This window comes from Mobula hypostoma, chromosome 3 (genome assembly GCF_963921235.1).
Source record: "Mobula hypostoma chromosome 3, sMobHyp1.1, whole genome shotgun sequence".
Lineage (NCBI taxonomy): Eukaryota > Metazoa > Chordata > Chondrichthyes > Myliobatiformes > Myliobatidae > Mobula > Mobula hypostoma.
In genome coordinates this window covers 41506748-41771981 of record NC_086099.1, presented here as the reverse complement: position 1 = coordinate 41771981, position 265234 = coordinate 41506748, and the positions used below count along the sequence as shown (strand labels likewise).

At 41.9% G+C, this 265234-nt stretch overlaps 2 protein-coding genes across 2 annotated transcripts; both read left to right on the top strand.

The window, feature by feature from the left end:
• Positions 1-40007: 40007 nt before the first annotated feature.
• On the top strand, positions 40008-44645 carry esm1 (endothelial cell-specific molecule 1). Its single transcript, XM_063042925.1, has 3 exons — positions 40008-40503; positions 41826-41981; positions 42266-44645. Exons 1-3 carry the CDS (start codon positions 40200-40202, stop codon positions 42367-42369), a joined length of 564 nt encoding a protein of 187 aa, XP_062898995.1. The 5' UTR covers positions 40008-40199; the 3' UTR covers positions 42370-44645.
• A 52259-nt stretch (positions 44646-96904) lies between these two features.
• cspg4ba (chondroitin sulfate proteoglycan 4ba) lies at positions 96905-200713 on the top strand. The gene is made up of 10 exons (XM_063042922.1): positions 96905-97070; positions 123337-123500; positions 123638-127150; positions 133095-133568; positions 134613-134789; positions 139646-139844; positions 151482-151613; positions 189682-189848; positions 196970-197147; positions 198201-200713. The coding sequence occupies exons 1-10, from the start codon at positions 96992-96994 to the stop codon at positions 200228-200230; spliced, it is 7113 nt and encodes a 2370-aa protein (XP_062898992.1). The 5' UTR covers positions 96905-96991; the 3' UTR covers positions 200231-200713.
• Positions 200714-265234: the final 64521 nt, after the last annotated feature.

Sequence of the window (265234 nt, the reverse complement as noted above, 5' to 3'; positions counted from 1 at the left end):
CACCTTTCTGGTAAATTTCACTTGCGTCACAAAAGTAAGAGTAGAATAAAAATTGGATTAAATTACCACAAAGTAGACCAGAAAAAAATAACAGGCAGGGGAATTTTCTTGATCATTTCAAGGAAGGAAACAGAAGTGGGTTTGATTTGGGAAGCGAGTGACAGCAAGTGCAAATGATTTACAGCCAGAGATCTTCAGGTTAACATAAATCAGTAAAGAATACTCAAGAATGGAGACCCCAAAATTTCAAAAGTAAATATTCTCAAAAGGAAATGAAGATATTTTTGAAATATCTAAAATGAACCAATGTAATTAAACTGCAACTTGAGAACCATATACAGTACATGAATACTTCCACATGGCAAGGAAATTTAATAAGGTGATTAAAATCTCAGGTTTATAAGCAAAGACATATAATGTGCTCATATACTTGTTTTGATATTATATGTTGCTGGCTGAAAATTAAATGGAGCAATGCAGATATGAGAACTCTTTGTGAGGTTTCCAAAGGTTTAGAAAAGTTTAATTTCAGACAAGGCACGGTATATGAGTTTGCTCCCAGGTATTGAGAACTTCATTTCAGCCCAAAATGTTGTCTTGACCTTGATGCTGATCAATGCTAAATGTTCTCCTTCTGTTTATCATCTATCTCCCTCCTTTCCCCTCAAATTCATGAGTCTATCTAAAAGCCTCTTAAAGTCCTCCAAACTGCCTCATTATTCCACTACTACCCCTGTAAGCCATTTTAGATACCTACCACACTCTGTGGAGAAAAAATAATTTTCCCCTCATGTCACCTTTACATTCCCTGACCCCCTCCCCCCACCCACCACCACCACCACTCCCACCATAAAAACATGTCCGTTGGTGTTTGACATTTCTACCCTCTGGAACAGGTTCTGACTATCTGCTCTATCAGTGCTTCTCATAATTAAAAAAAACCTCTGCTAGGTTTCTCCTCATCCTCTGCCCTTGTAACTCTTGCCCTCTAATCCAGGCATCACCCTGGGAAACTTCTTGTGTTCCCTTTCCATGATATCCACATCCTTCCTCTAATGCAACGACCAGAACTGTACACAACACTCCGTGCAGTCTGATGAAAGTTTTATAGAACTGCAATATGACTTCCTTACTCTTATACTCAACAAACCTACCAATGAAGACAAGCATTCTATCAGCCTCCTTTATTGCCTATTCCACTTGAGTAGCCTATTTTAGTCAACTATGGATTTAGATCCCAAGATCCTCCTGTACTCAATGTTATTAAGGCCTCAACCATCAACTGTATACTTTCTCCTTCCACCTGACCTCCCAAAGTGAACACCTTACATTTGCCTGTATTATACTCCATCTACCACTTCTCTGTTTATGTCTGAAATTGATCTATGTCCTGCTGTATTCTTTGATAGTCCATCACACTCTCCACATCTCCACTCATCTTGGTGTCATTAACAAACCTGCCAATCCACCAATCTATATCTTCATCCAAATCATTCATAAAATGTATATAGCACAAACAGCAGAGGTTCCAGCACTGATCCTTACAAACCATCACTGGCTACAGACCTTCATTCAGAAAAACAGCCTTCCACCTCTACCCTGTCTTCTGTGGCTGAGCCAGTTCAAAATCCAAGCTTGCAATTCACCCAGAATCTCATGTATTTTTAGCTTCTGAATCAATCTACCACAAGAGATGAAGTAAAATGCCTTGGGGTCCATGTAGATAACATCTACTGCCTTTTCCCCTTCAAGCACCTTGAACACCTCAGAAACCAAATCAAGTTGGCAAGATTTGACCTGCTCTGCACAAAGCCACACTAATTGTCTCTCAGCAGGCTATATCCTACCAAATGTCAATAAATCCAATCCCTCAGTAACCTCTCCAATAGCTTCCCTAGCACTGAATTGAGTCTCACTGGCTATAATTACCTGAATTATCCCTCTTTCCCTTCTTGAGCAAAGGTACAACATTGGCTATTCCCCAGTCTATTGGGATCTCGCTTTTTGCTAGTGAAGACACAAAGATGCCTGTCAATGTTCTGGCTACCTCCTCATTTGCTGCTTGCAGATTCCAGCGGGCCGATGGCTTGTTTTCATGTTGTACATCTTCATGACTCTGTGACATGCTGCTTGAATGTCCCCAGTTGACGTGAATATATAACTACTGGTGTCCTCACCGGATGAGTGGAGGGAAATGGAACGCATGATCCAGAATGACAGAACTATTTGGAAAGTCTTCTGAACTTCACCAGTAATATTCTGTTACAGGGTATTCATTTTTTTGCTTGCTGGTTGGAAGGGTCAAGAAAATCTGGAAATTCCATATAAGAACCCAGCCAGTGGAAACAAGTTCAAAGTGGAAGCTTAGATTTTTTACTTCCTGGTTCCACATAAACATACTTCAAACTTGCTTAAAATATTTTTTTAAAGAGTGCTAAAGTGACTGACAGCAGCTTCTTTAAGAAAACTGATTAGGCTATGTGATACTAAATAGCTGTAGGTAAGCATTCACTGATGACTATTCAAACATTCTTTAGTACAATGAAATGCTACTATCTTTGTTTACCATAGGATTTAAATATGCACAGCTGATTGATGAAGGGTCTCAGGTCCAAACGTCATCTGTTTATTTTCCTCTATAAATGTTGCCTGATCTGCTGAGTTCCTCCAGCATTTTGTGTACACCACACTGAATTTTTTTTTGTTTCTGGGTGTTACCGGCATTGCACTTCAAGAGGTGCAACAAAGGCATGGAGTGAGATTGAACAAAGGCAGAAGTAGAGAGCTGTGACCCCACTTTGATGCTAACTAATCTTCAATAGCGTAACTGTCCGGTGATGGTTCAGTTGGTGCAGTGGGCTGGGCCGGTGCATCTTCCGGCCGCCGCGGTGTGGGGAGGTGCGGTGCCACCTCTTGGTGAGGCCGGGGCCGGGGCCCAGCCCCAGGCCGCCCGCCGCCACCGCACCATTGGCAACCTGCAGCCGGTGCGAGGCGGCGGCGGGCGGAGGGGGCGGGGCCCGAGGCCTGGAGCTGGCCTGCCGCTCATCGTGACCGCCGCCGCCCGGTACGGCCAGCGTGGCGGCGAGCTGCAAGCCCACTTCCATAGGCCAGTAACCAAGGTGATCACCCCAACAGCGGAGCAGGCGGAAGAGGAGACGTCTCCCAACGGCTGCAAAGGCGGATGAGGATGCCCAACAATGGGTAGGGAGGCTTGCGAGTATGCCGCAAGAACCGCAGTAGACCCACAACACTCAGGGCTTGTCTACCTAGCGTGTGAATCCTGGATTCGGTGGACTACGCGGAAGAAACCATCACTGGTTCAACGGGCAGAAAGGCGATTCTCAGCAATGCGTCGTGGAGCGCTAAGAGGGTACCGTGAGACACACAGAACACTGCTGGCCATCCACTGCATCCTGACCTATCTCCAGCCGTCTCGGCTATGTCTTGCCACTGGGTCCAGATAGGCCGGGACGAGAGAGTGAGGCTGACGACCTGCGCAACTCTCCCTCATTTTAATCCAAGTCAAGCGCAAGTCATGACTTCAAACCCAACGCGCAACCTAAAGTCCTGTGGCGATGGGGGAGTGGCGAAGCAGCAGGTACGGATACACTGGAAGCTGTAGTCACAAACCTGCACACAGGCGGCCCAGGGCATAGGGTCGCTCTCTACTGGACTGAAGCAGCAGTTGAGTTCGGCAGCCCCCTGGGTGTCTGAGCAGCCCTCTTTAGGATCGCTCTGCTCACCTCCATGGAGGAAGGGGCTGGAAAAGGTGCCTCAAACATAGTCTGCTTCACTTCACCTTGGCCAGCTTACCGCGGCTGGTGGGGATCCCTCATAGCGGTCGACCTACAACAGTGAAGAAGAAAGTGACGGTGCTCAACCTTGGCACATGGAACGTGAGAACTCTGCGAGATAACATCAAGGCAGACAGACCAGAGAGAAGAACTGCACTGGTTGCAAAAGAGCTAGCTCACTACAACGTGGACATAGCAGCTCTCAGCGAAACGTGCCTAGAGGACAAGGGCCAGCTGACAGAACGTAGTGGTGGATACACGTTCTTCTGGAGCGGTCGCAGCAGCGCTGAACGACGAGAAGCAGGCGTGGGATTTGCCATCAATTCTAACCTCACCTGTAAACTCACCAAGCACCCAGAGAGCATCAACGACCGCCTGATGACACTTCAGCTCCCACTTGCGAACAAGAAGAGTGCTACGCTGATTAGTGCCTACGCTCCCACCATGACCAACCCAGATGACATTAAAGACAAGTTCCATGAAGAACTCGACGCCCTCATCTCAGCAATCCCACAGTCAGAGAAGCTCATCGTTCTCCGGGGCTTCAATGCCAGAGTAGGGACAGACTATCAAACCTGGGAAGGGATCATTGGTAGACACGGCACTGGCAAGTGTAACAGCAGCGACCTTCTGCTCCTCAAGACATGTGCCACACACGACCTTGTCATCACCAACACCCTGTTCCGCTTACCCACCCGTAAGAAGACGTCATGGATGCACCCACGCTTGAAGCACTGGCATCTGATTGACTACATCATCACCAGGAAGAGGGACAGGATGGATGTCAGAGTGACGAGAGCCATGTGTGGTGCAGACTGCTGGACCGACCACCGCCTCATTGTGTCCAAGTTCAGGCTTCGCACTCTGCCCATGAGAAGACCCCAAGGGCAGAAGACTGCAAAGAGGCTGAATGTCTCCAAGCTGAAAAGCAGCAGGGTTGCAGAAGAATTTGTCGATGACCTTGAAGGCAGACTGCCAGACACACCACAGGAAGACGGGACCAGCGTTGAGGAACAGTGGACGGCCTTCAGAGACGCTGTCTACACTACCGCCCTCGAACATCTCGGACCAGCAACCCGAAGAAATCAAGACTGGTTCGATGAGAATGATGAAGAAATACAGGCACTACTAACGGAGAAACATCAACATTACAGAGCACGTCAGAACGACCCCACGTCACTAGCCAAGAAAGATGCCTTTACCAACGCAAGAAGAAAGGAGCAGAAAAAACTTCGCGAGATGCAGGACAGCTGGTTCAGCAAGAAGGCCGATGAAATCCAGGGCTATGCAGACAGCCACGACATAAAGCGCTTCTACGATGCGCTTAAGGCTGTATACGGACCCCAGTCCTCTGGCTCCTCACCCCTCCTCAACACAGATGAGACACAGCTGCTGACAGAGAAGAAGCAGATTCTGGATCGGTGGGCTGAGCACTTTAACAACGTCCTTAACCGCCCTGCGACATCAACGATGAGGCCATTGCCCGCCTGCCCCAGGTAGAGATCAACAAGAACCTCCACACCCTCCCCACAGTAGATGAAGTCAGGAAGGCAGTGAAGCAACTCTCCTGTGGCAAAGCGCCAGGACCCGATGCAATTCCTGCTGAGGTATACAAAGCAGGAGGCCCTGTCATGATGCAAAAGCTGACTGTTCTCTTCCAGTCCATGTGGAAAAAGGGACAGGTCCCGCAACGGCTGAAAGATGCCAGCATAGTCCACATCTACAAGAGGAAAGGCAACCGCCAGTCTTGCGACAACCACCGAGGCATCTCCCTCTTGTCCATTGCGGGGAAGATTCTGGCCCCTGTCCTGCTCAACCGCCTTCTCCAACATCTTGAGCAAGGTCTGCTCCCAGAAAGCCAGTGCGGCTTCCGTGCTGAACGTGGGACCGCGGACATGATTTTTGCTGCGCGCAAACTCCAGGAAAAATGCCAGGAGCAACACAGTGACCACTTCGTGACCTTTGTCGATCTAACCAAGGCTTTCGATACGGTCAGCAGAGAAGGCTTGTGGAAGATCATGAAGAAGTTTGGCTGCCCCAGCAAGTTCATCACAATCGTCCGGCAGTTCCACGACGGTATGATGGTGAAAGTTCTGGATGACGGCAACGAGTCGGAGGCTTTCCCAGTGACAAATGGCGTCAAACAAGGCTGCGTTCTTGCCCCGACTCTGTTCAGTATGGTATTCTCTGCCATGCTGACAGATGCCTTCCGTAACCACGAAGAAAGAATCCACGTCAGGTACAGGACTGACGGCAGGTTGTTCAACCTTAGGCGCCTGTAGGCAGTTACAAAGGTGCGAGAGACTGTCATCAGAGACTTCTTGTTTGCTGATGACTGCGCACTCAACGCCAGCACAGAGCAGGAGATGCAGCGTGAAATGGACTGCTTCTCACAAGCCTGCGACAACTTCGGTCTCACTATCAGCACCAAAAAGACCGAAGTTATGTACCAGCCTGCCCCAGGAAAGCCATACCAGGAGCCGCGCATCACGGTGAAGGGCCAGAACCTCCAGGCAGTCGACAACTTCACCTACCTGGGCAGCATACTCTCTCACGCAGTGAACGTAGACGCTGAGGTCAACAACAGGATTGCCAAAACCAGCACCGCCTTTGGGAAACTCAGCCTTACCACCAAGCTGAAGGTCTACTGTGCAGTGGTCCTTACCACCCTCCTTTACGCCAGCGAGACCTGGACTGTCTACAGCAGGCACGCCAAACAGCTCAACCACTTTCACCTGAGCTGTCTCCGCAGACTCCTCCACATCAGGTGGCAGGACAAAGTCCCCGACATGGAAATCCTGGAACGAGCTGGGCTCTGCAGCGTCTACACCCTCCTGCTGAAAGCCCAAGCCAGGTGGGCTGGACATGTGGTCAGAATGCCAGACAACCGCTTGCCTAAGCAGCTGCTGTACGGAGAACTGTGTCAGGGCAAGCGCTCAGTCGGGGGCAGAAGAAACGTTACGAAGACTGCCTCAAAGCGTCCCTCAAAGGCCTGGGTGTCAACACCAACACATGGGAGACGCTTGCCCTCGACCGTCCAGCTTGGCGCAGCAAGATCACCACAGGAGCCCGTGCAGCTGAAGTCAGGCGCATCATCGAGGCGCAACGAAAGCATGCTGTGCGCAAGGCCCGAGCAGCATCCACTGCCACGACAGCACCCACCCACTTGTGTCCCACATGTGGGTGAGCCTTCAGGGCCTGGATTGGCCTCATCAGTCAGCTCCGGACCCACAGCCACCAATCTCCCATTTGACCTTGAAGCCATGGTCATCTTCGACTACGAAGGACAAACAACAACAACAATAGCGTAAAGAAAAAAAAATGAGATGACATGAAACATGAAGAGAACAGGAATTCTCCACTTTATTTGATTTAATCCAGTTAATTTAAAAGTATTTAGTTGTTTTTAAGTTGGCGGAAGTGCTTCTTGGTGTATCATTGTTACAATTATTTTTTTTAAACAATTTAGAAAAGGTTTTTTAAAACACTTCCCTAGTGTCTTTAAATGTTTATGAACAGCCAAAATATTTGCAAAGAAAAAAAATAATTTGAATGGCAGTTGATGAGCCTGGGTCAAGGACTTGATGAGAACCACAAGATGTTCTGCAGATTCTGGAAATCTTGAGCAGAACACACACAATGCTGAAGGAACTTAGCATGCCGGGCAGCATCTACAGAGGGAAGTTAACAGATGACGTTTCTGGCCAAGATCCTTCATCAGGACTCAAATCAGGAGTTCCGTCAAAGGGTCTTGTCTCAAAGCATTGTCTGTTTATTTCCCTCCATAGGTGCTGTCTGACCTGCGAAGCCCCTCCAGCGTTTTATGGGTATTGCTTTCTGAGAGTGCAACCTACCCCACAGTGTGCTGCACAGGGCTTTGCGTATCTACTGTTAGCTGGCCCCTCAGAGGAAAATTTCACACTGGGAAAAAAGAACCTGGTCTAAGGTTTGCAGAAAATCCAGGCAATTCGACTTTACATAATAAGCTTTTTGGCCAGTCAGGACCTTGAAGGCTCCAGTACAGGTCCTGATACTTTTCTCATTTAATTTGTGTGCCAGTGGTCAAATGAGCTAATGTACAGTATAACAGAATCTGTATTTGCCTATATAGTAAAATTAAGTCTATGAAGTATGTACACCAGAGGCAAATGTAGATTAGTGAGCTATGTGTTACAGGTGACTGATAAGTGGAAAGTAGTTTTGGAAGAGCTCAAGTATTTATGAGCAGGATGAAACTGCAGTAGTTGATGTAATAGGAAATGAAGGAATGTGGAGAGCTTCATTTGTAGATAACCTGAAGCAGGAGTGGAATAAGCAAAGTCATTTGTTTTATGGCACATGAAAGTTGCATATTTTACACTAAACTAACATATTTTCTCCAACAGATAGCATAATCTGAGCAGTTGTTTTGCACAATGATCTGGTCAGCCTACTTTGCATATGTGTCAGAGTTTCCAAGCCACAGTTCCGATGAATATAAACCTCAAAGTCTATCACACTTTTGAAATGTATTTACTCACCTTTGTGTGAAGGCCAACTGACATTTGCCAGACCACACACATCACATGTTACTTAGAGACAATGTAGGCCTGAACTTATTGATATTACAATTCTGAATTGTTCAGGCTAGGAAAATAGTTACAAAATTGTCCTCGGCCAGTTGTATTAAATGGACATGTATAATTGTAACTTCCAAAGTCCTGCTCACTTGACTTCAGTAATACAGTTCAATTGTCACCAAATGAGGATGAATTTCTGCCCAATTATTCTATGCCATCAAAGTTAGTTGAAGGACAACCTAGAGCGTTTTCTTCAGGAAGTTAAAGAAAACTTGCCTGTATACCATATCTTCACAACCTCCGGATAACCCAAGGGGTGAAGTAATTTTTGAACTATGTCACTGTTATAAAAGGAGGAAGCTGACCAACTGTACAGCTAATCAATAGAGCTGCTTTACATGGGATCAATAGTGGCATTTAGGTGGCCTTTTGATGGATTTCACTGATCAACCACCAAATTCACTGGAAAGGAATCTGTTGAGGTCTCATTTATGAATCTCAGGGTTGTATACTGCATACATACTTTAATCATAAATGTACCTTGAACCTGGAACATTCTCTACCTAGCTGCAGTGCCATGGCTCAAAATGCAATTTGTAGAATTGCAGGGTACAGAATGGGGTTGCAATCAGAATATTTTTTGGAAGGGTTTACCCAGCTTTTTCTTGTGAGCCCCGAACTCTTGTCCAAGATCCAAAAATAAACATTAAAGCTAGCACAGTCGAGCTCTACTCATTCCTCGGTGTTAGATTTCATTCTAGGATGCATTTTGGATTTTACATATCCATGCCATCACCTTGGGTGAGGTTGATGTGATAAAGGGGCCTGATCTCTACACCTACAGGATCTGACAGAGGAAATGCAGGGAAAACTCACCAGATTGCTCCATGGAATGGCCGTTCTGTCAATGAGGGAACAGTTAAACTGAAAGGTGAAATTGAAAATTAGTTTTGCAGCTTGGAAAGTTCACCTGGTTTAAGGCTCCCTGACTGGGATGCCTAAGACTAGAAGTGGCAGGCTCAAAATTAGGATTGAAGGCTGTTGAATCTTCGGAACTCAACATCCAGGAGAATTGTGAAGGGTCACTTACTGAAATCATTGACGACTGAGAACAGATTTTTAGATCCTAAGGGAAGGGCTAGAAGTTCAGAGCGAAGATATGATGCTAAGGCAATGGTTCAGCCATCATTTAATTTAAGGGAAGAGCAGGTATGATGGGCTTAAACATTTTTATGTTCTCTGGCTCGTCCTTCGAGTCTCTCTGTGTAGAACTTAAAAATAATAAAAAGTACAATCAATCTGATGAAATTATTCTACAGATCAAGCAATAGCCACCAGGATAGAAGCTTCCTTCTCTGTGCTATCAGAATTTGAAACAGATTTCCAGATGTTGTGGTTGGAAACATCTGTGACGATGGGGTCCAAGCCTTCAAGAGTCGAGTGCGCAAACACCTATCATCTCTGGGAGGGAGGTCACATGCTTCTTCATAAGCTATCATGAAAGGGAAAAGGATGGCAATGCTTGGTTGTTGGTAGGTAGGGTTAATACCTAACTTTCAAGAGCACTTGTGAGTTATGTTCCGGCTGGACTTAGTCCTCAAACTGCTGGAGAACAGTGCGGAAAGAGCAGGTGCTGTTTTCTCCCAGTAGGGATTAGTTTTTATTTTTTAGTTTTTAGTACTCCTGCCACGTTTTGTCACCCTGCAACCTTATCCTTTAATCTCTTTGAATTATGGAGGACAGCATGTGTATAAATGTCTCTCTCCAGCAGACTTCATCATGATCATCATGACTCTAGTATTTCTACTATTTTTAAATGTTTCTTAATTGTACATATGATTTATATGTTTTCTATCTCTGAGCAGCAGTGAACCATCTGATTGGCCTATCAGAGTTCTCTTTGGGAACAAGTTGACTTGATCAGCATTTCTCATCTGGCTATTGTTCACGATTGCACTTCATAAAAAAAAGGAATTGAGGACAGATGTATGAAGGCAAATCATGGAAAAACGTGAAAACAATAGGGTTGGTGTGTCACAACCACAGACTCTGTCGCAGGGTCTGGGCACCCCCACAGGCAGGGTGCTGAACAGGCTTGGCAATCACCTTCATGAATATGCATGTTCCAGCCAACTAATGATTGGCATTCAACTCCCTTCCTTTTGTTTCAGTCTCCCTTTCTTTTACTTCAGTTCGGCAGAGTCAAGATAACCTTGTGGAGCAGTGAGCATAATTGGCCTGACCCTCACTTCTTGTCCCAGTGCCCTGCCTTTTCGATGCCAGATGTTTAAATTGTCCAAACATCAGGTTGTTCCTCGCACTAGGACCTAGGCCTTGTCGCATTGATACGTTCTGGCCTGGATCCTGCCTCCACGGTTTGACCCATACCCAACCTTTCCAAATCAGTCTGGCACTTAGTTCGATCAAACATCACTCAGTTTAGGTGATGGGCCTTGAATCTGCCTCTCCTCCACTCCAACTATGCTCCACTCTGCTTGCCTCAACTTTGCCTCGAAGATGCCTCAACCTCACCTTGACTTTGCCTTGCACAGTTTGATTCTCAACTCATCTTTGCCTTCACTCACCTCTCCATTATTTGCGGTGATCATTTACTATAAATCTTACAAGAAAATGTGTTACTAATAAAGTATTTAGCTGTATTTTTTGTTTTTTTTCCCACCAGTAAATTGTCGCTGGGTCTCACCAGTGCCATCTTAAACTAGAAGAAACAAATTTGAGGTTTAGGAAGAAAAAAAATCAAGCAGACCCCTTGAAAATTATAAAGAAGCCAGAAAAGAACGCAAGGAGGAAATTACGAAAGGCAAAAGAGGTCATGAGAAGTTGGCAAGCTGGATTCAAGGGAATCCCAAGGCATTCTCTACACATACTCAGTGGCTACTTTATTAGGTACACCTGTACACCCGCTCGTTAATGCAAATCTCTAATCTGCCAATCATGCGGTAGCAACTCAGTGCATAAAAGAATGCAAACAATTTCAAGAGGTTCAGTTGTTGTTCAGACTAAATATCAAGAATGGGGAAGAAATATGATCTAAATGACTGACCGTAGATTGATTGTTGGTGCCAGACGGGGTAGTTTAAGTATTTCAGAAATTGCTGATCTCCTAAGATTTTCATGCACAACAGTCTTTAGAGTTTATAAGAGAATGGTTCCAAAATCAAAAACATCCAGTGAGCAGCAGTTCTATGGGTAAAAATACTGTTAATGAGAGAGGTCAGAGGAGAATGACCAGACAATGCCAAGCTGACAGGAAGGCGACATGAGCTCAAATAACCACGCATTACAATGGTGGTGTGCAGACGAGCCTCTAAGAGTACACAACACATCAAACGTCGAAGTTGATGGGTTATAACAGCAGAAGACCATGAGCATACACTTTGTGGTTATCTTATTAGGTGTAGGCGATCAAGAGCAAGAAGATAATTAGGGAGTGGGTAGCACCACTCTAGAATAAAGGGGAAAATGTGTTTTGAGGCAGAGAATGCAGATGTGGTCCTAAATCAGTACTTAGCATCAGCATTTATCAAGGAGGATGACATGGAGGATAGTGTGCTAATTTGCTCGGGCATTTTTGGATGAAGAAGGTGGTAGTGTTGTGTCTCTTAAAGAACATTAGGGAAACATTAAGATGACCAAGTCTTTAGGGTGAGATGGGATATACCCTAGCTTACTGAGAGGAGAAAGAGATGAGATTGCTGGAGCCTTGACTAATATTTTCAACCTCTTTAGCCAAGTGCAAGGTCCTGGAGCACTGGTTAGCAGTTAATGTTGTTCCATTATTCAATGAGGAAAATAGGGCCATTCATGGAAACCAGAGACCAGTGATTCTCATTTCAGTTTCATAGCTTTGTGCAGGACAAGTCATGTCTTATTAACTTGACTGAGTTTTCCAATGGGGTGACAAAGGTGTAGATGACGGTAGAGCTGTGGATGTTGTCTACATGGATTTTAGTAAGACATTTGACATGGGAGGCTCATCCAAAAGATGAAGATGCATGGGACCCACAGTGAAATAGCTGTTTGGACTCAGAATTAGCTTGCCCGTTGAAGAAAAGAAGGCAGTGGTTAATAGGAGCTATTCTGGCTAGTGGTCTGCCACTAGTGATATTTTGCACGGATCCATACTGGGAGATCTGATGTTTGCCATATACATAAATGATATTGATGAAAATGTACTTGGGTGGGTTAGTAAGTTTATAGACAATCCAAAGTTTGGTGGTGGTGTGGATAGCATAGAAGACTGGCAAAGGATACCGTGGTGTATAGATCTGTTGCAGATGCGGGCAGGGAAATGGCAGATGAATTTTAATCCAGCTTAAGTGAAATGTCGCACTTTGGGAGATCAAATAGAGTACACAGTAAATTACAGGATACTTAACAGTGTAGGTGTGCGGAGGGATCCAAGTTCCCTGATGGTGGTAAGTCAGGTTGATAGGGTGGTAAGGAAGACACAAGGCATGCTTGCCTTTATTTATCAAGGAGTTGCGTTCAAGAGTCAGTAAATTTTATTGCAGCTTTATAAAACTCTAGGCCATGTTGGAGTATTGCATTCAGCTCTGGTGCCCTGTTATAGGAAAGATGTGGAGACTTTGTAGAGGGTGCTGAAGAGGTTTACAAGGATATAGCCTGGATTAGAGGGTGTGCGTTATATGGAAAGTTTCGTCAAACTTGGTTTGCTTTCTCAGAAGCTGCAATGACTGAAGGAAGATCTGATAGAAGTTTATAAGATTACGAGAGGCATAGATACAGTAGGCAGCTGGTATCATTTTTCCCCAAAGTTGAAATGTCTGATACCAAAGAGCATGCATTTAAGGTGAGAGGGGCCAAGTTCAAAGGAGATGTGCAGGACAGGATCCCCCCCCCAACCCTCCCCCACAGAGGATGCTGGCTGCCTGGAGCATGCTGCCAGGGCAGAGGTGAATACAATAGGGATGTTAAAAAGGCTCTTAGACAGGAACATCAATGTGCAGGAGGTGGAACGAAATTATTAGTTTAGTTGAGCATCTGATTACTAATTTAATTAGTTTAGCACAACATCATGCGCCAAAGGGCCAGCTCCTGTGCTGTTCTATGTGCTATTTTGTTTCGACCTCTTAAGTACACCTTCCATCCTCAATTTTGTTAATTCTATGACACAGCATTAAACTCACAGTTCATACTATAAATGGACATCTTTAACAGGCACTGGTCAATAAACTTTTTAGTCAGAAGAATTTTGATCTAATTTTATTTGTGACATTGGTAAAGCTAAATTTAACATACTTCCTGAAAACAGGGAAGTTAATGAAGTCATAGAGTCATAAAGCAACATTGTGTGCTTTTGAACTGATTTCTGTGGCCATCATTCTTTCTACTTTGTTTCATCCTGTTCAATCACCATGAGATAAACCAACAGCAAGTACTGTAAATACTCAGCAAGTCAGGCAGCATCTGAGGTGACAGGGTTAACACTTCAGGCTGATAACCTTTCATCATGGGTATTTCTACATGTGCTTTTTTTTTGCTTTATTTTACTTCTGCAGTTAAAATATATGTGCCAGCATAGCCCTCCAAGTTATTAAAAACTATTTAAAATGTCAACAGAAGTTGTAATTAACCTCAACATTCTCTTTGTTTATTTCCAGTACTGTTATGTGTATGGGGCATCAGGGAGGGGTAGCACCTCTGGTGGGGTAACATGTCGCGTCCTTTTCAGGGCGGGTTGTCCACCTTTGGTCCCCACCTGGCACTCAGCTCTCACCTGTGGCTCCCCGTAGCTGTTTGCATGCAACAGCGGCCACACTCCAGGCAACGGCTTCAACAAGCCGGCTAAACCAGGTGAGGGTAGCCGACGGGTCTCAAACCCTCGGTGAAATAGGGAGTTGTCTATCCCAGCATGTGAAGACAGACTCCGGCGGATTGAGCGGACGAGACCAATGGAAGGTCCAATGGTCAAGAAGGCGGTCTCTGCAAGCGTTGTGGAACGTGTAGAGCAGGGCAAGACACAGAAGACGTCCTGGTCATCCACTGTGCCTAGTCCCATCTCCAGCAGTCTTGACTCTGTCTTGCCACTGGCTCCAGATGGGAATTGGGAAGAAAGAGTGAGGCTGACGCTGCGCAACTCTCCCTCACTGAAATCCAAGTCACGCGCTAGTCTCGACACCATCAATAATGGTGTCGAGGTCCTCATCGACGTACGATGGACGAACAACAACTGTTATAAGATATTTCAGAGCCAATACGAATGTAATTATTGGGTAAAGCTGTCACAGCAAGAGCCTTTTTAAAATGACTTTGTTTATAAGCTTACATGTAAGCAGGCAGTTTTGACTGAGATGGTTCTAGTCATTACATTGGCAAATCTGTTTTTTTTTAATGACTGAAGCAACATTTTAAGAGGCTCCAGTTTTAGTAATATCAGAGATCAGCTGCAGGATGCCAATCTCCTGGAATCCAAATTAAAACAAACCCAAATTAGGAGCAACCAGTGTGATACTTCAAGGGAAAGCAAATGAACAAAGACAGTTAATATGACATCATGTCAATGACTGCATCTCCTGCTTTTAGTAGATTATTCCCGTGAGGTTCAGTGCCTAGATAGGAAAGTCATATTCTTATTTTCGAAGAAATTGTGACAGTTTTCTTAGTCACATTAACATTTCCTTTACTATGTCCATGAATCTATGAATTTATATAATCCTATTGCTCTTGTACATAGTATTTGTGATACTATGATGTCTTTGATGTCTTTATTTAGCTACAATGCAAGATTTAAGTTTTCCCTTGCCCTCCATGTTTTCAATAGCGCAGTGATATGATTAGCACCACTGTAGAAAGTCCTAATTAGGTTTTTTATTTAAATTAGTAAATAAAAAACAAGCCAGAATTCCTTAATCTTTAGCTTCTATTTGAAAATGAAAGATTGTAGTAATCTTAACATATCAGCTACAATGAAGGTATCCCTTTTCTTTCTCTCTTTACCTCCCCTTGTTATGTTAAATCCTGCAATATTAAATCCTATAGATCAAGGGTTTCTAGCCTTTTTTATACCATGGACCCCAGGTTGGGAACCCCTGCTGTAGATACACCTGACGTTCAGATTGGGTGGACAGGGGTTGCCAAACCAAAAATGATTCAATGGGACACAGCTCCTCGTGAGTGGCCACTTTATATCCCTAACTACAGTCTCAATAGGCCACCTGCCAATATCTGCTGATGAATAACCAGTTCATCCCTTCCTGACTCAGGAACACTGCCCTGACTGTGACTGCAATAACTCTGTAGCAGAGAGGTCCCACTTTAAGGTAATTTCCCAATGTTACAGCCTTATGAGCAGAACTTCCTTTGAACAGACACCATTTTCATAGTCCCAGTCCTAATGGGGTAAACAAACAACACCTTATAATCATTTTAAATGATATTTAATAATCATGATTTTAAGTGAGGGAATAATAGCTTTTTAAACTTCGCAGCTTCTGATTTTGCTATTGAACCAAGCAATATAGATGCCAAGTGTAAATGAACAATTCTGACATCTTATTAATTCTAAAAGCTTCTTAGGACAAAATTCAGATGTGTGAAATCTCATCTTCACCACAATGTAATGAGTGCAGACACTTTGGATGAACAAGTACCCTAGGTGCTGTTGCCTCCTTACTATCACACAGCTATTCTGCTTCTCACAGACTGCAGCCTGTATCCTGAACGTTTGGTTCTCTCAAGCCAAATGAGAAGCTAACACAAACATGAACATTGAAAGCTCCTGATGAAGGGTCTCAGCCTGAAATGTCGACTGTTCATTCCCCTCTAACTGACATAGTCATAGTCATAGTCATACTTTATTGATCCCGGGGGAAATCGGTTTTCATTACAGTCGCACCATACATAATTAAATAGTAATAAAACCATAAATAGTTAAATGATAATATGTAAATTATGCCAGGAAATAAGTTCAGGACCAGCCTATTGGCTCAGGGTGTCTGACCCTCCAAGGGAGGAGTTGTAAAGTTTGATGGCCACAGGCAGGAATGACTTCCTATGACGCTCTGTGTTGCATCTCGGTGGAATGAGTCTCTGGCTGAATGTACTCCTGAGTCCAACCAGTACATTATATAGTGGATGGGAGACATTGTCCAAGATGGCATGCAACTTGGACAGCATCCTCTTTTCAGACACCACCGTCAGAGAGTCCAGTTCCATCCCCCCAACATCACTGGCCTTATGAATGAGTTTGTTGATTCTGTTGGTGTCTGCTACCCTCAGCCTGCTGCCCCAGCACAAAACAGCAAACATGATCACACTGGCCACCACAGACTCGCAGAACATCCTCAGCATCGTCCGGCAGATGTTAAAGGACCTCAGTCTCCTCAGGAAATAGAGATGGCTCTGACCCTTCTTGTAGACAGCCTCAGTGTTCTTTGACCAGTCCAGTTTATTGTCAATTCGTATCCCCAGGTATTTGTAATCCTCCACCATGTCCACACTGACCCCCTGGATGGAAACAGGGGTCGCCGGTACCTTAGCTCTCCTCAGGTCTACCACCAGCTCCTTAGCCTAGGACTTGCAGAGTTCCTCTAACATTTTGTGTGAGATTTGCTCTAAATTTCCAGCATCTACAGGATTTCTTGTGCTTACAATGGGGAGCTGCACTTTTTAGTCATTTTCTGGATTGGGGTTGTAAAGTGCCTGTATAGGCTTTCAGCTCAGTTAATGTAATGTTAAGCAACCACTCCTCCTGCAGGTGGTACAACATGTATCAAGCACTCTCAAAACTTTCAGAGTTAACTTCATCTTAAATAAAGTGGAAGAGAAATTACAAGGTTTTCATCCTTTAGTGCATTTGCAATTAAATTGCTTACCCATCTTTTATTGCTGGAGTGCAGATGCATTTGTTCCAGCAGTTCCTTGCCGTCTCACCCCTTCACTCCGGGGGTATTTCACCTGAACCTTGCATCATACTGTGCACACACACGCACACATGCACACACACACCCTGTAGAAGAATTATAACGGAAATTAATATTTCACAGATAAACAAAAAGCCTTCAAATGTTTTCTTATTAGAAGACACTGATGGATCAGAAAACCTTTTTTTTAGTATTGCAAGATTACCTCCTTAGCATTAGAAGTAAACCTGGTAATACCTTCTTGTAAAATGATATTGGAGCAGTAAAACGCATTGAAAATATTTTTGTTCACAGCTTGTAAGACCAACATGCTCTGTAATAAAAAAAGCTGAAGTATAAAGAACAGTTTTCTTGCTGTGAGACCCATTTTCACACCCACAAACTCAGGTAGCAATTTATCCCCTAAGTAAATGCATTAACTGGTTTCTGAGTGTTAAAACTACAGGATGATGAGAGGTTACTTTTACAGCATTTTCATCCTTTAGTGCATTTGCAATTAAATTCCTTGCCCATCTTTTACTGCTGGGGTGCAGATGCATTTGTTCCATCAGCTCTTTGCCATTTCACCCTTTCACTCGAGGGCATTCCAGCTGAGCCCTACATCATCTAATCAGAGACAGAGACAATCAATATTTTCACAGAATAAAACAAAAATCTTTCCAGTGTTTTCTTATTAGAAGACACTGATAGACCATGAATGAAAAAGACAACAAAGAGAAACAGAATGCACCTCAGTGCCCTGAGAGCTCAGCACTTCATTTCTGCTGGAAATCAATGAAACATCATACTTTTGCAAAACTCCAGTTTTTGTGGTGTTGTGGGAATTCAGTTTTAAGGTATATTACTTATTTAAGGGAAATTATGCAATCGTGTATCCACATAATTTAATACATAAGAAACATGATTATGCATAATTATATAATACATTGTTGTTATGCCTTCGTATGTGTCCTTGCCCTGACTGACAGCCTGTAACTCTGTCAACTAGGTACCCTTGCATGCCCACTTGGAGCAAGATCCCCTGTATCAGGCCCACCAGTCATCCACCAACCCCCAGCCACAGCATCTTCCCAATGAAATGGTAAATCTGACGTTCCGTTCAGCACGTACTTCCAAACAATGGCAGATCTTCTCCTCATTCCCATTTACCACCTCCCATGTCACGCTCTGTGCTTGCCCCTTCCCCCACCAATCTTCCATCTTAAGTCTGGTAATCTCCTCCCGCCAACCACGTTTATGCATGTCAACCCATGCCCTTCTCCTCACCCCCATCAGTTTCAGATCTTTCCCACTATCCACAATGGTGAAGGTAGCCTTCACTCACATGAAGTGTCCAGGTGAATTCCAGGACCTTTGGTTTGCTCCCTGACTGCTGTCTTAGCTTAAACAAAAAATACAGCACCAGTGATGAGCATGTAGAGTCTCAGAACAAGGTGAAGACCTATTTGGGATGGGAGGGTGGGTGTTGTTGGTGGACAAAGAAGGGAGAGGAAAGAGGGATGAGGACAATTGAGGATGGTGGGGGTAAGAGAATGAGGGAGAGGAAATAAGGATGGAACATGAAGGAGGAGGAGCAAGAGGGAGACAGACAAACATGATAAATAAAAGCTGATTCCATTCAATAAAATCATGACTGACCTTTCATCTTATTGTCATTTTCTTATATTAACCCGATTTCCTTCCTTTGCCTAGATATTTGTATTGATTTGTTATCGCAACATGTAAAGTGAAAAGCATTTCTTACATACTGCTTATATAGATCAAATAATTACACAGTGCATTGAACTAGAATGAGGTAAAACAATAATAATGCAGAATGAAGTGTAAAAGTTACCGAAAAAGTGCAGTGCAGATAAATGATACAGCGCAAGTTCATAATGAGGTAGATTGTGAATTCACCCTTTCATACAAGAGCTCTATTCAATAATCTGATAACAGTGGGATAGGCGCTGTTCTTGAACCTTTTAGTAAGTGCTATCAGGCTTTTAGAAGTTCTGCCCAATGGGAAGGGGGAGCAGAGAATATCATGGCTGGGTTGGGTCTTTGATTATGCCGGCTATCTATTGAGGCAGCGAAACGTATTGACAGAGTCCATAGAGGGTAAGTTAGTTTCTGTGATGTACTATGCAGTGTCTATAACTCTCCGCAGTTTCTTGCGGTCAAGTGCAAAGCAGTTGCCAAACCAAACCATTATACATCCAGACAGTAGGCTTTCTATGGTGCATTGATAAAAATTGCTAAGAGTTGATGAGAAAATGCTGAATTTCCCATCGGCCTATTATTTTCTCATGTACGTTTAGAGCCTTTCTTAAACAGTGGAACAACATTGGTTATTCCCCAATCCTTTGATACTCTTCTGTTGCTAAGGATGATTTAAATACCTCTGCTAAGGCCCTGGCAATTTTTGCACATGCCTCCCTTAGAGTCTGAGGGAATATCTTGTCAGGTCCTGGGAATTTATCCATCCCAATCTGCCTCATGATAGCAAACATCTCCTCCTCTGTGATCTGTACAGGGTCCATGAAGTTGATGCTGTTTTGCCTCACTTCTATAGACTGTGGTCCTTCTGAATAAACACAGAGGCAAATATTTATTTAAGATCTCCCCCATCTGTTTTGGCTCCACACATAGATTATCAATTTTGTCCCTTGCAATCCTTTTTGCTCTTAAGATATCTGTAGAATCCCTTAGAATTCTTCTTCACCTTGTCTGCTAGAGCAACTTCATGCCTTTTTTTAATGCACTCCTGATTTCTTTCTTGCATTTCTTGTACTCCATGAGCACCTCATTTGTTCCTACCTGCCTAAACCTGCTATGCACCTCCTTTCTTCTCTTAACCAGGGCCGCAATATTTCTTAAAAACCAAGGTTCCCTACAGTTGCTATCTTTACCTTTTATTCTGACAGGCATATACAAGCTTTGTACTCTCAAAATTTCACTTTTGTAGGACTCCCACTTTGCAACTACACCTTTACCAGAAAACAGCCTGTCCCAATCTACACTTGCTAGATCATTTCTGCTACCATCAAAATTGGCCTTTCTCCCATTTAGCATCTCAACCCATGGACCAGACATATCTTTTTGCATATTTACTTTGAAACTAGTGGCATTGTGGTCACTGGATGTAAGGTGTTGCCCTACTCATATTTCTGTTACCTGCCCTGACTGCTGTGAGTTTGCTCTGCTAGGTCATTCCCCCCAAGAGTATCCAAGGTGATATAGCTGTTGTTGAGGGGGATGGCCACAGGAGTTCTATGCACTGGCTCTTTAACCCATTTCCCCTTCCTGACTGTCGCCCAGTTTCCTGTGTCATGCACCTTGGGTGTAAGTACCTCAATATACGTCCTGTCTATCACCCCTTCAACCTCCTGAATGACCTGGAGTTCATCCAGTTCCTGTTCCACTCCTTTACAAGGATTGTTAGAAGCTGCAGCTGGATGCATTTGTAGTCGTCAGAGACTCTGAAGGTCTCCCTGCCTTCGCACATCCCACAAGGGGAGAATTCCGCTATCAATATTAATATAGTAGAGACGTAGGGAATTAAGGAAAGAGTGGGGCCCATTAGGGACCTAACGGGGATATCTGTGCATTGAGGTAAATTACGTTGGCAAGATCTTGAATGAATACTTTTCATCTGTATTCATGATGGAGAAGGGCATAGTAGTTAGGAAATTAGGAAGGGGCCATTGGAATTCTAGAACAAATTGTCTTCACAATAGTGCTATTAAATGGCTTCAAATGTGAAAAAGTCCCCAGGGTAAAGAGGTGAATCGCACGTTGTAATAGAAAGAGACTGCTAGGGCTCTTGATATAGATTTTCAAATCTTCACTGACCACAGAAGAAATGGAGAACAGAGAATATGATGTCTTTGTTCAAGAAAGGCAGCATGGATTATCTACGTAATTTGGAGACCAGCGTATAACATCAGCGTTGGGATAATTATTGGGGAAAAATCGAGGGACAGTGTTGATTTGTACTTAGAGAGGCGGGGATTGATCAGGATAGTCAGAGTACTGGATGGTGTGTTCACGGATTTCTCTAACCTCTCACTCCAGCAGTGTTTGGTACTCTCCTGCTTCAAGCAGGCTTCAATTATACTCATAACCAAGAAGAGCATGGTGATCTGTCTCAATGACTATCACCCAGTTGCCCTTACACACATAGTGATGAAGTGTTTTGAGAAGGTGGTGATGAAACATATCAGCTCCTGCTTGAGAGGTGACTTGGATCTGCTCCAATTTGCCGACTGGAACAACAGATCCACAGCAGATGCCATCTCATTGGCGCCTCATTCAACACTGTAAGACCTGGACAGCGAAGATGCATACGTCAGGATGCTCTTTATCAACTACAGCTTAGCATTTAATACCATCACCCCCTCAAAATGAAACAATAAGCTCCAAGATCTTGGACTCAATACTTCCTTGTACAATTGGATCCTGGATTTCCTCACTTGTAGAACCCAGTCAGTTCAGATTGGCAACAACATCTCCTCCACAATCTCCATCAGCACAGATGCACCACAGGGCTGTGTACGTACCCCCTGCTCTTCTCACTTTACACCTATGACTGTGTGGCTAAGCATCGCTCCAATGCCATTTAAAAGTTTGCTGATCACACCACTGTTGTAGGCCAAATCGAAGGTGGTGATGAATCAGCATACAGGAGGGAGATTGAAAATCTGGCTGAGTGGAGTCATAACAACAACCTCTCATGACAACAAGACTAAGGAACTAATTGTAGACTTCCGGAGAGGAAAACCAGAGGTCCATAAGCCAGACCTCATTGGAGGGTCAGAGGGGGGTGAGCGACTTTACATTCCTGGGTGTTATTGTTTCAGAGGATCTGTCCTGGACGTGGCACTTAAGTGAAAATGTGAAGAAGGCACGGCAGCACCTTTACTTCCTTAAGTCTGCAGAGTTTCGGCATGACATCTAAAACATTGACCAACTTCCATGGTTGTGTAGTGGAGAGTGTATTGACTGGCTGTATCATGGCCTGGTATGAAAACACCAATGCCTTTGAAGGAAAATCTTACAAAAGGTAGTGGATTCGGCCCTGTACATCACAGGTAAAACCCTCCCAACCATTGAGCACATCTACATGAAACACAGTCGTAGGCAAGCAGCATCCACCATCAGAGATCGTCAGCACCCAGGCCATGCTATATAAGGTACAAGAGCCTCAGGACTCGCATCACCAGGTTCAAAAACAGTTACTACCCCCTGACCATCAGGCTTTTGAACAAAAGGGGTTAACGGCACTCAGTTGCCCATCCATTGAAATGTTCCCACAACTAATGGTCTCACTTTAAGGACTGTTCATGAATATTATCTAATTTTCTCATTATTTATTGCTATTTATATTTGTATTTGCAATTTGTTGTCTTCTCAACTATGGTTGATCTTTTATTGATCCTATTACAGTTAATATTCTATAGATTTGTTGTGTATGCCCACGAGAAAATGAATCTCAGGGTTGTATATGGTGGCATATATGTACTTTGATTTAAAAAATTTACATTGAACTTTGAACTATAACTTTAGAATACTCACCTCATCTTCGTTAAGCAGAGCTTCTATCTGATTAATTTGATTGAAAGTTTCTGAAGAGCGAGTCAATGAGTATGGCATGGTTGATCTATTCTAGATGGTCTTCAGTAAGACAAGCTCCCACTACCTATTAAGTACTCCCAATAGCAGCTCTTCAAATAGCCTCTGACAACCAAGTCTAGCTCCTGGCCTTCATGTCTGGCTTAGCTACTAAGCCTGGCAGAACCGTTTCTACTGACCACAGGGGCAAAGGTGGGTTACTGGCACCTTAAAACCAGTCGTTTTGGGCAGATGGGGCTCATTAACTGTGGTTGGCAGCTCATCTAGGAGAAAGAAAACTTTGATCTCAAACCTTTGCTGCCTTGAGGCTATACCCACTCATGGGGAAGGCTTTGGGATTAAACCCCAAGGGAAAAATCTGGAGCTGGAGTCCCTAAGGCAGTCCTACATTGAGTTCAATGTGGAGTGACAACTGCTGCAACGCTTCTGGTACCAAACTGTATTGGTCTGTGCCGTTCCTTTGGGTCACCAGATGTGCAGAGAGGGGGAGCTCACTCTCCATATCATACTGCCCAGGCTTGCACATCTAGACAACTAGGGACGCAACATTCATAGTCAACTCTGACAAACGGAGGCCCTCACTCTTCGCTAAAACTTTTGATAGGGCTCCAAATCTAAGAGCCCATTAGATCGATGATGATTTGGTAAAGAGGATCCAAAATTGATTGTGAATAGAAGGCAGAGGAAGATGGTTGAAGGTTACATTAGTGATTAAAAGTGTGTGGCCAATCTTTGAGAGTTCCCAGGGCAGCCCAACGCAGCAAAATCTTTAGCAGCACTTGATTTCAAAAGTTGTTTATGAACATATGGAGGTGGTGCATATTTTACCAAGGCCGAGTAAGTCAGAATTACATTCAGGAAATCTGGGAATGACTGCCTTTGTTGTTGTGAGGTATCATATATGATATGAACTATTGTACGTGAGGGGCAACACGTGGGGTTCAATTCCCGCTGTAAGGAGTTTGTTCTCCTTATGACCGCATGGGTTTCCTCCAGGTGATCCAGTTTCCTCCCACGTTCTGAAGATGTAGGGTTAGGGTTTCTGAGTTGAAGGCACGCAGCGTTGGCAACAGAAGTATGGCAAAGCTTGTGGATGCCCAGCACAATCCTTGCAGATTTGATTTGACACAAACAATGCACTTTCCTGTATGTTTTGATGTTTCAATGTACATGTGACAAATAAATCTGACTTCTGATCTCTCTAACAAAATATCTCAATTAACTGCAATTAAAATCACAGAGAAAGATATAGAACATAGAACCAGGCCCTTCAGCTCACCGAGTCCTGTGGACAATTATCATCCTTTCACATTAATCCTGGAAAATTCCCATTTTTATAACTTCTCTACATTCTCGTCAACTCATCCCTATGTCCAACCCTGCACTGCACAATTGAGACATTTCACAGTGGCCCGTTAACATAACAGTGTGTATATGTTTGGGATGTGTGAAGAAACTGGAACACCAGAGGAAACTCATGTGGGGAGAGGGAGAGTGACACAGCCGAAGGTCAGGCTTAAACCCATGTCTACTGTACTGTGAGGCAGTTTCTACATTATAACAAGCAATGACCAAACCAAACTTAGATATTATAAAATCATTACTGGAAAACTCTCCAAAGTAAGAGATTAATCTATATTTATTTGACCATAACAGTATTATTTTTCAACCAAGTACATTTATTATCAAATAACGCATAAATTATACAACCTTGGGATGCGTTTGCTCACAGGTAGCCACAAAGCAAGAAACCCAAAAGATCACAATAGGGAAAAATAAGAATAAAAATTTTAAATATCGAAGACCAAAACCCACCATGCAAGAGAAAGAAAAAAAAACACAAATCATGCAAACAATTGAAGCAAACAACAACATTCCAAACCAAAACTGAGTCCTCAGAAATGAACCCCAGAGCAGCCCAAAGTAGGCCCAAAGCCTCACTTATCAGTTCATCATGTTAGCGGGCACAGAGCGCAACAGCTCGGGCAGTCTTCATAGACTGAGCACCAAAGCGAGAGGAGTCACTATTGGCTCTCACCCCAGATCCCAACACCCTGACTTTTCAGTCTATCTGGGCCGGCATTTAAATTAGGCAAACCGTGGTACAGCGAGAGACTCTGGTGCCATGGAGAGAGGAGTGAAGGGTGCCGGAGCCTCTTGCAGGATTCGGATGATATTGCCAAAAAAGGCAAATATTTAGCAACAAGTCAAAACAATAACTAATTCCAAAGATAGGAAGTGACATCTTTTCATTACTTTTCCAAGGACTGTCTTTAAAATAGAAATTTGCAGAAGAGATCAACAGTGAGACACTTCTGACAAAAGAAGGGAGGTTATGAAGACAAGAGTGTTCCGAGGCCGTGAAAGTAACACCCCAATTGTACAATGTTCGCTAACTTCCTTCTGCCTCCACACTGGGTGAGTCTGTGAGCCAAAGTTTGCGTATGATGAAAAGAATAAGAAATACAACTTGAGTTCACAAGGGAGTGGATAGCTATGCCAGTGTTGTATAGATAATCCTAACTAATCGATCTTCTTTTCTCAGTATTGGTACATCATGCCTTCATGCTCAGGACAAACTGCTGAAATCTCTCCATTCTACCTGACTTGTCCTTCATCACATTCAGTTTTCAGACACTGCAGTCATGCAGAACCCTAGGTCAAGATATCTCCAAGTCTCAATAGATCAATCTATTGCTGATGAAAATATACAAAAATAACTGCAGATACTGGAAATCAGAAATAAAATGAGAAAATGCTGGAAACACTCAGCAGTCCAGGATACATCTGCAGAGTGAGATTCAGAACTAACATTTCAAACTGAAGGAGTCTAGATGCCATCAGAAGACCAGCATTTATTGCTGATGCCCAGAAGGGGTAGTCCACACCAGATTACTAGAGCAGTGGCCAGGAAGTGAGATGTTGCTCACTGTCTCATATGCGTTCTGCTCTCCTTTGGAGAGTTTCCAAAGAAATGTGCAGTGCTGTGGCAAATCTAATGTAAATCAAAGGGTCTTCTTGCTTATACTTTTGATTCTAGCTTGTAATTTTGGTTAAAACCTTGAATCTGGTCCATGCAAACTGTTATGCTCATGGATTTGAAAACATCTAGCGAATTCAGAATTGCAAAAGTGTGTCCTGGATAACTAAACAGAAACTTTTGAGACTAGAAATGTATTATAGAGTTGCTTCTAATTGATGGTATAACTGTTTCATTTCTTGCAAATTCAGTGGCAATGCAAGCCTAAAGTGGTAAAGCAAAGTGTAGGATGGTGGGGAGGAGGATTGGGCTGGTTGGAGATTCGAAGGTCAGGGCAAGGATTGGATACTGCTGAGTGGCAAGAATCCAACTACTTGGCAGTATCCAAACAAATGCAAGCAGCAGTTCAGGATGGGGAAAGGACCTGCAACTGGTGGTCAGGGTTTGGTGGTCAACAGGTTGGGATGGGTCCTGCTCAGGGAAATTCTTTCAGGTTGTGCAACTGCAGTATAAGAGAAACCATTAATCCAATTGGCTTGTTAGTGCCCAATAATAAGTGACTTTGGAACACTGCAACCTGTTGTTTTCCTGACAGTGCTCTAAACTAGCATTGTATGAGATTTGTGTTTTATGGTCTCCCTCTAGGACATTGCTGATTAGTGAGGAAGATGCCTGGGTAAAATTCTGGAATGGCCTAAGTTGACCAGGATGTAATATAACCATATTGCACCGTAGTAATTGTCAGATTCCATGCATGTGACACTAACTAAGGCAATCCTATGTAGTTAAATTTCTAGATTTTATTTTTACCTCATTACCTCTGGTGTGCTATAAAAAGCCGGTGACACATCCAAGCTTCAGAATCAGGTTTAATATCACCAGCACAAATGAAGACACGAATACCAATGAAGATCTGTGGAAGTGTAAAACCTAATTAATTTGGTTTATTTTGCTGCGTTCCTTTAGCTCATTAAAAAGGGAAATTAGTTTAAAGTAATACTTTACAGTATATAACATGAGTTAAAAATACAGAAGTTGTGAAACTCTTGGACGACTGGTGCATTGATTCAGACAGAATTCTCATTGAAATTCATCACATGCTTCAAGGAACATCATCTGTCACTAAATCCTTTGCTGCCCCCTAGCGCTGACATTTATCACACAATCAGACCTTGTCCATAAGAACAGGACAGCTGATGCTGGCAGTGCAAGCTAGACACAGTGGATCTACAGGGATAGTGAAAGTGTATGGATTCTGCAACAAGCTCTGGGTCATGGGAACCACCTGAATTTTGTCTGATTTTCCATTCTTCCTCCTTTCTCTCTACTATTTTCCTGGAAACACCTCTGCTCTTATAAATTCTAATTATACCTTTTAATTTTAATAAGCTGATTGTGGACTTCAGAAAGGGTAAGACGAGGGAATAGACACCAGTCCTCATAGAAGAATCAGAAGTGGAGAGAGTGAGCAATTTCAAGTTCCTGGGTGTTAATATTTCTGAGGACCTAACCTGGTCCAAACATATCAATGCAGTTATAAAGAAGCACGACAGCAGCTATATTTCATTAGGAGCTTGAGGAGACTTAGTATGTCACCTAAAACACTCGCAAATTTCTACAGATCTAACTGGCTGCTTCACAGTCTAGTTTGGAGAGGCTAATGCACAAGATCAAAGTAAGCTGCAGACAGTTGTAAAATTAGTCAGCCCCATCATGGGCACTAGCCTTCATACTATCCAGGACATTTTCAGGGAGCAGTGCCTCAAAAAGTGGCTCCATCATTAAGGATCCACACCACCCAGGGCATTGTTGTCATCAGGAGGGAGGTACAGAAGCCTGATGGCACACATTCAAGGAGCAGCTTCTTCCCCTCTGCCATCTGATTCTCCGAATAGACATTAAACCCATGAACAGTACTTAACTACTTTTTTATTTTTGTTTTTGCACCACTTATTTAATTTAACTAATTTATATATATAATAGAGGCTGACACTGGGAACTGTCTGGGCTCTGCGGCATGGGGGCCCACGGTTCAGGTCCCAGTGGTGGCATCCCGGTAGGGATCTTGGGCTGGACCCATTATGCTTACACTACAACTGCCCACAAAAACCTCCAGAAGAGGGTGACAAGAACAAGAAGAGTCATGCCAGCTTGGATGTCTCCCAGATTAACAATATCCATGGCAATGGTTGGGGAACCATAAGACCATAAGATATAGGAGCAGAAGTAGGCCATTCAGCCCATCGAGTCTGCTCTGCTATTTAATCATGGGCTGATCCAATTCTTCCAGTCATCCCCAATCCCCTGCTTTCACCCCATACCTTTTGATGCCCTGGCTAATCAAGAACTTATCTATCTCTGCCTTATATACACCCAGTGACTTGGCCTCCACAGCCACTCATGGCAACAAATTCCACAGATTTACCATCCTCTGACTAAAGTAATTTCTCTGCATCTCAGTTCTAAAAGGACGTCCTTCAATCCTGAGGTCGTGCCCACCTGTTCTAGAATCCCCTACCATGGGAAATAACTTTGCCATATCTAATCTGTTCAGGCCTTTTAACATTCGGAATGTTTCTATGAGATCCCCCTCTCATTCTCCTGAACTCCAGGGAATACAGCTCAAGAGCTGCCAGACATTCTTCATATGGTAACCCTTTCATTCTTGGAATCATTCTTGTGAGTCTTCTCTGAATCCTCTCCAATGTCAGTATATCCTTTCTAAAATAAGGAGCCTAAATCTGCACACAATACTCCAAGTGTGGTCTCACAAGTGCCTTATAAAACCTCAACATCACATCCCTGCTCTTATATTCTATACCCCTAGAAATGAATGCCAACATTGCATTCTCCTTCTTCTCAATCAACTCAACCGGGAGGTTAACCTTTAGGGTATCTTGCACAAGGACTCCTAAGTCCCTTTGCATCTCTGCATTTTGAATTCTCTCCTCATCTACATAACAGTCTGCCTGTTTATTTCTTCCACCGAAGTGCATGACCATACACTTTCCAACATTGTATTTCATTTGCCACTTCCTTGCCTATTCCCCTAAACTATCTAGGTCTCTCTGCAGGCTCTCTGTTTCCACAACACTACCCGCTCCTCCACCTATCTTTGTATCATCGGCAAATTTAGCCACAAATACATTAACATCATAGTCCAAATCATTGACATACATCGTAAAAAGCAGCGGTCCCAACACCGACCCCTGTGGAACTTCACTGGTAACCCAAACCAGCCAGAATAGGATTCATTTATTCCCACTTTCTGTTTTCTGCCGACCAGTCAATGCTCCATCCACGCTAGTAACTTCCCTGTAATTCCATGGGCTCTTATCAAAGGCCTTCTGAAAATCCAAGTACATCATGTCTACTGCATCTCCTTTGTCTACCCTGCTTGTAATTTCCTCAAAAAATTGCAGTAGGTTAGTCAGGCAGGATTTTCTTTTCAGGAAACCATGCTGGCTTTGGTCTATCCTCTCATGTGCCTCCAGGTACTCCATAATCTCATCCCTAACAATCGATTCCAACAACTTCCCAACCACTGATGTCAAGCTAACAGGTCTATAGTTTCCTTTCTCTTGCCTCCCACCCTTCTTAAATAGTGGAGTAACATTTGCAATTTTCTAGTCATCTGGTACAATGCCAGAATCTATCGATTCTTGAAAGATCATCGTTAACGCCTCCACAATCTCTCCAGCTACTTCCTTCAGAACCCAAGGGTGCATTCCATCAGGTCCAGGAGATTTATCCACCCTCAGACCATTAAGCTTCCTGAGCACCTTCTCAGTCGTAATTTTCACTGCACAAACTTCACTTCCCTGACACTCTTGGATGTCCAGTATACTGCAGACATCTTCCACTGTGAAGACTGATGCAAATTACGCATTCAGTTCCTCTGCCATCTCTGCATCTCTCATTACAATATCTCCAGCATCATTTTGTATTGGTCCTATATCTACCCTCGACTCTCTTTTACCCTTTATATACTTAAAAAAGCTTTTAGTATTTTCTTTGATATTAGTCGCCAGCTTCCTTTCATAATTCACCTTTTCCTTCCGAATGACCTTCTTAGTTTCCTTCTGCAAGTTTTTAAAAGCTTCCCAATCCTCTATCTTCCCACTAGCTCTGGCTTCCTTGTATGCCCTCTCTTTTGCTTTTACTTGCAGAACCATCTCATGATAAATTCGTTACCTGAACAAACCATAAATGGATGAGACTGAACAACATGGATGCTACTTTAACAGCAACCCACGTGAAAGAGGATACAACAAGCACATGTTTGGACTCTGGTAACAATGAAGATCTTCATTCGCAGTCATGGAAAAACAGCTGGTAACCTAGCGATCAACCATTGTCAACAGAGGATCTTGAATTGGAAGACATACAAACATGTAATAGATGTGACAATCTTGAATGACAGTAACATCAGGAAGAACGAATATGAGAATCTGGAGAAGTACGAGGGCTTGAAAGAGCAGATAAAAACGATGTGGAAGGTTAAAGCCAGAGTAATTCTGGTGGTGATAGGAGCACTTGGAGCTGTGATAGCCTGGGAGAGTAGCTCAACAAATCCAGTGAACAACATCTGAGATCTCGGTCTAGAAGAGCGCCCTACCAGGAACGGGAAGGATACTGCACCAAACCCTCAAGCTCCCAGACCTCTGGTAGAGGACCTGTGATTGAAGGAAAAATACACATACAGACCACCCATAATGGGCGATAAAAAAATTCTTATTGTAATTCACAGTTCCTTTTTGATGTTATCATGTATTGCATTGAACTGCTCAAGCAAAATTAACAATTTTCACGACATATGCCAGTGATATTAAACCTGATTCTGATTTGCAACAGCACTATTTCTATTACTTCTATTACTTAAGTTCCTCCAGCACTTTACATGTGTTGTGCTTATGATTTCTATTACTTAACTTTTTTCTGGAAAGTGGAAGTACAATAGAGGTATTGGGGAAATGAAGAGACACAATAAAAACCCTTTTCCTTCTCATGCTAACATTTACAATTGAGGATGGATTACCTCTATTCTGGGTTTGGGGGTTCTGAAGTGGTTAATGAAGCCAGCATTATACTTCCATGGATAGGCTAGCTGGTGGATGACAGGGCAAGGGGGATAATTAGTTGCTGCTTTTCACCACGTAAGCAGAACTTCTGTATATTCCCAGTGCATTGCTCTGAGGTTCTCAATTTCATCCAAAATCCTCTTTCTCTTCTCTCAGTGATCATGGGCTAGAGGATCCTCGGAGTCAGAGGGTCTGCTGCATTTCTTCAAGGCACTCCGAGCACATTTTTGAGTATTTTTCCATGATAGAGCTTGGAATAGAGCATCTGTTTTGGATGTCTGGTGTCAACCATGTCAATGATGTGAGCTGTCCAACGTTTCTAACTAGCTACAGGTAAAGCCTCAGTATTGATATTGGCCTGGAAGAGGACACTGAAGGATGATGGGTGATGCCAACAGGCTCAATAAACTGATTAGAAAGGCTGGCTCTGATATAGGAGTCAAACTGGACACACTGGAGACTGTGGTAGAACAAAGGACCCTACGGAAAATTTCTGGTAATGCTGGACAATGTTTCTCACCCTCTGCATGCCTCCTTGGCTGAACAGAGGAGCACTTTTAGTAATAGACTAAGACAACTGTGCCTAAACAGTTGTCGTTTCAGGCCAAGACCCTTCATCCTGTTGAGTTCCTCCAGCATTTTTTGTGTGTATTACTTTGATTTCCTGCAACTGCAGATTTTCTCTTAGCTGTTAATTACTAATTTGACAATGAAGGTAGAAGATAAAAGTAAGTGGATCCACATCAGTCACTGCAAGTGAGCCAAAAGTGGTAACCGACAAGAACCACAAGCTTGTGACAGTAACATCTGACTCAGTGCCTAGGTTGCTGGGCTACAGTGAACAATCACTAACCATCCAGAGGTCTTCAGAGTTGACAGCTACTGGACATTACGGAGTGTTATATTTTTGCCAATTTTCCCTACTCAAAATGTGCCAATTGAAATGACTCATACTATATACTTGCAATTATTGGATGAATTTACTAAAGGCTGTTAACACTTTTAGCTGTTGGGTATGCCAATATATACCATACACTTCAAAATATTTACCAATGCTAGGCGTTCCTGCAGATCCAGAATGAACATGCATCCTCTTTTTTAAGCAAAGATTATTATCACAATCCAGCAGTGATGAAATTGGCATTATGCCTATGATTCATTCTCAAGGGAGACAATATACAATGATAATGCCCCTCATATCCCATCTTGAACTAGATTATTTATGTAAATATAATCAGCATGATTTGGGGAATCATATGATATTTGACCCTACTCACGTCTTATCCTGGGATACCTCTATATCTGCATCTAATGTTCATGACAAAATTATTCAATCTTTTCATGTGTTCACTATAAAAGCTACCTTCTGCTTGAGTTCAGAAGGTACCATTCCAGTCAGGCATAGTTTATGCAATTATGGGTCTGGAATTTTAATTGACGATATCCATCAGAAAAATATTGCAGTTCCACAGGGTTCTTGTCAAGTAGTAAGGAATGATCTAAGTTTATGAAACAATATGTACTTGACATGCAAAAATGGGGCTTACACCTCTATTCCGCATAATTGGTTACGATCATAAATAATAGAAATTTTGCTGATGCAGGAAATCCAAGCAACATACACAAAATGCTGGAGGATCTCAGCAGGCTACGAAGCATCTGGGGAAAAGAGTAAACAGTTGATATTTTGGGCTGAGACCATCAGGTCCTGATGAAGGGTCTTGGCCTGAAACATTGATTGTTTACACACTTCCATAGATGCTGCCTGGCTGCTGAGTTCCTCCTGCATTTTGTGTGTGTTAATTGGTTATTATCTTGCTATTTGGGGTATGTCTTTCCTGCTGTGAAACATACACAGACTTAACCTCCCAAATCTAGGAGTAAACAAGATCTTTTCTGAAGGAGCTCATTTTGCATCAATTTTATGGTGTTGCAAGGAGTGTAAGGGAGGTTAAAATGTTGCTGCAGCTTTAGAAAAGGTAAGCAATGACACTGCTGATGCCTTGGGAAAAGCAACAACAGAAATAGTCACCAGACGTAAGATGGTTCTTCAAAATCATATGGCAATAGATCATCTCAGCAGTTAAGGAGGAAGATGTACAGTTACAGGCAAGGGGTATTGTACTTACATACCTAACGAGGCTGAAGACATAACTAATTTGGCTGATCATATTCCATAAGAAGCAGCTAAAATACATCAATCTGATAGATGGAATTTCTTCATTATTTAATATAAGTCTAGGAAGCTGGGGTACTCAATATTTATTCATAATATTTATTAATATGGTTTATCATAATTTACATCTTCTTACTTGCATAGCAGTGATCATTAATAGAATAGTTCAAACTCATGTAGGTGTGACTACTAATCTACCTAACAATAACATAATCCTATGAATACCTTTTGATATTTCCATAAATCAGGAAGTTTTTGATTATTTTATACTTAGCGTAGATACCACAAGTTTTTCTACCTCAAAATTTTCAGATGTAATGATTCTAAACGTGTGATTTAGAATCAAAGGAGGGAATGTTGGATTAGACTGTGTAATTGTTCTTTTCTTTGCTGTTTAACAATTTCAACCTGCTTGTATTTTATATATCTACCATACACATGTAATTGCTCAGTTTGTTTCCTATTGGTCACAGTATGTATATGCAATTGTTCACTATATCCCTAATAGTTACTGTTCTTTTTCTTTCTGGAAGCCTCCATGCTATCACATTATTTGGATAGGTGTCATCTTATTGATTAACTCTTATCTACAAATTTGAATGAACTGTCTCTTATCTATGGTATCGGAAGGGCAGAGCACTTTGGCCTGCCAACTTTTCTTCTTCTTTTCCTTCCCCTACCAGCCTCATGCTACTCTCCGCTTCCAATTCTCTGTACTATTAGTGCTTAATAAGATGATCGTGCAGCAACAAATTTTATGTCTCTTTCTAGACTTTTGAAAAAAGACTGGGGATCAAAAACATCAGAATCCAACAGTTGTCAAGGTTGGAGCTGTAAGGAAGGGTTGGATAGATTGTGATTGTTTTCTTTGGAAGAGTGGAGGCCTTGGGGAATTATCTGGATGTGTAATTGAAGTACCATTATCTACAACGTTCAAGACCAAGAGCTGGAAAATGGGATTAGACTGAATAGCTCTTTCAGCGTCTTGACTCTGGATGACCTTCTTGTGTGTTGATTCTGTGGTAACATCCATCCTATTTTAATCTCCATGAATACCGTACAATTTTAAGAATCTTGTCAAAGTTCTGTAAACAGGATTAGTCATTCAAGGCTCTTTAGATTCAGCCAGCAATAAATTATACTCAATTTAAATTTAAATTGATATTAATGTAAATGTGTATATTAATTATATATAAATAGAAATTGTAATTAATATAAATATATTTTATAGCTCTAATTTCAGCTAGGCTCATTTTCATGTGTACAAAAATCATCCATCAGGCAGTAGAATCCAACAGAATTGCCAACAGTTTATTTTAAAAGCACTCTTTCATATCTATCTGAGAACAATAACATGGATTTATAAAAATAGATTTAAAATATTATCATAACAAGAAGCATCTTTCCTAAGAATATCTTGGCCCCGACCTTTAATGAAAATTAGTTTACATGATTATGCAGAACCGCCTTCCGACTTTGTTGGTATACAGGCATTTAGGGAAAAAAAGTATTTCAAAGTTTTCAAAAACAACTTAATTTTAAGAACCTTATATCCTGTTCTATAAACAGGATTAGTCACTGGTGGCTCTTCAAGGTGTTCAATTTAATCTGGGCATATGGCCAGTTGTGTGGATGCTTTTAACTTCCTTCCAAAGTTTTTACAACTAGCACAGAAGATCAGCACAAATCTAATTTGTATGGACATAATTAGAGCTTCAATTTCTGCAAACTCTGTTGCTGACTTGACTGCTCAGAAATAGAGAAGGTGAGAAAAGTTCAGTGACACGGTTGCCATGCAATTGGGTTACATGCTCAAGGATGGCAGCTTTCTTGAGTAATTCTACCACTGTATCTTACCAGGCAAGTGGTGAGCATTCCAGCCCGGCCATGAGCTTTGTTAATGTCATCTCAAATCAGCTTTTTATTAGAGAAGATTCAACAGCTTTCCTGCGTCAGGGTCATGATGTCAATATGGTGCTGTCATGCTCACAGAAGAAAGTACCTCAATTGCAGAAAATCTGTGACAATTTTCCTGGAATTAGATACAATAAATGTAAGTGCATTCAAAGGTAAATATTTGCTTAGCCCTCAACACTTGAATATGACTACCTACTACCTGATTGACCCAATTTAGAAGGATAGGATACTTTATCAGCATAATTGAATCACAATCAGGTTTATTATCACCGGCATGTGACGTTAAATTCGTTAATTTAGCAGCAGCAGTTCATTGCGATACATAACAAAGAAGAGAAAAAAATAATAAATCAATGACAGTATACATATATTGAATAGATTTTATAAGGTACAAAAAACAGAAATACTGTATATTAAAAAAAAGTGTGGTAGTGTCCAAGGGTTCAATGTCCATTTAGGAATTGGATGGCAGAGGGGAAGAGCTGTTCCTGAATCACTGTGTGTGTGTCTTCAGGCTTCTGTACCTCCTACCTGATGGTAACAGTGAGAAAAGGGCATGCCCTGGGTGCTGGAGGTCCTTAATAATGGACCTGCCTTTCTCAGACACCACTCCCTGAACGCAGTAGGCTAGTACCCAAGGTGGAGCTGACTAGATTTACAACCCTCTGCAGCTTCTTTCGGTCCTGTGCAGTAGCCCAGACAGTGATACAGCGTTGGAATGCTCTACACGGTATATCTATAGAAGTTTTTAAGTGTAATTGTTGACATGCCAAATCTCTTCAAATTCCTAATGAAGTATAGCCACTGTCTTGCCTTCTTTATAACTACATCAATGTGTTGGGACCAGGTTAGATCCTCAGAGATCTTGACACCCAGGAACTTGAAACTGCTCACTCTCTCCACTTCTGATCCCTCTATGAGGATTGGTATGTGTTCCTTCATCTTTACCCTTCCTGAAATCCACAATCAGCTTTTTCGTCTTACTGACGTTGAGTGCCAGGTTGTTGCTGTGGCACCATTTCACTAGTTGGCATATCTCACTCCTGTATGCTCTCTTGTCACCACCTGAGATTCTACCAACAATGGTTGTATCGTCAGCAAGTTTATAGATGGTATTTGAGCTATGCCTAGCCACACAGTCATAAGAAATAGGGAGTAGAGCAGCGGGCTATGCACACACCCCTGAGGTGCACCAGTGTTGATTGTCAGCGAGGAGGAGATGTTATCAACAACCCACACAGATTGTGGTCTTCCAGTTAGAAAGTCGAAGATCCAATTGTAGAAGGAGGTACAGAGGCCCAGGCTCTGCAACTTCTCAATCAGGATTGTGGGAATGATGGTATTAAATGCTGAGTTATAGTCGATGAACAGCATCCTGATGTAGGTGTTTGTGTTGTTCAGATGGTCTGAAGCCATGTGGAGAGCCATTGAGATTGTGTCTGCCGTTGACCTATTGTGGCAATAGGCAAATTGCAGTGGGTCCAGGTCCTTGCTGAGGCAGGAGTTCAGTCTAATCATGACCAACCTCTCAAAGCATTTCATCACTGATGATGTGAGTGCTACTGGGCAATAGTCATTAAGGCAGATCACATTATTCTTCTTAGGCACTGGTATAATTGTTGCCTTTTTGAAGCAAGTGGGAACTTCCGCCCATAGCAGTGAGAGGTTGAAAATGTCCTTGAATACTCCCGCTAGTTGGTTGGCACAGATTTTCAGAGCCTTACCAGGTACTCCATCGAGACCTTTTGCCTTGCAAGGGTTCACTCTCTTTAAAGACAGCCTAACATCAGCCTCTGAGACAGAGGTCACACCTGATAACAGCAGGGATCTTCACAGCTGTAGTTGTATTGTCCCTTTCAAATCAGGCATAGAAGGCGTTGAGTTAATCTGGTAGTGAAGCATCACTGCCATTCATGCTATTGGTTTTGCTTCGTAAGAAGTAATGTCTTGCAAACCCTGCCAGAGTTGCCATGCATCCGATGTCGCCTCCAACCTTGTTCGATATTGTCTCTTCACCCTTGAAATAGCCCTCCACAAATCATACCTGGTTTTCTGGTACAGGCCTGGATTGCCAGACTTGAATGCCACAGATCTATCCTTCAACAGACAACGTAACTCCTGGTTCATCCATGGCTTCAGTAACTCTTTGTAGGCACAAACTCATTCAAGCAGGTGAATAGCTGTTCATTTGTTCTTTTGTCCTGAACTGTATTTAGTTCAATCCTCAGTACAGCCAAAATTGCTTTGGTGAGCAAAAAGGTATATATCAGCTAAATCATGGACCAAATTTCAGAAAGCTCATGCACTTGAGCACCTGTTACGCCATTCATGTCTAATTTTGGTGTATTATTAGGACCCAGTGTTCACTGGATTCTGTAATAGATTGTGTTAGTTTAGCATCCCTTTGATTTTTTTATGTTAGGTTTCATGCTTTGTGCATTGATACTAATGCTGGAAATATCACCCCATCTTTCTGCTTAACTATAAAGAGCTCAAAAAATCAGTTTAGAATTTAAACAACTAAATGTCAAAATATTAGGTCAAGATTTTGATTTCATTTCTCAGTTCCCTATAATAAGACCATAAGACATAGGAGAACAATTAACCCGTATGGCCTATTGAGTCTCCTTTGCCATTCAATCGTGGCTGATTTACTATCCCTCGCAAAGTTTAAAATAAATTTATTATCAAAGTACATACATGTCAGGTTCCTTAATATTATTATAGTGCAGTCGTGCAGATAAGCTCCCATGCCCTTTTTAAATGCCCCAATAGTTGCATCTCAATTAGCCTCTGACAACCAAGTCCAGCTCCTGGCCTTCATGTCTGGCTTATCTACTAAGCCCAGCAGAACTGTTTCCACTGACAGGAAAACAGATAAATATGGGTACCGGCACCTTAAAATAGTCACTTCAGACAGAGTGGGGTTTTTCAGCCGTAGTTTTCAGCTCATCTAGAAGAAGGAAAACTCTCATCTCAAACCTCCATTAGTTTGCGGCTATACCCACTCACGGAAAAGGCTTCTAGACTAAACACCAAGGAAAAATCCACAGCTAAACAGTCTCTAAGACAGTCCTACATTGAGTTCAATGCTGACTGGCAACTTCTGCAATGCCGCTGGTGCCAAACTTGAATCCAAAGCAACAGACTCTGCAAACAACAGGAATTCTGCAGATGCTGGAAATTCAAGTAACACACATAAAAGTTGCTGGTGAACGCAGCAGGCCAGGCAGCATCTCTAGGAAGAGGTGCAGTCACTCTGCCGTTGCTTTGAAATCATCAGTTATGTGGAGAGGGGGAGTCTGATACATGGACAATAGCCTGCTCTCCATACTGTACTGCCCTGGCTTGTGTATCGTGTAGACAGCTGGGATACAACATCCATGGCTGACCACAACCGAGGGCCTCACATATACATGTCACCATATTCATTTTCTTGTGGGCATTCACAATGAATACAAGGAAGCACGATAGAATCAATGAAAAACTGTACACGACAAAGATGGGCAAACAACCAATGTGCAAAAGACACCAGACTGTGCATATACGAAAAGGGGAAAATAATAATAAAAAAGCAATTAATATTGAGAACATGAGTTGTAGATTCCTTGAAAGTGACCCCATTCCTTATCATAATAGAAAGAAATAGAAAGATTATATAGAAGATCATTTTTTTCTTTCTACTTAGAAAGAAAAATCTTTTTAATAGAAGGAAACATCTGGTCATTGAAAGGCAGAAGCAAAGATACCAATATAAACCAAATGGTATGAAACCCTGCACCTGCAGAATTTCTCTTGTTTGTGATATGATTTCCCTAACATCTGAACATGTACAAAAGCCAAACTATATTGAAATAATGTATAGTGGTGTTTTAACAACAAATGGTGATGCTAATGGTAAAGCGGTGGAAATCAGACAGTGGTGTAATTTTCCTTCAGAGGGCGAGTGAAGGCTCTATCATCCTTGATAAGAATAAGGAGGAGTTGCTTACAAAAGCCAGTTGAAGAGTGGACAGAAAGAGGGGATCACCTGGATATGTGGACCAGGTCATGTTGTTTATTTGCACAAGGGATTATTATTGAGGCCAGTCCCAAAAAAATCTAGCAAGTTTGCACTGGGTTTGCCAGGATGCTAAAGCCTGCACAAGCAGCTTAAAGCTCTAATATCAGAGTTCAGAATAAAATCAGGTTCATTGCTGCTTTCAGGTGAAAACTTCTCTGCAGCATTTCCAAAGTCCATGTATTAATGTAACCCAAAAGCAGCGTGGATCTCAAAAAATGTACAACTATAACTTTAGGCCTCTTTTAATGAGACCTGCAAGAACAGGTGGGCAATATTTAATGCTGTCATTATTATCTTTAAAACAGCAAGATGCTTACCTCACCTCCATCAAAAAAATGTAGTGAGGTTTCCAAGGTGTTCCACAAGAGAATTAACAAACTAAATTTGCATAAAGGGTCCAACAATTACATGTTAGAGAACATCCTAAAACCAGTAAGGGAGAAATATTGTTTATCGAAGGAGATGAACAAGATGCTGGAGCTGCGCCTTGGAATGAAATCCCGATTCTCTGCAAATAAACAGCATCTCTCTCCTAATCAAAAGATCAGCTTCCTGACTCCCTGCTCTTCCTTGAATGCCGTTCTCATGGAATGTGGCAGTTCCTTGAAGTGTTGATTTACAGAACAAATATTTAAAATGCCTTTTCCAACGGTGCACTCGAGTTATTAGTAATACTGCCGCACACGTGTCATAAAATTCTCCAAAAGTGAGAATCTTAATCTGCGCCAGAGAGAAAGCAGCTGCCCAGCTGTACTACACAATTCCCGAGAATGTACAATTTACTTGCTGTTGTTCTTCGCGACCTTGAACAGTTGACAAGTACGTGAGCCAGGCAGTCTTAAAGTCTCTACAAAACAACTAAACATAACATCTTACGTCAATACATCTGTTCAATTCCTGGATGGCAACCTCGTGCGACATGCTTAATTCCATCGACTTCCAGCCCGGATTTAGAAACCTACAACACAAGCTGGCCAGAAGACAACAACACCGGATTTAGGAAACTGACCCGGTGAAAAACATGTGGGCACATTACTGATAAAAGGCCTCCTGTCGCTCCGCAGTTCAGGGTTAGACAGGGTCCAGGTGTAGGGTGGGAACACTGCAAACATGTCTAGTGCTAGCGCTCGCTTGCTGCTTGTGGTTTTGGTTGGCACTGTGGAAGGGTTCACGCTGAAATATGCGGTTGACTGCTCTTACTCTTGTGAGCGGACCACCGCCTGCCCGGTGACGGCGGGCTGCAAAAGGACTGTGCTGGATGACTGCGGCTGCTGCAAGGTTTGTGCAGCCGGCAGAGGAGAGGTGTGTTACCGCACCGTAGCCGGGATGGACGGGGTTAAATGCGGGCCTGGACTACGGTGCAACTTCAACAGCGACGAGGACGACTTTGGAGATGAATATGGCATTTGCAGAGGTAGGTACACTGGGAGAAACAATCGTTAAATTAAAATGAGCTACAAACAAGTTGCATGTTGCTCCAGATTCCAGTATCTGCATTCCCTTTTGAGTCCGTTAGGTTAAATGATGCAGTCGCACGACTGGTCCTGATCCTGGGTATTTTTGTTACTAATTCAGACCGTGTGCTCACTATAATACAGCACAGATGGTATCTAAATTCCCAGTGACTTGGTGTTTTTGTGAAAAAGGTTCAGGCTGGTGCACTTCATACTTTCCATCTATCTAACATCACCGGTGCGTTGGACGATTGCTCGCCCGGCTGCACGGCGCTCCCCTAATCGCAGTGGGAAGGCTGTGCACACTAAAAGAGACGCTGTCAATCTACACGAGACCTCTCTCTCTCTCTCTCATACACACACACACACACACACACACACACACACACACACACACACACACTCACATCAAAGATGCGGATGAAATCTAAAAACAAAAAAAAGTTCCCTGCATAGCGCTAGAGACAGATACATTTTGTATTAGTGGGATGCTGACCGAAAGATAATGCAAAGCAGAATTCCACATTTCCCGTAATTTAGAACATTTTATTGTAGCATCGATGCAGTCTTTAAAAAAATAAGAATACGACATTTTACAATCTACTGCAGCATCTGAACTCCTATTTACGGTGTATGCCGATCTCAGATATACTGATCGCCAGGCACACACATGGTCACTTGGTGCACTGTACAGACTGGAGGCAGAGACCATCCTGGTGGAATTGTCATCTTTGCAAACGGCAAGATTATCACTCTAACAGACCGCACGTACATCTCACAGCTTTACCTCAGGTGGTTATTGGTTACGATGCCAGTGCACTGAAAACGACGCGGATCTGTCACCTTCACAATAACCTTGATCGCAAGAAAATGCTGTGGAATATACATCGGTGAACTATCAAGAATAGGCCAGTTGGTCAGTGCAGTGGTTCTGGCTTTATCTAGCATTTTGTTCTTCCAGATGTGATTTGCCTGCCCGCTCAGTTACATCTCAGAACTAAAGTTTAAATACCAGTGCAAATTCTAAACCAGCGCCAAATACCGAAAACCGGATCGGCTCAGCAGTCTTATTAACATAAGGGACACAATTAGCGAAGTTTGTGCATCATTAAAACAGGCTCTATATACATATGTATAAGCAAATTGAGTTTAGAAAAGGGATATTATAACTCGAGACGATGCTGGAATTTATACGTACCGTCATCCTTAATATTTCTTATCGCTTCCATTAATGTTACTGCTGATTAATCATACTTCTGTTATTCGGGTGTTATTGTTTCAGATTGCCCCTTTGGAACCTATGGATTAGAATGCAGGAAGGTTTGTAAGTGTCAGTTCGGGATCTGTAACAGAGTGACCGGGCAGTGCATAAAGTTTCCGTTTTTCCAAATTCATGAAACGAAAACTGGAAACCACAGGAAAACTGCGCCTCCGTCAGGTAATGCGCGGCACAAAACATTTTGCTTTACTTTTGGTCATTCCGATTTTTCTAGCATCTATTGAATGTTAAAAAAATTTAAAATTTAGTTAAACATAACTAGTGTCATTGAAAACAGTAACAAACCACAAAGCACTTTGCTCATCACTACAGAAACACTCGTACTGGTGTTTGGAATTTTAAAATAATGCTTAATGCAAAATGAGGTGAAGCAATACTGAATTCGATGAAGGTTTTAAGTGTATTTAAAAACTCTGAGTAAATATACTACTCCTTTTAAACAGGAAACGAGCAAGGATCGGGCTATAGCACTGAAGACTTGAAGACGAATATGCTCAGAGATAAAATGAACAGTTCATTTGGAGAAAAGCAACAACCTCCTCGCTGACCTTCGTTAGGATTTCTGGTCGGAAAGAATGAAACTTACCATTCAAACCCATGGTGGCAACTTCTTTCATAAACCAACCAATCTGTATTGTATTTAATTATATCTTTGTGGACATTGAAAGTGTTGTTTGTATAGAAGTATTATTTTTTGTATAAATGACATTCTTGATTTATTACATTTTGTAAAAAAAAAGAGTGCCTTATCAAATATTTTGAAATCTTCATTTTCTGTGGTAGGTTTTGGAAAGGCCCATGTAAACACTGTAACCTCACAACAGGGGAGATTTGATAATGAATTAGCTAATACCATGCTATACCCCAATGACTTGTATTTGCCCCTCTGCCCTGTACATCAAAAATTGCTTCCTGTTCCTTTTGTAGTGCCAAATACAACAAACCTTAAATAATCCATGAAATCCAGGTTTGCAAGAAGACATCTCCAACAATCTTCCCAATTCCTGAATAGAGGGAAAACTAAGCATTTACTAGATATTCTTGTACCTCATCACTTGAACTTCTCCTTTCACCTCTTAGTACTTACTATTTCATGCATATTATAATGCTCAAATCTCCTTCAAACTTTCCTTTCTTAAAAAAAAACATAACAAATAGGAATTGGTTTATTCAGCTTTCTCCAGTATTCATTAAGCTGATCTGATTTTGGCTTCAATACTTCCCTGCTTTTTCTAACTTCTGGTTTGGGTGTTGTTTAGGTTTTAAATATGATTACCACAGCCATGTCTCTCTTTTTAATATCTCAACTAAATCAAATAAAAGTATATTTTTAAAAATTCCAGTCCTTCATCTAATGTTCTTTTTTTAGATCCTGACAGAACATGTTCCACAGCCTCCTTATTCCCCCTCCAATTCAGTTTTACATAACAGAAGGGAATGCAAGAAATTGTCATATATGTTTGCTCAAAGTTGGTCCAGTAGGATCCTGAAATATAAGTTTACTTCCTACCCAGCAGTAGTTTTTCATGACTTTTTGAAGTTTTGAAGTTGCAAGCCTGTGAAAATAACTTACCAACATTAATCCTTGTCATAATTTTGTATGTTTTAGTGAGATACTTTCACATTTTTTTCAGAACTCCAGAAGGCATAGGCTGACTCTTTTTAAATCTTTCTTTGGTTCTTCCATCTTGATAATCAGTTACAGTTTCTACACTGCATTGACTCCAGGGCAAGTACTTTTTCAATGGCTGTGAAAGCCAAAACTGCACACAGCATTCCAAATCTGTTCTTAACAATAATATACACATTTTAGTAACTTAAGCTCAACATAATTTTTATCTTGTTAAGCACTTACTATAATTGGATATTAACATCCTACATCTCAATAAATCTCACCAAATCAATATTTACCAGTTGCTCATCATTTTCTTCATTTCAAAGTGTAACTTTATTATACTCTGTTACCTTCCTACCTCTTTGCACTCATTCTTATCATTATACAAATTCTTTGTATTCTTCTCATATCTCTGAAGTCTCATCATTGGAAATTTTTCACTCTCTGGGCCACAGCATTGGCCTATTAGTTTAAAAAATAGTACATTGCATGCAAATTGGTAAGGGTAGTGATCAGCATAATACTGCTTAGCCTCAATAAAATGGTCAACAAAATTGTACGTTAAGTTGATGACAGCATTGAACTTTTTATTATATTGCCATTTTTTTGATCATATGTCGAATTTAGCTGTTGTTGGTCAGGTATTATGTGCAGATTTAAAACAGTTTATCTTGTTAACAAATACTATAGGAGAATTTTACATATGTTAAAACATTGCAAAACAAATCTGTCCTTAACGTTCATCATCTTAGTACAGAAATGCTTATATTTCTCCTACACTAGGTATTTTCCATGCAGACAACAGAGAAAATAGCTTAGTTTTCAATGAGCTTCACTATATGTATAATATATAGTGAAAAGGAAAAATGTGATTATGTTTATGAAAAAAATGGATGAAGATGAAATCAAACAGCGTTTCAGTTGGTATATGAAAAATCAAGATTGAAGGATGATTCAGATGGGAATCCAGAGCAAAATGTTAACTGATTGAATACCCAAAGAAAAAGTGATGTCTTTGCAACTTCATTTGATTTTTCTTTGCAAAGTTATTTTTAAAAATGGATGCATCTATCAAATGAAACTGGTCTGATGTTGCATGAACTTTGGAAACAAAGCATAAGAATAAATTCAAATCTATACTGAGGAGCTATAGAATTTAGAAATAAACTTTAAACTACTTTAAGACAGCAATTACTTTTGCCTCATGATTTTGCAATCCCTTGTCTCTCTGGAGCAGCAGAGGCTGATGGGAGATCTGATAGTGGTTTTAAGATTATGAGGCGAGGCACAGAGTGAACAGACAGTATCTTTATCCCAGGGTTGAAATGTCTAATACCAGAGGGTATGTACTTATGATGGTTGGGGGTAATTTCAAAGGAGATGTAGGGCAAGTATTTTACACAGAGAATGTTGAATGCCTGAGATGTGCTGCTCGGGGTGGTGGTAAAGACACATGCATTAGGGACTTTTAAGATACATTTATATTAGCACATGAATGTGAGGAAAATGGAGGGATATGGACATTGTGTAGGCGGAAGAAATTAATTTAGTTGGCCAATGATTGTTAACTTAATTGGTCTGGCACAGCATTGTGAGCTGAAGGACCTGCTCTTGTGAAGTACTGTTCTATGTTCTATGTTCTATGTTCCTTTTTGGTTTGATACTCCGTCTAGGAGAAGGTGAAGGTGAAAATTTGAAGTCTGTGCCAGACTAATTCAACTATAGATACAAGGCTTTCTGCAGATGCTAGAAATCTTGTGCAATGGATTTAAGGTGCTGGAACTAACAGTGGAGGGAAATAAACAGATTGACTGTTTATTTCAGATAGATGTTACTTGATCTGCTGAGTTCCTCCAGCACTTTGTGTGTGTAAATCAACTATATTTCACAATCATCTTGATTTCCTAACGTTTTTCAAGTAATAACTTAAACAAGGTTACCAACAACCAATGCCAGTAACTAGGAAGCCATCCTTTATTTTCTGATTTAGAAGATTAGGGTTGTAGGATATGGGTGGGATACTGAATTAGTTACTTACTGAATATAGAAGTCACATGTAAGTTCGAACCTATTACTAAAATTCAACCCTCTCCTATAATTATTTGACTTAATGTTCTATGGTTATGTCGGAGTTGTACAGCATAGAAACAGGCCCTTCAGCCATTGCCTCTATGCCAAAAATCATGCCTATCTACGCTGATCCCATTTGACTGTATTTATTCCTTATCCCTCTGTGTCTTGCTCACTCTTGCATCTAACCTGAAGCCTCAAGTGTTGTTACTGTTCAGAATCAGGTTTAATATCATTGGCATATGTTGTGAAATTTGCCATCTTTGCAGTAGCAGTACAATGCAATACATAATGACAGAAAAGACTGTGAAAAACAGCAAGTGTGTTTATGTATATACACACATACACATTAAATAGTTAAATGAGTAGTGCAAAAAGAAACAAAAATGCACTGCGGTGGTGTTCATGGGTTCAATGTTCAATCAGAAATCAGCAGAGAGGAAGAAACTATTCTTGCATCATTGAGTGTGTGCCTTAAGGCTTCTGTACCACCAGCCTGATGGTAGCAATGAGAGACAAGTGTGAGCTGGATGATGGCAGGCCTTAATGATGGACGCCGTTTTTTTGAGGCATCACTCCTTGAAGATGTCCTGGCTAGTGCCCATGACGGAGCATGTGATACATGTGATAAATTAATCTGAATCTCAATTACATTAAGTTAATGTAAAATTCAATGGTGTACTAAGCCATATTTACTGCTGGCAAGCTATTTTTTTCTAAACTACTAATAAGAGACATCTAAATACTTTCGAAAAGGCTTTGCTTGCTCAGATTCTACTCTAAGTATGCATGTATTCCACACCAGAGGTAATTTTTTAAAAAGCTAAGCAAAATGTTTTTTAGCTTTCTACCTGAGCAATTTTTTAATGTGCCTATTTGCTCAGCCAACTTGACAATGTCGCAAATGCTTGATGTTTCAGCCCAAGACCTGATAAATGGTCTTGTCCCAAAATATTGACTGTTAATTTCTCTTCATAGATACTGAGTTCCTCCTGCATTTTGTGCGTGTTGCTCAGGAATTTCTGCATCTACAGAATTTCTCATGTTCACAATGGTTGATCGTTTTATTTCAGATCTTTATTGCAGGATTTTTGTTTGCTGTTGTCAACACCAGAGCTGACTTCCTCTTCTCAAGGACATAAATAGAAACCAGATGTTATCTACAAATGATAGGATAAAATACCAATAGGAGAGTGTCTATAACTACATAAATCACACTGGGAACCAATGCAAGGACTTAGAAGCTGCCAATCAACCACAGCATGGTCCTGGTCCACTTATACTGATAGGTGCTGAAAGGATTACCAGTGGTGAGGGTTGTCTATGATTGCAATTGCTGGAGAATCAACTGAGACAGTAAATCTATGTAATTATACTAATTTCTATGGAAATCCTGCTAAATTGAAGGGAGGCTAATCTGAAAAATAGATCATTGGGCACTCATAATCATTTGCCCGTCTATAGGTAAAAAAAAGTGTTGTCAGCAGTATCAATGAATCCAGTATTATTCTGGAAGATCTTGAGTTAAGATCTGCCTCGGGCCAGAACAGTAGAGACAGATTGAACCACTTGTCATTAATTCTTTAACAATTCATCAATATTGATTCCTAATATATTCATTCAATTTTCAAAGTGTTGCTGAGTTGCAGAACCAAATGTGACAAAAGCCTTACTTTCAAATCAAAACCTGTACATGCAGATCAATACAGTGGGGAATGATGAGATATATTTGTCGGTTATCACTAGCTCCAAAGAAAGCGTGGTGTGATGCATCTGCAATCATTTATTTAAATACCTCTCGAACTGTCTCTCAAACATAGTAATTGTATCTGATTCCACCACCTTGTCAGTTAGCACATTCCAGTTACTAACCACTCACTTAACCACTTCCAACAAGTGAACAGCCGCAGGACTGGACGGCATCCCAGGGCAGGTACTCAAAGTGTGTGTAGCACAACCGACTGGTGTGTTTGCAGACATTTTTAATCTCTCCCTTTCCCAGTGTAGAGTGCCCTCCTGCTTCAAAACGTCCACCATTGTTCCGGTACCTAAAAAGACCAAGGTAACATGTCTGAACGACTGGCATCCTGTCACACTCACCTCAAAAATAAGCAAATGCTTTTGAGAGGCTGATCAAGGACTACATCTGCAGCATGTTATCACCCACAGTGGACCCCCTACAATTCACCTACTGACACAACCGATCAACAGATAACGCAATAGCCACAGCTCTACACACCATCCTTACACACCTGGAGAGGAGGGATGCTTATGTGAGAATGCTGTTCCTGGACTACAGTTCAGCATTCAACACCGTAATTCCCTCCAGGCTTGACAAGAAGCTCAGAGACCTCAGCCTTCACCCTGCCTTGTGCAGCTGGATCCTGGACTTCCTGTCAGGTCACCAGCAGGTGGTAAGAGTGGGCTCCCTCACCTCTGCCCCTCTGACCCTCAACACAGGTGCCTCTCCAGGACTGTGTCCCAAGCCCCCTCCTTTACCCCTTGTACACCCATGACTGTGCTGCCACCCACAGCTCCAATCTGCTAATTAAATTTGCAGATGATACTACATTGATTGGCCTAATCTCAAACAATGATGAGGCAGCCTACAGAGAAGAAGTCATCACCCTGACACAGTGGTGTGAAGAAAACAACCTCTCCCTCAACATCACAAAAGCAAAGGAGCAGGTTGTGAACTACAGGAGGAATGGAGACAGGCTAACCCCTATTGATATCAATGGATCTGGGGTTGAGAGGGTGAACAGCTTTAAGTCCCTTGGCATAAACATCACCAAGGAACTCACTTGGTCTGTACATACTGGCTGTGCGGTGAAAAAAGTACAATAGTGCCTCTTTCACCTCAGATGGTTGAAGAAGTTTGGCATGAGTCCCCAAATGCTAAGGACTTTCTACAGGGGCACAATTGAGAGCATCCTGACTGGCTGTATCACTGCCTGATATGGGAACTGTACTTCCCTCAATCGCAGGACTCTGCAGAGAGTGGTGTGGACAGCCCAGCTCATCTGTGGATGTGAACTTCCCACTATTCAAGACGTTTACAGTGACAGGTGTGTAAAAGGGGCCTGAATGATCATTGGGGACCAGAGTAACCCCAATCACAAATTGTTCCAGCGGCTGCCATCCGGGAAATGGTGCCGCAGCATTAAAGCCGGAACCATCAGGCTCGGGGACAGTTTCTTCCACCAGGTCATCAGACTGATTAATTCACACTGACACAGTTGTATTTCTAAACTATATTGACTGTTCTGTTGTATATCTTACTGTACATAATATTTATCACAAATTACTACAATTAGCACATTGCACATTTAGACAGAGACATAACGTAAAGATTTTTACTCCTCATGTATGTGAAGAATGTAAGAAATAAAGTCAATTCAACACACACAAGATGCTGGAGGAACTCAGCAAGTCAGGCTGCTTCTTCCGGTAAGATGGTGGTGTGTGCAAACACAGCCGCTGCTCGAGGGCCAACCAAAAGTGATGTTTTCATTGTAAAGTTTGTTTTTTTATGATCCAAAGACAATTCTGCTCCAAGAACTTCGGGTACTGCAGGGCTACTCCATGAGTGAACCGCTCGTTGTTTGGAGCAGCCGAGCCAGCCGAGGTGTCGAACAGGATGGCCGAGGCATCAAAGGAGCTGGTCAGGATATTGGAGGATCCTGCCGATGTGTCAGAGGAGCCGGTTTGGGTCAGAGGAGTTGATCTGGCTGCAGACTGTGTCGCTGCCTGCTACTCCGAAGCATCGGAATTGGTACAGTTTAACTGAGGGAAATTATCTCGAACATTTTACTTGCGATTGCAAGATTCTGTTGGATAGTGATAATATAAGTTGCCACAGGCCTGCTACCCTTGTGCGACAGACGACGTGTGAGCCGTGTAGCCTCAGTTGCAGTGAGAACTAGGCCTCAAGCCTCGGGCTTGCCTGCTACTGCAGACCAGGTGAGAGCCGCAGAAGCGCTACATCATGGTTGAGCTTGGTTGGGCCTGGCCCTGCCTGTCAGTGTTGCCCTCCCGTGTTTGAGCGGTGGAATGACAGGAGAGCGTACCATCAATTGCTGGATATCGTCACTCAAGTTCTTGGACTATATATGTTGTTTTTGAGTGAATATGCTTTGTTGCTCGATATTTTGAAGTATATTACTCACTCTTTTTGAATGCTTGCTTGCTTCTTTGAATGTTTTGCACTATGGCCTCTGAGGAATGCTGTCTCATTCAGCTGTATCTATATATGGTTTGAATGATAATTAAACTTGATTTGATTTGTGCATCTATGGAAAACAGTAAACAGTCAATGAAGGGTCTCGGCCCAAAACATCGACTGTTTACACTTTTCCATAGATACTGTCTGGCCTGCTGAGTTCCTCCAGCATTCTGTGTCTGTTGCATTTTTCATTGTATGTTTCAATGTTTTGACATATATGTGACAAATAAAGCTAATCTTTCACTTTTGCTTTTTTTCTTACAACCACTCCAATAAGGGCATAGATGACCTTGTGCTCTATTTTCCTGTGCCAATACTGCATCCATTGATTGCCTGGATATCTGAAAAGTTATAGACCTCTGCCTTGAGTACACCCAACAACAGAACCTCTATAGCCAACTTCGGTAATGAATCCCAAAGATTTATCACCCACTGGCTGAAGAACTTCGTATTTACTTGCTTACATGTTGATTAATTCCACAGTATTAATATTGAAAAAGTCATACAATTAATTGCTCTCAAACTACAATATTGGTGATACTTATAATGAATAACAGATGGTTAGTTGACAATATTGTACTCTAAATACAAGTAGATCCTTGCAGATACAGAGATCCCTATCAATTTTGCAATAGGAAGGAAGAGAACCAAGCAGCAGGGCAAAATTAGTACTCAGGCAACACACATCAATGTTGCTGGTGAACGCAGCAGGCCAGGCAGCATCTCTAGGAAGAGGTACAGTCGACGTTTCAGGCCGAGACCCTTCATTAGTACTCGTAGAGTTTGCAGGTGCATGTACACTGGGATTGTGAAACGGGCCCAGCAGAGATTGCACTTTCTGAGGAAGCTTAAGCAAGCACCACTCCCCACTAACATCTTAACTACATTCTACAGAGGCGTGGTTGAGAGCGTGCTGACCTTTTGCATCATAACCTGGTACTCCAGCTGCAGTGCTGTCGACAGAAAAACCTTGCAGAGGGTGGTTAGGGGAGCAGAGAAGGTTATTGGGGTCTCCCTACCTTCTGTCCAAGACCTCTTTCAGAGTTGATGCCTCCAGAAGACACGGTACATCATTAAAGACCCCTCACACCCTCTCCATGAATTGTTCGTTCTTCTGCCATCAGGAAAACGTTACAGGAGCATCAAAACTAAAACCACAAGGCTACTAAACAGCTTCCTCCCACAGGCAGTCAGACTGCTAAATAGCTGCTCCACCTGACTCTGCTTTGGACACTTTTAACTTGCACTGGACACTTATAACTGATTTTAACTGACATGTGGCTGTTGTGTTTTACTATTTATTGTATGTTTATTATTTAGTGTTGCGTTTGTTATGTTATGATTGCACTGCCCCTGAGAAACGCTGTCTCCTTCTGCCCTGCAGAGCTGATGTATGGTTAGAATGACAATAAAGTTTTTTGAATCTTGATTCTCTGAATCTTTGTTTTAATATTCAATCCTGATATTACTAATTTAAATCCACAGATTCTTATTTAAATGTTGTCCACTGCTGTTATTCAAACAATGCATGCTATTGATGACTACTCTTCAAAGTTCAGTGGCAGCACAGTTCCAACTTTGTTTCTCATTGTCGATCCATCCTACCAATTATTACATTCTTGCCTGAAAAAGAGTGGGAAGAGACAGAGCAAGTGTAAGACAAGAGGTACCTGCTGCATCATGAGAGAATGAAGGGTAAAACTTGGGGTCCAAGCTCTTTTTGTTTGGAACTATATCCTGGATGTTTTCTATGTCAGGTTCAATGACAGCAGTAAAGATATGCTGCATGGTATTTCTTTGAGAAAATGAATCTGTAGGTGACTTCAGTATTCAGTTTCAAAGTAGAACCTTACTGCACATGAATGTCCACAATTACTCAGGATATTTCCATATAATTAGAGACAGAACTCCCAAGTGACTTATTGATAGCCAGACTGTTGTAGGTTGACTGACAGTGGTTCTGAATTAAAGTAGTATGTCATGTGATCAAGAGCAAATGAAGAAGAGTCAAGTGCTGGTGCACCCACTGAACACTCACTCTGTGTTTCCTTTAGCTGCTGTGGGTTCTGGACTCACTTCACATTCGGCCTGCAGCTTTATGCTGGCTTACAATCAATTATTCCATTCTTTTCAAAGGTGTCACTAACCCTCTGAAAATCTATTTAAGCAGTTTATGTGTGTGCCTACTACCTTCTTGAGATGCTCTGAAGATAGCCTCATCCTCAGCCTGTTTTTTCCCCTTAACTATGCATCAATCATATCCTTTACTCACATGAAAATGTGAGCCGTATAAGATTGTATTAAACTCTGATGGCGGGATTCTAATTTACATGTTAAGGAATTCATTGTGAATGTATATAACTTCACACCAGTATCAAGCTTTTACCAAATTCTGTAATTCTGGAAAGACTGGCTAGGTCAAACTTTCAATAAACTTGACAATGTGACAATCTGTTCTCAGATCTGTGATTGTGTTGGTGTTTTGTTTGGTCCCACTGGATCAATTCTAGAAAAGGTATTACAGGAAGAATGGAAATAAACACTAACTATTGATGCCAAGTCACCAGACTTGTTTATACATAAATCTAAGGAATGAATACTTCACAGCTCTTAAGATTTAAAAATACCTTGGAAATGTTTCAAAGCAAATAATGAGGTAATGGCCTGTGTTAAGCAAAATATTTTCCTGATTTGTTAACATTCCTTAGTTAAGTTTCTCAAATAAAGTCAGGTGTAAGTGTAAAAAAAAACTGAATATAACTTCAAGGTATGTGCCTGAAGATTTGAATGTATGTTGGACAACTTCACCAATTTTCGTCCTCCTGGGTTTCTCTACTTAGTCTTTAAAACATTTCCAGCCTAGAACAAAATAAAATGAAATTTGGAATATGGAAAAGTAATTTATAACATCTTATTATAATATATTTAAAAAGCACAGTGAAGTCTACAAGTAGTTTACAAACCCTGCTTTTGTCTAGAGCAATACAGCTCAAAAAGAATTTATAACTATCAGCCATCATAAAGAATGGCAGGGCAGGCTTCCGGGTCCAGGTAAACTAATCTTGCGTCTATTTTTTTGAATGAATTTGAAAATCAATATATTCTTTGTTCTCACCACTCTGCTGCTGATTGTAACTTAAAACATGTTCATTCATATAAACATCTGAGCTTGGAACTGGGATAGGTCACTTGACCTCCTCCACCACCCCCCCCCCACCCCATGGCCCTGTTCAACTATTCAATAAGATGAAGGCTGATATGATTGTACCTCAGCTCCATATTTGAGCTTACCCCCCACCCCACCCCAATAATATTTCACCCCCTTGTTTATCAGGAATCTATCTATTTTCAGCTTCTTCTGTTTCCTTTCATGTTGGTGGGTGGCAAAAGAGTCAAGGAGAGTTGATGATGAAATAAATGGGAGAAGGGGGTTGATGGAAATACACTAATAGACAACATAGAGTCAATAGGTGGAAAAGCTGCATTTTCTGTCACAGGCAAAGGATGAAAATATTTCTGTCTTAAAGGTAATTAACATCTTCATTACATCAGCTACAGTTTTAAAAAGTTCTAGAATGCTCAATTTCTAACTTCTCTTAGATCTGACTAAAATTTATTAAGCTGACATATTTCCTTTTACAGATGCTGGCTCACTTGCTATTTTTTGAGCATTTTCAGTATTTATTCCCAGGTGAATTATTTATACATAAATTAAAAATTCAGTACAATTTGCTAAACTCAACCTCAGACAGAATTTCATGAAGATCTTCAAATGCAGGATAAAATCATCAACAGCATAGCCCTAAAGAAGCTCTCATAGTACACGTCAATAAATCCGTAACTTTCAATGTAATCACAAGAACACGTCAAACAGTTTATAGGATCTATGTATACGTATTTGAAAAGGTTGCTTTTGGTTGAAAACCACAGGAAAGAAAAGACAAAAAACAAAATTGATATTGTCCAAATGATTTATCTGACATAAGATGTTACATTTCTTAAAGCTTTGAATGGTAAAATAGCAAAGGACCTTGTTGCAAAAATTGAAAGGAAAACCAATTTCTGTTAGCCTTGTGTTCAAACATGTGAAATAGTCTTTTATTTTGAGATGAGAAATGATGCAGTGGGATCAACCAATCCAAACCCATTTTTTTTTTCTTATTAGCTCTAACAAAAGAACAGGACAAAACTTAACTGCTCCATCTGTGCCCGACTTTCTTTCCTGTTTCATATTTTTAACTTTCTATTCTGGGCTTCCTATTTTGGAATTTGCCAGGCTTCCTTTTTTGTTTCCATGTCAGCTTTTCACCTCCTTGTAGAATATTTATTATCTCCAAAGTGATATATGTCTGTCAGAAGAAGTAAAATGCTGGATTCCACTCAGTAAACTCACGCAAGCAATCAACTCCTGTAAAATAGTTTTACAATCTGAATTGTAAATATCCTCTTCAGAGTTAAATAATCAGAAGTACAATTGATGCTTTTAAGTAAAAATCTCAACACATCTACAATAAGATCCATTAGTCTCCCTTTGGATTCCTTTTATTTCAATTATAATAGAAAACAAAAAATACCAAAAATACCAAATAGAGTATTTGGGTTGGATTGGAAAATATTTACCTACATGTAATGAAAGCGGTTCTTTATCTAATGAAAACAGACAACTAACACAGGATGAGCACTGAGTAAATTCAAAATCCCCAAGAACAGCTTCATGCTCGTTTTACTCAGCCACTGACACTCTAACAGGTAAGATTTTGAGTGGAATTTGTTTGAAGTTTTAGACACTGTTTTATCATTGGACTTACTTCAGCAGGATGAAATTAGTTGTATAAATGCAATCAGAAGCTGGGTTACTGAAAGAGTTAAAGGAACACAATTGATGGTTTATAAATGTGTCTCTGCAAACAGAACAAATTGTGGACAATTTTCATATGTTAGTTTTTGTAGCTCTATTGTCCAAATCGGCCTTTAATTAATGAAATATTTATCTCAGCGAAGACTCTGAAGGTGCAAATATAATCATGTTGCAACAGTCGGGAGCAGGGATGAAGGCAAAAGATTCTTGGCCTGTCATTCTGGAAGTAAGATGTGTTAGCCCTGGAGAGGGTCCAGAGGAGGTTCAGAAGCACAATCAAAGGAATGAAGCGCTGAACCTATCAGGAGAGTTCAATGTCTCTGGGCCTCCTCTGGACTTAATGGAATTCAGAGGAAGAGGGGAGATGTTATTGAAATCTACCAGATACTGAAACAGCTGGATAGAGTGGACATAGGGAGCATATTTCCATTAGTAAGAGAGGCTCAGATCCATAAGCACAGTGTTAGCAACATACACCTTTCTCCACCTTTGTCCATCTCCCTCCCCCTTTCTCCATCTCCACATTTCTCCAGTATTCCTTCCCCCTACTACAGGAACTTAGCAGGTCAGGCAGCATCCATGGAAATGAACAAACAGTCAACATTTTGGACCGAGACCATTCTTCAGGACTAGCCTTAGCTTAATGATGTGATGCACATAACTACAGAGAAGAACTATGAGGTCTTTGGACCATTCCACCTATGTCAGTGTCAAGAATCTACACTAGGGTTAGACCTTTAGCATGCTGCCTTTTCAAGATTATCCCTCTTCTTTCAATTACCTATTACATTTATTGTTAAAAGTTAATATGGACTCTGTAGCACCTTCCACAGACATATTATAGTTTCTCCTTCTCACTGTTGTATATTTTTGCAGTATATCTGTTACCTACTGAACTACTGAACACATTTTACATAATGCCTCTATAGTTCTTTCAATTCAGTTCATGAAACAGCTGTTATAAATTTAAGCAAAGACTTTTCAACTTTTTTGTATTTATACCTGCTCTACCAAGCAGCAACCTGCATTGTGTTAGGACCATACTGTTATAATTAGTACCCCAAATTACATGCTGCATTACAGTTGCAGACTTTTCACTAAAGTATTACATCAGTTTACTATTTACTTTAGGGTGGCAGGGTAGAGATACGTCTCTACCAAAGGAGGTGTAAGGTGCTCCTTCCCTCTGCTAGCCTGCAGGTCACTCTTGGGCAAGGTGTAGCACCTGCTTAGCCACCGGTCAAGGTCACATGAAGCCATGGGGGCAGGTGGTGGATGGTCTTATGAGCAGCTGGTGCATATCACAAGTCCTGGTTATGCGACCACAGACACCAGGCAGACAATCTCTGAATAGTACTGATAATGGCTGGGGTCATCTGTCTTGTAAAGACAGTGACCAGAAGAAGGCAATGGCAAACCACTTCTGTCAAAAAATTTCCCAGGAATGATTATGGCCATTGAAAGACCATGATTGCCCACATCATATGACATAGTGCAAAACAAACAGACTACTTACTTTATTTACACTTTCCATACTAACAAATATTTTTAATGATCTCCCTACTTAAAATGCTACTTTTAATGTGTCTGAAACATGAATGCATAAATATTAACTTCAAATATCAGGATAAAAAGGCAGAGATGGTTGATATCAGGGAATATCTGACCATCATGATCCATTTTTGGTAGTTTTGATAAAACAGCATATTTAAAAAGGCTTCTGTGAACTGCTGCAGTTGTTGAAGTGCAAGAATTATTTTTTCTCTTATATCAAAGTTAGTTTATTGAAGTGGGCAAATGTGTGAAAGCTTTTCCCCTTACTCATTTAGTACCTGTTTCAGATTTAAAGAGCAACTCAATGATCATCAATTTACTCCAGCAAGTGTCTGACAATATTTGCTGAAATAGAGAAAGAAATTTAAACATTTTAACATGGGATCTTATATTACAGAAAGAAGCCATTTTCCCCTCATTATATAAAACGGGAAAAAAAAAGTTTAATTAGCATAGTTTTGTACCCCAAATCTTCTAAAATGCAGTCTTTCATATTCATTAAGGCTAACACTACCAATATCAATGTGGTTAGGATTTGAGGAATGGTCCTTAAGTAAATTATGGAAGTGTATTCTCGTTCAGAAGTTTACGTTGTAGGCTTAATTGCTAGATTATGAGAAAGATACCCCACATGTGTGGGCTATATTACTTTGTTGTTGACATTTCTCTGGAGAACCTAGATGTCAGGAGTTTTTTTATCTAAACAATAGCAAATCAAAAACAGGAAGCTGTTGGTGAGAAATACCCTTTATCTTCCTGCAAACCCGCGTCACCATCGTCCTCGGAGACTAAGATGTGGGAACACCAGGGTAAATAATCAGGATTTCATAGGAGAACATGCAGTAATGTTTACAGCAACACAAGAAAAAGGAATTGTTAACTTCACACATCCACATAACAGGAAATTAGGTTATGTCTGGCTCTTTCGCAGAAAACAAATGTTTAGCTCTAAACAAAGTCACACTTGTAAGCAACTATTTACAGTTCACAAAAGGATATTGAAAAAAAAGCAGTTGTTTTTCTAACTTCTGAAGAATAAGCCTTTTTACATACAAAATAAAAATCTAAAAATAATGAAATGTAATTGATCCACATACACATCAGATCAAATCTATGACACCTTAATGCGGAACCAACAACTATGTTGGTCATTTTCATCCTAACAAAAATATGAATATTATGCCATTTGAACACTGCATAACATTTAAAAAAATATATTCTGATTTATATGTGTTCTTTCATTGTAATCCCATGGTGCCTGCACTGTGCTCTTCTTCCAAATCTTTGATAGTGATTCTGACAAAGATGTAAATTGCAGCAGTTCTAGCCCCAATCTTCTAATACAACCAAGGAAGAACACTGGTACTTGTACTAGATAACAATATTTCAGGCCTGTTGTTCTAATGTTGACAGGGATTATCACAGTAAACAGTGCGTGAGTTCCAATTTTCCAGGGCAGTCACTAGGTTTTTATTTTGCTAAATTCACCTTTCTACACAGCAGTTGTGAGCTTCTAGAATAAAAGTGTTGTTTATGAGTAAGTTAAACTTCCAACCAATATTCTTTGTTCAGCTTCTTGTCATAAAGGGGAGCTAGTCTTCAGTTCTTAATGCAAGCAGCAAGCAGTAATTAGTCTGAAGTTTGCACACAAACAGCACTGTCTATATAACACAGGATACTGGCCCTTGGCATGAGATTAACTACTCCAGAGATGCAGTGTAAGAAAATGGGGCTATGCTAATCAGCTTGTGTCAAACAAGACAGCACAATTATTTAGTTCAAGGAAACTTGCAGGTCAGAATGATACTATCGATTAGCACATCAAATAGCTGATCTATTAATAATTTGTAGATTTGTGTTCAAAGGTTCAAAGGTCCATTTATTATCAAAGTATGCATGCAGTACACAACTCTCTGAGATCCTTCTCCAGATAGCCGTGAAACCAAGAAAAATAAAGAACAGCAACACCATCACCAACCTCCAACACCCCCAGCACAAAATGCAACAAGAATATCACCATTCAAGTACCCCTCTCCCCACACAAAAGAAGAACAAAACCACAGCAAGATAATTGACCCCCAAACCTCCTCCCCCCACCGCATGAAATGCAAAAAAAAATTGGCCTCCAAATCCCTGTCTCCCCATACAAAGAAACCAACAAAAAAAAACAGGAGCAACTACACCCAGAATCCCCTCCCCCCACACAAAACACCACAAGAGCATCAATCCCCAAATCCCCATCTGTGCTTTGGGAGTCAGCATTCATAGCATTAATTTTGTGTATCTAGGAACTCTGACATAGAAGCTTTTAGACCACCTGTGTGAAAAGGTTTCTGAAAAAATATAATATGTGTGTGGTTTCTGTTGGTCCGTGTGCAGGTCAGTGGGACTAGGCAGAAAATGGTTCGGCACAGCCAAGAAGGGCCAAAGGGCCTATTTCTGTGCTGTAGTTTTTTATGGTTTCTAAGTCACACAAGTGGCAAAAACAAACAGTATAAATATAAGCGGAGTAGTCAGGCTTGTTAGGAATGATTAAGGAACATAAACAGGAATGACACAAAGACAGGGTGAACGAGAATTTACTCCTCAGCCTTTGATTTATGTCACAGACAATCCATTCATCTACACCTCATTGGGATGTACTGTATTTTTAGCTTATATGAATTATACCCGTGTTTTGGAATTCCTTTGTGTTTTAGAAATTGTTTGCAATTTGGAAATTTTTTATAAGACAGAAATCCTCTGTGAGTTTTAAATGTGTTTTAGGAAATATGTATCACTAAAAATAAATGTGTTTGAACTACTCTGTTAGCTGGAAGAATCTCCTACTTGGTAGGGTTTGGGGGGGGTGTGGCACCGCTCATATGGTGGGTATTGGCAGCTACCCTCACCATGAAGGATAAATAGGGAAGTAAAGTAGTCTTTGAAGAGTAGTTGGCTACAGTATAACATCCCATAGCTACCTCTATCGGATAGTCATAAGATCTTTGTTTGAGTTTAGAACCAAGCAATCAGCACACCAATAGCATCACAGAATGGGACTGTGTGAGTAGATGGTCTGTTGGTATACTGAATGATTAATGTGTGGAGTGGAGTAAAAATGCAGAATGACCTGCTGAATATTTCCAGCTTTCCTTCTTTTCATTTCAGATCTCTAGCATCATGTTTCACTTTTCAATTTCCAATATTATTTTACCCTTATTTTTTTCTTTCTTCTCTCTTGGTTTTCTCAGTCATCTCTGTCTTTTACATTAAAACACTTGAACTTAATAAATCTTCACCATCCTCCTTCAACAGTTCCATCACCATTTGTGTCATTCAGTTCCTATTGATCGCCACACTGTCACAGATTTTCTTTTTATTGTTTCTACCGTCCCAACGTCTCTGCAACCTTAAACATTTGATTTTTAAGTTTTGTAATGCCCTGGTTCACATGGTTCATATTTTTTCCCTGTTATGGCCATCAGTCTGAAACATTAATTCTGTTCCTCTCTCCTTGTCAGCTGCCTGATTTGCCGAGAATTCCTAGCACTTCCTGATTTATTATGCAGTGTCAAGTCTATGGGTTCCATTTCAAGACTTATTTGTAACAAAGTTTTGCCATCCATTTTGTCTTGCAATTCTTTTCATGTGAACAATCTATGTGTACAAAGACACCAAGTTGCCCTCTGAATAATAACGTTTCCCAAGTCTAACAAAAATATTCTATTTTTCCCCATCGGCTGAAAACAATCACATTTCTCTACATGATATTCCATCTTTCATATTTTGTTCATTCATTTAATTAAATCCTTTTACAGCAGGGGTTTCCAACCGGGGGTCCATGTAACCCTTGCTTCATGGTATTGGTCCATGGCATAAAACGGTTAGGACCTCCTGTTTTACAGATGCTTCACAAGCTCCCCCTAGTTTACTTTCCTACTTAGTCTTGTAGCATCATGATGCTCAGTTATCTTCCTAATCACTGACACAAACAGTAAATAGAGAGGTATTGCATGGAAACATGCCCTTTATCTCACTGAGACTACGCTGATCATCATTTACATTAACCCAACATTAATCCTATTTTCATTTTCCCACACATTCGTCAGCTCTCCCCAGACTCTACCACATACTTTGCACAATTTACGGGAGGCAAGTAACTGCCAACCCACATCTTCGGTACACGGGATGAAACTGGAGCATCCAGACGAAGTCCACGCAGACACGGAGAATATGTAAACTCTATTCAGACAGCACCCAAGGTCGAGATTGGCAGTGTGAAGCAGCAGCTCTACATAGCTGCGCCAGGCCGCTGTCCAAATATCTGAAGGACCGGAACAGATGTTCTTGGGATCCTATTAATCATAGTTAGCAACCTGAAAATGGCCCATTTCTGTCCAGAATGAATTCTCATTATACATTAGTATATTAATTTTTCAAAATATTGCAAAATATTTTCTTTAGTGGCATTATGTAGAGAATACTTTTTGTACCATTGTAAGGTGTGCAGTGCGAGTTATTTTACTTGGGCATTTTTATTCTGATCATAAGATCCTGTTGGACATTGGTAATGTAGAATATTGCAAGTTTGATTCACTGGTTCACTGGCGAGAACAACAATGGGGGAATGCATTACCTCAGTTGTGGAAAGGAGTAGGCTGAAGCCACAGGGTCACCGGTTGCAGCCGGCCAGGGGAAGAGCCCCTGCGGAGCTCACTGGTATCCATACTTGGGTTGGGGCTGGCTCCTCCCGTCACTGCTGCCCTCCGGTGTTCACTCAATGGCAGAACAAGCTGAGCCAGGACAACTTATCATCAGTTCTACAGTCCTGCCACTCAGAGACTTGGGCTAATTTTTTTTCTTTGTGACAGCATGTTATTTTCTGAAATACCATATTTGTTATTTGCATTATGTGCTGTGTGCTGTTGGTAATGTGTTTTGCACCTTGGCCCTGAAGGAACACTGTTTCATTTGGTTATATTCATGTATGATAGTTAATCTTGAACTTGAACTTGAAAACCCAGATATACTATAATCACTGGTTCCTTTAACTACCTTGCTGGTTATAAAAATCAAAAAATACTCCTTCGGAAACAAAAACACACAATTTCTCTTTCAGAACTCTATGTTGGCTCTGTCCACACACATTATTCTACTCCATTGATTTTTAATAAGAACTTGCTTTATCTCTGAAATTATTCCAGTGAACCATTCTAAATTTTCTCTTACTATATTTACAGTATAATAATAGATACTTGCATTTTCTCTATCACAGCTGTTATTAATTGCCCTATGGCTTCCTGCATTATGTCTATTGCCTTCTTTCAACAGCAGTTTAGTGCGAATAGTTTTTATCCAAGATGTATCGATGTTCAGGACTTCTTTTATAAAAAATAAATCATTTATTTTCTTGCCGTGAATCAATAATTGCTTTACTGAAAAAACACTTATAGGCTGCCACAACAATTGAACAAATTGCACAGATCCTTTTACATTAATACCTGCCCTGAAAATATTTAATGTCTCCATACAATCCATGTGCACAATTGAAAATGGAGAAAGACAATTCTTCTGAGAGAATGTTTGAGTTGATAACAACATATTCTGTTTCCCTCTGCTGGTGAGAACTCAATGCTATGCTGTCACTTCAGAACATACTACAACATTTTATAAAGAGGAAAGAACATACAAAGCTACAATCAATTCGGGATAAGCTTTGTGGAAATATAGACAAATCAAAAGTTTTCAACTGCAGAAATGTTGCATAGCTATTGCATTAAAATATGATTTAGCAATGAAGAATTTTACAGTGATGAGTAAGATACTATTTTAAGATTAAAATCAAACACTTAATAAAATATGTAAAATATTGTAAACATACAAAGAGAGAATGTTCTGACGTTACTGAAAAAGACAATATCATTTTTTTGTAATTTCAAAAAATATTATTAAAACAATAAAGTGATATTTATGCACCTTGTTTCAAAGCTTCCTTTCTTCTTTGCAAAAACAAGAAAGTAATACTGACTGAAATAACCTTCCAGCAGAGCAGGACATCACCAATATTGATGACAATTAAACTGAAGTAAGAGAAGTAACAATTTCACATGCTGTATATGTGAATTAATTTCATTATTTTAAATGTTTCATATTGTGGAATAGAGAATGTTGTGTCTGTAGACTCCTATGTTATTGCTTGCTAATACAAATAACACATGAAGATATACTTACGGAACACATTTTTATAAATGCAGTGTCTGATCCAACAACAAATCAAGCATCAAAAATAGGAGACCAAGGAGACAATATGATGGTAGGCCGACAAGGGGGAATGCCATACTCGACCTAGTATGAGGTAACGAACCGGGTCAGGTCACAGATCTCTCAGTGGGTGCGCATCTGGGGGACAGTGACCACCGCTCCCTGGCCTTTAGCATTATCATGGAAAAGGATAGAATCAGAGAAGACAGGAAAATTTTTAATAGAGGAAGGGCAAATTATGAGGCTATAAGGTGTGAATTGGGATGATGTTTTTGCGGGGATATGTACTATGGACATGTGGTCAATGTTTAGGGATCTCTTGCTGGATGTTAGGGATAAATTTGTCCCGGTGAGGAAGATAAAGAATGGTAGGGTGAAGGAACCATGGGTGACAAGTGAGGTAGAAAATCTAGTCAGGTGGAAGAAGGCAGCATACACGAGGTTTACGAAGCAAGGATCAGATGGATCTATTGAGGAATATAGGGTAGCAAGAAAGGAGCTTAAGAAGGGGCTGAGGAGAGCAAGAAGGGAGCATGAGAAGGCCTTGGTGAGTAGGGTAAAGGAAAACCCCAAGACGTGCCTGGAGGCTGTGGAAGTGAGCGAGGTCCTCAATGAATATTTCCCTTCGGTATTCACCAATAAGCGGGAATTTGATGAAGGTGAGGATAATATGAGTGAGGTTGATGTTCTGGAGCATGTTGATATTAAGGGAGAGGAAGTGTTGGAGTTGTTAAAGTACATCAGGACGGATAAGTCCCCGGGGCCTGACGGAATATTCCCCAGGCTGCTCCAGGAAGCGAGGGAAGAGATTGCTGAGCCTCTGGCTAGGATCTTCATGTCCTCGTTGTTCACGGGAATGGTACCAGAGGATTGGAGGGAGGTGAATGTTGTCCCCTTGTTCAAAAAAGTAGTAGGGATGGTCCGGGTAATTATCGACCAGTGAGCCTTATGTCTGTGGTGGGAAAGCTGTGGGAAAAGATTCTTAGAGACAGGATATACGGGCATTTAGAGAATCATGGTCTGATCAGAGACAGTCAGCATGGCTTTGTGAAGAGCAGATCATGTCTAACAAGAGTTCTTTGAGGAGGTGACCAGGCATATAGATGAAGGTAGTGTAGTGGATGTGATCTACATAGATTTTAGTAAGGCCTTTGACAAAGTTCCACATGGTAGGCTTATTCAGAAAGTCAGAAGCATGGGATCCAGGGAAGTTTGGCCAGGTGGATTCAGAATTGGCTTGCCTGCAGAAAGCAGAGGGTTGTGGTGGAGGGAGTACATTCGGACTGGAGGGTTGTGACTAGTGGTGTCCCACAAGGATCTGTTCTGGGACCTCTGCTTTTCGTGATTTTTATTAACCACCTGGATGTGGGGGTAGAAGGGTGGGTTGGCAAGTTTGCAGGTGACACAAAGGTTGGTGGTGTTGTGGATAGTGTAGAGGATTGTTGAAGATTGCAGAGAGACATTGATAGGATGCAGAGGTGGACTGAGAAGTGGCAGGTGGAGCTCAACCCGGAGAAATGTGAGGTGGTACACTTTGGAAGGACAAACTCCAAGGCAGAGTACAAAGTAAATGGCAGGATACTTGGTAGTGTGGAGAAGCAGAGGGATCTGGATCCACAGATCCCTGAAAGTTGCCTCACATGTAGATAGGGTAGTTAAGTCAAGGGACAGAGTTTAAGAGTTGTGAGGTAATGATGCAACTCTATAAAACTCTGGTTAGGCCACACTTGGAGTACTGTGTCTAGTTCTGGTCACCTCACTATAGGAAGGATGTGGAAGCATTGGAAAGGGTACAGAGGAGATTTACCAGGATGCTGCCTGGTTTAGAGAGTATGCATTATGATCAGAGATTAAGGGAGCTAGGGATGTACTCTTTGGAGAGAAGGAGGATGAGAGGAGACATGATAGAGGTGTACAAGATATTAAGAGGAATAGATAGAGTGGACAGCCAGTGCCTCTTCCCCAGGGCACCACTGCTCAGTACAAGAGGACATGGCTTTAAGGTAAGGGGTGGGAAGTTCAAGGGGGATATTAGAGGAAGGTTTTTTTACTCAGAGAGTGGTTGGTGTATGGAATGCACTGCCTGAGTCAGTGGTGGAGGCAGACACAATAGTGAAATTTAAGAGATTGCTAGAGAGATATCTGGAGGAATTTAAGGTGGGGGGTTATATGGGAGGTAGGGTTTAAGGGTCGGCATAACATTGTGGGCCGAAGAGCCTGTACTGTGCTGTACTGTTCTATGTCCTACGTTCTAAGGGGTGACCTTAGAGAGCTGTATACAGTTAGGAGGAAACATAGAAACATAGAAAACCTACAGCACAATACAGGCCCTTCGGCCCACAAAGCTGTGCTGAACATATCCTTACCTTAGAACTACCTAGGCTTACCCATAGCCCTCTATTTTTCTAAGCTCCATGTATCCATCCAGGAGTCTCTTAAAAGACCCTATTATTTCCGCCTCCACCACTGCCACCAACAGCCCATTCCACGCACTCACCACTCTCTGCGTAAAATCCTTACCCCGACACCTCCTTTGTACCTACTTCCAAGCACCTTAAAACTATGCCCTCTCGCGCTAGCCATTTCAGCCCTGGGAAAAAGTCTCTGACTATCCACGCGATCAATGCCTCTCATTATCTTGTACACCTCTATCAGGTCACCTCTCATTTTCCGTTGCTCCAAGGAGAAAAAGCCGAATTCACTCAACCTATTCTCATAAGGCATGCTCCCCAATCCAGGCAACATCCTTGGCGGGAGGAGAAGATAGCAGCGTGACGCGCGCACGCGCAGCTCTCCGGTGAAAATGATATCGTATCCATTAAATAGGGGCCATGGACAATTCTGATTTGATGGAGACAGACGTGAAAGCAAAGAGGAACATCTGGAGAAATTTCTGAAATGCAGGTTTGCTGCTGTTGTCCTGCGCAATCGAGAATCTTCCGGAGGGAAGGCCCAAAATCCCCGGCTTTGCCTGCTGCTGGCAATCGAGACTGAGGCCGAATCGTTCTGATAGAGATGGTGCTCGGTACTCGGTGTCGGAGGGCTGATTGGAGGCTCGAAGTTTTCAGACAACTCAGAGTTGGACTGTGGTCAGGCATGGCAGGGAGAGTTTTCTTCCTTCTCCCATCTGCGTGAGATGTGGGACATTCGAGAGACTTTGAAGTTTTTTACTGTGCCTTGACCTGTTCTTCATCAAGTTATGGTATTGTTGCACTGTTGCAACTTTATGTTATAATTATGTGGTTTTGTTAAGTTTTTTCAGTCTTGGTCTGTCCTGTGTTTTGTGATATCACACCGGAGGAATATTGTATCATTTCTTAATGCATGCATTACTAAATGACAATAAAAGAGGAGTACGTGTCCTCATAATCTAATCTAATCTAATCTCCTCTGCACCCTTTCTATGGTTTCCACATCCTTCCTGTAGTGAAGCGACCAGAGTTGAGCACAGTGCTCCAAATGGAGTCTGACCAGCGTCCTATATAGCTGCAACATTACCTCTCAGCTCTTAAACTCCATCCCATGATTGATGAAAGCCAATACACCGTATGCCTTCTTAACCACAGAGTCAACCTGCATAGTAGCATTGAGCATCCTAGGGACTTGGACCCCAAGATCCCTCTGATCCTCCACACTGCCAAGAGTCTTGCCATTATGGATGAGCATAGATTAGAGGAATGCACACAATATTTTTAGGTTTAAGGTGAGAGACAATTTCTGCAGACAGAGGATGGTGCACATTTGGAACGAGTTGGAAGAACAAGTGGCGGAGGCAGGTTCGATAACAATATTTAAAAGACAGTTGGACAGGAATGTTACTGATCAATGGTCTTGGCCCAAAACAGTGACTGGTTATTCCTCTCCATAGTTGCTGCCTGAGCTGCTCAGTCCCTCCAGCACTTTGTGTGTTTTCCTGTTAATAGGAAAGGTTTGGAGGGATATGGGCCAAACACAGTCAAAATGGTCGAGCTTGGATGGCCATCTTGATCAGCATGGATGGGTTGAGCCAATGGATATTTCTGTGTTCTATGTCTCTCACTCACACCAATCAGTTCCTAAACATACATTTGCTTTATTGCAGATAAATATAACATTATACAATCAGTTAACTATTTACATACAACATGTTGTTAAGTTTGTTGGTTACTATATCGGTAACTATCAGTGTAGGTTAATAGCAAAAGATTTAAAAGAAAGTTAATGGGCATATGAGAATGGTTATGTTACAGGCAGTAGAGGGAATGGGACTAATAGGATTGCTGTTGTGTAAGTGTGTGGGTGGGAGTATTAGCTCACAGGATGTGTGTGAAGTGTCTAGTGCAGTAGTGTAGTAGTGCTTGTAGTTAGTACATGCTACATGCTGTATGCCACATAGTGCTCTCTGCTTACAGCTATTGCCGCTGGCTAGCCTTCTTAATAGAGGGTGAAAAGGGGAGCCCAGTGTATAAGCCTCCTCCTGCCAGTACAGAGCCTCTCCACCGCCAAGACTCTTGCAGTGCCTCCTCGGGGCCACACACGGAAACTGGGTATCTTACGGTCCCAGGCTAAACTACAGGGGATCTTAGAGCAGCAGTGGGCCCCAGAGACGTGGCGTGCAGGCCCACCACTGCATGGACATGCCCTGGTGCCCGTCAACCACTGTCCCAGCTATGGGCAAATAGCCCCACTGCCTTGTGGTAACTCTGTTGAGATAAGGCTAAGAGAGCAGACCCTGACAGAAAAGCAATGTGCTGATGACGCACAATAGGCAGGCCTTAACAGACAAAGGACCCAGCAGCCTCCTGCAACCAAGATGTGGGACCGATTGTCCTGGGATCACCCTTGCCACCAGGATTTACCTCATCATAGTGAAGATAGTGCTACTGGGGATGGCGCACCCCCTGTGGCACTTTAAAATCTTCCTTGCGCAGGTTTCCACCTCTGACCATGGTGAACAATACCTGGACCTTATGTATGGTTGAAGTCTGACAGTGATGGGGCATCTGGCAACGGGAGCAGATACGAATGGACTGGGAGCTCCTAGTCAGAACCTTGCACAGCAGCGGCACAGGGTATTTGATTGCTAGCAGCTGGGACTGAGTGGCAGCTGTTTTCGGCAGACCCCTGTGTGACTGAGCAGCCCTATTTAGGGACCGCACTGCTCACCCCAATTGGGGAAGGGTCAAGAAAAGGTGGTCTAAAAATTGCCCATTCAGTCACTCACCTGGATAGGTTACCACGCTTATTGGATTATTCCACTACTGCGGCCGAAATAAGAAACAATACAACCTAAAACTGGCAACCTGGAATGTAAGGACTCTCCTGGGCTTGTATGGCATCTCTAACGGACCTCACCAGAGAACAGCCTTAACCGCTGCTGAGCTGAGGCACTACAACATCGACATTGCTGCATTGAGACCAGGCTCCTGGATGAAGGCTCTTTAACAGACGAAGGGATGGGTTACACCTTCTTCTGCAAAGTTTTCCCCCCAAGTGGACAACACCTCCACGGTGTAGGCATTGCCATCAAGAACACTTTTCTACCAAGTCTAACAGAAACACCTGTTGGCATTAGTGAAAGACTAATGACCCTCCGTATCCCCCTGACAAAGAAATGTTAGATTAGATTAGATTATGAGGACACGCAGTCCTCTTTTATTGTCATTTAGTAATGCATGCATTAAGAAATGATACAATATTTTTCCAGAATGATATCACAGAAACACAAGACAAACCGACTTAAAAACTGACAAAAACCACATAATTATAACCTATAGTTACAACAGAGCAAAGCAATACCATAATTTGATAAGAACAGACCACGGGCACGGTAAAAGTCTCAAAGTCTCTCGAAAGTCCCATCATCTCACGCAGACGGTAAACCTCCAGCGCCGCCAACTTGCCGATGCAGCATCCTGGAAGCATCCGACCACAGTCCGACTCCGAGTCCATCCAAAAACTCTGAGCCTCCGACCAGCTCTCCGACACCGAGCACCGAGCACCACCTCTGCTGAACGCTTCGACCCCGGCCCCGGCAACAGGCAATGGGCAAAGCCAAGGATTTGGGGCCTTCCCCTCCGGAGATTCTCCATTGCACAGTAGCAGCGGCAGCAAAGCGGGCATTTCAGAAGTTTCTCCAGATGTTCCTCCGTGCTTCCACGGCTGTCTCCGTCAAATCAGGATTGTGCATGGCCCCTTAGTTAACACATAATCGATATCATTTGGAACGGCCGCGCGCACAGCGTTGTGCCGCCATCTTTTCCTCCCCCAATGCTTCTCAGTGCCTATGCATCAACTTTGCCATCTGAGAATGAGGCCAAGGAAGGCTTTTATCAGACATTGGATGAAGTTCTTTGCCGGATCCCTAAGGATGATAAGATCCTTTTACTTGGGGACTTCAACGCTAGAGTGGGACAGAACAACAGGATATGGAGTGGAGCGCTAGGTAGGCATGGTATTGGCAAGGTGAATGCTAATGGCATGAGGCTACTTACTCTTTGATCTGAGCATAACCTTACCATAACCAACACCATCTTCCAGCAGAAGGCAAAACATAAGACCTCATGGAAGAACCCTCGCTCTAAACATTGGCACATGATTGACTTCATCATTGTGAGACGTAGTGACATCAAGGATGTTCTTATCCCCCGTGCCATGAGAAGTTCTGAGTGCCGGACTGACCACTGGATGATTGTGGCTAAGCTCCATATAAAAGTGCGTCCCCCCTTGTGGCTGCAAAAACCCAATAAAAAGCAGCTAAATTGCAACCGCCTGAGAAACACAGAAGCAAGAAGTGAGTTTTGATGCATCCTAGCTGAGAAACTAAGGGAGTTGGAAACTTGTCTGAGCTCAGAAAATACTATGGAACAACAGTGGACCTGCTCTATGAGGCAGCAGCCCAATCGATCGGCCATAAGAGCAGGAACCACTAAGACTAGATTGACAATATCTCAGACACCATCCACAACTTGCTTAAGGACATGCATAAGGCACACCGGGCAACTTTAGACAACCCATCATCCACCAACATCAGGTAGGGTTGGCAGGCAGCTTGGAGGAAATTGCAAAAGGCAATACAGGCCATACAAAATGAGTGGTGGACTGAAAAGGCACATGAAATCCAGTCCTTTGCCGATAATAATGGCATGCATCATTTTTACAATGCTGTCAAAACCATCTACGGCCCAATAACTCGATGCGTTACTCCCCTGAAAACAGCAGATGATCTAACACTTCTGAAGAACCAGAATACCATTCTGCTGAGGTGGGCTGAGCATTTTAACACCCTGCTTAATCAGGACTCTGATGCAGACCCCACCATCCTGGACAAACTGCCTGAACTTCCTCTTATGCATAACCTCAGTCTACCACCAACCTTCCAGGAGGTTCTATCAGCCGTCCATTCCCTTAAGAACAACAAGTCCCCTGGCACTGACAATATCCCTGCTGAGTTGCTGAAGAACGGAGGGTACATGTGTATGCGCACCTTCTAACAGTACATCACCAAGGCCTGGACCGATGAGAACATCCCACAGCAATGGAGAAATGCAAACATCGTTGTCAGTTATAAGAACAAGGGTGACAAGGCCATCTGCGGCAATAGTAGGGGCATGTCACTCCTTTCTGTTGCTGGAAGGGTCCTGGCTAAGGTGATGCTTCAGAGACTCATCAGCAACATCACCAAGTCAATGCTGCCTGAATCACAGTGTGGTTTAGGAAGAACAGGAGCATGATCGACATGATCTTTACAGCCCGGCAGCTTCAGGAAAAGTGCCGGGAGCAACATCAGGACCTGTTTATGGCCTTTGTCGACCTCTCCAAAGCATTTGACATTGTGCAAAGAGAGCTCTTATGGGATGTCCTCCTCAGGTTTGGCTGTCCCAATAGATTTGTTAACATCCTCCATCAGTTCCACAATGGGATGACTGCTCGGGTGACTATAGAAGGACAAGAGTCCGAGCCCTTCCTTGTACACACAGGAGTGAGGCAGGGGTGTGTGCTAGCGCCAGTGCTCTTTAACATCTTCCTCTTGTGTGTTACCAAGCTTCTCCACAACAAGATTGAAAACAGCAGCGGTGTGGCAGTGGATGTCAGATTAGATGGCAACCTCCACGCAACCACCAAACTCCATAGCAGATCCTAGAGCTGCAGTACGCAGATGACTGTGCTCTTGTGGCCCATACTCTGGAGGATCTTCAGACTATCCTTGCTGTGGCGGTGAGAGCGTACAGCAGGATGGGGCTGACCATCAATACTACCAAGACAGAAGTGGTTTGCCAATGGAGCACCAGTGTCCCACCCATTCTACCTGCCTTCACTGTTGGTGATGAAAAGCTGTCAGTAGTGCCATCTTTCAAATATCTGAGGATAGTGGCATTGACAACGACATCCAGAGCCACATTAAACAGGCATCAGCTGCCTCTGGGAGACTTCAGCGTAGAGTCTTTCAGAACAGGAGCCTTCGTCCCTCCACAAAGGTCGCTGTATACCAAGCGGTCTGTGTCACTACCCTCCTTTATAGCTGTGAAGCTTGGGTAACCTACAGCCGTCACATCAAGTCCTTACAGCGCTTCCATATAAGCTGCCTCCAGCGCATCCTGGGAATTACCTGGCGTGAGTGGGTGCTTCACACTGAAATACTTGTAAAGACCAACTGCAGAAGTATTGAGGCCATGGTAACCAAGTGGCAGCTGCAGTGGCTGGGGCGTGTGATAAGGATGTTCCCATGATGGCTATCCCGCAGAGTGTTATATGGCCAGCTACATCATGGTCGACGCTCAGCTGGAGGGCCGAAGAAACACTGTAAGGATCAGATGAAGAATGCTTCAAGGAAGTGCAAGATCAGACTTGAGGACCTGGAGGATGTTGCTGCTGACCATACCACGTGGCGACAGCTGTGTAGGGATGAGGTTCGTATTCTGGAGATGGAAAGAACAACCAGAAGACAGCAGAAGAGAGCCAGGAGAAATGCAGCCATGGTTGCCACCACTACTACATATACATGTCCCACCTGCAACAGAGCTTGTGGGTCCAGGATAGGACTGTATAGTCATCAAAGATCTCACCGTTAAAGGAGTGGACGTCATCATCAGATTTTGATGGATAACTGAAGAAGAAGAAGCGTGCATGACATGGTAAGGAGAGGAAATGGAACTAGTGGGATTGCTCTCATGTAAGCATGCATGGAGACAATGGGCTGAATGATCTTTGACTGTATTACTGTAAATATGAGACATAAAAATAAAAAAATTATACATGTATCTAATTATTTACAGATACCAAGAAGGCAGTGTCCATCGTTAAAGCCCCTCGCCACCCAGGACATGCCTTCTTTTCATCACCATCAGAGAGGAGAGACAGGAGCCTGAGAATACCCTTTAACATTTTAGGGTCAGCTTCTTTCCCTTCGCCATCATATTTATGAACGGGCCAAGAACCATGAAAAATACCTTACTTTTTTGCTCTCTTTTTGCACTATTTTTGATATAGTAACATTGTATATTTTATGTATTCACTGTACTGCTGCAACAACACATTTCATGTTATGCAGTACTGTACAAAAGTCATAGGCACATATACAGTATATATATAGCTAGAGTGCCCAAGGATTTTGTACAGTACTCTATTTGTCAATGTGGAACTTAGAATAAGTTTGTAAATCTGGTGGGAGCAAAGGATGTTGGGAATGGTGAGGGTAGAGCGCCATGGGAGGGGTGTGGGACAGGTGGCAGAGACGGAGTGCCAGAGTGGCATAGTTGCCCTGAGATACCAGGCAAGGTAATCGATCATTATAGAATGTCTCTCTGGTGCTTCCCGCTCCCTCCCCTCTCCCTTCCACTTTTCCCAACCATGATTCCCCTCTCCCCTCCCCTTCCCACTCTCAGTCCAGAATTGAGACCCATATCAGAATCGTTTACCATCAAATGTCATGAAATTTGCTTTTTGAAGCGTCAGTACAGTACTGTGCAAAAGTCTTATGCACCCTAGCTATATATATGTTCCTACGTCTTTACTGTAAGTTGTACTTAATATTTTTGAAGACTCTGTGCTTCCACAATAGATACAGTATTTTTTATGGTTCAGTAAGGTTTTCCTCAAATTGGTTGCGACTGAATAATTTTTGCCTTTTCATAGAAAGCTTATCTGAAATTTATTACATGTCATTGCATTGAACTATCACCAGCAGCGGGAAGCATAATATTCTAATCCAACACTGCTCAGAAACGCTTCACACATATCTAGTCTCGCCATTCAGTCTCTCATCCTTTTCTGTGATTGTTGCTTTCAACTCGAGGTTCCGTATGATTGTGCATACATTGCATTGCATATTCTTAAACACCAAATAGTTTCCATCAAAATTAACATTGAGACAAATAATCCTGTCCAACAGCAATAATGAACTCGGTGCTCTACAGAATAGCATGAACTCAGTCATAACACCTCACATTTTGTTTGCTTCCTAAGGTTTTGTGTCTTCGCTTTCACATACATCTTGTATCCTGACCTAATTCTACATCACTTGTACAATGGCCTTTTTGAAGTCACAAAGTCCTTGTCGCCCTGGACCTTCCCTTCTGATTTCTCCAAGGTTTGAAAATCTGCCAAAAATGATTTCAGTCTGTCTTGCTGAAAACAGACCAAATTGTACAGATCTGACATTATTAAGTCCATACCCGGTTCTGTTTTCTGTTTAATTTTTATTTTGTTTATTTATTTTTCAGGATCTAGGTATTGCTTGCAAAGCCAATAGTTATTGGTCCTGGGAAGGAGGTGGTGAGGCACTTTCTTGAACAACTGTAAAAAACATAGAACATAGACTAGTACAGCACAGTACAGGGCCTTCGACCCACAATGTTGTGCCGACCCTCAAACCCTGCTTCCCATATAAGCCCCCACCTTAAATTCCTCCATACACCTGTCTAGTAGTCTCTTAAACTTCACTAGTGTATCTGCCTCCACCACTGACTCAGGCAGTGCATTCCATGCACCAACCACTCGCTGAGTAAAAAACCTTCCTCTAATATCCCCCTTGAACTTCCCACCCCTTACCTTAAAGCTATGTCCTCTTGTATTGAGCGGTGGTGCCCTGGGGAAGAGGCACTGGCTATCCACTCTATCTATTCCTCTTTTATCTTGTACACCTCTGTCATGTCTCCTCTCATCCTCCTTCTCTCCAAAGAGTAAAGCCCAAGCTCCCTTAATCTCTGATCACAATGCATACTCTCTAAACCAGGCAGCATCCTAGTAAATCTCCTCTGTACCCTTTCCAATGCTTCCACAACCTTCCTATAGTGAGGCGACCAGAACTGGACACAGTAAATTGTCTAGTTAAGCCCCTCCCATGCTTCTGTTAGGGAGCAAGTTCCAGGATTTATACCCAGTGATAATGAAGGTGTATCTATACATTTCCAGATCAGAATAGTGTCACCTAGAACCGAACCTGTAGTCAGTGGTATTCCCATTCACCAATTAACCTTCTCTTTCTTGGTGGTAGAAATCGTGGGTTTGTGAGGCACTGTATTAGTAGTCTAGAATTTAGGATACAGTACATTCTGCAGTCACTGTGCACCAATAGTAGAGGAAATTAATGTTCTTACAAAGTGCTAGACATGTGGGTTACTTCATCCTCAATGGTTCTGAGCTTCTTCAAGTTATTGGAGCTGTATTCATCCAGACAAATGAAAGCAATTCTGTCATATTCCTGACTGATACCATATAGATGGTGGAAAAGTTTTGGAGTGTCAGAAGGTGAATCACGCCACCACAGGATTCCTAACTTGTGACCTGCACCCTTGTAGACACACTGTTCATGTGGTTGGTCCAGAGAATGGTGCAGGTGGAATTTTACTGTTGAATTTCAAGGGTTTTTAGACTCCCTTATTAACGATGGTCATTGCTTTCCGGTTTTGCGACATAAATGTTGCCTGCCATTCATCAGCCCATATCTGCATGTTAACATAAAACATATAACAGAAACATATCCTTCAGTCCACAATGTCAGTGCCAACCATGATACCAAATTAAACTAAACCTATCTGCATCCACGGTAAACATACCCCTTCATTTGCTGCATGTTCCTGTGCCTGTTTACATGCGTCTTATACCCATTATCCCACCTGCTTCCACCACCACCGTTGGCAGCATTCTCCAGGCACCTACACTCTCTGTGTAAGAACCTACCACCCTTCTTTAAATTTTCCCCCTTTCATCTTAGTATTTGACATTTCTACCCTGAGAAAAAGACTGTGTCTACCATATCTATGCCACTCATAGATATGAACTTCTATCAGGTCTCTCCTCAAAGATAAAACAGTCCAAGTTTGACTAACTCTCTTGACAGCCAGTACTTCTTAATCCAGGCAGTATCCTGGTGAACTTCTTCTGCACCCAGTCCATACATGCTTCCTGTTATGGATGACAAGAAACTCTAAAAGTATTCTAACCAAAGTTTTATACAGCTGTAACATGACTTCCTGACACTTATCCCCAGTCCTCACGTAAATGAAGGCAAGCATGACATTTACCTTTTTTACCTAGCGTTGCCATTTCCACGGTGCTGTGAACTTGGATGCCAAGATCTCTCTGTACATCAATGCTCTTAAGAGTACTGCCTGTAAAAGAATACTGTATATTTTTCCCTTACATTTGACCTCCTAAAGTCTGACATTTCACACTTACCCAAATTAACATTCTCCACCCATTTCTGCAACTGACATATATGTTTGTATATTTTCAAAATATCCTTCACTATCTGTAGCCCCACCAAGTATTGCTGCAAGCAGGCACAGGTTGTTTCATAGGATGAAGAGCTGAGAATAGAATTGAACATTGTGCAGCCATCACTGTACAGCCCGACTGACCTTATGAATGTTGTCGTAGTTCATTGTGTTATTCCTGTGCCACTTCATTAGCCACCTGAGACATTTGATTTCTCTAAACCAGGGGGCTTTGAGAGCTGACTTGGATGCTTTGAGAGATTCAGGGTTGCAAGCAATCTCACTCACTGAAGAGCATCTTGATACACTGAAATACACTGCATGGGTGACAAGCAGATGAGATCATGGGTGGATTATGCTGAGAAAAAGGAGTACCAAACAGTGCAAGACAAATTCGAAGACTATTTCACAAGAAAGCAAAATGTGATATACAGTATTAGAGGGCAAAGTTCAACTCCCGAAAACAGGAGCCAGATGAAAGTGTAAACGACTTCATCACAGCATTGTATGCCCAGTCAGACAACTGTGCATAGGGAAATCTGTGAGATGAGTTCATTAGAGACAGGAGATCAAAGAAGACAATGATTCAGATAAAGAGAGAGCTTTTCTTGGGACTGTAGATTCAAATAGACAACGCTGGTGTTCAGTTGTAAAATAGGGCAGTGATGTTCAAAATGGACACTGGGGCAGATGTCACAGCCAATCCCGAATGTCTCTTCACAAAACTGGTGAAGAAAACAGGCATTACGCAAAACCCAACAAAGGAAGTGCTCAGGGGGCTAGGGAAACATAAGCTCAGAGTGAAAGGAATGTTTACTACTTCCATCCACAGAAGTGAGAAACGGTTAAAAGAGAATGTCTCTGTTGTTCACAATCTCTTTTCGCCACTACTGGGATGACATGTCATTGAAAAGTTAAACCTCATTGCAAGGTTGGATTCACTAAACAATAATCAGTGGTAGAAATACACGGAGTTGTTCACAGGCCTAAGGTTACTGAAAGAAGAGTACCTTATCCAACTGAGGCCAGGAATGACACCCTACTCTCTGGCTACAGTGAGGCATATCATCATCATCAGGTGCCATGCTCAGTTTGAGCTTTGACTGCCATGGCCCACACACTCCTGTTTTGGATCAAGTGGATCAATTCATTGGCATTCATTTCCAGTTCTCTGGCTGCCATCTCCATCATCATTTGTCTTTGCCTTCCTCTTGCTTTCTTCCCTTCAATCTTTCCCATAATTACCATGCATTCTAACTCCTCTTTCCTAATCACATGTCCAATGAAGTCACGTTCCCTTTTCATGATCTCATACATTATTTCTCTTTTTGTGCTTGCTCTGTTCATGACATCCTTGTTAGATATTCGTTTCGTCCACGATATTCTTTGCATCCTCCTCAAAAACCACATCTCAGCTGCTTCAATTCGTTTCCTCATGTTACTAGTTATTGTCCAACATTCTGAGCCATGTAACATAACTGGATAAACGTAACATTTCAGTGCTCTGAGGCGGGTTGTCATGCCTAGTTTAGTGTTGGTAGGTATACTCTTCATTCTCATAAAGGTGTCTTTTGCCATCCCTATTCTTCTTTTGATGTCCATGTCGCACCTGCCATCTGATGTCACCAAGCTTCCTAAGTAGCAAAAGTTCTGTACTTGTTTTATGTCTTCCCCGGTTATTTTCAGTCTGCAGATAGGATTCTCCTTCTTTTTGGATACACCATACATTGTCTTTTTGCAATTGATAGATAGACCCATTTTTGCACTTTCTTCAACAACGATATCAATTAAGTTTTGTAGTTCTTCCTCCGTACTTGCAATTAACACAGTGTCATCTGCATATCTAAAATTATTGATGTTTTCACTGCCAACTTTGTTACCCAAGATGCCTCTTATTTTTTGTAATATTGTTTCACCGTACACATTAAACAAATCAGGGGAGAAATTACACCCTTGTCTAACGCCTCTCTTGATTTTCGTAAACTGACTCACTTCTCCATCTATTCTTACAGCGGCAGTTTGTTCGCAGTACAGATTTCTGATTAGGCGGAGGTCTTTCGAATCTAGATCTAGAGTTTCCTGTAATATTTCAAATAACTTATTGTGTCTCACTTTATCAAATGCTTTTGTGTAGTTGATAAAACAAACAAACAAACCTTTTTGCACTTGAATAGCTCATTCTGATAGTATCCTTAACATCAATATCGTGTATAGTGAGGCATATACCAGTCCCATTGATGAACAAAGTCAAAGCTGATCTTGAGAGAATGGAGGCACGTGATATCATAGCTAGACTGAATGGACTTATTGCGGGCATTGTTCCTATTCCCAAGCCAGAGAGCAGAGTGAGGATCTGTATAGATCTAACAAAACTGAATAATGCAGTGATGAGAGAGAAGTTTATTTTGCCCTCTGTTGAACACATCTTGAGAAAGCTCAGTTGAAAAAGAAACAAGTCTGCCACAAGGTCATGCAATACTGTGAGCATAGATGGCCAGTTGTCCAAAAGGAGCTCACGCATTCAGACCTTACTGAAACTGACACTCACCACTCTTGATGGTTTGCTGCTAAAGGGCTCCAGACCCATCATCCCTGCTTCTATGCATGCCAAAATCATCAGTCAAATCCATCAAGGACACAAGACAATCCGTGTGGTCTGAGCACATAATTGGGAGATTATGTAAAGCAATATGAAGAATGCAGAAAACAGGACAAAAATCATGCTGAACCTCTCTGTCCCACAGAATTTCCAGGCTATCCATGGCAAATTGTAGGCACAGACATTTTCGAGCTGAAACGAGACAAATTTATTCTCACCATGGATTATTACTTAGGGAATGTTGAGGTGTCCAAGCTGTCCTCTACATCCTCAGCAGCAATTATACAGCACCTGAAAGTTGGATTTGCTCACCATGGAATACCAGAGACACTTGTGTCAGACAACGGTCCACAATTCAGCTGCTCAGAATTCAAAGCCTTTGCTACAGACTATGAGTTCAAACACCAAACGAGCAATCCACATTGCCTACAGGGAAATGGAAAAGCAGAACGAGCAATGCAAACCATTAAGAGTCTCCTACTGAAGGCAAAAGACCCTACCAAGCATGCTGGCTTATCGCTCCACACCTCTTGTGAATAGCTACAGTCCATCAGAGGTGTCGATGGAACAAATCTGCCCATTCTAAATTCTCTTCTCCAACCTCGCTTACCGGACTTCGACAAAGTGAGAAATTTTGAAACAACAGTGTGAGAAAACGAAGAGCATGCATGATCTCAGACACAGAGCAAAATCTTTGTCATCGCTCAGGAGTGGTGAAGCTGGTTGGGGTTCAGACCAATTCACCAAAGGAACAAAAGTCTGGCAGCATGCACCACGATCATTTATGTTCAGAACATCACAAGGTGAAATCAGACAGAAGAGGCGTGCGCTCATGCACCTTCAAAGTCCACAAAAGTTAGAGAAAGATATAGAGTGTCCTGATCCTTATGATGAGGACCACTTACTTGAGGTAGACACACCTGTTCAAGAATCTCAATCTGCTCCAGCATTTCCAGGAACCCATAGCAGATCCGATTGTTTATCTGTCCCACCACAGAGGTATACTCCACAGCCTAATAGCTTAGGGCAAGTGACAAAAGAGGTAGAATAATCCTCTCACTTAGCTGCAGTGTTCAGGTAGTTTACCCTGACTTCCATTAAATTTAGTATTTTGTGAAAAAGAAGTTCTAATGTTGAAAACATTTCACAAAATAAACAGACGGTTAAAAACAAAGAGAAATACAATTCTAATGTTAGCAATTTTTAATGTTTATGTAAGGAGCATAAGTAAAATGAACTGAATCACTCAATTTCAGTTCAATGGTTCAACTTAATACCAGAGAATATACACAGTATACAACCTGAAATCCTTTCGCTTCACAGACATCCATGAAACAGAGGGAAAAAAACAAAGAATGAATGACAGAAAATCATTAGAAAGCCAAAGCCTCCTCCCCCTCCCATGCACAAGCAGCAGCAAATGAATGAACCCTCCCTCTCCCCCTCACCCCACTTCTTCCAGCAAAAACATCAGCCCCCTCCACCACCCACCATGCAAGCAATAGCAAGCCCCCAGAGACCATGACCTAGAGTTCATCAAAAACTACAGTCCATCCCAACACTTGGACATCTCACTAGGCTCCCTCTCTCTCTCTTGCCACAGCGAGACAGGAAACATAGAAAACATACAGCACAATACAGGCCCTTCGGCCCACAAAGCTGTGTCAAACATGTCCCTACCTTAGAACTACCTAGGCTTTACCCGTAGCCCTCTATTTTTCTAAGCTCCATGTACCCATCCAGGAGTCTCTTAAAAGACCCTATCATTTCCGCCTCCACCACTGTCGCCGGCAGCCCATTCCACGCACTCACCACTCTCCGCATAAAAAACTTACCCCTGATATCTCCTCTGTACCTAATTGCAAGCACCTTAAAACTATGCCCTCTCGTGCTAGCCATTTCAGCTCTGGGAAAAAGCCTCTGACTATCCACATGATCAATGCCTCTCATTATCTTGTACACCTCTATCAGGTCACACCTCATCCTCTGTCGCTCCAAGGAGAAAAGGCCAAGTTCACTCAACGTATTTTCATAAGGCAAGCTCCCCAATCCAGGCACATCCTTGTAAATCTCCTCTGCACCCTTTCTATGGTTTCCATGTCCTTCCTATAGAGAGGCGACCAGAATTGAGCACAGTACTCCAAGTGGGGTCTGACCAGGGTCCTGCATAGCTGCAACATTACCTCTCGGCTCTTAAACACAATCCCACGATTGATGAAGGCCAAAGCACCGTATGCCTTCTTAACCACAGAGTCAACCTGTGTAGCAGTTTTGAGTGTCCTATGGACTCAGACCCCAAGATCCCTCTGATCCTCCACACTACCAAGAGTCTTACCATTAATGCTATATTCTGCCATCATATTTGACCTACCAAAATGAACCACCTCACACTTATCTGGGTTGAACTCCATTTGCCACTTCTCAGCCCAGTTTTGCATCCTATCGATGTCCCACTGTAACCTCAGACACCGCTCCACACTATCCACAACACCCCCAACCTTTGTGTCATCATCAAATTTACTAACCCATCCATCCACTTCCTCACCCAGGTTATTTATAAAAATCACAAAGAGTAGGGGTTACAGAACAGATCCCTGAAGCACTCCCCTGGTCACCGACCTCCATGCAGAATATGACTCGTCTACAACCACTCTTTGCCTTCTGTGGGCAAGCCAGTTCTGGATCCACAAAGCAATGTCCCCTTGGATCCCATGCCTCCTTACTTTCTCAATAAGCCTTGTATGGGGTACCTTATCAAATGCCTTACTAAAATCCATGTACACTACATCAACGGCTCTACCTTCATCAATGTGCTTAGTCACATCCTCAAAAAATTCAATCAGGCTTGTAAGGCACGACCTGCCTTTGACAGAGCCACACTGACTATTCCTAATCATATTATACCTCTCCAAATATTCATAAATCCTGCCTTTCAGGATCTTCTCTATTAACTTACCAACCACTGAAGTAAGACTCACTGGTCTATAATTTCCTGGGCTATCCCTACTCCTTTTCTTGAATAAGGGAACAACATTCGCAACTCTCCAATCCTCTGGAACCTCTCCCGTCCTCATTGGTGATGTAAACATCATTGCCAGAGGTTCAGCAATCTCCTCCCTCGCCTCCCACAGTAGCCTGGGGTACATCCCGTCCGGTCCCAGTGACTTATCCAACTTGATGCTTTCCAAAAGCTCCAGCACATCCTCTTTCTTAATATCTACATTCTCAAGCTTTTTAGTCCACTGTCCACAGGAGGCCAACAGCTCACTGTTTCGATGATACAGTCTGCAGTGTCACATAGTTGAGCTCCCCCAGCTCGAGGATCAGCAGTGACTATAATATCAGTGCAGTTCTACAGACAAGAAGTACATATGAACATAAGAAATAGGAGCAGGGGTAGGCCATCTGGCCGGTCAAGCCTGTTCCACCATTCAATAAGATCATGGCTGAGCTGGCCACTTATCTCCACCTACCTGCCTTGTCCCCAGAATGCTTAATTCCCCTACAAAGCAATAATCTCTCCAACCTTGACTTAAATATATTTACTGAGGTAGCCTCCGCTGCTTCATTGGTCAGAGAATTGCGCAGATTCACCACTCTCTGGGAAAAGCAGTTCCTCCTCATCTCCATCCTAAATTTACTCCCCCAAATCTTGAGGCTATTTCCCTTAGTTCTAGTACATATCTAGCTTTTCTTTTTTTTCCAAGAGGGGGAGATATTGTGATAGTTAATGGTGGTATTCTTATGCCACTCAGTTAGCCACTCCCACATGGGAGGAGTTCACATCGTACAAGTCTTCTGTCTCTTTCACCAATCAACTTCCTAGCTCTTTGCTTCATTCTTCCCCCTCCAAGTTTCACCTTATCATCTGGCGTTTCTCTCTCCCCTCCCTCCACCTTTCAAATCTACTCCTCGGCTTTTCTCCTCCAGTCCTGCTGAAGGGTTTCGGCCCGAAATGTCAACTGTACTTTTTTCCATAGAGCTTGAAACTTTAACTTTGTTTATCTGTTTATCTGTTCACCTCTGTCGCTGAGTAGTTTTACCATTTTGGCTTTCATTTCAGATTTGCATTATCCATAGTATTTAGCGCCGTGGTGTTTTGGTATTTCTTCATGACTACATCTTAATCCTTTCAACAACATTAACAAGCTGTATTTTGTTCTCACACAATTGAGAGTTCAATCTTTTTACTAGTTTATATATACTTCATCTGAGAATAGTTCTTGTATTTGCTTCTGTTATGAGAAAGGGATTATAATCAATACCTTGAATACTGTATGTACATATGATAATAGTGATCCATAAATACAAATAGTTAATTGTCTGCTCTCTTATTAAAAGCCATTTTCTCAATAATTTCATGCTATTTCACTTGGATAATGCATTTTTTAAAGAATAGCCACAGTTGTCACTAGACTATTATTATTAAGAACTGCTTGAACATTTATGCACACAGAAAATTAAGAATGATGCAATTACTTGAGAAATCTTTTCATTTCTTACATCATTTTCTGTTGTGTCGAATGAAGTCAGCAATCATGGTCTTATGACCATGATTGTCCTTGGCAAATTTTTCTACAGAAGTCATTTGTCATTGTCACCTTCTGGGCAGTGTCTTTACAAGACAGGTGACCGTAGCCAATATCAATACTCTTCAAAGGTTTCTGTCGGGAGTCAGTGGTCAGTGGTCACATAACCAGGACTTGTGATATTCAGAAACTGCTCAAGTGACCACCCAACACCTGCTCCCATGGCTTCACGTGACACTGATCGGGGGGGGGGTGCTAAGCAGGTGCTACACCTGCTCAAAGATGATCTGCAGGCTAGCAGAGGGAAAAAGTGCCTTGCACCTCGTTTGGTAGAGAATTATCTCCACCCTGCCACCTATTATCTTATAGTATTTCTTTGAATTAAAGGATTAACATCAACATATGCATTGCATACTTTATTGGATCAAAGTACTTTTGGCATATGGACAGCTGGAGTTCTTAATCTAGGATATGTACCAAAAATAAAGCAGCTGGATGCAGCAAAGAAATCTGATTTAATACTTTAAAGGGCAAAAGGAATAATAATATGTTTCTCTTTAGACAATTGATGTGGAGCAAAGGAATCCCTCATACAGGCCTGTTCTCAGTTCAAGTTAAGGTACGTTTATTCACCAGTCACAAACAAGAGAAAATCTTCAGATGCTGGAATTCAAAGCAACACACGCAAAATGCTGGAGGAACTCAGCAGGTGAGGCAGAATCGATGGAAAAGAGTAAACAGTCAAGTTCCCAATAAAGGGTCTTGGCCTGAAGCATCGACTGTCTACTCTTTTACATAGATGTCGCCTGGCCTGCTGAGTTCCTTCAGCATTTTGTGTGTGTTGCTTATTGACCAGTCTCTCCTTTTTTAGGAAGAAATGAGTCCAAATCAAATTGTGGGTTGACTTGCAAAATTGTGCAAAGCATGACATACGGGAGATGAAGTACAACATTCGACCATCATACACGTTTCATTATCATTTGTTGACAAACCAAAAGCAAGAAAATGCATGATCAGCTGCTTCTGACATTGTTTTCCAGTCTAATCATCTTACAACAATTCTACAAAATAGCGCTGGTGAACCATGGTGATGTTCGGTGGGTTGCAGACAATACTTTTAAATATACCCCTTTCAAATCATTCTCAGTGTAACATGCAGAATGCAATTTCTCCCTAACCAATGCACTTCTAGATCAACTTAATGATCTGCAGATTTCATGATCATCTCAAGGTCTCGACGGACCTTTAAGCGGACGAAGCTTCATCGCTGTGGCTGGAAGTGAGGCAGGAGGGGGAGACTCCAAGCCAGGCTGAAACCCATAGAGATGAGGCTCCCTCTACTCAGCGTCATGTTAGTAATGGCACAGTCGCTGGAGAGTAAAATTGAGGACCTGACAACAAGATTGCTGTATCGGAGGGAAACAAGGGACTGTGAGCGAGATTTGGCTGTCTCTCAACATGCCAGATACAGTGGTAAAATCAGAAGGCTTCTCGATTTTTCTGTATGGACCAAATTGCTGATGTGGAAAAGGCGAAAGGTGAAGGTGTGTGTTTCATAATAAACTCTCAGTGGTGAGACTCTCTGTCTCCCACACAGAGTACAAAACACTGCCCCTGGGGCCATTCTCACTAATCTACTGTGCCCTGGATGAGGAATGAACAAATAAGTAGAGGGGGGGGGGGGAAGAGAGAGAGAGAGAGAGAGAGAGAGAGAGAGAGAGAAAGAAACTTACAATTTACCTCACCCAAACCTGATGAGCCAAAGCTACTCTAAACACTGACACACTCAAAATGAATGGTCACTCTGTTTGTATTTGAATTATTTTCATTGGCCTTTTCTAATGAATCCTCTTGCTGATTGGTCGCTCCTCTTCTCAGAGAAAATGCCACGAAATTCTGCCTTTAAAATCTCGGTCACCATCCTGATTAAAAAGTAGCTCTTTTTATGCACCCCTGATGCGGATTGTCCAACTCAGAGAAAACTAGCTTGAAGCTCTGCTTTTTAAAATCTTGAATATGGGCCTGACTGAAAGGTAGCTCTTTTTACGCACTGCCTCTTGTTCATTGGTTGCTCCTCAACTCAGAGAAACAGCCACAAAAATCTGCCTTTAAAATCTCAATTGCTGTCCCGATTAAAAAGTAGTTCTTTTTATGCCAAAGTAATGCAGGAACATTTAGATTCAAAACCATTGTTGAGTGCAGAATATATGCATTGCATACTTTATTGGATCAAAGTACTTTTGGCATATGGACAGCTGAAGTTCATAATCTAGGTTTCATAAGTGGAATAAAAAGGAAGGGGAATCCATTTCAGCGTACGCGGCTGAATTGAAGCGATTGTCTAAGCATTGTCAGTTCAATGATGGGCATAATGATGCACTGAGGGATTGTTTAGCTTGCGGAATCTTACAAGAAAGCATTCAAAAATGGCTCCTAACTGGAGCACACCTTACATTTTTGAAGAGAAGTTGGAATTACTGCATCAGTGGAAACAGAAGACAGAGACACAATTGCATTGCAGTCAGGAATGAAAGTGAGCATGAACAAAATGGCAACATCTAAACTGAAGCCAGCCCGGTCAAACAAATGTGTTACTGTCGTGGCAGGAGCTCACATACACTAAGCCAATGCAGATTTAAAGGCAAAACCTGTAGAAAATGCAACAAAGTAGAACATATACAAAGAACACTTTGGGCAGACAAAATTAAATGGTCTGCAAGAGAAAAGGCTGGAGTCAAGTTGCAGTTTCAAAAAGAGTACTAAACTGCATGTTGTTGATGAAAAATATGATAATAATGAGAGTGACATAAAACTGTGTCATCATCATCATTGCGAGCAATCATGGTGTTCCATCTCTCTCTAATCTGATAAGTTCTACTAAGTTCTTCAATACGTTTGCCTGTCCATCCCTTGATGTTACACATGAATGTCATGTGCTGTCGACAGAGACTTTTTCTTCCATCAGTTTTTCTCGTCATTTCAGAGTGTTTGTTCTTCTCTTTCCTCAGTACGATCTTCTCTTTCCTCAGAATTCTAGCTAACATTTCCTTATTGATAATATCATCTCTCTTCTTATTCCAGTTTTTTACAACACTTTCTCATTTGCTTCTCTGTCCTTCCATGATACTTTCATCATTCCTCTCAAAAACCACATTTCTCCAGCTTCAAGTCTTCTCTCATTTTGCTTTGATACTGTCCAACATTCGCTTCCTTGTGTTAGTGGAAAATGAATGTAGCACATCAACACTCTATGAGTTTTGCACCCATAGAAATTATGTTACCTAGTACCTTCCTTAAGTGTTTGAACGTACATTTAGCAATCCCAAACCTTCTTCTAATTTCAACATCAGCCCTATCATCGGATGTTATTGTGCTCCCTAAGTAATTGAACTTCCACGTTTGTTTAATTATTTTGTAAGAAGACCGAATGTATGGTTGCCACAAAGAAGAAAGAAATACAGAAATGCAAACTGAATGTGGGCAACAAAACAATTAAACAAACGTGGAAGTTCATTCACTATGTGGCCTTGAGATTTACAATGTGAAAACTAGCAATTGACAAGCAATATGGCTTACACTAGAAGTGAACTGCAAAATAATTAAAATGGAATTAGACATGGTTTGGCTGTTTCAGTCATCCCACAACATGAACTTGAGAGGCATTTCGAAGATACTGAACTGAAGCTTGCAGCTATCCAAACTAAGAATTTATATGGAGAAAAGATAACTCTGTGGGAATGACATTTGTATCAGTGAAGTACAACAACTAACAAGCCACACTGGGCTCGTATGTGGTAAAAACAGGAGGGCCAGCATTTTGGGGATGTGAGTGGCTCAGACAACTACAATTTGATTGGAAATCCATCCACCAGTTCCATGACACAACCCCTGCAATGAAGCCAACTGAAAGCAAATTAAGGAAGGTACTGGATGATGCCACAACTGTCTCCATGCTGTACACCATGAGTCGTTGCTCAACAGAGGACAAACAGGTACCAACCTCTGTGCCTCCAGTTAGAAAGCATATCCAACCAAGGAAGCTGCTGCTCAGAGGAATCGAGAAAGTGACAAAAGCAGTGGTCCAACTACAACAGTTTTTGTAGGTAATATATCTGAGAAAGCTTCTGATATGTTAATCAGGCAGTTTACTTGTGAAATGTGACTTGGTTTTCAGCTGGAACAGAATTCAAGGAACTTCAGGAAAGTTGGAAGCATTCAGCTTTTGTGAGTATAAAGAACCAAAAACTACTCCACGTGCATTAACGTTACTGCATGATCTTCAGGTGGGAGACAGAAAGCTGTCTGCAATAGTAGATGAAAAGACCAAAGCCCATCTGGATCAATGGAAGGCCAAAAAGAAAGGAGTCTGTGCAAAAATGCCATTCCCTATTCCCAGTTCCTCCGTCTCCGCCGCGTCTGCACCGAGGATGAGGTTTTCTGTTCCATTTCTTTAAGGATCGTGGTTTCCCTTCTGCTGTCATCAATGATGCCCTCACCCGCATCTCCTCCATTTCCCGCACTTCGGCTTTCACCCCATCCTCCCGCCACCACGACAGGGACAGAGTTCCCCTTGTCCTCACCTACCACCCCACTAGCCTCCGGATCCAACACATTATCCTCCGCAACTTCCACCACCTTCAACAGGACCCCACCACTAAGCACATCTTTCCCCCTCCACCCCTCTCCGCTTTCCGCAGGGATCGGTCCCTCCCCACGGATCTTCCACCTGGCACTTATCCCTGTAAGCGCAAGTGCTACACCTGTCCCTACACCTCCTCTCTTGCCACCATTCAGGGCCCCAAACAGTCCTTCCAGGTGAGGCAACACTTCACTTGTGACAACATACATCAAAGTTGCTGGTGAACGCAGCAGGCCAGGCAGCATCTATAGGAAGAGGCGCAGTCGACGTTTCAGGCCGAGACCCTTCGTCAGGACTAACTGAAGGAAGAGTGAGTAAGGGATTTGAAAGCTGGAGGGGGAGGGGGAGATGCAAAAACTTCACTTGTGAGTCTGTTGGGGTCATCTATTGCATCCAGTGCTCCCAGTGCGGCCTCATATACATCGGTGAAACCCGACGCAGATTGCGGGACCGCTTCATCAAGCACCTCCGCTCCGTCCACCAACACAGACAGGGTCTCCCAGTAGCCACCCACTTCAACTCTGCTTCCCACTCCCATTCAGATATGTCCATACATGGCCTCCTTTACTGACATGATGAGGCTAAACTCAGGTTGGAGGAGCAACACCTCACATACCATCTAGGTAGTCTCCAGCCCTTTGGTATGAACATAGAATTCTCCAACTTCTGGTAATTCCCTCCCCCTCCCTTCTCCTATCCCTATGTCACTCTGCCCCCTCCCCCAGCTGCCTATCACCTCCCTCATGGTTCCGCCTCCTTCTACTACCCATTGTGTTTTCCCCTATTCTTCCTTCACCTTTCCTGCCTATCACCTCCCTGCTTCCCCTCCCACCCCTTTATTTTTCCCCTTACTGGTTTTTCACCTGGAACCTACCAGTCTTCTCCTTCCCACTCTCCCCCCACCTTCTTTATAGGGCCTCTGCCCCTTCCCTCTACAGTCCTGATGAAGGGTTCCGGCCCGAAACGTCGACCAATCTTTTCCACGGATGCTGCCCGACCTGCTGAGTTCCTCCAGTGTGTTGTGAGTGTTGCTTTGACCCCAGCATCTGCAGATTATTTTGTGTTTACTCGTCATCATATGGGAGCCCAAGCACGGGAGGATGAACCTTGGGCACCCTCCTAAGACTATGGTCAACACGCTCCTAGAAGACAGTGGCGCGACTAATGTAGATGAACTGAACACACTGATGAGGGAGAGGGAGAAGTGGAGAGTCCGTCATCGTGCCCAATGCCGTCCCCTAGGCCTGAGTCGATGTAGTAGTAGTAGTAGTAGTAGTAGTAGTGGTAGTAGTAGTTTAACCAATGCCCTCTTGTTTTCAACACTTCTGCCATGGGAAAAATATTCTGACTACCTTCCCTATCTTTGCTGCTCATAATTATTTTATACCTCTATAAGGTCATCCCTAAGCCTTCTTCACTCCAGGGAAAACAAGACCCGCTTGTCCAATGACTTTCCATAACTGAGTACTCCACTCCAGGCAACATCCTGGTGAACCTGCTCTGCATTCTCTCCAGTGCAATCACATTCTATTTAAAGTGGATGTGATTAGACAGCACACAATACTCTAAGTGCACAGAATACTTTAATTATTGAAGTATTATAATTAGTGTTATATAAAGGTTCATCATAGCATTCTCGCTCTTGTACGTGTCTCCTTTTATAAAGACCAAGATCTCATTTGCATTTTAATCACTTTGACAAACTATATTCAAACTTTTAGTGTACAATGGATATATTTCCCTAGACCCATGTACCCTTTAGTTCATGTTACTGCTTCTCAATCTCAAAGGTTCATTTATTATCAAAGTATACAACTTTGAAAATCTTCTTCTCCAGATAGTCATGAAACCAAGAAAGAAAAGAATGGCAGCACAATCATCAACCCCCAAATCCCCCCTCCCACATCAGAAAACGAACAAAAATGGAACAGGCACATTGACCCCCAAATCTCCCTCCCCTGCATACAAAAATAAATGAGAAACAGCAGGTGAAAAACACAGAATATAAATAACTATAAGAATGGAAAAAACTGCATAGTCCAAGTCCAGCAGAGCAATCCCATTTGCGATCAAAAGGCAATCTCCCTCTCTGCAGCAAAATGATCGCACTAGTGATCAAAAGGCAGTATCCTCTCTCCTGTAGCAGAGCAATCCCACCAGTGACCTAAAGGCATCCTCTCCTCTCTGGCAGCAGAGTGATCCCACCAGCAATCAAAAGGCAAGTAGCCGGCGCTCACCTTCCGCATTTGCCATGATGTTTCAATCACCCTTGTCACTTTAATCAGCAGACATGGAAACTTTAATCGGCGAAATGGAGTCGAACATCAGCTTGTGCCCTGTCCTGCAGCCTTCCCCCCATTAAGGTTCGTGTACACTGCTCTGCTTCCCAAAATCTTCTCAGAGAATGCAAAGTGTTGAAACACCCAAACGATCTCCAAACTGGGAGTCATAGGCTCCAACAGTTCCAGAATCACATTCAAGACGAAAAACAAACACAAAAGACATAAAGGAAGTGAAATATATGGTTTCATGGTCTACCCAGAAGATGTTGGCTGAGGGAGTGTTGTATGCAGGCACCATCTTGACCGGAAGTCTTCTTAAGGAAGTGCAACAGAACATTTCTCAGAATTAATTTTGTCTACTCTCCATCAGTACATTGTACTAGTCGCTCTATATCTCCTTTAATATTATCCTCACAGTGAACTCTACCTCAAAACTTAAGTCTTCAGCAGATTTGCGAAGTGTGTCCAAATCAAAATCAGTAATTACATAATAAGGAAAGTAGGGTTCCAAGTACAGACCTTTGAGGAGCTCTGTCCCTGTCCAGAAAAACAACCATTCACTACTGTTGTTTCTCACTACTTAACAAATTTAGCCACTTAAACAATACTTTCTCACCAATCACTGAATCATCAATGTCTAGTTAGGTTTTGCCTGGACCGTTCAGAACAAGGCCTCTGCACATGGGACAAAGAGCTGAATTCTAGAAGTGAAGAATAATTGCCTTTGATATCAAAGCAGCATTTGACCAAGTCTGGCATTAAGAAGCCCAGAAAAAAAAACTGAAGTCAATAGGTATCAAGAAGAAACCCTCCATTTTTGGAGACAAACTTTGCACAAAAAGTAAGCAGTGGCTGCCACAAATCAATCTCCCAGCCCCAAGGCATCACTTCTAAGTTCATCTGCTTGATCAATGAATCTCCTTCCTCTATAAGGTCGGAAGTGGGATGTTTGCTGATGATTGTACAATTTTCAATTCCATTTTCAAATGAGAGAATCCATGACTGTGTGGAGCATGACCTAGACAATTCAAACATGGGCTGGTAAGAGACAAATAATATCTGCACCACAAAAGTGCTAGGTAATGATCACTTCTGACAAGAGAATGAATTGAAGAGTCTATCCTTGAGATTCCTTTCTATCACCTCCAATGACTTCCCAATGACCAACAACCTGGGAATCACCATTGACCCAGAAACTTCACTGGACCAGCCATTTAAATATTATGCTTACCAGAGCAGATCAGAAGCTTGATATCTTGTGCCAGTTGATTCATCTCCTGATATCCCATTTGATACTACAAGGCACACATTAGGAGTGTGATAGAATACTAACCATGTGCACTGGAACAATGTCTGGACACCAGTCAGCACAAATCTTACTATTTAATTGTCACTCCACTGAGCGCCATGAATATTCATTTCCTTAACCTCCACTGGACTGTGGTTGTAGAGAGTATGGACAAAATGCACTGTAATTCTCACATTCACTACTCTGGCAATAACTCCCAAATCTATGACATCCGCCACCATGAAGGAAAAGAGTAGCAACAACATATGAACGCCACCACCACCAGATTCTCCTCCAATTTGCACACCATCCTGATTTGGAAATATATCACTGGTAGTCATCACTAGGTTTAAATCTTGGAACTTATTATTCAACAGTACTGTTGGAGTAAATTCTCCAGAAGGACTGTGCAGTTCAAGAAGGTAGCTCACAATCACCTTCTCAAGGAGCAATAAACTCTGCCAATGAACAAGATTTTTTTTAAATTCAAAAACACTGAATGTTCATTCTGGGGAAGGATATTGACTGCTGATAGTTCACCATGAACTTCTATATTTGTCAACCTTAGAGGAAAGAATCCACACCTTACAGATTTAAAAGGAATAGATCACACAGAAGAGCACACCCTCTTAATTATAGTTATTGAGGTATTACTGTCAAAAGGCTGTTGAATTGCTGTAGTCTGGACTACAATAGCTTAAAAAGGTCTATGACAGAAGAGAGACTGTCTATATTGTAGCCTGTGTTTAGAATAAAATTTGTTAAGTTTTAGTTTTTAAATAGCAAGGGAGTATTGGAAATATAGGTTCACAATTTATCAAATTTTACTTTTTTACAATGTATTTTAAATATAAGTGCAGTGGATTCATTAATTGGGACACATCGGGACCAGTGCAATTAAGCAACCGCCCCAAATAGCTGAAGATTCATGGAAATAGTTAAAAGGGTATAGAAGAAACAAACCACTGTTTAACTGAGTAGCAAATTATGTTTCTAAATGAAGTACAGAACAAATTAGAACACTACCAATATTACTACAGTATTAAAAACTATGTAATTAAAAACAGTGTATTAGTTCCTAATAGTTATCAATGGAGGAATTCATCCAGAGTACACTGTAGTGTTCTTTTGATTCATTGTAAATGACCAAAAATCAGCATTACGTAATTAGATTTAATTTGGTCCAGCAGGGTATATTTTTTGGCTAGTGTCAAATCTTTTCATGGCATCTTGGCAAAGGTCTGAAAATTTGTTAAGTCAAAATAAGAAAACAAAATGATCAAAAATCATGGCTTTTTGAATCAGAGTCTGTTGGGCCAAATAGGTAACATAACACAAGCACCCGCACCTGACACTATTTCAAAACTGTATGCTCCAAGCACAGTGTAGTGTCAATTGGCCACACAAGTGCACACAACTGACACTAGTTAGAAACTGTTCGGTGACAGTCCCCTGTCCCAATTAAGTGGCATAGTGTCCCAAGTAAGTGAAGGGAATCCCAACTATTTTTTTGTCTAGTTTTTGTTCTTTAAGAGTTTCCCTAAATAAGTGGCTTCACTGCCTAACTGATGGCCCCAAAATAAAGTAGCAGCAGGATACATGGAAGTGAAACTGCACCTTGTTTCAGGAAAATTCATTTCATCCCTCTTTTGTACTGCATCATTTCATAGTTGCAATATTACAGTGTATTTGATGGTTTACCAAGGCTCTTTGTTACAACGCTGTTTTGCATTATTATACATATTATATAACATGACATATATTAGAGAATAATTAGCAAAAAAGTTTGCACAAGTTTATAGAGCATCTTAATGTCTATTTACTGAATACCATTGAAATTAAAAAACCAGGATGACATAAAAAAATCAAGAACATTTTGGCATGTTTTAATGTCATCTAATTCTCACTTTGACTCAAGCAAAATTATGTTTGGAAAGGAGGTGGGACATACGTTTATGTAGCAACCTTCAAAAAACCAATTATTCTGAAGCACCATCAGCCCAATGATGAATCTTGTAGTATCTCTGAAAAATAGAAATAAGAGGTCACGGATGGCCTTAGCATTTGATTTTGTTGGGTTTGTTGAGGATAAGTATTGGGATGATCAGTGAATTTGGGGATGATACAAAATAAGGAGGTTTGTTGACAGTGAATAAGGTTGTTGATCTTGATCAATTGGGGAATGGCAATTGCACTTCAATACAGATAACTATAAGGTGATGCATTGTACTAAGTCAAATCAATGTATAACATTTACTACTTTTTATGTTTTATTACATTACATGGCATCTATTGGACAGTAAGCAGAATAGCAAAAACAAATTCCACGAACGGTAGGAGCGTAATGGAACAGATGGACGTAGGAGTGCAAGTGCATTGTTGATTGAAAGCAGTGTCATAGATAGATAGATAGAGTGCTGAAAAACGCATTTAGCATGTGGTTGCAACAGGTACAATAATATCATTTAAGAGGCACTTGGATAGGTGCATGGAAAGGTGGGGATTGAAGGGATATGCGTCAAACACAGGATATTTGAACTAGCTGGGTGGGTACTGTGGTTGGCATGGCCTCGTTGGGCAGAACAGCCTGTATGTATCCTGTGTTGCTCTATGACTCCAAGGCACATTAGAGGTGGCAGTAAGGACCTCAAGTCCATTCATCAGCAGCACACAGCTGCCCAGTAAAATGGGAAAAGGAGCCCAACTCTACCCAAAGCTATCCACCTAATCTAGGGCCGGACTTTAGGCAGGGCTAGGCTGGGCTACAGCCCAGGGGCCAGAGCTAGGTAGCTATCATCATGACGGACAAAAAAAATACGAGAGTGAAGCACAGAAAAGAAAAAGAAACAAGAAAAAGAGGACGGTGAGAAAGAAGCATTAAAAAAGACATTGAAATTGACAGAATTTTTTAAACCTGTTCTCGATGATGCAGCAGTACTATTGCTCTTGTCACAGTCTGAGACCGGAGGACAAATGGAGACCTGTTCAACAGCTAGCGCTAGCACCAGCATTAACACAGGACCACCGTCCTTGCCACAGTCAGCAGCTAACGTTGAAGAGGCAAAGAGCATGACTTTGGGACTCCCGACCACAGAAGCCTCCGAACAACCAAGTCGGGCCGCTATTAATGTTAATGTTACTGCTACTGAGGATCCTTACAGCACTGATCCTGCTCACTGGGGAAAAGAAATGTTAGATGATTCAGTCCAAGCATACTGGGCTAAGAAAGGGCCGGAGTCCTGCCAGAATAAGGATGTGGATATCAAAGCTGCGGAACGAGTATACAAACAGCAGAGATGTTTTTTCTCCAAATTTCCCTTCAAACGCAAGCTCATAAATGGGCAATAGCTCTTACATTCCCCTTCCACCGGCTGTGTGTTTTGTTTTGCATGCCGCATCTTCAGTGTTGGTAACTGTCAGTCCATCTTCGAAACTGGCTTTAGCAACTGGAAACATGCCGCTGAGCGCATAGGAGAACATGAAAATAGCCAACACCACAGGAAAACGATACTGACCTACGTTACACTACCATCTGACAGTGGAAGAATAGATACAGAACTGCAGAAACAGTTTGAGTGAGAGTGTGTCTACTGAACCAATGTACTGAGAAGAATGGTGGCAGTTGTTAATGTTTTGGTCGAGAGGGGACTGGCTATCCACGGCTCCAGTGACATACTTGGCAGGCCTGATAACAGCAACTACATGGGCATTCTAGAGGTAATAAGTGACTTTGACCCACTTTTGAAGGCGCACATACAAAAATTTGGAAATGCAGGATCAGGCACTCCTTCATATCTTTCGCCTAAAACATGTGAGGAGTTTATTGAGCTCATGAGCGATCGAGTTCTGTCAGTGAAGTCAAAATGGGCAAATACCTTTCTATTAGCATCAATTCAAGCACAGAAGTTGCACATGTAGATCAGCTCACATTCATTTTACGTTATGTGTCAACTGGTAAAAACGTTCAGGAGCGATTCTTACAATTTCTACCCATTGAGAGACACACAGGGAAGGCTTTATGTGAGTCTGTGCTCAAAGTTTTAGGAGAGATAAATACTAACATAAGCAACAACAGGGGATAGTGCTATGACAATGCTGCAAATACGTCCGGTGCATACAAAGGCTTACAATCCCGCATCAAGGAAATCAATCCACTTGCTGAGTGGGTTCCATGTGCAGCACACACATTGAATCTTGTTGGAATCAACAGTGTCAACTGTTGTGTTGAAATGGTTGATTTTTTCAGCTTCGTGCAGAATGTGTTCAACTTCTGCTTCAAGTCAACTTCTAGGTGGAAGGTGACCACAGGACTTCAGCCTAATGCGAACAACCGCATTGAAACTCTGAAGTCTCTCTCTAAAACTAGATGGGCTGCACAATCCTGAGGCCACACAGGCATTATGCGGAAATTATGCCGATATTTAAGATTTGTTAAAGAGCTTTGCAGATGACATTAATCAGAATGTGGCAACCAGAAATATGGCAAGGTCACTATACAAAAAAATTGACAAGCTTGAGATAGCTTTTCTGAGCAAATTGTGGCATTGCATTCTTCAGCACTTTGAAAGTGCAAGTGTTGCATTAAAAGCTGTAAATCTCGACCTGTGTAATACTGTGGATTTGGTGAGATCACTACGGGGATACATAGCAAGCCTGCGTGATCAATTTGATATTTTTGAGACCCAAGCTAAAACTATGTCTCCAACAGTCTCACAAGTGTACAAAGAAGACACCCAACGACAAAGAAAACGTAAAGCCTTTCTGGGTGAATCCACAACAGCTGGTGTTGGCTTGTCAGCCAGAGAAAAATTCTCAGCTATTGTTTTTTTGGTCGTGATGGATAGATTACATGCAGAAATTGATTGCAGATTTGAATCATATAATGACCTTAATGACACATTTGGCATCCTAAACAATATCCCTTCTCTCTCTGTACAAGATCTGTGCAAGACAGCATTTGATCTCTAAAGCAGATATTCAGCTGACCTGGAGTTAGACTTTGTGGAGGAGATTGTCCATTTCAGGGAATTTGTAAGTGGCAAAGATATTTCATCCACAACAGAACTTTTATGCTTCCTCAGAGAAAAAAACTTGCAGGTCATCTTCCCAAATGTAAGCATTGCTTTGAGGCTTTACCTGACTCTCCTTGTCACAAATGCAAGTGGTGAGCGATCTTTCTCCAAGCTCAAGCTAGTGAAGAATAGGCTCAGATCCACAATGGGCCAGGACAGGCTGAATCATCTTACTCTGATGTCACCTGAAAGTGATCTTGTTTGGAAACTAGATTTTAGTGATCTGATCAAGGACTTTGCTGCAAAGAAATCCAGAAAAACTAGGCTTTAATTTTGTAACTATCTAGGCTTGTGTGTCAGTGCTGTTCCTGTTTTTGGGGCAATAGGCTAATAGTTGACTGTTTAAAATCCTAGTAAGTAATAAGTGGTCTTCACTCTGCAAGCCACACACCACAGCAATAGGTTAGTATGTGCTAGATCTCATTTTTCAAAAAGATTGTTGTAGAGTATTGTCAAGTTTCCTAGTTTGCATAGTGCCATCTCTCTTGGCCTTTTTGTCTCTCATTTCCATTTTACTTTCTCAGAACACACAGTTGAGAAAAATACCGAGATAAAAATGCTTTGGCATTGTTTGAGAAATAAGGCCTATGGTATGTGCAGCAATAGTTAAATAAAGATTTAAGATTGGGTACATCATACTTCGTCTCCCTCATAGCTTTACTAAGCCAACCAAGCCTAGGTCAATTTTTGAGTGCTTTAGATGTTGTCCTTCAAACTAAGAATCGGCATTACTTTCTGTCCTCCCTCTTAACGCCTGTAAAAATATAGCCTACGTATTGTACTAAACCAATGTCTTGGTTCATAGCTTTGATATTTAGACCAGTACGACCTTTGCTCTTGTTCTTGCCTTTTTTTTGCTTGGTACAGCAGCATTTTACGGTGTCGGCAGGGGCCCCGGGCTCACTCAATCCGGCCCTGACCTAATCTATCAAACACCTCTTTCTCCACCAATGGCAAGTCCACATCTCTGATGTCCTCGTCAGCCACAGTTAGTAAGTCCCTCAAGGGACACCGAAGAAGAAATATTTTAAAGTATTTCTCAGGACTTTCTTCAGTACAACTGTTTTGTTTTATGGATTTTCAGCTATGACTTTCAAGCCGTTTCTATGGTATATTCGCATCAATTTGCAAAGTACGCCGCGAAAATGAGACCAACCCACTCATTTGTCATCTTGATTACACAGTGCTTGTTAAAACTTCATATTCTCTCTCCTCCCCTGTGTCATTACTAGAATACAGAAACCTCGAATGTTTAAAAGACGGCTTTTACCGACCCCCGCTCCCTCAGATTGAGCTGAACGCTGAGACCGTAGCACAGACTGACGGGCGCAGCTGAGAAGGCGGGACTGCTGTGGCAGATACGTGAGACGTGCCTCGGCGCCGTGCGTCCGTGGCGGCTCGGCAGGTACGGCGTGGCCAGCTCAGAGCCAGGGCTTTGATTGACACTTACCGGGATCAAAAATGTAACAAAGCGAGTGTGAAGGGAGTTTGCTATCAAGTATGGACTTTTCAGGGAAGCCGGGGAGATCCCTTTTATTGTTCGGGACGTTTCTGTCTGCGGTCGGGATTGCTCGTGGGGGTAAGTGTTTGCAGCTCTGAAGTCATATTCGAAGTACTTTTCCCTGAGGAGCAATGCAGGCTCTTTTCCATCAATCTTTGATTTCCTCCTCTCAGCGACTTGTCATCAGTGGGTACATTTTTTTCCTCACAGAATATATTTTAGGACTTGCGTTGTTGTAGTTTGTGCTTTTTGCAAGTCCCCTTGCCCTGAGGGTTAAAAAGTTAGCTTGGCATTTATTATTTTAGTTATCTATAGCTTCAAATGGGGCTAGATTATATGAGGTTAAAATATTGTAGCATTTAAATGTTTTAAAAACGGCAGAAAACCTTGAAAATATATTTATTTATTCTCATTCTCTTGCATTTTTTAAAAGTACAGTAGGAACCAAGTTCATGAAAAAAGAGAAAATTGTGCTTCTTTGTAATTGTTGTAGTTTTACAAATATGCATTTAAACGTTAAGTCACTGAAAATATAAGTGCCACTTCAATATATAAGCCATTCAAAACCTCTTCAAGATCTTGACAGCACCTCCTGGCAGTTAACGTCATTATCTTTCAGTGTTATATAGTGTAGGCTTTTGTTTTCTGATGGTTGCTGTTTCTGGATTGTATTTAAAATTTTGTGGAGTAATGAAGGAACACTTTTAAAAAATTATTTACTTCTTAAAGCTACATTTATTTGCTGGTCTTGCCCTGTGCATATACAAGTACAACCAAGATTCTTGATGTGGAGTTTGACATTTGGAGCCATTTACTTGTCATTTCATTTTATCCACAGCTGACTGGAGGTTAACTAAGCACGTTTTATTATGGGGCATGTCGTCCACACATAGCAGATGATGAGTAAGATCAGAATTCTTGACAAGTGAAGATTAGCATTTGGAGTAATTTGCTGTCATTCCTGTGTTTCACAGCTGACTGCAGGATTGGATTCTCACTGACCTTGTCAACCTTTCAGTTGTTATCAGTAGTCAAATCTGTTTCAAGTTGCTGATATTTTAAAAATTATTTTAGTTAGCCCATTGAAATAGACAGATTTTGAAGTATTATAAAACAATTTTGCAAATGTCATGTTCCTTTTCATTTACATATTCTAGCCATAGATTTGTGCTTTACTGAGGAATTGACAGTCATTCATTACCTTTCTGCCACCTTTCAAAACACTAAAGCTATTCTGAAAACAGAAAATGCTGGAAATACTCAGCAGGTTAGGCAGCATCTGTGGAAAGAGAAAGGTAACCTTTCACATTGGACACTCATTGCCAAAACCAAGAGAGAAGAAAAAGGTAACTTTAATTTTCAGAAAGGTCAGAGGGGATATCTCGGATGAGGTGAGACCAGGCCAAATGGCTTAATGTGGCAGTTTGACAGTCATTATGCTTTTATTTGTTACATGTTCTTAATAGCAGCGGATATTGATTAGGCTATGCGAAGGGGGAGAGAGAGCGAGAGAGAGGGTCTGAATCAAATTCATAGATAATAAACAAAAGGGATTTTACAGATACTGGAAATCCAAAGTAACACCGATGAAGGGTCTCAGCCCGTAACTGCCTGACCTGCTGAGTTCCTCCAGCATTTTGTGTGTTACTCAAAATCAGAGATATATGACTTGTAGCAGAAATGGCCAGATCTGATACAGACAGAGAAAAGACAGTTATCTAAATTTAGAAAAATGAACATTGAGTTCCATGGACTGCAGTTTGCCATAAGGAAGGTTAATTGGTTATCTTGCACCTCATTGCAGCAGTTCAGGAGGGCATAGAGAGGACACTGTGTTAAAGATGGAGAATTAAAGTGCCAGACAGCACGAAGGACATAGGCTGGGAGAATAGGCCAAGTGGCAGATGGAATATAGTGTCGAAAAGTGTTCGGTCAATCATTTTGGTAGGAGGAATAAAAGTATAGAAAATTCAAAAGTCAGCAAACTCATTGAACTGAATGGCCTAATTCTCCTTCTGCATTATGATATCTAAAGCAGGACATTCAACCTCGATAGAAGGCAGGAGAATGGTATTGAGAAGGAAAATAAATCGGGCATGATCGGATATGACTACATATTGGTACCAATGACATAAGTATGAAAAGGGAGAAGATCCTGAAGAGCAAATATAAGGAGTTGGGTCGAAAGATGGAAAGCAGGACCAGAGTGGTAATCTCTAGTTCGCTGCCTGTGCCACGTGCCATTGAGGGTAAGAATAGGGTGAATACATGGCTGAGGAATTGGTGCAGCGGGCAGGATTTCAGATTGCTTGATCATTGGGATCTTTTTGGGGAAGGTATGTCCAGTACAAAAAGGACGGGTTACACCTGAACCTGAGGGGGACCAAAATCCTTGCAGGCAGGTTTGCTGGGGCTTTTGAGGAGTGTTTCAACTAATTTGGCAGAAAAATGGGAACCGGAGTGATAGGGCTGAGGATGGGGCAGTTGGTATACAAGTAAATGCAGTGTGTAAGTGAGACTGTGAGGAAGGACTGAGTGCAAAAGCGTAGTCAGTGAGTTGAGTTCAAGTGTAACATGGGGGCAAAATTGAAAAGAGTGAATACAAGATTGAAGGAATTATATCTGAATACACACAGTATATGGAATATGGTAGATAATCTTGCAGCACAGTTAGAATGGCAGGTCTGACACTGAGTTGTAGCTGGAAGGAAAACATAGTTGGGACCTTAACAACCAAGGATACAGACTGTATTGAAAGGACAAACAGGTAAGCAATGAGGGTGGGGTGTCTTTGGCAAAAATTGAAACTAAACCCTTAGTAAGAGGTGACATAGGATTGGAAGATGTTGAATGCTTATGGGTGGAGTTGAGAAACTACAAAGGTAGAAATACCTGATGGTAGTTATATACAGGCCTCTGAACAGTAGCCAGGATGGGGGATACAAATTATAATGGGAGATCGAAAAGGCATATAAAAAGGGCAATGCTCCGATAGCCATGGTAGACTTCAATATACAGGTAGATTATGAAAATCAGGTTGTTGCTGGATCCCAAGAGATGGAGTTTGTAAAATACTGCTAAAATACTGTTTGTAAAAAAGCATAAAAGGAAAAGAGAAGGCATGTAATGTAGCAAAAATCTGTGGGAAGTTAGAGGATTGGGAAGCTTTTAAAAACTAACAGAAGGCAACTAAATAGCTGTAAGGAGGAAAAAAAGGTGAACTATGAAGGTAAGATGGCCAATAATATGAAAGGGGATACCTGATTTTTTTTCAGATATACAAAGAGGTGAGAATGGATATCGGACTGCTGGAAAATAACGTTGGAGAGGTAGTAATAGGGGTCAGAGAAATGATGGATGAACCTAAAAAGTAGTTTGTCAGTCTTCACGGTGGAAGACATTAGCAGTATGCTGGAAATTAGAGCATGTCAGGGTGTAGGAATGAGTGTAGTACTGAGGAGGAGGTGCTTGGGAAGCTGAAAGGTCTGAAGGTAGTTAAGTCATCTGGTCCAGATGGACTAGACTTCAGTGTTTCTGAGAGAGAATCCCATGCCTCCTTACTTTCTCAATAAGCCTTGCATGGGGTACCTGATTAAATGCCTTGCTGAAATCCATATACACTACATCTACTGCTCCTCCTTCATTAATGTGTTTAGTCACGTCCTCAAAAAATTCAATCAGGTTCATAAGGCATGACCTGCCCTTGTCAAAGCCATGCTGACTATTCCTAATCATATTATACCTTCCAAGAGTTCATAAATCCTGCCTCTCAGGATCTTCTCCATCAACTTACCAACCACTGAAGTAAGACTCACTGGTCTATAATTTCTTGGGCTATCTCTACTCCCTTTCTTGAATAAAGGAACAACATCCACAACCCTCCAATCCTCTGGAACCTCTCCCATCCCCATTGATGATTCAAAGATCATCGCCAGAGGCGAGATGTACCCCAGGCTCCTCCCACAGTAGTCTGGGGTACATCCTGTCCGGTCCCGGTGATTTATCCAACTTGATGCTTTCCAAAAGCTCCAGCACATTCTCTTTCTTAATATCTACATGCTCAAGTGTTTCAGTCTGCTGCAAGTCAGCACTACAATCACCAAGATCCATTTTCATAGTGAATACTGAAGTAAAGTATTCATTAAGTACCTCTGCTATTTCCTCCGGTTCCATACACACTTTCCCACTGTCACACTTGATAGGTCCTATTCTTTCACGTCTTATCCTCTTGCTGTTCACCTACTTGTAGAATGCTTTGGGGTTTTCCTTAATCCTGGCCGCCAAGGCCTTCTCATGGCCCCTTCTGGCTCTCCTAATTTCCGTTTTAAACTCCTTCCCGTTAGCCTTATAATCTTCGAGATCTCTAACATTACCTAGCTCTCTGATTTCGAAGATTGAATTGATGGCTTTGTGGCCAGGTTTGTGAATAATACAAAGATAGGTGGAAGGGCAGTTAGTGTTGCTGAAATGGATGCTGCTGTTCTTGGATTGGGAAAATGGGCAAAGAAGAGGCGAATGGGGAATGTGGTGTATAGTTATGCATTTTGATAGAAGGAATAAATGTGTAGACTATTTTCTGAATAGGGAGGAAAATCAAAAATCAGGGGTGCAAAGAGACTTGAGAGTCATTGTGCAGGATTCCCTAAAGCTTAACCTGCAGGTCGGGTTGGTGGTAAGGGAGGAAAATGCAGTGTTAGCATTTATTTTGAGAGGACTAGAATATAAGCAAGGATGTAATCCTGAGGATTTATAAGGCTTTGGTCAGACCACACGGAGTATTGTGAAACAACATACATCAAAGTTGCTGGTGAACGCAGCAGGCCAAGCAGCATCTATAGGAAGAGGCGCAGTCGACGTTTCAGGCCGAGACCCTTCGTCAGGACTAACGGAGTATTGTGAGTAGCTTTGGGCCCTTATCTAATGAAGGATGTGCTGGCATTGGAGAGGGTCCACAGGAGGTTCATGTGACTGATTCTGGGAATGAAAGGGTTAACACATGAGCGTTTGATGGCTCTGGGCCTGTACTCTCTGGAGTTTAGAAGAGTAAGGGAAGATCTCATTGAAACCTATCGAATATCGAAAGGTCTTGATAGAGTGGATGTTTCCTATACTGGGTGAGTCTAGGACCAGAAGACAGCCTCAAAATACAGGGACGTCCATTTAGAACAGAGAAGAGGGATTTATTTAGCCAGAGGGTAGTGCATCTGTGGAATTCATTGCCACAGGTGGCTATAGAGGTCAAGTTATTGAGTGTATTTATAGTGGTGGTTAATAGGTTCTTATTAGAAAGTGTGTCAAAGATTATAGGGAGAAGGTAGCAGAATGGGTTTGAGAGGGATAGTAAATCAGCTATGATGAAATGGCAGATCAGACTCGATGGGCCAAATGGCCTATTTCTGTCCTATGTCTTGTGGTTTTATTGTAGCTGATTTATTATACCTCACCTCCCTATTCTCCTGCCTACTCCCTGTAAACTTTGCCCATACTAATCAAGAGCCTATCAACCTGTGCTTTAAATATTCCCATTCACTTGGCTCCAACAGCTGTGTGTGGCAGTGAATTCCACAGATTCACCTTACTCCGGCTAAAAAAACATTCCTCGTCATCTCTGTTCTTTTCTGAGGCTGTGCACTCTGGCCCTACACACTTGCACTATTGGAAATAACCGCTTCACATCCATTCTATCCAGGCCTTTCAGTATTCGCTACGTTCTGATATTCGTATATTTTCACAAATTATTTCGACGATAAACAGTTAAAACACAACAAAATTTATTGATGTAACTGAAAGCAATGGGGAGAAAAATGCTTAAAACACCATTGAGTGTGGCTTTGAAATTGATTGCATAGAGGCTAATCAATAAGTAGCCTTTCCAGCTAATTAACATGTTGGAAGATCCCTGGTTCTCAGCAATAACAGGGGTCATTCAGTAGAAGCAGCTTTTCAGAAGGTTTAAGAAAAAAACGTGGGTTCAAAACTGAAAACTCTGAAAATAAGACAGAGCAACCTTGGACCCTATGGCATTACACTCAGCTGAAGGGTTTTTGCATAACTATTTGGCTGGCTTCATCAGTATCATCTCGCCAGTGTGTCTCATGGTATCTTGCCAATTGTTTTCTCAATCTGTCTATGAAATAACTGGATTTACACAAAGTGTGCTAAATATACCAAACATTCAAATGTTATCATTATTATCACTCTCCTTTTACATTGTTTTGTAATTAGATGAATACAGAGTCAGTAATACAGCTATAACTGAGTGACTGACTATGGTTAGATCAAAGTCTGCAACAGTGATCAGTCAGGAAACCAAATACTGCTTTTCAATGCCTATTTTAACCGAAGATGTCATATTCTTTTGTGCCCTATTTTTGACCTAAGAAAAGATTCATTGTTCTATTTAAATATTAAATTTTAAATAGTTAATTTTTCACATTTCTATTAGTGCTCTGATATCTTGCAAGTAGATCTTTAGGGAAGACTGAAATTCAGAATAATAGGGAAGAAAGTTGTAATTGAAAGATTATGACAGAAACAGAATGATTCTTTTTAAATGGCATGAATTATTAAATCTAACAATAAGTAGATTCTGAAGGAATGAAAATCGACAGACATATATAAGAGATGATTTTGTGTCAGGGAGGTTGCTTGGCAGTAAAATTTATCACATTGCATTTGGGCGCAAATGAATTATTAACAATTGCCAAACTTTGTCATTTGCTGCGTGATAACTTTATGCCGTTTATGTATTTGCTTGTTTAATAAATTGAAATGATTCTCAGACCCCAGCAAAACTTGTAAACTCTTGAAAATGTCCCCCGCCAGCTTGGGTTCTGGTGGAGCAGGGGGGGCTTGAACAGCAATTTTTTGTTGTTCTGCCTCTGTTTTTCCTACAGAATATATGGGCCATAACATTGCTGTTACTTTGAAATGCACAATCTCTGTTTTAATGAAATAGTTGGTGTGCATTTGTAAATCTCATTTCCAGGCTTTAATGACAAGGAAATCTGGATTTATCTTAATGGAGCGTTGTTTTGCTACGAGGGCATTTCATGCTTTGTGGTTTATTCTTGGTGGCGGGAAGAGGGGTTGTGGTTAGGGTGAGAGATGTGGAGGTGGGGTGAACCTGTTTTTATTTCAAAGAGATTTGGGATGCAAATAGCTCTACTGGTTTGTTACCTTGCAGTGATGTGTTAAATGAAAAGCCTTTATCTTTGAAAGTACTCGAATATTGATAAGGTGCTTTCTGTGGAGCCAGAATGATATGAGTTCAGACTTCAAACATCAGTAGAACAAAAGTATCTAAGTATGTGAACGGACACTTCAGCACCAATAGACAGCTGCAATTTTGTCGTGCTATTTCTTGGGTGAGATATTATATTGAGATCTCATACTTGGACAGCTAATTATTTAAAAAACACAAGCAGACTCTGTCTGGCACAATCTTCTTTGCTCTAAAAGTCTCACTAATAAACAGATTAGTTATTCGTCATTATTGTTATTCATTCATCATGGTCATTGACACTGGGTTCTTGTGTCTGAATTGTCTGTTATGTTTGCCGATATAAAGGCTGTACTTTATCAGTTATGAGATTAATATATCTGTTCAAATAAGATTTTGGAACATGTCATTTTGAATTCATACAATAAGGCTTGCAGCTGGGGTACCTTCTATGGTGGGCAACAGGGTCTGCTTTCTGTCATTCTATAGTTTCCACAAATGCATTTTACTTCCAAAAAGACTTTTGCAGTATGATGGAAAGAGGACGTAAGATTATTTCAAGTTTAAATGCTTATTAATAAAATATAATTACTTCCATTTATATATTAAAGGACTTGCATAAGTACTTAAGTTCATTTCAAATTTTCTGATGAGTGTAAGATTTCCAAGCTTATCAGTAGGTTATGTGGTCATTCTGAAACAAACACCTCAATGTTGCTGCCATAATGTATATGTGAGGAAGCGTGCTTTTTGTTGCTGTCAACCTTGCCATCAAGATTAACATTTATAGTAATATGGCAGTATTTCAATAAACGTTGCCCTCATCCACATGTCCTCCATTTCCTACACAATGTGGCCTCGCCCATCCTCCACTCCCGTGGCTTAACGGGGTGGAACTCCCCTTGTCATCTACTACCACTGCACGAGCCATCCAACACTCCATTCTCCATAACTTCCACTTTCCAATGGGATCCCACCACCAGAGAGCTATATGTTGTAAACAAATTAGGTTTCCAGGAAAAGAGGCAGTTTCCTAGGACTTCTCCAGTTTGGTCTAACACATTCCATGCTTGCGATGTGTTCTCCTTTACGTTGCAGAAATCAAATACAGGTTGGGAGAGCACTTTGAAAAACACCTCCATTCAGTTTGTACAGCTGGTCCTGTGCTTCCAGTTGTTGGACACTTTAATTCTTCGACTCACTTCCACTCAAACCTCTGCCTTTGATCCCTGGCACTGTTTGAAAGTAGCTCACATAAGCTTAAGGCACAGTATTTCATTGTGTACTTATGCCAGCGCAGTGGGACAGCAGGTAGTGCTGCTGCATTCTGGCTCTCTCAGCACTGCCTCCTTGTGGCCATGCAGGTTTCCTCCCTGGACTTGAATTTAGCCTCACATTCCAAAGGTTTATTGTTTGGCAGGCACTGTGACTACTGCAGATTACCCCTAGTGCAGATGGTAATGTTAGAATTGGTTGTGATGGGCACATGACAGAGAAGTAACTAGGGAGAATAGGATTAATGGGACTACACTGGGAGGCAGAACAGACTGTCAGCAGAATAATCTCCTCTGATTTTAAAAAGAAATGTGTTAAGATATAAAATATGAGATTACAGTATTGGAATTCAACTGTAAATGCACTAATTTCAGATAATTAGCTTTGTCTATATAAGGACTGGCTAGGTCTTTTGATGGAAGTTTACCTGAAACATTAGCTTTTTTTCCCTCAATCTGCAAATGCTGATTTACAGCATTTTCTGTTCTTATTTAAGATGTTGATATACACCCTTGTCCCTCTTTTTGTGCTCAAGATGTGTTCCCAGGAACGAGAGTGGTAATGGATCAGTGCTAAATGGGGTCTGAATCAGAATCAGAATCGAAATCGGGTTTATTATCACTGACGTATGCTTTGAAATGTGTTGCTTTGTGGTAGCAGCACAGTGCAAAATATAAAAAGTTACTATAAGTTACCGAACAAATAATGCAAAATGAATAACAAGATAGTGTTGATGGATGGTTCAGAAATCTGGTGGCAGAGGGGAAGAAGCTGTTGTTAAAGCATCGAGTGTGGGTCCTCAGACTCCTGTACGTCCTCCCAGATGGTAGTAACGTGAGGGGGCACATCCCTCTTGATAGTTGTTATACACTTCCATCATAAAGATGTGTGGCGGCAAGCATTGGCATTCTAGGAACTTGATGCTGAATCCCTGCACTTCGCTGGTGCTGTTATATTTATGAAGTGTCCACAGCGCATGGTTTGGTGTGGTATGACTTTGTGATGGTTGGTATTTAACAGCTGGAACATGAGATGCATCCACTTGGCCCATTGAGCTGTGGCAATTGGGGTTGCTCTGTGGCTGGAACAGTGAATGCAGGCCACTGTTCATTACTAGCAGTGGCACTTGACAGTGTTGACTATCTGGATATAACAGTCTCTTATCGCCTTTGGTACATTGAGCTTGTACCATAGCAGAACTCTTGGGGTGGGAGAGCTGTGCAATCAAAGTGGATCAAACAGCAGCTTCTATCATCTCTGACAGGCTGCAGTACTTCTGGGCTTCCAAACGCCAGCACTGGCAGGCACCACACTAGGCTGTTGTTGATTTGTTGTCATAAGAACAACTGAGGGCAGGGATCTGTGCCATCTTGCCAGTACATTAGATAACAGAGGTTAGCATTTTTTGCTTTAAAGTGCGGCTGGGTTTGGGGAACAAACAAGTGGGTATCCAGCCTGAAGTAACAGGGTGACGGACAGTGGGGCCTTGGGATGTGAGTCCATAGCTCTCTGAAAGTGGCAACACGTGTAGATAGCTTAGTGAAGAAGGCATATCATATACTTGCCTTTATCGGTTGGTGCACTGGATATAAAAGTTGGGAAGTTATTGTAGCAGCATTAAAATTTTTGGCTAGGCCACATTTGAAGCATCATGTGCATTTCTGTTTGCTGTAGTAGAGGAAGGATATGGAGAGTGTTAGAGGCTTGATAGATTTCTATAAACTTGACAGAAGTTTATAAAGAGATGCAAGTCTATACAGAGGCATGATAGGGTAGATGGTCCGAGTCTGTTTACCAGAGTATAAGTGTCAAATACTAGAGGCCGTAGGCTTAAGTTAAGAGGGAATGTTTAAAGGAGATTTGCTAGATGAGTACTTTTTAAATGCTACTAAGAAAGGTGGTGAAAGCAATTATGATAGCAATGTTTAAGAGGCATCTATAGTGGAACATGAGCAGGCAGGGAATAGAAGGATAGATCAACGATTTAATTTAATGAGTTCAGTTTAAATTATCGGAGGAGGAGGAGAAGATGGCAGCACGCGCGGCCACTTCGGTGGTGATGTCTGTTATCTGTTAGGTAGGGGACCGTGCACAATTCTGATTTGATGGAGACAGACGTGAGAGCATGGAGGAACATCTGGAAAATTTCTGAAATGCCACTGCTACTGTGTGGTAACCGGAATCTCCGGAGCTGAAGGCCCCGAAATCTTTGGCTTTGCGTGTTTCAGCTGCCGGGGCGCGATCGAAGGTGCTCAGCAGAGGATGGCGCTCGGGAGGCTGTATCAGAGAGGCTGGTCGGAAGCTCGAAGTTTTCGGACGGATGGACTCAGTATTGGTTGTGGTCGGCTGCTTCCAAGGCATCGGCAACTTGACGGTGCCTGGAGGTTTATGGCAGGGAGTTTCTCCCTTTTGCCGCCTGCTATTGGGGACTCGGGAGTCGATCGACTCGGGTTTTTTTTAACCATGCCCATGGTCTGTTCTTCATCAAATTATGGTATTGCTTTGCACTGCTGTAACTATATGTTATAATTATGTAGTCCTGTCAGTGTTGGTCTTTGGTTTGTCCTGTTTTCTATGCTACCACTACAGAGAAACATTGTATCATTTCTTAATGCATGTATGCATTTCTGAGGACTGAGTGTTCTCATAATCTAATCTAATGAGTTTAGTTTAATTTGTCAACATGTTCAACATGGACAACACAAGCCAAAGAATGTTTCTGTTCTGTTTTGTTCTACAATCAGCTTTCTACAGGATAGCGCTAAGAAAAGGTTGTTGGGATTATTAAATTACTGTAACTTGCTCTTGATTCGTGGCTGCAGAATAGAAATAGTGAAGCCAAATTTGTCTCAAAAACTGCTGTTGATAAAAAGTAATAGTTGATAAATTCAACAGAAATGTTCATCATGTTGTATTGAATTATGCATTTTATTATATTTTGACAATATTAAATTGTACAGAACATCTGCATTAACAGAAGTATGCCCATCTAAAGGGCTGCTGCAAGTTAATCATAAGTCTGAAATACAAACAGCACTTTACGACTCCTTACTTCATAACTAGTAAGCATTCTTTTTGCCTGAACATGTTATAGATTGTTTACATTCCAAGAAGGAAGATGTATTTTTTTTTTTGGTCATGGGTAGTTTTCTTCTTTGCTTTTCAGTCAAGTTTATTTCAATGTAATCTAAAATATTGTGTCTAGGCCTCACCTTGAATTCTGTACCATGACGAATCTGCAAGACAGTGGTGACGAGATGTTTAGATTTAACAAGAATCAAAGGATGGAAAATAGTAAGAGATCAGCCTCAATCTTGTGGAATGCTGAACAGGTATGGAGGATAGGGGCCTACTCGGTGTCTGTTTCTAATGTTCTTCTTTGAGATTATTATCTGCAACCAAATGGTTGGTAAGTAGGTGGGGGGTTGCTGTTTCCGAAGTGAAAAGAAGCAAACAACTTTAGAAAGGAGTAAGGAGCCTCAGTGGCTGGAATCATGTCTCTGCTCATTGATATGATTATGAGGAATCAACTGCATGAGGTCAATGACATTTTAAAGCCCCTTGGGATGTATAGACGAAAAGGGAACAAACTGCGGCAGGAGCTGTACAATTCTGCAAAGAATGATTGCAGTTTAAGTACTAATTAATGGACTTGAGCTTCTCTCTTCAGTCTCCCTCCTTCCCTTTCCCCACCCTCTCTTTTTCCTTGCCTAGATATTGTTCTTTGGGAAAGACAGTCTGACGGGTTATGAGTGGTAGGCCAATGCTTGCTTTATGCAAAATCTATTAGCAGGCACTTAGATTCCTGGCAGTGGACAGAGTCTTCTGTGAACATACATCAAAGTTGCTGGTGAACGCAGCAGGTCAGGCAGCATCTATAGGAAGAGGCGCAGTTGACGTTTCAGGCCGAGACCGGTCTCGGCCTGAAACGTCGACTGCGGGTCCTGACGAAGGGTCTCGGCCTGAAACGTCGACTGCGCCTCTTCCTATAGATGCTGCCTGGCCTGCTGCGTTCACCAGCAACTTTGATGTATGTTGCTTGAATTTCCAGCATCTGCAGAATTCCTGTTGTTTAGAGTCTTCTGTGGGTTGGCAGATGCAATTAAAGCTCAGTCTGAAATCGGTGGGGAACTCCGGAGAGTCAGGTGGGACATTTGGGATTTTGTACATACATGATTAGTAGCTGGAGCCGGATGAGTGAAGAGGTGTTTGGGTCACAAGTAAGTAGAAAGTTTGAGATCTTGATTGGATTTTGGGTGGGATAATCCATGGTTAATCAGGATCATAGTCTGTGAATTAGACCTTCAATAAGAGGTAAAATCAAAAATATATAACACCAACCTGTAGTTGTTTCCAATCCTTAGATGATACTTGCTGAAGCAAGAGTCACTTTCCTGGAAAATCTTCTGCATGAATGACCTGGGATGTCCTCTAATCTTATGTGACAGAGTCCATATGTGCATTGTATACCATTCTATATTAATGAATGTATTGGGATCCCTCCCTGGACAGTAAGCATTCTGTCTGGATGCATAATGGCTTGGTATGGTAACTGCTCTGCATGTAATCTCAGGAAACTGCAGCTCAGCACATCACAGGAACCAGTCTCCCCTCTTTGGACTCCGACTACACTTCTCGCTGCCTCAGTAAAGCAATCAGCATAAAGACCCCACCCACCCCAAACATCCTGACTTCTCCCCTCTCCCATCGGCAGGAGATGCAAAAGCCTGTAAACACATATCACCAGGCTCAAAGACAGCCTGTATCCCACTGTTATCAGACTCTTGAATGGCCCTCTTGTACGATAAGATGGAGCCTTGGCCTCACATTCTACCTCGTTGTGATCTTGCACTTCATCATTTTCCTGTACAGTACTGCACATTTTTGGTAACCTGTAGAATTCTGTATTTTATTGTCCTACTTTTATTCCAACTCAATGCACTGTGCTATGATTTGATCTGTATGAACAGTATTCAAGACAAACTTTTTATTGTATTGTTTTAATTGTTCATGGCAATAATAAATTAATACTAATCTTAAGAACTAACCTAAATGAAATGCATAGTACTATACAATTATGATTTTCTGCTATCTGACTGTTCAGAAATCCCAGTTGTTCAGCATTTGGTTCATGAGCCCTGGTTCCCCTGCTCCCATTAAGCCTCTGAAGCTCCAGTTCCTATGCTCCTTTTAAACTTGATGGGCTTACAAGAAAACTTATTATGCTTCTTTGCAACATGTTTTCTTAAAAATAATGTAAAGCTATATGGAATTATGTCTGGAAGATCTACCAGTTGGGTACCAGCAAGGGCCCCCAGCATGCTGCAGTAACAGTTTTACTGTAATAACAGCAGGAAGGGATATTCCAATCAAATTCTATAACATAGCATACTAATGTTGGACAGAAGATTTGCTACTGCAAGCATTCAGTGAGAGATAGCCAGGATAAATGATGGAATTATTGGAAGTAATAGTTGTGATGGAATTGGTGAAAATTGTGATTCATTTTCATCTGGAATTGTTTGAAAGTACAGTGCCAGTGGAAAGACTGAGAGAATTAATGGCAAATGTGGCCTCACCATTGTTTGGTAAAGTTGTAATGTAACTTTCCAACTTCATTTTCTATGAAGTGAACATGCCCTTTACCTTCATCACCCTATTTTTCCTTGTTTCTGCTTTTAGGGAACTATGGACTTGAACCCCATCAACTTTGCCTGGGACTCAGTCATTTACTGTATATGTCATAGCCTTATTTGTCTTCACAGAATGTATTAGCTCATATTTATCAGGATTAAATTCTATCTGCCAGTGCTTCACTCCAACTTTCCTTCTGATCCATATGCTGCCATGCCCTCAGACAGCCTTCCTTACTATCGACAACACCACCAGTTTTCCACTCTCTCCGTGGCTATGTTGACTCCCTGCTGCATGCCATTTCAGGTTCCCTTCCCTTCTCCACTGTCAAGGTGAGGCCAAATGCAAACTAGAGGAATGGTACCTCAAATTCTGCCTGGGCAGTCCAAAACCCAATGATATGAACATTGAACCTTCCAATTTTAAGTAGCTTCACCACCCCCCACCCCCACCACCACCTTGTTTTCCTCTGTCAGCCAGTTTCATTCCCCTCCAATGCCTGATTCCATCTTCCCATCATCCCTCCCTTATCTGGGTTCCACTTATCACCTTCCAACTTCTTTCTACCCTCACCTTCCCCTCTCTGCCCTTGTTCCACCTGCCTATCTTCATCCTCTTCATCTAGTTCCATTTGTCACCTTTCAGACTCTTCCTCATCCCACCCTCCCACCTTTTCATACTGGCTGTCATCCCTCAGTTCTCATCCTGATGCAGGTTTTAAATCTGAAGCACCAACAATCCCCGTATCTCCACAAGTGCTGCCTGACCTGATGGGTTTCTCCAACAGTTTGTTGTTTTTTCTTGCTTTAGATTACAGCAACTTCAGTCTCTTGTCTCTCTGACTAATCTATTGTTCCTCCTACATTAACGTTCATGTTGTTAATATATATCACAAAAAATATCCCAGCACCGATCCCCTGAACTAAATCGGTGCCTAACTACCGCTTGCCATCTTTAAAACTGATCATTGTGGCATACAATTATTTTGTGTTTGTTTGATGATTTAAACGCTCTCAGTATTTTCCAGAAGACTTCAATTATCCCCCTGTAATCCTGTGTTATTAAAAGACATTTCCTGAGTGGATTGTCAGTGGAGACAGGAATTAGAAATGTTTACTGGTTTTATATTGAGATTGCAGAAGCTTGAGACTTGTGTGAGGTACGATACATTTGTAGGTAATATTAACTTAACTGATATAGCACATCACCATGATGATAATGATTGGATGAGGCCTTATAATTAGATGGGATTACACAAAATTTTCAAAATGTTTATTCCAAAATGTATCAGTTAATATCATTTTCATGAGGGAACTTTAAGTTGTTCTTTACTGAAATTGGGCTTCTGCAGATAAATACTTATTCATATGTGTCAGATCTGTGGTTTTCATAGCTTTAGGTTTGGGCAAGGAAGAATTTGTTAACAGATGTGTGGATGTTGAAGGTATGTGAGAAGTCAGATAAGAGGTCTGTTAGGGCACAGGAAAAATAAAAGATCGTAAAATTGATAATACTTGGTGAAAATGCATGTTAACAGGGTTCCTAAATAAAAAAAGTTGTTCAGGGGTATGTAAATAAGACCACTGTAGAATTATTCTACCTTTAAAATAATTATTTCAATGAATGGAATAAAGCAACTGAATGCTGGAAATATGAAATACAAAAACTGGGAGTGGACCATAAGATGTGGGACCAGAATTGTGCCATTTGGCCAATTGAGTCTGCTCTGTCATTCAGTCATGGCTGATCTTTAAAAAAAAATCCCATTCACCTGATTTCTCCGTAGAACCCTTGCCCCTTTACCAATCCCTGTCCTAAATATACCCAATGACCTACCTGCACATCCCTCTGTAGCAAAGAATTCTATGGATTCATCACCCTCTTGCTGAATAAATTCCTCCTCATCTTGGCTTTAAAAGGATATTTCTTTGTTCTGAATCTGGGCCCTTGTCTCCTAGTCTGTGCTAGTAATGGAATTATCCTCTTCACATCCACACTATCCAGGCCTTTCAGTATCATAATGATAATCATGTGTAACTGTTGAGCTCAGTTTTATGATTTTAAAGCTGATATGTTGCCAGTCAGCCTCATGCTGTTTTACCAAGTTATTTTGAGTGTTGTTGAAGTTGTATAGGTCAGTGGTCCCCAACCACTGGGCTTTGGACCAGTACTGGGCCGCAAAGCATGTGCTACTGGGCCACGAGGAAACGATATGATTTGGCGATATGAAACAATATGAGTCAGCTGCACCTTTCCTCATTCCCTGTCATGCCCACTGTTAAACTTTAACGCACGCAAGGTCATCAGTGGCCCAAGACGCTCATGGCCTAAGACGTGCAAAGGAATGGGTCTGTGACCCATTTGTGAATGTCCCCGGTGAATCATCCATGTCAGCACGGGAAAAAGATTCAACTCCTTGAGCTTGCAAATGACGGTGGGCTGAAAAGTATGTTTGACATAACATCTCTGCCAGCATTCTGGATCAAAGTCAAGGCTGAATATCCTGAGAAAGCCACGAAAGCACTGAAAACGTTGCTTCCATTTCCAACATCATATCTCTGTGAAGCAGAGTTTTCTGCAATGAATGCAACGAAAATCGCGGAATAGACTGGACATAAGGAACCACGTTGGAGTATCGCTGTCTCCCATCACCCCTCGATGGGACCATCTTGTTGCAGGAAAACAAGCCCAGGGCTCCCAGTGATTCAGTGATATTGGTGCGTTGCAATGATTTTATGTTCATACGGGGGAAATATGCACTGTGTGTTTAATGTTAAATTCGTTAGATAAATCCCTTTAGAAACAAAATTGAGTTTATTAGCCACTTTTAAGTGACTTATAGTTGACTTATCACCTATATTCCAGTCATGATTAACACCCCACCACCCCGCCCCCGCGCCCCAGTCGGCCGGTCCACAAGAATATTGTCAATATTAAACCGGTCCACGATGCAGGAAAGGTTGGGAACCCCTGGTATAGGGCACTGGAGACGAGCTTCTGGAAGCTTGTTTTTATTTTTAGTTTAAATGGAAGTGTTCTTCAAGGCTCTCACCCAAACTGATTCGATAAGGAGAATAGATTGTGTGCAGCGTTAAATCTGGAAGTAGTAGAAGTAAGTGATTGCTTCGCCTAAGGTGTATGTTTAAGGCTCAGGCTTATGCTCAGTACATCCACTGGTTTCATAGTAAGGTGATGTGAAGGGTGGGTTGGGGGGAATGGGTGTGGTAGATATTGATGGAGTGAGATAGAGGCGTTTGGTATATGTTTTGTCTCAAGATAGCTCCCACATGTATCATTAAAACATACTGTAGGAGTAACTTACCTTTTTGATCTATAGTTTCTCAATATTCTTGCTGTTGCAACAAAAACAAAATCCTGTTGTGACAGTCTCCAGTCGATTATCAGAGCTTTTAATTTGCTGTCTGTTTCTTATATCAAACGAAATTTATTTTAATTTCCTTATTCTTTCATCAAGTAAGAATACTGTAATTATAACTCACCATGCAGTATTTTTAGTTGATAAACTGTACTTAGGGGAAGATATTTTTCAAACTTTGGCTGGTAAATAATAAGCACATTGATACAGTTATGAAGAAGGCATGGCAATGACTTTACCTCACTAGGGTTGTGAGGAAATTTGCCGTGTTCCTAAATTCCTAAAGATGTACTGTGGAGAACATTCTGCCTGGTTGTATCTCAACCCAGTGTAGAGCTTCCTATGCACAGGATTGAAGGAGGCCGCAGAGCTTTGTAGAATCAGCCAGCTACATCACTGGCACACCCTTCCCCACCGTCGAGTGCATCTTCGATGGGCGGTGTGTCAGGAAGATGGCATCGATCACTAAGAAATCTAATCTTCCAGGATGTGCCTTTTTCTTGTTATTACCATTGAGGATGAAGTACAGGAGTCTGGAGTCTCTCACTCAACCATTCAGAAATAGCTTGCTCCCCTCTGTCATCAGATTTCTGAATAATCCGTGAACACTACCTCATTATTCCTTTTTAACACACTTTTATTTTGTAATTTATAGTAAATGTCATCCTTACACAGCTTGATGTCATCTAAGTTAGTGTTAATAAACCTGATTCTCTTAGTAATTTGTGTCAGAATCAGGTTTAATGTTGTTAATTGGTTGTTTTGTGGCAGCAGTTCATTGTAATACATAAAAACGATATAAGAATATATAAAATTAAATAAGTAGTTCAAAATGAGTAGGGGGCAATGCTCATGTACTGTTCATGGGTTCAATGTCCATTCGGAAATCTGTTGGCAAGGGGGAAGCAGCTGCTCTTGGAAGGTTGATTAAGTGTCTTTAGGCTCCTGTAGCCCCTCCCTGATGTTAGCAATGAGACAAGAGCATGTCCTGGGTGACAGGGGTCTTTAATGATGGATGCTGCTTTTTTGAGGCATTATCTTTTGAATAGGTCTTGGATGTTGGGGAGGCTAGTGCCCATGATGGGGCTGGCTGAGTTTGCAACTTTCTGCAACTTTTTCAGATCCTGTGCAGTGGCCCGTCCGTACCAGATGGTGATGCAACCAGTTAGAATGCTCTCCACGGTACATCCATTGAAACTTACGAGTGTCTTTGGTGACATACCAATTCTCCCCAAATTCCTAATGAAGTAAAGCTGTTCTAATGGTTCCTTTGTGATTGCAGTTGGGCCAGCATAGATCTTCAGAGATGTTGACATTCAGGAACTTGAAACTGTTCACCTTTTCCACTGCTAATCCCTTGATGAGGACGGGTGTGTATTACCCCAACTTCCCCTTCCTGAAGTCCACAATCAATTCCTTGGTCTTACTGATACTGAGTGCAAGGTTGTTGCTGGGACACCACTCAACTAGCAGATCAATGTCACTCCTGTATACCTCCTCATCACTATCTTCTGAAATTCTGCCAATAGTAGTTGTGTCATTGGCAAATTTATAGATGGCGTTTGGAGCTGTGCCTGGCCACACAATCATGAGTGTAGAGCAGTGGACTAAGCAGGCATCCTTCAGGTGTGCCAGTGTAGATTGTCCGTGAGGAGGAGGCGTTAATTTCAATTGAGACAGACCTTGGTTTCCTGGTGAGGAAGTTAAAGATACAGTTTCAGAGGGACATACAGAGGCCTAGGTGTTGGAGCTTCTTGATCAGAACTGCAGCCTGATGTAGGTGTTACTATTGTCTAAGTTATCCATGTATGAGTAGAGAGTCAGTTGGATTGCTTCTGCTGTAGACCTATTATAGTGATAGGCAAATTGCAGTGGGTCCAGGTCCTTACGTAGGCACGAGTTGATTCTGGCCACGACCGACCTCTCAAAGCACTTCATCATAGTAGATGTGGATTTCTCATGTTTGGGATGTGAGTACCACTGGACAATAGTTGTTGAGACAACTCATCCTGCTGCTCTTAGGCACTGGTATGATTGCTTCCCTTTTAAAGCAAGTGGGAACCTCCATCTGCAGTAGTGAGAGATTGAAGATGTCCTTGAACACTCCTGCCAGTTGGTTGGCGCAGGTTTTCTGTGCCCTACCAGTTATACTATCAGGGCCTGACAGCTTGTGAAGGTTCACCTCCTTGAAAGACACTGAGGCTGTCTACAAGAAGGGTCAGAGCCGTCTCTATTTCCTGAGGAGACTGAGGTCCTTTGACATCTGCCGGACAATGCTGAGGATGTTCTACAAGTCTGTGGTGGGCAGTGCTATCATGTTTGCTGTTGTGTGCTGGGGCAGCAGGCTGAGGGTAGCAGACACCAACAGAATCAACAAACTTATTCGTAAGGCCAGTGATGTTGTGGGGATGGAACTGGACTCTCTGACGGTGGTGTCTGAAAAGAGGATGCTGTCTAAGTTGCATGCCATCTTGGACAATGTCTCCCATCCACTACATAATGTACTGGGTGGGCACAGGAGTACATTCAGCCAGAGACTCATTCCACCGAGATGCAACACAGAGCGTCATAGGAAGTCATTCCTGCCTGTGGCCATCAAACTTTACAACTCCTCCCTTGGAGGGTCAGACACCCTGAGCCAATAGGCTGGTCCTGGACTTATTTCATAATTTACTGGCAAAATTTACATATTACCATTTAACTATTTATGGTTCTGTTACTATTTATTATTTATGGTGCAGCTGTAATGAAAACCAATTTCCCCTGGGATCAATAAAGTATGACTATGAAAGCTGTTCTGATGGCAGCCTCTGAGACAGAGATCATAGGGTCACCGGATGTGTAGTGTTTTGCACTAGTATAGTTTTATTCTCCATTTCAAAGTGTGCATAAAAGGCACTGAAATCACCTGGGAGTGAAGCATCGCAGCCATTCATAACCTTAGGTTTCACTTTGTGGGAAGTAATGTCCTGCAAGCCCTGCCAGAGTTGACGTGTGTCCAATTCCATCTCTAATCTTAATTGGAATTTTTTTTTTGCTTTTAAAATAGTCTTCCTTAGGTCATACCCGGACGACTAGTATAGTTCCACTTCACTTGTCTTAAATGCCACAGATCTAGTCCTCAACAGACTACAAATCTTGTAGATCATCCACAGCTCTTGGTTTGGATATGTCTAGTCTTGAAGGCATACATTCATCCACCCGGGTCTTGATGAAGTGGGTGACAACTGTGGCGTATTGATTCAGACTGGAAGATTAATCTCTGAATATTGTCCAGTCCATTGACTCAAAGCAGTCCTGTAAACACTCCTCTGCCCCTCTTGACCATAGCTTCTTGGCCCTCACCATTGGTGCTGCGGTCTTTAGTCGCTGCTGATACCCTGGGAGAGGACGTACAGCTAAGTGATCGGACTTCCCAAAGTGTGGGTTTGGGATGGCACGATAAGTGTTCTTGATATTGGTATAACAGTGGTCAAGTGTGTTGGCTCCTTTTGTTCCACTGGTGATATGTTGGTGGGTTGTTGTTCAGAGACTTCAAGATGGCCTGGTTGAAATCTCCTGCAATGATGGGGAAGGCATTAGTGAGTGCACTTTCATACCTGTTCATTACAAAGCTCAGCCCCTCCAGTGCCTGCCGGCCTGACGTTGGTCTGAAGTGGAATGTACACTGCTACCAGGATGATGGCAGAAAACTCCCTTAGCGGACAAAATGGACAGCATTTGACCAACACCTCCAATATGAAAGCCTTAACCACCGTTCCTGACCAATCAGTGACATTAACGTTGAATCTCCCAGCATCAATGTTTTGAGAGTCGCTATTGAGGAGAAACCCAATTGAGCCTGCACATAAAAGGAGCAGGTCATGGTAGGACCCTCTGCAGTGTTTCATGGCTCCCAAAGCCTCTCCCCAGCTATTTGCCTAGATGTAAAGCTGCAGCAAAGCACAGTGAAGTTTCCTGAACACCAGGTGAAACAATCCACTAGAACAGCATCCAGTGCCTCCAGAGCTTGTACTGTGGATAGAATCTGTATCACTTCTGCATTTCCCATGGTCTATTATGCAGAAAGACAAGATCTTGAGACTATGGGGGAAAAATGCAATCCCGATGTACAGTTATTTCCATATAGCATTCCCTTCACTGCTGGGCCAAGACCGTAGAGCTTCTTCCTTATTAGATGGTGTATTTTGCTATGAGTATCAATTTTAAAAATATAATACAACGTCTTGAAAAAGTATTCAACCCCGACAACTATTTTCACATTTTAGTCTCATTGTCTAAATTTGAAATACATTGAAGTAGGATTTTTTTTTGAGTTGATCTAGAAAACATTGTGCATCATGTCAAATCCAACGAAAAATTCTAAAATCTGTCAACAATTTACTGGAAATTAGAAACCAAACAAGTGAGGCTGAAAAAGTATTCATCTCCTTTGTAATTACTATGTTAACTTTCCTCAGGTGCAATATCTTACCAACTCACCCAATTTGTTGATGTAAAACTTGGAGGATCACCTGTTTTCAATGAATTCATAAGAATAAGTACTCCCTCTTTCTGTAAGGTCCAACAATATAGTAGATTTTCAACAGACTAAACCAAAACAAAGACAAAAGAACATTCAAAACATGTCTGGGAAATGATAATAGAGAAACACAAATCTATGGAAGGCTACAAGAGCATCTTAAAGACACTGCACATACCCAAGAGCTCAGTACAGTCCATCATGAAAAAATGGGAAAAAAATGAAACAACAGCCACACTGCCTAGGTCAGACTGCCCCTCTAAACTTAGTCATGTCACCAGAGAAGAATGGCACTTGTAAAAGAGGCTACTGTGACACTAACAATCACTCTGGGTAAGCTGCAGATGTCAGTGGCTGCAGTTGGAAAAGAAGTTCATGGTTCCACAATCTCCAAGGCCTTGCACAAAAAGGGTATTTATGGATGGCACAGAAGAAGCCCTGGGGGAAAAAAGCATATCTTTCCCCATCAAGACTTAGCAAAGCTTCACTTAGAAGGTCATTGCGAAGATGTGGAAGAAGGCCTTGTGATTGGATGAGACTAAAGTGGAATTTTTTTGCCTTCAACACTAAGTAGTATGTGTTGCGTAATTCTAATACTGCGCATCAGCCATCCCTACTGTAAAGTATGGTGGAGATAGCATCATGCTATCAGGATGCTTTTCAGCAACAGGTACTGGAAATCTGATCAGGATTAGTGGGAAGATGAATGCTGCTAAACACAGAATCAGGTTTAATATCACCGGCACTTGTCTGTCTAGATACCATATCCGATGCGGACGTTGGTGACCATGATTTTCCATATAGACCTATCCCTCGTACTTTGGATGACTTCCATTTCCTCTGTGTAGCCACCCGGCTAGGCTTTTGATGTACATAAGCCAAGGTCTTCCTCTAGGTTTGCTCCCCTCTATCTTTCCAGGGAGTATGTGTTTTTCTAGTTCATCTTTCCACATGATGTGTCCTAGGAATCTGAGTTGTCTTTCTCTTATTGTTGGTATGAATGATCTAACTGCTTGGGCTCTTCTGAGAACTTCTTCATTTGATATATGTGTGTGTGCACGTGTGTGCGTGTGTGTATGTATGTCGTGAAATTTGTTAACTTCGTGGCAGCAGTATAATGAAATACATGATAATATTTTTTTTAAAGACTGAATTACTGTCTGTGTGTGTGATATGGATATAGATATATAAATTTAAAATTAGGTAATTCAAAAACAGAAATCACAGAAAAATTAGTGAGGTAGTGTTCATGGGTTCAGTGTCCATTCAGAAATCAGATGGCAGAGGGGAAGAAGCTGTTCCTGAATCATTGAGTGTGTGTGCCTTCAGGCTCCTGTACCTCCTACCTGATGATATAAATGAGAATAGGGCATGTTCTGGGTGGTGGGGGTCTTTACTATTGGACGTCACCTTTTTGAGGCATTGCTTCTTGAAGAGGAGGTTAGTGCCCATGATGGACCTGACTAATTTTATACTCTCTGCAACTTACTTTGATCCTGTACAGTAGTCTTTGCTAGTGTTTTAGATGGCATACCAAATCTCCTCAAACTCCTTATGAAATATAGCTACTGTCTTGCCTTTCTTGTATCTGCACCAATATGTTGGGACCAGGTTAAGTCCTCTGAAATAGTAACAGCCAGGAACTTGAAATTGCTCACTCTCTCCACTTCTGATCCCTCTGAGGACTGGTGTTTGTTCCCTCATTTTGCCCTTTCTGAAGTCCACAATCCGTTCTTTGGTCTTACTGAAGTTGAGTGCAATGTTGTTGCTGCTACACCATTTGACTAGCTGGTATATCTTGCTCCTGTATGCCCTCTCAAATCCATCTGAGATTCTGCCAACAATGGTTGTATCATCAGCAAATTTATAGATGGCATATGAGCTGTGTCTAGCCACATAGTCATTGGTGTAGAGAGAGTAGAGCAGTGGGCTAAGCACATGTCTCTCAGCTAGGTGGAGATGTTATTTCCTGTCTGCATAGATTATGGTCTTCTGGTTAGGCAGTTGAGGATCCAGTTGCAGAGGGAGGTACAGAGGCCCAGGTTCTGTAGCTTTTCAATCATGACTGTAGGATTGGGTATTAAATGCTGAGCTCTAGTTAATAAACAGCAACTTGACATATGTATATGATACAAGGCCACGTGGAGAGTCAATGAGATCGCATCTACCGTAGATCTATTGTGGTGATAGGCAAGTTGCAGTGGGTGCAGGTACTTGTTGAGGCAGGAGTTGATTCTAGCCCTGACCAATCTCTCAAGGCACTTAATCACCGTAGATGTGAGTGCTAATGGACAATAGTAATTAAGGCAGCTCGTACTCTTCTTCTTGGGCACTGGTATAATTGTTGTCCTTTTGAAGCAGGTGGGAACCTCTGACTGTAGTAATGAGAGATTGAAAATGTCTTTGAACCACCCTGCCAGTTGGTTGACACAGGTTTTCAGAGCCTTACCAGGTACTCCATTGGGGCTTGCCACCTTGCAAAGGTTCACCCTCCTGAAAGACAGCCTGATGTTGGCTTCCAAGACAGAGATCACAGGGTGACCGGGTGCTGCAGGGATCCTCATAGCTGTAGTATTATTCTCCCTTTCAAGGTGAGCATAAGAGGCAATGAGCTCATCTGGGAGTGAAGCTTCCCTGCCATTTGTGCTATTGGGTTTTGCTTTGTAGAAAGTAATGTCTCGCCAACCCTGCTGGAGTTGGTGTGCATACAGTGTCGCCCCCAACCTTTGTTCAGAATTGTTCCTTAACTCTTGAACTAGCCCTGTGTGGCGTGTGGCCAAGTGGCTAAGGCGTTGGTCTAGTGATCTGAAGGTTGCTAGTTCGAGCCTCAGCTGAGGCAGCGTGTTGTGTCCTTGAGCAAGGCACTTAACCACACATTGCTCTGCAACGACACTGGTGCCAAGCTGTATGGGTCCTAATGCCCTTCCCTTGGACAACATCAGTGGCGTGGAGAGGGGAGACTTGCAGCATGGGCAACTGCCGGTCTTCCATACAACCTTGCCCAGGCCTGCGCCCTGGAAACCTTCCAAGGCGCAAATCCATGGTCTCGTGAGACTGACGGATGCCTATAATGTGTGTAGCCCTCTGCATGTCATACCTGGTTCTCTTGTAAAGACCTGGGTCGCCAGACTTAAATGCCACAAATCTAGCCCTCAGCAGACTACAGCTCTCCTGGTTCATCTACGGCTTTTGATTTGGGATTTGTGTAGGCACGCACTCATTTGCACAGGTTTTAATGAATTCTGTGTCAACTGTGGTGTACTCATTCAAATTTGAAGAAGAATCCCGGAATACTGTCCAGTCCACTGATTCAAAGCAACTCTGTAAGTACTCCTGCACTTCCCTTGTCCATAATTTCTTGGTCCTCACTACTGATGCTGCAGTCTTCAGTCTCTGCCTATACTCAGGGAGTAGAAGTACAGCCAGGTGATCAGACTTTCCAAAGTGTGGGTGTGGGACAGTATAGTGAGCACTCTGGGTGGTTTAACAGTGGTCCAGTGTGTTGGTTCCTTTGGTGCTACAAGTGATTTGTTTGTAATGATTAATAGAGACTCTTCAAGCTGGCCTGGTTAAAATGATGAAAAGTTAAATTTCTGTGTAGTTTTTCTTAAATGTCTGGCAAATATTTGTTAACATTTTTTAAAATTGCTGTAAGTATTTATTTAGTATGTGCACACTTGATCATTGCTTAACTGGTAAAATGGATCAAATCTATCTCATTGGATCTCAGCCCTGTAACTGGAATGTGGAAAGGGTTAAACAAAAATATGAGAATATGTATTTCTCTAATGTATGGAGTGGGAAAGTTAATTACTTCTTTAGAATTAATTGGCCACAATTAATGTAGATTTTATTCATGTGATGACTGCAGATTTCTTCTGAATGTCATTTTGGATCAATTGCTTATGACTTGCCAGTTTCAGCAGTGCTTGAAAGGTCAGCGTTTATTCCCCTTGAGGGAGGTTTGGTGAGAAGCTGGCTGTTGTTAGATGGGAAGCTATCAACTTTGAGATAATAACAGTTACTGTCTTAAGTCCATAGAGCATTTCCTTGTACCTCAAATATGCCCTCTAGTTAAGAAGTGGCAAAGCCCATTAATGACCTGAATAGGTGATGCTGAGCATTGCAGTAGTAGGGAGTGACAGCCTGCCAAGCACTGCCACCAAAGTTGGGGCCTCTCCTATGCAAATGGCAACATTTTTTTTAGTAAAACCGATTTTTATTATGGTTAGTTGTACTGCTGGTGCTCAAAATTTTACCTCAAATAAACCCTTTCACACTTAATGATTCACAGGATGTTTTTCTTTCATTTCAGCATCTTTTTTTGGAGAGAGCTATGTGCATCTCAAAATAGCAGAGGCTTCTAGCAAGTCATCATTAAGTTTACGATTTCAAACCTCAAGATCAAATGGACTACTTGTCCTGGTGGCAGGAGAAACAGATTACTGGTTGGTGGAACTCCAAGCTGGTTGTGTACAGGTAAGCTGGTGGGGGAGAAAATGGGGTTGTGTTTGCTATAATACTGTTTCTGCTGTGATTAGCAGAATTTGGAGCTTGGTTCTGGTGAAAAGGTTCTCTTCCCTCTTTTGCTCTAATACTGTTTTTGTTGTTCTTAGGTGAAATTGGAGCTTGGTTCTGGTGAAAATATTCTTTACTCTGAAAGAGGAGTGGAGCTGAATGATTTGGCACTGCACACGTTGGAGCTACACCACAAAGCAGATGAAGTGACCCTGACAGTTGACAACCACTACAGAACCAGTGTAACTGTGCCAGGTCAACTTCGTGAACTTAACATTCAACATGGCATTTTTGTAGGAGGTACCGGTGAATTTGACAAACCTTACATGAAAGGAGTTGCAAATAACTTCCGGGGATGCATTGATGAGGTGATCTTCAACCAACAGGATATCTTGTCTTCTTTGAGAACGTATTCTGGATTTAAGACTGTTCATGAGGTTTCAGCAGGCTGCAGTGATGAATTCTTTGCTGAAGATAGTGATCCTATCAGTTTATTTAGTTCAAAATCTTTTCTTGTATTTACTACATGGGATACACAAGAAGAAACAGTGTTTGAATGCACTATAGGCACTACTGAGCCGTTAGGTTTGCTGCTATATCATGCTGGTCAACAAGGTGATTTTATTGCAATGGAAATTGCAGAAGGATTGATTCAAGTGGTTGTTGGGAAATCTGGAAAGGCAACACATCTCACTTCCCTAAGTCAAGTCAATGACAATATTTGGCATTATATTAAGCTGCAAGTTACATCTAAGCGTCTTCATCTCACTGTGGATGATGAAACTGTAAAGACTACTCTGAGTTCTCGTAGCAAAAATATTAAGTTGAGGGGTCCAATGTTTATTGGTGGCACAGATGAAAGTAACCGTGCTGAGGTCTTGAAGATTGGTCTTCATTCCCTTGCAGGAAGAAAAGCAAGAGGAGGATCCTTCAGGGGTTGTCTAAAAGATGTCAAAACTAACTCGGAAATAAAAAGCTTAAAAAATGTGCTTGCCACAAAAGATATTTCAGCTGGGTGTGCAACAGCTCAAATGGCAGCTCTCCCAACAGCTTCCTCTCTGCAGGAGACACTTAAATCCACAGCTAAGGCACGAGCTAAAAAATTCCTGATTCTCAATAATTTAGTAGTTTCAGAAGGAGGGCAGAAAGCACTAGAGCCTAAGCACATAGAGTTGAACCTTGAGCTTAAGGAACTGGGACTAAAGCAGTCACAAATAGTATTTAAGATAGCAAAGCAGCCGAAACATGGAAATCTGAAATTGGACTCTGATTCAGAGCCTGAACAGAATTCTTTCACGTTGTCCAACCTCTGGAATGAAAAAGTATTTTATGTTCATGATGGAACTGAACATTCCCATGATCAGTTCTCATTTTCTATTCTTGCAAACAGTAAGGAGGCCCCACAATACTTGAAAGGAGATGAGCAGTATCTTTTTAACATTACTGTTACTCCAACTAATGATGCTCCTGAGATTGTTCTTCCAGAAGGTAATTTATTCACTTTGCTAGAGAATTCCAAGAAATGTCTTACCGAGAATGTGATTAAGGCCATTGATGTTGACACAAATTCAACAGAACTTCAGTTCTTTGTTTTAGGTAATCTTAATGAAAATGCTGGATTTTTGGAAAATGCCCTGAATCGCGGTACTCCAGTAAGCACATTCTCCAACACTGATCTGGAAGAAGGAAACATTTATTACGTTCACCGAGGTGTTCGCACCTCAAGGATTGTGTTGCGTGTCAGTGATGGTGATAGAGTGAGCAATACTGTTGTTTTACGTATAATGGCAGTGCCTGCGGTTTATAAAGTAGTCAATAATACAGGCCTGATAGTGGATCAGAGTGATGCTGCTTTAATCACCAACTACAATTTGTCAGTTGAAACCAATGCTGTTAATCAGGAAGTAGAAATACGTTATAACATTGCTAAATCTCCAACGTACGGTGAAATTCAACGGCAGCATTCTAGTGGAGCATGGAAGCAAATCAGTTCTTTTTCTCAGCGATCAGTGGACCGGGGCCGGATACGATACTTTGGCACTTTCCATAAACTTCAGACCAGCAATGTTACTGACATGTTCAAATTTAAAGTTAATGTCGGGAGTAAAACTAATGAAGAGCTGGTTTTTCCTATTACGGTGAACTGGGTCCATTTCAAGCTCCTGAAAAATATTCCATTAGAGATCAATAAAGGAAAGAAACAAGCTCTCACCTCTGAGAACCTCTATGCTGTTGTAAAAGGACCAAGAATCCCTGAAAGTGAGTTATACTACAAGTTAGTGACAGTACCTGTAAGAGGACAACTTCTGATGAATAACAAAATCTTAACACAGAATTCTTCTTTCAGTCAGAAAGATATTAATGCTCAGATGGTAGAATATGAACCAGTTGGAAAGCTGCATGAAGACAAAGAAGACTTCTTCAGCTTTCAGCTTTATTCCAAGCAAGTAGTATCTGAGAAGCATAATTTCCACTTAGTTATTAAGGCTGATGTTAATTCCATTAACTTAATAAATAATGGGCTCACATTAGTGGAGGGAGAAGGAGAGCTAATAACAAAGGCAGAATTATTTGCAGAAACTTTGGACACCAAAATGTTCTTGTATGTTGTTGTACAGAGTCCCAGATATGGCAAATTGAAGCGTATCAATCGCTCTGATTCAACTGATAGTAATGACAACATAACAACATTTACTAATGAAGATATTATTGGGCATCGGCTCATGTATGTGCATGACAATTCTGAGACTACACGTGATGAGTTTGTATTTGTAGCCACTGCTGGAGAGGTTGCAGACATTTCAGAATCTGACCCAAATTCTGTGTCCATTGTAGGGACGTTCACCATAACCATTCAGCTAAAAAATGATGAAAAGCCCATTCGTCTTGTAGACAGAGTGTTTCATGTGGTTAGGAATGGTCAACGGCTGATAACCTCTGAAGACCTACGCTACCATGATCCTGATTCGGACTTCAATGATGCACAGCTATTGTACACCCGGCGTGGTATTCCAAATGGTGACATAGTTTCAGTGAATGACTCCTCCAAAAAACTTTTCCAGTTTTCCCAAGAAGACCTTGATAAGAAACGTGTTCTGTTTGTGCATCGAGGTACTGACAGTAGCAGATTTGTCTTGTTTGTTACTGATGGAAAACACTACACATCTTCATTACTGGAAGTCAGAGCCTCTGATCCTTACATTCAAATAGCCAACAATACGGGACTTATGATGCAGAAGGGGCAAGGAGTGTCTGTAACAACAGCTAATTTCAGTGTTAGAACAAATCTTTACATCACAGATGAAAGTGAAATTAATTATAGTGTGTTTCTGTCACCAAAGCATGGAACACTGTATTTGAATGGTGTACGTACAGAATCTTTCACACAGAGTGATTTGAAGATGGGTCATGTGGTATATCAACATGACAACAGCAACAACCTTGTAGATGGGTTCAATTTCACAATAAAAGCCAAAAATGTACTGCTCGATGGAGGTATTAATGTTCGAATATATCTGGAGAGCCATCAGCATGCTCCAAAAATTGTACACAACAACAGTTTGTTGGTTGAGGAGGGGAAACCTGTGAAGATTAGCAAAACAAAGCTTCAGGTAAGATGGAGGAGGGATGTTTTTGTTTTTATCTTCGTTGTTAATATTTATCATCTCTCCTGCATTTCATTTTTCAAAGTATCTCTGAAAAACGACTACTGTAGGCAACTGAACTGTTGGAGTCTGATATTTTGATCCAAGGGTCTTTCAGATGTCAACAAAGAGACATAAAACTTGTTGCTTCGCGTTTGTTTAACTAAGTGCTAAGAGAATTGGAAACATAGAGTAGCAAAAGTCTAGATCAAAGAACAGAAAAAGAATAAAGATGACAGGCCAACGTGTTCATACCCTTCTTACCATAGCTAAGAACCAATCTTTTTCTAATTTGTTACATAGAAACATAGAAACATAGAAAATAGGTGCAGGAGTAGGCCATTCGGCCCATTCGAGCCTGCACCACCATTTATTATGATCATGGCTGATCATCCAACTCAGAACCCCGCCCCAGCCTTCCCTCCATACCCCCGACCCCCGTAGCCACAAGGGCCATATCTAACTCCCTCTTAAATATAGCCAATGAACTGGCCTCAACTGTTTCCTGTGGCAGAGAATTCCACAGATTCACCACTCCCTGTGTGAAGAAGTTTTTCCTAATCTCGGTCCTAAAAGGCTTCCCCTCTATCCTCAAACTGTGGCCCCTCGTTCTGGACTTCCCCAACATCGGGAACAATCTTCCTGCATCTAGCCTGTCCAATCCCTTTAGGATCTTATACGTTTCAATCAGATCCCCCCTCAATCTTCTAAATTCCAACGAGTACAAGCCCAGTTCATCCAGTCTTTCTTCATATGAAAGTCCTGCCATCCCAGGAATCAATCTGGTGAACCTTCTTTGTACTCCCTCTATGGCAAAGATGTCTTTCCTCAGATTAGGGGACCAAAACTGCACACAATACTCCAGGTGTGGTCTCACCAAGGCCTTGTACAACTGCAGTAGTACCTCCCTGCTCCTGTACTCGAATCCTCTCGCTATAAATGCCAGCATACCATTCGCCTTTTTCACCGTCTGCTGTACCTGCATGCCCACTTTCAATGACTGGTGTATAATGACACCCAGGTCTCGTTGCACCTCCCCTTTTCCTAATCGGCCACCATTCAGATAATAATCTGTTTTCCTATTTTTGCCACCAAAGTGGATAACTTCACATTTATCCGCATTAAGTTGCATCTGCCATGAATTTGCCCACTCACCCAACCTATCCAAGTCACCCTGCATCCTCTTAGCATCCTCCTCACAGCTAACACTGCCACCCAGCTTCGTGTCATCCTCAAACTTGGAGATGCTGCATTTAATTCCCTCATCCAAGTCATTAATATATATTGTAAACAACTGGGGTCCCAGCACTGAGCCTTGCGGTACCCCACTAGTCACTGCCTGCCATTCTGAAAAGGTCCCGTTTATTCCCACTCTTTGCTTCCTGTCTGCCAACCAATTCTCCACCCACACCAATACCTTACCCCCAATACCGTGTGCTTTAAGTTTGCACACTAATCTCCTGTGTGGGACCTTGTCAAAAGCCTTTTGAAAATCCAAATATACCACATCCACTGATTCTCCCCTATCCACTCTACTACTTACATCCTCAAAAAATTCTATGAGATTTGTCAGACATGATTTTCCTTTCACAAATCCATGCTGACTTTGTCCGATCATTTCACCGCTTTCCAAATGTGCTGTTATCACATCCTTGATAACTGACTCCAGCAGTTTCCCCACCACCGACGTTAGGCTAACCGGTCTATAATTCCCCGGTTTCTCTCTCCCTCCTTTTTTAAAAAGTGGAGTTACATTAGCCACCCTCCAATCCTCAGGAACTAGTCCAGAATCTAACGAGTTTTGAAAAATTATCACCAATGCATCCACTATTTCTTGGGCTACTTCCTTAAGCACTCTAGGATGCAGACCATCTGGCCCTGGGGATTTATCTGCCTTCAATCCCTTCAATTTACCTAACACCACTTCCCTACTAACATGTATTTCGCTCAGTTCTTCCATCTCACTGGACCCTCTGTCCCCTACTATTTCTGGAAGATTATTTATGTCCTCCTTAGTGAAGACAGAACCAAAGTAATTATTCAATTGGTCTGCCATGTCCTTGGTTCATTCCGGTTTGACATGCAGTGATGCTATGTTGTAGAAAACTTGCTCCTTGCTAAACCAGTTAAGATTCACCAGGATGCTGTCTGGATTAGAGAGGATGTCTTAAGAGGGTAGGTTGAGCGAGCTAGGGCTTTTCTCTTTGGAGCAAAGGAGGTTGAGAGGTGACTTGATAGAGCTGTACAAGATAATAAGAGTCCTTGATCAAGTGGATAGCCAGAGACTTATCCCCCAGGCAGATATGCATAATTTTCAAGTGATTGGAGGAAAGTGTTGGCGGGGGGGTGGGGTTGGGAATGTTAGAGATAATTTTATTTTGCGCAGAGAGTAGTGAGTGCATAGAACACCTTGCCAGGGCTGGTGCTAGAGGAAGATACATTAGGGGCATTTAAAAAACACTTAGATGGGCAAATGGATGTTAGAGAAATGGAGGGCTATGTAGGAGGGAAGGGTTAGATTGATCTTAACGTAGGTTAAAAGGCTGGCACAACAATGTGGGTGAAGTGCTTGTGCTGCAATGTAGGGTTCTATGTTCTGTAGATATTCCCTGGCCCTGCATGTTATATGGAATACAAGTTGAAATCCTTCAGTATTGGTCTGACATTTATTTCCATGTGGTAGTCATTATTAAATGATGCTGTAAGTTGTGCAGCACAACTATGTAGAAGCACAGGAATTCAACCTAATTCAAAACTAAAGTGTAGGTGTGTATATTAAAAATGTATGTGCAGTAATCAACATTAAAGTTATAATTTTAATATCCATTTTAATACACCCATTTTTTTTTTACCAATTAATATGTCAGTCATAGGAATCCATGTGGCTTCTGTGAGCAGAGTAAAGAATAGCCATTTGCTTCCTAACAGCAATCTGAGGACTGAGCAAGTTTCTTGTCAAGCTCTGTTGCAGATGAGTCCAATTTTTCAATTGTTCTCTTTTAATGAACATTAAGAAATTTGTTATTTTTTTCTGCAGGGTCTAGTATAATTTTGTCCACTAGGTGTCACTGAACCTTTATATGAATGTAACACACATAAAAGTTGCTGGTGAACGCAGCAGGCCAGGCAGCATCTCTAGGAAGAGGTGCAGTCGACGTTTCAGGCCGAGACCCTTCATCAGGACTAACTCCTTCCTTAGTCCTGACGAAGGGTCTCGGCCTGAAATGTCGACTGCACCTCTTCCTAGAGATGCTGCCTGGCCTGCTGCGTTCACCAGCAACTTTTATGTGTGTTGCTTGAATTTCCAGCATCTGCAGAATTCCTGTTTTTTGCCTTTATATGAATGTGTTTCGTTTTAAGTTGGTGATTCTAGTTGTTTTGATATATTTACATTATGGTATATTGTGGGTTCTAATAGAATTTTAAATTTTAAAAAATTATGTTAAGCTTATGACATGCATCTTAAATATATGTATTTTAGGTTTATATAGCTGTTAGTGTAGCTTTAATGGAGTAGCTAATAAATTATTCTCCACCATAATCCATATTGAAGCCAACTACTCCTCCGTATGGTATGTTCTGAGCCACCAAAGTTACTGGTTTAGAAATCCTTTGCTAATTATTCAACAGTGAAAATGCTGAATAAATTGAAAAAATGGCCATTAATTTCCATTTTCTGGTGTCTTGGTGTATTTTATAGCAGGAGGTCGACAGATTTTCTGTGAAAATAGCAGCTCACTTATTTCAAGATATTTAAGAATTTTGTAGAATTTTTTTTAGCACAAAGCAGATAACGGTGGATCTGACAAATTTATAGTGGTGTCTGACAATATGCCATCAAACTGAGATTCATAGAGTAGAAATAATTGGGTGTTTTTGAGGGTGGGAGAAAGAGACTAAAGATGACTGTAGGAATTAGTGGGACCCTTGGCTTTTCATAGAATCCTTATTTTGTCAGCTACACTCTGATGTTCATCATTCCTGGTGACATCTGCAGGAAGGGTTTTCCAAGTCAGTAGCATTGTAAGAATAGCCTTTGATTGTGGTGATTTTATTCCCCTCCCCCCCTTTTCTTGCAGTATTTTTCCTCCTGTATAGCCATGTGTTTGGTTATCATTGGCCAGTGAATAAAGCAGATTTTGATCATTTTGCCTTTCACTTTAAATAGGGGTTTGTATAGAACAAAGGCCAACACATATCTGGTGGTACAAGGGCAATGTCTGCAATGTGCTGGACCTCCAAGGCTCCAAATGCCTGGTTTATATATAGTCAATACATGTGAATATGCAGTTGGGAGTCCATTTGGAAGGATTTACAACCTGCTGTAAGGCTGCAAGCATCTTCTGCCACCCAGGAGCTTGGTTGGTGCCCATATTTCCGACTGGCGAGCTAGAAATAGGGTTTGGTAGAATGGAGCTCTGCCATACCTGGGGAGAACCTGTAAATAGCAGACCAGCCCTACAGTTTCACGTGCACAATGCTCTTATGGTCTTGTTGCAGCAGCTGTTTTGTGAATGTAAAATTTCACAGCTTACTGAATTGTAGCAAAATTGTAAGCTAAGATATAAACCATTAATATCCAAATAGCATGTGCTTGGTGTTAAAACTAATCGGTATTATTACTACTGGCATAATTCATGAAATTGTTTTAAAGCAGCAGTACAGTGCAAGACACAAAATAAATTGCTATAAGTTTCATTCAAAGATGAATAGTGCAAAATAGGGAGATAGTGTTCATAGCCTTGGAACCATAGAAATTTACACCACATGAGAGCACCACAAGCTGTTTCATTGTATTCATAGAAGAATCCCACACCCATGACCTAAAGGGAATTGGGAATCCCAGTGCAAGATTCCGAAAAGGTTGACCTGCAGGTTGAATTAGTAGTAAGAAAGATGCATACAATTAAGGCATTCATTTTTGACTAGGATATAAAGGCAAGGATGTAATGCTGAGCCTTTTGTAAGGCATTGGTTAGATGTTTGAGTATTGTGAACACCTTTGGGCCCTGTATCAAAGAAAGCATGGGCTGGCATTGGAGAGGGCCCAGAGGAGGTTCATGAGAATGATCCCGGGAATGAAAGGATTAATGCAAGAGGAGTGTTTGATGGTTCTGGGACTCTGCTTGCTGGGGTTTAGAAGAATGAGGGGGATCTTACTGAAACCTACCAATTATCGCAGGGCCTAGATAGAGTGGACATGATGTTTCCAATGGTGGGAAAGCATAGGACCAGAGGGCACAGCCTCAGAATAGAAGGACGCCCTTTTAGAACAGATAAGGAGGAATTTCTTTAGCCAGAGTGTGGTATAAAATTCATTGCCACAGATGGCTGTGGAGGCCAAATTATTGAGTATATTTCAAGTAGAAGTTCATCAGTTCTTGATTGTTTTTTAAGGACATCAAAAGTTACAAGGGGAAGGCAGGAGAATGTGGTTGAGAAGGAAAATAAATCTGCTATGATGGAATGGTGAGTAGATTCAATGGGCCGAATGGCCTAATTCTGCTCCCATGTCTTATGGTCTCAACAGTAATTTATACTGATGTGGCATCTTCGCTCTGGTGAGCATTCAGGGAGAGGTGCAGGAAGAGCAGATATTACAGGCTGAAATGGAATAAAAATCTCTGATGGAATAAGATAAGAATGGAACAGGTTGACCTCTGTCACCTGGATGACACTTCAGATGCCCCAGAGATTTGTATCCTATTCTGCTTTGAACACTTAACCTTAATTTTCCCATAAACCAGCAATGCAGCCCCCCCTCCCCCCCAGCCACATTAGCGTAGTGGTTAACATGACAGTCTTATAGCTGGGGTCAGATTTTGGGGGAACTTCATGAATGAGATGTATAACTAAATAAAGATGTAAATAAGCTGTTGATTGAATAATCTCACGTCTATTACTCTTTCAGGTAGTTCATAAAGATAATCTGCCATCTGAAATAGTTTACAAAGTGAAAATTGCACCGGCTCATGGCTACATTCGAAGCTTTACAGAAACAGAAGGGTATTATGTTGGGACTGAACATAAGCCTATCCAGTATTTTACACAACAAGATGTAAATGATGGCAGTATCCAATATGTACAAGTGAAAGAAAATCAGACAAAGGACAGTTTCACTGTTGATATTTCGAATGGAATAGTGGAATTGGCAGGACTTCCAGTCCTGATTGATGTTATTCCAAGGCTGATTCCTGTGGAAGTGCATAACTTTACAATCAAGGAAGGTGCATCTAAGGCACTGACTGAAGATTTTATAAAAATTGCAAGCCCTCATTTTGCTGAGCTTAATTTTGAATATATAATAATAAAAGTGCCAAACCATGGTCATATAGAAAATTCTCATTTTCCTGGACATCCTCTCTTGTCGTTTACGAGACATCAGGTAATGTGATAAGACGGAAGTATTTTTGTACTAATAATTGTCAATGAAAAGTTTTCTATGTTAATGATATAAGGATAATAAAACTTTAAGATATTTTATGTTAACCAAATGTAAACACAATGGCCACATTATTAGGTACACCAGTACATCCTGTTATGCAAATATCTAATCAGCCAAATGTAGCAGCAATTCAATGCACCAGCCAGGAATCCATAGGGATACAAATATGCAAACTGAATGGAGGCGGATTGGCCACACCTTGAGGAAGCCAACCAACAACATCATCAGGCAGGCATTAAAGTGGAATCCCCCAAGGAAAGAGGAAAAAGGGACTTCCAAAGAACAATAGAGGAGGGGTGCTGAGGCCGAAATTAGATGATGGAGATCTGCCCCTTCCCCCTACAGTCCTGATGAAGGGTTCCGGCCCGAAACGTCGACCGATCTTTTCCACGGATGCTGCCCGACCTGCTGAGTTCCTCCAGCGTGTTGTGAGTATTGCTTTGACCCCAGCATCTGCAGATTATTTTGTGTGTAGATGATGGGGATACTCTTGGTTCATCCTCGAGAAACTGGCTCTGAAGAGAGGACAATGGAGGCAGGAGGTTATCGATGGCCTATGCTCCACTGGGAGCTAAGGACCCAAGAAGAAGAATTCAATGTATGAAAACAGGTAGACATGGTCAAGAGGTTCAGTTGTGGGTGAAAATACCTTGTTAATGAGAGAGGTCAGATGAGAATGGCCAGACTGGTTCAAACTGACAAGAAAGGGACAGTAGTTCAAATAACCACGTGTTACAACAGTGATGTGCAGAAGAACATCTCCTGAATGCACAGCATGCTGAACCTTGATGTGGATGGGCTACAGCAGCAGAAGATCATACTGGGTTCCACTCCTGTACCTAATAATTGGCCATTGAATGTATAAGAAGACTCTGGCTTCATATCCAGCTAGAGCAATTAAGTTTCTATTGATTATTCAAATTCATATTATATGTAATATACTTAAAACAAATTGATAGTAAAACTGATTTCTATACCTTCCAGATTGAGGAAGAATTTATTTACTATGTTCATGATGACAGCGAGAGTCTTCAGGATAACTTCTCCATAATGGTTAATGATACTCAACTGAGAAAACAGAGTTTGCTTTGGACAGTTTTTATTAATATTACATCTGTGAATGATGAGCCCCCCATTATCCTTACTAAAAAAGAATTGAAAGTAAGTTAACTGCTGTTTGATATGTTAACCAAATGTGAACATGGACGAAACACTAATGAAGATCTTCCTTGACCAAGGAGGCCATATTTGTCTGATTTGGACCACAGTGACTGCAGTGATAATCAGCGATGACTCGGGCACTTCATTGGTTCAAAAAGCACGGTGGTATTAAATCATATGGGGGTGATTGTGGAAGTAATCTTGTTGAGCACAGTTTGCAAAAAAGACGATATAGACAAATAGTTTTCCCTTGAGGCTGAGAGGGGTCCTAATAGAAGTTTATAATATTATGAGAAGCATAGATGTTCAGCTGGTATCTTTTTCCTGGGGTCTAAATATCTACAAGTAGAGGGCATATACTTAATGTGAGTTGGGGAAAGTTCAAGGGAGATGTGTGGGGCAAGTTTTTCACTCAGACAATTCAGGTGCCTGAAATGCACAGCCAGGGTAGTGGTGAAGACAGATTCAATACAGATGTTTAAAATGCTCTTAGATAGGCTCATGAATATACAGAGAATGGAGGCATATGGGTCATATTCAGCCAGAAGGGGTTTGGAGTCACTAGCTTAATTAGTTTGCCACAGATTCGTGGGCTGAAGGGCCTGTTTCTATGCTGTACTGTTATATATCCCAAAAATGGAAACAGAGACAGGTCTGTCAGTTGCTGAAAAAAGAGCTTGGAGTGATAGAACATAAGAAAAGCTGTTGATAATTTTATTGGAAGTAAGCACAGAAAATACTGAAAATTATAGGTTACTCTTTTTTTTCCCTTTTCTTTTTTTCTCCCTTTTCCTGACTTTGGAAAGATATGGAACATGTTTATTTCCTAACTTTCAGTCTGATAGAAATTCATTGGCCCAGAAATTCAGTTGTATTGCACTGCTTATATATCCCTATCCAATTGAAAATGTTCCTTTCCCAGAGTGAAATTAGATGATCATTATTTTCCAAAGGTTTAGTATTATTACCAAAATTCAGCTGGATATTTCACAGCATAAGTTTGCTTGCATGCTGACACACTCATTAGGACTCCACTGAAGTAAATACTTTACTTGCTTTCCATGATTTGAAATATTTCATCAGTCTCAACACTATCACTCTCACCCCCTGACCATTTCCTACCCTGGTCACTGTCCCATTCCAACCTCTGATCCATTCACTTGGCCTAAGCCATGATGCTGTTGATTTCCTAGATCATGGCCACACCACCAGTGGCCCTCTCTTCCTCCCCCTTCTAATATGTACACCCAAGAGGATGATAATCTGATGACAGATCTCTCATTTTTTAGGGCATGATTAGGCCTTTAATTTTGAAAAAGTAGAATAGAAGTAAATTATTTTTGAAAGGATAATGGAACTTAGAAAAAGTATTATCTATAAGTGTGAGCACTGGTAACCTTGCATTTATTTTAATTTCATATTCTGGGCATATTACAAGCTGCAGACTGCTGTTATAATAGTGCTGCTCTACTTGGGCAGTGCAGTGCAACTGCAGTTGTAAATTGATGCAGTGAACTTGGGGTGGAATCTATGGCTTTCTCACACTGAAGAAGGATGCTATCATGAAGTCAAGGCAATAAGTTATTTTACTCTTTGTTCTTGACTAATTACTTTAATTAGTGTGGGGTGGGGTTAAGCTAGATTGGCAGGGGTCTGGGATGAGAGAGTGAAGTTAGTGAGAGGACAAGGGTACATACAGCAGCTAAAGAGGGTAGGCCTAGCAATCAGGATAGCTTTGTTTATAGTAAAAGGGCAGATAGTACCACTGCTTTGAACCACATCTATTTCGATGTATGTAGCTTAACGGGATGAACTGAGGGCATGGATTGCCTCTAGGGACTGATATTGTGGCCATAACAGAAATGCTGTTGAGAGAGGGGCAGGCCTGGCAGCTCAATGTTACAATATCAATGCTTTAGGTATGACAAGAGCAGGTAAGAATGGATGCCTTTTTGATAAAGGAGGACATAATAGTAGTTCTTGGAGGGGAAATCCTTGTGGAGTCATCTAATGAGGCTATTTAGGTAGAACTTAGAAATAAGAAGATGGTGGTCACCCTAGCAGGGCCATATTATAGACCCCCAGTAGTCAGCAGGAACTTGAAAGAGCAGATGTGTTGAGAATAACATGTAGTTGTGAGAATAGCAGTTAGTGCTAGTAGGAGATTTCAGTTTCCCAGGTTTCAACTGGGTCATGCAGAGTGCAAAGTGACTGGATGGGATAGAATTCGTGCAACGTGGTCAAGACTGTTTCTTCACACAATGTATAGAGGAACTTAATTGGGAAGGATCAGTACTGGACCTTCTCTTCAGGAATAAAATAGGCCAAGAAACTGAAGGGGCACTGGCGGATAACTTTGGGTCCAGAGACCACAATTCTATTAGTTTTCAATAGTTATGGAAAAAGATAGAATAGGTCCAGAAGTTGAAGTACTGAACTGGAATAGGGCCAACTTTGAGGGCATTAGGCAGCATCTAGCTGGGGGTGAATGAATTGCTCAATTTAAAGGGAAGAGAACATTTGGCAAGTGGGAGACTTTTAAAGAGGTCATTTCAGGAGTCCGGGCGAAACGTGTTCATGTTAGGGTGAAAGGTAGATGTACCAAGCTGAACAACCATGGCTTATAAGAGATATCAAAGCTCTGGTAAGGAGAAAGAAGGAAGTGTACATAGTATTTTGTGTAGTTGGGTACAAATGAAAATCTTGATGAATATAAAAAGTTTAATACCAGGCTTAAGATGGAAATCAGGAGGATAAAAAGAGCCTATGAGGTGGATTTGGCAGGCAGAGTTAAAAATAATTTCAGTTGATTTTTCAGTTATATTATTTCTTTTTATTATTTTTTGCACTTTTTAATTTAACTGTTTAATATACATATATACTTTAATTGATTTACTTTTTTTAAGTATTATAACGTATTGCACTGTACTACTGCCCTATGCCAGTGATATTGCATTGTGCTACTACCACATATGCTAGTGATATTAAATCTGATTCTGATTATATTGATTGTTAATGAGTGACTAGGGAGAGAATAGGTCATCTTGATGGCTGACATTTTTAATGTCTATTTTTCCTATGTTTTGTCTAAGGAGAATAGCAAGAAATGAGGGTAATAAGTAATGAGGTATTGGACTACATGCACATTATGAGGAAGAAGGTATTTGTAGCTTTGCACATTATGGTGGATAAATCTCTAGGACCTGTCCAAGTGTGCCCCTGGACTTTGAGTGGGCAGGGAAGAAATCACAGAGGCCCGTGTAGAGATATTTTCTTCATTGTTAACCACTGATGAAGTTCCAGAAGACTGGAAGATGACTAATGTTGTTCCATCATTCAAGAAGAGTAGCAAGGATGGGCCAGGGAACAACAGGCCAGTGGGCCTGTTGGGAGTTCTGAGGGACAACATCTACCACCACTTGGGCAGCTAAAACCTGATCAGGAATAGTCCACATGATTTTGTGCGTGGGAAGTCATGTTTGATGGATCTTTTTGGAATTTTTCTTGAAGAAGTAACTAGATGGATAGATAAAGGTAGAGCACTGGATGTTGCCTATTTGGACTTCAGTAAGGCCTTTGCAGGTTGGCTCACAAGGGATTCACAGGGAAGCTAATGAGGTATATTCAGATTTGGTTCAATGTTAGGAAGCAGAAGGTGATGTTTGAAGGGCAATTCATCAACTAGAAGCTTGTGATTTGTAGGGTGTTCCAACGATCAGTGTTGGCACCATGTTATTCATTATTTATGTAAAAGATTTGGATATGAAGGTACATGGCACGATTAGCAAGTTTGCCAAAGATACTAATTACCAAATCTTGTTGATAGTGAAGAAGGTTACAGTGAATTGAAAAGAGATCTTGATCATTTAGGAAATGGGCTGAGGAGTGGCAAATGGATTTCAAATTAACTAAGTGTGAGGTGATCCATTTTATCAAACTAGTGTAGGATCAATACAGTGAATGAAGGTTACTGATGAGTGCTCTGAAGAAGAGGGACCTGGGAGTACAAGGGCACTGAAAGTGGATGGGCAAAGTAGACAGGATGGTGAAGGAAGTGTTTAGCATACTGACCTTTATCAGTCAGGGCACCGAGTTTAGGAGTAGGGATACTGTTGAAGTTATATAGATCACTCTCTTTAGTTTTTGCCTTAATAGTATTTTATAACCATATATGGTTTTGTAAATAAACCAATAAAAGTCCAGAAGAAAATTAGCAAAATAAAAAAGCATTTGTGTGTAGTTCACAAGAAGCAGAAATAAGTTTTAATGGATTCTGCAACAAGGACTCTGTGGACTGTAGTTTTGGTGGACTTGGAATCAAGAACTCCTTGGGGCTCTACTGTTGCTTGCAGGGTGGGAAGAGGAGTGTCGGTGCTTCTGCTAGCGTGGGGGGGGGGGTCGATAGTTTTGCTGCTGCTTGTGTGAAGGGAGAGAGGAAGGGGGCCTTGGGCCTTTAATGTTTCTATCATTCATTCTATGGGGTTTCTTGTCTTGTGGATGTCTGTGAAGAGTATGAATTTCAGATTGTATGGGGGGTGATTGATAAGTTCGTGGCCGAAGGTAGAAGGAATCAATTTTAGAAAACCTAGCACATTTATTTTTCAACATAGTCTCTTCCTACATTTACACACTTAGTCCAGCGGTCATGGAGCATACGGATCCCTTCTTTGTAGAAGTCGGTGTCTTGGACCTCCAGAAAGTTGTCCACAGCAGGGGTGATTGATAAGTTTGTGGCCTAAGGTAGAAGGAGATGAGTTATACAGCTCTCGTTACATGCATGTGCAGTTCAACTCTTTGAGTGATTATGCAGAAAGTTTGAAGTTAATAACTCATACTATTGCTTTGTTTTTATTCAGGTATGGGTTGGCTCAGTTACAGAGATAACAAAAACTGATCTGAGTGCAGAAGATAAAGACTCATCCCCAGAAGAATTAGTTTATTCTGTAACACCCCCGAGCAATGGCTATCTTGCTCTAAAGATGTCACCAAATAAGCACATCCTCAACTTTACTCAGTTTCATATAAATAATGGCCAACTTGTCTTTGTTCATAATGGTAAGCTTTGTGATTTTTTTAAACTTGCAAATTTAGACAATAGACAATTGGTGCAGAAGTAGACCATTCGGCCCTTCGAGCCTACACCGCCATTCTGAGATCATGGCTGATCATCTACTATCAATACCCGGTTCCTGCCTTGTCCCCATAACCCTTGATTCTCCTATCCATAAGATACCTATCTAGCTCCTTTGTTTGGGAAATATTAAAGCAATATAAAACACAACATTGTTCTAGAGCTAGATAAGGAAGTTGGGTACTATTTTAGCAGTTCTATTAATACAGAATTAAATGCTGATCCACAGGAGAGAGTGGTAATAATTTTGATAAACTAATGTATAAAAGTGGAACATAGGGATCTATTGGACTTTTATAGGAATGGAATACAATCAAGTTTCATCTGAACATTGCAAAAGCCATAAAGACTGCATTGCTGATTTAGATATTGTGGCTCATGAAATTGATGCCTGGAGCAGAACAATCGTGATCATGTTGAATGAAGGAGCATTCATGATGGATTGAGTGGTTAAATCTTTCTATTTTCTTTGTGATTTTGTTCAGCAAGCGTTTGATAAATTAAAGAATATTGGATTAGTAACCAGTGGGATTCAAAGGTACGACTAGAGTAACAGACAATAATTGTCTGTACTTATCACTGAATTACTCTTTGGGTTACTGCATTACATAATCTTTCAGAATTTGCTAACAAAAATTAAGTTTTCCAGCCAGGTGTCAGTAAATGAAATACTTCAACTACGAATGTATTAAGAGCGACATATTTATACACAGTATGATTAGTGCAAGTAGAGAGAAACAAAGTATTTTATGAGTGAAGGAAAAAATAGAATACATGGAATGTTCTCATTTTTACTGAAATTCTAGAAACATCAGCAAAGAAGGTTGTTAACTGGCCTCGTGTAGTGACAGTCTTGAAAAATATGCTATATCTTCAGGGTGATAATATGTGAAATACAGTAAGATCCACAGTGGATTAAATTTTACATCAGTGCACGGGAGCACTAATATAACATTTACGATAGACTAGATTGTGTTTTACATTATTTTGCATTTTATGTTCTTGGCGTTAGTTTGTGAACTTGTGCAACAGCAGAAATATGAACCAGGAAAGGGTGAATATTGAAGTTGAGAGTTTCTGTGTAATTGGTAATCCTGGGGAAAATGCAGTATCTTCTGAGTTTTTTGTCAGTTTTCCAATTAAATCTTAATATATATCTTATATGGATTTGCACAGTGGGGCTGCATATTTGAACAAATTCTTCCATAGAATGTTTATTTTCCTTCAAAATAAAATTGCTTGTAATGATATTCTGGTACATGAATAGAAATGAAAATCGGTCCAAGATAATAAAAAGGCTAAAATATTTCTCTAACTGTATTTTAAATAATTGAAAATGACTTTTTAAAAACAAATTCAGATAAAACTACTTACCAGTTTCATTAATCTACCCAAGCCAGGTTCTCAGTAATACTATGTCAATTGGAGCTAAAAAGATATCTTGACGAGCTTGCATGAAATGGATGCAATTAGCAAAAACTCCCCATTAATTTGAAATAGAATCCAGTTTTATCATCAGGGTTTGGACTCCAGATTGTCTTGTAGTTTACCTAGGCAGTTAAACATGTGACCTATTTTGTAGCATACTAATGACCGTAGGAGTTGCAGGTCTACTCAGTTAACTTCGGCTACTGGAAGATACATTAGATCAGTACCAAGAAGAGGGCTGGTGGTCAGAAGGCTAGCGTGAGTCTGTGAGCATGGGGAGGATTGGATCACTGTATGGGTTGGCGCCTGCATCCACTGATGCTAGAGGAAGTGAATGCTAATGGTGCTGGTAATAAAACTCGAGTTCAATTATGTTTGCTAAAAGCCCAGAAACAAACATTGAATAATTTTGACTATTCCCTAATTTTGTAGCTGACACTGTTACAATTGAGATTCACAGAGTTCCCAGGTTTCAAAGTACATTTATTATCAAAGTATGTGTGCTATATACAACCTTGAGATAAGTCTCCTTAGAGGCAGCCACAAAACAAAGAAACCCAACAGAACCCAATGTGCAGGAAAAAAATCACGCAAACAATAAAAGAAGGCAAATAATGTTCAGAACTGTAGTTCATGAAATTGAGCCCACAGCCACAAAACCAGTCACTTAACGCAGACAAGTGTGAGGTGTTGCACTTCGGTAGGGCCAACCTGGATAGGTCTTAGACAGTGAATGGTAAGGCACTGAGGAGTGCCTTAGAACAAAGGGATTTGGGAATACAGATCCTGAATTCATTGAAAGTGCCATCACAGGTTGGTAACATCATAAAGCTTTTGGCACATTGGCCTTCATAAATCAAAGTATTGAGTAGCTTGATAGATAGATACATTATTGATCCCATGGAAAATTACAGTGTCACAGTAGCATTACATGTGCGCAGATATACAAATATTAGAAGAAAAGTAAGAAAGAATACAAATAAATTGCCTTAAAAATAAGATGTAGAAGATTTACAAGTCAAAAATTACAAGATCACTTCCCCAGCTATAGGTTGACTCATTATTAAGCCTGATGGTTGAGGGTGAGAATGACCTCACATAGCACTCTACGGAGCAGTGCAGTTGTTTTAGTCTATTACTGAAAGTGCTCCTCTATTCAGCCAAGGTGGTATGCAGGGGGTGAGAGACATTGTCCAGAACTCCTAAGATTTTCTGGAAGGTCCTTTGTTCTACCACAATCTGCATTATGCCCACTTTGACTTCTGTAACAAATCCAGCCTTTCTAATCAGTTTATTGTACTGGTGACAACAGACTGGTAGATCATGTGAAGGTGAGGCCTGCATACTCCAAAGGGACCTCAGTCTCCTCAGGACATAGAGGTGACTCTGGCCCTTCTTGTGTACAGCCTCTGTGTTGGTGCTCTACTCAAGTCTGTCACCCAGGTGCACCGCCAGGTACTTGTAGGTCCTCACCATCAATAGTAACGGAACAGTGCAGGCTTCGTCTTCCTGAAGCTCATCACCATCTCTTTTGTCTTACTAATGTTGAGCTGCAGATGCATCCTCCCATCCTCCCATTATACAACCAACTATTGCTGAGTCATCAGAGAATTTCTGCAGATGACATGACTCAGTGTTGTGTCTAATGTTCAAGGTATACAAGGTAAACAGGAAGGGAGCCAATACAGCCCCCTGTGGGCCCCAAATGCTGCTTATAACCATGTCTGACACACAGCTCTGAAGTTGCACAAACTGTAGTCTGCCAGTCAGGTAGTCCATTGTCCAAGATAACAACGGAAGTGCCAATCTGCACTGAATGGAGCAATGAGGGCTGTATGGTATTGAAGGCACTAGAAAAATCAAAAACATGATTCTCACAGTACTGCCCTGCTTATCCAAATGGGAGTTGGCCATGTTCAGCAGGTAAATGACAGCATTGTCGACTCCAATGCGCTCCTGGAAGGCAAACTGAAGGGGATTGAGGGCTGATCTGACCAGGGTTGGAGGTGATCCAGGATCAGCTAGCTCTGTAGGGTCTTCATGATGTGTGAGTACAGAAGATGGGATGCTATGTTGAAGTTGTGTCGGACATTGGTGAGGCCTAATTTGGAGAAATGTATGCAGTTTTGGTCACCTACGTAGAGGAAAGATGTCAATAAGGTCGAAAGAGTGCAGATAAAATTTACAAGGATGTTGCTGGGTCTGGAGGACCTGGGTTATAAAGAAAGATTGAATAGGTTAGGACTTTATTCTTTAGAACGTAGAAGATTGAGAAGAGATATGATAGAGGTATACAGAATTACAAGGGGTATAGACATGGTAAATGCAAGCAGGCTTTTTCCACTAAGTTTGGATGGGACCACAACTAGAGGTCATGGGTTAAGGGTGAAAGGTGAAAAGTTTAAGGGAAGCATGATGAGAAACGTCTTCACTCAAAGGGTTGTGAGAGTGTGGAATGAGTTGCCAGTGCAAGTAGTGCATGCGAGCTTGATTTCAATGCTTAAGAGAAGTTTGAATAGGTATATGGATGGTAGGGGTATGGAGGGCTATGATCTCGGTGCAGATAAATGGGAGTAGACAGTTTAGATGGCTTGGTACCGACTAGATGGGCTGAAGGGCCAATTTCTGTGCTGTACTTTTCTATGACTCTGTGACTGTGATTCATCACCACTGCCAATTCATGAACCCATTTGTTGCTGACCACAGCCTCAGTTCAGCACAGAGATGAGTAAACCTCGCAGAACTGGGACCTGAACCGGCCAATCAATCCGCCTCTGGCCCTGACACCCTGACCATTGCAATCAGGCCTGACACTAAAGTTGTCTAAATCTCGCTCTGGGCCGCGGGCCCTGCTTCTTCTGTACACTCTGGGTCCCGGGCCCTGCTTCTTCTGTACACCCTGGGTCCCGGGTCCTGCTTCTTCTGTACGCTCTGGGCCCCAGGCCCTGCTTCTGTATGCTCTGGGTCCCGGGTCCTGCTTCTTCTGTATGCTCTGGGCCCCGGGTCCTGCTTCTGTACGCTCTGGGTCCTGGGCCCTGCTTCTGTATGCTCTGGGTCCCGGGCCCTGCTTTTTCTGTACACTCTGGGTCCCAGGCCCTGCTTCTGTACACACTGGGTCCCGGACCCTGCTTCTTCTGTACAGTCTGGGTCCCAGGCCCTGCTTCTGTACGCTCTGGGTCCCAGGCCCTGCTTCTGTACGCTCTGGGTACCAGGCCCTGCTTCTGTACACTCTGGGTCCTGGGCCCTGCTTCTGTACGCTCTGGGTCCTGGGCCCTGCTTCTTCTGTACGCTCTGGGTCCTGAGCCTTGCTTCTGTACACTCTGGGTCCTGGGCCTTATTGCCTCCACTTGCCTTGTCTCGGTTCTGCTACATTGAATCGCCTCCCAGTCCACTCCAGCAATGGCCAAACATTGACTCATTCCCCGCTCTCGTGCCTGGGCCAAGCCCCCTCAATTCGGTCTGTACACATTACGCCACAGTGTTCCTGCACCTCGTGACTTCAATCCAGACTGCAAACCTCCAGGTCATACAGGCGGTTCAACAGCTCAACTCCGAAAGGGAAGTTGCAGGCTATTGATTGCAGTGATCATATCTGAGGAAAAAGTGTGAGTAATACAGTAATTTATAGTTTTGTTTGTTACCTGCGAGTCATCGCTGTGCCATCTGAAACCAGATTCTCTTTAATTATTGGTTCTCATCAGTGTGTTAGTGCATCCAGATCGGCATCTGGTTTTCTGGAAAACATCCTCAGTGGTTGGGGCAGTCCTAAGATCGAAGCCTAGGCCCATATATTGTGGGCATGACAAAAAAAAAATTCTGAAGATTGAATCAGAGCAATACACACAAAATGCTGGAGGAACTTAGCAGGCCAGGCAGCATCTATGGAAAAGTGTACGGTCGACGTTTCGGGTGACAGCTAGGTTTAGACATCAGAGTTTATGGGAATTGTGGGAGAGCATAGGTCTTTAATGTAGAGAATGAAGTTGGCATGTAAAAGTAAAGAGAATCTACCATGGTCATGTTTCCCAGCACTCAGCAGGGATATGATCCAGGAGGCCACCTCTGCACAACACTATAATTGTGGTCCCAGTGAACAATACTGGGATGTGTGATTTGTCCATTGTGATGCAGAAATAGGCCATTCAGCTCATTGGATCCAATCAGGCAGCCAGCAGAACAGTCCAGTCTCCATCCTTTGTGTCACCTTGTGACTGATATTTTCATTGCACATCTCTTAGCTCCCCACTGTTTATTTTGCTGCTTGCTTATGCCAGTAGGTAATTTCAGTAACGTGCCCTTGGGACGCGAGAGGAACCAGTGAACATGTTCTTCGGGAGAACTTGCAAACTCTACACCAGCTGTACCCAAGGTCATGATAAAACCCAAGTCCCTGGAGTCATGAGACATCAGCATTAGATGCTGCACCATGGTGCTGACTAAAAATTTCCAGAACAGTATAACTGGGCATAGAAATGTTTGCAATGTAATTCCACTCCAGTTGTAGTTTTCTAGTGCAGTGAAAAATCAATCAAATCTATTTGTGCAAGATAGAACTTCCATACGAAATTCCTCAATTTTTTTATGGTTGGAAACATTTGGACAAAATTGTGCTGCAATTGACCACCAGCAAGTTTATTTCATCCTTATTTCAAGTTTATTTAGACCACACAGATAGATTTCTCCTCTGCCAAACTTATAATATGGGAACTCATCTAAAATAAAGCATTACCTTAATTCTACTGTAAAAATAATTTAGTGAACTAATAGAGCATGTTTGATATTGGCTCATTCTTAATATGAATTAAGAGGGTTTAAACTAATTTGCAAGGGGGATAGGACCCGGCGCGATAGAGCAGTGAAAGAAGTGCATGGAGTCAAGCCAGATCTAACATATAGAGAGGCTTTGAGGAAAGAGAAACAGAATAAAGGGTGTAAATGTAGTAAGGTAGAAGGGCTAAAGTGCATGTTCTTCAATGCAAGAAGCATCAGGAACAAAGGTGATTAACTGAGAGCTTGGATACATACATGGAATTATGATGTATTGGCCATTACAGAGACTTGGCTGGCACCAGGGCAGGACTGGATTCTCAATATTCCTGGATTTCAGTGCTTTAAAAGGGATAGAAGGGGGGGGAGGGGGTAACATTACTGGTCAGGGATACTATTACAGCTACAGAAAGGGTGGGTAATGTAGCAGGATCCTCTTTTGAGTCAGTATGGGTGGAAGTCAGGAACAGGAAGGGAGCAGTTACTCTATTGGGAGTATTCTGTAGGCCCCCGGTAGCAGCAGAGATACAGAGGAGCAGATTGGGAGGCAGATTTTGGAAAGGTGCAAAATAACAGGGTTGTTTTCATGGGTGACTTTAACTTCCCTAATATTGATTGGCACCTGATTAGTTCCAAGGGTTTAGATGGGGCAGAGTTTGTTAAGTGTGTCCAGGACGGATTCCTGTCACAGTATGTTGACAGGACGACTAGGGGGAATGCCACACAAGATCTAGTATTAGGTAACGAATTGGGACAGGTCACAGATCTCTCAGTGGGTGAGCATCTGGGGGACAGTGACCACTGCTCCCTGACCTTTAGCATTATCATGGAAAAGGATAGAATCAGAGAGGATAGGAAAATTTTTAATTGGGGAAGGGCAAATTATGAGGCTATAAGGCTAGAACTTGCGGGTGTGAATTGGGATGATGTTTTTGCGGGGAAATGTACTATGGACATGTGGTCGATGTTTAGAGATCTCTTGCAGGATGTTAGGGATAAATTTGTCCCGGTGAGGAAGATAAAGAATGGTAGTATGAAGGAACCATGGGTGACAAGTGAGGTGGAAAATCTAGTCAGGTGGAAGAAGGCAGCATACATGAGGCTTAGGAAGCAAGGATCAGATGGGTCTATTGAGGAATATAGGGTGGCAAGAAAGGAGCTTACGAAGGGGCTGAGAAGAGCAAGAAGGGGGCATGAGAAGGCCTTGGCGAGTAGGGTAAAGGAAAACCCCAAGGCATTCTTCAGTTATGTGAAGAACAAAAGGATGACGGGAGTGAAAGTAGGACCGATTAGAGATAAAGGTGAAAAGATATGCCTGGAGGCTGTGGAAGTGAGCGAGGTCCTCAATGAATACTTCTCTTTGATATTCACCAATGAGAGGGAATTTGATGATGATGAGGACAATATGAGTGAGGTTGATGTTCTGGAGCATGTTGATATTACGGGAGAGGAGGTTTTGGAGATATTAAAATACATTAGGACAGGTAAGTCCCCGGGGCCTGACAGAATATTCCCCAGGCTGCTCCACGAGGGGAAGGAAGAGATTACTAAGCCTCTGGCTAGGATCTTTATGTCCTTATTGTCTACTGGAAAGGTACCGGAGGATTGGAAGGAGGCGAATGTTGTTCTCTTGTTCAAAAAAGGTAGTAGGGATAGTCCGGGTAACTATAGACCAGTGAGCCTTACGTCTGTGGTGGGAAAGCTGTTGGAAAAGATTCTTAGAGATAGGATATATGGGCATTTAGAGAATCATGGTCTAATCAAGGACAGTCAGCATGGCTTTGTGAAGGGCAGATCGTGTTTAACAAGCCTGATAGAGTTCTTTGAGGAGGTGACGAGGCATATAGATGAGGGCAGTGTAGTGGATGTGAACTACATGGATTTTAGTAAGGCATTTGACAAGGTTCCACACGGTAGGCTTATTCAGAAAGTCAGAAGGCATGGGATCCAGGGAAGTTTGGTCAGGTGGATTCAGAATTGGCTTGCCTGCAGAAGGCAGAGGGTGGTGGTGGAGGGAGTACATTCGGATTGGAGGATTGTGACTAGTGGTGTCCCACAAGGATCTGTTCTGGGACCTCTGCTTTTTGTGATTTTTATTAACGACCTGGATGTGGGGGGTGGAAGGGTGGGTTGGCAAGTTTGCAGACGACACAAAGATTGGTAGTGTTGTAGATAGTGTAGAGGATTGTAGAAGATTGCAGAGAGACATTGATAGGTTGCAGAAGTGGCAGATGGTGTTCAACCCAGAGAAGTGTGAGATGGTACACTTTGGAAGGACAAACTCCAAGGCAGAGTACAAAGTAAATGGCAGGATACTTGGTAGTGTGGAGGAGCAGAGGGATCTGGATGTACATGTCCACAGATCCCTGAAAGTTGCTCACAGGTAGATAGGGTAGTTAAGAAAGCTTATGGGGTGTTAGCTTTCATAAGTGGAGGGATAGAGTTTAAGAGTGGCGATGTAATGATGCAGCTCTATAAAACTCTGGTTAGGCCACACTTGGAGTATTGTGTCCAGTTCTGGTTGCCTCACTACGGGAAGGATGTGGAAGCATTGGAAAGGGTACAGAGGAGATTTACCAGGATGCTGCTTGGTTTAGAGAGTATGCAGTATGATCAGAGATTAAGGGAGCTAGGGCTTTACTCTTTGGAGAGAAGCAGGATGAGAGGAGACATGATAGAGATATACAAGATATTAAGAGCAATAGATAAAGTGGATAGCCAGCATCTCTTCCCCAGGGCACCACTGCTCAATACAAGAGGACATGGCTTTAAGGTAAGGGGTGGGAATTTCAAGGGGGATATTAGAGGAAGGTTTTTTACTCAGAGAGTGGTTGGTGCGTGGAATACACTGCCTGAGTCAGTGGTGGAGGCAGATACACTAGTGAAATTTAAGAGACTGCTGGACAAGTATATGGAACAATTTAATGTGGGGAGTTATATGGGAGGCAGGGTTTGAGGGTCGGCACAACAATATGGGCCGAAGGGCCTGTACTGTACTGTTCTATGTGTTCTATAAAATCTCAGTGATAAAACGCAACAGAATTTGGCATAAGAGACAATTACATCCTTTGGCAACTCCGATATACTTGATGAAAACAAGCCGCTATGCTACTGAGCACTACGGTATGGTAGTGGTTAGCGCGATGCCATTACAGCTCGAGGCGTTCCGGAGTTCCATACCGGTGCCATTCTGTAAGGAGTCTTTGTATGTCCACCCCATGGAATGTGTGTGTGTTTCCCCATATGCTTGGGTTTCTTCCCACAGTCCAAAGAAGTACCAGCTGGATTAATCGGTCATTGTAAATTGCCCTGTGATTATGTTGGGGTTAATTAGGGTTGTGGGGTTGCTGAGACAGTATTTCTTTGAAGGGTTGGAAGGGTTACTCCATGCTGCAAATAAGTAAGTAAAACAGTGATTTTGTCAGTAAATTACTTAATCTGGAGTTGCACACAATCTGCTGGAGGAAGTCCAGTGGGTCGAGCGCACCAATGTTGAATGGTTGACGTCCTGCACCAGGACTGTACTTACTTGCCTGTACCACCAGATGGAAGTATTTTTGCACTGAATGACCGATTGGTATAGTTGAAGTGAAGGCAAGGAAAGTGATAATGGCTCTGGATGTAAACCGTACAGCAAATTAGGAAAAGGCTATCCTTGTTCCACGCTTGTTCCTATGCCCGTAATGGTGCCGAAAAAAGTAAAACATTGTTCGGTAGAGAATTTTTATTTAGCATTGGGTAGTATCCCATTAATCAGATCTTCTGCTCATCCGGGTGGGTGTTGATGAAAAGAGAATGGTTTTATCACTTGTTTCACACTATTACATACCTGTTGATAGCTATGAACTTTAGAGTCTTAATTTCATTTAAAAGGACACACACTATAAATAACTTGGTTGTCAGGATGTTTTGCTCCCTCTAATTGTCCTCAGTGATGGAAATCAGCTGTAGATGTTTGTGGCTTTACTTGTGTTGTTGTTAGATATTGCATAAGCTAATTAATCAATTAACAGTCCCAAGGAGCAGATCAACAAACACTAAGGCCTCCCATGATACAAAGCCTGCAAATTCACCAGTCCTGCTTTTAGAGAGGATATTATGTATATAATGACCAGTAATTTGCTAAAAAGAAAAGTAGGATGTTTATTATTAATGAAGGATTCATTAACCAATTCAAAGACCTAAAATACAGTAAAAGGTGCAAATTGATAAGAGGGTTACCTCGAAAATATGTGATTGCAAATAAAGAGGGCAGAATGTCAAAACCAGCAGAGATGCTGGCAAAGTGACATTATGTGTCATTTCAACAAAGGTCATATTTTGGACTTGTGTGGGTGTAACAGGGTTGAGGGGTTGGAATGGTCAGATGGAGGTTTGGATGAGCACCAAACATGTTGGCTGCTGATTTTCACAATAACTGGCTGCCCATAATAAATGGCAAAAAAACAAATCGGGTTTGAAGAGGAGGAGGTCTCATGGAGCTTGTAGGAAGCTGGAGAGAATTTGTGACTCAGAGAACACAAAGACTGCTGCCTCCCTTTAGCAAGGCCCTTTGATCGGGCATGCCTAGAAAAATTAGATTTTAATAATGCTTCACCAGGCTGAGAGCCTATTTAACTCAATCCTTTGCTGACCTTCTATCCAGGATCCAACCACTTCTACCCATTGAGCTCATCCTTTTGCTCTTCCCCACCTCGAGGAACGTGGTGGTGTGAACTGCAAGCAGTAGAGGCAGATGTAGATGCAATATTTAAAGGCCTTCAGCAATTACCCCAGTGGGGAAGACCTAAAGGGGTATGAGCCTAATAAAGTCAAATGGGATTAGCATAGATCAGCACCATGCTCGGCATAGTCAAGATGGCCTCGTGGAGCCTGTTTCTATATAGTACATTGGCTAACCCATTCTTATCCCTAATTCCACACCTTAAACTCTGAACACCAGCATCAAAGTATCAATGGTGGCATCTGCTTCCCGGCCATGGGTCGTCAATTTCAGGCCCAGCAAAAGCTCCCACTTACATGTCCTGATCAAGCCCTTGTTACAAAACCAAATTCCCTCCTCAGCATTGATTGAGCTCTGAATGACTCAACTCCCTGTCCTTCAAACCAGGCCAGGCCCCACCTGACCTAAGCAACAGTCCTCTCTTTCTCCACTCTGACGTGGATGTGCTTTGGGTTGTGGGATCCATATTTTCATTGTACACCAAATGTAGTCCTCCAACCTTTGGACTAAGATGGTAGCCCCCCCCCCCATTTGCTGCAGAGAATTGGACTTTTGAATTTTAGAGTTTCTTTGACTCAAGATGTTTATCTAACTTGACTCTGGATCGTTGCAAATATACTTAGTTTGTCAACTCTATTTTCAGGTGCCATGTCAGGTGGATTTAATTTTCAAGTTACGGATGGAGTGAACTTTGCTCCTCGACAAATCTTTACCATTATGGCAGCGGCATTGGTGATGAACATGGAGACAAATAATCTTTTACAAGTCTTTCCAGGTAAGCTGTTAGTTCCTGGATTCTGTGTTTTTTTTTATTACTTTATACATTTTAAGGTACTTCAAGAAATGAAATTGCCTGTCATCAACAAAGACGGTTTGTTTTCAAGTGTTTTTAAATGAAAAGCTATACTATTATTTATGAATTGCATCTCCATACCGTTGTTAGCCCAGGTACATTCATCTGTACTTTTGTGGCACTTTTCTTCAAAGAACAAATAAAAACAATAACTTATACCTACTGTACTTCAAATAAAAAAATGCATGATAGCCATACAGCAAGCAAAATCTGTCTCTCTGGAAAGGAATGAGTTATTATTGACACTGCTTTCTTGAGGACAGCAGATGGGAGAATGATAGAGGTGGGTGGGATGGGCAGATGTTCGCATGAAAATAAAAGTAGAACTTAAGGTAGGTCAACATTTCGCACTCAGGCAACATCCCAATTAGGACAGGCTGTCTAACTTTTATTGTTTTTCTCAAGTGCTTTCACCTGTATTTCAAGGCCTGTGCCTTTTGTGAACTCAACGTGTGCAATTAAAATCCCTGTATCTGATATCAGTTATCTCTGTACGCCAAATGGCATTGCTTCACATGTCCATTCGTCTCCCTATGTCTGGGATCAGGCTTTGTTTTTTATTTAAAAAAACTCCTGTGTAGTGCCTTAAGCATTTAAAGATGATCCCTAATGCTATATCTCAAACTTAGTATCAAATTCGCTGGATCTGGTCTCTGCCCAGTCAAGAGTAGTATAATAAATTCAGCATTTTTCAGTATTTCAGAATCAAAGTCCTGGCTTACTTCTGATATGTTAGTTCACTTCGAAACCCTTGACAAGTTAACATTGGAACTAGAAAGAAGATCTATTCTAACGACTGATGTTGTGGGTGGTGGGTAAAAGTCTAAGAGCAATTTTTACAGATAAATTTTCCACCTGGAAGGATTGTGTTTATCATCAGTGAATGCAAAGACTCAATTAATCTTATAATGTCTATCTAGTTCATGTTTTTTTGATATTACACAATCTTTTGCTTATTCTCTCTCACTTTGCTACCTTAACCCTCTGTATTTCCGATGATACCAATAGTATTAGATTCTTAAATATAAAACTGAGGAAGTACAATAAGGAACTCACCATGTGCCTGCCTCACAATGTAATCAATTCATAGCTGATCTTTTACCTCATTTCCTCTTTCTTGCACTATCCGCATATCCCTTACTTAATATTTAAAATTCGATCTCTAGTTTGAATATACGCCCAGAGTTGATTGAAAGCTTCCAGCTCCAACATGCAAGTATCATCAGCAAATTTGTCTGGTTTCACCACTTGGATGCAATGGCCAAGAAAACACACCAATGCCTGGACTTCTTCAGAAGGTGAAGGAAATTTGGAATGTATCTGATGATTCTTACTTCTATAGAAAGTACCCAAATTGAATGCATCACAGTGTGGCAGCTGCTGTGCCCAAGACGGCAAAAAATTGCCATTCTCCCTTCTGTTGCACTGTCTAACGGAAGCAACGAACATAACAAAGGGTTCTGTCCACCCTGGGCATTTGCTTTTCTCCCTTTTCCCGTTGGATAGATGTCAAAGCTCAAGCAAGTACTACCAGACCCTGTTATTAGACACTTGAACAGACCGTTTGTATGTTAAAAGATGAAGTCTTGAACTCTCGGTCTTCCAATTTACCTTGTTATAGTGTCACTCTCTTTGTCTACCTGCACTGCACATTCTTCCAATTTACCTCGTTGTAGTGTCACTCTCTTTGTCTACCTGCACTGCACATTCTTCCAATTTACCTCGTTGTAGTGTCACTCTCTTTGTCTACCTGCACTGCACCTTCTTCTGCAACTGTAACACTATATGTTCTGCATTCTGTTTTCATTTTACTGCCTTGATGCACTTGTAGCATGATCTGTCCAGATGTCTCACAAAATAAAAACATTTCACTGTAGCATCGGAACAGCCAGTACTGTACTTGCTGAATGAACCTTCCCAGACCTCTTTGGTATAGAATTCCATTGATTTATGACCCTCTTGCTTCCTGTCTCTATCCTGAATAGCCATCCTTCACTCTGAAACTGTGACTCCCTAGCTCAAGATAGTCCATCCTGAGAAATGTATTATAAACCCACTGACTCTCACAGCTACCTGGTCTATACCTCCTCCCACCCTGTCACTTGTAAAAATGCCATCCCCTTCTCTCAATTCCTCCATCTCCGCCACATCTGCTCTCAGGATGAGGCTTTTCATTCCAGAATGAAGGAAATATTCTCCTTCTTCAAGGAAAGGGGCATTGCTTCCTCCACCATCAATGCTGCCCTCAACCACATCTCTTCCATTTCACACACATCTACTCTCAGCCCATTCTCCCGCCACCCCACCAAGGATAGGGTTCCTCTTGTCCTCTCCTCACCTACCACACTACCGGCCTCCGGGTCCAACATATAATTCTCTGTAACTTCCACCACCTCCAACGGGATCCCACCACCAAGCACTTCTTTCCCTCCCCCTCCCCCCACTTTCTGCTTTCTGCAGGAATCGTGCCCTATGGGATTCATCCCTCCCCACTGATCTCCCGTCACTTACCCTTGCAAGTGGAACAAGTGCTACACCTCCTCCCTCACTACCATTCAGAGCCCCAAAAATTCCTTCCAGGTGAGGCGACACTCCACCTGTGAGTTTGTTGGGGTCCAGTGCTCTCGGTGTGGCCTCTTATATATCAGTGAGACCCAGCGTAGATTAGGACACTACCTCGCCAAGCACCTAGAATCCATCCACCAGAAAAAGTGAGAACTCCCAGTGGCCATCCATTTTAATTCCACTTCCCGTTCCCATTCCATCATGTCACTCTGTGGCTTCCTCTACTGTCGTCATGAGGCCTCACTCAGGTTGTAGGAACAGCACCTTGTATTTCATCTGGGTAGCCTCCAACCTGATGGCATGAACATCGATTTCTCGAACTTCCAGTTATGCCCACCCCCCTCCTTCACCATTCCTCATTTGCTTTTCCCTCTCTCACCTTATCTCCTTGCCTGCCCATCACCTCCCTCTGGTGCTCCTCCTCCCCCCTTTCTTTTTTCCATGGTCTTCTGTCCTCTCCTGTCAGATTTCCCCCTTCTCATAATACGTTGGACCCTATTATTCTCCGTAACTTCCACCACCTCCAACGGGATCCAACCACTAAGCACATTTTTCCCTCCCCACCCCCCCCCCCCGGCTTTCCACAGGGATCGCTCCCTACATGACTCGCTTGTCCATTCGTCCCCCCCATCCCTCCCCACTGATCCACTGATCTCCCTCCTGGCACTTATCCTTGTAAGCAGAACATGCCCTTACACTTCCTCTCTTACCACCATTCAGGGCCCCAGACAGTCCTTCCAGGTGAGGCGACACTTCACCTGTGAGTCGGCTGGGGTGATATACTGTGTCCGGTGCTCCCGATGTGGCCTTTTATATATTGGCGAGACCTGACACAGACTGGGAGATCGTTCTGTTGAACGCCTACGCTCTGTCCGCCAGAGAAAGCAGGATCTCCCAGTGGCCACACATTTTAATTCCACATCCCATTCCCATTCTGATATGTCTATCCACGGCCTCCTCTACTGTAAAGATGAAGCCACACTCAGGTTGGAGGAACAACACCTTATATTCCGTCTGGGTAGCCTCCAACCTGATGGCATGAACACTGACTTCTCTAACTTCCGCTAATGTCCCACCTCCCCCTCGTACCCCATCCGTTATTTATTTATATACACACATTCTTTCTCTCTCTCTCCTTTTTTTCCCTCTGTCCCTCTGACTATACCCCTTGCCCATCCTCTAGGTTTCCCCCCCTCCCCTCCTTCTCCCTGGGCCTCCTGTCCCATGATTCTCTCATATCCCTTCCGCCAATCACCTGTCCAGCTCTTGGCTCCATCCCTCCCCCTCCTGTCTTCTCCTGTCATTTTGGATCTCCCCCTCCCCCTCCCACTTTCAAATCTCTTACTAGCTCTTCCTTCAGTTAGTCCTGACGAAGGGTCTCGGCCCGAAATGTCGACTGCACCTCTTCCTAGAGATGCTGCCTGGCCTGCTGCGTTCACCAGCAACTTTGAAAGAAGTAGAGGTGCTGCCATGTTTTCTTTATAATTGCACTTGCGTGCTGGTCCAGGACAGATCCTCTGAAATGATAACACTGAGGAATTTTAAGTTGCTGACTCTCTCCATCTCTGATCTTCCAATGAGGATTGGCTCACGTACCTCTGGTTTCCTCCTCCTGATGTCAATAATCAGCTCCTTGGTCTTGCTGACATTCAGTAAGAGGCCGTCGTTATGGCACCAGTCAGGCCAGATTTTCAGTCTCCCTCCTAGATGCTGATTCAAGGCCACCTTTGATTTGGCCAATGACAGTGGTGTCAGCTGCAAATTTAAATGTGGCGTTGGAGCTGTGCTTAGCCTCACAGTCATAAGTAAAGGGAGTAGAGTAGGAGGCTAAGCACATAGCCATGTGGTACACCTGTGCTGATGGAGATTGTGGAGGAGATGTTGTTGCCAATCCAAACTTACTGGGGTCTGCAAGTGAGGAAATCAAGGATCCAATTTCTCAAGGAGGTGTTGACAACAAGCTTATTAATTAGTTAGTTTTGAGGGGATGATAATGTTGAATGTTGTGCTGTAGTCGATAAAGAGCATCCTGCGGTATGCATCTTGCTAACTAGATATTCCAGGGTTGAGTGAAGAGCCAATGAAATAACATGTGCTGTGAACCTGGTAAGCAAATTGGAGTGATTCCAAGTTGCTTCTCAGGCAGGAGTTGATATGTTTCATCACCAACTTCTCAAAGTACTTCATCACAGTGAATTTAAGAGCTACTAGATGATACTCATTGCTGGGCGCCTGTGTTTCATGATTGCTGATGGTAATTGGGTAGAGACATCTTCAAACAAGCCTGATTGAAGCCCCCAACCATGATTTGAAGTGAATTGGTGTGGGTTGCTTCTTCTTTGCTTATGGAAGTATTCAATATCTCGAGTGCCTGGTTACCATTGGCTTTTAGTGGTATGTAAACTGCATTCTTGGTAAGTAGAATTATCGGCACTTTATCATTAGATGTTCCTGGTCAGAAGAACAAGAATGAGAAAAATCAGACGCATTTGCGCACCACAGAGAACCTGTCTTTTGCCTTCTCTGAATCAGCAATTTGGTCCATCCTGTGTGTTAGAGAAACCTCTGGGTTTGATCGCTGAATCCAGCATGTTCAGAGTGAGCCATGTCTCTGTGAAACAGGGAACACATCAATTCATCATTTCCCTCTAGTACAGCAATGTTGCCTTTGGGTCCTCAATCATGTTTTCCAGTGACTGTACATTTGCTAACATCATGCTGGGTAGAGGGGTCTCATTCCTCTGTGTTTCATCCTGGCTTGGAGCCCTCCCCACTTCCCTCTCTTCCAGCTATCACAATGTATCCTTATCCACTTAAAGGTGCCATACCTGCATGCTTGAGGGTTAAATCTGCTGAGTTCTTTTGAAGATCTTGAAACCACTAGTTCATTAAGACAGTTGAAAGTATGCTGCTTAAAGGGAAATTACACGCTGCAGATTGCAGTGAGAATAATTAAAGAAGTATATTTAGAAGTTTTATAAGCAGCCTGAAGCACATTGCCGTATTTCACCAGTGCTATCTCTGATTATGCTGACTGCTTTAATGAAGCAGTGGGTAGTCCAGACAGAATTCACAGAGGGCAGGCTGGTTTCTGTGATATGCTAAGCTATGTCCCTGACTCTCTGTAGTTTGTCACTCAGATTTAAAGTACTTACTAACTGATAATTGGATTGTAGACTCAGTGGCCACTTTATTATGTACCTCCTGCACCTAATAAAGTAGCCATTGAGTGTCCTTTATTGCTGTAACCCATCCACTTCAAAGTGCGACATGTTGCTCAGAGATGTTGTTCTGTATACCACTGTTGTAATGCATGGTTATTTGAGTTACTCTTGCCTTCTTGTCATCTTGAAACTGTCCGGCCATTCTTCTCTGACCTCTTTCATTAGCAAGGTGTTTTCACCCACTGAGCTGCTGATCACTGGATGTCTCTTTGTTTTTCACACCATTCTCTGGAAATGCTAGTGACTGTTGTGTAAAAATTCCAGGAGATCAGCCGTTTCTGAGATACTCAAACCACCCCATCTGACACCAACAATCATTCCACGGTCGAAGTCATTTAGATCACATTTGTGCCCGTTTTGGTGTTTGAACTGAACAGCAGCTGAACCTCTTGACCATGTCTGCATGCTTTTACGCATTGAGTTACTACCACATGATTGACTGATTGGATACTTGCATTAGGTATACAGCTGTACCTAATAAAGACCATAAGATCATAAGACAAAGGAGCAGAAGTAGGCCATTTGGCCCATCGAGTCTGTTCCGCCATTTTATCATGAGCTGATCCATTTTCTCCTATTTAGTCCCACTCCCCCGCCTTCTCACCATAACCTTTGATGCCCTGGCTACTCAAATACCTATCAATCTCTGCCTTAAATACACCCAATGACTTGGCCTCCACTGCTGCCCGTGGCAACAAATTCCATAGATTCACCAGCCTCTGACTAAAAAAATGTCTTCACATTTCTGTTCTGAATGGGCGCCCTTCAATCCTTAAGTCATGCCCTCTCGTACTAGACTCCCCCATCATGGGAAACAACTTTGCCACATCCACTCTGTCCATGCCTTTTAACATTCGAAATGTTTCTATGAGGTCTCCCCTCATTCTTCTAAACTCCAAGGAATACAGTCCAAGAGCGGACAAACGTTCCTCATATGTTAACCCTCTCATTCCCGGAATCATTCTAGTGAATCTTCTCTGTACCCTCTCCAATGTCAGCACATCCTTTCTTAAATAAGGAGATCAAAACTGCCCACAGTACTCCAAGTGAGGTCTCACCAGCGCCTTATAGAGCCTCAACATCACATCCATGCTCCTATACTCTATTCCTCTTGAAATGAATGCCAACATTGCATTTGCCTTCTTCACTACCGACTCAACCTGGAGGTTAACTTTAAGGGTATCCTGTACAAGGACTCCCAAGTCCCGTTGCATCTCAGAACTTTGAATTCTTTCCCCATTTAAATAATAGTCTGCCCGTTTATTTTTTCTGCCAAAGTGCATAACCATACACTTTCCAACATTGTACTTCATTTGCCACTTCTCTGCCCATTCTTCCAATCTATCCAAGTCTCTCTGCAGACTCTCCGTTTCCTCAGCACTACCGGCCCCTCCATCTATCTTCGTATAATCAGCAAACAAAGCCATCTATTCCATAATCCAAATCGTTGATGTACAATGTAAAAAGAAGCGGCCCCAACATTGATCCCCGTGGAACACCACTGGTAACCGGCAGCCAACCAGAATAGGATCCCTTTATTCCCATTCTCTGTTTCCTGCCAATCAGCCAATGCTCTATCCACGTATGTAACTTTCCCGTAATTCCATGGGCTCTTATCTTGTTAAGTAGCCTCATGTGTGGCACCTTGTCAAAGGCCTTCTGAAAATCCAAATATACAACATCCACTGCATCTCCCTTGTCTTGCCTACTGGTAATTTCCTCAAAAAATTGTAATAGGTTTGTCAGGCAAGATTTTCCTTTAAGGAATCCATGCTGAGTTCTGCCTATCTTGTCATATGCCTCCAGGTACTCTGTAACCTCATCCTTGACAATCGACTCCAACAACTTCCCAACCACCGATGTCGAGCTAACAGGTCTATAATTTCCTTTTTGCTTCCTCGCCCCCTTCCTAAATAGCAGAGTGACATTTGCAATCTTCCAGTCTTCCGGAACCATGCCAGAATCTATCGACTTTTGAAAGATCATCGCTAATGCCTCCGCAATCTCCACAGCTACTTCCTTCAGAACACGAGGGTGCATTCCATCTGGTCCAGGAGATTTATCTACCTTTAGCCTATCCAGCTTCCTGAGTACTTTCTCTGTCGTAATTGTGACTGCGCACACTTCTCTTCCCTGCCACCCTTGAGTGTCCGGTATACTGCTGATGTCTTCCTCAGTGAAGACTGATGCAAAATACTCGTTCAGTTCCTCTGCCATCTCCTTATCTCCCGTTACAATTTCTCCAGCATCATTTTCTATCGGTCCTATATCTACTCTCACCTGTCGTTTACTCTTTATATACTTGAAAAAGCTTTTAGTATCCTCTTTGATATTACTTGCTAGCTTCCTTTCATAGTTAATCTTTTCTCTCTTAATGACCTTCTTGGTTTCCTTTTGTAAGGTTTTAAAAACTTCCCAATCCTCTGTCTTCCCACTAATTTTTGCTTCCTTGTATGCCCTCTCCTTTGCTTTAACTTTGAGTTTGGCTTTGACTTCTCGTCAACCATGGTTGCATCCTTTTTCCACTCGAAAATTTCTTCTTTTTTGGAATATATCTGTCTTGCACCTTCCTCACTTCTCGCATAAACTCCAGCCACTGCTTGCTTGCTGTCTTTCCCGCCAGTGTCCCTTTCCAGTCAGCTTTGGCCAGTTCCTCTCTCATGCCACTGTAATTTCCTTTACTCCACTAAAATACCGACACATCAGATTTCGGCTTCTCTTTTTCTAATTTCACAGTGAACTCAATCATGTTATGATCACTGCCTCCTAAGGGTTCCTTCATCTCAATCTCTCTAATCACCTCCGGTGCATTACACAATACCCAATTCAGTACAGCCAATCCCCTAGTGGGCTCAACAACAAGCTGTTCTAAAAAGCCATCTCGCAGACATTCTACAAATTCTCTCTCTTGAGATCCAGTGCTGACCTGATTTTCCCAATCCACTCGCATGTTAAAATCCCCCACAATTAACATAACACTGCCCTTCTGACAAGCCTTTTCTATTTCCAGTTGTAATTTGTAGTCCACATCCCTGCAGCTGTTTGGAGGCCTATAAATAACTGCCATCAGGGTCATTTTTCCCCTGCTATTTCTTAGCTCAACCCATAAAGATTCTGCACCTTCCAATCCTATATCACCTCTTTCTAATGATTTAATATCATTTCTTACCAATAAAACCGCACCTCCCCCTCTGCCTACCTTCCTATCCTTCCGATACACCGTGTATCCTTGGACGTTCAGCTCCCAGAGACATGCATCCTTTAGCCAGGTCTCAGTGATGGCCACAATATCATACCTGCCAATCTGTAGCTGTACAACAAGATCATCCACCTTATTCCTTATGCTGCGTGCATTTAAGTACAACACCTTAAGACCAGTTTTTGATTCTTTTTGCTTTGATTTCACTGCAACTTTATTGCACTGCAACTCATCCCAATGGCTACAAATTTGCCCCATCACCTGCCTGTCTTTCCTGACATCTTTACTGCTCACTATCTTAGATTTATTTCTATTTTCCCCTTCCTCCGCTCTATCATTCCAGTTCCCATCTCCCTGCCAAATTAGTTTAAACCCTCCCTAACAGCTCTAATAGAGCTCTAATAAACTTTCCCGCCAGGATATTGGTCCCCTTCGGGTTCAGATGTAACCTGTCCTTTTTGAACAGGTCATACTTCCCCCAGAAAAGATCCCAATTATCCAAGAATCTGAAGCCCTGCCCCCTACACCAGTCTCTCAGCCATGCATTCATCTGCCTGATCCTACTATTCTTGCCCTCGCTAGCACATGGCACAGGTAGCAATCCTGAGATTACTACCCTGGAGGTCCTGCTTCTCAGCTTCCTTCCTAACTCCTGGAAATCTCTCTTCAGGACCTCCTCCTTTGTCCTATCTATGTCATTGGTACCACCATGTACCAAGACAACTGGCTGCTCACCCTCCCCCTTTAGGATATTCAGGACCCGATCCGAGACATCCCGTACCCTGGCACATGGGAGGCAACACACCATGCGGGTATCTCTGTCAGGCTCACAGAATCTCCTGTCTGTTCCCCTGACTATGGAATCCCCTATGACTACTGCATTTCTCTTCTCCCTCCTTCTCTCCTGCACAACAGCGCCAGGCTCAGTGCCAGAGACCCGGTCACCGTGGGCGTCCCCTGTCAGATCATCCCCCTCAACAGCATCCAGAACAAGATATTTATTGCTGAGGGGGACAGCCACAGGTGTGCTCTCCACTATCCGGCATTTCCCTTCCCTCTCTTGACAGTGACCCAGTTTTCTGACCCCTGTAGCCTAGGGATGACTACCTCCCTGTAGCTCCTGTCTATCACCTCTTCACTTTCCCTGATAAGCAGTAGATCATCAAGCTGCAGCTCCAGATCCCTAACACGGTCTCTGAGGAGCTGCCACTCGGTGCACCTGGCGCAGATGTGGCCATCAGGGAGGCTGGAAGTCTCCCAGGATTCCCACATCTGACACCCTGAACAAAGCACTAACCCTGCAGGCATGCTACCTAATTCTCCCACTTACCTCGCCAAACAGACGAACTTTTTGAACCGTTAGCTCGTACCGTTAGCTGTGAGAGCCCTGCTGTTCCTGTCTGTCGGGGCCGATTCGCGAAAGGAGTTGGGGGGGGAGAAAAAAAGAGTTGGTGCCTCGCTCTCACCTCTTCCCGTTTACCGCCAAAGCCCGTTGAAGCCAAAGCCCTACACTCTGCTCCCACTCACTCTGCTGCCCGCTGTATAGGGTGGTCTCCTTTTTAAACTCTCCGCGCTGTCCTGTTGACGTCACGCGCCTGTGCAGTCTCGTCCTCCTTGCACTCGAAGAAGTTTTTTAAAAAAAAAACTGTCTTCCTTCAGAATTCAGCTCCCACGACACTCTGTAGTCCCGATCCAAAGGAGAGCCGTTGGTGGCCACTGTCTGTATTTTAACATGGTATCAAAGGCTCACCTGTGCTTTTTCATAATTACCAGCCCTACAAGTCATCAAACTGTTGACCCAAGTTAGGGAAATTCAAGTTGGGCACTATTTTGAATGAAAGAAGCATCGTTATAATTAACTTTTAATGGTGGCTGTGAAGGTTCTACCAAAGGAATGTAAATATCCTTGGAAAATGTGCATGGTGCAAATTGTTTACATTGTAATGTTCTGTAGTTTAATACTGAATGAAATAGTAGTGTTTTGGCACAAGTTTCAGTAAGTTCTGGGACAGTATATGTCTTCTGATTCCCAATTTCATGAACTGCATTCTGTGTATGTTGCTACCTCCCGGATCCCAAGCAATAAACAGATTACATGCTGGCAATAATATGCATTTGTTATGCTGTAGGTTCAGAAATACCGGAAGCCTTTTTTATAAACCCAGTAACTCAGTCATGTAGGAAAAGCAAATTGCTTATTTAAACATCATCCAGTCAGTGCTGGAATTGTTCCTGATATGAATATTTCTGGAAAACGAACTGTCTGATTGTAATGAAGATGTTCGCTGTTGTCATTGCTCCAGCAATATACACCAAAGGCTGTAAATACAATGCCAAGAGTATAATAGCACATTCACAGTTGTTAACGAATTGGAATAAGATGTGCAGTAAAGTTGTATGCTATAAAGTTTGAGGGTAGGAAATTCAAATGCACAATAGTTCTTCAGCATTATACAATAGATTTATTTTCCCAGAAGTGCATTGTGATAATGACCATTTTCTAATCATTTTGCATCACTCTACAAATTAGACTGAGCAGCTCCAGTGATGCTTGGCACTTGCACTGGAGTTGTGGCATCAAATGGGCGCCTAATGACATTGTACATCATTGTTTTCCAACTGCTGTGTCTATCTTTGTCAATTGCAAACTAAACCAGGTTTCTATAACACGGCTTGCTGTGAAGCTCCACAGTTTGAAGAAGCACTCGCGCTCTAGCTTGCAACTTCAGCAGACTGGACACTGACTGTTCATTATAAAACAGGTTCCCAATAAAGAATAACACACAAAATGCTGGAAGAACTCGGCATGTTAGGAAACATCTATGAAGGGAAATGAACAGTCCTTCAGCAGGCCTGAAACGTTAACTGTTCATTCTCCTCCATAAGAAGAGTCATAAAGTCAGAGACCACGACAGCACAGAAACAGGCCCTTTAGCCTATATAGTCTGTGTCTGGCATACTGACCTCTACCTTGCTGAGGCACAGCGACAACTCGCGGATACCTCCTCTTATTTACCCCTCGATCGTGACCCCACTAAGGCCATTGTCTCCCACACCATCACCGACTTTATCCACTCAGGGGATCTCCCATCCACTGCCACCAACCTTATAATTCCCACACCTCGCACTTCCCGTTTCTACCTCCTTCCCAAGATCCACAAACCTGCCTGTCCTGGCCGACCTATTGTCTCAGCTTGCTCCTGCCCACCGAACTCGTTTCTGCATACCTCGACACAGTTTTATCACCCCTTGTTCAATCCCTTCCGACCTATGTTCATGACACTTCTCACGCTCTTAAACTTTTCGATGATTTTAAGTTCCCTGGCCCCCACCACTTTATTTTCACCATGGATGTCCAGTCCTTATATACTTCCATCCCCCATCAGGATGGTCTCAAAGCTCTACGCTTCTTTTTGGATTCCAGACCCAATCAGTTCCCCTCTACCACCACTCTGCTCCGTCTAGCGGAATTAGTCCTTACTCTTAATAATTTCTCCTTTGGCTCCTCCCACTTCCTCCAAACTAAAGGTGTAGCTATGGGCACCCATATGGGTCTTAGCTATGCCTGCCTTTTTGTTGGGTTTGTGGAACAATCTATGTTCCGTGCCTATTCTGGTATCTGTCCCCCACTTTTCCTTCGCTACATCGACGACTGCATTGGCGCTGCTTCCTGCACGCATGCAGAACTCGTTGACTTCATTAACTTTGCCTCCAACTTTCACCCTGCCCTCAAGTTTACCTGGTCCATTTCCGACACCTCCCTCCCCTTTCTAGATCATTCTGTCTCTGTCTCTGAAGACAGCTTATCCACTGATGTCTACTATAAGCCTACTGACTCTCACAGCTATCTGGACTATTCCTCTTCTCACCCTGTCTCTTGCAAAAATGCCATCCCCTTCTCGCAATTCCTCCGTCTCCGCCGCATCTGCTCTCAGGATGAGGCTTTTCACTCTAGGACGAGTGAGATGTCTTCCTTTTTTTAAAGAAAGGGGCTTCCCTTCCTCCACTATCAACTCTGCTCCTAAACGCATCTCCCCCATTTCACGTACATCTGCTCTCACTCCATCCTCCCGCCACCCCACTAGGAATAGGGTTCCCCTGGTCCTCACCTACCACCCCACCAGCCTCCGGGTCCAACATATTATTCTCCGTAACTTCCACCACCTCCAGCGGGATCCCACTACTAAGCACATCTTTTCCTCCCCCCCTCTCTCTGCATTCCTCAGGGATCGCTCCCTACGCAACTCCCTTGTCCATTCATCCCCCCCATCATTCCCCACTGATCTCCCTCCTGGCACTTATCCGTGTAAGCGGAACAAGTGCTATACATGCCCTTACACTTCCTCCCTTACCACCATTCAGGGCCCCAAACAGTCCTTCCAGGTGAGGCAACACTTCACCTGTGAGTCGACTGGGGTGATATACTGCGTCCGGTGCTCCCGATGTGGCCTTTTATATATTGGCGAGACCCTACGCAGACTGGGGGACCGCTTTGCTGAACATCTGCACTCTGTCCGCCAGAGAAAGCAGGATCTCCCAGTGGCCACACATTTTAATTCCACATCCCATTCCCATTCTGACATGTCTATCCACGGCCTCCTCTACTGTAAAGATGATGCCACACTCAGGTTGGAGGAACAACACCTTATATTCCGTCTGGGTAGCCTCCAACCTGATGGCATGAACATCGACTTCTCTAACTTCCGCTAAGGCCCCACCTCCCCCTCGTACCCCATCTGTTACTTATTTTTATGCACACATTCTTTCTCTCACTCTCCTTTTTCTCCCTCTGTCCCTCTGAATCTACCTCTTGCCCATCCTCTGGGTCCCCCCGCCTCCTTGTCTTTCTTCCCGGACCTCCTGTCCCATGATCCTCTCGTATCCCCTTTTGCCTATCACCTGTCCAGCTCTTGGCTCTATCCCTCCCCCTCCTGTCTTCTCCTATCATTTTGGATCTCCTCTTCCCCCTCCAACTTTCAAATCCCTTACTCACTCTTCCTTCAGTTAGTCCTGACGAAGGGTCTCGGCCTGAAACGTCGACTGCACCTCTTCCTACAGATGCTGCCTGGCCTGCTGCGTTCACCAGCAACTTTGATGTGTGTTGATAGTCTGTGTTTATCTGCCTCGCCCATCTACCTGCACCTGACCACCCCCTTCATACTTGGATGGGATGGATACTTAATCAAACTTGTCTTCAATGGTCCAACTGCATCCACCACTTCTGCCGGCAGTTTGTTCCACACTCGTGCCACCCTCTGAGTGACAAAGTTCTCCCTGCGGTTCCCTTTAAATATTTCACTTCAAAATGGCTGCTTGATCTGCTGAGTTTCCTCAGCAGTTTGTATATGTTGCTTAAGATTTTTAGCCTCTGCAGAATTTCTTGTGTCTCCGATTGAGGCCCAGTGTGGTCAAGGATGGCCGGAAAGAAGGAAGGAAATGTATCTTTTGAGGCATTCCCACAGAAGGACATGCTTCCGCTCTAGTTCTGAGGTGGCTAACAACAACAATGTATGTTCTTCCTCACAGATGGGAGATTGAGTGGGCGATTAGCCAATTTGTGAGGTACTACTTTTGTTGCTCATGCTAAGCTTCTAGGTGCCAAACCTTTGTAGAACTCAGTCAGTTATGTTGCTATAACATTGCTTCAGAGAGTATTACAAAGCAACAGGCAGCATTCTTGATTTTGGGTAGTAATGCCTCTATTGGTATAAACATCTGACACAGCTTCCTTTGGCCTCAGCAGCTCAGACTAGTTGAAAGAAAACCTAAATCACTGATTACACAGAGAAATATGGTATTTGAAGGTCTGATACAAATCTGATTCCCTGCCAGGCAGCAGAGATCTCTGCCCTCTTGTGTCCTACCAAAACATGAATTTTCTATGGAAGGTACCTCAAGGCACTGGCAAACAACATCATTAGTGGCAAATATGTAGCTTTTCAACACAGAAAAATATCCCAAAGCTCTTCATAGTAGCTTTAATCAAACAAAGTTTGACAACTATATTTTGACTTCAGTTTGTCCATTTTCTGTACAAGGTTCTCAATCTATTAGAGTTAAATCATTGTAGATTTTGGGAGTTCACAGTTAAAATGGCACATTAGATTAGCAGGCCCCAAACAAATATGCTCTACAAACATAACAAGTATGTTGCCTCTTTAGAGGTCTCTTCATCCTTGTCCTCGGTAAGATCGGTTAGAAAACACATAAAATTAAAGAAATTGATTTAAAAAATACGCTATTGCTCCTAGCAAGGAGCTTTATAAACAGAGAGTTGAACTTCAAATCGAACATAGTTTATTATTAACATCTTCAATCGAAAATCAATTAATGAGAACTAAAGGTGAGTTTTATATTCATAGTGATAAATCGGATAAATTATTAGCTAATCAATTGAAATTTACTTCGGTTAAGCGTCAAATTACTAAGATTCGTAAATACGATGATACTTTGACAGTTGATCATGATGAGATAAACAAAACCTTTCAAGAATTTTATACCTCTTTATACCATTCTGACTTTCCTCATGATTTTAACATCATGCATGATATTTTAAGAAAATTGAATTTTCCGAAATTATCACCAGAAGGCTGCTTATTATTAGAAACTCCTATTACAGAGGAAGAAGTAACAGTTGTAATCTCATCAATGAATTCTGGTAAAGCACCTGGTCTGGATGGTTTTACAGTGGAATTTTTTTTTAAGTCTTTTTCCTCTATTCTTTCTCCTTGGTTGTCTAGAATATTCAAAGAAGCAATCAGTTTAGGTAAGTTACCACAATTGTTTTATGAAGCTTCTACTTCCTTAATTCTTAAAAAGAATAAAGATCCTACTGATTGTGCATCATATAGACCGATATCTCTTTTGAATGTAGATTCAAAAATTTTAGCAACTAGGTTAGAGAAAGTATTACCTCAAATCATATCTGTGGACCAAACAGGATTTATTAAAAACCGTTATTCATCTTTTAATATTAGGAGGCTAATGAATATTGTTTATACCCCCTCATTTAACACTCCGGGATGTATTATTTCATTAGATGCTGAGAAAGCCTTTGATAGAGTTGAATAACCTTATTTATTCAGTGTGTTCGAGAAATTTAATTTTAGTCCGATATTTATATCCTGGATTAAATTGTTATATCATACCCCTGTAGCTTCGGTTTGTACTAATAATCAAAGAATCTCCCTTTTTTTGTTTATCTCGCGGTACTAGGCAAGGATGTTCTCTTAGTCCTTTATTATTTAACATTGCCCTTGAACCTTTAGCAATTGCTATCCGTGACATGTGCAACATTTTTGGTATTACCCGCGGAAATGAAATATATAAATTATCACTATATGCAGATGATTTGTTATTATATATCTCTAATCCGGAGAAATCAATTCCTGTTATTTTAGCTTTGTTGGCTCAATTTAGTAATTTTTCTGGTTACAGATTAAACCTTAATAAGAGTGAATTATTTCCCCTAAATAAGCAGGTTCCTATTTATGGATGTTTACCATTTAAATTGGTTACTGACTCTTTTATATATCCAGGGATTATAATCACGAAAAAGTATTGAGATTTATTTAAAGCTAATTTTTTACCTTTAATTGATCAGATTAAATTTTTGTTTACTAAATGGTCACCAATGTCTTTGTCTCTGATCGATTGGATCAATGCTATTAAGGTGATTATTTTGCCTAAATTTCTATATGTATTTCAATCGGTTCCAATTTTTATTCCAAAATTTTTTTTGATAATGTTGACTCTAAAATTTTTTCATATATATGGCAGAACAAAAACCCTAGGCTAGGTAAAAGGCATTTACAGAAATCTAAAAAAGAGGAGGTGTTAGCGCTCCCGAATTTTAGATTTTATTATTCGGCGATTAATATTCGATACTTAAAGTTTTGGTTACGAGACTTGGATGCAATTTCAAAGTCCACATTGGGTAAATCTTGAATGTAATTCATTACAAGGGTTTTCTTTGGGTTCGGTTTTAGGGACTTCGCTTCCTTTCATTCTTTCTAAATGAATAATCCAATAGTTAAGCACACTTTACGTATATGGTTTCAATTTCGAAAATTTTTTGTGTTGAACCAATTTATTTTAGCAAGTCCTATTATATCTAATTTCTTTTTTCCACCTTCCACTATGGATCAAGCTTATTTAGATTGGAGAATCAAAGGTATAGTAGGATTTCGTGATTTATTTTTGGATAATTGTTTTATGTCCTTCGATCAACTATCTAATAAATATAATTTACCTAGATCTCACTTTTTTAGATATCTACAGGTTAGAAACTTTTTAATTACTGTTTCTCCTAATTTTCCACGCATAAATCCAAGGGATATTTTGGAAAAAATTTAGATTTAAATCTTTCTCAGAAAGGTGTTGTAGCAATTATTTATAATGTAATTATGAAGTTATGTCCTGATGTATCGAATAAAATTAAAACTGATTGGGAAAAGGAACTTAAGATTACTGTACCGATAGGAAAAATGGGAAAAAATTCTTCAATTAGTTAATTCATCTTCTATATGTGCTAAACATGCGTTGATACAGTTTAAAGTAGTGCACAGGGCTCACATGTCCAAAGATAAACTATCCCGTTATTACTCTTATATAAATCCTACATGTGATAGATGTCATTCCGAGATAGCTTCTGTAACTCATATGTTTTGGTCATGTCCTTTGTTGGAAAAATATTGGGAAGATATTTTTGATGTTATTTCAACGGTTTTGAATATAGACTTACAACCTCATCCAATTACTGCTATTTTTGGGCTACCAATGATAGAATCAAATCATTTAATCTCTTCAGCTCGTCGGATGATTACATTTCTTACTTTAATGGCTAGAAGGTCCATTTTGCTGAATTGGAAAGAGATTAATCCTCCTACCATATTTCATTGGTTTTCACAAACTATGTTGTGTTTAAATTTGGAAAAAATTAGAGGTGTGGTTTATGACCCATTAAATTCGAAAAGACTTGGAGGCCATTTATCCAGCATTTTCACATGATGTAATTTGACCATTTCCAAACTTATTTTACTTCTCTGTAGTGTTGGTTGAGAGGAACGGAGTCGTCGACACTAAGGTTTTCTTTTCTCTCATTTTTTATGATGTTAAAACAGCCCAGGTCTTTTTTTTTTAGTTTAGTTGATTAATTCTGTTTAGATTAGTTTTTTTTGGGGGGGGGGGTGGTGTTATTATTTTTTTTTCCTTTTTCATGATTTTTGTTTAGATATTTTTCCCTGTTTTATATTATTCATTGGTATCCTATATGATTGGGAGTTTTATCATTTAAGTATTATTTGGCTTTATAATCACTCATGTTAATTATAAGTGTATTCCCAATAACTTTGTACTACTACCATGTCATGTTTATATCTTTATGAAACTAATAAAAAGATTGAAAAAGAAAGAAAACACATAATGCATGTTCTGGTATCTTCTGTCCAGAAGTAGCAATTGGTGTTCTTTACACAGTATCCATTGCCTGAACCAGCAAGGTATTTCAGACATATACCAAGAGGATATTTGTAGAAGCAAGACTGTCACCATTTTGAACCAGTGTATGTATGCAATCCCAATATTGGGAAGTTAAATTCTCTCTCCACATACACTGCCCTTCCCCCTTCAAAAGCTGTCAGTAAGTTCGAATAGTTAAGAATAAGATTATTTCATCATTTAAATATGACATATGGTATTAAGAAACTGTAGAGGTTTAAGTTCATAGTAGACTTCATTGTCACTGTGGGAATTTTATTGTCCATGCAAACAGCACTGTATTGTGATAGTGTATTCCTGATCAGTAAGATTCCAAACTTTGTTTTGCCATTTTTGTTCATATTTAATTATTTTGGAAACCACCCAGAGATGCTGAAGAGTATAGCTGCTCCAATCTTCTCCCCTTCTATCCCAAAAGGTACTAACCTGGCAGTTCAGCAGACTACCAACAAGTTACTATGATTCGCTGTGTGCAAGCCCAAAAAATGAATGACATTAAGCTATTCTACTGTGGAGAGTACACCATGAGAGTCCGATCCTCCTCCTACCCACTACTGTGTACTTTCCATTAGGCTGACTGGATAGCAAACAGTTTTGTAGAGAAGCACTGATTTCAGTGTTCTGTCAAGTCTGGGCTGCTGAGGTCAAAGGAAAGAAGCTGTGTCAGACTTTTAGACCAATAGAGACACTGCTGCCTAAAATCAATGAATGCTGACTGTTGCTATGTGATTTTTTTTTTAAGAAGCAATGTTGTGTCCATACCAAATGACTGAATTCCCAGCGGCTTATGGAAAGTTTATTGATGCTCCCATGCAGGCATCACTTAAAATTCTCTAAGTGCCTGTGGTTTGTTTCATTTTGGTAAATTGAGGGATTTTTGGCATTCTAATGTTTTTATTATAATAGATCAGAAAAAATAGGAATTTGACAGAAATAATAAAGATTGAGGTCTGGAATTTGTCCAATAATACTAATAATGACGCAGTAGCCAGTTTTACATCTCTCCCAATAGTTGCTTCAATGGACTTTTAAATGTTAAAAACTAAACTATCAATTTGCCATTATCTGATTTGTACAATCACAAAGTTATAACTACCTTGCTATATCGAACTTTGTATGCGAACCCATTACAAAGCTGTTTTTTGTTTTCTGTTCCTGATGGAACTTTCAAATCTTTCAAATCTGTCAGTGAGTGTTGCTGTACCATTTCCAATCAAATTCCTTTCCAAAAGTTTTGAATGTGCTGCTATCTTCTAAAGCCAAAGCCTGACTCTCCCAGAATTTCTGGTTTGATTCTCTCCAGTTTGGTTTTTAAGTCTAAACTGCCACCCTTCTCAACCCATGATACAGTTATCCACCCCACACTCCTCCTGTGTCTTACCTCTGCCATCTGGTTACGTGAGACTGCACTGGCTTGGTTTTATTCTTTTATATCCAGTTGTAGCCAGAGAATTAAGTACAGAGGTTTTGTGTTCCACCCCCGCATGCTAGCCTTCATTGTCTTCCCAGCTAACATAATGCAAAACACAACATTCATTTCCATGTGGAAGCATCCAGTTCTACTACAGCAGCACAATCATCAACCCTTCCACCACTGCTAAACAGGTATATTCATTGCTGGGCATCTATTGCTGGATGAACAAAAGTCCAACTAATTGCTAGGAAGCCATTGCTTTACTTCTCTGCTGAAAGTTCGCTTCCCAAATAAATTCCATCTTTTTCTCTGAAAATCAACCAAGTAATTCAGGGAGGGTTGAAGGGTCTTGGCCCGAAACGCCAACTTTACTCTTTTCCACAGATGCTGCCTGGCCTGCTGAGTTCCTCTAGCATTTTGTGTGTGTTGCTTGGATTTCCAGCATCTGCAAATTTTCTCTTGCAAGTAATTCAGAATGTGTTTGATCCCAAAAATGAGCTTCTTTCCATATCTGTGCTGTGACCAAGGCTGAACTACTTTCATCTCTATACTGTGCCCTTGCCACAGCTGAATGTTTTGTTACCTCTAGATATTTGTTATCTCCTGGCCTAGTCCAAAGCACTTTAACGTGTCTCCTCTTCCTCACCTTCCACTAAACATCAGCTGATCCAAGCTGGTCCTTTATGTTGTGCATTAGTTTGCAGCCTGTCCCATTCATCCATCATGCTTTTATTTATGACCTGCTTACTCCTGGTCTGCCAATACTTCAATTTTAACATGGTCATGCTTACTTCCTCACCCCTCCCAATGGCAACTTTCTGCACCCCTGAACACTCTATAAAGTCTCTTCTGATAGCTCTTGTTTGCTTGTGAATACCCATGTTTATTATTTGCCCCATGGATGGCCGCTGACGATCACCTGCCAATGCCCCTAAGCTCTAGAACTCTGTAAACTACCTTGCCTCTCCGCTCTGTAATCTTCAAAACTAAAACTTTAAAACCTTTATTTTTCTATCCATGTTTTTGTTAATCTGCTCTTATGCGTGGCTCAGTGTCAAGTTCTGTTTGATAACACTCCTTTTGAAGCAAATTTTGTTATGTTAAAGTTGTATGGGGATGTGGGAACTGTGCAACTTTGCTAGGGCTGTTAATTTCTAATGTATTTTTAAGGTTTATTATATTTTCTTAAACCCTCTTTAAAATACAAGGAGCTGTATTTATCTTTTTCAGTGAAATTGAATTTTATTGTACTTCTGTTTTCAAATCTCCATGCATAGATCAGGAGATTTCAAATACTAAGATTGCTGGGACATAATTGTTTAAATCGTCTCTGAGTTAATACACGATGTTATAGACTAATAAAGGTGTAGAGGTAGGCGAGTGGCTCGGATCATCTACAGCAAACATTCCTGGCTGCATATTCATTCTGTAGTTTTGATATTCCTCTCATCTTCTTGCTTAAGTAGCTCCAGCGTTAAGCGGACTGAAATTGTGATGCTGCAGATTCATTGAGGACAATGGTAATTATTTAAAATGTCAGAAATTGAATCTGTTGGTACTCATTTCTTGTATACAAGTCTCCCAGCTCTGGGGACCTGGGCTTGATCCAGAGCTCAGGTACTCTCTGCATGGAGTTTGCACATCCATTGCATGACTGCAGGGATTTCCATTTTTCAATTGCTTCCCACATCCCAAAGGCATGCTGGTAGGTTAATTGGCAATTGTAAAATATGTCTTAGTGTAGGTAATGGCAAGAAAAAAGCATAGAGGATTGACCTGTGGCACTATTTGCAGGACTGCTGGGTTACAGAAGGGGAATGGGACTCTGCGCCAACATGAAGCACCTATTTATACTAATTCACAAATTTTCTTATTCTCCCAATATTCCTACCAGCTCCCCCCTCATTACCACCCAACCACATACTAAGGACAGTTTACAAATTCTTACTCCCCTGTATGTTGTGGGGATGTAGAAGAAAAAACAGACCACCGGGGGAAACTGATACGGTCACAGGAGAATATGCAACCCCCCCCAGGACCAGATTGGAGGTCAGGATCAAACCCAGATCACAGGAGCTGAAAGGCAGAAGTTCCACTAGCTGCTCCACTGTGCTACCCTATTCTGATAATGGTGCCAGGTTTAAAAGAATATTTAAAATATGATGGCAAGTTGCTACATGCATTTTGCGTTTAACCCACCATGAGAAAGAGAATTCCAATTTCTCAGCATACATGCAGGAAACTGATCAGGATGACTAATATTACTGGAATGGCAACAAAACAATGAATGTGTTTAATAAGCCAATAAGGAACATCTGATGCAAAAGCAGTAAAAAAAAATCGTAAAACATTTTGCTATCTTTTATGCAAAGATATACAATTGATAACACATTTTGTGTAACATGCAATCCAATTATAGAGAACAGGAAAACAATCAAAGACATCTTTCAGTCTTGTGTACATAAAATTGTGTTCATTAGTGAGCCCTTGCTGGTTCTGCTTTCTGAACTAGACTCCCACATCACTGACTATGATCATTCCAATGTTGTTGGGTGTGCCTGTTCTATTTAGGCTTTAAGATCTTGGCTGTTCAGGCCTCTCTACTTTGCTTTTAAACAAAAATGCTTTAAAACTTAACCATTTAGCTAAGTCTTTTAAACATCTTTTATGGTTCGAAGTTTTTTTTGATAAAGCTTGTAGGAAGCGCTCTTGTTTCATTTTACTAAACGTAAACTGCAGTACATTAAATGCAAGGGTACATTTTATTGCCTCTTGAATACCCACTTTCACAGAGTTTGCACTCTTTCCATCAACAAAGCAATCTCTTCAAAATGTACAAGCAAAATACAGTACAGCGATCTTGTATTTAGTGTCATCAGGTCTGTTTACAGCGTGTTTTATGTTACTACAATGCTTTTCTTTCACCTCCACCATAGGTGTTAGTTCAATGAAAGTTTTGTTAAACATATCCCAAAATTTTTCAACCTTTGCCTTAGCCCCCACTGACTTATATTCCTGATCTCTTAGTATCCTGAATTTAAAACTCGTGTCATATTGAAACCCCTGTGAGGTCTTGCCCCTCCTTATTTGTATTACCATCCCAGCTCTACAATCCCCAACCCAAATTCTCTACTACAATTCTGTGTATTACAGAGGCTAACAACATATTATACTTTCAGGCCATCTCTGAATTGCTCTTCATAGAGTCACAGAGGAATATAGCGTGGAAACAGGCCTTTTGTCCCAACTGGTCCACACTTTACAAAGCATCCTCACTGCCAGTCCCAGTTGGCCACGTTTGGCCCATAACCTTCCAAGATCTTCCCCTCCATATACCTATCCAAAAGCCTTTTTAAATGTTGCAGTTATACCCACCTCGACTTTTTCCTCTAGCAGCTTATTCTAGGTACTCATTACCCTTTGTGTAAAGAAGATCTCTTGGGTCTCTTTTAAATCTCTCTCCTCTTGTATCTGTGCCCTCTAGTTTTGGACTTCCCAAATCTGGGGAAAAGGCTATGATTGTACACATTATTCATCCCCCTCATGGTGCTTTTCATGATTTCAGATACCTCAAAGCACTTCACAGCCAAGAATTTCATTTGAATTGTGCAGCAGGAATTTTCGCAGGACAGTCGGTGTGAGTAATGTGACTGCAGGGTTAGATGTTAGCTGGGAACTAGATTCATTACTTTTCTGTGTGGCAGGTTTGAAACAGTGATTGTCTGAACTGATGCGTGAGTGCTATCACTGGACCAAGGGGGATCAGTATGCATTAAATACAGTGCAGGAAAGTCCAAAGTAAATCTTAACTGTTGAACTTAACTACAGAAAGAAAGACATGCAGACTTGCATTTTTGTAGTATCTTTTGCATTCTTTTCAGGACATCCATACTAATGTGCAGCTAATGAAATGTAGTCACTGCAATGACTGGAAATTATAAAATAAAAGTTAGAGTGTGTATAGTGAGGGTGCTTCCTATTGTAGGGGAATCTAGGACCAGAAGAAGTAGGAGTAGGCCATCTGGCCCGTTGAGCCTGCTCCGTCATTCAATAAGATCATGGCTGATCTGGCCATAGACTCATTTCCACCTTACCTGCCATTTCCCCATAACCCTTAATTCCCCTACGATGCAAAAATCTATCCAACCTTGTCTTAAATATATTTATTGAGGTAGCCTTCAGTGCTTCATTGGGCAGAGAATTCCACAGATTCACCGCTGTCTGGGAAAAACAATTCCTTCTCATCTCCACCCTAAACCTACTCCCCTGAATCTTGAGGCTATGTCCTCTAATTCTAGTCTCAAATGCTAGTGGAAACAGCTTTCCTGCCTCTATCTTATCTGTCCCTTTCATAATTTTATATGTTTCTATAAGATTTCCTCTCATTCTTCTTGAACTCGAGTGAGTATAGTCCCAGGTGACTCAATCTCTCCTCATAGTCTAAACCTCTCATCTCTGGAATCAACCTGGTGAACCTCCTCTGCACTGCCTCCAAAGCCAGTATATCCTTCCACACGTAAGGAGACTAGTACTGCAGATAGTACTCCAGGTGCTGCCTCACCGGTACCCTGTACTACCCAGTTGCAGCATAACTCTCTGCTCTTAAATTCAATCCCTGTAGCAGTAAAGGCCAACATTCTATTAGCCTTCTTGATAGCCTGCTGCACCTGCAAACCAACCTTTTGTGATTCATGCACAAGTACTCCCAAGTCCCTCTGCACAGCACCATGCTGACATTTTTTTTACCATCTAAATAATAATCTGATTTTTCCATTTTTCATTCCAAAGTGGATGACCTCACATTTACCAACATCATACTCCATCTGCCAGACCATTGCCACTCACTTAACTTATCTATATCTCTCTGCAGACTCTCCGTATCTCCCGCACAATTTGCTTTTCCACGCAATCTAGTGTCATCAGCAACTCTCGGCCTGAAACGTCGACTGTACCTCTTCCTAGAGATGCTGCCTGGCTGCTGCGTTCACCAGCAACATTGATGTGTGTTGCTTAGATACATTACATTCGGTCTCCTCTTCCAGATTGTTAATGTGAACATGAACAGTTACGGGCCCAGCACCATCCCCCACGGCACACCACTCACCACTGTTTGCCAACCAGAGTAACACCCATGTATCTCAACTCTCTGCTTTCTATTAGTTAACCAATCCTCTATCCATGCTAAAATATCACCCCAACTCTATGCATTCTTATATTATGGGTAAGTCTTTTATGCGGCACCTTATCAAATGCTTTCTTGAAATCCAAGTAAATAACATCCATCTGTTCCCCCCTATCCATTGTGTTCATTAGATCCTCAAAGAACTCCAGTAAGTTTGTCAAATGGGACCTGCCTTTGCCGAATCCATGCTGTGGCTGCCTGATGGATCCATTTCTTTCCAGATGCCTCGCTTTTTCTTCTTTAATGATAGCTTCCCAACTACAGATGTTAAACTAACTGCCTTTTACCTACATCAGTTTTGGAACAGTGTTGTGACATTCGCCATCTTTCAATCTACCGGGACCTACCCAGAGTCCAGAGAATTTTGGTAAACTATCAACAAAGCCTCTACTATAACTTCTGCCATTTCTTTCAGTACCCTGGGATTCCATCAGGACCAGGGGCCTTGTCTATCTTCAGACCCACAAGTTAGCTCAGCACTGCCTCTTTAGTGATAGCTATTGCATCGAGGTCCTGACTTACCATCGCATCCATTAACATCTCTCTTTGGCATGTTAGATGTGTCCTCCATCGTGAAGACTGACCAAAATATTTCAAAGCCTTGGCCATTTCCTCATTACCCAATATCAATTCCCCCTTCTTGTCCTCCAAGGGACCTACATTCACTTTAGCCACCCTTTTCTGCTTTGTAAAAGTTTTTATAATTTTTATAATCTGTTTTTATATTTTATGCTAGTTTATTTTCATAATCTATCTTTATTATCATAATCTACCTTTCTTTATTGATGGCTTCATGGTTCACTGTTGCTTTTTAAAGTTTTCCCAATCTTCCAGTTTCCCACTACTCTAGGCAACCGTACGCGCAAGCTTTTAGTTTGATGCCTTCTTTTATTTCCTTAGTTATCCAAGGCTGGCTCTCCCCACCCTTACTGTCCTTGCTTTTAACTGGAATATACTTTTGTGAGCACCATGAAAAATCTTCCACTGTTCCTCAACTGTCCCACCATATAGCCTGTGTTCCCTGTCTACACTAGCCAAATCCTCCCTCATCCCGTTGTAGTCTCCATTGTTTAGGCATAATACACTGGCTTAGGCACCGTCTCAGAATACAAGGATGTTCCTTTAGAACGGAGATGAGGGGGTATTTCTTTAGCCAGAGAGTGGTGAATCTGTGGAATTCAGTGCCGTAGATTGCTATGAAGGCAAAGCCATTGGATATATTTTAGGCGGAGGTTAGTAGGTTCTTTGTTAGTAAGGACTTCAAAGATTATAGAGAGAGGGCAGGAGGATGGGGTTAAGAGGGATAATAAATCAGCCATGATGGAATGTTAAAGCATGCTCAGTGGGCCAAATGACTGAATTCTGCTCCAATGTCTTATAGTTTTGTGCATAAATCTTATTCTAATTCACCTTTGGCACAATGCTACTTGATCCTCACAATTATTCCACACGCAAAAAAAAATCTTTTATTTACTTTGCTAGTGGTGAGTGTAATAAGACATAGGAGCAGAATTAGGCCATTTGGCCTTTTGAGTCTGCTGCACCTCTCAACCCCATTCTTCTGCCTTCTCCCCATATCCTTATACACCCTGACTAATCAAGAATCTATCAACCTCTGCTGTAAATGCATCCTGTGACTTGGCCTCCACAGCTTCCTGTGGCAATGAATTTCACAGCTTCACCATAATCTGGGTGAAGAAATTCCTCTTCGTATCTGTTCTAAAACGACATCCCTCTAATTTGAGGCTGTACCCTCTGGTCCTAGACTCTCCACCAAAGGAAATATCCTCTTCACATGCACTCTATTTAGGCCTTTCAACATTTGATATGTTTCAATGAGATCTCCCCTCATTCTTCTACAAACTAAATTCCAGTGATACAGGCCTAGAGCCTTCAACCACTGTTCATATGATAACCCTTTCATTCCCAGAATGATTTTTGTGAATCTCCTCTGAACCCTCTCCAGTTTCAGCACAAAATGAGGGGCCCAAAACTGCTGACAATACTCCAAGTGAGGTCTCACCTGTGCCTTATACAGCCTCAGTATTACACCTTGCTTTTATATTTGTAGTCCTCTTGAAATAAATGCTAACATTGTATTTGCCTTCCTCACCACCAGTTCAACCTGCAAATTAACCTTGAGGGAATCCTGCACGAGGACTCCCAAGTCCCTTGGCATCTCAGATTTTTGGATTTTCTCCCCATTTAGAAAACAGTCTATGTTTTTATTCCTTCTACCAAAGTGCAACACAGTATTCCTTCTGCCCCCTCTTTCCCCGTTCTCCTAATCTGTCCAAGCCCTTCTGCAGCCTCTCTGCTTCCTCAACACTACCTGCCTCTCCATCTATCTTCGTATCATCTGCAAACTTGGTCGCAAAGCCATCAATTTCATCATCCAAATTATTGACATACAACATAAAAGGAAGCGGCCCCAACACGGATTCCTGTGGAAGACCACTAGTCACTGGCAGCCAATGCAAATATGATCCCTTTATTCCCTCTCTTTGCCTCCTGCTAATCAGGCAATGCGCTATTCATGCTAGTATCTATCCTGTACTACCTTGAGCTCTTATAATCTTAGCTTATTCCTCATCTTGCTCATATAAAGTGTACAATCAGAGTTACATCTATAATACGTAATATGTTCTATTTCCTAGGATCCCACAAAGTTTCACAATAAATATAACTCCTTTCATATACAAATTTAACAGTTAACAAGGTGGCTGGATGATATTCATGCTTTTCATTGTGAAATCTTCTGAGCTCAAGTTCGAGAATGCCAATGCATGAATGCTTAGCAATTTCACATAACTACTTGCAAATGCATAATTCAGTGATTTTTACTTTAGTTTCAGAAGGATTTGAACATAGTGGGGAGGGGTGAGTATCTCTGGTGTAGAGAGGGAAGTGGTGGGAGCTACATACTTTGTATAAAGTGTTTTGCTTGACTGGTGGAAATCCAAGTTTGTCAGAGACACAAAGGCTAGTTTTGTTATAAGCAGCATATGTGATAGTGTTAAATTATAAAGGACATAGAATAGTACAGTATGACCTTATAATTTCCTTTTAAGATCAATCTAACTCTTCCCTCCCCCATAACCCTCCATATTTCTTTCATCCATGTGTCTATCTAAGCGTTTATTAAATGTCCCTAGTCTACCTGCCTCTACCTCCACCTGGCAGCACATTCCCAGCAGCTACCATTGTTTCTGTTTTTAAAACAAACAAACAAACAAACCTATCCCTGGCATCCTTCCCCTATACTTTCCACTAATCACCCTAAATTATGTCCTCTCATTAGTCATTTCTGCCATAAGAAAGAATCTCTGGCTGCCCATTCTATTCATGTCTCTTTTCATCTTGTACATCTCCATCAAGCACCTCTCATCCTCTCTCACTTCAAAGAGAATAGCCTGAGCTCACTCAACCTATCCAACCTATTAGTTCTCTAATCCAGATGGCATCCTGGTAAACCTACTCTGCACTCTGTCTAAATCTTACAAAGAGATGTTAACAATATAGTTAAACTACATGATAATGTAGGTGCCAAATATCTGTTTCCATCATTTTATTTTCTCCAAGCAGCAGGTCAGGCAGCTTCTATGGAGAGCTTAACAGAGTTTCTCATGACCTGAAATGTTAACTTCTTTCCCCTTTCCACCCATGCTACCTGAATAATTCTACAGTTCTCTGTTCTTCTTTCAGATTTCTAATATTTTGCTTCAGTAGGTGTGCGGAATTAGGTTACCGATTGGGCATGGTCTTAATTGTGTAGCAGAAAAGACCAGACAAGCAATATTCTACATCTGTCCTATGTCTTTTCCTGTTTGCCACTCTTTGATCATCTATCTTGACTAACTGCAGTTAGGAGAATATCCCTGGAAGATGTATAGAGGATAGGATATGCCAAGGATATATGGATTGGTAGTCATTAGGCCACTGTACATTGCCCTGCTGATTAAGCAAGAGGTGGAATCTGGGGAGAATAAAAATGGGGATTAATGTAGAAAGGGTGGTTGATGCTTCGTGTGGACACGGTGGATTCAAGGGTCTGTTTCCACATTGTATCACTCCTTCTAAATGACTTCAATGCATTGTGCAGTTTCTATTTAAGGTGTCTTCACCTTCTATATTTCTGACGAGGGTATCTTCCCATTGTGAAATATCAAATTGGTATATAGATGTCTGTGATATCCACAGGATCTGAGTTATTTGGACAGAGCGTGGCAGAAGTTGCTGAATTGTTAAAGAAAGAATTCTGAATAATTTGGTGTTAAGTGAAAATGGTAACTATTATATCTAGCACCTTGCTTCTGTGGACAGTGTGCAGTGTTGCACTTGTAAACACAAAATAATCTGCAGATGCTGTAAAAGATCAAAGCAACGCTTTCAGTACGCTGGATGAACTCAGCAGGTCGGGCAGCATCAGTCAGAAACGATGAGTCAACGTTTCAGGCCGGAACCCTTCGTCAGAACTGAAGAATGAAAGATGGGGAAGGATTTGAAGAATGCTTGTAGCGTCAGTTGATAGACCAGTAATTTGAAAGACAAAGGGGTGGGGGAGGGGAAGCATTGACGTCATAGCCCTGAAAACAATGGGTGGTAGAAGAAGGAGGCGGAACCATGAGGGAGCTGGGGGAGGGGGTAGATTTAAATAGGGATAGAGGAAGGGAGGGGGTGGGAATTACCAGAAGTTGGAGAATTCTATGTTCATACCAAGGGGTTGGAGACTACCTAGACGGTATATGAAGTGTTGCTCCTCCAACCTGAGTTTAGCCTCATCATGGCAGTAGAGGAGGCCATGTATGGACATATCTGAATGGGAATGGGAAGCAGAGTTAAAGTGTCTTGCAACCGGGAGATCCTGTCTGTTGTGGCAGACAGAGTGGAGGTGCTCGACGAAGCGGTCCCCCAATCTGCGTCGGGTTTCACCAATGTAGAGGAGGCCGCACCAGGAGCACCGGATGCAATAGATGACCCCCAACAGACTCACAAGTGAAGTGTTGTCTCACCTGGAAGGACTGTTTGGGGCGCTAAATGGTTGCAAGAGATCTTATCCACACGTCCATCCCCACTGATCTCCCACCTGGCACTTATCCCTGTAAGTGTAAGTGCTACGCTTGTCCCTCCACCTCATCTCTTGCAATAGTGCAGATAAGTGGAACTTGTGTTTTTTTTTAAGTTTTATTGAGCCAGTGCAAGAAACTAAATGAGATTCTTCAATTTCTTCAAGATAAAACTACAAAGTAATTTTATTATCAAAGTAAATATGTCATCATATACAACCCTGAGATTCATTTTCTTGCGGGCATATCCAATAACCATAATAGAATTAATGACAGACCGCACCCATTAGGGTGGACAACCAATGTGCAAAAGACAACAAACTGTGCAAATACAAAAAAAAGTTTATATATAAAAAAAAGCAATAAATACCAAGAATATGAGATGAAGAGTTCTTGAGAGTGAGTCCATAGGTTGTGGGAACAGTTCAGTGATGGGGCAAGTGAAGTTGAGTGGTTATCCCCTCTGGTTCAAGGGCCTGATAGTTGAGGGGTAATAACTGTTCCTGAACCTGATTTTGTGGGTCCCAAGGCTCCCATACCACCTTCTGATGGTAGCAGCAAGACAAGAGCATGTCCTGTCCCTGCTTTCCTGTAGCACTGCTCCACGTAGATGTGCTCAATAGCGGGATAGACTTTATCCGTGATGAACTGAGCTGTATCCACTATTTTTTGTAGGCTTTTCAGCCAGATAATATGCTCTTCATCACACATCTATAAAAGTTTGTCAAAGTTTTAGGTGTCATGACGATCTTTGCAAGTTCTCAGGAAGAAGAGGTGCTGCTGTGCCTCCTTCATAATGTATGTGCTGGGCCCAGGAAAGGTCCTCTGAAATGATAACACCGAGGAATTTAAAGTTGCTGACACTCTCCTCCTCTGATCCTCCAATGAGGACTGGCTCATGGACCTCTGGTTTCCTCCTCCTGTAGTCAATAACCAGCTCCTTGGTCTTGCTGGCACTGAGTAAGAGGTTGTTGTTGTGGCATTAGTCAGTCTCCGTTCTGTATGCTGATTCACCACTATGTTTGATTCTGCCTACAACAGTGGTGTTATCAGCAAACTTAAATATGGCACTGGAGCTGTGCAAAGCCTCACAGTCATACAGCAAGTTCACCAGGGGGCTAAGCACACGGCCTGTGGTGCATGGGTGCTGATGGAGATTGTGGGGGAGATGTTGCCAATCCAAACTGTCTGAGGTCTGTAAGTGAGGAAATCGAGGATCCAACTAAATAAGGAGATATTGAAGCTTGTAGATTAGTTTTGAGGGTATGATAGTATTGAATGCCAAGCTGCTGTCGACAAAGAGCATCCTGATGTATCCATCTTTGCTGTCTTGATGTTCCAGGGTTGGGTGAAAAGCCAATGAAATGGCCTCTGCTGTGGTCCTGTTGTGCCAGTAGGCAAATTGGAGCGGATCCAAGTCACTTCTCAGGCAGGAGTTGATATGCTTCATCACCAGCCTCTCAAAACACTTCATCACAGTGAATATAATTGCTACTAGACAATAGTCATTGAGGCAGGTTATTATGTTCTTATTACCAGTATTATTGAAGCCTGCTCTGGGCCAGATGTTTTCAGTGGGTTCAACCTCCTGAAGGATGCTCTCACATTGGCCTCAGAGACTGAAATCACAGGGTCATTAGGAGCTGTGGGAGTTCATGATGACTCCTCTGTCGTGATAGTTAGCACGAACATTGAGGGCATTGAGCTGTGCTTTGAGACCGACTTACGAGCAGCCTTCAGGGATGAACCCACAAAAAGCATCCTTCCCAAATAGGGTACCTGACCGAGTACTGAAGACCTGCACTGATCAACTAGCTGAAGTGTTCACTGGGATCTTTAATCTCACACTTCGACAGTCCGAGGTACCCACCTGCTTCAAGCAGACATCACTCATACCAGTGCATAACAAGAACGAAGTAACTTGCCTCATTGACTATCATCGAGTAGCACTGACATCCACAGTGATGAAGTGTTCTGAGGGGTTTGTGATGAAACAGATTAACACCTGCCTGAGAAGCGACTTGGATCCGTTTCCGTTTACCTACCGTCACAACAGATCCACAGCAGATACCATCTCATTGGCCCTTCACTCAACCCTGGAACATCTGCCAGCAGGTCTGTTACCCCTTGTCTGGGTCAGGGACAGTTGTAAGGTTGCCAACTTTCTCACTCCCAAATAAGGGACAAAAGTAGCAGTCAAATACGGGACACTTGTGTTTACCCCAAGAAAGACTACCACGACCATGAAGCCTTGCGCGGGCACCTGTGTGCACATGCGGACGTACGCATGCATGTTTGTGCCGATTATTTTTTCTACAAATCGGTTTTGGCTTAATCTTCCCGATTCTGTTGTTACTATATGTTAGTGTTATTTTAGGTTTTATGTGTTATTTGGTATGATTTGATAGGTTATTTTTTGGGTATCGGAATGCTCAAAAACTTTTCCCATATAAATTAATGGTAATTGGTTCTTCGCTTTATGCCAGTTTGGCTTACGAACGGTTTCATAGGAATGCTTTACCTTAGCGGTGGAAATACGGGACAAGGGCGGTCCCGTATGGGACAAACCAATTTAGCCCAATATACGGGATGTCCTGGCTAATACAGGACAGTTGGCAACCCTAGACAGTTGGCATGGGAGCTGTGTAGCCTCAGTTGTAGCGAGGTCTAGGCCTCAAGCCTTGGGCTTGCCTGTCGCTGCAGGTCAGGTGAGAGACAAGGAAGCGCTACAGTGTGGTTCTTGGTTGAGCTCTGCTGGGCCTGGCCTCGCCCATCAGTGCTGCCCTCCTGTGTTTGAGCAGTGGAATGGCAGGCTGGATTGCATGCGTCTGTACGCTGCCAGGAGACAGTACCATCGATTGCTGGACATTGTCACTCAGAGTCTTGGACAATATATGTTTATTTTTTGAGTAAGTGTGCTTCTTTGCTCAATATTTTGAATTATGGCACTTACTATTTTTGAATGTTTGTTTGCTTGCTACTTTGAATGTTTTGCACGTTGTCCCCAGAGGAACGCTGTCTCCTTCAGCTGTATATATGTATGGTTTGAATGATAATTAAACTTGATTTAATTTAATTTGATTTGGACAGCAAAGATCCATACATCAGGATTGTCTTTATCGACTACAGCTTGACATTCAATACCATCATCCCCTCAAAACTAATCAATAAGCTTAATGACCTTGGTCTCAATTCATCCTTGTGCAGTTGGATCTTCTATTTCCTCAATTTCAGACCCCAGTCAGTTCAGATTGGCAATAACATCTCCTCCACAATCAAAGCTATGTGCTCAGCTCCCTGCTCAACTCGATTTGCACTTAGACAACGTGCTCCAATACCATATTCAAGTTTGCAGATGACACTACTGTCATTGGCCAAACCAAAGGTAGTGACAAATTGACATACAAGAGGGAGTTTGGCAATCTGGCTGACTGGTGCCATAACGACAACCTCTTACTCGATGTCAGCAAGACCAAGGAGCTGATTATTGACTTCAGGAGGAGGAAACCAGAGGTCCGTGAGCCAGCCCTCATTAGAGGATCGGGGTGGAGAGGGTCAGCAACTTTATATTCCTTGGTGTTATCATTTCAGAGACCTGTCCTGGGTCCAGCATGTAAGTGCAATTACAAAGAACGAATGGCAGCACCTCTACTTCCTTAGGAGTTTGTGACGATTTGGCATGATATCTAAAACTCTGACAAACTTTTATAGATACGTAGTGGAGAGTATATTGACTGGCTGTATCACAGCCAGGTATGGAAACAACAATGCCCTTGAATGAAAAATACTACAAAAAGTAGTGGATATGGCCCAGTCCATCACAGGTAAAGTTCTCCCCACTATTGAGCATATCTCCATGAAGCATTGTCACAGGAAAGCAGCATCCATTACCAAGGACCCTGACTACCTAGACCAGGGGTAGGCAACCTTAAGCACAAATGATTTTTTAGCATGCGTTATTCATTAATTTGAGACAAAACATAACTGTATGTATTTAAATGGATATTTCCCATATTTCAAGTTTCTTACGGCATTTATCTGGCCCACCGTCCGCTCATTAATAGGCGAACCAGCCCACAGAGGCAAAAAGGTTGCCGACCCCGACCTAGACCATGCTCTCTTCCTGTGCTGCCATTGGGAACGTACAGGAGTCAAGACTCACACCACCAGGCTCAGGAAAGTTATTTCCCCTCAACTATCAGGCTCTTGAACCAAAGGGGATAACTTCACTCAACTTCACTTGCCCCATCGTTGAAATGTTCCCACAAACTATGGACTCACTTTCAAGGACACTTCACCTCATGTTCTTGATATTTATTGCTTATTAATTATTATTATTGTTATTGATTTCTTGTTGCATTTGCACAGTTTGTTGTCTTTTGCACACTGGTTGTTTGTCCGTCCTGTTGAGTGTGGTCTTTCACTGATTCCATTGTGTTGTTGTATTTGATGTGAATGCGCGCAAGAAAAATGAATCTCAGGGCTGGTTACAGTGACATATACGTACTTTGATAATAAATTTACCTTGTACTTTGAAGAAAAGCAAGTGAAATTATTGATATTTGTGGATCATTCTTTGCACCGTTAACCTCATGCCTGGCTGAAATGTGTTCTGGCAGGTCCTGATATTGTGAAAGCCACTGTACAAATTCTGCTTTGCTCCTTTCACCCAGTGTGTCTAGAAATTATGACTCTGACGAAGTCCACATGGGTCCCTTTAATGATGAACCATTTTAGGAGAAATGTTCTCTTTTTTTTTGTGATCCAATATATTGTAAGTTAAATATATGAATGATTTGTAGTATTCTGGACTTTAACCTATAAGTAGTTTATAATTCTGCCCATGCTGCTCTGCCTCTTAGATCTTCCTTCCACTCGCTGAGAGCAATGAATGCTCTCAGATCTAGATTTAGTGTTGGCTTGGATTGTGCTGCTCCCAAGCCAGCAGCTCCATGGAGAACCTCTGGCTACCTGCGATGTGCAGCACAGTTCCCGTCTGACTTCCCCACACTCACATTGAAACGGAGCTCAGGAGGTGTTGGAGTTCAGAAAGGAAAAGATAAACAGACAAATAGGAGCAAGAGGAGACTGCAGTCTTTTCATACAATCATGACCAGTCTTTGATCTCAATACCCGTGTTGCCACGCCCTGCTCCACCCCTTGATGCCAGTATTCCTTCTGGACTCAAGCCGAGTTTCGATGGAGTGAACCGAGAGCCCAGGTGCAATTCACAACCGACTCTCCAGCTGTACCTAATGAGTGAGGTCAACGACCTGTTTTAGAAACATAGAAACATAGAAAATAGGTGCAGGAGTAGGCCATTCGGCCCTTCGAGCCTGCACCGCCATTTATTATGATCATGGCTGATCATCCAACTCAGAACCCCGCCCCAGCCTTCCCTCCATACCCCCTGACCCCCGTAGCCACAAGGGCCATATCTAACTCCCTCTTAAACATAGCCAATGAACTGGCCTCAACAGTTTCCTGTGGCAGAGAATTCCACAGATTCACCACTCTCTGTGTGAAGAAGTTTTTCCTAATCTCGGTCCTAAAAGGCTTCCCCTCTATCCTCAAACTGTGACCCCTCGTTCTGGACTTCCCCAACATCGGGAACAATCTTCCTGCATCTAGCCTGTCCAATCCCTTGAGGATCTTATATGTTTCAATCAGATCCCCCCTCAATCTTCTAAATTCCAATGAGTACAAGCCCAGTTCATCCAGTCTTTCTTCATATGAAAGTCCTGCCATCCCAGGAATCAATCTGGTGAACCTTCTTTGTACTCCCTCTATGGCAAAGATGTCATTCCTCAGATTAGGGGACCAAAACTGCACACAATACTCCAGGTGTGGTCTCACCAAGGCCTTGTACAACTGCAGTAGTACCTCCCTGCTCCTGTACTCGAATCCTCTCGCTATAAATGCCAGCATACCATTCGCCTTTTTCACCGCCTGCTGTACCTGCATGCCCACTTTCAATGACTGGTGTATAATGACACCCAGGTCTCGTTGCACCTCCCCTTTTCCTAATCGGCCACCATTCAGATAATAATCTGTTTTCCTATTTTTGCCACCAAAGTGGATAACTTCACATTTATCCACATTAAATTGCATCTGCCATGAATTTGCCCACTCACCCAACCTATCCAAGTCACCCTGCATCCTCTTAGCATCCTCCTCACTGCTAACACTGCCACCCAGCTTCGTGTCATCCGCAAACTTGGAGATGCTGCATTTAATTCCCTCATCCAAGTCATTAATATATATTGTAAACAACTGGGGTCCCAGCACTGAGCCTTGCGGTACCCCACTAGTCACCGCCTGCCATTCTGAAAAGGTCCCGTTTATTCCCACTCTTTGCTTCCTGTCTGCTAACCAATTCTTCACCCACACCAATACCTTGCCCCCAATACCGTGTGCTTTAAGTTTGCACACTAATCTCCTGTGTGGGACCTTGTCAAAAACCTTTTGAAAATCCAAATATACCACATCCACTGGTTCTCCCCTATCCACTCTACTAGTTACATCCTCAAAAAATTCTATGAGATTCGTCAGACATGATTTTCCTTTCACAAATCCATGCTGACTTTGTCCGATCATTTCACCGCTTTCCAAATGTGCTGTTATCACATCCTTGATAACTGACTCCAGCAGTTTCCCCACCACCGACGTTAGGCTAACCGGTCTATAATTCCCCGGTTTCTCTCTCCCTCCTTTTTTAAAGAGTGGGGTTACATTAGCCACCCTCCAATCCTCAGGAACTAGTCCAGAATCTAATGAGTTTTGAAAAATTATCACTAATGCATCCACTATTTCTTGGGCTACTTCCTTAAGCACTCTAGGATGCAGACCATCTGGCCCTGGGGATTTATCTGCCTTCAATCCCTTCAATTTACCTAACACCACTTCCCTACTAACATGTATTTCGCTCAGTTCCTCCATCTCACTGGACTCTCTGTCCCTTACTATTTCTGGAAGATTATTTATGTCCTCCTTAGTGAAGACAGAACCAAACTAATTATTCAATTGGTCTGCCATGTCCTTGCTCCCCATAATCAATTCACCTGTTTCTGTCTGCAGGGGACCTACAGTTGTCTTTACCAGTCTTTTTCTTTTTACATATCTATAAAAGCTTTTACAGTCCGTTTTTATGTTCCCTGCCAGTTTTCTCTCATAATCTTTTTAGTTCATCTTTGACAGTTTAAATTTCTATTATGTAAATATATTTTGAGGTAACTATTATTTTCTGATGTTTTATTTTTTTTAATTATTTAAATCAATCTAATTTTTTTAAATGTCTTTTAATATCAGAGACAGCTAACAACAGTTTAAAAAAAATACCTTTTGACAGTGTCAGGTCAACAAATAGGCATTCATCCAGGCAAACCAAGGCAGGGTTTCAAGATTCATCACTGAGGCCTAGTTGCCTCTTGCAAAACACTCCACTTCATGTAACAGCCATAACAGTGAGGCCTGGAGAATGTTTTCCTTCATGAAGCCTTAGAGTAGTTCAGATGGTGAGTTCAGCATGTGGACTATATAAAGTATGACACATTTCTGATTTTAGTACAAATGAAATGAAGGAAGTCTGTCCAGACAGGTGGCTTTTCTCAGTAATAGTGAAAGAGCTACAGATTAGCCCTTGGTTTCACTGCGTGGTCTAAATTCATCTAATTACAGAGACCATAAAATATAGGAGCTGAATTAGGATGTTCAACCCATTGAGTCTGATTTACATTCATTTATGACTGATTTTTATTTTCAAAATCATTGTCTCACCTGGTCCCTGTGAACGTTAACCCCTTTACAATCTTTACTTTTACTCGCTCAATTTTGCTCTTCTAGGGACGCTTACATATATCAACTCTGAACATTTAAAAGCTGTAACTAATGATGAAAACATTGAAAATCATGCCATAATATACACGCTGGTTGACTTTCCAAGGCTTGGTAGAGTGGTAAAAGTTGAGCTCGACAACATAACACAAGTGCCTAACTTCACCCAAAGCATGGTAAGTGTAATGTTCATTGAACTTTTTGGTCTGTTTCTTAAGTTCAATAATAAAATCAGTTTATTTTAAAAAATGTTAAAATGTATAAGTTTACAATTTCTGAATGATTTAAGATTGAATCATTCGAAAGATCATGGTGGGGCGAAGGCCCTGTTTCTGTGCTGTACAACTCCGACTCTGAATCTATGGAATTCGCATTTACTTTGTATCTGTTATTATGACCTAATGCAATACAGCTAGCAGTTTTGCTTTGGAAGTTTAGTTCAAGCCACAGAGGAACATTCCTATTCCGTTTCAAATAGTGCAACAGGATCTTTTATATTAACCTACAAAAGAAATTGAGAACTTCATTTAATCTGAAAGGCAATACTTAATGAAACTCAGCAACTTCTAAGGAGTGCATTGAAGTCCTCTTAGATTACGGGAAGAGTGTTACATTCGGAACCACTGGACCCATTGCCTGGCAGTTGATACATAAATCCCAGAACGCAACAGTGTTTTGGTTCAGAACTTGGGGAAAGCAGTTTGCATAGTTGTGCTGGAAACCTTTCCTCAGGTAGCTCTCCTTTATTAGGTGATCAAATAAACCCCTTCAGTCACCAATGCCTACAAGTCATAGCTCCTACTGAGCCTACCCTACCCATCTATCTTTCACACCAATGCCAAGCCCTGATCATTCAATCTCCCCAAACTCCAGGCCAAGAAATCACTGGATGACGCATTCACCACCTCTCCACATCTATACATTGACCTGCTGCATCTCCAGACCTTGTTCTTTTTTTGCATTATCTTCTGCATGCTTCTCAAAGGCACGTGTGCAAACTAAAGTTCTTAAGGGCCTTCCATAGCTCTCTAAGTCTTGGGCCTTAGGGAGTATTGAATTTTTAATCAGTTGGCCTAAGACCAGAATGGACAATTATACAATGTAATAACCAGAAATGTCATCTATTTGCATTGTCCCATCAGGATGTTTGATAATCCACATCTGTGCTGATTTAACTGTTGATCCATGATACAGTATTCAGTCAAGTAAATAGACAAAAATATGTTCACGTAGGAGTTGTTTTATTTATCTAAACAAAGGATATGTTATTAGTGGAATAAAACAAGATTAGATAGAATAATCAGAAAAAGAAAAATTATGTTTGGGTTAAGTACTGTAAAAGCATCTTTAATAATTCATATAGACAGTATCAAGAGCTGCATGAATTATTCAGTCATTAGTTCTAGGCTTAGTGTCTATATATCCAGAAGCATAGTGAGGGATCAGATGCAAAACTGGGTAGTTTACTTGCACAACCTGGTCATATGCACTTTTTTTTTTGTTTGGTTCTTGGTAATGCATTAAAATTTAGAGCACTTGCTTGCTGGAAAGAGCTGAAGTTGGAGTGAATGTATAGTTATTATTCACGTTCCTGTGTCCAAGATGCACGTTTGATTTGGGGTCTGGAGTTTTTGAAAGTGCGATGCAGATTTTCAACAGTCTTCCGACCGCTAAGAATAGTCAAGCAGAGGAATTATCTGGGATCAGGTTACATGTAACTGTTGCTCCACTCTTTACAAAGTGCTAAAGCTCACATTTTTTTGAATTACCTCCTTTGTAATGCTGGACATTGGAATTCTGAATACCTTCCAGCAGAGGCTTGATGTGACCTGTTGTTAGAAGACATGCTTTAGAGAATTTCTTTGATCATCAACACCTTAAAAAAAGTTTGTTTTTCAGATATTTTTATTTCAGCATATAAGGAAGTGACAGTCAAATTTGTGCTGCTGCAGGAAGCATGGATAACTTTGTATGCTGTTAATTTCAGAATCGGGTTTAATATCACTGGCATATGTCATGAGATTTGTTAACTTTGTGGTAGTTGTACAATGCAATACATGATAAATATAGAAAAAAAGAAGTTACAGTAATTATATGTGTGTGTATGTGTATATATAAGTAGTGCAAAAAGCAGAAATAAATTTTTAAAAAACTAGTGAAGTAGTGTTAATGGGTTCAGTGTCCATGTAGAAATCGGATGGCAGGGGAAGTAGTTGTTCCTAAATTACTGAGTGCATCCCTTCAGGCTCCTGTACCTCCTTTGATGGTAACAATGGGAAGGGGGTTATGTGCTGGGTGGTGGGGTCCTCAGTGATCAATGTCACCTTCCTGAGGCACTGCTCCTTGAAGATGTCTTGAATACTGTGGAGGCTAGTACCCGTGATGGAGCTGACTAATTTTACAACTTCATACTTCATTGCTTGGGGAATAAATAGAATCCCTATCATATTAGATAGATAATGATAAGCTCTTATGGATTAATATATTATAAAAATTGTGCAGATGATAATGAACCAGTAGAAATTTTCAAGTGCCATTACCAGATCTAAGATACGTGATATTGATCATGGATATTCTTTTGGGAGTTATTTTTGTCCCAACCCAGCATCAACATTTTCAAAAGCTGCTTGGTACTTGTGGATGATTGTAAAGTGCTGAAATAACCAGAATATCTGGAAGCAGTAGTACAATGTTTACATAAGAATAGCTTGCCCACTCTGCACGATGCCTCCCCAACTCTTTAACACAATGCGAGATCTGCCCCCTAAGCTCGTACAGATGCTGAGCCTCAGGTGGTCGTTGATGTAAGAAACACTGTGCAACTACCTCCTGCGCAGTTATTTCAAAAGCTCTGCCAGAAATTGATAGCAGCTCTATTAAAAAGTGTAAAGTGGAATTGGGTGTATACTGTCCATTTTACCCACTGTTAGAAGCTTTTCAGAACAACCGATAATGGGAAAATTATCTGCCTATAATGTGGCAGACTTTTATATAATGTCCCTGTATCTTGCGCTGTGATGCATCTAACCAGACCATAAACTTACTTTAAGGACTTCTTTTAAGTTAAGTAAATAAAATAAATTTTTTATGAAGATTTTTCTTAAGTTGTTCTAATTTGTTTGAAATACTATATTGTCAGTTTCTTCTCTTCAACCCACGGTACAGAGATTAAATAAACGCAAAACTATTTACACAACAGAAAAGACCGGAGAGTTTGGATTAAATACAAACACTTTTTCATCTAAAAGGAGATAAAGTTAGATATCCTTAAATCAAATTTGCAGAGTTACTTAAATAGGCAAAAATTCATCCTTGGCTGCAAATGTGAAATGGACAATATGTTCCATCTCTGATACTCTGATCAGAGCCAATGGAACCAAATTTCAGAAGTGGAGTTCAATACTATGTGCACATTTAACACAAGGGATAGTGGATGAATCTACGCTGCTATTTAATTTAATTAGAAAAATATGGGACACAGAAAACTAGCTCGAGGGGGAAAACTGTACAATAAAAATTATTTTAAGCTAAAGCCACTTGTTAGCCCAAAAAAGGTATATGGCAGAACACATTACAATTTTGCATATATTACATTTACAGGTAAACAACTAGTTTTTTTTTTTGGCTGCACATCATGACAATGTTTTATACAACCAGAGTGGAGAGGTTGAGTTGATTTCACATGTCAGTAAGTGTTGGTGGTTACACCACTGTAAGTGATTGTGATTAATTGAATATAGAGTACATACATCACATATAAAAAATCCTCCTGTTTGTGAAGATTTCTGAAAAAAAATAGCTTCTCTATTACAGAGAAGTTGCTGCAGTTTCTGTTTACTCTGCACTGTAATCACACTCAGTTTTCTGAGTAACTTGATCTTGTCTGCTGGATGGGGAACTTAGTGCAACATTGCAAAAGTGAAACATCCCACCATGCCTCCTGTTGATTAGCTGACGTAGAGTTGTTAAGTTGATTTCAAGTTTGAGGGTTTTCCCAAAGGTAAGTCTTGCAGGGCAAGATCAAACTTGAGACGACAGGTAAATAAGGTGGCAGACTGCTGCTGGAGGGTGGGAGGGCAGGTCCAGGACACCAGATGACTTAAATCGTAGAGGCAAGGATTCCATTAGAGAGGTCTGACTGCTGCTAACAGGCCTGTGTTTCACTAAATATGTTTCAATAATAACCAGCTGAGCAGATGGATGATGGCTAGAAAAAGTATGTTTATTGAGTCTTGTAAGGTCCTGCAGGAAATGCAGCTGATCCTCCTTGTCCCACTAGCAGCGCGGTAAAGGTTTTAGCCCTTGTTTTGTGTTTTTGGCAATGATGTACTGAGTTCTGGGAAACTTGTCTGGCTATTGTACAAAGATAAGCTCTCCATTAAAAACAAGGATGAACAAACAGTACAATATTTTAATGACAGTCCACTTCCCTCAAGCAGATTGTCTGCCAACACCTTGTCACACTTCCACTAAAATGCAAGTCTAAGGTGAGACAATTCCTGTAACAAATTTATTTTCAATTTTAATTTCTGACATGATTCGATTCTAGCTGGTTTCCGGTCAGGATGGCACCAGCGAACAACGATTTCTCGGGTGACATTTTCTAGATAGCAAATCTCTTCATTTATATCACTTTTTCTATGCTTTCTGCTTGTTCTTTTTGTTGCTGTTGTGTTACAAAAACTGTTGGAGCCTGTGATGTACAGTTGAAATTCAGTTGAATGATCTAGCACTCCGCTGTGTCTGGAGAACTGCCTCATGGAGAAGACTTAGGCCAGAGACCGGGTCCCAAAGAGGACCAAGAACATAGAACATAGAAATCTACAGCACATTACAGACCCTTCGGCCCACAATGTTGTTCTGACCATGTAACCTACTCTAGAGACTGCCTAGAATTTCCTTAGCACATAGCCCTCTATTTTTCTAAGCTCCATATACCTATCTAACAGGCTCTTAAAGACCCTGCAACACACATCAAAGTTGCTGGTGAACGCAGCAGGCCAGGCAGCATCTGTAGGAAGAGGTGCAGTCGACGTTTCAGGCCGAGACCCTTCGTCAGGACTAACTGAAGGAAGAGTGAGTAAGGGATTTGAAAGTTGGAGGGGGAGGGGGAGATCCAAAATGATAGGAGAAGACAGGAGGGGGAGGGATAGAGCCAAGAGCTGGACAGGTGATAGGCAAAAGGGGATACGAGAGGATCATGGGACAGGAGGTCCGGGAAGAAAGATGGGGGGGGGTGACCCAGAGGATGGGCAAGAGGTATATTCAGAGGGACAGAGGGAGAAAAAGGAGAGTGAGAGAAAGAATGTGTGCATAAAAATAAGTAACAGATGGGGTACGAGGGGGAGGTGGGGCCTTAGCGGAAGTTAGAGAAGTCGATGTTCATACCATCAGGTTGGAGGCTACCCAGACGGAATATAAGGTGTTGTTCCTCCAACCTGAGTGTGGCTTCATCTTTACAGTAGAGGAGGCCGTGGATAGATATGTCAGAATGGGAATGAGATGTGGAATTAAAATGTGTGGCCACTGGGAGATCCTGCTTTCTCTGGCGGACAGAGCGTAGATGTTCAGCAAAGCGGTCTCCCAGTCTGCGTCGGGTCTCACCAATATATAAAAGGCCACATCGGGAGCACCGGACGCAGTATATCACCCCAGTCGACTCACAGGTGAAGTGTTGCCTCACCTGGAAGGACTGTTTGAGGCCCTCAATGGTGGTAAGGGAGGAGGTCTAAGGGCATGTGTAGCACCTGTTCCGCTTACACGGATAAGTGCCAGGAGGGAGATCAGTCTTAAAGACCCTATTGTATCTGCATTCCACACACCCACCACTCTCTGTGTGGAAAAAACTTGCCCTTGACATCCCCTCAGTACCTATTTCCAAGTACCTTAAAACTATGCCCCCTCATGTTAGGCACTTCAGCCCTGGGAAAAAGCCTCTGGCTATCCACACAATCAATGCCTCTCATCATCTTATACTCCTCTATCAGGTCACCTCTCATCCTCCGTCACTCCAAGGAGAAAGGCCAAGTTCACTCAACCTATCCTCATAAGGTATGCCCTCCAATCCAGGCAACATCCTTGTAAATCTCCTCTGCACTCTCTCTACAGTATCCACATCCTTCCTGTAGTGAGGTGACCAGAACTGAACACAGTACTCCAAAGTGGGGTCTGACCAAGATCTTATGTAGAACTTGAGCTGATTCGTGGAAAAGACCAAAGACAGGGCATGGGGTCATGAAATATTCAGGAAAGATTGAAGCACTGAGGCGAATGCGGAGGGCATCAGTGATTGCTCCCGATAGAGGCCACCAGGGTGACGACAGTCAGCATCTAGATCGCCAGTGTTAGGAGCTGGCATGGCGGCCGTTCTTGATGGAAGGACTGAGTTCATACAGCTGCTCTCCTGGAATGCTGACAGGAAGATGTTTTCAATATTCTGAGATCTATGTGATTATTGGACTGTACTTTATATTGGCATCCTTCGATTTTCAGTGCTTTCTTTCTTGTGGCTACTTGGTGGGCGGGTGATCTGTTTTGTGTGTGTGTGGGGGTTTGAGGTTTTGATACCATTATCGCTGTCCTTTTCTGCGAGTGAGGGGGTGAAGGATTTGATGTTATTGTCATTGTTTTTTCTGTGAGGAAGGGGGTGGGGGGTTTTGGGGTTTGCGAGCTTTGTTTTTTCTTTTTCATGCCGGGGGTGGGGGAGAGGAAGTTGATATATTTTCTTTCAACAACCCCCATGGTATTTCTGTATTTCGTGATGTTTACAATATGGTGTTCAAAATCAGTTATGCCTTTATATGGTGCTATGCTAGGAACTTTTTGAATCAAAGCTTCATCCACGGACATGTGAACTCATCACACCATACTGCATTTTACCTGCATTGTACTCCATTTCCAGAATTTGAAATAAAAGTTACTGACTTAATTATGCAGCTAATTCAGTTTCATGTGTTTATTACATGCAACCCAGGACAAGTTTCTAATCATAATAATAATGTAAGAATTTTCTTCACATACTCTCACTCACTCAGTAAGCTAGTTACTTCCTCCAAAATCCTAGTTAAGCTTACTGAAGTATTAATAAGGTTTACATTATCCTGAAAAGAACAACATACTCAAATATGCCTATTATGCAATAGACCAATCTACGTGAAGCTTTAATCTGAAGTACTGAACAGATGAAACCGAGTGGTTAAAGGTGCCCCTAGTTACGTGTAAATGTTTAGAGATTTTAGTATTTTACTCTTTTCAGTGTTGAACTTGTGCTTTTGATGAACTATATTGCTTCTGACAGGTGGACGAGAGCAAGATTGCCTATGAGCACACACGCTCCAAGGATGTAGCCTGGAGTACCGAAGACTCATTTCAATTTGTAGTGCATTCCTCACCAGCCTCATTGGAACCTCAGCGCTTTCACATCACCATCACGTATGATGTTGCTGGACGATCCAGTTGTCTTCTTGCAAATACAGGTGAGGCATTCATAGTACAACTTCAAAGTAAGACTTGTCTTAGTTAGATTACACCACATGTGAAAACTGGCAACAGTGAAAGCAATGGATGCAGGAACAGGTCTTAACCTGTAAGCTGAGGCCTGATTTCTTGTTATTAAAGGGATAATTATCTCACTGACAACCATTCCCCCAACATTTATCCATTTCAGCCTTGCCCATCTCCTGATCAAGCCTTCCCTCTGAATGTTTCCCTTGTCAACTAGTACCTTCAATCAACTCTCTGAATCCCTCCAATTTTCCCCTTAACCTCTGTTCTGTACATTTATTTACCCCACCTCAGATTGATTTTCAATCTCCACTGAGTCATCTCTCGCATTGATGGCACAGAAAGATTCCAAACTTTAATTGCTTCAGGTTGTGGAAGGGCCTTTGTAAATATAAGATAGTCTTAACTTTGCAAGACACACAAAATGCTGAAGGAACTCCACGGGTCAGGCAGCATGAATAAACAGTTAATGTTTTGGGCCGAGACCATTCTTCAGAACTGATGAAGGGCCTGGGCCCGAAACGTCAACTGTTTATTCATGTCCATAGATATTGCCTGACCTGCTGATTTCCTCCAGCATTTTAAGACCATAAGGTACACGAGCAGAAGTAGGCCATTCGGCCCATCGAGTTTGCTCCACCATTCAGTCATGGCTGATCCAATTCGTCCAGTCATCCTCACTCCCCTGCCTTCACCCCATACCCTTTGATGCTCTGGCTAATCAAGACCCTATCTATCTCTGCCTTAAATACACTCAATGACTTGTCCTCCAGAGCCTCTCGTGGCAACAGACTCCACAGATTTACCACCCTCCTGAAGTAATTTCTCCGCTTCTCTGTTCTAAATGGACGTCCTTTTATCCTGAAGTCATGCCCTCTTGTCCTAGACTCTCCTACCATGGGAAATAACTTTGCCGTATCTCTATCTTGTGTGTGTTGCTCTGGATTTCTAGCATCTGCAGAATCTCTTGTGTTTTTAACTTTGCAAGTTAGTTTTACTTAGGGCAGCTCTATCCTTTTCTCCAGGTGCTGTTGTAACAGAAGGTGAAAAAGTATTAATTGACAAATTCAAGCTGGATGCTTCAAACCTGATGGTCAAACTTCCCGAGTCTAAGCATTCACTGTATGAAGTATGGTATCAAGTGATAACTCTGCCTGCCCATGGTGTGATTATTGTTGGTGAGCGCAACATTACCCAGCAGAAACCCTATTTTTCTCAGTTTATTGTGAATAAGTATGGAATAACCTATCTACATGATGATTCAGAAAGCCTTAAGGACAATTTTGTCTTTGCTGCATGGTTGAATTTAAAGAGCAAAGTTGCATCAAGGCCCTTGAATGAGAGTGAAGTGGTGGAAGAGATGTTCAATATTACCATTATTCCGATTAATGATCAACAACCAGAGCTGAAAACCAAAGCCCCTGGGCTAAAGGTCATGCAGGGTTACAATGCTGCAATTAATTCAAACCATGTAAATGTTGTAGATCTGGATAATAGTCCAGAAGAAATCAAATACACCATTATCAGTGGACCCAGTAATGGCTATGTGGCAACAGGAAAGGATTTGAATATGTCAATCACACACTTCACTCAGGCTGATATCAATGATGGTAGCATTTGGTTTGTTCAAGATGGCAGCTCGTCATCAGGAGTTTTTTACTTCAGTGTCACTGATGGTAAACATCGACCTTTATACAAATTATTTAATCTTGAGGTTATACCTATCATCATCACGCTTATAAATAACACTCAATTAGAAATTCAGCAGGGGGAATTTATTTCTACCATCACCAATGAACATTTGGCTGCAAAGACTAATGGGAAAGTTACAGTGATACTTTATGAAATTACTAGACCTCCACAGTTTGGACATATTTTGCTTCGAAACAGAAGTGTGACCTTATTTGAACAGGATGATCTTGTAAAACGGCATTTGGTTTATCATATGACCAATCTCTCTGCATCACAAGATAATTTTGAGTTTACAGTAATGACTTCTGAAGGGAATGCGACTGAGCAACTAGTTAACATTATAGTACGGCCTTTACTGAAAATGGCAGAAGACCTTAAGATACCATCTGGAACTACTTGTCAAGTTGGAACAGATGTGCTTGATGCACGCAGATTGGGCAACCAGACTAGAAGTGTTCCTAGGTTTGAAATAAAACATTTACCTACCTATGGTAGGCTTGTAAGACCAAGCCATATGGTAAGGGGTCACAGAGAAGTTGCAAATATATTTACTCAGAATGACATCGAACTAGGTCTTGTTCTACTGGAAGTTGAAGCAAATATGACAGGAATTGACTGTTTGAATGATTCATTTGCATTTGTTTTGACAGCAAAAAATGTCCAACCAGCTGAGGGAGTCTTTCTGTACAGCATTATTCCTTTTAATGGGTCTTTAATGCTAAACAACACATTAAATGAAAACCCATTCGTTCTCCGTTTGTTTACACAAGATGCAGCAACTTCAGGAAGTTTATCACTTTCAACTCATACAGATGTGCCCACTCCAAAACCTACTACAGCTGTGCTGTGGTGGCAAAAGAAATCACAATGGGGGAATCGCAAAAGTAATACCTCTGCCTCTGTCCTGGATGTGACAATGGGAGGCTTTGTCCAACAGGCCACAATAGAACCAGTTGCTGGAAAACCGGTTGCTCGACTCATTCAGTACATCAGCTCTCTGCATATAATTCTGCCCCTCACTTTTCTAGTCCTTTTGATCATAAGTATATTTGTCATAATTTTGATAAAAAAGAAAAAAACAAAGCGCAAACCTTTAATAATTAACTGTCCCAATAATGGTGGTACAAATACTAAAGATTTACATGCGGTTGAGAGGAGCCTAACAGTTCCAGTTGTTACTGTCACCCACCTTAATACAGGTAATCCTTTGCTAGCGGAAAGACAGAACCAAGCTTTTTCAGGCTCCACCAAGTCAAACAAAGCCTCAACTCTGCTTTATAACTGTAAACAAATTGATCCAGAAATGATACAACATTGTCGTACAACCAATCCAACTTTAAGGCACAATCAGTACTGGGTTTGATAAAGCAATTAATTTAAACTTTTTTTGTTGGAACCTAAATTCAGTATTCATTTTTGCAAAAATGTGCTCAGAAACTAAAAGTGACAGCACGGCATCTTCGCAATGTACAATATGTAGTAAAGTGAGGTTCGAAAAATATTTGTTAAAACCAGCTGGATGTGATTGCCCAGAAAGTTGGGTCAATTTATGCAAATCATGCCAAAATGCATTATGTGTTCTGAAATGTTTGTGCCTCTTTCTTGTTGAATTTTGTCCATCCAGAAATTGAACAAAGCTTGTTCTGGTGCTGTTCACCCTAATACAAGTATTGCTTCACTATCATATTTTGCATAAATAAGGTCATCAATGCCCATTCAGTAGAGATCAGATCAAAAGGTTTTGACCAATCATTTTGGTTATTAGCTCTGGATAAAAATAGAATGCTGAAAATCATACATATACAAGTCTATCTTCAGGTTACATTTATCATGACCTGTGGTGGCAAACTGCTGCTATCGGCTTGGGTGCAGTTAGTGTACTGCACATGTTGCCGGGGGTGGGGGGGGGCGGGGGGATTCACTTGGAGACTTTTGAGACTTAGCACAATCCTCCGTCTCCATAACAGCCTTTGGCAACTGGGTTGAATTTGGCCAATGCTTCTCAAAGTCAATATTTTTACCAGCTTTTAAGGAAATACAAAAATCATATAACTTACTGTCTGTGTAGTAACTGTGTTTTCAAGCAAAAGACATTGACATATTTTCATTATGAATACAAATAGAACATTTTCTGAATGTTTTATCAGTCCATCAGTGTTGAGTACTACAGTATTGAGTTATCAGATCAGTCAGATGCACAGTAAAATGGATTAATTTTTCCAGCAGTATGAAATTTCACTTTCAAATTAAGTGCACAAGAAGCACATTGTAAATATATTTTTACACTGTTAAAATGTGTTGAACATTTTAGAAGTAAGTTAAGTTTTGTTTTAAGACTAAAATTACTCTTTCAACCATAGATATGAACTTTCTGTTCTCAGAAATTTTATTGGACAATCATGGTGTCTAAACTATTGTATTCACATTTTTTTGCTATAATTAGTAAAAACAGAAGTTTTTCCTCAGCATTTTTTTGAGCAATAGATTTTCGTCTTCTAACAAAAGCAGAATATATATATAATTATTAACTTTATTAATCATGACCCTACAGCTAACTTCACATGATTCACATAACTTACCATGATTTTTTTTATTTAGACTGGTTGAGAGTAGCCTTATTAGAGAAGAAAAAAATGTTAAAGCCAAATCCAAACTTGTACATCAGTTTTACTCCCCAGAAACGCAGAATAGGATTTCAAACACTAACTAAAAGCTGAACTAAAACTCAGGTTTTGCGCTGCAAAAAGAGATGTCCCAGAAACTGGTAACAATTAATCAGCATTTGCCATCCAATATAATTATGACTCATTGGAAAAAATAATCAAACATACTCATCTATCACTTAAAATACGAGTGACCTTCAGGATATTTGGAGAAATAGTGAGCATTTTGTAATCTGGTTACAGAGAGGGATGGCCCCTGCCAATGTTTGAGACCACTCTGACCATGCACCGGATAAAAGCACACAAATTAAACAGTGAACTAACTAATATTGAATACCTCTACTTCATATTGTCAAAGAAAATTGATCTTCTTTTCATTTGTTTTCCAATTTAATTGGTGGAGTAATTTATTGTACTAGAGGGAGGGGTTTATGTAATTTGTTCTTTGGATATGGACAAGAAAGACAGAACTAGTATTTAATTGTTCATTCCTTTTGAACTGCCACAGTACTTTTAACAAGGATGCATCGTCAGTATTTTTAGATATGAGCTTATAGGATCTTGGTCCCAGAGCAGAGGATTAATGGGATCCGCTTGGGATCAGTTATGATGAGAGAGGAGCTTGGAAGTGATGTTGTTTTTCTGGTGCTAATGTTCATTTCACTCTGGGTGGTGGAAGGCAAGAGGTTAGGAGAGCTGATAGCTGCTTGTAAGTCCATGGTTAGCACAGTATCATGGAAAACTAGGTAATTTAGGCTACAAGGTCATAGAGTAATGCAGCACCAAAACAGGTCTTTCAGCTAAATTCATGCATGCCAAATAAGATGCTCATCTGTGCTAGTCCTACTCCTGTAATTTGCCCGTATCCCGCTAAACCAGGGTTCCCCAATTAGTTTTCCACAAGGGCCAAATCATGTCAAGCATGCCAAGCCAAGGGCCAAAACATCCAGGGTTTTTTATTTCATTGCACCAGTAAGTTGTTTTATGGGCAGATGTTGTCGTTGCTGCTACTACCATTATTATTAGTAGTAGTAGTAGTAGTAGTAGTACTAATAATTTAGGCCTGGGATTCTCAAAGCCTGTGTTGTGGGTCACACAATTAAAAAAAAATGCACTCTTGAAACAAAAGTCCAAAACCAACCATTTAATTATGACCGTAGCTATCACAACTGTCAGCTGTCATATTGAAAACTCATCTGGGACTTAAAATACATGCGCGTGTGTGTGCACGCACACACACACAACAAATGGACAAAAATTACTTGATTCACTCACCATTGTCGCCGACAATGGCGCCGTCTTTAATAGCTTCACAACCGTTTTCTTGGTTTTCTCATCATGACTTAAAATTTCGCCAGCCATATCAATTGCACACGTTTTAATGAACTCGGCATCAGCGAATGGCTTCTTAGCTTTGGCAAGATTCCATGATACAGGCAGTGATGCAGCTGTTGTGCTCTCTTGTGCAGATGTTGACCTACAGATAGTAGAAACGGAGTGTTTGTATGATGTTATCATATTTGCAATTTTTTGTTTGCATTGATCTGATTTTGCAGGGTAGTTGGCATTAAAACTGGCAGCATGCATAGTGCTGAAGTGCGGCTTTAGATTTTCTGATTTACAGACAGCTACGGACTGCATGCATATTAATCATGTCGGTTTAGCATTGGTATGGTCCGGTAAGATAAAAACAAAACTGATCAGACCAGGCAGATTTGAACTGACAGTTTTCCTGGTCGACTTTGCCCTTTTTTGCGCAGGCCATGTTGCTGTTGGTTTAGGGTCCGTGACTTACTGCTAGTAACAATTCATTTAGATGACAGATTCACTTTTAGATGACAGATTCGCTTCGGAGGGAAGAGGGACGAAAAGTGTGTTGGCTGGGTGGGTCATGTCCTTGATTATCCTGGCAGCACTGCTCCGACAGCGTGCGGTGTAAAGTGAGTCCAAGGATGGAAGATTGGTTTGTGTGATGTGCTGCGCCGTGTTCACGATCTTCTGCAGCTTCTTTTGGTCTTGGACAGGACAACTTCCATACCAGGTTGTGATGCACCCTAGAAGAATGCTTTCTACGGTGCATCTATAAAAATTAGTGAGGGTTTTAGGGGACAGGCCAAATTTCTTCAGTTTTCTCAGGAAGTAAAGGCACTGGTGGGCTTTCTTGGCAGTGGACTCTGCTTGGTTGGACCAAGTCAGGTCATTTGTGATATTGACCCCGAGGAACTTAAAGTTTTTGACCTGTTCCACTTGTGCACCACTGATGTAAATTGGGTCGTGCGGTCCGCTACTCCTTCTGAAGTCAACAAATAAGCTAAGATTTTTTTTGAGAATTCTCAATATTCTGCTGTTCGAGGGTATACTTAATTTTTCCCTGTGCTCACTCCACTTAACGAAAATCGGTTAAGGTGCATATTTAGCAATTTTGTGTTTTAATATGCAAACGTATAGTGAAAAGTAGATAGCCTACGGGGTAGAGAATCTGTTGCTTTCATTGGAGTGTGAGTGAGTGAGGCCTCTGTCAGTCAGGGTCAACCATGGATGTTGTGTCCTAGCTGTCTAGATACGCAGGCCTGGGCAGCACGAAATGGAGAGCAAGCTGTTGCCCGTGTAGCAAGCTCCACCTCTCCACGCATCTTATGAAACCAAAGGAACTGCAGAGACCAATACGATTTGGTACCAGCAGCATCGCAGGAGTTGCCAGTCAATGTTGAACTCAATGTAGAACTGCTGTACGGAATCCAGCTGTGGATTTTTCCCTCAAGGTTTACTCCTGAAGCTTCCCTACGAGTGTGTGTAGCCACAAGGCAGTGGACGTTTGAGCTCAGAGTTTTCCTTCTAGATGAGCTGCCAACCACGGTTGACGAGCCCCATCTGCCCAAAGCAACTGGTTTTAAGGCACCAGTAACCCGCCTTTTCCCCTTCCCCTGTCCACCGGGCGTTGTTGCTAAGCCATATGTGAAGGTCAGGAGCTGGACTAGGTTGGCAGAGGCTGTTTGAGGTGCATGCCATTGGGAGCATTTAATAGATAGTGGGAGTTATAATGACCTTAATGAACAACCGAGGAGTGTAATCGTTATTTATAGTTAGGGAAATGTGCATATCCCGGTAGCACTTTACAGTGCTAGCAACCCGTTTCATTTCCCTCCACTGCCTGTAAGGAGTTTGTACGTTCTTCCCGAGATTCCATTTCCTGTGGGTGCTCTGATTTCCTCCCACAGTTTAAAGACATACTGGTTGATAGGTTAACTGGTCATTGTAAATTGTCCTATGATTAGGCTGGGATTAAATTGGGGGTTGCTGGGCGGTGTGGCTCGAAGGACCAGGGGCCTCCTCTGTGCTGCATCTCAATAAAAAAAATAATAAAATCTCAGGGTTACTGTAGCTAACAGCTTTGTACCTTGATACAGTTAAATTTTGTGCCATGTATTTTAATCCAATCTTTCATTCTCTGACGATGTGAGACCACTGATGGCTGCAATCATCTTTCTTTGTGCAAGGTACAACTCCAGTGACTGGAGTGGTTTCCCTTTTGATATCTTTTGAATTCAGTTTTACCTCTATACCAGAGTCACTCATGTGTTGCCTTGGTGCCACAGGAAATGTGTTGTAACTCAGCAGGAATGCTACCACTAAATGAAATACGCAACTGTGTGAAAGAATGTCTAATGAAATTGGCCAGCCAGAAACTGTATACTGAACATAGGAATAATTGCTTTAGATCTTGCTTTAATCATCCACTAAATACTGCTTCAGGTATGAGAACACCTGCAGGTAAAGTGACGAATATGGTCAGCAGAGATATTAAAGCTGCCTCCAAGACCTTCCATCACACAGTGAAGTTGACCCATGGAGATAGCCCTTTATAGTCCCAACAGGTTCACCCTCCACCTGTACTTGAACAGATAATTATTAGGAATTTGAGTGAGGAGTTGCCATCTGACTTGTACATCCTTTCTTTCAGTTCTGCTCACATTATCACTTCCCCTTTACCTATGGCAAAGGCTTTATGCAGTTTGAATTATCTTGCAAGGCTTTGTTAAATTAATTCTGCTTCATTTCATTCTTGAAAAAGGTATCTAAGTTTCACTTATTTGCAGTCTTATTCCTACCACTAATGTACTTAATATCTGGGCCAAGAATAGGAAGCAGTAAAATAAAGCACACTTCACTAAAGTGATCTTTTCTAATCTTCCAAGAGTAAACAGTACTTGAATTGTACTGGAAAATCTAGTTTTGTGCCAGAAGGTCTATGAAAAAACACCCATGTACTATTTTTGACTGGCCTGAATTTACATAGAAACGTAGAAAACCTACAGCACAATACAGGCCCTTCGGCCCACAAAGCTGTGCCGAATGTGTACTTGCTTTAGAAGTTACCTAGGCTTACCCATAGCCCTCTATTTTTCTAAGCCCCGTGTACCTATCCAGGAGCCTTTTAAAAGACCCTATTGTATCCACCTCCACCACTGTCGCTGGCAGCCCATTCCACGCACTCACCACTCTCTGCATATAAAAAAACTTACCCCTGACATCCCTTCTGTGCCGACTTCCAAGCACCTTAAAACTGTGCCCTCACGTGTTAGCCATTTCAGCCCTTGGGAAAAGCCTCTGACTATCCACACGATCAATGCCTCTCATCATCTTATACACCTCTATCAGGTCACCTTTCATCCTCCGTCACTCCAAGGAGAAAAGGCCAAGTTCACTCAACCTCTTCTTGTAAGGCATGCTCCCCAATCCAGGCAACATCCTTGTAAATCTCCACTGCACCCTTTCAATAGCTTCCATATCCTTGGTGACCGGAACTGAGTACAGTACTCGAAATGGGGACTGGCCAGGGTTCTATACAACTGTAACATTACCTCTCGGCTCTTGAACTCAATCCCATAGTTGATGAAAGCCAATACACAGTATTCCTTCTTAACCGCATAGTCAACCTGCACAGCAGCTTTGAGTGTCCTAAGGACACGAAACCCAAGTTCCCTCTGATCCTCCACACTGCCAAGAGTCTTACCATTAGTACTATATTCTGCCATCATATTTGACCTACCAAAATGAACCACCTCACACTTATCTGGGTTGAACTCCATCTGCCACTTCTCTGCCCAGTTTTAAGACCATAAGATATAGGAACAGAAGTAGGCCATTTGGCCCATTGGGTCTGCTCCGCCATTTGATCATGAGCTGATCCAATTCTTCCAGTCATCCCCACTCCCCTACCCTCACCCCATACCCTTTGATGCCCTGTCTAATCAGGAACATTTCTATCTCTGCCTGAAGTACACCCAATGACTTGGCCTCTACAGCCGCGCGTGACAACAAGTTCCACAGATTTACCACCCTCTGTCTAAATTCAGCTGGTGGCGCAGTGAGATCAGCGCCAGGCTTGAGAATGGAGGTTGCAGAGTTCGATCCAGTGACAGACCGCCCCCGTGCACGCTCTCCATCCGCGCCAGGTTGATGTTGAGCTCACAACTCGGCCTCGTAAAATAATACTGTGAAATGTCTGTGTGAGGAGTGGCGTCCCACACAGCCTTTCGAATTGCCCTTGTAAGGCATGGAAATGCCCGACACTGGCCTCGCAGGTCTGAGTCGACATCGTCATCATCATCATAGATAGATAGATAGATATACTTTATTGATCCCAAGGGAAATTGGGTTTCGATACAGCCACACCAACCAAGAATAGAGCATAACTATAGCAATACAAAAACCACAAACAATCAAACAACAATATGCAAACTATGCCAGATGGAAATAAGTCCAGAACCAGCCTATTGGCTCAGGGTGTCTGACCCCCCACGGGAGGAGCTGCAAAGTTCGATGGCCACAGGCAGGAACAACCTCCCATGATGCCCAGTGTTGTATCTCGGTGGAATATGGCCGGGGTCCAACAGCAAAAAAAGTTCAATATCTGGTCTACAAACACGTTCCTCGATCGTAATATGACCCGCGTTGCACCATCCGTTGTTAACCAGAACAGTAAGCACCCAACTCCTTTACGCTTACCGCTCTCAGTGCACTTCCGGTCAGCCCGAACGGTCTGGAAGCCGTCCATGGAAAAGATTTGATCGGGTATGTCCTCGTACAGCCTCGTTCCAGTAAAACACATAACACTGCACTCCCGAAATGTTCTCTGATGCCTGCATCATCATGACTAAAGTAATTTTTCCACACCTCAGTTCTAAAAGGACGTCAAAATCCTGAAGTCGTGCCCTCTTGTTCTAGAATCCCCTACCATGGGAAATAACTTTGCCATATCTAATCTGTTCAGGCCTTTTAACATTTGGGATGTTTCTATGAGATCCCCCCTCATTCTCCTGAACTCCAGGGAATACAGCCCAAGAGCTGCCAGACGTTCCTCATACAGTAACCCTTTCATTCCTGGAATCATTCTCGCGGCTGTTCTCTGAACCCCCTCCAATGTCAGTATTGCTTTCTAAAATAAGGAGCCCAAAACTGCACACAGAACCCCAAGTGTGGTCTCACAGGTACCTTATAAGGCCTCAGCATCACATCCCTGCTCTTATATTCTATACCTCTAGAAATGAATGCCAACATTGCATTCGCCTTCTTCACAACTGACTCAACCTGGATGTTAACCTTTAGGGTATCTTGCGCAAGGACTCCCAAGTCCCTTTGCATCTCTGCATTTTGAATTCTCTCCCCATCTAAATAATAGTCTGCCAGTTTATTTCTTCCACCAAAGTGCGTGACCATACACTTTCCAACATCGTATTTCATTTGCCACTTTTTTGCCCATTCCCTGAACTATCTAAGGCTCTCTGTTTCCTCCACACTACCCACTCCTCCACCTATCTTTGTATCACGAGCAAATTTAGCCAATAGTTCATTAATACTGTAGTCTAAATCATTGACATACATTGTAAAAAGCAGCGGTCCTAACACCGACCCCTGTGGAACTCCACTGGTAACCAGCAGCCAGCCAGAATAGCATCCCACTCTCTGTTTTCTGCTGACCAGCCAATGCTCCACCCATGCTAGTAACTTCCCTGTAATTCCATGGGCTCTTATCTTGCTAAGCAGCCTCATGAGCAGCACCTTGTCAAAGGCCTTCTGAAAATCCAAGTACACCATGTCTACTGCATCTCCTTTGTCTACCCTGCTTGTAATTTCCTCAAAGAATTGCAGTAGGTTTATCAGGCAGGATTTTCCTTTCAGGAGACCATGCTGGCTTTGACCTATCTTGTCATGTGCCTCCAGGTACTCTGTAATCTCATCCCTAACGATCAATTCCAACAACTTCCCAACCACATCTATCAATGTCCCAGTTTCCTCTGACAGCCCTCCACACTATCCACAACACCCCAACCTTTGTTTCATCAGCAAATTTACTAACCCATCCAGGTCATTTATAAAAATCATGAACAGAAGAGGTCCCAAAACAGATCCCTGAGGCACCAACCTCCACGCAGAATATGACCCGTCTACAACCTCTCTGCCTTCTGTGGGCAAGCCAATTTTGGATCCACAAAGCAAGATCCCCTTGGATCCCATGCCTCCTTACTTTCTCAATAGGTCTTGCATGGGGTACCTTATCAAATGCCTTGTTGAAATCCATATACACTACATCTACTACTCTACCTTCATCAATGTGTTTAGTCACATCCTCAAAAAATTCGATCAGGTTCGTAAGGCACAACCTGCCTTTGACAAAGCCATGCTGACTATTCCTTATCATATTATGCCTCTCCAAATGTTCATAAATCCTGCCTCTCAGGATCTTCTCCATCAAATTACCAACTACTGAAATAAGACTCACTGGTCTATTTTTTTTTTGGGCTATCTCTACTCCCTTTCTTGAATAAGGGAACAACATCTGCAACCCCCCGCAATCTTCCAGAACCTCTCCTGTCGCCATTCATGATGCAAAGATCATTGCCAGAGGCTCAGCAATCTGCTCCCTTGCCTCCCACAGTAGCCTGGGGTATATCTCTCCCAGTCTCGCTGACCTGTCCAACTTGATGCTTTCCAAAGGCTCCAGCACATCCTCTTTCTTAATGTCTATATGCTCAAGCTTTTCAGTCCACTGCAAGTCATTCCTATAATCACCGATGTCCTTTTCCGTAGTGAATACTGAAGCAAAGTATTCATTAAGTACCTCCACTATCCCCCCCTGGTTCCATACACACTTCCCATGGTCACACTTGATTGGTCCTATTTTCTCACGTCTTATCCTCTTGCTCTTCACATACTGGTAGAATGCCTTGGGGTTTTTCTTAATCCTGCCCGCCAAGGCTTTCTCATGGCTCCTTCTGGCTCTCTTAATTTCATTCTTAAACTCCTCCCTGTTAGCCTTATAATCTTCTAGATCTCATTCATTACCTAGTTTTTTGAACCTTTCATAAGCTTTGCTTTTCTTTGTGACTAGATTTTCAACAGTCTTTGTACACCATGGTTTCTGTACCCTACCATCCTTTCCCTGTCTCAGTGGAACATACCTGTGCAGAACACCACGCAAATATCCCCTGAACATTTGCCATATTTCTGCTGTACATTTCCCTGAGAACATCTGTTTCCAATTTATGCTTCCAAGTTCCTGCATGATAGCCTCATATTTCCCCTTACTCCAATTAATGGTAATAAAATATTGAATTACAAATTATTACATAAAAACTCTCATTAATAATTCACTAACAAACTCACGGCAGTAAAACTACTTTAAAACGTGCCATGAATACTGTAAGACCATAAGGTATAAGAGCAGAATTAGGCCATTTGGCTCATCAAATCTGGTCTGCCATTAATTATGGTTGATTTATTATCCCTTTCAACCCCATTCTCCTGCCTTCTCCCTGTAACCTTTGACAGACTGTCTAATCAAGAAACTATCAACTGCTACTTTAAGTATATTCAGTGTCTTGGCCTTCACAGCCATCCGTGGCGATGAATTCCACAGATTCACTGTTCTCTGGCTAAAAAATTCCTCCTCATCTCTGTTCAAAATGGACTTCCTTGTATTCTGAGTCTGTGCCCTCTGACACCTGACCAGGTTAATTTCCCAATATCAGATAGAAACATAGAAAGCCTACAGCACAATACAGGCCCTTCGGCCCACAAAGCTGTGCCAAGGAGGACATAAATAATCTTCCAGAAATAAAGGAGGACATAAATAATCTTCCAGAAATAGTAAGGGACAGAGAGTCCAGTGAGATGGAGGAACTGAGCGAAATACATGTTAGTAGGGAAGTGGTGTTAGGTAAATTGAAGGGATTGAAGGCAGATAAATCCCCAGGGCCAGATGGTCTGCATCCTAGAGTGCTTAAGGAAGTAGCCCAAGAAATAGTGGATGCATTAGTGATAATTTTTCAAAACTCGTTAGATTCTGGACTAGTTCCTGAGGATTGGAGGGTGGCTAATGTAACCCCACTTTTTAAAAAAGGAGGGAGAGAGAAACCGGGGAATTATAGACCGGTTAGCCTAACGTCGGTGGTGGGGAAACTGCTGGAGTCAGTTATCAAGGATGTGATAACAGCACATTTGGAAAGCGGTGAAATGATCGGACAAAGTCAGCATGGATTTGTGAAAGGAAAATCATGTCTGACGAATCTCATAGAATTCTTTGAGGATGTAACTAGTAGAGTGGATAGGGGAGAACCAGTGGATGTGGTATATTTGGATTTTCAAAAGGCTTTTGACAAGGTCCCACACAGGAGATTAGTGTGCAAACTTAAAGCACACGGTATTGGGGGTAAGGTATTGGTGTGGGTGGAGAATTGGTTAGCAGACAGGAAGCAAAGAGTGGGAATAAACGGGACCTTTTCAGAATGGCAGGCGGTGACTAGTGGGGTACCGCAAGGCTCAGTGCTGGGACCCCAGTGGTTTACAATATATATTAATGACTTGGATGAGGGAATTAAATGCAGCATCTCCAAGTTTGCGGATGACACGAAGCTGGGTGGCAGTGTTACCTGTGAGGAGGATGCTAAGAGGATGCAGGGTGACTTGGATAGGCTGGGTGAGTGGGCATATTCATGGCAGATGCAATTTAATGTGGATAAATGTGAAGTTATCCACTTTGGTGGCAAAAATAGGAAAACAGATTATTATCTGAATGGTGGCCGATTAGGAAAAGGGGAGGTGCAACGAGACCTGGGTGTCATTATACACCAGTCATTGAAAGTGGGCATGCAGGTACAGCAGGCGGTGAAAAAGGCGAATGGTATGCTGGCATTTGTAGCGAGAGGATTCGAGTACAGGAGCAGGGAGGTACTACTGCAGTTGTACAAGGCCTTGGTGAGACCACACCTGGAGTATTGTATGCAGTTTTGGTCCCCTAATCTGAGGAAAGACATCTTTGCCATAAAGGGATTACAAAGAAGGTTTACCAGATTGATTCCTGGGATGGCAGGACTTTCATATGAAGAAAGACTGGATGAACTGGGCTTGTACTCGTTGGAATTTAGAAGATTGAGGGGGGATCTGATTGAAACGTATAAGATCCTAAAGGGATTGGACAGGCTAGATGCAGGAAGATTGTTCCCGATGTTGGGGAAGTCCAGAACGAGGGGCCACAGTTTGAGGATAGAGGGGAAGCCTTTTAGGACTGAGATTAGGAAAAACTTCTTCACACAGAGAGTGGTGAATCTGTGGAATTCTCTGCCACAGGAAACAGTTGAGGCCAGTTCATTGGCTATATTTAAGAGGGAGTTAGATATGGCCCTTGTGGCTACGGGGGTCAGGGGGTATGGAGGGAAGGCTGGGGCGGGGTTCTGAGTTGGATGATCAGCCATGATCATAATAAATGACGGTGCAGGCTTGAAGGGCCGAATGGCCTACTCCTGCACCTATTTTCTATGTTTCTATGTTTCAAACATGTCCTTACCTTAGAACTATCTAGGCTTACTCATAGCCCTCTGTTTTTCTAAGCTCCATGTATCCATCCAGGAGTCTCTTTAAAAGACCCTATCATTTCCGCCTCCACCACTGCCACCAACAGCCCATTCTACGGATTCGCCACTCTCTGCGTTTTTAAAAAAAACTTACTCCTGACATCTCCTCTGTACCTACTTCCAAGCACCTTAAAATTATGCCCTCTTGTGCTAGCCATTTCAGCCCTGGGAAAAAGCCTCTGGCTATCCACACGATCAATGCCTCTCATCATCTTATACACCCTCTCAAGTACAGCCTCTCCTCTGGTAGGCTTATCTACATATTGTGTCAGGAAATCTTCCTGAACACGCCTAACAAACTCCAGCCCATCTAAACCCCTCGCTCTAGGGACATGCCAATTGATATTTGGGAAATTAAAATCTCCCACCACAACAACCCTGTTATTATTGCATCTTTCCAGAATTTGTCTCCTCGATTTCCCTGTTACTATTGGGTGGTCTATAAAAAACACCCAGTAGAGTTATTGACCCCTTCCTGTTGCTAACTTCCACCCACAGAGACTCAGTAGACAATCCTTCCATGACTTCCTCCTTTTCTGCAACCGTGGCACTATCTCTGATCAGCAGTGCCACGCCCCCACCTCTTTTGCCTCCTTCCCTGTCCTTTCTGAAACATCTAAAGCCTGGCCCTCTAAGTAGCCATTCCTGCCCCTGAGCCATCCAAGTCTCTGTAATGATCACATCATAGCTCCAAGTATTGATCCACGCTCTAAGTTCATCCCCTCTATTCATGATACTTCTTGCATTAAAATTGACACATCTCAAACCATCAGTCTGAGCACATCCCTTCTCTGTCACCTGCCTATCCTCCCTCTCACACTGTCTACAAGTTTTCTGGATTTGTGAGCCAACCACCCCTTCCTCTGTTTCTTCAGTTTGGTTCCCACCCCCCAGCAATTCTAGTTTAAACTCTTCCCCAATAGCCTTAGCAAACCTCCCTGCCAGGATATTGGTCCCTCTCAGATTCATGTGCAACCCGTCCTTTTTGTACAGGTCACTCCTGCCCCAAAAGAGGTCCCAGTGATCCAGAAATCTGAATCCCTGCCCCCTGCTCCAATCCCTCAGCCACGCATTTAACCTCCACCTCACTCTATTCCTATACTCACTGTCATGTGGCACAGGCAGTAATCCCGAGATTACTACCTTTGAGGTCTTGCTTCTTTTCTACCTATGTTGTTGGTACCAATATGTACCACGACCTCTGGCTGTTCCATCTTAATGTACCATGACTTTTGGTTGTTTAGTCCATAATATTAAGAGAACTTTTTATTTATTGGGCAGAGGGAGAGAATTTTGGTTCTGCTGCATGCCAGCACACAAGTGGATCACTTTCATGTCCTGAGTTATTCATCTATTCATAGATTAAGAAGCTGCAAATTGTGGGACTGTAAATGTCAAAAGTGTAAATTGCAGAGGACTGGGATCAGATTTGATTAACAGTAGGATGCAGCCTTTGATCAGTAAAGGGTTAAAGATAGTTTTGTTTATCTTCCAATGTAAGTAGCATATTGAATCTATTGTATTTCCCATCTCTGTAAATATCACATAGTATATATTTTTAAATAATTTAAAAAATATATTTATCACTGAAATTCCTATAGTTTATATTAATGAATAACACTATTTTACTCAGCTCATGCTTTCAACAATGTTGCTCAAGGAAACTAATTAAAAAGACACCTGAATATTTTTGATTTTGGGCATTTAAGGCAATATATTCTTATTGCTTGATAATTAATTATAAGAAGTAGATCATTTGAGAAATCACTGCATAATACCCTTCTTTCTTTCATTTTAAGCATCAAACCAGGCCTTGGATAAAGATTACAATTCTTTATCTTTTTATTGCTATGTCTAGTAGATAAAATGATTTCTGTTTATTTTCCACATTAAAAAAGTAATTTGCTGTTTAAAATGTGTTCTTGTATTCAACTTAAAATGGAAATGTGTTCTTGTCATTTCTTTCTAAAAATGCAAACGTACTGTATTTTTGTTTTTAAATAAATGAATTGCATTAATCATTTCAGTGACTTAATATTAAAATAATTTGACATCACACGTATAAATGATTTATTTTTCCAGTGCCAGCTGTAAGAGAGATCTTTGTTTCATTCTCACTACTGCTTCTTTAGGTTTGCTGCTTGAATTGGCACAGACTAGAAGGCAGTTTGCTGTCAGAGCAGATCCCTGTCAGCTGTGCAGGAAATGATGTCTGTGCTGTGAACCAGTTCTTGCAGTTTCTTTGTTCATTTCGAGCTTGGACTGTGTGCTGAACCACAAGCTCAGCTCAGCCAAGGTATATCTGAGCAAAACTGAGACGCAGTAGAACCTTACAAACAATGAATGGGAATACTAGAATGATAAGATTCCAGTCATATTGTTTATTTAGCTTTCCTATCCCTAGTCACAAAAAGATCATCCATTCTCGTCATACAAAAAAAAAGCACCAAAATACTGCAGTCATCTACTCTCCTGACCTTGTAATAAATTCCAGATTTCTCTTTTCCCCTCTGACTAAAACTGAAGCTGGTTTGACATTCCTAAACAAAGAGAACCAAGGGCCAATAGACTTATGCATTGTTTATGACTTCAAAGCAAAGTGGAATAAAAATCAAAGCTGGAATGTGACAGTAGATGATCGCTCTATAATGGAAGAAAATAAAAACAAAATTCTAGAACGAACTAGCAGTCCAGCAGCATCTACAGAGAGCTTGTTTCAGATGTCTAGCATCTGCCAATTTTTTTTTTGCTTTTCAATAACGGGGAGGGATACTGGTGTTAGAAGCCATTTTGCAGACAAGTTCGTTATTGAATTAATCCAGATTAAATAGTCTAATCACAAACAAGGGAAAATCTGCAGATGCTGGAAATCCGAGCAACACACACAAAATGCTGGAGGAACTCAGCAGGCCAGGCAGCATCTAGGGAAAAGCGTATAGTCGACAATTCAGGCCAAGACCCTTCATCAGGACAAGAGGTGAAAAAAGATGGCAGGGGAGGGGAGGAAGAAACACAAGGTGAGAGGTAAATAGTAATTTGATAATCAATCATTATCCCATCTCTAGCATACAAACTCCTGAACAAATACTCTGATCCCTAGTATTAACATTACTGGGGTAAATGTCCCTCGCTTTTCTTTGTATAATTCCTTGCATCGTTTCTATTGAATTATAAATTTATAATACTACAGATCTTCCTCATCATTCTTTCTCAAAACACTGAAATAGAAAACAATTATTCCTCTTCATATGGTCAAATCCGTCACGAGAAACACAACCTTGTAATGGCTTGCATGCCTCCGTGATATGGAGAGCCATGTTGGATGGAGTCAGGATCTTGTGCTTTGGCTCTTGGTAGGGTAACCCATGCCAAACAGGTCAAAGGGTAGAGGTGAGACTAAGAGTGATTCACCAGTCCTCCAGGTTTGGGGGTTTAACTCAGAGCTAACAACTGACTGGTAAAACAAAATTTTTTACAGCAATAAAGAACCTTTCTACATCTGAATGTAACAGTATTCCTGGGTCTCCACCTGGGACTTGCCTGACTGTGAAAACTGAGAGAAAGCTACTGCCATGATGAAGGAAGCCCTGAACGGCCCCGGAGATGGAGGACCTTCATTACTGCCCTAAATGCCAGCAGTGTAACAGGCAGTCAGTAAGCAATATGGTCACGTTCCTTAGAAAGCCTTTCAAACTATGATATCTTTTGGTAGGAGTTGACGGACGTTGCAACTATTACAGAACAAAAGCTGGCAGATATCTGAGCATTTTAGCATTGCAACAACATACACTGATACTATCCATGCTTTTCGAACACAGAACAGTTCAGCACGGGAATGGGCACTTCAGAGTGCTGTACCAAACTAATTACATTAGTAAGTAAATGCCGAACTAAACGAATCCTTTCTGTCTGCACAATATCCAAGTTGCTCCATCCTCTGTGCATTCAGGTGCATTAAATGCTTCAATTGTATTTGCCTCCAGTGTCATCCCTGGTAGTGCATTTCAGGCACCCACAACCCTGTGTAAAAATCTTTCCCCAGACTTGTGCCCTCTCATCTGAAATTTCAACGCTAATAAAATAGATACCAGCTGTCTATATATGCCTCTCAATCTTTTATACTTAGAGAGTCAATAGAAAAGTACAGCACGGAAATAATCCTTTCAGCCCATCTAGTCCATACTGAAACCATTTAAACTGCCTACTCCCATCAATCTGCACCAGGACCAAAGCACTCCATAACCCCTACCATCCAAACTTTGCTTAAACATTGAAATAGACCTCACTGACGGCAGCTCATTCCTCACACTCACGACCCTCTGAGTGAAGAAATTTCTCCTCATGTTCCCCTTAAACTATTCACCTTTCACCCTTAATCCATGGCTTCTGGTTGTATTCCCACCCAGCCTCAGTGGAAAAAGCCTACTTGTATTTACCCTATCTATACCCTCATAATTTTGTATACATCTATCAAATCTCCTACCAATCTTCTACATTGCAAGGAATAAAGTCCTAACCTATTCAATCTTTCTTTGTAACTTGGGTCCTCCAGAACCAGCAACATCCTTGTAAATTTTGTCTGTGCTCTTTCAAACTTATTGATATCTTTCCAGTAGGTAGGTGACCAAAACTGCACACAGTGCTCCAAATTAGGCCTCACCAATGTCTTGTACAACTTCAACATAACAACTCATCTCCTGTAATCAATACTTTGATTTACAAAGGCCAATGTGCTAAAAGCTTTCTTTATGACCCTATCTACCTGTGACACCACTTTCAATGAATTATGGACCTGTATTCCCAGATATCTTTGTTCTACCACACTCCTCACTGCCCTACTGTTCACTGCGTAAGACCTACCCTGGTTGGTCTTACCAAAGTGCAACACCTCACACTTGACCGCATTAGATTCTATCTGCCATTTTTCAGCCAATTTTTCCAGCTGATGCAGATCCCTCTACAAGCCATGATAGTCTTTCTCATTGTCCAATACACCCTCAATCTTGGTGTCATCTGCAAATTTGCCGATCCAGTTAACCACATTATCCAGATCGTTGAGATACAAGAGATGACAAACAACATATCCAGCACCGATTCCTGCAGCACTCCACTAGTCACAGGCCCCCAGTCTGAGGGGCAAACACCTAATACCACTCTCCCACAAGAAGCCAATGTCCAATCCAATTTACTACCTCATCTTGAATGCCAAGCAACTGAACTTTCTTGATGAACCTCACACGTACGAAATTGTCAAATGCTTGCTAAAGTCCATGTAAATAACACCCAATGCCTGGCCTTCATCAACTATCCTGGTAACTTCCTCAAAAAACTCTAAGATTGGTTAGACACAACCTACCATGAATGAAGCCATGCTGACTATCCCCAATCAGTCCAGGTCTATCCAAATACACCCTGTCCCTCAGAGTGCTTCACAATATCTTTCCTATTACAGTTGTGAGGTTTACTAGCCTAAAATTTTCTGGTTTATGTTTAGAACCTTTCTTTAAAAAGTGGAACAACTATCCTCCAGTCCTCTGGTACCTCACCTGTCACTAAGGGTGATTTAAATATCTCTGCTAGGGTCCCTGAAATTTCTGCACTTGCCTCCTACAGGGTCTGAGGGAACACATTGTCAGGCCCTGGGGATTTATCCACCCTAATTTGCCTCAAGACATCAAACACCTCCTCCTTTGCAATCTGTATAGAGCCCATGACCTCGCCGCTTCTTTGATTCACATCAATAGACTCTGTGTCCATCTCCTGAGTAAATATAGATGCAAAAAAAAATCCATTTAAGATCTTTCTCATCTCCTTTGGCTCCATGCATGGATTACCATTCCGATCTTCCAGAGGACCAATTTTGTCCCTTGCATTCCTGTTGCTCTTATCATCCCTTGTGATTCTCCTTCACCTTGTCTGCTAGGACAACCCCTTGCCTTCTCTTAACCCTCCTGATTTCTTTCCTACGTGTTATTTTGTATTTCTTATACTCCATAAGCACCTCCTACCTGCTATGCATCTCCATTTTTTACTTAACTAGGGCCTCAGTATCTCTTGTAAACCAAGGTTCCCTAAACCTGTTTCCTTTACCTTTTATTTTGACAGGCACATACTAGCTTTGTACTTTCAAAATTTCACTTTCACTTTCACTTACCAAGTGCACCTTTGCCATAAAACAGCCTGTCCCAATCCACACTTGCCAGGTCCTTTCTGATACCATCAAAATTGGCCTTTCTCCAGTTTAGAATCTCAACCTGCAGACCAGACCAATCATTCTGCATATTTACTTTGTGATCAGTTTGAAACGTATGGCATTATGATCACCAGATGCAAAGTGTTCCCTTACACAAACTTTTGTCACCTGCCCTGTCTCATTCCCTAATAGTAGTTTTAGTATCGTACACTCTCTAGTTGGAACTTCTATGTACTGATTAAGGAAACTTTCCTGAACACAGTGACAAACTCTATCCCATCTAGTCCATTTACAGTATGGGAGTCCTAATCAACATGTGGAAAGTTAAAATTACCTACTGTAACAACCTTATGTTGCCTGCAGCAGTTGGCAATCTTCTACAAATTTGCTTCTCTACATCCTGTGGCCTGTAATATAGCCCCATTGACCATTAACGTGGTCATGCCTTTCTTATTACTCAGTTCCACCCAAAAGCCTTACTAGACGAGTTCCCTGGTCTGTCCTGACTGAACACTGCCCTGACATTTTCTCAGACTATTAACGCGACCTCTCCTCTGTTAATCCCTCTCGCACTGTCGCATCTAAAACAACGGAACCCCAGAATATTGAGCTGCCAGTTTTGCCCCTCCTGCAACCAAGTTTCACTAATGTCTACAATATCATAGTTCCATGTGTTGATCTATATTCTGAACTCAATTGCCTTTCCTACGATACTTGCATTGAAATATACGTAGCTCAGGACATTAGTCGCACCACGCTTAACCTTTTGAATTGACCTTATTACTTACATCCTTCATATACATGAGGAGTAAAAATCTTTACATCACTCCTCTGTCTAAATGTGCAATGTGCAATTATAGTAATTTATAATAAATATTATGTACAACAGGATAGTCAATATAACATAGAAATACAGTTGTGTCAGCACGAATTAAGCAGTCTGATGGCCTGGTGGAAGAAGCTGTCCCGGAGCCCGTTGGTCCTGGCTTTTATGCTGCAGTACCATTTCCCAGATGGTAGCAGCTAGAATAGATTGTGGTTGGGGTGACTATCTCAGTCCCCAATGATCCTATGGGCCCTTTTTACACACCTGTCCTTGTAAATGTCCCGAATCATGGGAAGTTCACAATTACAGATACACTGGGCTGTCTACACCACTCTCTGCAGAGTCTTGCGATTAAGAGAAGTATGATTCCCATATCAGGCAGTGATACAGCCAGTCAGGATGCTCTCAATTGTTCCCCTGTAGAAAGTTCTTAGTATTTGGGGGCCCATATCAAACTTCCTTAACCGTCTGAGGTGAAAGAGGCACTGTTGTGCCTTTTTCACTACACAGCTGGTGTGTACAGATGACATGAGGTCCTCGGTGATGTTTATGCCAAGGAATTTAAAGCTGTTTACCCTCTCAACCCCAGATCCATTGATGCCAACAGGGGTTAGCCTGTCTCCATTCCTCCTGTAGTCCACAACCAGCTCCTTTGTTTTTGCGACGTTGAGGGAGAGGTTGTTTTCTGGACACCACTGTGTCAGGGTGATGACTTCTTCTCTGTAGGCTGCCTCATTATTGTTTGAGATTAGGCCAATCAGTGTAGTATTGTCAGCAAATTTAATTAGATTGGCGCTGTGGGTGGCGACACAGTCATGGGTATACAAAGAGTAAAGGAAGGGGCTTAGTACACATCCCTGAGGGGCTCCTGTGTTGAGGGGCAGAGGTGAGGGAGCCCACCCTTACCACCTGCCGGTGATCTGATGGGAAGTCCAAGATCTAGCTACACAAGGCAGGGTGAAGGTCGACATTTCTGAGCTTCCTGTCAAGCCTAGAGGGAATTATGGTGTTGAATGCTGAACTGTAGTCCAAGAACAGCATTCTCACAGAAGCATCCCTCTTCTCCAGATGTGTAAGGACGATGTGTAGAGCTGTGGCTATTGCGTTATCTGTCGATCGGTTGTGTCAGTAGGTGAATTGTAGGGGGTCCACTGTCGGTGGCAGCATGCTGCAGATGTAGTCCTTGACCAGCCCCTCAAAGCATGTTACCTTGGTCTTTTTAGGTACAGGATCAATGGTGGATGTTTTGAAGCAGGAGGGCACTCTACACTGGGAAAGGGAGAGATTAACAATGTCTGTAAGCACAGCAGCCAGTTGTGCTGTGCGCATCCTAAGTACTCACCCTGGGATGCCATTTCCTGGCTTTTGATTCCTGACTTTATCTGAAGTCTTAACAGCGTCTCTCTCCACTATCTGTTCTGGCACTCGGGTTCCCATCCTCCTGTTACTCTAGTTTAAATCCCTTCCCTTCCAACATTATCAAATCTTCCTACTAAAATATTAGCCCCCCCTCCATTTAAGGTGCAAACTGTCTCTTCTGTACAGGTAATGAGAAGAGGAAGTAATGGAGGCAATAGGAAGTAAGTTTACAGATGACACTAAAGTTACTGCAATAGTGAACAAAGAAGGTTATTTGAGTGTGTAAAAGAAGGGCAAGTGGAGTTTAACTGTATCATAGGAAAATTAGGTGTCACCTCCTTTAAATGGTATCAATTCTCTTAGGTACACTGTCATGCAGTTTTATAAGAAAATTGGCTGATAGGTTGTTCCAATCATCTTGGAGAGCTTGCCACAGTTGTTCTGATGATTTTTTTGTCTCTGTCTCTCTAAGTAATCCCAGATAGCCTCAATGATATTGAGATCAGGTCTCTGTGGAGGCCATACCATCTGAAACCATATAAAAATTGTAGTTAGCTAAACCTTTTGCACAGTACTCGGGTCATCATCCTCGAGGTCGAGGATGATGGTCTTCGTTCTGTTGATCTACTTATGGGCTCGCAAGTGGCTTATGAGTCCAATCTTGGCTTTGAAAGTTCTTCCACATTCAGGACAGATAGTTCCAGATGGCAAATCGGGCTTTGGTTGTTGCTGCCTCTCTTTCCATTTTCTTCTCTTTTCCTCTAATTCTGCACATCTGTTGGCTTTGAAAGTTGCTGTTCCTTCTCGGATGATGGCTTGCCAGAATTTCCTGTCCTTGGCATTGGTTTCCCAATTGTTGATGTCGATTTCTTCATGTCGGCTTTTAAGAGGTCTTCTGTTGTCTGCCTCTTTTACATTTGCCTTCTTTAGGCTGGGAGTAGAAGATTTGTTTCGGCAAACATTCGTCTTTCATCCGAACAACATGACCGCTCCATCTTAGTTGGTTCTTGATGGCGTAGGCTTCAATGCTTGTTTAAGTATATTGTCAAGACTGGAGTTGTGAGGAGAGACTGGATAGGCTGGGACTGCTTTCCCTGAAGCAAAGGATGCCAAGCGGTGACCTTATAGAAGTTTATAAAAATCATGAGAAACATAGATAATCTGGATGGTCACAGTCTTTTTCCTGGGATAGGAGAGCTTGAAGTTAGAGAGCACAAGTTTAAGGCAAGAGGGGAACGTTTTCACAGATAGGGTGGTGAGTATATGGAACGGGTTGCCAGAGGTAGTAATAGTGACAGGTACAATTATAATGTTTTAAAAGACATTTGCACAGGTACACGGATAGGAAAGGTTTAGGGGGATTTGCAATACATGAAACAAGATTTGGCATGAATGAGTTAGGCTGAAGAGCCTATTTCCCTGCTGTGTAACTCTGACTCTTTCAGTTAGTTGAAGGGATGGGAACACCAACTGGGCAATTATGAATTTCCAGGCTAATTTTCTACTTACTGGTTGAAACAATAGAATTATGATGGAGTCAGAAACAAACATTTTTGGAATTTTCTTCCAGAAGTCATTGAGAAATATCAGCTTCCTTCACTGTTATTGAAAGCAACAATATAAGATTCCTTCGCTGTACAAAGGAGATAAAGGGGAATTTTTACTGAGGTCGTTAATTGAATAAATGGAAAATGATATATGCTAAACATGACACATCTTATCATTGTGAGACATGGATTACGTGAGTTCCTGCTGATAAACTGATTCCCCAAAATGGGCAGATGTGGAAGTGCAGCCCAGGTGGTAGTTCACAGACAGAGCTCAAGTTCAGCTCACTAACATAGGAGGTGAGGTGTGGGGAGGGGAAAAAAAGGCCTGGTCAATCTATGACTAAACTTCCCTTATTGGATCCATCCTCCTGATGCATAAAGGTATCTTTTCTGTTGGAAATTTGACATGAATTCTTCACTGAAGGCCAAACTAAAGTTACATGATGTAACTTTAGATCTCAGCCTGCATGTTTAAAAAAACTGTCCACTGGCCTCAGCCAGGTGTTTGTTGCTTGCTCCAAAATTAATGTAGGAGATTGAGGGGGAAGGGAGAAGGTGGTGGGTGAATCAGTTTATAAACCATGAAGGGAATTTTATTCCAGAAGCTGATTAAAATCTCAAGTTAAACTTAGCATGGCTAGCAGAGCAGCCATTTCTTTTAGTTAGGAACAGATTTCCTTCTCAACAGTGAACCAGTTGGGTTTGTGTACTTATCCAATAATTTCATGTTCACTTTCACTAAAGCTGGCTTTTTATTGTTATGTCTTAGAAGTTGAACTCTTAATCTACTGTTTTATTAACCCAGGCAGCAAGATTACCGACCAGGGATATAATCACTGCCCTGCCATACCCAATACCCCTATTAAAATTGCATGTTGCCTATTAATTATACACCCACCTTTAGTAAGTGAGAACATTTTAGAATTAAAGCACACAACCTGAAAACAGTCCAGGAAACAGGCAACCCCTATCTGATTGCATTTTAAACCTATTTTAGCCTTGTATTTATACTCCTGGTTATTAAAATTTCATTCAGATCTCACCATTTCATCTTCCAAGTTGTGATTGCATATTTTCCAGAATATCTTCAGACATAAAATGATTTCTTTAATTATATCAGTTTCGTGATATTTTTGTTATAGTTTAGTCAAACAAGTCAAAATTTCAGCAGTGACAGATGAGGGTTAAGTTTCCTGGGATCTGTAGCCACTGCTCATTTGCTCTCGGGGTTCAGGTTCCATTCTGAGTGTTTATTTCTTTTCCTTCCTCCTGGAAAGCCTATTTGGAGCACTTTCTAGGGGCCAGATTCATTATGATTGCTTCAGCAAGACGCCAGTTTCAACAAACCTTTGGTACTGCATATGAATCATTAATATGAATCATCTGTGGGATTAACTCTTAGCTGCTCTCTGAAATCATCCTGTAAGTCACCCCACAAATGGGACAATTAGGAATAGACAATAGATGCTGACTTTGACAGCAATAGACACATTCCACAAAGGAATTACAATGAAAGGTTAACCAGACTGGCAGGCATTAATCCAAAAGATGTATTAATAGAAGTGCTGTTGGTGGTGTCAGGGAGAAAAAGAACAAAGATGTATAGTGTGAACACTCTCAAAATGACAAAGTCTCCTTCAGGGCAGACAGAGATCCAGTCAACTTTGTAGATAAATGTGCACTCAACAAACCATTACCTTGGAAACATGCAGAGAATGTTTTTTTCCCAAAGAAATGTGGACCACATTAAATTCCATAAGGCCCACAGTCAATTACCTCATACTTTTCTACAACAGTTCTGTCTATCAGTGAGCGTATCTTTCTATATTTGGATGCAAGTGCTAATTCTATGGCATTAATTTAAAAAAGTGTTTTTCAAGCGATTTTGGAAGTGCCAGTCATGTTCCTGTGAAAGGTTTTACAGTTCAAAGAAAACTGACTAATCAAAAAACACACCCAGTGATCTGTTACATTTGAAGCATAAATGTCAGATAATGGGAAATATTATGAAGTTGTAAACTCTGTGGACACTTTATTAGGTACCTCCTGGACCCAATAAAGTGGCCACTGGGTGTGTGCTTGTGGTCTTCTGTTGCTGTAACCCATCAGTTTCAAGGTTGGATTGTGTAGTACATTCAGAGATGCTCTTCGCATACCACGGTGGTAATGTGTGGTTATTTGAGTGACTGTTGCCTTCCTGTCAGTTTGAACCAGCCTGGCCATTCTCCTCTGACCGCCCTTTAACAAGGTGATTTCTCCCACTGAACTGCCACTACCTGGATGTTTTTTTGCTTTTCACTCCATTCTCTGTAAACTCTAGAGTCTGCTGTGTATGAAAATCACATGATTGACTGATTAGATATTTACATTAACAAGCAGGTGTACAAGTGTGCCCAATAAAGTGGCCATTGAATCTGTACCCAGCAGTTATGTTGAGGATGATTCTTCACTGAGCACCCGTCAGTTGAAGTACCTTTAACAAGAATGAAAATCCCTATTTTGTATTACTGGGCCTATCCACTGTTTTCCATTGTAAAGTTACACGTTAGGTAACCATTCATCACAGTTATCTTCTTTTGGAATGATCATCTTCAGCTAATGTAATTAGAGATAAAATAACCATTATAAGTAGATAATTACGGAGATTATAAGCAGAAAAACTATAGAGAATAAAATTTATTGATTTGATCAGAAAACAATGCCATTTATTTGTTCTAAAATAGTCACATAATTGTGGGAATGATTTGCATTTTTGATTAAAAGCAATTCTTGTGCTCTTCTCTTGTTCTCTTGTGCTGTTAGTTCAATAGTAGTAAACATCACAGTGATAATATATTCACCATGTGTTGAACTTGATTTTACACGAGTCTTCCAAGCCTAGCATGGGAAATTGATAACTTTACATAGGAACCAAGAACATTTCAATTATTTGATATGATTGCTGGTCTAGACATGCGTGTATGAGAATCTCAGTGAATTTACAATATAAGACAATATAAACTGACGTTTACAAAGTTAACACAATGAATAGTTGTTTAACCCACTACGGTGGTAGTAATGTTACCCTTTGGACTACAACTATTGAATCACAATCAAGAGAAGATCTGCTGATGTTGGAAATCCAAGCAACACACCCTACACCAGGGTCTCTGCCCGAAACATCAACTGTACTCTTTTCCGTAGATGCTGCCTGGCCTGCTGAGTTCCTCCAGCATTTTGTGTGTGTTACAACTATCGTTCAACTGCATACTACCTGTAATGGGCTGGGTTGATCAGACCCAAAAGACCCAACCAATTCGAGTGTCCAGGTGATGTAGTAATAAGCGTACAAGCACAACAAAGTAACTTAAGCCGTTTATTACAATAAAATAGAAAGCACAAATCAACTACACAAAATACTAGGTAGTGAGTTACAAAGATTTCCACAAAGAATTCAGGGCTCACGATTTGTAGTCTCCACTTCATTGTTGCTATTGTCGGGGGAACTCTGAATTCCAACTTGTGAAATCACCCCGGGTCCGTCCCAGACACCGATCACGATCCCTCGGTCTAGGCCAAGTGCCAAGAACTGAGTGAAAGGTGCCACAATAAATAGGGCTTCAATCCCTAAGCAGAGCAAGACACACAGAGACAGACAAACTTTTTGAATTTTTGTTCTCATGCCACTAACTCACCATGGTTTCTGTCATTCAAACAACTCATGTTCATCGACAGACACCCTGATGCCACTGTGTCTGAAGCCTTGTGCACAGTGCTCTGTAATCTCTTAGCATAAATATATATATAATTTTCTTTTCCTGCCAAAGCGGATTATTTCACATTTTTATATTATATTCCACAGATCTTTGCCCCCTCATATAACATATCCCTTTGTAACTCTTCAGCATCATCAGCAACTTTAGCAGACATTCCATTGCTACATTCATCCAATTCAATCACCAATCCCTTATTATATCAAGCTAGCCAAAAACAGAACCATTTATGCTTCACGTCTGTTTCCTGTAATGCTGCCAATTTTCTAAATATACGAATGTATCTTTTTCTGCAGAGTGAGTTTCAATTTAAGAACGTAAGAAATAGGAGCAGGGGTAGGCCAACTGGCCCACTGAGTCTGCTCTGCCATTCAGTACATTTATGGCTGATCTGGCCACAGACTCATCTCTACATACCTGCCTTTTCCCCATAACTCTTAATTCCCCTGCTATACAAAAGTCTATCCAACCTTGAAAAATAGTTTTGAAAATCTAAGTTCTTTACAATTACACTCAGTAGTCACTTTATTAGGTACACCTATACACCTGACTATTAATAGAAATACCCATTCACCCTATCCTGTGGCAGCAACTCAATGCATAAAAGCATGCAGACATGGTCAAGAAGTTCAGTTGTTGTTCAGACCAAACATCAGAATGGGGAAGAAATGTGATCTAAGTGACCTTGTCAGTGGAATCATTGTTGGTGCCACATGGGGTAATTTGAATATCTCAGAGACTGATGACTTCCTAGGATTTTCACACACAACAGCCTCTAGAGTTTACAGAGAATGGTGTAAAAAGAACTTAAAAAAGAGTGAGCAGCAGTTCTGTGGGTGAAAATACCTAGTTAATGAGAGAGGTCAAAGGGGAATAGTTAGGCTGTTTCAAACTGACAGGAAAATGACAGTAATTCCAGTAACCATGTGTTACAACAGTGTTGTGTAGAAGAGCATCTCTAAACACACAACATGTAAAACCTTGAAGTGGATGGGTTACCGCAGCAGAAAAGCACAAACATACGCTCAGTGGCCTCTAGCTCAGTACACTAATAATAGCTCCGACATTTAGCATTGAATTAAGTTAATTGCCTTGTAGCTTTCTGCCTTACTTCTTGATTGAATAAAATAATTACTGGAATAAAGGATTCAAGACTCTTGCCTAAATCTATCAGGACCTGTCTTGGGCCCAACGTGTAAGTGCAATTGTGCAGAAAGTACATCAGTGCCTGGATCCTCTCCTGGAGGGTCCTGAGGATGAGTCCAGGTAGGAAGCGGTTAACATATGAGGAGCATTTGGCAGCTTTGGTCTTGTACTCACTGGAATTTAGAAAAATGTGGGGGAATCTAACTGAAACCTAACGAATATTGAAAGGTCTAGATAGGGTGGATGTGGAGAAGATGTTCCCTCTGGTGGGAGTATCCAGAACTGGAAGGTACATCCCCAAAATTGAGAGGTGACCCTCTAGAACAGAGGTAAGTAGGATTTTTTTTCAGCCAGAGAGTAGTGAATCTGGTATGTTCTGCCACAGACTGATGGAGGCCAAGCCCATGGGTATATTTAAAAGGAAGTTGATTGTTTCCTGATGGATCAGGGCATCAAAGGATATAGACAGAAGGCAGGTATATGGGATTGAGTGGGATCCAGGATCAGCCATGATGGAATGGCAGAGCAGATTCAATGGGCTGAATGGCCTATTTCTGCTCCTATGTCTTAGGGTCTATGGTCTACATCCTTAGAAGTTTGCAAAGGTTTAGCATGACATCTAATACTTAAACAAACTCCTATTGATGTGTGGTGCAGAGTATATTGTCTAGTTGCATCACAGTCTCATGGGAAACACTAAAGCTTTTGAATGAAAAATCCTGCAGAAAATAGTGGATACAGCACAGACCATTGCAGGTAAAGCCCTCCCCATCATTGAGCACATCTACATGTAGTGCTGTTGCAGGAAAGCAACATCCATCATCAGGGACTGCCATCACCTAAGTTGTACTCTCTTCTCACTGCTGCCATCAGGAAGAAGGTACAGGAGACTCAGAATCCTCACTACCAGGTTCAGGAACAGTTATTACCCCTCAACCAACAGGCTCTTGAATCAGTGGGGATAACTTCATTCAACTTCACTTGCCCCATCTTTTAACTGTTCCCACGACCTACGGACTCACTTTCAATGACTCATCATCTTGTGTTCACAACATTTATTGCTTGTTTATGTTTTATTATTTTTATAAACATTTTAAAATATTTTTTCTCAGCTCGAGCTGGTAAGACCTGAGGTACGGGCACAGTCAAGCTCACTTACTTCTCAATTGCTAGGAACTTTCAGACTATTCTAGTGGTGTTTAGTGTTGTGGCTTTCTGATGATTTATATAGATATTGCTGTGTAGCCCTAATTGTTTAACACTATTGTATAGTGTCTTTGGGATGGTACCAGTTGTAGATATTACTATTGGGGCAATGTATACCTGTTCATGTTCTGAAGTCTTTCATTTTCCTCTTTTAATTCAGAATATTTCTGGTGTTTTTCACTTATTGATTTCTGTAAGTTATGTGTGTTTGGAATGGATGTATCTATTAGGTAAGTCGTTCTTGCTCGTTTATCCTGTAATATTATATCCAGACGGTTATTATGGATTGTTCTGTCTATAATAACAGATCAGTTATGATATTATTTGTGGTCTTCTGACTCTAAAATTGGTTCAGTCTTTTATTTATAGTAAGGTATGATTTATTTTATGAATTTGTACTTTAAGCAAGATTTGATGAATGATGTTTGCCACTTGATTGTGCCTGTAAGCAATCAGATTGAATTAAACTGCTAAAGGATCATGTAATGTGTTGGTTTATATCTGTTTTTTCTTGGCATTTTCTATATCTATCATCTTGAATTTGTTGGTCTTTTATTATGTAATTTTAGTAATTTTTGTGTTAACCACTTGATCCTATATTGCCACAGGGAACCCTTCTGTTTCTGGGAAGACGTCTCCAACTGTGAGCCAGGCATTCTACGCTTCCTCGTTGACATCTTGTCTGTTCAAATCATGAGGATGTCTTACATGCAGGGTCACATCCTTCCATTGGTTAACTTTTTCTTCAGTAGTGATAATTGCTCGAATTTTTTCATTTAAGTTCAGTGGTGTATACTTCTTTATCAGAATTGCATATGCTTGCATGGAGTACTGAATCCTGTTTTCATTGATGAAAATATATCCTTAGAAGCTTTTTATCTGACTGTTGCGTAGATTTTTACTGTTTATTATTCCTCTTCCTGCTTTTGTCCGAGCTGGTGTTAATCTAAGCACATTTCAGTGTACATAAATTTTTCTGAACTTTGTCATTTCAGTTCTTATTTTCTTTGTAAATTTTCCAGATCAGTTTCAGACCAAGATATTATTTCAAAAGAATACATTAATATAGGTCTCGCAAAAGTTTTTATTGCCTTTGTTATATTTTTATTGCTCAGCTCTGCTTGGCAGATTTTCTTAAGCCTTGAAGTAAATTCTGCCATAAGTTTTTCATTTCTCGCATTATGATCTGTTTTCTTTGGTTGTTGATATCCCAGATACTTATATGTTTCATATTCGTCCATCTGTTGTATTGTATCCCGCTACTCTGTTTTGTATTCCATCAGCTCTATTGCACCTTTCTTTATGTTTAGTGTTCTGCATGTATTTAGATTAGATTAGATTAGATTCAACTTTATTGTCGTTGTGCCGAGTACAGATACAAAGCCAATGAAATGCAATTAGCATCTAACCAGAAGTGCAAAAGAATAGTATTATTTACAAATTCCTTGGTGACCCCATTTCCAAGGATCTCACCTGGTCCCTGAACTCCTCCATCCTGATCAAAAAGGCGCAACAGTGCCTTTATTTCCTGCCGAGCGTCAAGAAAGCTCACCTCTGTCCCAGGATACTGACGGGACTATTACCACTGTACCATTGAGAGCATACTCACCAACTGCATCTCAGTGTGGTATGGCAATTGTCCCATATCGGACTGCAAAGCACTCCAGCGTGTGGTGGAAACTGCCCAGCGGATTATCGGCATCCAATCGCCCACCATTGAGAACATCTACCATAAATGCTGCCTGGGCAGGGCGAAAAGCATTATCAAAGGTGCATCTCACCCTAACCATGGACTTTTTACTCTCCTCCCATCCGGTAGGCGCTACAGGAGCCTCCACTCCCGCACCAGCAGGCACAGGAACAGCTTCTTCCCTGAGGCTGTGACCCTGCTGAACCTCACACCACACTAAGCAGTATTGCACCTATATTGTACTGTCTCAGTACTTTTATATTTGTATGCTGTAGCATTTACTTTTTACTCGCAGTAATTTTGTAAATAACGTTATTCTTTGCATTTCTGGTTAGATACTAACTGCATTTCATTGGCTTTGTATCTGTACTCGGCACAATGAAAATAAAATTGAATCTAATCTAATCTAATCTAATCTAATCAAGCAACATACATCAAAGTTGCTGGTGAACGCAGCAGGCCAGGCAGCATCTATAGGAAGAGGCGCAGTCGACGTTTCAGGCCGAGACCCTTCGTCAGGACTAACTGAAGGAAGAGTGAGTAAGGGATTTGAAAGTTGGAGGGGGAGGAGGAGATGCAAAATGATAGGAGAAGACAGGAGGGGGAGGGATAGAGCCGAGGAGCTGGACAGGTGATAGGCAAAAGGGGATACGAGAGGATCATGGGACAGGAGGTCCGGGAAGAAAGACAAGGTGGGGGGTGACCCAGAGGATGGGCAAGAGGTATATTCAGAGGGACAGAGGGAGAAAAAGGAGAGTGAGAGAAAGAATGTGTGCATAAAAATGAGTAACAGATGGGGTACGAGGGGGAGGTGGGGCCTTAGCGGAAGTTAGAGAAGTCGATGTTCATGCCATCAGGTTGGAGGCTACCCAGACGGAATATAAGGTGTTGTTCCTCCAACCTGAGTGTGGCTTCATCTTTACAGTAGAGGAGGCCGTGGATAGACATGTCAGAATGGGAATGGGATGTGGAATTAAAATGTGTGGCCACTGGGAGATCCTGCTTTCTCTGGCGGACAGAGCGTAGATGTTCAGCAAAGCGGTCTCCCAGTCTGCGTCGGGTCTCACCAATATAGAAAAGGCCACATCGGGAGCACCGGACGCAGTATATCACCCCAGTCGACTCACAGGTGAAGTGATGCCTCACCTGGAAGGACTGTTTGGGGCCCTGAATGGTGGTAAGGGAGGAAGTGTAAGGGCATGTGTAGCACTTGTTCCGCTTACACGGATAAGTGCCAGGAGGGAGATCAGTGGGGAGGGATGGGGGGGACGAATGGACAAGGGAGTTGTGTAGGGAGCGATCCCTGCGGAATGCAGAGGGGGGGGGAGGGAAAGATGTGCTTAGTGGTGGGATCCCTTATTAATGTTGTTGTTGTTATTGTTTTCTCTTTTGTAATCGCACAGTTTGATGTCTTTTGCACACTGATTGTTTGCCTGCCCTGCTGGGCGCAATCTTTCATTGATTCTATTGTGGTTCTTGAATTTTCTGAGTATGCCCGCAAGAAAACAAACCTCATGGATGTACAGTATATGGTGACAATTACAGCATGTTGTTTGGTAATAAATTTACTTCGAACTTTGAATCTAGGGAAGTTTGGAAATGTAAAATCAAAGCACTACCTTTCTCACCGGCTTCTTTATTCTTAATTCCTCAGACTCATTCATTTTGTTAATTCTTTTTCAGATAAATGTAGAAAATTACACAATCCAACTTTACATTTCTGGCTAGTTTTATCTCGTACACTAACTTCTCACCATATAAAGCCCTCAGCCATTCTATACTGCTCTTTATACTCTGTCCAATCTTCTGGCCTGTCATCATCTTATTCTTCCATTGATATTTCAATGTCTAAATCCCTTTTCCAACATTTTTCCAAATATTTCATTATTTCAAAAGCTTTCTTGAGATTTCTGTTTTATCTTCACTGTCTGAAAAAAATCATAAAATCTTTGAAGTAATATGTGCAAAATAACAAGCTTCTCAGTGGAGTGGAAGAAGTGAGAAATGCAGGGGTTTTTTTTCATTTATAGCGTAGGCATTTACTTTTGGTCACTAATTTCCTGAGAAATGAGGAGGCAGTTGAGAGTTAACCCTATTATGGGTCTCATCCTACACATAGCCAGGATCAGACGGGCATGGCACATTTTCTACTCTGATGATATGAGAGAACTAAATGGTTAGCTGCATGGTTATCATTATTAAGGCTAGCATTTTTTAAAAATAACTTCAGCTTTATTTAATTGCTTGAATTTAATTTCCCCAGCTGCCAAGGTGTAATCCAAACTCCAGTCTCTGGATCAATGATTAAGAACTTTGTGCTGTATATTAATCACCATGTTACTGATGCCTCAAATAATACATTGCAAAATTTTATAAGTGGAGTCACAAATCGTTAAGTATCATGAGAAAAGAAAATGGGCTTCAGTGATTTCATATAGTGCAAGAGAGTAGTGTTCAATTTGTTTAAGATTGTCATTTCCAGGCACCCAAATGCAAAAAAATGAATCAAAACTACAGAAAATATATAGTGAACATTTGCCAGATGGATGTAACAAATGAAGACACAGCTTCAAAGATATTTTAATATTTTATGAATTCATATTTCTCTGCATAATACTCTGCCTAAAAAGTACATTACCATTCCCAGATTCTGATTATACCCTACCATCACCCATAGACTTCTTTATATCTTAATTTATCTCATAACTTGATGTCTTAAGCTAAGTTTAGCATTGTGCTTACTACACTAATTCCAAAATCAATTTTATAAACAAAGCTATGGACAATAGGCAAGGAAGAAAAGACAGTGGGCGGGTGAGATAAGGCCTACTTTCTTGAACCATTTACTGATTTAAATATTAAAGAGCCACATATAAATGTAAGGATCTCTCACAAGTGTAAAACGATAAACGAAGTGTCCATTTAAGAATTCAGTTGAACATTAGCTTACATACACATATAAACCTTCTCCAGTCATCAAGAGATAAAAATTGTCCATCAGCCAACTATCCAACAGAAAGCAATATAAGTGCCTTCCATGTGACAAGCTGGTATTTATAATTCAGAAGCTAAAATGCTTTTGAGACTACTAGGATGTGTTCAGAAATTCATAAGGTAGAGGTATTTGATGAGGTTTGTAAACCGTTTGGTAAATACAAATCAATGACTAAAGTTAGAGTTTGTTGAGAGCAAAATGATTGGCCACTTTATTAGGTACACTTGTTTGTGTGTATCTAATCAGCCAATCAGCTGGCAGCAATTCAGTGCATTAAAACAGGCAGATAAGATCAAGAGGATCTGTTGTTGTTCAGGCCAAACATCAAAATGGGGAAGAAATGTGATTTAGGTAGCTTTGACCATGGAATGATTATTGGTGACAGATGAGATGGTTTGAGTATCTCATAAATTGCTGATCTCCTGGGTTCTTCATGCACAACAGTCTCTTACAGAGAATGGCATGAACAACAGAATCACCCAGTGAGTGGCAGTTCTGTGGGCCAAAGAGCCTTGTTAATAAGAGAAGTCAGAGGGTCAAGGTGACATGAAGGCGACAGTAATTCAAATAAGCACGCGTTACAGCAGTGCACGCAGAAGGACATCTTTGAACGTACAATATGTCAAACCTTGAAGTGAATGGGTTGCAGCAGCCAAGGCCTCATTGACCTAGTATCTACCTAATAAAGTGGCCACTGAACGTATAACTGAAACATAAGTGTTGAAAAATACAGTGCAGTCAATCTCATCACATGAATCATCAGTGGAAAAATTATATGTCATTTATGGTTAGGTGATGAATAACATGCCTTTGAAGATGTATTTTATTTGCAGTGGTATTTCTTACCACAATTGAACATGGATGGAAAGTTCCAGCAAGAGTGGTTGCTTTACATTCAAGTTGAAAGGAGGGTAGTTGCTTCAGTCACTTGTTGTTACAGGTGGTCAAATATAATTTTGTAAAGAGTAGGTTTGTTCAGTTCATCAGTTTCATGTGTGATATCTAATATGAATACAGAACAGAAACTGAAGAATCCCAATATAAAATTATATCAAGAACCAAATTTTATATTATTTTGTTCTGCCACAGGTCTTTGCATTTATTGTTACACCTCTACAAACGCTACTTTACAAGACAGTGGTCACACACACAAACACAAAATTTTTGGAACAACTCAGAAAATGCACCAGCCCACCAGCCTCCGGATCCAGCACATTATCCTCCACAACTTCCGCCACCTTCAACAGGACCCCACCACTAAGCACATCTTTCCCTCTCTACTTCTCTCTGCTTTCCGCAGGGATCGTTCCCTCCACGACTCCCTGGTCCGCACGTCCCTCCCCACAGATCTCCCACCTGGCATTTATCCCTGCAGGCGTAAGTGCTACACCTGTCCCTACACCTCCTCTCTTGCCACCATTCAGGGCCCCAAACAGTCCTTCCAGGTGAGGCAACACTTCACTTGTGAGTCTGTTGGGGTCATCTATTGCATCCGGTGTTCCCGGTGTGACCTCCTCTATGTCAGTGAAACCTGACACAGATTGGGGGACCGCTTCGTCGAGCACCTCCGCTCCGTTCGCCACAACAGACAGGATCTCCCGAAAGCCACCCACTTCAACTCTGCTTCACAGTACCATTCAGATATGTCCATACATGGCCTCCTCTACTGCCATGATGAGGCTAAATTCAGGTTGGAGGAGCAACACCTCATATACCGTCTAGGTAGTCTCCAGCCCCTTGGAATGAACACTGAATTTTCCAACTTCCGGTAATTCCCTCCCCCTCCCTTCCCCCATCCCAGTTTCACTCTGCCCCCTCCCCCAGCTGCCTACCACCTCCCTCATGGTCCCACCTCCTTCTACTACCCATTGTGCTTTCCCCTATTCCTTCTTCACCTTTCCTGCCTATCACCTCCCTGCCTCCCCTCCCCCACCCCTTGATCTTCCCCTTACTGGTTTTTCACCTAGCACCTACCAGCCTTCTCCTTCCCACTCTCCCCCCGCCTTCTTTATAGGGCCCCTGCCCCTTCCCTCTTCAGTCCTGCTGAAGGGTCTCGGCCCGAAACATTGACTGATTGTTTCCACAGATGCTGCCCGACCTGCTAAGTTTCTCCAGTGTGTTGTGCGTGTTGCTTTGACCCCAGCATCTGCAGAGTATTTTGTGTTTACAACTCAGAAAATGTATAGCTCGGGTGGTTGATGGTTGATTTGAGTTGTTCTCCGAACTTGGTAAACCATTTGCAAACATTTCTGTCATAGTCCGGTCCGTAAAGTCCATGTTCCGGTTCACAGTCCGGTCCATGGTTCCTTGTTCCAGGGTTTCTGGTTTTCCCAAGTTTCTGTTGTGGGCACATGTTTCTCGTTATGGGGCTAAGATATAAATACCTCTGCAAACCAGGGATTCCCTGCTGGACTGTCTTGTTACCCTTCCTGTCTTTTCCCCTCTTGCCTGACTCTCTGCCTGCTCGCCTAGCCTGGATACCTCGCCTGACTCTCCACCTGCTCGCCTAGCCTGGATACCCTGCCTGTATACCCCGCCTGTATCGCTGAAGTCTTACTGCTGGAGCAAGACCGGAGCCTTGTTAGGTCAAGATAAGGAACTGTCTTTCGTTGTGTGGAATTGTTTCTCTGTGTCCACGCCTTCACTAAGAAGGTTCGGCCATTTGCCACCTCCTGGTATTGGAATCTGTCTCTGTGTCCTTGCCTGTGCTAGGTGGGTCTGGCTGTTTGCCGCCTCCTTGTGTTGGGATCTGTCTCTTCATGTTCAGTGTTCTGTGTATGAGTCCCAGCCCTACGTCCTGTTCCCAAGGAGGGGTCCTGGCTCTGTGTTATGTGTGTGAGTCCCAGCCCTACATCCTGTTCCCATGGAGGGGTCCCGGCTCTGTGTTCTGTGTTCCTGTCTCTTCTAGTCCAAGGCTCCATGCTCCTGAAAGCCCTCGTCCAGTCTGTGCCTAGTCCAGTCCTATCTGAGTCCTGTCCATGTGTCCATGCTGTCCAAGTTGCATGCCATCTTGGACAATGTCTCCCATCCACTACATAATGTACTGGTTGGGCACAGGAGTACATTCAGTCAGAGACTCATTCCACCAAGATGCAACACAGAGCGTCATAGGAAATCATTCCTGCCTGTGGCCATCAAACTTTACAACTCCTCCCTTGGAGGGTCAGACACCCTGAGGCAATAGGCTGGTCCTGGACTTATTTCCTGGCATAATTTACATATTACTATTTAACTATTTATGGTTTTATTACTATTTAATTATTTATGGTGTAACTGTAACAAAAACCAATTTCCCCCGGGATCAATAAAGTATGGCTATGACTTTGACTATTACCTGTCCTTGTGTCTCGCCCTACCCAGGAGTTCCTCACCCAAGCCATGTCCAGTTCTGCAGCCTCGACTTGTCCTCACCTAGTTCTGGAGTCTGAGCCCAAGTCAAGTCCCATGTTCTGGGTCCTTGCCCAGTCTCTGGCTCGGAGTCCATACCTAAGCTCCTGCATTTCAAGACGAAGACCCCAGCCTGTCTCCAAGCTCAAGCCTCAAGACCAAGACCCCAGCCTGTCTCCAAGCTCAAGCCTCAAGACCAAGACCCCAGCCTGTCTCCAAGCTCAAGCCTCAAGACCAAGACCCCAGCCTGTCTCCAAGCTCAAGCCTCAAGACCAAGACCCCAGCCTGTCTCCAAGCTCAAGCCTCAAGACCAAGACCCCAGTCTGTCTCCAAGCCCAAGCCTCAAGACCAAGACCTCAGCCTGTCTCCAAGCCCAAGCCTCAAGACCAAAACCCGAGCCTGTCTCCAAGCCCAAGCCTCAAGACCAAGACCCCAGCCTGTCTCCAAGCCCAAGCCTCAAGACCAAGACCCCAGCCTGTCTCCAAGCCCAAGCCTCGAGACCAAGACCCCAGCCTGTCTCCAAGCTCAAGCCTCGAGACCAAGACCCCAGCCTGTCTCCAAGCTCAAGCCTCAAGACCAAGACCCCAGCCTGTCTCCAAGCCCAAGCCTCAAGACCAAGACCCCAGCCTGTCTCCAAGCCCAAGCCTCGAGACCAAGACCCCAGCCTGTCTCCAAGCTCAAGCCTCGAGACCAAGACCCCAGCCTGTCTCCAAGCTCAAGCCTCGAGACCAAGACCCCAGCCTGTCTCCAAGCTCAAGCCTCAAGACCAAGACCCCAGCCTGTCTCCAAGCTCAAGCCTCCAGACCAAGACCCCAGCCTGTCTCCAAGCTCAAGCCTCGAGACCAAGACCTCAGCCTGTCTCCAAGCTCAAGCCTCAAGACCAGGACCCCAGCCTGTCTCCAAGCCCAAGCCTCAAGACCAGGACTCCAGCTGGTCTCCAAGCTCAAGCCTCAAGACCAAGACCCCAGCCTGTCTCCAAGCTCAAGCCTCAAGACCAAGACCCCAGCCTGTCTCCAAGCCCAAGCCTCAAGACCAGGACTCCAGCTGGTCTCCAAGCTCAAGCCTCAAGACCAAGACCCCAGCCTGTCTCCAAGCTCAAGCCTCGAGACCAAGACCTCAGCCTGTCTCCAAGCTCAAGCCTCAAGACCAGGACTCCAGCTGGTCTCCAAGCTCAAGCCTCGAGACCAAGACCCCAGCCTGTCTCCAAGTTCAAGCCTCGAGACCAAGACCTCAGCCTGTCTCCAAGCTCAAGCCTCAAGACCAGGACCCCAGCCTGTCTCCAAGCTCAAGCCTCGAGACCAAGACCCCAGCCTGTCTCCAAGCTCAAGCCTCGAGACCAAGACCCCAGCCTGTCTCCAAGCTCAAGCCTCGAGACCAAGACCCCAGGCTCCAGTCCTGTAGTCATGTCATTTCCATGCCTGGTTCTGGGGCCTGAGCCTGAGGCAAGACCCAGGTTCTGGGTCCTTGTCCAGTCTCTGGCTCAGGGTCCAAGCCCTAGTCTGTGTTCTTGTCCCTGCTCCTTGTCTGTATCCTGTCACGTCCCTACTCTAGTCAAGTCCTGTTCCTTGTACTTCAGTGCCTGTGTCTTGCATTTGGGTCCGTTCCCATCGCCCCCCCCCCCATTGTGACAGTTTCATCACAATATGAGGAGACAATCGTGCTGTTCATTTGTGGTGTGTCCTCCAAATGCTTGCCTTTATATACTGATCAATCAGCTGACAGGTCATCATTACGGAAACTCAACTGTCACCTAGGGAGGAGTCTCTGTCTGACTGGTTGCAGGACATGGCGCAAGCAAGCACGCGGCATGCAAGGAATTCCTAGAATCATGGTTTTCTGCAAACAACTCTAAGTAGACATGCAGAACCTCCATCCTATGTTTAAGCCATGTGGGCAAAATTCCAAATCACATCGCACAGAGTTCTCCATGCAACCAATCAGTGATAAGACCACTTCCCTACATAACAGCTAAGTTTCTATAATGTTGACCAGTCTGCTGACTGATAAGTATATAAAGGCCAGGCATTCGGAGAATACTTCACAAATGAACAGCACACTGATGGTGTCTTCTCATATGGTGACAAAATGTTTGCAAATGGATTGCCAAGATTGGAGAACAACTCAACTAAGCAACAGACACAAAACGTTGGAGGAACTCAGCAGGCCAGGCAGCATCTATCGAGAAAAGTAGAGTAGCCATTTTGGGCTGAGATCCTTTGGAAGGGTAAACCATTTTAGGAACGTTTTAGGAATAACTTCTTCCCTGCTCCCATCAGATTTCTGAATGGTCCGTGAAGCGACGAACACCACATCATTATTCTTCTGTTGCATCATTTATTTATTTGTAACTTGTAGTCCGGTGCTCTAGTGGCATCAGCACTGGACTTTGAAGCGGATGGTCCTGAGTTCAAATCCAGCCAGGTCCCAACTTGTGAGATGATAATGGAAGTTGACGGCTCATAAGTTGATTCAATGGCGCTCAACAACAACTTGCAGCAATTTTCATGTCTTGCACTTAATGCTGCTATGTAACAATCAAATACACAACATACACTATATCAGTGATGATAAACCTGCTCCTGATTCTGTAAAAGAAGTGAAATTTTAGCAGGGATGCCAAACTCTCTCATCACAAGTATATAGAAAGATTATCTGCATTCTGTATGATTTGTGTACCTCAAACATAGTATTCATTCTTAAAAATCCACGTGCCTGGACACTGGATTATGTATTGTGAGGTGCTCATGGTCTAGCTGAATCAGTTTCAAAGGAAAATTATGAATGCCCTAAAAGTTTCATAACTCCTTGTTTTAACAGTGGAGGCCAGAGGTACGCAATACACACCTGGATTTCTGGGATTTTCATCCTCACTTTGTTGTCTGCAGATGCCCAGGACCATGCGTGTAGGCCTTTATTTCTTTACTAAAGAATGCTTCATTCTAACTGGAAGGGTTCTGTATGAGCAGGTCCCCATCCAAGAAGTCACACACTGAGAGGCCCACTTTCCTGCCTTTCCGTAAAATCCCTCACCTTGCTCCAGCCTGTGTCCCTCACCTATGTTCCTCACCCCGACTGACGTGACTTTTTTTTTATCCCTTTCACTGATCTGCTGAGCTGACCCTTCAATGGAGCCAGTCAGCAATGTGCAACTTGCCTGTTCTGCAAATCCCCTGCACCTGACCCTCATGTGATTCCCTAGTAGCTGGCCAGTCCTACCTTTCTAGCAAACTGTCAATCCAACCCCCCAATTTACAAATCCCTTTGTCCAACGATACCACTTTCCCTTTCACTCCTGTGAAAGGCTTATCTTTCAATCCTGCCCTCATTATATTGTTATGACTGAACTGAGTCACCAGATATAAAAGTCTTTATCCAACACAGCCAATCTTCTGGAGGCAATCTACTTCTCCTTTCCTGACACAGTATTTTATACTTATTAAACACAGAGACAAAAATAAGCAATTAACTACAGTTTCGGTGGCTATAATTACCTACTTTAACATTTTGAATATGGACAGGTAACTTTGCTGAATTATATATTTACAATACTAACACATCCCAACTAGCAGAATACTCAATTGACTTTTCAATTTGAATTTTTCATTCAAATTTATTTGTTCTTTCCAAATTGACTTTTCAATTCAATTGACCGAATACTCAACAACAGTTCTCTGTTTCCCACCCAAACCTACTTAAGGTGATATAAACCCCCTGATATATTGTACGTGCTGCTCTTTTTGAATACTCAATGCTGGGCCAGGTCCAAAAGCTTCTGAGCACAAATTCCTTATACCTAAAATGTACCCCTGTTGTTAGTATTGAGGGATGACTCCCTGAAGATACAACTAGCCAGAATATTAATTGACAAAACAGAGCTGTTCTGAACTGTGCATTAAGAGGCAGGAATACACCAGGCGTACAGGAGTGAGATATGCCAACTAGTGGAGTGGTGCCGCAGCAAAAACTTTGCAACTCAACATTAGTAAGACGAAAGAGCTGATTGTGGACTTCAGGAAGGGTAGGACGAAGGAACACATACCAATCCTCATAGAGGGATCAGAAGTGGAGAGAGTGAGCAGTTTCAAGTTCCTGGGTGTCAAGATCTCTGGGAATCTAACCTGGTCTCAACATATTGATGCAGTTATAGAGAAGGCAAGACAGCGACTATACTTCATTAGGAGTTTGAAGAGATTTGGTATGTCAACAGATACACTCAAAAACTTCTATAGATGTACTGTGGAGAGCATTCTGACAGGCTGCATTACTGTCTTGTATGGGGCGGGGGGGTACCTACTGCACAGGACCAAAAGAAGTTGCAGAGGGTTGTAAATTTAGTTGGCTCCATCTTGGATACTAACCTACAAAGTACCCGGGACATCTTCAAGGAGCGGTGTCTCAGAAAGGCAGCATCCATTACTAAGGACATCCAGCACCCAGGGCATGCCCTTTTCTCACTGTGACCATCAGGTAGGAGGTACAAAAGCCTGAAGGCACACATTCAGCAATTCAGGAACAGCTTCTTCCCCTCTGTCATCCAATTCCTAAATTGATCTTGAACCCATGAACACTATCTTACTTTTTTAATATATATTATTTCTGTTTTTTGCATGACTTTTAATCAATTCAATATACGTATACTGTAATTTTTTTTTTCTTCTTCTATATTATGTATTGCATTGAACTGCTGCTGCTAGGTTAACAAATTTCTCGACACATGCTGGTGATAATAAACCTGATTCTGATTCCATTCCTGCCTGTGGCCATCAAACTTTTGAACTCCTCCCTTGGAGGGTCAGACACCCTGAGCCAAGAGGCTGGTCCTGGACTTATTTCATAATTTAATGGCATAATTTACATATTACTATTTAACTATTTATGGTTCTATTACTATTTATTATTTATGGTGCAACTGTAACGAAAACCAATTTCCCCCGGGATCAATAAAGTATGACTACTGATCTTACGTCAGAATGCTGTTCATTGACTTTAGTTCGGCATTCAATACTGTGATCCCCTCCAAGCTGATCACCAAACTTCGCCAGCTTGGTATCAGCTCATCCCTCTGCATTTGGACCTTGGACTTTCTGACTAACAGACCCCAATCAGTTAAGTTAGACAACCTCTTCTCCTCCACTCTCACCCTGAACACTGGCATGCCTCAAGGCTGTGTGCTGAGCCCTCTTCTGTACTCCCTTTTCACCAATGACTGCGTTCCTGTACATGGTTCTAACTCCATAATCAAGTTTGCAGACAACACCATGGTGGTTGGCCTGATCAGAGGCCTGATCCGACAACAACCTGGCCCTTAACACCTAGAAGACCAAGGAGATCATTGTGGACTTCAGGCATGCTAGGAGCCACACTCACATCCCCATTTACATCAACGGACCTGTAGTGGAGCTTGTACCAAGCTTCAAATTATTTGGAGTTCACATTTCCGAGGATCTCACCTGGTCCCTGAATTCCTCCATCCTGATCAAAAAGGTGCAACAGCGCCTTTATTTCCTGTAGAGCATCAAGAAAGCTCACCTCTGTCCCAGGATGCTGACGGACTTTTACCACAGTACCATTGAAAGCATACTCACCAACTGCATCTCAGTGTGGTATGGCAATTGTCCCGTATCGGACTGCAAAACACTCCAGCGTGTGGTGAGAACTGCCCAGCAGATTATCGGCACCCAATTGCCCACCATTGAGAATACCTACCATAAACGCTGACTGGGCAGGGCGAAAAGCATTATCAAGGATGCATCTCACCCTAACCATGGACTTTTTACTCTCCTCCCTCCCATCCGGTAGGCGCTACAGGAGCCTCCGCTCCCGCACCAGCAGGCACAGGAAGAGCTTCTTCCCTGAGGCTGTGACACTGCTGAACCTCACATCACAGCGCTAAGCAGTATTGCACCCATATTTTACTGTCTCAGTACTTTTATATTTGTGTGCTGTAGCATTTACTTTTTATTCGCAGTTACTTTGTAAATAAAACTTTTCTTTGCATTTCTGGTCAGATGCTAACTGCATTTCATTGACTTTGTATCTGTACTCGGCACAATGACAATAAAGTTGAATCTAACCTAATCTAATCTAATCTCATCTAATGAATACTGAAGCAACACACACAAAATGCCGGAGGAACTCAGCAGGCCAGGCAGAATCTGGAAGAGAGTAAATGGTCAACTTTTTGGGCTAAGACCCTTCATCAGGGCATGCTGCCTGGCTTGCTGAGTTCCTCCAGTATTTTGTATGTGTTACTTTGGATTTTCAGCATCTGCAGATTTCCTTGTCTTTGTGTAAATACTGAATGTGTTCATCTCATTCTGGAGTTTTCAATGACCACCAATTATCATAATCATTAATCAATTGTCTTCCCTTAAATGATACAGAATCAGAATGTCCCACACCCTTTGACCGGGTTCAACAGCCTTGAAGTATCAAGGCTAAATGTGAATCAATTTTATTTCCTGAAGACTGGTCTCATTTTAGTTAATGCCTGCTGGCCATAATTTCATAACTCTAGGATAATCCCTAAGAATCCCTCTTCCAATTCCTGAGCTCCTGTCTGCAGCAGTTCCCTGTTCCCCACCCAAACCTACTTTGGGTCATATAAACCCAGGATATACTGTAGATGCAGCTCTCCCTTTGACATACAGCACCTAATTTGGAACATATGCAGGATACCTTCCAAACAACATTCCAAAACTATAGAAACATAGAAAACCCACAGCACAATACAGGCCCTTCGGCCCACAAAGTTGTGCCGAACATGTCCCTAAATTAGAAATTACTGGGCTTACCTACAGCACTCTATCTTTCTAAGCTCTATGTACCTGTCCAAAAGTCTCTTAAAAGACCCTACCGTATCCGCCTCCACCACATTTGCCAGCAGCCCATTCCACGCACTCACCGCTCTCTGCGTAAAAAACTTACCCCTGACATCTCCTCTGCACCTGCTCCCCAGTACCTTAAACCTGCGTCCTTGTGTGGCAGCCATTTGAGCCCTGGGAAAAAGCCTCTGACTATCGACATGATCAATGCCTCTCATCACCTTAAACACCTCTATCAGGTCACCTCTCATTCTCCATCGCTCCAAGGAGAGAAGGCCGAGTTCACTCAAACTGTTTTCAAAAGGCATGCTCCCAATCCAGGCAACATCCTTGTAAATCTCCTCTGCACCCTTTCTATGGTTTCCACATCCTTCCTGTAGTGAGGCGACCAGAACTGAGCACAATACTCCAAGTGGGGTCTGACTAGGGTCCTATATAGCTGCAACATTACCTTTCGGCTCTTAAACTCAATCCCACGATTGATGAAGGCCAATGCACCGTATGCCTTCTTAACCACAGAGTCAACCTGCGCAGCTGCTTTGAGCATCCTATGGATTCGGACCCCAAGATCCCCCTGATCCTCCACACTGCCAAGAGTCTTACTATTAATACTATATTCTGCCATCATATTTGACCTACCAAAATGAACCATCTCACATTTATCTGGGTTGAACTCCATCTGCCACTTCTCAGCCCAGTTTTGCATCCTATCAATGTCCTGCTGTAACCTTTGACAGCCCTCCACATTATCCACAACACCTCCAACCTTTGTGTCATCAACAAACTTACCAACCCATCCCTCCACTTCCTCATCCAGGTCTTTTATAAAAATCACGAAGAGTAAAGGTCCCAGAAAAGATCCCTGAGGCACACCACTGGTCACTGACCTCCATGCAGAATATGACCCGTCTACAACCACTCTTTGCCTTCTGTGGGCAAGCCAGTTCTGGATCCACAAAGCAAGATCCCCTTGGATCCCATGCCTCCTTACTTTCTCAATAAGCCTTGCATGGGGTACCTTGTCAAATGTGTAGCAATTTAAAATTTCGCAGCTTTCACTCCTTGCAATGAGACTATTTTTTTTTAAGTAAAATCTGCTGGTGAAGACACCCAATATTTGAGTTAAGAAGAAGAAAAACCCCAGCAACAGATTATTACCTAAATTCAGGTAAGACTTGATAGACCAGATGTGGGAGGACAAGAGGTCTGAGCCTCAGGATGAGAAAGTATCGAAAATGAGGAGGAACCTCTTCACTCAGAGGGTGGTGAATATATGAAATTCTCTACTACTGAAGGCAGAGGAAGCTATCACTGAATATGCTTAACTAGGAGATATTAGGTTTATGAAGTTATCAAAGTGTATGAGGATATACAATAAAATAGATAAATCATGATTGAATTGAAAGGTGAGCAGACAAGAACCAAAATGAATGGCGTACCCTTGCTCCTGTTTTCTATGTTTCCATGTTAACAATATACAAAGAAATGATGGTGGTGGAGAGGCAAAGTGATTAGGGAGTGAATCCAAAATGTAGCAAATAGTCACTAAAGAATATCTAACACGGGAATCATTTGTAGTTATACAGAGAGAGAAGAAAAGGAAAAACTTAAGTGTACTGTATAAGAAATGAAGTCTGAGGCACTAGTTGATAGGAACTCTGCAGGTAAGGAAAAGGAGCAGTGGGGAGAAGCTATTGAAGGAAATGCTTTGGCCACAATCACAGAGAAAAGTGTAGTTACCCCATGAAAACGTCACTGAAAAAGACCTCGGGAAGGAGCATGTCAACTGCAGCAGAGAAGCTGGGAGACACAATTTTTCCAGTCATTAGGTGCAGAGACTGGTGCTTCTGATATTAGTTACACAAGAGATTCTGCAGATGCTAGAAATCTGGAGCAATACACACAAAATGCTGGAGGAATGGTGGTTAAACAGGATCTATGGAGGGAAATAAACAGTTAGCACTTCAGGTTGAGACCTTACATCAGGACCCCTCATTAGGACTGAGTCCTGATGAATGCTCATGGCCTGAAATCCAGGTATTAACTATTTCTCTCCATAGATGCTGCCTGACCTGCTGAGATCCTCCGGCATTTTGAGTATTTTGCTTTGATATTATTTAGATCATTATGGACCACGGCAGGACAAACATATGACTGGTCCAATTCCAATGCAACTGCTAATCACTTGGGGATTAATTTAGGAAGTAACCAAACAATCAAGGTGCTTGAATAAGAAAAGGAGGACAGAGTCAAGTCCTTCACTTTGTTAGGATGGAGATCTTGAGAATGAGTTTTTGGTGAAGAGGAATAATGATATTTTTGGAAGAGGAGTGAATAGTCATTGAAGAGATACAATCATTTATAATGTCAGCAATCATGAGAGGTCAAGAGTTTGGTGGTATCTGCATCAAGGGAGCATTTCATAAAGAAGTTGACTTCAGGCAGGTTATGGAGTCAGTAGAATGGCGAAGAAACTTGGGATACAGTAGATGCAATAAATGGAAGTAACAGGGTCTTGAGCATGTGGACAACAAGGGACGGAGTCTGTGCAAAATGAGAGATCATTGCATACATTCAGTTTGAAGGATTTTGAAGGAGAGACGGCAAGAGAGGATGAGATAAAAATTGATATCACTGAAAGCACAAAGTTGTTCAATGTAGAGAGATGAATTTTAAAAAATGATATTTTGGTCAGGGTCGTGAGCGAGGCAAGTAACAAGAAGTCTAAATGAGAATCATGTGGGGTAGAACCATTTAAGGCATTTATTGGAGGAGAATTTACCAGAAGAAAATATTAAAAATCTTTCTTAAGAATGCTTCGATGTGATGATTGATAGACAGTTGCTGGAGTATATGTTTCCACTTGGATCTGGGGTTGGAGTAAGAAGTGGAATGGTATGCTAGCTCACCTCCTTTAACCATCTGGCAAGCACTAAAACTTAAAACAATATTTTACGTTAATAGTTATGCTTCTGAATTTTGGTTTATGTATAATCTAAATTCTGATTAGGTCTGCCAACACCATCTGTTTCCACTGTCTGGCAGGTCAATATGTTCCACACACCACCCTTTATATGAAGCAGATGAAACAGGACCATCTGTTCACCTTCCCCTTTTGAGCTTTATAGGCAAAATAAAAGGACGTATCTGCTTTTATGGATGATGGATAATTGCTATCAAATCTATTCTTTTGAAAAATAACAAACATTTCAATATATTTTGTCTGTGAAATGATTTTATTGCTGAATCCATTTTCTCTGTGTTGCCTGACAGTTATACATCATCACTTGAGAATTCTGACCCATCTGTTGGAATTTACTAGCTGTATTCTTCCACAGCAAGCATAGACAATAAACCATTAATTTCCCCGTTGTCCAGTTCTTAAACTGGGGTCTTGAAATGCCAGTGTGTGAGACTTATTTTCTGAATATAGCACCATAAAACTATACAGAATAGCAATGGTACTGAGGCCATTTGTCCCTTCAGACCTGCTCTGTCATTTAGTCATTCGTTCATAAAACCATTCCTCATCGTGTCCCTTGATCCCTTTAGAACAAACATTATCTAATTTCTTCTTTAATTTATTTAATAGTTTGGTTTCATTATGTTCTGCAGCAGACAATTTCACAGGTTCTCTACTCATAGAGTCATAGAGCACCACAACACAGAAACAGGCCCTTCAGTCCATCTACTCCACTCTGAATTATTACTCTGAATGGTAAAATGGCCCACACCCAGAATATCGCCCTCCATATCCCCCCCATTCATGTACTTATCCAAACTTCTCTTAAATGTTGAAATCAAACCTGCCTCCACCATTTCCACTGAGGCTCATTTCACACTCTCAATACACACTGAGAGAAATTCCCCCTCATGTCCCCTTAAATATTTCACCTTCATCCTTAACCTGTGCACTCTAGTTCTAGTCTCACCCAACATCAGTGAAAAAAGCCAACTTCCATTTATCTTATCTGTACCCCTCATCATTTTGTATACCCCTATCAAATCCAACTCCTGTACTCTATAATTTACAAAACCAAATTGCCAAAAGCTCTCTTTGTGATGCTATCTTCTTGTGACACCTCTTTCAAGGAATTATGGATCTGTACTCCCAAACCCCTCTGCTCTACTGCACTACCCGGTGGCCTACCTGATTTGTTCTCCCAAAGTATAACACCTAGGTCTTACTCCTTGAGTAAAATTAAATTTCACCTCTTCTCAGTCTTAAATACCCATCCTCTTTGGACTATGACCATTGGCCTTGGACTCTCCTGCTGTTGGGAACATCAGTCATCATCTGGGCTGTCCACATGTTAAGATTCTGTCTGTCCCAATGTTTACGAGGCACTGAGACAGGCACATGAACAAGCAGGGGAGACCATTTGTAAACGCCTGGTATTAATTTGCATTGGCATCAGGGCCAGCACAGACACCATGGGACAAAGCAACATACATCAAAGTTGCTGGTGAACGCAGCAGGCCAGGCAGCATCTATAGGAAGAGGCGCAGTTGACGTTTCAGGCCGAGACCGACAAAGATCATTTTCCTGTGCTGTACTGTTCTACTTTCTGTGCTATCCCCTCTCTTTCTTCTGAAATTCAATTAAAACATTCCAGTTCACTTGAAGACTTCTGTGAGACTTTGGTTCTCTATTTAACCATGCTGTTCTATTTGATAGTGACTCCAAACATCTCTGGGGTTACCAGCAAATGCCTTCAGAACTGTTCTCATTACAATGCAAATGCAGCAGAAGCTTAGTAATTCTTGTAAATAGGAACCCAGTTCTCTTCCAGTTAATTTACAATGGTGGAGCAAAGGCTGTTGTAAAAATGTCCTGAACTATCCAAGCAAGTTTTGACTTATGTTATTATCAAGCTGCAAGATCGGTACATAGGTTTAACAAATGTGAATATTGTTCTGAAACTTGAAATATATTTTCCTTTCACTTCTTCTAGGGTGTACTGTACCCTTCTGAGATGGCAGAGCGGAACAGAACATTTTTGGGCAGAAATAAATAATTTACTCCTCAAAGTCTACACAAGTGATTTTCTTTCCCAAATGGATTAAATGAAAATCATCTCACTCTCCTACTCACTGTCCATAAATTCAAAAATAGTCAGAGACACAAATAGTCAGAATATGGGCTGTGTTGTTCCTCCCAAGCCGTCTAAGCAGTGGGCTGCATTTTTAGCTGTCCACAGAGGAACTACTGAACACCATACTAACAGCTGGAGGGTGGACCAAACACAGACAGCTGCCATAGATGATCTGGTGGCTGCTCTGGGGGACAATTTTGGCCAAATTCTTGCAGCTGTCCTGTCATCTCTTCCTGTAGCACTGAAACTTTGTGCCAGGAGATTGTCCCCAGCTACGTGACAAAGACAAATGCTGTGGTCCTCATAGAATCCAACGCCCACTCCATCATACTGTATAGCCAACTGAACCAGAATGCAGTGCACTGAAGTGGGATGCTCAAAGCACAGAACAACTTGAGCTTGTCCTCTTGTTGCAACCCTCCTAGAGATTCTCAGAAGTCTTTACTTCAGAGCTCCAAATCCTTTGGAAACATTTCATAGAAGCACCAGACTGGCAAAAGAAAAAAATTAAAATGCCGGAAATTTGAAATGAAAGTAAAAATTTTGGAAACACTCAGCAGGTCAGGAGGAACCCTTGGAAAGAGAAACAAAGTTAGCATTTCAGATCACACATTCTTCGTCAGACCTGGAAAATGAGAAAACCAATTAACTTTACTCAGGCTTTCATTAACAGTATATTGCCAAGGCCATACTGGCCTCACACTTTCAGTTCTACTCTTCTAATACCCACCATGTCTGCAAATTAGTATTAAGTTGTTTTCTGAATTTTCCAATTTTGAGGAAGGGTCTTCAAACTGAAAATTTAACCATGTTTTTTTCCCCCTAGATTGGAAAGACTTGGCTCATCATTTCAGTTCATTTATCAGGCAAAAGTAGAACTGAAATGATTGCCAAATAGGCTTTTTAATACCGGGAAATTCAGGCCAAGCTTTGCAGCAAGATACTTGCTACTTCCTCTGCTCAGATTTGTCCCCTTCCTCAAAACCTTTACCCGCATTGTGCTCCACCACAAGTGATGGACTATGTGGTAGACCACTATGCAGCTGCATACATCCTCAGATGTACTCGACCAGGTAGCAGAAGTATTGCCTGACTGTGCTAACTATTTCCTCTGGCTTCCTATTCCTTGTTTCACGGCTACTTCTGTAGGCATACTGTATATCTAACAGTAGTCATGAGCTACTCCTACCATACGTGGCATGTTGTCAAATAGCCAGCTTGTAGTTTGTCTTTCTACCCTGTCCATTGTCCAAAAATCAGAGATCTTCCATGGTTGAATTTCAAAGTCAGGCTCGTCAATAGTTTACCTTTACAATGACAGAAATGCTCCCTTTGCTTTTCCTCTCTTTTACCATCTGGAGTTCCAATGATAAAACTCTGATTGTCATTCTGAACACTACTTTGCAGGTTTTTGGATTCTAAGACTTTTTTCCCCCTTCCTAAAGCACAGCTTTGAAGCCAAATGCAGGCTTTCTACTATTTCCTTGGAAGAGACCACCTAATGAAAATAGAACAGACATTTAACCTGTGACCTTTACAACTGTAGTTTAGCAGGAGGGAGCATTTTCTCAACCATCTTTACAGTTTACTTTTACGGTTACCTTTGTAGCAAAGACACAGGCTATTCATTGAAACCAGCCCACCTATGATTAGCCTAAACCTACCAGGAACAAAGGAAGAGGAATAGATCACATCTCCCAAGAATGCTCTGCAGTTAACTGAGATTATGGTTGAAACGTCCCCTATTCGTATATCACATTCCATCACATCCATTGGCATCTTTGATGATCAAGTTTTTCATTCAGATTTATAATTCACTATTGGTACTACTTTTTTATTTCTATTTTAGCATAAATTATTTAAATTAACTGTTTAATTATATATACTTACTGTAATTCACTTTTTTCTATTATTATATATTGTGTTCTACTGCTCCACAAAGTCAGCAAATTTCATAGCATATGCCAGTAATATTAAACCTGATTCTGATTCTGAAATTGTGAAGGACATTCCAAAACATTCTCCATCTGTAGAAAGACTTTTACCAACTTCATTCTTGAAAGATAAGACACTAATGTTTAGACTACACCACCCCTCCCCCACTTCGGGACTTCACAATAAGTGGAAAGAGTTACTACCGCTCTCATGCATTGAATTCCCCTAAATACCTTGATATTTCCATCAGACTTTACCCTAATCTTCTAAATGTCAAAGGAATGTCACCCCAGGTTATGCACTAATTGTTTCAGTCCTAACCATCAGGGGAAACCTCTCTGTGCCTGTCCTTCAAAAATAAATTCTAATGTTAAATATCTCATTTCATAACCTCATGCAAATCCCTTTGAGGCCTTCACTTTGGTTCATGTTACGTGTTTATAAATCGGATCAGCTAGGGTTAGAAGAATGGTTGAGCTCAGTTGAAATGGCTGCAACCGATGTGTTCTCAAAGAAACCAGAATCCCAAAGTGGCATTATACTTTATCCCAACTCTGGAATTTAGAATGGGACTTCTGAACTTATGCAAGGCCAGGCTGGGTGTTATACAACCAGAACTACAGCAATTTCTTGTGCTGTCCTTTTGTAACAGAAAGAAGGACTCTGAAAAAGCAGCTGGTAATCTCTGAAACAAGGATATTGCGTTGTATAACTTGGGGAGTCATCAAAGGGACAACAGAAGAAGGTAAGAGACCATTTTGTCAGAACCAACAGCTTATATCCAGGCAGGCTCTGTGAAGGGAAAGGAAATCAAAAGAGTGAAGGGAAAAAGGAGCAAGTCAGTTTAAGGGAAAAATGTCTTCACAAATTCTTTGTTTCCATTTCAAACCTAGTATTACAGCATTGGTAACACATTTATGTAAAGCTCTTGAATGACTTATTACTGAATGATGGGACAAATAATATCTGCAGCCTATCTGAAGGATACAAATATATGACTTATGGACAATCCTAAATACAAATGAGCTCCCATAAGTATTGTTAAATTCAAAACTCCAACACATGTATAAAAGTTCTTTCCTACAAACAGAACAGGAGCTGGTTTCCCCTCACTCTCCATTTTTATTATTTTTTATAAGTTTTATGTACTTATGATGCCTTTCATTTCAAAAATGTGGGGGTGTGGTTACCATACTGAGTGATTTTGTGTATTTTCTGACATGTGGACAAACTCAACTCATGGACATATGTAAAGTGCTTGTAATTCAGGGATGATAGGGATAGATAGTTCACATGGATCAGTACAGCATATAGTTATATTCACATAATTAATAGTACTTGAATACATGAGATTTCTTACCGTTAACTATTACCCTGAACTGTCAGTCAGAATCATTCCAACATGGTAATATACAAGCATAATCTTCTGATTAGACTAATGAACCAAACCTTGACAGCTAATGTTCCTGATCCTAGTAGCAGCCTCCGAAGAAGATTAACCTTTCCAGATGTTGGTGAGAAGTTCGCCCCAATTATACTCAGCACAATCTACAGGCATTTGTTACAAAGCCAAAGTTCAGTGGTGAGCAGAAAAAAATCTTTGGAACATAAGCAACAAGCTTGAAAAAAAGCGTCCGGTGTTTTTATCAACTATGTTGCAGTATGAAACTAATCATCAGTTAGAGAAGCCTTCTGCATCTCAAGCTTTAAATATTAAAATTCATAACTTAAAGTATTTTGTCTGTTATGTAATAAAATAGAAATGCTGCTCGCAGTAAAAAGAAAAGCAAAGTTCTGATGAAGAGCATTCAGTCTGAAGCAGTAACTTTTAATTTCATCAGATGCTGCCATATTATCAACATTGCAGTTTGTTAGATTTCTGGCAGCTGAGATATATTGATTTTTAATGGAAGCTGCAGATATTGAGCAAGTGTATAATCACTTAACCATATGTTTCTTGTTTCTGTTCCATTCTAGGAGAGATTGCTTTAAATTACTATATATAGAAGTTTCCTTAATGGATGCTATGAATTATTTTTAGCATGAGAACATTTTTAAATTTATTTTATAAGTTTAATATTACAATATAATATTCTATTAATGACTCATTCTGTCCATCATGAAAAAAGCAGATGCTTTATATATGAAATAAAAATACGTTTAATATTACAATACAATATTTTGTAAATCACTGATTCCCTCTATTATGAATAAAAAACAGATGCTTTATGTATGAAATAAAAAACAGAAATTGCCGTAAGTACTCAGTATGTCAAGAGTATCTATAGAGAGGCAATGGGAGTTAATGTTTCAGATTGATTAAGTTTCAAAACTTGGATATGTTGAAATTCAAATGTGTTCAACATTGCAGAGGAGAAGAGTGGGAAGAAGAAAAGGAATGAATGTGATATAATGAAGACTCAGAGGCTGAACGGAGCTAAGGCAATGGGGCCACCTGAGAGAGAACAGTGATGGCTTATTAATTTCTACTGATCTGCCTGGAGGAAGTGTAAATAAAAATGAATGAGAACTGTGGAGAGTTGTATTTAAATTCCCCAGCTACTCTGATGGGATTTGTTCTCATATCTCTAGACTGAAGTTCCTTTAACTACTAGTTAAGTAAGGTAACTTCCACAGTACCATTTCCAGTGAAATTTCAATTACATCAGTTTGGGACCATGGGACACATGGAGATAATTTCATCTATCTTGTCTGTACTGGTCTGCTGTCAGAACAGGTGAAAATAAATCTATTTCCTTGTCATCTTCCTGTGCACTTGTTTCTATCTCATGCACCTCCTGTTCTAAAAGGGAGTTTCCATACTCCAGTAATCTACTATGTAACAGAATTTCATCTGGTTTCTGATTTAATGCTTGGTGATAGTTTAAAAGATATGATCTTCTATATAACCAATACATTTTATGCTTGGGTTTTGGAGGATCGAAAGACCTAGATAGAGTAGAAGTGGAGACGATGTTTCCTGTAGTGGAGGAGTCTAGGACCAGAAGGCACAGCCTTAGAGTAGAGGGACGTCCATTTAGAATGGAGATGAGGATGATTTCTTTTTTAGCTGGAGAGTGGTGAATCTGGAGAACTTGTTGCCACAGGAGACTGGGGAAAGCAGGTCATTGGGTGTATTTAAGGTGGAGATTGATAGGTTCTTGATTCGTGAAAAGTTGCAGGAAGAAGAACAGGAGATTGGGTTGAGAGGGAAAATGGATCAGTCATGATGGAAATAGTGGAGAGCAGATTTGATGGGCCAAATGGCCTAATGCTGCTCCTAGCTCTTATGGTCTTAAGGTAATCTGCCAACAGCCAACACTACTCCAGTCATTTGCCAGACAACAATCATTCCAAATATCTTTTCAACCTTCCATCTGGTTAAGATCCTTCATTTCTCTCCATACCCTGGAGCATCCTGATTCGTAGTTAAGTTTCTATCTTTCTTCGCACTCCCTGTTTAAGGTCTTCCACTGGGTTTCTGAGCAATCCGAAGAACCAATACAACAGACAATTTCTGTGCCTCTGAGCACTGCCTGTGCCCAAGTTCGTAAGACCATAAGATGTAGGAGTAAAATTAAGCCATTTGGCCCATCGAGTCTGCTTTGCCATTTCATCATGGCTGATCCATTTTCTCTCTCCTGCCTTTTCCCTTCATGCCCTGACCAATTAAGAATCTATCAACCTCTGCCTTAAATATATCCAAAGACTTGACCTCTACAGCCACCTGTGGCAAAGAATTCCACAGATTCACTACTCTCTGGCTAAAGGAATTCCTCCTCATCTCCACTCGAAAAGAATGCCCCTCTATTCTGAGACTGTGTCCTCTGGTCTTAGAGTCACCCACCATAGGAAACATCCTCTTCACATCCACTCCTTTGAGGCCTTTCAACATTTCATTGGTTTCAATCAGGTTACCCCTGATTTTTCTGAATTACAGTGAGTAGAGGCCCAGAGCCATCAAACACTCCTCATATGACAAGTCCTCTAATCCCAGAATCATTTTTGTGAACCTCTTCTGAGTGTCCTCCAATATCAGCACGTCTTTTCTCAGATAAGGGGTCCAAAACTGTTCACAATACTCCAACTGAGGCCTCACCAGTGCTTTATAAAGTCTCAACATTGCATCTTTGCTTTTATATTTTCATCCTCTTGAAATGAATGCTAACATCACATTTGGCTTCCTCACCACCTACTCAACCTGCAAGTTAACTTTTTAGGAATCCTGCACAAGGACTCCCAAGTCCCTTTACGCCTCAGATTTTTGAATTTTCTCTCCATTTTGAAAATAGTCTACCCTTTTACTTCTTCGACCCAAGTGCATGACTACATACTTCCCAACACTGTATTCCATCTGCCACATCTTTGCCCATTCTTCCAATCTGTCTAAGTCCTTTTGTAGCTTCTCTACTTCCTCACAACTACCTGCCCCTCCATCTGTCTTTGTACCATCTGCAAACTTGATGACAAAGCCATCAATTCTGTCATCAAGGTTATTGACCTATAATGTAAAAGGAAGCCGTCCCAACACAGAATCCTGTGGAACACCACTAGTCACCGGCAGCCAACCAGAAAGGGCTCCCTTTGTTCCCACTCTTTGCCTCCTGCCAATTAGACAATCTCTATCCATGTTAATATCTTTCCTGTAATACCATGGGCTCTTGTTAAGAAATCTCATGTGTGGTGCCTTCTGAAAATCCAAGTACACAACATCCACCAATTCTCCTTTATCTATCCTGCTTGTTATTTCTGCAAAAATTTCCAACAGATTTGTCAGGCAAGATGTCTCTTTAGGGAACCAAGCTGACTACAGCCTATTTTATCAGCTGCCTCCAAGAACCCCAAAACCGCATCCTTAAGAATTGACTTCAACATTTTCCCAACCACTGAGGTCAGACTAACTGGTCTATAATTTCCTTTCTTCTGCCTCTCTCAGTTTTTGTACAGTAGAGTGGCATTTGTAATTTTCCATTCCCCCAGAACAATGCCAGAATTAATTGATCTTGAAAGATCATTATTAATGTCTCCTCAGTCTCTTCAGCCACCTCTTTCAGAACAATGCTGTGTATACCTTCTGGAGTCAGGTGACTTGTCTACCTTCAGACCTTTCAATTTCCCAAGAACCTTCTCCCGAGTAATGTCAAATGCACACACTTCTGTTCCCTAACATTCTCAAACTTCTGGCATACTGCTAATGTCTTCCAGAATGAAGAGTGATGCAAAACATTTACTCAATTTGTCTACCATTTCCTTCTCCCCATTACTCACCTCTCCAGCATCATTTTCCAGCAGTCCAATATCTACTCTCACCTCTCCTTTACTCTTTATGTACAGTATCTGAAGAAACTTTCGTAATCCTGGTTAATAATGTTGGCTAACTTACCTTTGTGTTCTATCTTTTCCTTCTTTATGACTTCCTTAGTTGTCTTCTGTTGGTTTTTAAAAGCTTCCCAATCTTCTAACTTCCCAAGAATTTTTGCTCTATATGCCCCCCTTTGCTTTTATGTTGGCTTTGGCTTCTCCTGTTAGCCACGGTTGTGTCATCCTGCCTTTGGAACATTTCTTCTTCTTTGTGATGTATGTACCCTGTGTTTCTGAATTGCTACCAGAAATTCCAGCTATTGCTGCTCTGCTACATTCTTGCCATTGTTATTTTCCAATCAATTTTGACCGGCTCCTCTCGCTTCCCTTTATTCCACTGTAAAACTGATACATCTGTGTTTAGCTTCTCCTTCTCAAAGGGTGAATTCTATCATACTGTGATCACTGATCCATAGGGTTCTTTTACCTTTAGCTCTTTAATCAAGTGTGGTTCATCGCACATCACCCAGTCTAAAATAGCTGATACCCTAGTAGGCTCAACCACGAGCTTCTCTAAAAAGCCATCTTGTAGGCATTCTAGAAATTCCCCTCACTGGGCTCCAGCACCAACCTAATTTTCCCAATCTACCTGCATATTGAAGTCCCCCATGACTATCGTAACATTACCCTTTTTGCATGCATTTTCTATCTCCTGTTGTAAGTTGTAGACTGCATCTGTATTACTATTTGGGGGTCTGTATATAACTCCCATCAGGGGTTTTTTTTGTTACCCTTGCAGTTTTTTAGCTCTGCTCACAGCGATTCAACACTTTCTAGCCCTATGACACTTCTTTCTAATAATTTGATTTCATCTTTTACCAACAGAATCATGCCACCCTCTCTGCCTACCTGCCTTTTGATACAAAGTGTATCCTTGGACGTTAAGCCTCAAGCTATAATCTTATTTCAGCCATGATTCAGTATTGCCCACAATGTCATACTCGCTATTCTGTAACTGTGCTGCAAGTTTATCTTCCTCATTCCATATGCTATGGGCATCAAATATAACATCTTCAGGTCTATATTCACCCTTTTCTGCTTTCTCCACCTTTTATATTGCAACTCATCCAGTTGACTGCAAATTTGCCTATCGACAGCCTCACTACAGTCTTGCTAGCTGTCTCACTACACACTACCCCAGTTTGTAAACTAACTACCTCATCCTCAGCACTATCACTCCGGTTCCCATCCCCCTGCTAAATTTGTTTAAACGTTCCTGAACAACTCTAGCAAACCAGCCTACAAGGATATTGGTCCCCCTTGGGTTCAGGTGTAAACCATTCCTTTTGTACAGGTCATACCTTCCCCAGAAGTGATCCCAATGATCCATAAATCTGAACTTTTGCCCCCTGCATCACTTGCCCAGTCACACATTCACCTGCCAAATCATCCTATTCTTACTCTCACTGGCGTGTGGCATAGGCAGCAATCCAGAGATTACTACCCTGGAGGTTCCTGTTTTCAGCTCTCTAACTGGCTCCCTAAAATCTCTCTTCAGGACCTCCTTATCTTTCCTACCTATGTCTCCGGTGCTAAAATGTACCAAGATCTCTGGCTGCTCACCTTCTCCCGTTAGAATGCTGTGGACATGATCGAAGTCATCCTTGACCCTGGCACCTGAGAGGTAATGCACCGTCTGGGTGTCTCTATCACATGCGCAGAATCTCAGTCTCTGTTCCTCTGACTATGGAAACTCCTGTTACCACTGATGTTCTCTTTACCTCTCTTCATTTCTGAGCCACAGTACCGACCTCATGTGCCAGAAGCCCAGTCACTGTGGCTCCCACCCCCCAACCCCCGGGCTAGGTCATACCCCTCAGCAGTATCCAAAGTGGTATACCTATTACTGAGGGGATCAGCCACCAGGGTAATCTGCACTGGCTGTTCATTTCCCTTCCTGCGCCTGACAATCACTCAGTTACCTGCCTCCTGCAACCTAGGGGCAACTACCTCCCTGAAGCTCCTGTCTATCACCTCCTGATTCTCCCGTGTGAGCCAAAGGTCATCTAGCTGCAGCTCCAGTTTCTTAATACCTCCTCCCTTAGTTTCCTTTAACACTCCATTGCTACGATATAATAATCATTCAATTGTTGGAAAATTGAAATAGGGGCCACCTGTACACTTGCCGATCAGATAGGTTACTGCTAATATGTACTTAGTGGCCTCTTTATTAGGTACCTCCCGTACTTAATGAAATGGCCACTGTGTGTACGTTGGTGGTCTTCTACTGCTGTAGCCCATCCACTTCAAGGTTTGATGTGTTGTGCGTCCAGAAACACTCCCCTGCACACCACTGTTGCAAGGTGTGTTTATTTGAATTACTGTTGCCTCCCTGTCAGTTTGAACCAATCTGGCCATTCTCCTTTGACCTCATTAATAGGACATTTTTCCTACAGACCTACTGTTCACTGGATCCTCTTTTTCCCTTCAGCACCATTATCTGTAAACTCTAGAGACTGTTGTGTGTGAAAATTCATTTCTGAGATACTCAATCCAATCTGTCTGGCACCATGACCAAAGTCTCTTAGATCACACTTCCTCCCCTTTCTGATGTTTGGTCTGAAGAATAGGTGAACCTGCGTGCTTTTATGTTGTTGCTATATGATTGGCTGATTAGATACTCACATTAATGAGCAGGTGTGCAGGTGTATCTAATAATCTGGCCACTGAGTATATCAACTCATTTTATCTACTATTGCTTCAGATCAGTACACACCATCATCCAACAAAAAGTTAGCACCTTTAATCTGGTAATTTTTATCAACAGAGCCTCCACAATTCTTTATAGGTGTGGCTTTCAAATTTCCACTCCCTTCGTGGGAATTGCAATGATATGATTTCATTCCTAAATGACTCAGCTCTAATATTAAGTTTAAGCTTCTTTGCTCTGGTTTAGCCCACCAAAGGAGAAGATTTCTCTTAGTCCACTCTTGAATCATTTCAAACACTTCATTTATATTGTCCTTCTATCTTGTAACCAATTGAAAGTCTGAGTTGCCTGAGGAACTATAAATATATATGAGGCATCCCAAACACAAATGATTCTGCAGATGTTGGGAATCCAGAGCAACACATACAAAATGCTGGAGGAACTCAGCAGGTCGGACAGCATCTATGGAGAGGAACAAGCACTCGACATTTTGGGCTGAGATCCTTCATCAAGACTGGAAAGCAAGGGAGAAGAAGCCAGAATAAGAAGGGGAGGGAGAGGAAGGAATACAAGCTCGTATGTGATAGGTGAGACCAGATGAGCGGGAAGGTAGGTGGGATGAGAAGTTGGGAGGGGATAGGTGGAAGAAGAAAAGTTCTGATAATGAAGGAACTAATAGGAGAGAACAGTGAGCCATGGGAGAGAGAGAAAGTAGGGAAAGCAGAGGGAGGTGATATAAAGTTGAGAAGAGAATGGGTAAGAGACAGAATGGGACATGGGAAAAAGAGGGGGGTGGGAATTACAGGAAGTTTGAAAAAATGATAGTGATGCCCTCAGGTTGGAGTCTACCCAGACTCAATATGAGGTGTTACTCCTCCAACATGAAAGTAGCCTCATAATGAGAGCAAAGAATGACATGGACAAAAATGTCAAAATGGGAATGGGAAGTTGAAATGAAATGGGTGGTCACTGGGAAATCTAGTCTTTTGTGGCAGATAGAGTGAATGTGCTCATGAAGCGACCTTCCAATCTTTGTCAGGGTTCACCATTGTAGCGAAGTGTGCTGACGACACCACCGTCATCGACCAAATCAAAGGTGGTGATGAATCAGTATATAGGAGGAAGATTGAAAATCTGGCTGATTGGTGCCATAACCACAACCTCTCACTCAATGTCAGCAAGACTGAGGAGCTGATTGTTGACATCAGGAGAAGGAAACCCAGTGGTCCATGAGCCAGTCCTCATCAGAGGAGCAAAAGTGGCGAGGGTCAGCAACTTTAAATTCCTTCATCTCAGAAGTCCAGTCCTGGGCCCAGCACATAAGTGCATTTATGAAGAAAGCCTCTACTCCCTTAGGAGGTTACAGAGATTCAGCATGACATCTGGAACTTTGACAAACTTCGATGGATGTGTAGCGGAGAGTATATTGACCAACTGCATGACAGAATGATATGGAACCACCAACTCCACTGAATGAAAATTGCAAGACCTAGTGGATATGGCCCAGTTCATCATGTGTAAAATCCTCCCCACCATTCAGCATATCTACATGAAACGCTATCACAGAGAAACAGCACCCATCATCAGATACCCCACCTCCCAGAACATGCTCTCGCTTCGCTACTGCCACTCCTGGAAGGTCTGCCTGGGGCCCTGAATGGTAGGGAGGGAGGAAGCGTCACCTCACAGGTGAGGCGGCACTTCGCCTGTGAGTCTGTTGGGGTCATATACTGTGTCTGGTGCTGGTATTGTGACCTCCTGTGTATCGGCAAGGCCCGACATAGATTGGGAGACCGTTTCGCTGAGCACCTACACTGCAGCCACCAGAAGAAGCAGGATCTCCAAGTGGCAACCCATTTTAATTCCATTCCCATTTCCATTCTAAAATATCAATCCATGGCCTCCTCTGCTGTCACGATGAGGCCACACTCAGGTTGGAGGAACAACACCTTATATCCTGTCTAGGTAGCTTCTAGCCTGAGGGCATGATCGATTTCTCAAACTTCTGGTAATCCCACCTCCCCTTCGCCATTCCCCATCCCCCTTTCCCTCTCTCACCTTACCTCCTTGCCTGCAGATCGCCTCCCTCTGGTGCACCTCCCCCTTTTCTTTCTTCCATGAACTTCTGTTCTCTCCTATTGGACTCCCCGTTCTCCAGCCCTGTATCTCTTTCACCAATCAACTTCTCAGCTCTTTACTTCATCCCTCCCCATCCCGGTATCACCTATTACGTTGTGTTTCTCTTTTTTCTCCCCAGCCCCACCTATTAAATCTACTCCCCATCCTTTTTTCTCCAGTCCTGCCAAAGGGTCTGGGCCTAAAACGTCAACTGTACTTTTTTTCCATAGAAGCTGCCTGGCCTGCTGAGTTCCTCCAGCGTTTTGGGTGTGTTGTTTGGATTTCCATCATCTACAGATTTTCTCTTGTTTCCTCTTACTCAAACTCAACAAGACTGAGGAACTGATTGCAGATTTCACCCGTCATCCGAAGGTAGAGCGTTCCTATGAAACGGTTCACAAGCCGGAATGCCGCAAAGCGAAGAAACAATTACCATTTATTTATATGCGAAAATTTTGTGAGCGTTTGCAGACCCAAAAATAACCTACCAAATCATGCCAAATAACACATAAAACCTAAAATAACAGTAACATATAGTAAGAGCAGAAATGATATGATAAATACACAGCTTATATAAAGTAGAAATACTTTTCCACAATCATTGCCTGATCTGTTCTCCGTAGCGAAAATCTCACACAAGCGCCGTCAGCAAAAACACGGCGCAAGCGCTCTCCAGTAACCTTTAAGCTACGAAGCTGCCAAATCATACCAAATAACACATAAAAATACACAGCTGATATAAAGTAGAAATAATATATGTACAGTGTAGTATCACTTACCGGAATTGGGACAGCGCCGAGCACACTGATGGTGGTGTGTTAGACTGAGTTGTCGGAGTTTGGGTGGTGCAGTGGCCCCCACCCTCCCAGCAGCAAACCGATACTGATCCGCGAAGCATGCAGCAGTAGCCGGGAAGCGCACAGCTCATCATTAAGAAAAAAGCCGAAATAAATATTCTAATTAATTAGGTGCTGCCCGGCACATAATTGTCGGCCCAGATCAGTGCGATTGTCCATTGCATCACCTCTGATCTGGGCCAACAATTACGTGTCGGGCGGCACTTAATTAATTAGCATGTTTATTTCAGCTTTTTTCTTAAAGATGTGCTGTGTGTCTCCCGGCTACTGCTGCATTCTCCACGAATCAGTATTTGTCCGTGGCCTGGGTGTTGGGGTGATGGGACACTAGGGTGTCATCTTGTCGTCTGTTTCCATTAGAGCAGGCAGCTCATCTTCTCCTGTGACTGTCCGCCTCAATGTCGAAGATCGAGGTTCGTCATCTGTTGTGACTGATGTGGAAGGCTTGCTTGACTGCTGAGCCTCACGCATTTTTCTGTCATACAGTTCTTTGTAAGCACTCAAACCATCCTGCAAATATCCCCTAAACCGACGTACCCTTTCAAAATTAAAGTCATACTTTATCACTACTCATTCGGTTTTGATTGTTATCCTTTGCTCTTCGAATTGCATCAGCTCTCCATCTATCAGTTCTTGGTCATGGGATGCCAAAACCTCTTCAACATCATCTTCGTCAGCTTCCACAAGCCAAACTCACTTAGTCCTTACTTCGTTCATCATGATCGAAATGCTTAATTATGTCTAATTAATTATGCTCTTTTAGGCTTTTCCGATACCATAGAACTCATCTTGCAAACGGATGCTCACAGGCATGTGTTTAAGCGATGTCAGCTAGAATGCAGTTCCGAATCCAGGGGAGAGCGGCTGCTCGGTGCGCACGCTGCCTTTTATCGCGTGCTGCTTTTCTCATGCGCTGCTTTTTTCATAACAGTGAAAACACCTTCTGTTAGCGAAAACAGGTTACTAATGTAGGTCTTTCGTAACAGTGAGGTTTCATAAAGCGAACATTCGAAAAATGGGGGACACCTGTATGGACATCAAGAGAAGGAAACCAAAAGTCCATGAGCTAGTCCTCAATGGAGGATCAGCGGTGGAGAAGGATGTCATCTTTAAGTTCCTTGGTGTTATCATTTTAGAGAACTAGTCCTTGGCCCAGCACGTGCAATTACAAAGTAAGCACAGCAGTGCCTCTACTTCCTGGGGACTTTGCAGAGATTTAGAATGACATCTAAAATTTTGACCAACTTCTAAAGATATGCAATGGAGAGTATATTGACTGGCTGCATTGCAGCCTACTATGGAAACATTGAATGGAAAATTACATAAAATAGTGAATACAGTCTATCACGGGTAAAGTGCCCACCATTGATCACGTCTACATGAAACGCTATCATAGGAAAGCGTATCCGTCATCAGGTACCCTTACCTCCCAGAATATGCTGTCATCTCACTGCTGCTATCAGGAAGAAGGTACAGGAGCCTCAGAAATTACACCAAAGAGTTCAGGAACAGTTATTACCCTTCAACAATCTGGCTCTTGAATCGACGGGAATGACTTCACTCAACTTCACTTGCCCCATCATTGAAATGTTTCCATAACCTATGGACTCACTTTCGAGAACTCTTCATTTCATGTTCTCAATATTTATTGCATATTTATTATTATTATTAATAATTTTCTTTTTATATTTGCAGTTTGTTGTCTTTTCTGTACTGGTCGAATGCCCAAATTGGTGTGGTTTTTCATTGATTCTATTGGTTATTATTCTATGGATTTAATGCATATGTCCACAAGACAATAAATCTCAGGGTTGTAATGGTGACCTATATTTATTTTGATCTTTGAACGCTGAAATCATTCGTTTTGTTGTGCTCTTGTGTTTGATACAGCAAACTCCTATTTCATGTAATGCCCAATGTTGTTTACCTTTTAAGTTCTTTCATTTTGCCACTGTATTCATTTGTGTCTGTCAGTCTTGCTGTTATCTACCAGCTTGAGTCAGCAGTTTCAGGAGAAAACTGAAGTGTTTTTTTTAAAAATAGGAAGTGGAATACACTCCTTCCATTTCCCTTCTCCCCATGCTCCATTATATTAAACAAAAGCTATCCAACTTCAGTGTCAGATCAAACAGTCTGAAACACACATTAAATCTGATGGATCTGGAAGCTCTCAACAAGTCTGGCTATGTCTACAAGCAAGAAGCATGGTATTAATATTTTAGGATGACAAAATAGCATCGTTATATAATACAGTTCCCCATCACTCTTGATTTTGAATGAAAATTTTTAGAAAATCGTACATGCTGGGAATCTGAGATCAAAGCAAAAATAAAATGCAGGAAATGCTTAGCGGGTCAGGCTCTGCTTGTGGGGTGAGAGACAGAGCTCATGTTTTTGGCTTAAGAACTTTCATCAAAACTGGGAAGGACATTAAAAAGTCTTGTTAAGCTGCAGACAGGGTAGGAGAGGGACAATATTCCTGATATGGCAAAACAAGAGTCAGCATAGAGTTAAGCTGTAAACAGTCTGGTCAATGAGTAAGAACATAGCCAAACAACATAGGGGTTGCAAAATGCAGAGCAGAAAAACATGCCCAGAATTATTACTATTTTAATTCTCTATCTACCCCTCTCTAACCGACTGGTATGTGGCTTCCTGTATTGTTACAATGAGGCCAATTTCTAGCTTCAGAACAGCACCTCATCTTCTTTCTTAACACACAGCAGTTCTCCCAACTTAATGTTGAATTCTACAACTTCAGGTAACTTGATTTCTCTATCTGTCTTCTTGACCCATATTTTGCAGCTCTGACCTTCTTTTGTCTGTGTTCTGACTCTCTAACCATTCCCATTCACTCTGGTTTTACCCTATCAGTGACATCCCCCTTCCTGCAGCTTGGAATTGGGATACAAGAGACAGCAAATGCAGGAACCTGGAGCAACAAGCTAAATGCTGGAGGAACACTGTGGATCAACCTAAAATGTCAAACGTCCATTTCCCTCCACAAATGCTCCCTGCCCCAGCGTTTTGTCTGTTCTGAGTTCTGAATCCTTTCATGTGCCCCTTGACAATAGGTACTCCTGTTTGAGTACTGTTGGGGGGGACAGCTTACCTAGGGGAAGCAACAGTGGCCGTGCCTCTGGCACAGAGTCCGGCCCTGTAGCTCAGAAGGGTAGGGAAAGGAAGAGGAGGGCTGTAGTAATAAGGGACTCGATAGTTAGGTGGTCAGATAGGTGATTCTGTGGACACAGTCAGGAGACCCGGATGGTAGTTTGCCTCCTTGGTGCCAGGGTCCGGGATGTTTCTGATCGCGTCCAAGATATCCTGAAGTGGGAGGGTGAGGAGCCAGAGGTCGTGGTACATATAGGTACCAATGACATAGGTAGGAAAAGGGAAGAGGTCCTGAAAGGAGAATATAGGGAGTTAGGAAGGGAGTTGAGAAGAAGGACCGCAAAGGTAGCAATCTCAGGATTACTGCCTGTGCCACGCGACAGTGAGAATAGGAATGGCATGAGGTGGAGGATAAATGCGTGGCTGAGGGATTGGAACAGGGGGCAGAGATTCAAGTTTCTGGATCATTGGGACCCCTTTTGGCGCAGGCGTGACCTGTACAAAAAGGATGGGTTGCACTTGAATCCCAGGGGGACCAATATCCTGGCGGGGAGATTTGCGAAGACTACTGGGGAGACTTTAAACTAGAATGGTTGAGGGGTGGGAATCAAATTAAAGAGACTAGGAGAGAGGAGGTTAGTTCACAAGTAGAGAAAGCTAGTAGACAGTGTGTGAGGGAAGATGGGCAGGGGACAGAGAACGGAAGCACTCAGACTGAAGATGTAGGGGAGAAGG

What these genes read in the sequence shown, in the direction of transcription:
- esm1 (XM_063042925.1), top strand. Translation starts at nt 40,200, where the DNA reads ATGTCTAGTGCTAGCGCTCGCTTGCTGCTTGTGGTTTTGGTTGGCACT. An exon ending in TGAATATGGCATTTGCAGAG is followed by an intron (nt 40,504 to 41,825) that starts GTAGGTACACTG and finishes TTATTGTTTCAG; the next exon opens with ATTGCCCCTTTGGAACCTAT. An exon ending in GAAAACTGCGCCTCCGTCAG is followed by an intron (nt 41,982 to 42,265) that starts GTAATGCGCGGC and finishes CCTTTTAAACAG; the next exon opens with GAAACGAGCAAGGATCGGGC.
- cspg4ba (XM_063042922.1), top strand. Translation starts at nt 96,992, where the DNA reads ATGGACTTTTCAGGGAAGCCGGGGAGATCCCTTTTATTGTTCGGGACG. An exon ending in TGTCGTTTACGAGACATCAG is followed by an intron (nt 133,569 to 134,612) that starts GTAATGTGATAA and finishes TATACCTTCCAG; the next exon opens with ATTGAGGAAGAATTTATTTA. An exon ending in TCTTTTACAAGTCTTTCCAG is followed by an intron (nt 151,614 to 189,681) that starts GTAAGCTGTTAG and finishes TTGCTCTTCTAG; the next exon opens with GGACGCTTACATATATCAAC.